Below are 269,870 nucleotides of genomic sequence, written 5' to 3' on the forward strand. Positions count from 1 at the left end.
ATTTAGTTGTGAAGGTAATTTAGTTATTACTTTTAAGTGTTGCTTAGAAGTACTTTTTATTATGTATTATGACATAAAGGGTTATACTTAATTTCAATGGTCCAATTTACACTTTCTAATAACTAACTTGTCAACTACGTCAACTAACTCTCATTAGGGTATTACATTTACATTTACATTTATTCATTTAGCTGACGCTTCTATCCAAAGCGACTTACAATTGCTATATATGTCAGAGGTCGCACGCCTCTGGAGCAACTAGGGGTTAAGTGTCTTGCTCAGGGACACATTGGTGTCTCACAGTGGATTCGAACCCGGGTCTCTCACACCAAAGGCATGTGTCTTATCCATTGCGCCACTACCACATTTAGTCATTTAGCAGACGCCCTTATCCAAAGCGACTTACAAATTAGGACTAAATTCAGCGAGTCATCATAAAGAGGCAAAAGCAACAACAACGCAGGAAGTGCTCAAAATACGAAGTTCAGGTATTATTCAGAGTAGCATAAGCCTGATAAGTGATGTTTCAAAGGGAAAGGAAAATATATATATATTTTTTTTCTTTTTTTTTTTCTATAAGGTTAAGTGCTCACGGAAGAGATTGGTTTTCAGCTGTTTTTTGAATTTTTTGTATTAGTGGACAGTACACTGTTAGTAGACTGTTGGGTTAGGGTTTGGTGTTAGGGTTCGGGTAAGTAGAATAAGTTGACATGTAGATGCAAGTTAGTTGGGGAGCATCAAAATAAACTTAGCAGATATTAGCAGATAGTCTACTATACTCTAATGAGAGTTAGTTAACATGTTAGTTAGTTGAGTGTCTGAAGTGGACCATCAAAAAATCCAATGCTCTAACTTTTCAGAACTCATCTTAGTTATAATTTGTTAAATCTAAAATGGTTTACTGACATAGCCTTAATAGATTATTATGAGCATTGATTGGGGACAGTTGCTTCTCTCTTGAATACTTATTACATTTTGCTTGAATAAAAAATACCTTTAAAAAAATAAATAAAAATGTGTGACAATGATCAGGTTATGAGGTCTGAAGTACAATATTTGACCATTTTCAATTCAAAACTGCAATGTTCACAACATTTGTTTCCATTTTGTTTGTGATTCCACTATGAATAGCGAGCTGCAGAAAAGCAAATGGAGCACCTGAGCTGTGTGCAAATGAAAAACTGCCACTTATTATGACAACCACAACAACCATTCAGTAAAAAAAAAAAAAAAAAAAAATATTTAGCCATGTGCTTGTGCAGTTCTCAATGTGAATGATGCATATTGAACATGAGATCTACCTCTGCCTCTATATCTGTGTTCTGAGCTTGCTAACAACACAATGTGCTGTAGTGAAACAAAGTGATTTACCAGGTGCACATTCCTAATCTGTCTGTTGTCCGATCACTTAGCAGGGACCAGACATTTTAGCCCCCTCCAAGGACATGTGGTAAATGAGCTCATTATTATAAGTTATTATATAGTTTCAATAGGAATAAAAATGAGGGAAATTAATCTGTCTGGCTAACACACTTTAACACAGCATGCCTCCTAACTCAAATTTATTATTCTTGTGTTCAGTTTCACAGTGGCAGATCTCAGAAATCTGAATGAAACTAAAGTAGGATGTCCACAAAAGTAAAAAGCACACAAGTAAAGAATATTTTACCTTAAAAACATAAAATATGAGACAACACAAATTGAAGCACATTTCAAAGCCATGTGCAATGAATACCAAGCCATGTCAATATTTACAGTTAATTTTTTTTTAAAGGCAAGGGGCCCAGAGCAAAATACAGTCAAAAGTCCCAGAATTCCTAGCTACGACCCTGTAGTGGAATGTTTTGCTTGAAATTTGTCCCTATTTGATCTTTTGTTATATAACGCAATGACATTAATACATTTTAATTGTGGTCTACGCATCCAAATACATTTTTGACTCGCTGTTTAAATACATTAACTTCCTCAGAAGTTTTATTCTTTTTTTCTGAATAAAAAATAGTTGCCATTAATAATCTGTCTTTCTCAATCCAATTAATTACACAGTTACTTTTTTTATACTAGAATTATTATTCTATTTGTATTTAATTATGGGGAACACTTTCTCTTTAAATTCTAAAAGAATAAAACATTTTGGTAACATTTTATTTTAATAGAACACTTTAGACATAATTAAATTTGCAACTACTAGTCATTATTAGAATGGTAGTATTAGTAGACTTTCTGCTTAATATCTGCTAACAGATATTTTACTGACTATAAGTAACTTTACAAGTATATTTTCATTTACATTTACACTTTATGTAGAAGACACTTTTAGCCAAAGTGACTCACTATTGAGCAATACAACGTGCGATTATTTTTAAAGAAGCAATAAACACGAGAAGTGCTATTAATACAAAGTTCCAGCCATCGTACATAGTATAAGCTAGGATGGGGGGGGGGGGGGGGGGGGGATTAAGGAATAACATATGTGAAGGAATAGTGAATTTAAATTAATTTAATTGTTATTTATTTTTCTTTTATTCAGCAGGCTGCAATTAAGTGCTCACGGAAGAGATGAGTTTTCAGCTTCTTTATTGAAAATTGTCAGCGTCTGGATAGGGTTGGGAAGACCATTCCACCAGCATGGAACAGTGAACGAAAACATTCTTGAGAGTGACTTTGTGCCTCTCTGTGATGGTACAATGCGGTGCTGCTCACTTACAGACTGGTAGCTCATTTAGGGCACATAGAATTGTAAGAAAGAGTTGGAGGTATGAAGGTATGGAGCCCGAGGCCATCCTGCAGGCAAGCAATAATGTCTTGAACTTGTACAATGCATTCTGGATCATCTGCAAGGGTTTGATTGCACATGTTGGAAGTCCAGCCAGAACAGCATTGCAGTAGTCCAGCCTAGAAATGATAAGGGCCTGGACAAGAAGTTGTGTTGCATATTCAGTTAGGAAGGGCCTGATATTCCTGATTTTGTACAGTGCAAACCTGCATGATAGTGCTTTAGTAGCAATGTGGTCTTTGAAGGTCAGCTCGTCATCAAAGATTACGTGATGGGAATATTGATGATGATGAAAGATTGTGCTGATGGGGCAGTCTAAGATCCGTGCAGCCTCCGTAGGATCATCTGGTTGGAATGAAAAGTAGAGCTGTGTATCAACAACATAGCAATGGTAGGAGAAACCATGTGCCTATATAATGGGTCCCAGTGACGTAGTGTATATGGAGAAGAGGTGAGGTCCAAAAACTGATGCCTGGGGTACCCTGGTACCCATATGATGCGTTTTGGATACCTCCCCTCCCCAGGCAACCTTGAACTACTGTACCTACCTGTGAGGTAAGATTCAAACCAGGGTGGAAAGAAGGATCTTGATGTGTTGAAATGTGCAGATAGATGAGTATGAGTACTGATGAACAAATCAGCTCTTGCAATCCGCAGAACTTCCATAACCGACAGCGAGTGTTCGGTTGAGTGGCCGCTTTTAAAACCTGATTTGTTATCGTCCAGCTGGTTGCTCTGAGAAAGGAAAGATGATACCTGGTTTAAAACAACTTGTTCAAGTGTTTTCAGTATGAATGGGAGGAGAGAGACAGGTCGGTAAATTTCTACAAGTGAAGCATTTAATGTAGGTTTTTTTATTTTAAGCAGTGGTGTTACCCGAGCCTTCTTGAATGCAATATAAGCATGTTACTATTGAATGCAATAATAAGTACGTCAACTTATTCTACTAACCTGAACCCTAACCCCTGGCCTGGATCTACCATACAGGCAATCTGGGCACGTGCCCTGATGGGAGTTTTTTTTATGTTATATAAAAATATAAAGGTGAATGAAAATATATTTATAAAGGTATATCTCAAGAACCCCTCGCTCAATATTCCCCAAACTCTTATTGATCGTAGTGCTGGAAGACGCCTTTCGAACAAGCCCACCCACGAGGTCCAACACGGGGCCCCGATTTAAAGCCGTTCAAAGTCGGGGGTCCCAACGAACGGCGATCCGGTAGGGGGCATCCCCGAGGCCTGTCACTCTCGCGTTCGAGCAAGGGTCCCCGTGTGACCTCCTCACCCGAAATTTGAGCTCTCTGGTGGCCGCCATTTTGAAGCGCGCCCGGTGGTTTTAGGCTAATATCTCAGCGAAAACAGTGCTGGTGCCTCCTTTGGAGGGTGTGGTTGTCAGGTAGGGGAGAGGGGGCCATGAGCTTCAGTGCCCAGGGGCCCCTGGGGGTACTAATCCAGCCTTGGGTGTCAAACTCAGCTCCTGCAGGGCCAAAGTCCAACAGAATTTAGTTCCCAACCTGCTCTATTACACACATATCTAAAGTTTTCAAATAAGCCTGAAGGACTTGATTAGCTGGATCAGGTGTGTTTGATTAAGGCTGAAGCTAAACTCTGCAGGGCTGAGGCTTGTGAGTTTGACAGCCACCCTAATGCTGGGCATACACTGTGCGATTTTCGTCCGATTTTGAGCCGAATTCTGACTCGTGAGACTCTTTTTCGGGTCAGGCCGATTTTCAGCTTTGTCATGCGTCGCGTTTGTCGTGCAGTGTTCGTGCAATGTACATGTGGAAACGAGGCGATTAACCTCTCCCAACAGGCAATCGGATATGGTCGGATGAATTGCTGGCATGTCCGAAATTTTGGTTGCTCTTCGTGACTATATCGCACAGTTGAAGCAGAGCTACGAACCGATTGCCTTAAACTGCCTGCACGAAAACAGAAGTTTAACTATTTCATCTTTAATGCAGCAAGAAGGAAAACGAAAAGAGGGAGATCTTTAAGTTCTGTACTGTAGCTATCAAACTTGCTACAAATTACTGTTGCTTAAGTTCGTGTTGCAAAATGGATAAACCATATTACCCACGTCTTCTAAGCCACCTGCGATGTTACGCCGTGCCTCTTTTATTCATTTGTTAAACAATGTTCATGTTAAACAAGCTGTTTTTGAAATAAAGCTGTTTTTTAATTTTCATTGATGACTGATTATTGCAGTGTTCGGACATATTATAGACTGTTAATAATTTTAATTATATCCCTATAATTCATTGTAATCGACCAAAATGTTTTTAGACAATTTTCAATGAGGAGGATCAATGCTTCTATTTTATTATTCTTGCAGCATGTCGGTTATGCACTATGAAATTATTGCGTGGCAAATTAATTATAATAGCCTATCAATTTAATAATAAAAGTAGGCATTCCCTAATAATAATAATACAATAATGCTAATTATCATTTAATACATAAATTGGAAATGCTAAATCCTCTTGAAACTGATAGCTGATGCTTGTTTTGACAATATCTCTGGATACATGATATCATGGTCTATTGGCACAACCCGGCATGGGGGTTTATCGCACATATTTCACACGTCTAGTGTGAGCAGTCAAGTCACAGTGTGTGAGTAGGTAACCTTGCTGAAATTGCACAGAATTCGCACAGTGTATGTCCGCCTTAACCTAACAGTCAGCTAGTGAGAGTTAATTAACAAGTGATTGCAAAGTTTAGTAGAATGTCTAAAGTGGACATTCAAAATAAAGTGTTAACAACATTCTTCACACATTTTTTTAGCTCATTGCCTTGGTTTCTTTACATTCATCTTATCTAACAAGAGTCAACTCTTTTTAGGGAGAGACCTTAATCACATTAAACATATCTTAAACTATTAGAGGAGTTATTACTCAAGGCAATTTCAGATGAGCAAAACAACATTATGTTTATATCAAACTTTGAAGCTTAGCTGTAGCCTTTATACCCCCAAAATAATTAGGAAAAAATTGCAAGAGAAAAATAATTATTCAAATGAGTTTTTAGAGGGCAGCAGCATAGAAACATAGTTTTCTATTTATAAAGAATGTAATCACTATACTGTGGCTATAAAATAGCTCTATGGATGTAAATTCACTATGGAATATGAACTGCTTACTGCTTCAAGTTGGCCACATCGTCTTTTAATCCTCTTAACAGTAAGGTAATTCACATGCACATAATTCAGAAAACAAAAAAGCTCATCACATGTCCTTTTGTAATGTATTATATTTTTATTATGTTTTATTGTATTAATATTTATTTATTTTACTTTTTTACATTTTATATCTCACTGTCAAATGTCTCTCGTCTTGAATGGTTAATTAGATGTCTGGTACACTGGGCAGTTTGTGTCTGTATATGTTGGAAAATGCATGTGTGGGGGTGGATTACAAAGTGCCAGCTTCCATCACCATCATGGATAAATAATGAAATTGTAAGAGACTGATTGAATGATTGATGTGCTTGTGTGCAGACAGAATCCCTGAAATGAAATGACCAGATGACCTCAGCTAGTTAATGAATACTGAGCACCGCAACCAGTCTTCCCTAGGGTCCCACCTTTCCATTGAATTTGGTATGCAGCTTAATTTAAAAAAAAAATCTCACTGATGAGCCCCCAATGGGTCACATTGTAAATTTGATGAACATCAGCACTGCCTCCGCAATTAATTAATAGATCATATCAGATGTGAAGTTACTAATTAAACTGCTGTATTTGCATGAACTAAGGATGCACTTGGTGCTGGCATCTGATAAAAACTGTTTACACAATTCAAAGAGAAAGTAGATATAGTAAAGAAAATTTCATAAATAGTCTTAGTGTGGAAAGCTGTTACCCTATTATTCTGAAGAAACCCTTTAGGGTTACTGTCCTTCACCAGAGACCTGATCTGAATGAATAAATTAATTAAATCAGTTCTGCTCATTGCATTGCTTGTCTCGAATATTGGCAGAAGAATGTCACTGCAAATCACTTAGCCAAGCGGGGGGTGTTTTACTTATTTAAATTTTAACAAATAAAAAATGTATCCTGGCAATAAAAAAAAATGTTTGGTTCAAATATGAAAACCAGTTGGTTAAAATTGAGCATAAATGCATCGATACTTTTGTTAGGAAATTGCATTTAATATTTCATAAGTATATAATAGTACATTTTCCATATATCCATATTCCAAAGTCTCAGTACTCATCTTGCTGGTTCTATCTGCTGCTTTTGACACAGTTAACCAGCAGATCCTCCTGTCAACCCTTATGACGGGCATCTCAGGAACTGTACTCCAATGATTCAAGTCTTACCTCTCAGGTAGGTCCTTCAGGGTGTCATGGAGGGGTGAGGTGTCTAAGTCGCAGCATTTAGCTACTGGGGTGCCTCAGGGCACAGTGCTTGGACCACTGCTCTTCTCCATCTACATGTCATTACTAGGATCTCTCATTCAGAAACATGTTTTTTCCTATCACTACTACCCTGATGACACACAAATCTACCTCTCATTCCAGCCAGATTATTCGACGGAAGCAGCTCGCATCTCGGACTGACTGACAGATATATTTTGCTGAATGAAAGACCACGACTTTCAACTCAATCTTGCGAAGACAGAACTGCTTGTGGTCTCAGGGACCACACACTACATCACAACTTCTCTATTCAGCTAGGTTTGTCAACCATAACTCCATCCAGGACAGCCAGAAACCTTGGAGTTGTGATCAATGATCAGTTAAACTTCATAGACCACATTGCTAGAACTGCCCGGTCCTGCAGATTTGGCTTATACAACATTAGGAAGATCAGGCTCTTACTATTGAAGCATGCTACACAACTCCTTGTCCAAGCTCTTGTTCTATTCAGACTGGACTATTGTAATGCTCTCTTGGCAGGCTTTCCAGCACTGTCAAAGTTCTGCAACTGATCCCGAATCCTGCAGCAAGAGTGGTCTTTAATGAGCCGAAGAGAGCGCAGGTGACACCTCTCCTCATAAACTTGCACTAGTTGCCAATTGCCGCTCGCATTAAATTCAAGGCACTTATGTTTGGCTACAGAACAAATACTGGCTCTGCACCTCTATATCTAAACTCACTACTTCAGACCTATATGCCCTCCAGAAGCTTGCGTTCTGCAAGTGAAAGGCGCCTTGTGGAGCCATTCCAAAGAGGAACCAAATCACTTTCACTGACCTTTAACGTGATTGTTCTAAGCTGGTGGAATGACCTGCCCATCTCTACCCGAGTCTTTAGCCATTTTCAAGAAACAGCTGAAGATGCATATTTTTCATCAACACTTGACTCAATAATACTAAAACTTACTATTCTATATATCTATTTTAAAAAATTGCTATGTGTACTGTGCTAGACTAACTGGCATATTGTTGCAACTTGCATATTGTTGCTGCATTGTTGGTTTGATTACTTCTATTACTCTCCTCATTTGTAAGTCACTTTGGATAACTTTCGTCTGCTAAATGATTAAATGTAAATGTACTTTTGCCATACACAACTCCAATGATGCATATGTTGCATAGGATTAAAATCACAGGCTAAACAGAAAAGCACTTTTTGGAGACAAACAATGGAAAAATCCATTTATATATACAGTAACTATGCTGTTTGTAACGGTCACCAGCTGGAGTGCCCTTGAGAGCCACCAGAGGGCACTCCACATCAGACACTCACGTTCACTCTCAGACTACATTTCCCATACTCACTGCCCGGACTCATCATCTCTGATCACTCATCACAGTCACCTGTACCTCATTATCCCTGATTGCATTCACCTGTGTCCCATCACCCTGTTAGTCTCAGTCTATTTATACCAGAGCCCGTCTACGGAGAGCCTTGGCACTTCCTATTAGCCCCATTGTATCGATCTTGGTTGCAGTTCCATTAGAATTCCACTGGAGGTGATCGCGGGCGAGTGCAGACTGAATGGGAGTCTATGGGGCTATACGGCTAAATTTGTCTCTTTCACCCGATTGCCGTTGAGAAATCTCAGATTTTATTGTAGGTTTTGCAACTTCAACATGGGTTATAGGTCGAAAATTGAATGAACGAGTACTTATGTCCTTTCGATTTCTTACAGGTTGAGTTATTGTTGCCCATAACACGCTAGCATTCTGCTAATGAACGCTGATTGGTCAGTGAAGGACTGATTACGACCAGAGATACCGCTTGATGGCATCGTGGCATCCGAAGCAGGACCAGAAACAAAAAAAAAAAAAAACTCTTCTAGCATGTGTATTTACCTGTGTCAGCTGTGTTGTCGATGCCTCGAGAGAAAAGAAAGTGCCGAGCGCGAAAGCACCAAAGCGACTGAAGGATTGCCGTCAAGCAGTATCTCTGGTCGTACGATGTGTATGACGTCATTGACATTTTAAAAGACTTTTTAAAGCAAATAAGTGGCTCTAAAAAATCTAACACCCAGCAATGTGTAATTTCTTTGCATCTCCTTTCGAAAACAACATTCAAATTACTAGACAAAAAATTATATCCTGAGAAAAGTGGATTTTGATGGTTTAGCGTCATAGACCTCCATTCATTCTGCACTCGCCTGCGAGCGCCCTTGCATGGACAGAGACGTGTTACTGCAGCCAGTCCAGAAACCGGAAGTAAGCAGAGAGTGCCAATTCTCTTCCTATTAGACATTCTCTGTTTATACCATGTTCATTCATTCACTCACCGCGAAGTCTTGTTTTAGTGTTACACTGCATTTCTGAGCATTCTCTTGGTTTTCGGATATCTTGCCCTGTTCCCTGGATTACTCTCTTGCCTCTGGTCCCCGCCTGCCTGCCTGCCTGCCTGCCTGCCTGTTTGTTTGTTTCTTTGGTTGGACTGCCTATCTGTGTATGACCCTTGCCTGTACCTTGGATTACGCCTCTGGATTGCCCTCAAATAAAGCTGCACTTGGATCTAAACCTTCGTGTCTCGGAGCAGTCTGTAACAGAAGACTTCGCCCTGGCCGCCCGAAGGGTCGTCTCCGCCGCCCTGGCCGCCCGAAGGGTCATCTCCGCCGCCCTGGCCGCCCGAAGGGTCGTCTCTGCCGCCCTGGCCGCCCGAGCCGCCCTGGCCGCCCGAAGGGTCGTCTCCTCCGCCCTGGCCGCATGAAGGGTCGTTTGCTCCGCTCTGGTCGTCTCCTCCGCCCTGGCCGCCTGAAGGGTCGTCTGCTCCGCCCTGGTCACCTGAACGGTCGCCTGCACTGCCTGCTCCGCCCTGGTCGCCTGCACTGCCTGCTCCGCCCCGGTCGCCTGCACTGCCTGCTCCGCCACAGTCTCCAGGTCCTCTTCCGCTCCACGGGCCTGGCCCTCCATCCCGCCCCCGGGTCCGCCTCCGCTCCACCACCCTCCTGGACAATTTAGGAGCGTCTGGAATCCGCTCCTTAAAGGGGGGGCTATGTAACGGTCACCAGCTGGAGTGCCCTTGAGAGCCACCAGAGGGCACTCCACATCAGACACTCACGTTCACTCTCAGACTACATTTCCCATACTCACTGCCTGGACTCATCATCTCTGATCACTCATCACAGTCACCTGTACCTCATTATCACTGATTGTATTCACCTGTGTCCCATCACCCTGTTAGTCTCAGTCTATTTATACCATGTTCATTCATTCACTCACCGTGAAGTCTTGTTTTAGTGTTACACTGCATTTCTGAGCATTCTCTTGGTTTTCTTGTCTCTTGGTTTTTGGATATCTTGCCCTGTTCCCTGGATTACTCTCTTGCCTCTGGTCCCTGCCTGTTTTGTTTGTTTGTTTGTTTCTTTGGTAGGACTGCCTATCTGTGTATGACCCTTGCCTGTACCTTGGATTACGCCTCTGGATTGCCCTCAAATAAAGCTGCACTTGGATCTAAACCTTCGTGTCTCGGAGCAGTCCGTAACACTGTTATTTCAAGAGAATCCATTCCAGCTGACGACAGTTGACATAAACAATTATGTTCTTTGAATATAACCAAAATGCATTTGCATTTAACTGAGTCTAGGATAAAAGTTGTTGAAAACTTAGAGAAACTAAATGATCCATGGCTGTTATTGTGGTAAAACTGTCATTAAATGATGCATAAAACTGTGAAGCAAAGACTTTCATCAATAAAAGAAGAAATGTTATACCATTTTATGTAGGGCCATTAAAAAGGGGACAACCGAGAACATTATCCCAGATTTTGTATTGAAAAAGTCTTTCAATAACTGTCAAAATATTGATTCAACTTTGGGCACCTTATGAATAGGGTTTAATTTTCATTCAAAGTAAAATTGTATTGCATAAAGATTACAGTGTTATAAACTTTTTACCATGCATTTATAATTTATTTTTGCTAATTTCAAATGCTTTTTATTATTGATTTACCCTTGCCCCAGACTTTTCATCTTAACCTGTGAAAATCCATCATCAAAGCCATCATAAAAAATGTAATTCATACGTTTACAACTATGATAATCTGAATTAGATTTTTATTGTGCGTAATTTCCAGTCAAGCTGTATTTTATTTTTATTTTTCAAATTTAGCAATAAGTGAAAAAATATTTATATATTATAATATATAATATATTTTATTTAGGATACATACAATGCTAGCTCTGAATGTTAAATGCCACATCAGAACAGCCTTACAATTTGCCACTATTATTTAGCATGCATCTTGTGTTGCAAAAGTCATTGATTCATGCAGTGGGCCTAATATGATAAAAAATACAAAATTGGATATTGCACATGCACCTGTAGAACCTAAGGCCCTAAGGCACTAACAGTTTACAGGCGGTAGACAATTAAGGTCACAGTTACAATAGGACAGTAAAGAGGCCTTTCTGAAGAAAGATGCCCAGAGTCATAGCCCTGCTGCATGGAGGCATGAGGACTGCAGATGTGGCCAGAGCAATAAACTGCAATATGTGCAGTGAAAGACGCCTAAAGTCAAGCTCACACTACAGAACTATGAGACTAAATGAATTGCCATGGTGCTCACACTACACAGCAAGTTTTCTTGTCGTCTGTCATATTCTTGTCTTAGCAGCGCTCATACTACACAACACAATGCAGATAACGTGCACAAACTACAAGATCTTTGGCAAAGCGGCAACCCTAGACCAACATGAAAAAACATTTTCTCACATGAATTCACGTGAGACTTTAGAGAGCCGCTCATGCTTGCTGCCCAAGTCATATGTGCAAACAATAATGAGGGAAAAAATAGAAAACTGGGCAGAAATACATGCAGGCTGGCTGTCCATGTCTGTTCAGCAAAAACTGATGGTAAAAAAAAAAAAAAATCATAATGTTAAGTATAGTGCAAGACTTATTTACCTTTTAAAAATATATTTCTTGTTAGTGTATTAGTATAAAACAATTATGATCAAATTGTCGCCTTGCATTCATGTACATTAAAGGTGCATTGTGTAATATTTAGGAGGATCTGTAGACAGAAATGCAATATCATATATATAACTATGTTTTCAGTGGTGTATAAAGACCTTACTTAATGAACCGTTATGTTTTTATTACCTTAGAATAAGCAGTTTCTATCTACATACACCGCGGGTCCCCTTACATGGAAATGTGCCATTTTGCGCCGACATGTTTCTACAGTAGCCCTAAACGGACAAACACGTTTTGCAACTATGTTGTTCTTCATGCAAAGAAGCTAGCTAAAGTCAGCGAAAAAAACACTGACACAATGATGAAGTAACAATAATATTCGCATATCGTTTTACTGAATAATACAGTAAACATAATTTCTTAATTTATCTTTGTAAAGAAACCTCATTGCTTAACTGGCTACTCTCTGCTGTCATTGACGAGGACATCTTCTCCTGTCGGCCACTGTAACTTTTGATGGTTGCAATTCGTAACCTCACCACTAGATGTCGCTTAAAATCACACACTGCACCTTTAAGGTGTATGAGCAGTTTACCATGTTTTTTTCATCGCTCACACTACAAGATCATGTGGCGATAATATCAAACAGGTTTGAAAATATCGCAGCGTCTGTGACTGCTCGAGATAGACTCAGATCACGTCGCTGACATGCAAGGAGCACCGATTTGGCGCCGATTCTGAGGATTTGTCGCAGACCCTGGAAATCTGTCTGCGACAGCAAAATCTAGTCAAAAGTCATGTAATGTGAACCTGCCTTTCTTTAGAAACTCCATTATTCCATTTCTATTCAGATTAAGTCTCAGTTGTTGAATCTTTTTGTTCACACAAATATTTACACGTTAAAGGGTAACTCTCGCCAAAATGCAACCTAGGGTCTTTTTGTTAATCTACCCGAGGCAAACTTTCGTTTAAAAGCATAATTAGAATGGAAACGCCACTTTTAAGTTTGACCGTATTTTCGTTTTCGGTCAAATTGCCTTTTGAATGGGAGTGCTTGGGACACTTCTATGATAGCATCAAAAATCGCTATTTTTAAAACACTAAAAAGGCTCGACACAACTTGAAACTTTGCTTGAAGTGTCACCAGGGGCTCTGCACATGAACTCGAGCATTGAGAACATTGTTTGTGTACACAGAGTTTACTAAAAATAAAGATTTTGAACAATTCACTGTAGCTGTGTCCGCTGGCATTTTGACAGTCAAAAATAGTCGATCTGCTCATGCTGCTTTTCTATTTAAGAAACTTCCCTGACAGGGCTTGCACAGATTCATTCATTAAAAAGACATTTCTTGTCCACTTATGCGCTAAAAGCAAGACCAAATGTGTGAGGGGAAACCAAATGTATGATGGAAGGACAATGAGTGGGTTATTTTAAAGAGCTGCAATAATGCACATCTGTATCAAATAAGCTGCATAGAGCCGCCTTATAATTCCTAAAAAATTCCAAAAGTTTTGAAGAAAGTTAGAAGAAGTTAGAAGAAAATCCTCGCCAGTTTTTTTTTTTTTTTTTTTTTTTTTTTTTGTCAATTTTGGATACCTGCCTGCTTTTTCTGAGTATTTTACCTGTTCAGTGTCTGCTTCTCCATGTCACATCGTTTGGTTTTCAGGCTTAACTAGAACAAAGAAAGAGAGAGAGAGAGAGAGTCTCCTCTGGTTAATTTACTCTTTAAAAAGGCATGACAGAGGTATCTGAAACCCAAGGGAGTTTATACTGAAAGAGCAAAGAGATATATTGTTTTCGGATGATTGGTGGACGGCCTGGAAGTGTCTCACACTGTTATATTAGCATAATAATGAGAGAGGCTGTAGAACAAATCAGTATTATGAAACAAACTTTACTAATTTTCTCTGTGCCAAAGATTAAAATGAGACTTGGACAGACACACAACTCTTAACACATATTAATGGATATGGTGTAAATGCTGATGTATTTTCATGCTGATACATATGTGAGCGTGACATGCCGTGCACAGAGTTCCTCTCATGGGTTTAAACATTTTCTCTGATGTGATCACATAAAAGTGTGAAGTTTACTTTGTATTCAAAGAAGCTCACCTCGGATCACTTCAGACTGTTGGATATATTTCCGCTTTGTGCTTTCTTTTGAACACCCTTAAAAGGATACGGCTGGCTGTGCTCAAAATCAAGAGCCATAGCCATTTTTAAGTTTATTAGAGCTAAGCACAGGCTTTTTTGTATTTGTTTTCTGTCTCTCACCAAATAATGGCACCCAGAAGTAGTGAATTACTGAGAACGGGTGTTTATGTACCTCATAACAAGAGCTGATGCTTTTATGCCAAAATAGTGTATGAAAAAATGAGAAATGTACCTTTATTCCAACAGAACGACCTTCTAGCTAAAAAGCAGAAAGCAGAGAGAAGTGCTTTATGGGAAATCAGGAACATAAAAGGAAAACTGAACGATCGCTTTGCCTGGACTTTAAAAATAAAGCCTTCGTTCCTGAAAATTTTCTCATTTCACGTGTTGACAGATGGCCTCTATTGCTTGTTGAGGTCATACGCTTTGATGCAATATGTAACAGTGCTCTAAGAGTCAGAATAAACCCACAGTAATTGATCTTCAAGTACATAGATGGGAAAGCACATAGATCACTTCTGGGAATGACAAGGGTTCACAATGTGGGTTTAACCTTGGCTGACACACTGAATGATACCAAAAGACATAGTCAGATATATGGCCTCTGAGCCTACAAAGACATGGGATTAGCTCCAAAAGAAACAACATCTTCTCAGAGAAAAACAAGCAGCAATCAGATAAGTTTTTTCATCTCTTGTTGACTGTTATTGATAGACCCCTTTACACTTAGCATTAAAATGTTTCACATCCAAATAGTATGTTCTTGAACTGGGTTAAACTGGTTTGTTTTTAGACCTTGCCGCTATAGAAAATATAGAAAATGGAAAGCAGAGCCTACATGAGATGCATTTTCCTTAATTATTCTGAATTTGAAAAACATTGGAGGATATTTCAAAATGCTTTCCATCATTTTGAAAGGTAAAAATATGGTATGTTGCATTTATCCTACTTAAGATTCCCACAGTAAAGGACGCTATGCAACACAGAGCTTGGTTAGGCAAAAAGAGCTTTAGCAAGTTCTTGTGAAATCAGAGTAACAACGCCAAGCATTGTAATATTTTACCGACAAACAAAAGTAGACCATGGAATAATATTTGCAGCTCAATCATTCAAAGTGATGAATAATGATTACTTGTATGGGAAACATCTAATAGATTATACCTAATACTTATGTAGATGCGGCTAACGCATTAGCATTCACATTTTCAAATGCAGTCAGAATTCATCCCTGACCACCTCTGAATGTGGTTTCTCAGTTATCTGCTCAAAATGAGCCTTGGATGCACTGTAGGTACACCTGACATTTAATGTGGTCAAGTGCTATCTGAATGTGATACGATCAAACACATATTGATGTCAGGTGAAAATGAAGCCATAGCCATCCTTTCTTCAGTGAACATTTGTCATCTTAAAGAACAATAAATATCAAATGAGTACATCCAAATGAGAAAACATAATCTAAATGTTCCTCTACAAATGCCTTCTTTAATCAGAACAAATGTCAGAGTTTGTTATTGTCATTTTTCAAATGCCATTAACCTTGTATTTTTACCTCAAAGTCTCAGAGGGAGGCGTCCCAAGAGCCATGACTGGGGAAAGAAGATAAATTCCCAGCACTTTCGCTCTCAGACCAAATTATTTCTGGAAGTTTTAATTGATATGAACTTCATGGTAGAGTGCCACCACAGTCGTCTTAAAGGATTGCTTGGGTAAAAACAATCTATCAGTGGCCAGCACATTCGAACTCTGGCAAAGCTCTCTAACAAAAACTTGAATTGAAAGATATAGTGACAGAAAAAAATTGATCTCTGAGCTCGAAGCTCAGAAACTGGGTTTCTTGCAGTAATTGAAGGCCTGTGAGTGTTCATTTTGACATTTTGGAAGACAGGTATTTCCTATTTTCTTTTGTTCTGTCAGTGGGATGGCCAGCTCAAGAGTTCATGCACCATACAGCAATAAGCCTAATAATGATACCAATATATCCGCACTTAGGAGTTGACAGGATGAAACCCATATCCGAGTAAAAATACTAAGAGGCAGAGTGTATGCCTTATCTATTTCAGAATATTACATTTTCTGTTCATATTTTACAAAAGATAATAATCAACACTGGTCACAACATTACTAAGCCAAAACACTATACTTTCAGAAACATTGTAAAAAAATAAATAAAATAATAATCTGTAACTGTATATTTAGCAATTTATAAGATGAGATGTGTAGTTGTAGCACCACTAGCATCACCAAAAGATCTGCAAAAACAATGGCTGTTGCCATGCCTCAAACTCACACCATTGGTTGAGCCATTGTTACTGTGGCGTTTCAAGATCATTACAGCCCTTCTCAGTTAATTCGCTTTTAACTGTCAAGTTTATTGGTTCATTGATGCTTTTTTAAACACTGAAACAATTCTGTCAATAGCCTGCTTTTATAGAGAGTAATTAAAATTTGCAATTGATTAACCTTGTGTGTGTGTTCGGGTGACAGTAGGACATTTAATATAACACATTATTATAAAAAGCCATCTGTTTGAATCAGCACAATACTTGGCTGTCACTTTCAAAAAGAACAAATGTTCCTTTACCTAGTCGTCGTGAAGTACACTCCTCAACAAATCAGCAAAAACATCCTGGTTTTGGTAAATTCCTTGCAGGGTATGACTAAGGTAGTCATAATGACATATAGCCTTATAATTGAATGTGATAGTTGTGAAAGATTAGAGATTATAAAACAATTAATTCCGGTCCTCTAATATGATTTAGCAAGCAGCATTTCTAAGGGATGATACAGTATGTAGTATTTCTATACTGTACTTGAATGTGAATAAGGTCCGTTCCTCACAAAAGCAGTGCATATAAAGCAAGCCATGTTTTATTCAAGTCTATGGTACATTAACATGAAAGGGTCTTTTTATATATTCTTGAGCGACGTTTAGAAGGTTATTGTGACTACAGGAAATGGATAAATGCATTAAATGCATTATAAATACACTGACTGGCCCGTAATTATCTTACATGGCCAAATGTCTCCATAACTCCAGCTAGTCCTTAAGCCTTTTGAGATCTAATGTTCAATCAGAGTCACACTGAGAAATCCTGCCCTCATCGCTCTCATTTACATCCCACAAGCTGAGTTGTCCTGACAAATCAGACCCATAATGGCAAACAAAACTTGAGCCTAGTTGCACTAAAATGCTACTGCCATTTTTCTGGATTCCAATTGCTCAACAAAATTTCCTAAGGTTTAATTTTGTTGCTGCTTTGCTGCCGGTTGTAAAAAGGAGCTACAATTAAGGTAAATATCAACAGAAGCAATTTTTGTAAATAAAGTTTTCAGTCATTTTCTAACTGAAAAGTGCTTCAAGGTGCTTATCAAATCTGTTTGCACTCTCTGTAAAACACATTTTTTTCTTTGCACTTTGGGTAGCATTTCATACCTGTATAATATATTTTTGGTCTTTTGATTCTAATCTAAGCCTTCCTTTTCACTTTTTTATTTTTATTTTTTATTCATGTTCTTCCACAGGCCGTACCATATGTTGCTATGCTTCAGAAGACAGCAGGTGATGGTATGCTCATATTTAAGAAGAATACATTTTAACTTAATCACACACAACCAAGATTTCAAATTAATACTTTAGATCTTCTTCTCAAAAGTCTTTTGCCAACCTCTACAAAATTTCATAAGAATCAAGCATTTCTCACACATGTTCACCAGCTGTTGCCAACACCACTATTGTGCTTGCAGCATTCCATTTCAAGGTTTTGTGTAAACCAAAAATCAAAGGTTCAGTCTTGGAAAAGGTAATAGTCCGGAGACCACTCAACCCCTGGTAGCTCCAGGAGAAAGACAAAATAATCAACAGCACAAAATCAAAGCAAATGTACAATGTACAAAATAAACACAGAAGTGGGTGTATACTTCCATGGTGTTATGATTGAGTTTCTACCATCAATGCAATAATTCCTGCATATCATGTTCTCTTCATCACTATGATTAGCTGATTATCCTAATGTGTAATACCTCTCATGTTCACAAACCAAATGGGTCAAACTGCTGGAAATAGATGGACAAATTAACACATGAACAACTGAACCCACTCAGTCTACACCATTTCTGCTCACATCTGAATCACAATGTACTTGAAATGATGATTAAGCCGTTTTTTTCAGGACCACTCAGATTAATTAATCTCTGTGAACATCATGACACCTGCAGTTTTTAAAGAGTATTTGCTGAGTAATGGTCCAAAAAAGGAGATTATTAATAAAAGGCCAAATAGCCGAACAACAGAAAGTTGGTAGTAAATGGAAAAGAAAATCTTTAAGAAATATAATATATGACTGCTTATTTGCAGCTATTTGATGCTCCGTATATTTGTTTAGTACACAAATTTGGCCAACAAAAGGGGAGAATTTTAAACCATATTATCTGTTTCTGTTAGCTCTGAATGAGCACTGTGTATATGAATCACTGAGCACTGGGACATCCGGTCCCACACCTATTATGATAATCAACCTCTTAGGCCATGTTCCATGTTCCAGGATGCTGGTGGAAAACATCTGGCAATGAAGAGAATACTATGGCAACCAACTCTGAGCTCAATGTAAAGCAATAATGCCATGTCAATGATACCTTTTTTCGGACGGACAGATGGATACTCTAATGTGTAAAAAAAAAGAAAAGAAAAAGATATGCTGGTAACAATATAAAGCAAATTCTGATAATAATAATAGTAGTAGCATAAATTGCTTTTGCTTAGTAAGCTGACAATATAAAACATTTAATTATTTAATTTTGGAAATAAGACCTTGTTTTTATAATACTGCTTAATATTTTCTTCTCATACAATATACATGGCATTCTTGACAAAAAAGTTTAAAAACTCTTGGTTGTGCACACGCACGCACGCACACGCACACGCACACGCACACGCACACACACACACACACACACACACACAGCAGATGATTCTGGAACCATACTCTTAGATGTAAGGTTATTTGATGTGAGGTGCTGTCCAAATTCTCATGTGTCCTGTGGTCACAGCCTGAATGAATAAAATACATTTTCACTTTACAGCTAAAACAAAGCATTCATAGAAAGCTGGCTATCCTATATTGCTGCTATAACTGCTTTATTCTTCTGGGAAGGCTTTCCACTAGATGTTGGAACATGGCTATGGGGATTTGCCCCAGTTAAGATCCAAGATCAGTGAAGTCAGGCAATGATGTTGGGTGATGGGTTTAGCTCGCAGTAGTGCTTTGAATCATGTTCAATTGTGTTCAGACATGAGCTTTGTGAGGCTACACCACACTCAGTAAACCAATTCCTTATAATTGATGAGGTGCCATGCTGAAAGCCAATGAGCTCTTTGGTACATCACATTTTACTATAAACGATTGTCTAAAGGAAACTGTATGTCTGTTTCTTTTGGTTTGTTTGTTTGTTTTTTGCTCCTGTTAGTAATGAGTACAGCTGAAATGGTTAAAACACCAATCCTGTTCATTATAAGTGGTGCCCATAGGCCATGTTGTGTACCACTGGAAAAAATGACCATGTTTTAAAAGTCTGGTAATTAGAAGCTGCTTGAAGTGTTTACCTTTGGTATCAGTATGAAAAGATGTGTTTGAGTCAAATTTTCCATAAAACCTTGCATGGAAATTGCATTGCGATCTTCCACTTTTTTGTGACTTCTTCATTTCCTGACTTTAACATCAGCAGGTTTATTTCTCCCTCTGGAAAATGGTTATAACACCTTTTTTTCCAGAAAGTGTTTCTGCTGCGTTGCAGTGCCGGGATGCAGCCAAACTGTGTGTAGTGTTGAATTATGCTACTGACTGATAGTTTGCTACATGACACTGTGTACTGTGGTCTACATAATAGCCTACATTTTTTGCAGTCACAACGAGAGAGAGAGAGAGAGAGAGAGTTTCAGTGGAAATGTGCTACAGAATATGCATGTTAATGATGATCTCTGAATTTCCCCAAGCTTTATAACAACCCTGGTTGTAAGTAAAAGCAATAGACAAATTGGCCCAGAGGACTATAAACCTTATTGTCAGCTTGATTCATAATCTCAATTAATTAACATCTGCCACCGCGAGTGCAGAAAATACCAAAATGATTTACATTTTAAACCAGTCTGTGCCAGTGGTGATTTTTTTATCTCTTTATTCCATGTTTTATTTAGTTTGTCAGTTGGAACCACTCTTAATATGTCAGTCCCAATACTGTGATTTTATTAAACATGCATAGACACTACATTTGGTGGGAAATGTGTGGAATTAACCAACATTTCAATGAATTTTCTGGATTCAGTGCATTTAAAAAATAGAGCAAAAACATTACAGCCACGATTATACATCAATTAATAGTGTTGGAGAAGAAAGAGGAAGAAAAAAGGAAGAAAATGAAGGGCTAGACAGAAAATTACATTTTGAATTTTGAATTCAGTGATTTCAGGAGGTTATTTCATTTGACCAGTGTAGCTCTGTCTGTTATATGTCATGAGACTACAATGTAACTTTTCTGGTGCCAGTGGCTTGCTCATCACAGAGTCTCAAATCTGCCCTTTATGGACAAACAATGCAGACTAGAGTCAAGGCAGTTCTACGAGTGTTCAACAGAAATGCTGTAATTGTTTGCCTATTAAATCTTTTTGTTTTTGAAGTTTTCTGTTGTCATGTAAATGAGAAGTTCTGGAGTTTGCTGGATCAAAACAGGAGAAGCATCTCTGGCTGGCCTGGTACTGGGAAACTGGGGTTTATTATTCATTTCTCATAAAAACATCTGCTGTGAGTCCATTGTTCAATCCCTCCCCATCATCTCTGAGGCTAACACACTGATGGGTTTGGTTGAGTGCCAAGGTAGGATTCAAACTCTGAAGCTGATTTTTATTTTTTTTTTATTTTTTTTTTATTATTTTGAAATGTATTATTTTGCAAACACTAGTGTGCAACATGCAACAATACACTTGACTAGATTATCTGAAGCCCAAGAGTGAATTTACCATAAGAATATTAATGTGTTTTGCCTCACTCTTTATAAATATTCATGTTGATGAAATGGAAAAACTATATATAATCAGCTAAACTGCCCTTTCATCCAACAACAAACTACAGTGAACTTACTGGGGAATAAGTGATAATTATGATGTAACTCACTAAAAACAATAAGTGATCTTCTCCTCATTAATTCAGTTAGTGGGGAGATTGAGGTTTCACACAGGGAAGTTGTCACTCACAAGGGCTATATCACAGTAACGGGCCTGTTTACACCTGGTCACTTCATGCATTTTCTCTGATCGGACAGCCATCCGATCGTGAAAAGACGAGGTGTACCTATGTGCCCTTCGAAACGCTTTCGAGATGGATTAAAATCCGATCCCTCAAATCACTTCAGGAGATGGTTTGAGAGACACATTCCAAACGAAACTGGACAAGTGTAAATGCATCTGGTTGTTGGAGCCACATGTGTAAAATGTACTAGCCTACTCCAAAAAAAAAAAAAAAAAAAGTGTGTGAGAGTGAGTTATAGGCTACCAGCAGTCTGATATGACAGTGCTTTTGCAACACACATCGTTACAGATATATGGCCAGCCGCACTTAGTAAGACTAAATGATCTTACCAGTGCTGATGCCGCTCTCTCTCTCTCCTATTGCGGTCTTTGATCTTGAAATCAGCAAATAACGACAAATAAAATGCAGCTCATATCGGTAGCTTTCATTGACGTGAACTCCATTAAGTTTGCACATAGTGCAGGAATTGAAGAGGATTTATATGTGTTATGTGGAGACATATTTGTGCGGTAAATTAGGAAATGAACTTGCGCTCCAGGGGGCGGTTCAGCGAAAAGAGGAGGCGTGTTCCGGCACAAACGTTCCCTTGTGCTATTTTGCAGTTCCAGAAAACAATTCCGCCACAGACCAGGAAAAACCTAGTCTAAAGTCAGTGGTGTGTTTTCAGTGGCGCGTTCAGATGCTATTTTAAGGGGCGCATGCTTGGCCATAATGTAGCGTGTGCAAAACGTGCATTCACTTTGCTTCTCTCATCTACACAGATGCAGCAGTTGACTTTTTTGCAAACCATACATAATTACAAGGAAAATATTCCACACGAGGGAAATCATTGTGGTGTCCATCAAGATGTGAAAAAATAGGCATAAATCTAGCTTACACATTTACCCAAATTATTATAGGCCTGTTTAACCGAAGCTAATTTGGGTGGGTTTCTCCCATCCCCATACAATGTCACTTCTCTGTCTTTTATGGCCCTGACGAGAACGGCTGTGAACTGCTGCTGGCGTGCGCCTGGCAAATCCGCCGTTATAAGTTTGATACTTGCGTTTCAGATCGTTAAAATAGGGCCCTTTGAGTCAAATCCCAACTGATTTTGTATGTTGTTTTCAGAATAGTATAGTTTGGGTATTCTATGTCAATGAAACTAAAACTCCAATATCATCATATATTTTTTGCACAACTGCAACCAATGAACGTTTTAACTGATGTCTGAAGAAAGATAAAAAGAGGATGAATAAGATATGTTCAACTTTTTAACAAGGCGCACTGGTAGATTTTTTTTTCTTTTGCCCAATCACAAAGTCTTAGCATTTTGCAGAGAACAAAAAGAATAGTAAGGTTTCCAGGTAGAAAGGCTTTTCCCCCCAAAAAAAGTTAACTGTAGGAACATGTTATCATTAAGGTGAATGTGGTTTAAAGAGTATATATAGATTTCAGAGAGTTCAGCTTGAATATAACATTTTGAAACACAGGAAATACATGAGAAACAGACCTTTGGATCTGAAATGGAATCCTGCAAGTTAAAGTAGAGCAGACATTAAAAAAAAAATTTTTTTTAAGAGTTTTTAGTGTAAACAAAACTTAGAACAGATGTATAATGAAACATCATACCATATGACTCTATACCAGAGTCCATCATTATCACTGACAAAACATCAGAACGATTTTGATTAGTCAGTCTGTCACAGACAAGGACAAGCACTGAGCTGACCCTGTCAAAACCCCTAAAAACTACAAAGCCACATCTCTGCACAGGCTTAAATGTCAAAGGAACTTTAAACTTAAAATGAGAAGATAAATCCAATAATTTGTTTTGATTGTAATGGTGCTGACGCACAGGCAAGGATATTTGATGCAGCTTTCCAATAACACCTTTCTATACCACCTAAAGTTCACATTCAAATTAAATTAATTGAATCTATTTATAGAAGTCTTTCCTATTCAAATTGAATTAGGTCACAGATTTTTTTAATACAAAGATTGAGGCTCTAATTCAGAATTGCATTCACACGTTTTATCATTATAAAGGATTTCAGACTTGTTTTTCCAAATCTCTTGCGTCTTGGTGCTCTTGAAAGGCCTTTATCAGCAAAGGATATCTGACATTTTTTATATTATTCTAAATGAAAAGCTGTCACTGACGATATAATATAACCATTTTAGCATAAGAATAAGGAATAATTTCCATTCAAGTCCATTCTAGTTAGAAAAAAAGCTATAAAGTCAGTTTTTTCTTGACTCCCTTGACAGGTAGAAGCTTTCATAACTAATCCATAGTTATTTCAGAAATTATCCGCAGAAAATACAATGTTAAGAAAGAAGAAACGGGAAAGTTAATGCATTCGAGTCTTCTTACATCTTCTGATATAAAGCACAGAGCACAAATCACACGGGGGCTAACAAGTGATTTATTTTCTCTTTACTCTCCTGCCCTTTGCTCCAGCAGCACAGATCAACTTTAATTAATTTTGAATTGCATATGGAATTGGATGAACATTCGCCATTCTTCTAGTGGCAGCCTACATTCTAATTCTTCAAGCAGAAAAATCCCGATAATGAGGTAGATGAGCAGAAGAGCCCCATTCTGAGAATTCTCTTTGATTTGATCGCCATATCGGAAGTGTGAAACCCTCATCTCATTATGATTTTGGAAGCACATTCTACCTCTCCTTCCATCTTCCTCCCTCTCTCTCTCTTTCTGGCGTTATGTCTCTCAGTGAGCCCCTGGGCTAAACCACATAATCTTGAGCAGCTTTTTCCCAGACCCCCTCACTCCTCCCCAACACAGTACACATACGCACACAAAATAACAAGACTTCAGGCTGATAGAAAATTCATCAGTGATCATGTTTTATAAAATCTGCATGCTGAATGCAGTCCTTTGATAACTATAGTGAGGCAGAGGAGAAAACCACTGCATGAGGATTGTAGAGAGAACTGGAACTTGGTTAATTCGGTCTGAGACTCAAGCAAAGCCAGGACAGTGCTCAGCCGTAATCCATTCGTTATCAAAGACCGAAAGGATTGTCCATTGCTTGATAAAACCTAGAGCATTTGAACCCATGCTTAGAGGTCACACAAATAGCAGGAACGAAGAAAGGAAGTAAAGTGGATCAGCTACTTATAAAGATTACAAAGTTGGTACATCAAGTCAAATAACTAAGAATAAATAGATAGAAATTTACAGTGTTTCTTTAAACAACCAAGTAGGGAAATTATCTGCCAAATAATGCCAGTTTAACCTTTAAAAAAAACTTGTTATGCTTTATGTAAAATCCACTCTGAAGGATACTGTAACGGGTAGTCTCTTGTCATAGTCATGTCACCAAGGGCGTAGATTTGGTTTGAACATTGGGGGGGTTGAAAAATTATTCTGCATATTTTTCATGTGATCATGATATAAATATTGGGGGGGTTGTAATGCATAGATTTAAATATTGGGGGGTTATCTCCCCCCCCAACCCCCCCACAAATTACGCCCCTGCATGTCACTGTCTTATCATGTGATTCCCTGCCCCTTATGTGATCCTGCCATGTGTTTTGTGTTGTCATTGGTTCATTGTGCAGAGATGTGTCTTGTTCAGTCATTATTCTTGTGTGTATTTGAACCCACATGTTTGCCATGTGTCTTTGTCAAGTATTTTTTGTTTAACCACTGTTGGGTGAGTTGCATGCCATGCCATGGCCTTTGTTCTTGGATTGTTTTGAATAAACTGCACTTGGATTCGTCAAGATCGTCTCCACTGGAATGATTACACATACATACATTTTGATTAGGTTCAATTCATTAACAATTTTATGTATAGTAGCCTACTGAGTCTGATACATTACCATTTTCAGCTGTATAAATTGATGTAAGTTGTATTAAACTGTATTTTAATGATCCATATAAAACTTGTCGGTAACACTTTATTTCAGTAGTTCACTTTAGGCATTCTATTAAGTTTGCAACTACATGTCAATCAGGCCAGCTGACAGTCTTGCCTGGGCCCGGGACAAAATCTTAGATGGGTCATTCGTTTGCGTATCGGACGTGTTATTATAGGACGTGTAGCCTACGGCACGCATTGTGTGATTATCTCGGCAGTTTAGGACATCGCACTTGTGCACTTGTAAGATTTGTGTCAACACAGAAAACATTTCATCACTGGATGGGTTTTTTCGTTTACAGAAATTGTGTTTTATGTCAGCTGAATGGGCGGAACGCTTTTTAGAGAAGAAAAGGCAAAAATATTTTTTAGCACAATTCACACCCCGCGGTAATTCAGGAGAAAAAATCTCCAAATGCTCCACGTAAAACTGCGGTCTTCCGACCTTTTACTATCGTGTCAATTGATTTTGATTAATATGCGCGAGGGAGAGAGAGCAAGACAGCGCTCGACGTGTTGTTTGAAGACGTGAGAGTGCGCGCGCGCGGCCGGGGCTCTCTATCTCTCTCTCTGCTGATGCGGCCTGTCAGGCGAAGCAGTCATTTTATTCTACATCACTCACCGATCAAATAAGGCTTTGTCGGGACAAAAATCTGCTTAGGCGGCCGCCCAAAAAAACTCAATGCAGGAAAACGTACTTGGTTACTTACGTAACCTCGGTTCCCTTAGAGATAAGGGAACGAGTACTGCGTTGCAAACGCTGTGGGAAAACTCCTTTTCTCGAGAATATTGAAGCCTTTATTTTAAAACGCATTGCTGCAGCACAGGCGAGAGCATCATGCTCGCGCGAGAGCCCTGATAGGCTGTGCTGAGGCAACTGCACGAACCAATGGTGAGCAGGCAGAGGCCAATCAGAGCGCTTGGTGCCCTGCCAGACTCGAGCGCGCCAAACAGGGCGTGACAGAAGAGTATAAATACGGAGAAAACTCGCCATATGACAGGTCTAATTGACTGAAGCGAAAACACCTGATGTAAGAGAAATAGCACGGCAAGGCAACGCAGTACTCGTTCCCTTATCTCTAAGGGAACCGAGGTTACGTAAGTAACCAAGTACGTTCCCTTACGAGAACGTTCTCTCGTACTGCGTTGCAAACGCTGTGGGAACACTTTTTAAAACGCCATGCTATTAGTCTTGTGGCTACTCTGAGATTCCAGGGAGCCCCGGGATTATGACAGAGTGGCCAGAATACCACAGACCAGAACATCGGGCCTAAAGAGATATTCATAATGTGTACATAGAGCTGGACCGAAGGGGCCAGTCACCTAAGTATAAACCCACATAACTTGAGGTAACAACCAAGTGTCTGAGTCAACACCAGCCTGGGTCCACAGAGCCAGGGTCTAGATGGAGAGAACCCGTGCTTGCAGAGCAGGGACCTCTAAGTTATAAAACCTTGCAAATGTGGACGGAGCGGACCAGCCGGCCGCCGCACAAATGTCTTCGATAGGGATACCACTGGACCAAGCCCACGAGGAGGCCATGCCTCTTGTCGAGTGAGCTCTAACATCTATGGGACAAGGGAGGCCCAGTGAGGTGTATGCCAGAGCAATGGCGTCGACTATCCATCTGGATAGCGTAAGTTTCGTGACAGGAAGACCCTTGGTCCGGCCCCCGAAACAGATAAAAAGCTGTTCAGACTGTCTGAAAGAGGCAGAACGCTCCAGATATATTATCAGAGCTCTGACGGGGCAGAGCGTGTGAGCATCACTGTCTTCTCCCGAGACTGGGAGAGCTGACAGAGAAATAACCTGGGCTCTGAACGGAGTTGAGAGCACCTTAGGTATATATCCATGTCTTGGCCTAAGGAAGACTTTAGAGTCGTTAGGGCCAAACTCAAGACAGGAAGCGCTCGTGGAAAGCACTTGTAAGTCCCCTACTCTTTTGACTGACGCCAGTGCCAACAGCAGAGCGGTTTTCAGGGAGAGGGGTTTTAGATCAGCCGACTGAAGTGGTTCAAAGGGGGGTCCCTTAAGAGCCCGCAGAACCAGGGAAAGGTCCCAGGCTGGCACTGAAGGTGGCCGAGGTGGGTTAAGCCTTCTAGCACCTTTAAGGAAGCGAACTATAAGGTCGCTTTTACCTAAAGAGGATCCGGCTACCAGTACGTGAAATGCCGCAATGGCTGCCACGTACACCTTGAGCGTGGAGGGGGAGCGTCCCGCGTCCAGCATCTCTTGGAGAAAGGATAGTACCATAGGTACTTCACAAGTGTGTGGGTCGAGGTTCCGAGCTAGACACCAGCTGGAGAACACTGACCATTTAAGGTGGTAGAGACGTCTAGTAGACGGAGCTCTAGCCTCCATAATAGTATTTAGGACACCCTCTGGGAGGTCCAGGGGTACCCGTTGAGCGGCCACACATGTAGGGCCCACAAGTCGGGACGGGGGTGCCAGATAGTCCTGTTCGCCTGAGCCAGGAGGTCGCTCCTCAGTGGAATAGGCCACGGGTCTATTACAGACAGTTGCATCAGCTCTGGGAACCAAGTCTGGGTTTGCCAGAGGGGGGCTACCAAGAGGACTGCGCACTTCGTGTTCCTGATCCGTTCGATGACCTGAGGGAGCATCGAGACCGGAGGGAATGCATAAAGGGGAAGGTTGGGCCACTCGTGGGCCAACGCATCCCTGTTCTTTGAAAAGAAGATTGGGCAGTGACAGTTGTCTTCTGAGGCGAAGAGGTCTACCTCTGCCTTCCCGAAGACCTCCCATAGTAGGAGAACCGTCTGGGGGTGGAGTGACCATTCTTCTGGGGGAACGTTGCCCCGAGAAAGCATGTCTGCTCCTGTGTTCATCGTGCCCGGCACGTGAGCTGCCCTGAGCGAGCGCAGGTTGGTGTGAGCCCATAGCAGTAGCTGTGTGGCTATGGCAAACAGGTTGCGGGACCTGAGGCCGATATGGAGCGTTTAGGGAGAAAGTGCTTCATTGCACTTGAAGCTTTCTGAGCCTCGGTGAAACGCTCTGCGAAGCCGCTGACAGATGGGCCAAAGAGACCAGTTGTGGAGACCGGAGAATCGAGGAAGGCGGTATTGTCTGCGTCCCTGATCTCCGTTAAATTAAGCCATAAATGGCGCTCCAATACCACCAGGCTGGCCATGTTGCGACCGAGGGTTTGCGCCGTGGTCTTTGTAGCCCGTAGCGCCAAATCCGTAGCACTTCGGAGGTCCTTAAAAGCGTCTGGTTCAGGTCCTGACTCATCCATAGAGCGGAGGAGCTTAGCCTGGAACACTTGAAGAGTCGCCATGGCGTGTAGTGCGGAGGCGGCTTGACCGGCGGCAGCATAGGCGCGGCTGGCTATAGCCGAAGTAGTCCTGCACGGTTTAGATGGGTGCACCGTCTTTGACCTCCAACTACCTGCAGTGGGAGGGCACAATTGAGCGGCGACCGCTTCCTCAAGTGGTGGGAGAGACATATAGCCCTTTTCCTTAGCGCCGTCGACAGTGGAGAGCGTGGAAGAGGAAGAGGAGCGCGTTCGCGCTGAAAAGGGCGCGCGCCAGCTTTTAGTGAGCTCTTCGTGGACCTCTGGTAGAAACGGAGCGGCGCGCTGGCGAGGGGCCTGTTGGCGCCCCGGCAGGTACCACTCGTCTAGGCGGCTTCTGGGAGGTTCAGCTGGGGAAAGCCAGTTGAGTCCCAGCTCGTCGACAGCGCGAGACATGACACGGAAAAGTTCGGCGTCAACACTCGCTCTAGTGTCAAGACGATCACATTGAGAGGAGGGGGCGGGGTCCGCGGAGCCCGACCAATCCTCGCTCTCAGATGCCGCCACAGAAACTGCGTCATCCATGTCTTCAGCAGATCCGCCGAACGAAACGAGTCCCGCCGCTTCACGTGAGGGGCGTTGGTCGCTTCGAGCGAACAGAACTGGAGATGGGGGTGTGGGCGAAGCACGCGGGGAAGGACCCGGCGTGCATTCGTCGAAATCACCGCGTTCAGGGATCCTCTGATCGCGCCGCTTCTTCCTACGGGGCTCGCGGGGCGCCGAAGATGGAAGATGGGCGGGTTCACTCTCTGACGTAGCGAGAGCGAGCCTAGATCTGAGGACTGCCACAGGCATGCCATCGCAGAGTGGACAGCCGCCTTTAGTGAGCGCTGACTCGGCGTGCTCAGGACCGAGGCAGGCAGCGCACTGTGTGTGTCTATCAGACACGTGCAGGGGAACCCCGCAGGAATCGCAGATGGGAAGCGGCATTTGAAACAACGCCGCTTTGCGCTGTGAAAACAGCGATTTGCTCTTTTAGCAATGGTAATAGAAAAAGGATACTCGTCGGATGCCACAGGGAAACGCTTGGCTGGCGATCTGCCGAGACGCGAAGCTGTTCCGCTGAGAGGCTTCTCTACGACGAGCGGCTTCCTATCCGGAGAAATCAGCGACGAGGTGAGTCTCAGAGCTGAAGGAGATAGATCTGTCATATGGCGAGTTTTCTCCGTATTTATACTCTTCTGTCACGCCCTGTTTGGCGCGCTCGAGTCTGGCAGGGCGCCAAGCGCTCTGATTGGTTCGCGCGCCTCTGCCTGCTCGCCATTGGTTCGTGCAGTTGCCTCAGCACAGCCTATAAGCGCTCTCGCCTGTGCTGCAGCAATGCGTTTTAAAATAAAGGCTTCAATATTCTCGAGAAAAGGAGTTTTCCCACAGCGTTTGCAACGCAGTACGAGAGAACGTTCTCGTAAGGGAACCCTGACAAGGCTCGTAAACGTTGGTTGCGCTGTTTCTTACCTTGCTTTTGACTTTACTAGTTCCAGCTTCACCGTCACCACCTTTTTAAAAATATTTGTTTAGAAATCTCTTAGGCCTCTATTTTCTTCTTCTCTTTTCTTTCCTTTTCTGAGCATCGGACTTGTGCTGACCGGACATTTTGAGCGTAGCCTACTGAACTTAAAATCAAATGACAACATCAAATTTTGATCAGTGGCCAAACCATTTTTGTGTTGGGGGTGGGGGGGTTCTTATTTAGAATATTTAATTAGGATTTAAACCAGGTTTGGCATTCAAAGGCAACCTGCAGTGCCTCTGAAAGTCATTTTTGCAATGCAGTAATATTTTTTATGCAACCCAATTAGCAGACATTTGATAAAAAAAACACATAACTCAAAGTGCACTTCAGAATCACAGGACAATTATAGTTTAATGTATAATGTTAAAGCAGCATGTATTGAACCAACTGATAACACCAACTGTTGGACAAAGGCAGAAAGAGAAAAAATATAAAAGAAAGAAAAGAAGAATATAAAGTGCCCAGTCTAAAAGCAAATCACCTCAATTGCTAGAATAATGGATTTGAGTCTACAAACTCACTGAATGGGCTTAATGTTGCACGCTGTTGCAAGTCAGCACGTAGCTGATGAGGTCTAACATCAAACTGTGTTACACTATTACTATCACTCATTCTCTTTCTGCCCACATCGAAGAGAGAAATTCTGCTCCAAATAACGCTTTATATTTGAGGACTGACCAAATGAAAGGCAGATAAAAGGCTAACGGCTATCTGTCAAATTGTTGTTGGAACAAATGATTTTAATGTAGAGATACATTTCATAATTGTAATACATATTCAAAGAATGTGTCCATTAATCAGCAGTACTTGTCATACCTGAAAAGTTAAAGTAATGAGCAATCATGCATTTCAAGGGTACATAAATTTCCATTCAGCGGACCTTATTTGTCATATTGTCACTGCCCTGTAATTGCTGCTAATATTAGACGCTAGCTGAGTAATGGGGATATTTTATTCATTCAAACCGCAATAAATAATTATGCATTTGGGTAGAAATACATGAATGAATTATCTGTTATGGGCAATAAGACAAACAAAATCCCATAATGACATCCTGTTCCTTTTCTGTGTGGTTCTTGGCCAGTCAGATTTAAAGAGAACTGCTGTCCTGTGGGCTAATCTATGCAAATATTATTTGTACATGGAAATTTACGTGATGGGAATTATTGGAATAATTTACAATTTGAATAGAACGATCCAGGAAAAGAAAGCAAAAAAATTCTGGACAACAAAACCCTGGAGGGCATCTATCAATCGAAAAAAAGTGCTGCTTTATATTATATCAAAGAAATGTAGTGCTTACGCTGATGATCTATAACACTGTGGCTCATCTTATGCATTTCAAAATAGCTGCACATCGATCATTGCTATTCAGTTAATAGTTTGGTGGTAGTGGCGCAATGGATAAGACACATGCCTTTGGTGTGAGAGACCCGGGTTCGAATCCACTGTGAGACACCAATGTGTCCCTGAGCAAGACACTTAACCCCTAGTTGCTCCAGAGGCGTGCGACCTCTGACATATATAGCAATTGTAAGTCGCTTTGAATAAAAGCGTCAGCTAAATGAATAAATGTAAATGTAAATGTAGTTTCACCAGGGAATCGTTTTGTGGTGGCATTCTCTTTTGAGTAGCAGCTGTGAGTTATCAGCTTTTCTCTGCATGTCAGGGTTTGACACATCTGGGATCTGTGCAGTGAGCTGATAACTCCCTTCTATCTCCACACCTGCAGGATTAATACTGAAATCTATCAAAGGGTGGAAACATTTGCCCACTACATTGTGCTTCCTTGTATAGAACCCTGTTCTTTTTGGATAAGCACTTAAGCATTTTATTGACTAGAGGAAAGATCTTAAAAAGAGAGACAAGTTCCCCACTGCTGGAGATGTGTTTGAAGAGTGTTCCTTTTGGACTCGAGTTTCTAATGTGTGTCAGAGTGAATCAGATTTAAAGGGACACTGCACACAAAAATGAAAAATCTCTAATCTCTACTCACATTGATGTCATATTCCAAAGTGGTACGACTTTCTTTCATGCATGAAACACTAGGGTCGTGAGTAAATGCTGACAGAATGTTTTGGGTGAACTATCTTTGTAAGTACATTAATATTGATGAATATGTTGTCTGTAAAAATGAACAATTCCCCTTGATGATAAAATATGAAATACATTTTCCAGCATTTATCTGGGGAGCACTTGAATGAGGAATGCAGTTCATCCTTCTCTTGTTTTCCTTTATACCCTGGAAAAGACTTCCAATATAAAACCACAAGGACTATTTCTGAACATGAGAGGTCAACTATAGAGAGACAACTCAGGAAAAAAAGGATTTTTTTTTTTTTTTTTGTAAAAGAAACAGGACATTAGACACTGTAGACCGACATTAAGGCAAAAATTGTATGATCAAAATCATGTAAAAAAATTGTATGTAATGATCTGGAATAAATTATTTTAAAATGTCAAACACTTAATTATCAAGAAAATACATATTTAGCCTATTACTTTTACTTATATGATTATCACTATGGAGCAGATGGAAAATGACATCGTGACAACACTCATTAAAATATCATAAACAATATGATATTTCAATTATAAACACTAATTATAATATACAATTTAAATAAAATAGGTCAATTTCAAATTTTTAAGTGCTCCAAAAGAGCCATACAATAATATAACGAAATATTTCCAATTTATGTTTCTAAACAAAAGTACTTGAGAATACAGACACTTTTAAGTGATTGTTAGTGAAGAAAAATACGCTTTTTAAGCCCAGGTGGTGCTTAAAGAGGACTTCTTATCAGGAGCTGGGGCCATGCTAACAAGTCTTGATCAATGGGAATCTATTCTATTGTCTATTTCAGAAGCGTATGATGTCTGTGATGAACTCTCCACCTCTGCTTTTGTACCCCTACATTGTTTTTTCTGATTACAGAGGAAACTCTGAGTCAGTCAGCCACACGAAAGCAGATACTGACTGAAAGAGACATGGATCATTTCCAGCATGACAGTACAATAACACATAAAATAAGAGCAATCCAGCTTTTTCCCCATTCAGTCAAACATGGTAAATATAGAAATCACACATCAGTGACACCAGTGAGCAGAAATGAGCAATTATTCAACAGACTTTGGCGGACTTGTCACAACATCCAACACCAAAAGGAAATGGAAGACCTGGTTGCCGTCAGAGACACTGGGGTGATGCATAAGAAATGTATTTTGACTAAGGATTTTTTGCTTATGAAGGGTGTGTGTGTGTGTGTGTGTGTGTGTGTGTGTGTGTGTGTGTGTGTGTGTGTGTGTGTGTGTGTGTGTGTGTGTGTGTGTGTGTGTGTGTGTGTGTGTGTGTGTGTGTGTGTGTGTGTGTGTGTGTGTGTGTGTGTGTGTGTGTGTGTGTGTGTGTGTGTGTGATCCCCACTTAGAAAAAGAAGAAAACAACTCACTGAAGATATTCAACAAAGGAGAAGTTGCACACAGCCACTGTCTATGGGGAGAGAATAATTTGAATTTACTGTAAAAGATGTCCTGTATCCTTCAAAAATAATGTGTGGAAAAGATCTATATTAGCTAGAAACATTAATTCACACTTTATCCCAATGGATTACCTATTTGTGGGTATAACTATTAAGAGAATGATTATTTATAACACACAATGAACATAATTGTATCTACTTAAGTATAATGGATTATATATCCTATAGTTTCATATCTTTACCCAAGTCTCATATCTTGACATTATATAAGGTCTGCACAGTATCATACTATACTATGAGTGATCTTTGTCTGCATTAAGTAAAATAACAAAAGTTATCTTCTTTTAAACAACCATAATATATCATGAAGTGGTTAGAAGAAATTTCACTTAGGGCAAAATCAAAGTTGTGTTGAAAAGTACAAAGGAACACATGATAATTTAAGTTGAGAAAACTTAATTTCTTTAGGTGTTACCACTTGAAGTAATTTTTGAAAAGTTGATTCAACTGTTCAATTTTTACAGTGTAGCTAAGTATTATCATGTATTGTAACCATTGTTATGATTATTTATCAGATGATGCAACACATTATACAGTTGTTTATAAGGCATTATGCATGTATAATGCATTATAACCACAGGCTTCATAGAAAGTGTTACCAAATGTACATTTACATTCTGTAGAAAAAAAATATGATGCAGAAAATGTCCATGTAGCAAACATGTTGCAATTCAACAGTAACTACTGCTAGTAATAGTAATCTTACTGTTTATATCTTTTCCAGCACTACAGATACCTTTCAAAGCACACAAGTCTTGGGTCAACAGTCAAGAGAGATGGTTGAGTCAGTTTGTGTGCAATCCACCGGTCCAAACAAAATAATAAAATAATAAAAACCTGCAGAGCCTGCTGAAGCAATGAAAACAAACAAAGCCACAGAAGGACTTCAAACAGTGAGAGTGAACATGACAGTAGAAGCAAACGTTTCACAAAAGCCTCCATCCATGTACACAGAACAAGCAGAGCCAGAAGGGATCGCAACGCAGCAGGAACCATCAACAACCAGTGAAACGTCTAGACAAAAGAATCAAAACAAAAGATAAATACATAACTTGAGCAGTTAATAAAAAAATAAAAAAACTGAACTCATCCACTCCAATTTGTAAAGTCAAAGACCATGAGAAATAAGAACTAGTGAAACCTCAACAAAAACATGACCCAATGATGAAAGACATAACTCACATTTTTATATTTACAACTAAACATTTCTAGACATGAAACATAAATGCTGTGTGTTCAGTTCTATTTTCATTATGTACAATATTTAAAATCAATTGACATAATTATGCCAGAGTACTTAGTGAACTGTTTAATAAACATTTATTATTTATTTTATTATTCATTATTATTTAGGGTGTTTCACATTGCAACAGTCATAAAGATAATGTGAACATTCTGCAGAACTGATGACACCCCAGTGTTCTTCAAACTGACAATGTTGAAACTTACAATGTCAAATTCAGTTTAACGGAGAGCTTGAAGGTGTCTTGGACGCATAAAAAATGACTGTGATGTCCTGGTGGTCCTCATATGTAGCTCGGAGGCTGTGACTACAATAGAAAGGTATGCCCATAAAAAATGAGTAATGAAAGAGCTCATGACTTACAGCATCAGTGTGTCTCTACAATTATCTACGGTGTGTATAAGTCAGATGCCAAAATATGATTTAGAACTATAAGACAAAGTCTGCGTGAGAAGAGACTTTGTGACACCCTCCTACTTGCTTTGTGGGTGATATTCTTCCCTCCGTTTCACTCTTCACTAAAGACTTTGACACTTCAGGATTTACCACAGTATGAATGTCCTACACAATTCCTACCTTACATTTGGACTGCTATCTATCACCACTTCTGTGATCACAGAGTGGTTATGCTTGTCTGGCTGAGAATTTGTAAGTCCCAAAAGAATTCAGCCATATAATTTTATACAATGGTTTGTAAAGCGACAAACAGCATGAGGAGGAGATACTCCAGGCAAAGATTGTCTTGCCTTTTCATTAAATAAATGTAGTGCTCTAGAACAAGCATGCATTTAAACTGAATTTGAAAGAAATTCACACTAATTTTTTACAAAAAAAATTGTCAAGAAAAACTTTTAATTTAGGTTGGACAAAGCCTTGATACATTTTATAAAACAAATAGTTTAAGATATAGACAGATATAAACAAATTGATATACGGACAGATAGATATAGGACTGTATACCGTTCCCGCCTGCATTGTATGTTCTAAGTTGCCTCAGGGCTTCTTTGTAAGTCAGCACCTCAGGTCTTTTTTGATGTTGTAAACCCGTCTCTACTGATCATGTGCTGAGTGTTTATTATTGTCCCGTCATGGTTAATATCTTTGTGTTTCCCATAGTCCCACTAGTTCCAAACACTGCTAGGATTTCCAAAATTCTAGAGGTTAGACCATCTGCGGTCTGTTTGTGGTACATCACATGAAGGAGATGTTCTTTCTACCTTTCTACCTATCTTTCTATCTTCTTTTGATCTCATTCTAATTCCTTCTCCAGTGCAGAATGCCATACAAATTATATACACCACCACCTTTTTTTTTTTTTTTATGTTTTTGAAATAAGTATTTTATGCTTACTAAGGATGCATTTATTTGATCAAAAGTACAGTTAAAACAGTAATATTTTGAAATATAAAAATTTAAGCTGAATTCACGTCACATGATCCTTCAGAAATCATTCTGATACTAATTTGGTACTCAATAAACATTTCTAATTATCAATGTTGAAAACGGTTGTGCTGATGGTTACACTTTACTAACTCAACATTAGTAACTATAAGTAACTCTGCAACTATACAAACTAAACCTCAGTATTAGTAGACTGTTAGTTTAGCGAATAAGGATTAGTAGAATAAGTTGACGTATGGTGCAGACAGAAGAAGACTCAAAAGTTCCAAAGCAAACTTTTACTCACAATATAAATCAGAATCAGAATCAGAATCAGAATCAGAAAGAGCTTTATTGCCAAGTGTGCTTGCACCCACAAGGGATTTTTCTTGGTACTGAAGCTTCCAGTGCACATATACATATACAAATACAAATACAACAAGAAACATAGTAATACAAATATATAAAAATAAATAAAAATAGTATAAAAAGTAAAAAAAGGGGTCACAGTTGGGTTTAGTCTGAATAAACATTTACAGATTATGAACATATTTACAGTATTTTGAGTAGTATGAATAATAATAATGTATAAAAGTACATAGAAGACGGGCAGAAGGTTCACACACACTTAAAGGGATAGTTCACTTTGAAATAAAATTTTGGTACAGTAGCCAATGCGACATCTAGTGTATATATCTATACCCGCCCGCGCTCTCAGATCATTTGGATGCAGCAGTGTTCAAGAGGTAAAAACAATATAAATACTGTTCGTTTTCTCACACAAACCGCTCGTTTCGTGTCTTAGGCCATCAATGTGTACTTACGATGGGGAATTGTTTAATTTGGACGATGGGGAATTGTTTTAATTTGGACTCTGTGCATGCTCTTTGAGACAGTGACCATCGACCTGCATTATATGACTGACAGACAAGAACGGTTTGACCTAAAAATATCAAAATTGAAACTACTGCGGAAAAAAAGACACCTACGTCTTGGATGCCCTTGAGGTAAGCTAAAACATACCAAAATTTTATTTCAAAGTGAACTATCCCTTTAATACGAAGTAGATCGGACAAGGACTCACTGAACAGATAAATACATAAATACAAACACAGATGAACACTGATTAACAGAACACAGGTGATACAAATGACGATGATGACTAAACAGGTGACAAAACTGAATTGATAATGACAGTAACCATAGATACAAAGGAGTGGCGGGAAAAGAACAAAGGAGAACAGGAACCAACCAAAACTCAAACTGAAAGTCCAAACAAACACTGACACATGACACTTGCAAAGTTACTTATTGGCAATATTCAGATTCCAGCAAGGAACCCCCTTTTTATGTTATTACAAAAATGGCTAAACCGCTATCTATGACATATTTAAGAAAGAAACACATCTAGACCAATATGCCAGGACCCTGTAACAACTTGACACTTTTGTCAAAAAAACAAACAAACAAAAAACCTACAGATAAATAGAATCACGACGATATTATCAACATCCTAAATTCAAAACCCAGCAGACTCTGACATGTTTAGAACAGACATCAGCCATACAAGGTAAGCTGGATAGGAGTCACATTGTCAGATTGTTTTGTTTTCTGTTCTTGCCTGAGTTTGGTTCATCTGTTAATTACTTCAGTTCTGTCTTTCTCTGCCCCCTGCCTGTTTGTTTCCATGGTTACTGATTTGATTTGAGTTTTTATTTAATTTAATTTTTTAGGTTTGTCTCATTTATTAATCTCATTAGTTCATCTGTTTGCTGTCTATTTAAGCCTTGTGTTTATTTTAGTTCTTGGTCTACGTTGCATTTAGTTGGTTGTTCTGTTCTTGTTCCAGAGATTCTGTTTTGTGAAGTTTTGAGTTTGTTTTTGAATAAAGCTGCTGCACTTAGATCTTGTTTCATCTCTGCTGCAACCTCATTGTAACAGAAGAACTGACCCAGTATGGATCTAGCAGCAAATCAGCATATGTGACCCTGGACCACAAAACCAGTCACAAGGGTCAATTTTTTGAAATTGAGATTCATACATCATTTGAAAGCTGAATAAATAAGCATTGATAAGATACTTCTAAGAAGTTGCATGATGTATGGTTTGTTAGGATAGGACAATGTTTGGCAGAGATACAACTATTCGAAAATCTGGAATCTGAAGGTGCAAACAAAATCTAAACATTTAGAAAATCACCTTTAAAGTTGTCCATTTTGTGGTCACGATTTTGCTGCATTCACTCACAAAAATAAATGTTTTATATATTTTTGGTAGGAAATTTACTAAATATCTTCATGGAACATGATCTTAATATCCTAATGATTTTTGGCATAAAAGAAAAATCGATAATTCTGACCCATCAAAATATTGGAAAACGCCAATATAACCTACCCCTTGTGTAAAGCGGCGAGACTCCGGAAATGCGATCAGCTGAGTATGACACAACATCCATTTACCTTAAGGGATAGTTCACTTTGAAATACATTTTTGGTATGTTTTAGCTTACCTCAAGGGCATCCAAGATGTAGGTGTCTTTTTTTCCGCAGTAGTTTCAATTTTGATATTTTTAGGTCAAACCGTTCTTGTCTGTCAGTCATATAATGCAGGTCTATGGTCATTTTCTCAAAACACAAGCACAGAGTCCAAATTAAAACAATTCCCCGTCGTCCAAATTAAACAATTCCCCATCGTAAGTACACATTGATGGCCTAAGACACGAAACGAGCGGTTTGTGTGTTTGTTTGTCGCCTTGTCTACGGCAGTTCATTGGAACGAATGTCTTTAAGGCGACATCTAGTGTGTATATATCTATGCACCAGTCTGCGTACACGTCAGATCAGATCACTTCGACATGGCTGCGTATAAGAGGTAAAAACAATATAAATACTGTTCGTTTTCTCACACAAACCGCTCGTTTCGTGTCTTAGGCCATCAATGTGTACTTACGATGGGGAATTGTTTAATTTGGACAACGGGGAATTGTTTTAATTTGGACTCTGTGCTTGTGTTTTGAGATAATGACCATAGACCTGCATTATATGACTGACAGACAAGAACGGTTTGACCTAAAAATATCAAAATTGAAACTACTGCGGAAAAAAAGACACCTACATCTTGGATGCCCTTGAGGTAAGCTAAAACATACCAAAAATGTATTTCAAAGTGAACTATCCCTTTACCTTACGCCTTTATATGCTCCCCTGACCAGAACTCCATAATAAATGGTTACCAAGGTGGTGTGCTCAGAAAGACAGCCGCGAACCCAAAGAAATATCTGCATTTCACCACATATGCATTTAATATTTGTGAGCAAGGGGTTTTCTGAACTGTATTAGCAATGGTTGTCGATACAGGAATCAGACATTGTGATTTATGTCTTTGTGATATGGTTGTTATCAGGACTCAAGTGGGATCTCTTTCTCCTGCTTTGTTTTCGTTTTTCGACAGCGAAAAATGATACCTATCAGATTGTGCTACCAGCATCATATTCATGTAATTTGAGGCTTTATTAACATCCCTATCCCTTCCCTAAACCTACCCTTAAAACAATGCAAATATAGTGTTGGTTGCACAATCTAATAGGACAAGCACCGGCACTTTAGTGCTTAAAGGTAAGGCATGTAGTTTCTGCGACACTAGTTTGGTCTGGACTTGATCCGTTGTGGAGCAACTATGCTCGAACCAGAGCTGTTCGGACCAATCAAATTGTCAGGGCAGGCTTTATACGATGATGGCAGATGATCAACAGTGACGCAATCATCCACGTCACCACGTCACCAAAGAGTGCTTGGGTTGAATTCGTTTACAACAAAGATGCCACCATCGCGTCTGTCATAGAAGATATCGACAGCGCATACATTTTAAAAGAGGAACAGAGAACCGCGATCAAGGCATTTGTCGATCGGAAAGATGAATGAAGAACATACATCACTTACTCTGTTGCTCTGATTGGTTGTAGGTCTATCTATGAGTGCAGAGGCATTTTCTTTCCTGGTTCGGTTGAAACACGTCCCTTAATCACAATTATGGAGCAGTATCAGACTCATATTCTGACTAGAATCTGAGTATAATGACGTCAGGCTAACATTTTTCAGGATTCTTTGATGAATTGAAACTTCAAAGGAACAGCATTTATTTGAAATTGAAATGTTGTTCTTTGTGTTAACTCTCACTTTCGACCAATTTAATGCATCACTGCTGAATAAAAGTATTACTTTCTTTTTAAAAAAAACACTTACTGACCAGAACCTTTTGAAAGTATACATGCAATCTGTGGTTGGAAAACAACATGCTGGTTTGGTCAATGAGACAGACCTTTTTCTTTCTAAAGAGCAGAATATGCCAAGATTTCTTTGGCCTGAGGTTCTAAATAAAGATATCAATATAACGTGAGCACAGCACAGAGGTGTTAAAGACAGGAGTGTCACTTCACAGAAGCTTAAGAGCCAGCTGGAGGCAGCAGTCCAAGTGAGAGTGCCAGACACCACAAATAACTCAACCCATTCTCACTCCCAAGGCGTCAAAAACTGAAGCATGGTCAAGCGCCCCTGGCGTCACAATGAAGACACCAAAGGCGCCCCTCTGCATCACTCTATGGACAAATTGGGAAGTCCATTGCTTTCAATGGGAAACCTGTGGCATCAACAACAGACGGCAATTTTATCAGTAGGAAATCACGCTGAAGAAGTCTCATTCCGAACACATCGCGATATTTGGCATCAGTTCATGTGTGCCAGATGTTGGTAAGTAGTAAATACGCTGTCCTTCTGTTTGTTATAATGTCTTTTCTGTTTGTCGATATTAATCAGATTAGCTCACTCATGTTACTGCATTATATCCGCCATTCCACGGAGGCTTTCCGTTTCATTGCTTTCTTTCAACACCTTACTAAACTACGGAGATTAAACAATGCCTGTCACGTGACGTGCTATAGACCTTCAATCAGTTAATCATATTCATATCAGGTTCAAAGTAGTACAATTAGTTCCAAGTGGTATTTGTAGTAGAAAAAGGGCCTTTCGGCCTCCACATCTCCACATCTGATGAAGTAATAAACAAACCCACCTGCTTATTGTCTACAAGTAAACCTGAAGACTTTGGTTAAAATGTTCAGGTGTGCTCAATTAGGATTGGAGGTAAACTCTCCACCTCAAAAAGGAGAACACAAAAGGGCCAGAGTTGCCATGTACATTATATAATATACACATTGAAGTATTATTATATTATATTGCAGCACATTATATAAGCTAAGTACTAAGTACTGAACAAAAACTGTTTTATCCATATCAACAGCAACCAATTTTAAAAGATATTTTAGAAAAGCTATTTTTTTTTGCCTTTTTTAGCTATTTTTAGCCTTTGCCAGTAATGCTTAATTTATTTCAAGACAACATACTCTTCTGTCACTTGTTTCAAGAGCTTCACTTGGTCAAAAACCAAGTGATAACCTGTACAATGTAAAACTGTCAACATCGAATGATGTACTACATATTACAGCATTGTTTCAATACAAGATATACCAATGGCCACGCGCACCTTTCAGTCTTCTGTGGGCACCAGATGTTCCTTCCTCCCCCTAAACAAAGGACTTATTTGATTAGCTTGCTTTGATGTAACTTGCTTCTGTCTTGCAGGATTACTTTTAACCTTTTTTTTAAGATCTCTACAATATCAAACTCAACAGCTCTTTTAAGAGCCAACCCTCACAAGAGCTTCTAGTGAGTCGCCGCAAATCTTTCCGTGATTAGCCCTTCCCAGGTAAAGTTTCTAGAATATTTCAATCAGTATTTACTCATCAAATGCTCTCTCCTGAATCGTATGGTAAATTAACTTATTTATAACTGTCTTAATTGATATGTTTCAAGAACAATACTGCCCTACAAATCAAAAAGGCAGTAACTACGCAGAGTGCAGAACTGAGAAAAATGACTTTAAAGTTATCCTGTCATCCAGCCTAAGTAGTTGTAGGTAGATTATTGGACATGTGGCTGTTTTGTTACTTTATATTAGCTTATTCTTTGTACATATCAATCCTCATATTTAATTTGATATTTTACCCCTATTTTGCAGTTACTGCATTCTTGCTTTGTAAACTTGCTTTGTATTACTTACCAAAAACGTGGCACCATACCAAGGAAAAAGGCAGTAACTACAGATTCTCCAAAAAACTATTACCATTTTTCTCCAAAACGACACACATTTGAGATAAGATGTTTTGTCACATAACAAAGGATGCCTTGAATGTCATGAAAATGATAATAACTCATTTGTGACCAAAAATGCAGTTACTGCCTTTTTGTTTTGTAGGAATAGTAATTGCACATAGAGTAAGTATAGACTTTATTGTTTTACAGCAGAGAAGGAAGACCAGTCCTTATATCAAAGCAAGCTAATCAAATAAGTCCTTTGTTTAGGGGGAGGAAGGAACTTCTGGTGCCCACAGAAGACAGAAAGGTGCGCATGGCCATTTATATTATTTATATATATATATAACACATTGAAGTATTTTTTATATATAAGCTAAGAACTGAACAAAAACTGTTTTACCCATATCAACAGCAACCTATTTTAAAAGATCTTTTATAAAGGCATGGTCTCTTTTGATCCTTTGCCAGTGATGCTTGATTTCTTTCAAGACAACATACTCTTCAGTCACTTGTTTCAAGAGCTTCACTTGGTCAAAAACCAAGTGATAACCTGTACAATGTAAAATTGTCAACATCAAATTATGTACTACATATTACAGCATTGTTTCAATACAAGATATACCAATGGCCACGCGCACCTTTCTGTCTTCTGTGGGCACCAGATGTTCCTTCCTCCCCCTAAACAAAGGACTTATTCGACTGATATGAATATGATTAACTGATTGAAGGTCTATAGCACGTCACGTGACAGGCATTGTTAGTTTAGTAAGGTGTTGAAAAAAAACAATGAAACGGAAAGGCTCCGTGGAATGGCGGATATAATGCAGTGACTGAACATGAGTGAGCTAATCTGACTAATATCGACAAACCGAAAAGACATTATAACAAACATAAGGACAGCGTATTTATGACTACTTACCAACATCTGGCACACGTGAACTAATGCCAAATATCGCGATGTGTTCGGAATGAGACTTCTTCAGCGTGATTTCCTACTGACAAAATTTGTGTCTGTTGTTGACGCCACAGGTTTCCCATTGAAAGCAATGGACTTCCCAATTCGTCCATAGAGTGATGCAGAGGGGCACCTTTGGCGTCTTCATTGTGACGCCAGGGGCGCTTGACCATGTTTCAGTTTTTGATGCCTTGGGAGTGAGAATGGGTTGAATAACTGGATCTGGAGCAATGCAACCCGGAATAATACACTTCTAGTGTGTGGCCACGTATTGTCAAATAAATCTAAGTGATACTGCACATAGTTATCTTGAACAGTGGGGAGAGTCAGACAATAGTTAGAGAGTCAGACTGGTAACCTGAAGGTTGTGGGTTTCAATTCTCAATACAGGCAGGAAATGACTGAGGTGCCCTTGAGCAAGACACCATAACCCCCAATTACTCTCCCCGGGTGCCGCAATGAAGAGCTACCCACTGTTCCGGCTGTGTGTCCATGGTTTGCATGTGTGTGTTCACTACTCACTACTCCTAATGTGTGTGCACAAACTTGGATGGGTTAAATGCAGAGAACAAATTCCAAGTATGGGTTCACATGTCACTTTCACTTTTCACTGTTCATGAACTTTTAACTGTTCAGAACAGCCTGGGTGTTCTGGTGCTTGGTGCTCTGTAGCGCCGGCCAGATGGCAAAAGTTCAAAGAAAAGGTGGCTTGGATGTGAAGGATCTAGAGTGATTTTCTGAGCCCTTTTTTGTCACTCTAGATACAGTTCTTGGAGGGTGGGCAGGGGAGCCCCAATAATCCTCTCAGTAGTCTGAACCGCTCTCTATAGTTTTCCGATGTCTGATTTTGTAGCTGAGCCAAACCAAAGAGTTATTGAAGTGAAGAGTTTCTTCTGAAGTCCACAATCATCTCCACTGTTTTAAGTGTGATTGGCTCCAGGTTGTCATGACTGCACCAGACAGCCAGCAGTTCAGGATCCTGCCTATTTGAAGACTCATCACCAATGTGTATGAGGCCCATGCCGGTAGTGTCGCCTGAAGGTTCAGTTGTTCATGTACAGGGAGAAGAGCAGTGGGGAGAGCACACATCCCTGGGGGGCGCCAGTGCTTATTCTACAGGTGTTAGATGTGAATTTTGCCATTCTCACTAGCTGTTGCCTATCTGTCAGATAGCTGGTGATCCATTGACAGACAAAGCTAGGAACAGATAGCTGGGTTAAATTAGAGGAGTGCTGGGATGATGGTATTGAAAGCAAACAATATCCTCGCATAAGTTCCTGGTTTGTCCAGATGTTGCAGGATATAATGCAGTCCCATATTGACTGCATCATCCACTGACTCTCTCAAATGACTTTTTAACCAAAGATGTTAGAGCAACCGGTCTGTAGTCATTAAGTCCTGCTATTTTTAGGGTGAACATGATGGTGGAGCATTTGAAGCAGGAAGGGACTCCTGAAGATCTGACACATTCTCTTCACATACCAGGGACCGTATTTAAAAAACCACTAAGAGATCTCCTAAATGGCAGTAAAAGTTCTTTGTTAAGAGTTTTCTCTTAAAACATATTCACAAAGCTGCTGAGACCAACTTTTACTAAGGAATAGAGAGAAGTCTTAAGCTAAGAGTAAGGGCGGGGTTGACCTTGTTGCTATGGATGATGTCAACACGCTGGTCACTAACTATGACCACAGTGATTGGCTGATGGGAGAGGAGTCTCTGTCAGTGATATAAATATTGTAGAACAAGGTACAATGTTGCCATATTCAAATTAAGATTTTAAAATAAAAATGTTGCCATATTCAAATAAAGATTTTAAAATAAATATGTTGCCATATTCAAATAAAGGTTTTAAAATGTAGGCTAAGTGCCACTAATTAAACTAGTATACAGTGGGGAGAACAAGTATTTGATACACTGCCGATTTTGCAGGTTTTCCTACTTACAAAGCATGTAGAGGTCTGTAATTTTTTATCATAGGTACACTTCAACTGTGAGAGACGGAATCTAAAACAAAAATCCAAAAAATCACATTGTATGATTTTTAAATTATTAATTTGCATTTTATTGCATGACATAAGTATTTTATCACCTACCAACCAGTAATAATTCCGGCTCGCACAGACCTGTTAGTTTTTCTTTAAGAAGCCCTCCTGCTCTCCACTCATTACCTGTATTAACTGCACCTGTTTGAACTTGTTACCTGTATAAAAGACACCTGCCCACACACTCAATCAAACAGACTCCAACCTCTCCACAATGGCCAAGACCAGAGAGCTGTGTAAGGACATCAGGGATAAAATTGTAGACCTGCACAAGGCTGGGATGGGCTACAGGACAATAGGCAAGCAGCTTGGTGAGAAGGCAACAACTGTTGGCACAATTATTAGAAAATGGAAGAAGTTCAAGTTTGACGGTCAATCTCCCTCGGTCTGGGGCACCATGCAAGATCTCACCTCGTGGGGCATCAATGATCATGAGGAAGGTGAGGGATCAGCCCAGAACTACACGGCAGGACCTGGTCAATGACCTGAAGAGAGCTGGGACCACAGTCTCAAAGAAAACCATTAGTAACACACTACGCCGTCATGGATTAAAATCCCGCAGCGCACGCAAGGTCCCCCTGCTCAAGTCAGCGCATGTCCAGGCCCGTCTGAAGTTTGCCAATGACCATCTGGATGATGCAGAGGAGGAATGGGAGAAGGTCATGTGGTCTGATGAGACAAAAATAGAGCTCTTTGGTCTAAACTCCACTCGCCGTGTTTGGAGGAAGAAGAAGGATGAGTACAACCCCAAGAACACCATCCCAACTGTGAAGCATGGAGGTGGAAACATCATTCTTTGGGGATGCTTTTCTGCAAAGGGGACAGGACGACTGCACCATATTGAGGGGGGAATGGATGGGGCCATGTATCGTGAGATCTTGGCCAACAACCTCCTTCCCTCAGTAAGAGCATTGAAGATGGGTCGTGGCTGGGTCTTCCAGTATGACAACGACCCGAAACACACAGCCAGGGCAACTAAGGAGTGGCTCCGTAAGAAGCATCTCAAGGTCCTGGAGTGGCCTAGGCAGTCTCCAGACCTGAACCCAATAGAAAATCTTTGGAGGGAGCTGAAAGTCCATATTGCCCAGCGACAGCCCCGAAACCTGAATGATCTGGAGAAGGTCTTTATGGAGGAGTGGGCAAAAATCCCTGCTGCAGTGTGTGCAAACCTGGTCAAGAACTACAGGAAACGTATAATCTCTGTAATTGCAAACAAAGGTTTCTGTACCAAATATTAAAGGTATAGCGGAGGATCTTTCCAAATTTTAGATAAGACCCGCCCTCTCCACTTTTTGAAAAGTTTGATTGATTCACCAGAATGATTGACAATTAGGAGGACCAATAGTTTAGACTACCCACCAGGAAGTAAAACATCCTCTGCTATACCTTTAAGTTCTGCTTTTTTGATGTATCAAATACTTATGTCATGCAATAAAATGCAAATTAATTACTTCAAAATCATACAATGTGATTTTCTGGATTTTTGTTTTAGATTCCGTCAGTCACAGTTGAAGAGTACCTATGATAAAAATTACAGACTTCTACATGCTTTGTAAGTGGGAAAACCTGCAAAATCGGCAGTGTATCAAATACTTGTTCTCCCCACTGTATGTTCAGCTAATTGTCAGCCTCTTACATCTCAAGAGAAGAGTTTGGGAGGAGCATGTTCAAAAGGTCTATCTAATCCGCTCTAGAGGAGTTATATAATTATGTCACAGCCGAGAGCCGACTCAACTAGTTACCTCGACAGTTTTGTGCATCCCTCTGCCACCCTGTTCCTCACTCTCGGCTAGGGATTCAGGGGAGAACTCTGGGTTTGGGCTAAATTAAACTCAATCTCTTTGGACAGCATGCCAAATATGCTTTATTATAATTTTTTTAATCTATTTGATCATTTGTAAGTGTGAACTCGTGAAAACTGCCACAGGTAATCAGACAGTATTTATTTATTTATAAAAAAAATTATTTTGGCGTTTAGCGTAGATTCAAATCTATAAATCAAAATATTTATTGCATTTATGAAGAAAAGGTTCAACACCTAAGGCTCTATCGCTATTGCCTCACTGGTGTACAGTGTCTTTGGGCGGATTGCCAGCAACAGCCATTAGGATTGTTTGTGATTTTGTTTTAGTGACTTAGGAGGAGACTTTTTAAATGTAAAAGTCTCCTCTTTCTGACACACCCATTTCAAGTCCTAGAGTTTCTTCTAATGAGCTGATGAGTTGAATCAGGTGTGTTTGATAAGGGAGATAAAGAAAATGTGCAGTGTTGAGGGTCCTTCAAGAGCAGGGTTGGAAAACACTGACTTAGGAGACCTCTTGACTAACGTTTCACAGATTTAGGGACTAGTTTTAGTGCTAAAATGCTTTGTGAAATACTCTAAGAGCAAAACCATGTTTATCGTTGTTGTATGTTAAATAAGTCCTGGTAGGAATGCACATATCCTCACAGAAACTGATGTATGATGTGACAGAATCTGTGAGCTCATCCAGGTCGACGGTAGCAGATTTAAAATCACTCCAATCAGTGCACTTGAAACAGGCTAGCAATTCCCACTCTGCTTTGTTGGTTTTGTTCGCCCTGACTACAGACTTGGCAGGTTTCTGCCTGTAGGTCATGAGAAGATGAGCCAGACAGTGATCAGAGAGTTCTAAAGTATCTGCCACTATTTGCACTTAAGTATAAATATAATCTAACAACTATTTACACCTAGTGCAAAGAAAATACTGCTATTTTCACAGTGTAAATAGCATCTATCACTATTTGTGCAAATAGACTCTGCCAATATTTAAGCATTCAGATTTAGATATGGACAGAGTATACAAACAAACACTTAGATGGTCAGTCTAAGTCACAGAGGGTCACAGAGGGTCAGTCATTTCCAGTCTAGCTGGTACCCTGGCAAGTCCGTTATTATAACAGAGATTCCAGCTATCACTAACTGAATTTTTCATATAAATTATATCAAGGTTTTTTGACAAAAGCCAGAAAAAAGCGCATGCATTCAAAATGGGATTACCCAAGGATATAAAGAGAATCAAAACAAGATTGTGTATAGAATATTATTTATGACAGTTTCACAGTTCACTGAAGAGGACTGTTATCTACAATTGGGCTGAACATTCGCACTGAAAGCATTGATCCATCTTCTTGTCTGTAATGGCTAACGGCACAACAACAAAAATAACAAAGGAAAGGTGCTATCAAGTTTCAAAATGAAAGTGTTATATCTACTTTTGCCCTGTTTTTATATACACAATGTTGTTTGATTAAAGCTTTCCATGATGTCTCATGAATGTCCCTCATCACCTATGTACCAGGATTACCTGGAACCTTTTTTTCAAAAAGATCTCTTTCCTCTAAAATAACCTTATGACCAATTTGACCTGCCAAAACATGATCCCTTGTGTGCTTTACCAGTCAGCAGAAGAGAAAAATGTTCCTTATCAACCATTGCATTCTAGGAAAGGTATTTCGTAACTTGTCAAGCTACAAGCGACTCTTGATTTAAAGTAGTTAAACAACAGCCAAGCTACAATTTAGAAAAGAGTAGCCAACTAGCTACAAGTTACAAATTACTAATAAAAAGTAGCTCACTCAAAGAAAAACAGAAAATCACTCTCTGCTCTTGATTTAATAACTTTAGTATCTTTAATAGGAATACATTTATTACTTGAATGCTGCTGTTAAATGCTCTGGCGAGGAGATGAACATGGCAGACAGTGTACAGCTCACTCACTCAGCTCACTTTGCTAATAGGGCAGAATCCGTCAGCAGTCGTGGGCGAGGCCTACGCATTTGTGACGTCACATATGATATGCTAGAATCTGCAAACGGCTTGTTCTGAGACACTGCTTATGATTTATGGGGGTTAAAAAAGGAGGAGTGGGTGGATTTTTACCCTTATGGTTGTGTACACACTGCCACACATATTTATGTTCAAATACCATGTAAATGTGAATTTTCCATAATAGTTCCCCTTTAAATGCTTCCATCATTTATGTAAAACAATAAAAACAGCATCTAATTAGATCTTTACAACATTAATTCAACTCCAGGGAACACTCAGTGTCCATTCTCTCAGAGGACACATGGCAACACTAATATGATAGCGGAGTAAACAGGGACAGAACACCAGGTGCAGGACAAACAAGGCTGGACCTTACAAAATGAATATGGGATAATGGAGAAAAGAAAGACATTGCTGAGGTCTTAGCTAACAGTTACTTTGCTCGATCATACATCATTTCGACATTTCCAGATCTTTTACTTTGTTAATAGCTTATTTGTTCATTAGAATATAACTAGGTCTATTGTTCTCAAAAGGTTCAGTAATTGACAGCAAAGTCAGTTTGTCCTTGAATCAGTGTTCCCTAAAAAAAAAAAAAAAAATTCCACAGAAAATAACTATTGACACGGCAATTACATCAATAACTGGGGTCAATTTGTGTTTGAGAAATCGGCCCACTTCGGAATGCATGTAAGTAATCAGTCAAAGAACCTTTTCTCCTTCACTGCTCTCTGTTGAAACACCCTGATGGATGGTTTTAGTAAGATGCACAAATCTGTCACAGTCCTGTCGAGGAGAAAGGAAGTGGGTGGACAAAATCATTTCCCCTGCTCCACAAACTCAGACGCAGGGCAGCCTGCCTTCGCCGTCCCCACCATCCGCTGCAACGGATGAGGCTCAGTAAGGGCCCTATAAGAGAAACTCTAATTCCTCCCTAACTCGTAAATCATAGAGGAAAGGAAAAGGGCTCACCGTCTGCTCCCTGATGATTCCAACCATTAACCGCTGCTGCACTGTTGACTTTTACTGTCTGGAAACAGTGTGTCCATAAAAACCTCACGTCGGCCCAGCAGAGCTCTGCTTAGATCATTGAAAAGACACTGGGTAACTTCCAGTGCTGTGGCAGTTAGGCCAAAAGATGACAGACATCAGTGTGACTAGTTGCTGATAATTTCCATTTAATAACATATTTATGGGCCACTTTCATATAATTTGTGCCTTGATGTCTTATGGTGAAGACATTTATTTCTTTGCCAGAAAGAGGCGGATTCAACATCTGAAAACTTTATAGATCCAAGCAGCGGTTGAAAAGCAATACCAGTCCTGGTCTTTTGCCATTTTGGAAGAGGCTAAGGCAAACTTAGCACATGTTCGAGACAATTTTCAGGCAGACTGATAGCATGCAATACTATGAAATACCAATGTGTACATATGCTAGTCCAGGCATCTTGACAAGGGCCTGCACACCCAATAAAACATTAAAGGATTAAACACCCTATAAAAATAGGACTGTCACGGACAAATCACATAGTGAATAAAACCACACTAACTTGTGATAAACAAGAAGAATGTCCAGCTGTTAACTATAGCTACCTTAAAAATTTGAAACAGATTATACACAACAACACACTAACAGAGTTTTGGTAACACTTTAGAATAATGGTTAATGAGAATGAGATTACAAATTATAAAGAATACTAATTACTAATCACAACATTAACTAGTTCTTGTAGCACAATAAATTATTATGTATTTTATGACCATGTTCAGAGTAATAAAGACATTTTCTCACATCTCAGATACATTTTAATGTTGTGATTAGTAATTAATTGGTCATTCTTTATAATTTGTCATAGTTAGTTATTAGCTCTTAATGAGGCAAATCTTATTCAGTAATTATTGATTACCTAATAAGGGACTATCTCAGTCCTAAATTTGATATTACCTACTAATTAGTTAATCTTGTTTCCATATTAGTTATAGTAGCTGAAGTGTTAATTGTCCTGCATTACTTCCTGCAGTTCTAAAGTGTTATCCTTTTCAAGGCGTTCTGAGAACAACAAACTCACCAAAATATGTACCTCTTCATGACGAGTGAAAACGACTTGTTCTAAAATCCTCCGACTGGATGGAATCAAAGACTGAAGCTAAAAAAAAATTGGAGTCTGCACATCAATTTTCTATTAAATATGTCAACTTCAACTGCTGCAAATCTGCAGACTGGCTCTGACATTCAGAAATCCGCATTGAATTGTCTGTACTGCAAATAGTGGTAAAAATCTGTGCAAAAGTTGTTTAATGTATTCCAGCATGTATTTACAGAAGCAGAATCTAAAAGAAAGCAAAGATGCATTTTGAAACCATCACCACAATCGAAATGAGATGACATTAATGAGCTGTAGCTTTGAACCGTTGTATTTCCACACAACCTCCATCTGTTTTTGATGCTGTCAGGTGAGATGACTTTCACCTCCTTTTCCCAGCTCTTCTCATCTGTCTCTACTTTAATCAATCACTGTATGGAAGGTCTATCAACACTTATCAAGTTGGAGGGCTGTCAAAAGCACAGCTGTGTGTGTTCTCTGTGTCAATCCATTCACATTGTTTGTGACAAACAGTTGCTCTTTTCTTGGATGTGAATCACCAGTGGAAAGACTGTGTATAAACACTGGGATGAGTCACCATGAATGACAGCAATTATACATCATCCTGTAGAAACTATTGTTCAAAGAAATGTTGCTTGGTCTTAAAATGACGATCTGTGAACATTCAAATACTCACTGTTTCAATAGCCACAAGACATGAACAGCACACTCTGAGACAGTGACAAGCTTATGACTTATTTACCCCTAAAGGGTAGTAGTACCATAAGAGTAAATATTATTACCTTTTTTAGAGTGTGGGGGGTGGGGGGGACTTAACATTTTCTATGTATAGCTCAATCCAATTTTACAACTTCATTGCCATGACAACCCCTACAGAGTCCATAAAATGACGAGAACAATTGTACAGCTCAAATAATACACAAGTTTTAATAGAACAATTACATTTATAACTGCAGGCTTCACATTTCTGCCTTTAAATTACATAAAATCTGGCCCCATTTACTTCCATTGTAAGTGCCTCACTGTTATCTCAGTTTTTGCTTTTTGAGGAGAAAATGAGGGATGAGTCAAACTTATTTTTTGTAGCAATCAACATTATGCCAAAAATGCTTTTGATTGAGCTTAACTTGTATTAAACCCAGAAAATTCCTTTAAATATCTATCAGTCATGTGCATTTATAGCTCTTAGGAGTCTCAAAATATGCATGGAGATGTACTCTTACAAAAAAAACAAGTCTGCTTTAAAAGATAGACTTGTCATCTTAAACATCCTCTTCAAGACATCCAAATTTCAGTTATCAAGGCCCACTGAAACATCATCTAACACATTGTATTTTGCATAAGTGCTCATGACAGCCCAAATGATTGGTGGCAGTTGTCTAGCTATGCACAGTAGTACGCCTTCCAGGGGGAAATGACTGCAAGGCTTTTGGCTGGATTACGAGAAGTTAGACTGCTTCTATGTGAAGAGAAGTGTGTCAATTTTCTGTCTGTGTCCAAAGCCAGATGTGTGTCCCGAGCAGCAGGACAGCCATCAGCAGGACAGCCATCAGCTATGGATCAAGAAACAGGCTGTGAATTCATTTTTTCCACAGTCATCCAAGGTATTCCCTACATTACGAAGATAAAATGTCCCCACAAGGATAGTAATACCATAAATGTTTGATCTTGTGGATATTTTTTGGTCCCCATGAGGAAAAAAGCACATAAATCATACTAAATGATGCTTTTTTTTTTTTTTTTTTTATGCATAAAGATTTCATGTGATGGCTGTTTTTAGGGGTAGGGGATATAATACACAGTTTGTACAATATAAAAGTCATGTCAATGGAAAGTCCCCTTTATACATGGAAACAAAATGCCCACACCAAAGGACCACAATGGAAAACCCTACTCTAGTCCATGTCTGACATCAAACTTACATTCTTTTGTGCCAGATATTTACACCGTGCAAACACTCACTGTGAGAATATAATGGTGAGCAGAACCCCTTTATAATGGACTAGAATACAGAAACGATACCAGTGTTTGTATGGAAAATTGTGCATTCAAATTACTCAGGCACTTCTTAGTATTGAAATCCTAATATCTTTCAACAATTTGTTACATTTTTCTGCGCATTAACTCTCTCAAAATTGAAACTGGTTTGTGTATGTATTCCGAATCCTAAAGTTGTCAAAACTCCCCAATAGAACAAAATCTGTACTCTGCCACATTTTATGCAAATGTTCTTTCTCACTCTTTTCTCTGCCCTTTACTCAGCAAAGAATTTTACTTAATCAGTCACTGACAAAGTTTAGGTCATCCCTCCACATTTGACAAATGTATGTGCCAGAATCAAGTGCTTGCAATTATGCTGCCACAATTAGACCCAAGCAATTATATTCAGAAAACAGGAATAGAAGTGTCATCGAAGAGACAAACGAGCAGCAACTAGATCTGACCTAGCTGCTCATGTCAGCTGATGTGTGAATGAATGCTGGATGAACACCGTCATTAATGTTTTAATTGTTTGCTAAATGAAAAAACCCCCCAAAAAAACCATCTAAAACATCTAAAGTCAAACACACACACACACACACACACACACACACACACACACACACACACACACACACACACACACACACACACACAGTAATTTCACCTTATATACTGTAACATACATTTGACATATATGGTATTTTCATTCTGTGCCAGCTATTGATTCTGAGGAAAGCAAGGATTTGTTCACAGTAATGGAAGCTTCTGGATTGTGGAACATTTTTATTTAATGGATTCAGAGGGATCTTGAAATAAATTGAAAGTATCTGGGAAAAAATTAAAACAATATTGTGGGTAAACAATGGAACTGGACTAATACAGTTGCAGATTCTATACAGATTAGACTACGGCTTAATTCTACAAGACACAGCACATTACTAGGGGTGTGGGACAAGAGAATGAAACACAATGAATGTTTTCTGGTTGTGTTCTGAATAAGGATTTATAACAAGACTCTTGAGGTTTTCAGCTAGACCTCATCATTTCTGAAATGGTGCTGGCTCATTTTCCAGATGTTACAAGACATTTCATCAACACTAGTTCAATGATAGATAGGCAGATTCTACATTCGGAGACTGAAATAGCCTCATGGACAAGCAGCAGCTTATAAATACTGTTCAGAGCTGGTCTGAAACAGTAAATCTATATCATGAAAAAAAGGCAGGATAGATACAAAACAGCACAAGGTATTAAAAACATTAGCTTAAATATATGTAGTTCTTTTTCACATTCTCTTACTCTGTTCCTCCTACAGTACCTTATTTTACTTTTGTTAGTCTGAGCAACTGTCTTCTTCATTTAACATCAGAAAACATAAATTATCTTCCACTAGTGCTTGATGCTCAACTCTTGAATTTGAGTATGAACTGAGAAAGTTCAGATGCATTAACACTAAAAACTTTGAGCTTTCATATCTATCATTCCTCCCATAGAAGCAGTTGACAACACACACCACATCCTACAACCTCCCACAATATCCAACATCCTGTATATTTCCTTCAAACCCCATAAAAAAAACTCTGAACTGAGGACAACAGAAAAATTACAATCACAAAGGTCCTCGCAAGCATTTCAAATCAATTAGCATGCTTGTTCATCATCACCACAATACTGTAAGTAAATTTCATGTTCTGTTATAGGTTTTTATTCGCTCTGTATCACATCCAGTCTCAGGTGTATTTATGACAACGTTCAACTGAAAACAGTTTAGCTCATTTCAACCATTGTCAAGCACAGAAACATAATGTTCTTGTTTTCAGAAGATTACTTGTGGGGGAAAGAATCGATTATTTTAAGAGCATTAAATGATTTCATAAGCTAATATCTTCGTCAAGTGGTACCTCTTAAAGGGATAGTTCACTTTGAAATACATTTTTGGTATGTTTTAGCTTACCTCAAGGGCATCCAAGATGTAGGTGTCTTTTTTTCCGCAGTAGTTTCAATTTTGATATTTTTAGGTCAAACCGTTCTTGTCTGTCAGTCATATAATGCAGGTCGATGGTCACGGTCTCAAAGAGCATGCACAGAGTCCAAATTAAAACAATTCCCCGTCGTCCAAATTAAACAATTCCCCATCGTAAGTACACATTGATGGCCTAAGGCACGAAACGAGCAGTTTGTGTGAGAAAACGAACAGTATTTATATCGTTTTTATCTCTTAAACACAGCCGCGTCCAAATGTTCTGATCTGACGTGTGCGCAGACTGGTGCATAGATATATACACACTAGATGTCGCCTTGTCTACGGCAGTTCATTGGAACGAATGTCTTTAAGGCGACATCTAGTGTGTATATATCTATGCACCAGTCTGCGTACACGTCAGATCAGATCACTTCGACATGGCTGCGTATAAGAGGTAAAAACGATATAAATACTGTTCGTTTTCTCACACAAACCGCTCGTTTCGTGTCTTAGGCCATCAATGTGTACTTACGATGGGGAATTGTTTTATTTGGACGACGGGGAATTGTTTTAATTTGGACTCTGTGCTTGTGTTTTGAGATAATGACCATAGACCTGCATTATATGACTGACAGACAAGAACGGTTTGACCTAAAAATATAAAAATTGAAACTACTGCGGAAAAAAAGACACCTACATCTTGGATGCCCTTGAGGTAAGCTAAAACATACCAAAAATTAATTTCAAAGTGAACTATCCCTTTAAGATGAGGACATGCCACATTATTATGTTTTATTAAAAAATCTGAGTATAACTGGCACTATTTTGATGGTTTAATAAAAAAATATATATATTAACCATGAGGGAATTTTGTGAAAGCTTTGAAATTTGGCTTAACGGATAAAGTAGTGAGACACAAACATCCAAGAGACGTTAGGCATCTCACATAAATAGACTCAGCAAGTAAAATAGACTTGCAACATAAATGGGGTCATCGTTGTTTCAATTAGACAAACATCTTAACCTTAATTTACCTCATTCATGCAGTCTCTATAGTAACAACTGGGATTAATATACGCATCTAAAATGTTCAATGTTTATGCATCATTGAAATAAGCTATTGCAGCGGTTTAATGTAACACCACATTTGTTCTTCCTTGTGCCTCTTTTGTCCAACTCTCTTTGGGGGCATCATTATTCGACCAAATCACATAGCGGCTGTAGCTTCTAACCAAGTCCCTAACTCCATCCAACCACTCATTCTTTTTGATAAAGGGATGGCAGACACAGCTTGGTCCCTGTAGTCAACACTACAAACTAATGACTGTCACAAAACCAACTCCTCTATGATCAAAAGGCCCAGTAAATAAGGCCTGTCAGCGGAGGACTGTCTCTCTCAACAAACAGTGCCAAAACACGAAAGGTGCATTGCAGAGTTGAGTGTCAAGCATCTGTGCTGCAATTTCAGAGAGTCCTATGATCCAGGGAAAGCCTCTCAAAAATCAAGTGGCATACAGCTGTCAGACATGGGCTTGAAATGACAGTCCATTTTGGCCATCATTTAAATACACATACATACACAATATAGGAATGATATATATATATATATATATATATATATATATATATAGGAATAAAACAAGTGTGTGAGTCATTGAATCATTCACTGAAATTATTAATTCAAAATGCTGATCTTTAGCCTCTTATCTTTAGTATTTTTTTTTTTTACTATGCTCAATTTGGAAAGAGTTTTCCCACATTCATTCACAGTCATGACTTTCCATTTTTTTGAGCATATAGTAATATGTTTCATAAAATAATAAAAAAAAGGGTTGTAGAAATATGAAAAAGTTAATAATTTTAACAATATATATATATATATATATATATATATATATATATATATATATATATATATTGTAAAATGGTTGTAAAATGTAAAAAACAAAACAAAAAAACTTCATATTATTAAAATAAAATAATGCAAAAATTGTTGTAAACATTTATTGTTATTACCTCACCATTCAATATGTAGTATACCATATAAGTTACCTTACCATATATGGTGAAAGGTTAAAAGACTATATAGATAATATCTGATAATATATACCTAAAAAATATATATACACAACAAACTATGTGTATGGATCAAATACTTTCCCATTATGGTTGCCTGTGATATCAGGTAACATTTTTTTCCCCCAGTGAAAATATTTTGAAACACAAGCAACAAAAAAAAAAAAACCTCTGACATTTTCAATTTGTCTGATGAATTTGCACCATAATGTCAATGAAACTGAAACAGAGTTGAAGTTTAGCATAAGAGTAGCAATTATCCATAGTAAGTTGACATTTAGTAGGCGTTTTCTTTTCCAAAGATGACTCATTTACAAGGCCCCTCTGGGCATAACAAGTGACTATTTTAAACTTATAAAGTACAGTATCTCATAAGTTTGTTTTCTGGAAAAGTATTGGCAGCAGCATGAAGTTGAAAGTTAAAACGTTAAAGGATAACAAGTTGCTAATTACTGTCTGTGTCAGACAAGCTTTGGTCTAGAATTATTTATATAATTCAAAGCTGAAAATAAGGATAAGATGCAAATCTGTAATTATATGTAGAAAAATGTCCCTTTAGAAAATCATTCATGAAGAAACATGTGCGTGGATGGACATTTACAGAACATGATGTGCCAAGACCTGCACTTTATACTGATAAACACAATGTTCTGTTTTACCTCTTCAAAAATGTCCAAACACTGTGGAATCAGTTTTGGAGTAAATTTTTCTGGCATCTGAAATGCAGTTTCATAGCATTTGTATTCTTATCTTGCATTATTTTCTGAAGTGAGTTGAGAAGTCTTTTGGGAAGTATAATTGCCTAATTTGTGAACGAGACAATTTTCTCCAGATTTCTCTGTGCGAGGATTACAAAGATCAAAGGAACTCTCAAATGTGAAAAGGTGAAATGAATGTTTGATGTGGACTGGAAGAGACCATGAAATGAATCGCCCACCAGAGCAATTTTCACACACTTTAAGTTCCAAAGCTTGAAACACAAATACAGAGCAGCCCTCCAAATCCTTCCAAGCCAAGTTTTTATAGATTTATTATTGAGATATATATATACAAAGTAGTGAACATTTGAAGTGGATCAAAACCTTTAATCAAAGTTATATGATTTTTGAACAAAACCCATCTGTCTTAGGACAACTTTGATGATCTTTTTTGATCCACTTCAAATGTTGACTACTGTATATTATTTATATATCAAATCCACCATGCTACTCACAAAATATCTCAGATGTCACCACTCAGCAAATTCAATAATGTTATTGACTATACCAGGGGAGGGCTAAATAATATTTTTTGTTACCTTGACTTTCTCTAAAGTTTTCATGTCAGGTATTTTTGTCACAATTAAAATCTTTCAAAGCAGAAATCTGAACTTAATGTTAATCTGCTCCTAAGGCATAATATCCTCTTACAAAGAGTGATCGTTTAAATTATTGCAGAGCCTTAAGTATTTGCAGACAACCCTGAAGAAACTACAGGATTTGTTGGCTTTTAGAGTTTTGTTGGCTGAGCAAAGCTCCATCCAGCTGTAAGCACCAAATATTTCACAGCCATAAGACTGATAAAAAAGCAAAGCACACACAGACTATCCAGAGCCCACTTGCCATTCTTGCAAAACTTTTAAGACATGATGCCACAAACATTGGTAAATCCAGGTACTATTTTAATCTTAGAAGCAGTCATTTAAACAGTCTGCTAACTTATCTGCAAAGTTAAAATACTCTGCGAACACTACTTTCACCTTAATAGACTTGCATGGAAAGGAGCACGTTTTGAAGGAAACATTTGAGGTTGAGAGAGTTAGCGGGACTTTTTTAGTCTTTTCTCTAGTGATAAAAAAGGGTTACTTCACTAAAATGATACCTTGCAGAAGTAACGGTAACATTTCATCATAAAATATATAATATTCCAAAATTATTTGAAAGCATGGTGCCAAAGGTCGGTCAGAAATCTTGGAGTAATCTTTGATGACCAGCTGACCTACCAAGACCACATTGCAAAGACAGCTCGATCATGTAGGTTTGCACTGTACAACATCAGGAAGATCAAGCCTTTCCTAACTGAGTATCCAACACAACTTCTCGTCCAGGCCTTGGTCATTTCTAGGCTTGACTACTGCAATGTTCTTCTGGCTGGACTTCCATCGTGTGCAATTAAACCTCTACAAATGATGCAGAATGACTGGCTTCCACTCACTGCTCGCATCAAGTTCAAGGCATTGACACTTGCTTACAGCCACAGGCTCAGCGCACCTCCCTACCAGAAGCCTACGATCGGTCAATGAGCGACGGCTCGTGGTACCATTACAGAGAGCCACAAAATCACTCTTCAGGACATTTTCATTCACGGTTCCTTGCTGGTGGAATGATCTCCCCAACTTCATCCAGAATGCAGAATCCCTGACAACATTCAAAAGACAGCTGAAAACTCATCCGTGAGCACTTAACCTCTTAAAAAAAAAATCTTTCCTTTTCCTCTTCCTTTAATCCCTCCCTTGTCTGGCTTATGCTATCTGAAACTTTGTATTTTGAGCACTTCTTGTGCTGTTTTGCCTCTTCATGATGACTCGCTTGCTGTATTCCTCATTTGTAAGTCGCTTTGGATAAAGGCGTCTGCTAATGTCAAGTCAAGTCAAGTCAAGTTTATTTGTATAGCGCTTTTCACAATACAGATTGTATCAAAGCAGCTTCACAGTATTCAATTTAAATAATACAACAAAGTTTGTTTCAAGAGGAATTTATTGATTGATAAAATTAAATTAAATATCCCCAAAATATCCCCAACTGAGCAAGCCAAAGGCAACAGTGGCAAGGAACCGAAAAACTCCATCAAGTGACCTAATGGTGTCCTAAAACTCCATCAGGTGACCTAATGGAGAAAAAAAACCTTGGGAGAACCCAGGCTCAGTCGGGGGCCAGTTCTCCTCTGGCATTTATGAGCTAGAGGCCGGATTGTAGTTTGAACTGTGGGATTATATGAATGCCTGGCTGAAGAGATGCGACTTTAATCTAGTTTTAAACTGGGAGAGCGAGTCTGAGCAACGAACAGTATCAGGAAGACTATTCCAGAGTTTTGGAGCCAAATGTGAAAATGCTATCGAACGCAGCACTAAGATCAAGTAAAACTAGTATTGAGATACAGCCTTGGTCAGAAGCTAAAAGTAAATCATTTGTGATTTTAACGAGCGCAGTTTCAGTGCTATGATGCGGTCTGAATCCAGACTGAAACTTTTCATAGATCTCATTTTGTTGCAAGAAAGAGCCCAGTTGAGCGGACACCACTTTTTCTAATATTTTAGACATAAATGGAAGATTTGAAATGGGTCTATAATTTGCTAGATTATTATGATCTAATTGTGGTTTCTTAATGAGAGGTTTTATAACTGCCAGTTTAAATGTTCTTGGAACATGACCTAGAGATAAAGACGAGTTAATAATATTGAGGAGAGGCTCTTCCACTACAGGTAACACTTCTTTCAGTAGTTTAGTTGGTATAGGATCTAATAAACATGTTGTTGTTTTAGATGAAGTGATAAGTTTATTTAACTCTTTTTGTTCTATAGTTGTAAAGCACTGTAATTGTTCTTGCGGGGTGATAATTGAAGCTGAATTATAAGGCGCGATTGAAGATTGAACGTTTACAATTGTGGTTCTGATGCTTTCTATTTTCTCAGTGAAGAAGTTCATGAAATCATTACTACTGAACTGTAACGGGATATTTTGTTCGGGTGACGTCTGTTTATTTGTTAGTTTAGCCACGGTGTTAAATAAAAACCTTGGATTATTTTGGTTGTTTTCTATTAGTTTGCGGAGGTGCTCAGCCCTGGGTCCATGTCTAAATGTAAATGTAAATGTAAATGTAAATACACCCAGTCTGCACTAGGCCTTGAATGTCATGACCCTAACCTCTGGCCATACATATAATTTTTTATTCACCATCATTAACAAATCATATAATGTGCTTGATACAAGTTAAATTAGGGTGTTTTCTAATTGTACCATTTAAACAAAATAACCAAAATACACTGCAGTAACCAACCTGATCTCATGGAAAAACGTAACTATGTTGTGAGGTGGTTCAATGTGATTTTATTATAAAGAAAAAAACACCCCTAAACATACACATCACTGGGGAATAAGCAGATCGTACAAAAAAGTAAGAATGAGACTTCAATTTGCCACATTGTAAAATGTTATGAATTGTCATGAGATTGGGTTGCCAGCAACCGGAAAAATTTGTCGTGTTTCATTGAGGCAGTCAGTAACGGCTTTAAACTCAGATTAATGACGAGTCTGAATCAAATCGCTAATTTAAGAGAAAGACTGTTTCATAAATCTTTGTGATTGACTCTTTAAAAAAAATTGTTCAAAAGAACCATTTGTTCACTTACCACACATCATGGCTCACGTGGTTAGTTTTGAATGCAAACATTGATGAGCACCAAAAAAATAAAATGAACTAATGATGTACAAAACATATTGTAGGCTACGAATTCACACAAATTAGCCACCAATTTTCCAAAAATTTAAATAGCTATGAATTGCCATGAGATTATGTTGTAAGTAACCGGAAAAATAAGTCAGTTTCAGTGAGGCAATCAGTAACGGCTCTATACGATTAATGACGAGTCTGAATCAAATCGCTAACTCACGAGCGACTGTTTTATGAATCTTTGTGACTGACTCAAAAAACTGTTCAAAATAATAATTTGTTCACGAGTCACACATCACGACTCACACTGTGTTCGTTGTTGAAACATTGGCGTGCACTGTAAATATGATAAACTATTGACAAATCGCATATGGACACAAACAAAAACGTTTTCCTGACTGAATTACTACTATTGTTGCAAAGTTTTTAGTCACATTCTGGAGCCCTGATGACAGCAGTGGTAGAAGTAGCGCTTATTAGTAGTTGTGTGAGATAAAGGGTGAATGTTTTGCAGCTGAGACAGGATGTGATTAAAAAACCCATTTGACAATCTCACTCACAAATGGTCTATGGAAAATAATGACAATGATGGCATAATTGTGGCAACATGGTGATAAAGGCACTCACACGTCACAACTGATTTTATCGGTTTACTAGTCCTCCTGCTCGTAGGGCATTCTGCCTATGCATGGGATTTAAGATCGGAGTGTGAATATCCATATAGCACCTTCAGTTCATGCTGTTATACCTATAACAAGACATGAACCATCTGTTAAGACAGTGTTCCAACAGAGTCTTGATAACTGTATTTGGGCCAATCAGCTCATTATTGTGACCCTATTTTAAACATCTCTTAAAATAAACAGTCGGACCTTGGGAACACTTCATATAATCATGCTTTTAGAGGCTCAATATTTTTAGCAGTAACAAGAGATTGCATGTTCTCTATGGTGTCTCATTTTGGTTTGCAGTAATTGCAGAGGCAGCAGGAGTCTGCCAGGCAATCACATTTGCAGACAATCAATGAACAACTTTTTAAAAAACACCATTATAGGCCTAAAACTATATAGGGAAAGAAACAAGACATCAGAAAACAGAAAAGAACAGCTGAAATCAGTGCCAACCTGTGAAACAGATATGTACGACCAGTTTGAGTTTCCTTCAGAGTATAGCCGAATGTTACAGAGTTGTTTCGGATATGTTAAATCTCAGATGAAAGCAGATTGAATTAACCAAATAGTATGAAAATAACTTGTCATAAGCACTATTCAGACGGTAATTGTTTCTCATGGAGCCGTAAGGTATTTTCAACATTTACAGATCTGTATTTATCTGCTATTGTTTTTTCCTCGCAGCAATCCCTGGACTTATTACTTTGCAAGTGTATGACTTTAATAACTTTAAAACTATAATTTTGCAGAAATGTAATAACAGGCACGCTTTTCAAATGACCATGTGTTGAAAATTACATTGAAATGTGATATTTAAATATACTAAATATTTTATTTCATGATTATGTATGTAAATCATATTAAGGAACTGTATGTAAGGGGCAATGCTAAACTACAGTTTTGTTTTGTTTTATAAGCAGATATATATATGAAGACTTCAGATGCAAAAGCCTCTATGCGAAGGAGATGTGTTGCACTGCATGAGGCAAATGGTGGTCACACTAGATACTGACTGGTTTTCGGACCCCCCAAAACAGTAAAACTGCACATTTTAGGCCCTGTTTACACGAGAACGCTCGCGGGTGAAAACGTAAAAATATTTTATCAGATGTGCCTTTCGTTTAGACGGCGACGGCGTTTTTGGGGCTTAAAAACGCAAAAAAGTGAAACCACCCTCCAGAGTGGAAATCTTAAAAATGCTCCACCGTCGCGTTTCCGTCTAAACGGTAAAAACGCAAAAGTCTGCTAGACAGTGAAGGCACCGATCAGTGCTTCACATTGCCACCTAGCCGCCTGGAGTGCATACTACATCGAATTTCACACACTTTTGCGTCACCGTATGCACGCAGATTTCCCCCCCATAACGCTCGTCTAAACGCAGAATAAAAAGTGATCACTTTTGCGTTTTTCTCTTCAGATCGTTTCCGTGTAAACGTAGCCTTAGAGTGCCCTTTCATTGTGGCCAGCCTAAGGCACACCTGTGCAATAATCATGCTGTCTAATCAGCATCTTGATATACCACACCTGTGAGGTGGATGGATTATCTCAGCAAAGGAGAAGTGCTAAGTAACACAGATTTAGACAGATTTGTGAACAATATTTGAGAGAAATAGGCCTTTTGTGTACATAGAAAAAGAGTTCAGCTCATGAAAATGGGGGCAAAAACAAAAGTGTTGCGTTTATAATTTTGTTCAGTGTATATATCATTTTTTATTTTTTTATTTTTTTTATTTTTTTACTTTAATACATCATTTGTAACTTGCGCACAGCTAGTGCAACGGTCCCTGTTGTTTAACAACAGTTTCTTCAACACAAAATTACACATTCATTTAAGAGTCATCATTTTAAAATCATTGTTAATAGACATACAATGAGTAAATCATTTCACCATTGATTAGAGCACACAGATGCATGTTGCCCATCATTTGACTGGGAAAATCATTTAGGGAATTGGTGCAGAGTGCTCTTCAAAGAGTTATCACCACAGTATGAAACCTTTCAATCCTGACAGAAGGTTGAAGTGCACAGTTTGCTTATCTAATTACAAACAGCATGAAGGTCGTTTGTTTAAAGACATCTGTGTGTTATTTGATCAGGGTGAAGTTTTTAACTTTGTTAGTCTAACACCATGTGTTCTGCACCGTTGCGTGTCGCTGAGCAACGCACAGATTGGTAGCCTCTCTGAAACGCTGAGAACAAACAGTGATACAAACACTTCTGGAAGGAACTTGTCGAAATCAAAGTAGAGGACAGGACAAAAAACAGTTGTATTAAAATAAATAAAAGTCAGAATTAATGAGCATTTTAGTTTTTTTTCTCACTTATGTTGTCATGACGGCCTTTGCAAAGCATATTTTTTTGGAAACTGCTCTGCATATTAACTGAATTTAAATCCCTTTCAGCTAATTTATTTATTAATAATTACCATGTCTGTTTTGATAAGGTCCTTTTTTGAACGATTGCAAGGCTCCTTGTGGTTTTTGAACTAGGAGTATATTAACGCAGTCCACAAACAAGGATACACACACAGAGAGAGAGAGAGTTACACACAAAACACCATAATGAAGTCATTCTGCTTCCTCTCAGAAGGAAGTGTGTTAAACACATTTCAGACTTGCACTTTGTGCTACATCTATAATTAAGCTGCCAACGCAGCTGTATTATGCCCAAAGCACTAATAGGTGCTGTAATGTCAGAATCCTACCAGGACTAGGTAATTGAAAGTCTAGAAAACTTGATGACTTTATCACCTAGTTTGACTAGTTACATATTATAATTGCAATAACTCATTTCAAAGCATTTCAAAGCACAGGAACAGCCAAAGGTTAAGTATTAGCTGCAGAGCATTATGTCAGAAGGGGGTACTAAAAAATGTTCACAGTCTAGAATTTACTTTGATTCAATTATTCAAATTCGTAAATATATTTAATTTAATAAATATATAATGAATTTAACTAGATTACCATCTTAAATTGACAGATATCTGGAATGTGTGTGTGTGCATGCGCATGTGTGCGTGTGCGTGTGCGTGTGCGTGTGTGTGTGTGTACACACATACTTAACCATATATTGGGGACAAAGCCGAGAACCTTCTTTTGGGGATGTAATCTTTTGTAAAAATTTTTTATTAAAATAAATAAAAACCGGAATAAAAATAAAGGAAAGAAAATGCACAAATACATAAAAATGCATAATATGTATAGGTCTACACATTTACAAAAAAAGTAAGATTCCAGATATCAAAAATTAAAAATAAATAAATAAATAAATAATGTAAAACCTATTCTTGCAAATTTTCACTTTAAATACAATCCTTGGTTGTATGTTTTGGACATTAGTGTGTCCGTCCAGAGACATCCTTGAGTCTTTGTTCAGTCCTTGAGACCTCACCCCCCAGGGCTCAATCATTACATCGATTACAAAACAGGATTACTGTGTATTCTGTGTCCATACATGGGAACCATGGCATGAAACGGTGTGAAAATCCACAGCAGTCCAGGAGATATGTACAGGAAAAGAGCTCAGCTGGATATCCAAAAATATATAGATGATGAAATCTGACCTTGGTTTCTCCTTGGGCACATCATTAGGTTTGGTACTCATTATACATCACTGAAAACCCATGCAGGAGAAACCTTAAAAGGGAATATTTTTTGCAAGTTTTAATGATTTCTGTGAAGACCTAGTAAGGCATCATCATACTCTCATGATAAATACCCAGTTATGATTGATGTCACATTATACAAAATGAGAAAAGGTCCTGGCATAGTCATCATTTATAATAGTTAGGACTTTTTCCCCCTGTGCAGGTAGTATCTTTATCTTATAAATCAGTCTGGTCTCCCTATTCACACATCAACATGTGGTAATGAAATTAACAGTCATTAATATAGTAAATATCTTATCCAACAGGCACAGTGGCATGTAGGAGAACTGTCGCATTTGCAAGGTCATCTGCTAACACCTAATCAAAAAGCAGCAGTCAAAGACTCAAAGCAAATGTTTCTGTGCTGTCAGTCAATGCATATAAACCAGGCATAAGGTCAGAATACTTTAGAACTCTACACAGAATAACAACTATTCAAGCCTTTTTATAAACAGAAAAACAAAGAAACGTGAATGCAAATAAGATAAAACGCAGAAGGAAAAAATGGAGAGCAAAAAAAAAAAAAAAAAAAAACTGTAGCCAAAAAGAATCAGGTTTTACTTTGTTTTTGCATTCAAAAGCAACTTGTAAAAGTATGTCTAGTCTAGCGCAAGAAGCTGAAAAGATAAAACAAAAGGCAGATGTAAACCGTGCTTTTGTTGGCTTTGCCCATTTAAAACACAATCATTCCACTGTTTGAATTAAGAAAGGGAGATCTTTGCATTGAGGAAGTGTCTCTAGCCCTGCAGTCAAGTGTTCATTTGTGTGGTGGGAGACGGGAAATAGACAGCTGGTTGAAGATGATCCCTGCAGCTGATCTGAGCTGTTTGATTTGATCATTGCTGGCTACACAGCATGAAGAACAGAAACTGTGCCTTGCAGGACAGACTATCTTCTTCCTTATCAAAGGAAAGGATACTTGAGGCAGAGTGAAATAGGACATGCCAATACACACTTACATAAATCCTAAATGTACTTGCAGTACGGAGAAGTTTTAAGTGTACGTTTTCAGATTTTCAACCTGCTCTGTATTGTTAAAATCTCAGTGATATATTTAAATAAACAATGTTTACACTTTCTCCGTGTTTAGAGTTGATAGTGTTAATAGAGACGATTTTCAACCCAATCTGTATTGTTAAAATGTCAGAAGTATGAACAATATTTTCTCTTTCTCTGTGTTATCTGGACCGAGAAATTCATGTTTGTGTGTCAACAAAAGACTGTACTTCCGCATTTTTGTACCCAAGTCGGACAGTCAAAGGGTTATTAAGCTACCGTAAAAATGTAACACAACAACTGGTTTCTTGCCTATCCGCGACAGCAGTTTGCCTCTTCTTCCTAATTAACTGACGGAACGGCAGTTTCTTTTATTTCCCCTCCCACCTCTATTTGGCCTAAAACAATGTTTGTATTCATCCAGTTTGAAATGTTGACAGCAAACATGGAGGTTTTTCAAATTATCTGTGGCGGTGTTCTCTTTATATTTAGGATTCTTTGCTGCCTTTAGCCACTGCCTGCAACGCCCTGGATCCTTCACTGAAAACCAAAGTAACTCACTCCCGCTAAAAATTTACTCTCTGAATTTTTGCACCCGGGAACAATACAAGTCAAAACCACTGCATGAGAATTTCCTTCTCAAATAATGCTTTAATGCTTTCTGTATTTGTGAGGATTGACCATATTATGCAATAAAAGGAAAATCTGTCAGTCTGCTTTGACAACTTCAAGACCTTAACAAAAGATGTTCTCTATGCAGGACAGCACCATGGACAGCTCCCCATTAACACACCTGAAAATAATGTTTTCCCCAAAAGGAGAAAACAAGGTGTCTTGTGTCATGCAACTAATCAAAACACCAAGAATTGTCACAGGAAGTGTCTCGCTTTGGAAATCATTTAAATACGCAAACAACTCCCTGTGCCGCGTGTAACTGAATTGGCCCACTTGTCTGAATTCCTCTTCAGCAGCTTTCGTAAAGCATCATCAGTATTCAGCTCCCGTTGTTATGCTACAGTTCAGCCCTCTCGGTCTCAAATATTCAAAGAGCTCTCAACATCATGCACACGCTGAACTTACTGTATATAACAACATTCTCTGCCTCATGAGATGCTGCCTTTCATTCTTGTGCATGGATCTACCCGGATCAATGGTGGCATCATTCATAAACATAAAACACAGGTATACTGCAGAAGAAGTGTGGTGAATGCTTTAATATAAAATCACCAACCTTTAGTATTTACTTCAAAGCCCCAAGGGATATGTCCCTATATATGACAACTTTATTTAATAAAAGTGAAATGTATTCATAGATCATAACAACAGGTGTTAACCAAAGTTCTGCACAGCAATATCAAAATGACATTTCATGCATGGGGACTGCCAAGACACAAATCCAACAGTCCCACAACACGGGGGAAATAACTGTGGGGCTTCACAAAGTCTAACAAGTATTGCATAAATTGATTTAAACATTGTCTTTTGATAGTGAAATAAATTAAAATGGATTTTCAAATGACAATACATGCACTCTTAAGATTGCTACTCGTTTACAATGTATAAATCAATAAGCCAACTTAATTTCAAATCAGATTACAGCAATATCAAAAATCACAATTCAACAGCAATTTATTTTAAAAAAGACTGGGATTATGTAAGGTTATTCAGCTACAGGTCTGCCGAGAAGTCCTAAAATGTTCTTTTCTTTTTTGACCTGTGTGTGAAGCAAATTTCTGACATTATTTACAGATTAAATTTAGCTACATTTAAACAGTCAGTAAAACAAAGTAGGTTGAATATTTGTTCTTCCGAGTAACAAACATGTTTAGGGAGACCGGGGAGTGTTGTCACACTGTCACAAGTCAAAAAAGAGCTGTGGTGATGTCATCAATATCATACACTTGCATCACCCAGTGAACAACATTGTACATTTTATTACCAAAAAATTATTTTCAGGAAGGAAAGTAAAAAATGGTATCAAGATTCATTTTTGCCAATCATTGTATTGTAGATGCATTTATTTGACTTGCACAATCTACAGTAGTTGTTTATCTAGTTTTATTTGATGCTTTGCATTCATGCTACTTCAAACCCACATGCTAAAAGAGTTAGCTAAGTTGTGACTGTTAGAGGGGGGGGGGGGATAGTTGTAATGGTTCATTAAAAATGTTACAACCAACCCTTTATGATGATTCCAAATATAAATCACATCCCCTGTTAAGACAAAATCATGTGAGTTTTTTGTTGCACATTGGGGGATTTGTGGTAAATATGACTCCATCATAGTTAATACGAATGTCTTATCGTGATAAAAACTATATCCACCTCAATTTTTCTTTGCACATTTATAGAATGTATGTGCATCTCTGCATTTCCATCCAGCGCTTTTTAAGTGATATCCCAAAATTCACAAAAAATAGGTGACAACATAGCTAGTGACTGAACTGTTGTGTGACATGATACAAACACACTCAGCAATTGTTTTTGTGCTAAATATAAAATCCTACATACAATACAATGTTTTTTGTTACTTTAATTTGTTCACTTTATTCAAAACTGATTATTCTTTGTTCTTCAAAAATATTCTTACATAAATGTATTTTGTGTGGATCTTATTTCAGCAAATTACCTCTCATTGTTACATCTATCCCCAGCCTGTTACAACTCACCTAGTGTAACAACGGAACTATTTGTGTTTGACATTAACACATCTGTGATTGTGTTGTACATGTCCAAGTGTGTCATATTTGTATCAGACAAATGTGGCTACCACGTATCAAATTCACAAACAACCTCTGAGATGCTCAAACAAAAAGTGTTACTTTCATACCCAGTCTCCCCCTAAATCTAAACGAACGTGTATGACAAGCAGCACATATCTGAACCCTTTTGAGAAACACCATCTTTTATTTCTCTCTTTTTTTTTTTTGTGATTCTGTAAAAAAAAAAGAAAAAGAAAAAAAAGGGGGTAATTTGTCTCTAAAATGTTTCATTTTTGCAGCCAATAGCTACAGTCATTTTTTAGTCTGCAGTCCTGGCTTTCACAGGAACGGTTTATGAGAACACTGCAGATCCCTGTGGGACTAACCCAGGGTCAGATGCACTGTGATAATTGGGTTAACGTCATTTGCAACACGCAAATGCAGAGGAGAAAAATGTTTCAAAATAACCTATATTTCACACCAGTATAAACCTTTCGAGAATGTGTCTTAAAAATATATATTTGTAAAGACTTTTTCTATAAAAAAAAAAAAAAGACTTGTCTGTAAAGCAGTCATTAAAACACTTGAAATGTCAACGTTAATTGGGTGCATAACATCATATGGCTTTTGCATTTTTATTTATATTATGCACCTTTTTTTTTTTCTTTTTTTTTTACCAGGGGTTTGTTTCCTGAAATAGTGAGGGGAATCTTAGGAAAAGACAACCAAAAACTGTAAATAAATGCACGTTGTCTCTAAACTTTCCTCGAAAACATTTAGCGGTCAAAAGGCAAGTGCGGAGCGACGGTTTGACGTCAGGAGCTACGGACACCGGAGAGTGCGCTCAGACACATCTGTCAAATATCCAAACAGTGTGTGTGGGGTCTGGCGCACCTGGCATAATGTTCCCGCGCAGAGCTCCGCATTCACCGCGAGCGCAATGAATCACAACAAGTCTGGCAGTGTTAGCGGTCCGTCCCGTAGCAACTCCGGTTCGGTGGACGAGCTTGTGATAACATCGACTTTCGGGACGCTGCTGTCGGTGGTTTACATCGTTGGAGTTTCGGGAAACGTCTACACGCTGGTAGTTATGTGTCATTCCATACGCTTCGCCACTTCCATGTACATCTCCATCATCAACCTGGCGCTCGCGGATCTTCTTTACCTCTCCACGATTCCTTTCGTGGTGTGCACGTACTTTCTGAAGGACTGGTACTTTGGGGATGTGGGCTGCAAGATACTGCTGAGTCTGGACCTGTTAACTATGCACGCGAGCATCTTTACTCTGACAGTGATGTGTATGGAGCGATACCTGGCAGTGACTAAACCATTGGATACTGTGAAACGCTCCAAAAGCTACCGAAAAGCTATGGCGTGGGGCGTTTGGATTTTGTCCCTCGTCCTAACTCTTCCCATGATGATCATGGTTAACCAGACTACTAAAACAACCGCAGATGGAGGGGTGAAAAGGATGTGCGCGCCCACCTGGGCACCCCAGGCGTATAAATTGTACCTGACTGTCCTGTTCTGCACGAGCATAATGGCGCCAGGGCTTGTAATTGGTTACTTGTACACCCGACTAGCCAAGACGTACCTGGAGTCTCAAAAGACGTCGGCTGTTAATAAAAGCAGCAAGCGCTCGCCAAAACAGAAAGTTTTGATAATGATTTTCACGATCGTGCTCGTGTTCTGGGCGTGTTTTCTGCCCTTTTGGATTTGGCAACTTGTCCCCCTGTACCACAAGCCCTTCAGTTTAACCTCACACACGCACACGAGCATCAATTATCTCGTGGCGAGTCTGACCTACAGCAACAGCTGCATAAATCCGTTTCTGTACACGCTCCTGACCAAGAATTATCGAGAGTATCTTAAAAACCGCCACAAGAGTTTTTACCGCTACACGTCATCGTTTAAAAAGCGCCCACCGAGCTTGTACTCTTTGGGAAAGTCTGCGTCATCCAGTAATCAGTTTGAGTTCAACTCTGAGACGCTTGTCATGGCGCAGTTAAAGGTGATGCAGTGAAGAGATTGGAAAGCTTAACCCGGTCGTGTAAAGGTAAGCATGATTCTTCAGTTAAGTTTACTTTACTTATTCAGAAGCAAATTATTTATTTTTAAGCATTCCATTTTAGCAACAAGCGAACTCCAATATCCACTTAACTGATCAAGGCCATAACCTTATTTGAATGATGAACAATGTTTGCAGATAAATGCTGAGAATTTCCCCCCCTCCATTCACAAAACAACCAACTCATTCATATTTTCCACTTTAGCTTGAACCTAATTTATCCATTGCACTAATGCCACATCCTTTGACTTGTAGATGGAAACATGTTCAGAAAAGTGACATCCAAGCAGGACTGTCTTGATTTCAAGGCCTAAGAGATACCCCTGTTGGGTATCACTTTATTTTACAGTCCTTTTCCCCATGTAGCCTACCTATTATAGTAATTACAATAACTGGGTAATAAATACTAACCCTGAACCTAGCTAAACCTAACCTTAACCCATGTAGTTTCCTTATATTAGCCAGTACTTTCTTAGGGAAGTACACTATAAGTACACGTCCTGTAAAACAAGTGTGCAACCCCCTGCTGAGATTAAATGATAAACCTAACCAATTCTCATAAACAAGCAGCAGATTTTCTAGCACTTGAATGTGACATTTGTAATTACAACTGCAGATGTGGGAAGAAGGATCTTTCAACAAGCATGTGAAGATAACGTAAGGCTATATACACCTATCATACATATGTAGCCAACACACTACTGGCATAATCACTCATTACTAAAAAAAATAAATAAAAAAAAATCTAATAAAATTGAATAGAAATATTGCTACATTCACAGTCTAGATAAAAATGCATGCTTTCAGAACTATTAATAAGGTTTATTGTGCCAAGAGTAACGTTTCCCACATATTTCTGGTAAGTCAAAATGCTGTGTCTTATCACAGAAATGTTACATTATTTTTCATAGAGTTGTAATTAAGTGCATGACAAGGATTTAAATCTAGTGTGGGGGAAAAAAACAGTGTACAACTATGTAAAATAAATATGTTTAATGAACCTACACTAAGATATATCATTGGGTCCATATCATTGCAATAATACACAATGACACTATCATTTCTTACAAGATACCAACTCACAGTGAGATTCCACATAGCCAATCAACAAATGGTCCACTAATCTGAGACATTAGTGCACTAATACTAAGCACACTAATCAGTAGTCCATTCAGCTGTGCTTGCACACTAAGAAATGAATCAACAGACGATCTGGGCTAAAATTATCTACAAATTGCTTTTCCAGCTCACAATCCATATGGTGGCATTTGCCGCTTAGGGCTAAATTGGCCTATGCATATTCATATATTTGAACTCTGAGCATAATGCATTAGTGCTTGAGGAACAGTCAATGAGTCTAGCATATTTATGGGAAACACTGATATAGAAAAGTGTAGCAGGAGGCTACAGTGACGATTTACTCTCAATATTCTTAGCATAAAATAGAAACCACGTAAACTTGCCAGCAACACCATATAAATATATATAATTAATTATATATATATATATATATATATATATATATATATATATATATATATATATATATATATATATATATATATATATATATATAAAATATATCAAGATTAACAATACAGCAAGCCAGTTGCTTAGATAATCCATTTGGATGGCTAAGAGAATGAATTCCTGCATTGCTCTATTTTGGTTCTCAATGTCAGGAAGGACTCAACGGTCTTTCAATTGTGTAAAGTGGGGACATTTTCACCCACTCCATCTATATCTGGCAGATCCAAGGATGTGGAAGGATAAAATTGATTCTCTCAGTCTCCATTTCTCTGGAGACAAAAGAACTGAAGCCATACAACTGAGGCCTGACGCTTTCATGCAGTCATCAAACTCAAGAGTGGGATGACGCTCAGACCAGGGTCATAGAATTTCTTGAGCAGCTCGAAGTGCCAAGCCTCGTGCTGGCAAAACACGCCGAACATGGTTTATCATGGAAAGATTAGCTCAAAAGTGGAAGAACTGAGTGTGGTGTCAAGAGAGAGCGTATCACTTTACTTAATGACACTTTAGAGAAAGCACTCATATTAAACAAACCCCCCTTTAATAATAAATTGCACAACCGAAGATTGAAGGCGCCAGTCAAACGTTTCACATTTCCTTTTGTATTTATCAGTCTCTTCAAGAAATTAAATAAATCACAATCTCGCCTTGCGTGTTATTGTTGGGCTCTTCAAGTGGGTAGTCATAGGAAATTGCATGACTTAAGAGTAAACGGTGAGGAATGTTGTATCGCCAGAGGGAAGCTTGTGTTACTGTAGCCATCTATCCAGACTTTCTTGTGAATTGCTTATGGTCGGACTACAAGCTCGAATGTGTCCTCCATTTGTTTTGTCGCATCATTTAATTAGCAACATCTGTTCTTCAAAACCGTAACACCTACTGGCAAACCCTCTCTTCCAAAAGGCATGCTTATCAGCTGTGATTTACATACCAGATTAAAAATCCATCTTAACAATGAAGCAGCTGCCAATAATCAGGCAAAATTTTAGCTTCAGGACTATATTACACATGTAAGAATGTAATGAGATTAACATAGATCCTAAAAACATGAAAAAGGTTTTAAAATGATTACAATATCTTAGAATAGGACTAATGCACTACTATACAAAAATTAGCACATACTGTAAGACACTCCTACACTTGCATAAATCCATCTACTTGAAGCCAAAATGTCTATTTATAGCATTCAAAATTTTGTCAGTAATATTTATGAAAATAACACTTTTATTCAGAAAGGATGCATTACTGTTCTTTTTAACTTTCTATTCAAAGAATCCGGAAAAATATGTAGGACTGTTTCCTCAAAAGTATTAAGCAGCACAACTGTCTTCAACATTATTTATAAGAAATGTTTCTTGAGCACCAAATCAGCATATTCAAATGATTTCTGAATGATCATGTGACACTGAAGACTGGAGTAATGATGCTGTAAACTCAGCTCTGCCTTCACAAGAATAAATTTAATTTTAAAATATATTCAAATAGAAAACAATTTGCAATAGCATTTTACAATATTACCATTATTTAAAACCATTATTTGAATAAATGCAGCCTTGATGTGCATAAGAGACGTTTTAAAAACGCAGTACATCCTCCCCATATTTCAAAACAAACAAGCACATTTATACGCATGAAGCACATCCAGCATGTTCAACCTCATCATTTCATGCAAACGCAGCTCATCATAGATAAATATGCAACGCCACAAGATATAGACGGATTGTATTTCAGTCTATTGTATACAGTGGCAATAAATCAACGGTTCAGCCTAGTCACTGAGGGGATCTGCCCTGACACACAAGACTGTGATTGCTGTTGGCAAAACTGACTTGTTTAGCATAAACCTTAAACGACCATTTTATGAAGAGTCTTTGAACACTTGTTAATATTCAGCCTTACAGTAGCTAAAGCATGAATGAATTAGCAACTGAAAAGGGGCATTACTAACCAAGAGGGTTATCCAATTAAAATATTGGTGATGCAACAGGAACAGCAAATTAAGCATCAGCCAAAATTCATGAATCATCACATATGAGGAGACTTGGAAAAACAAGGAGCCTAAAGAGACTGCTCGTCCGATTATAATAAAGCTGATGTGTATTATTCAATGCATTTGAATAATAGGCATTAAATGTTTAAGCGGATTCAGAATGTGTCTAAAATTCTAGGTAAACAAACATGCTAAGTTTTCCTTCGTTATTCATTAAAATTCACCACAGATGTTGACAGATTCATAGCATAAAGTCTGAAAAACATACTATTGAGAAGATTTTAATAGTTACCTAAGCTTTACATGAGAGAAGTAACAACCTTCTGTTTTAAATCTTACTCCAACTCACACAAACAGAGGTGAAAGCATCCAGTTTTGGGCATTGGGTCTGTAAACCGAGACGCCAATTAGCTCAAAACAAGCGTGTTGTGATTGGCTGAATGACCACATGATGTCAGTGTAATTAAATCTAACACACTTGAAGGAGGGAATGTGTTTCCAAAAGGTCATCAGATACACAATACAACATTTCATACAGACATATAAAGTCAACTTTCTCTCCTTGAATATTACAACACACTTGTTTATCAAAGATATCAAAAAAGTTCTCTTTTAAAACTTTCATTCAAGTAGAAAGACATGTGCGAAGGAATAAAATGTTCTTTTGGTTATCTGATTAGAAGCATATGCAGTTTTTGAAAGCAATTCTACAAAGAACTTTCTTTTCAGTTGGTGACATAAGCAGAGATCTTTGACAGTCGGGTTCCCAGCTCCTTGTTTTCATTACATACACCTGTTTAATCATCCCATTTGTGTTGCCTGTCTAGACAGTGATTTAACTATAATAATATAAAAGATTTTAAAGAGTGAAGCACAGCCAGGAAAGACAGAGTTCAATTGTAAAGAAGCACCTTCCAAACCCAAAAGATGTGTGTCTTCAAAATGACAGCAGTTCAAGTAAATCTCCTGAAAACACCTCTTAAATTAAAAACATAAAGATAGACAAAACCCATCTGAGCACAGAAAATCCCCAACATTTTTCTAATGGGACAATACGTTTTTTTTTTATGCCATGAACCTGACTGTTGAAAGTGCCAGATGAGAGCGTTTCAGCATTTTCCTTTGTTTCCCCTAGGTTTCCTGTCACTCATCCGTCCCTCTGAGCCAGGTGGATCCTACGGCAGGGAGGGGTCATCAATGGCATAATCGGGGTCACATGTGAAGGACACCGTAATGGCGTATCGTGTGCCCCAAACGACCTTCTCCACGTGGTGGAGGTTCTCAGAACCGGATGAGAAGAAAGATACTCGACCTGCAGGAGATGAAAGGAGAGGGACGATGACAGAGAGAAACAGGAAAAAATGTTGAAGTGATATGCGGAAAAACTGCACATGAAGAAAGCTAACATCAGGCTAAAGTCAATCATGATGTTCGAACTCTAAGGATTTTCTACAGACTTTTCCCCCTCATGATTAACAAGTAGTTTTAAGTTATATCTGAATTTAAATGTTTGTGTTTGACAATTATCGTTGCATTTCATGTTCACAGTAAATCTGAGTGCTGATGGAAAAAGGTTCCAAAGCCTCACAGTTGGTGCTGGGATAATTACTAAAACATGCTAATTTTGCTTGGTTGGATTGTTAAATTCATTTTAAGACACTACATTTTTAAGAAGCAGAAAGGAGGCCTTTGCTAAACTTGATTTTTATGTAAATTACCTTCATTATGTCTGCCTGGTACTGGCCTTTGTAGACCATTATTTATCATGACAGTTAAACAGAATCTCATTAAATGTTCATGTTTTTTGAAAAAACGACTTTTAAAAGTGGAAATGCATGTGTAAAATTCCATGAATAAATGCTGTATGTTGAACCGCATTGCTGGAGGAATATCCATAATGCAACAGAGATCCTGCAAGCTGAAAGAAAGCCAGACTAAATTGGAAGTAATAGGCGATGCAATTTGAATTCTGTAATGGAAAAGGATGGAAGGAAGACGCAATATATGCGAAAGTGGAGAAAATGGTTAATAAAAACAAGCATGATATAGGAGTGTCAAAGTATGACTTTGTAATGCACCATTCAACATGTTCAGTCCTGAATTTACCAGGGGATAAAACACAATCTAATAAAAAGTAACTTAAACCCTTTCAGTGATGGAAGCATGGTCAGCTTTAAGTTGTTTTGTAAATTATTCCAAGCAACAGAAGCATTAGATTTAAAATCCAATTTTCGAAGATCAGTTCGGACCTGAGGAACTTTGAAGTAAAACAGGTCATTTGAATCAAGATTATAGCATGCATTTGTATTAGATAAACAGACACAAATAAGGAGTTTGGATACAGAGATTGTAACTCAAGACTTATCATATAAAATGCAGCGACGAGTTTGATATCTACAACTACTAATACAACGTAAAGCACTGTGGAAAAACAATATCCAGAAGGTTTTTTAGATAGTGTACTGGGCATTCATATGAAGCAGATCTCCATAGTCCAATAGTGGTAAAGAGGTTGCAGACACCAAATATTTCCTTGTAGTGAAAGAAAATAAAGTAATTTCTGTTTCTGAAATAATAATAATAAAAAAAGTTTAAAAATGAATTCATCAATATGAAGCTTAAAAGATAAATGACTATCAAAAAGAATACTCAAGTACTTAGAACTTGCAACACATTCTATTTTTGTTCCCTGGGGCTGGGAGGATATAATATCAGAAAGATTCCTTGGTAGAGCTTTGGAATTTGAAAATATCATTCATTTGGTTTTATCTGTATTTTAAACCAGTTTAAGTTGACATAGACGTATCTGTACAATATCAAACACCGATTGCAAGTATATCCAACAATAAATGGCAGTATCATAAGCATAAAGATGATACCTAGCATTGGGAATGTTATAACAGATATTACAAAGAAAATAAAATGTGTCCCAAAACAGACCCTTGTGGGACACCTTTAGAGACTTGACACCTTTTTTTGCACGGAACACTGATACAGATGAGACGATTTACTCTTATGAGCCGTCGGCCGGTTCTTTTTAGTGAATCAACAGAAAGCAAGATTTGATTATTTTTCGAGAATCAAATTGTATTTATGTCACCTCTAAAAATTCTTGAAAAGGTCAGTTCTTGCATAAATTGTTATAAATCAGTTCTGTCAAAATGGGAAAATTGTTTTATAAATCAATACAGTTTATCTACATCTCATTATTGATTCTCGATTAATTAATTAAACAAATTTCAATTAATTGATCTAGTACATAATTATTTTAATTTTTTTAATGGTGCTATTATTGAGATTTACAGCAAGAGGAAACGAGTATTTTAAACTAGACACATTTTTAATAAAAACATTCCTCCATAAAATGTTAGATTTCACACTAAACCATGCAGGTTGAAGCTGGACGGATATTATTAAAACCGCATGCTGCCTCCATGCTAATTAGCCAAGTCTAATTCTGTACACTTCAACTGAGGATGCACAAGGAGACATTTGCTAAACAGGATATTTATGCAAATTACCTCCGGTGTGTCTGCTTTATTCTGACCCTCGTTGACCATTTTTTATTGTGAAAGTTACATTGAATCTCATTAAAATGTGACGATGCTACACGTTTAAGAAAATGAAACGTTTCTGAAGGAAAGTGTATAATGCCATAAAACCTGCAAGATGCCTAAGGAAATCTGGAGTATTAGGCTTGGAAATTTTAAATCCTGATTACAGTGTTTGCATGAAAATTAGAAGAGGAATGATATCAAGCAAGAGAGAAACTGGCTAAAAACACCAGATTCAGTGATTTAGAAATTTAACAAAATCAACAAATTAAGCATGAAAAGCTCAGAGAGCACATGGTTTGTCAGCATGTTGTCATTTAACTTGGTTCACAGGGAAATTATTTCAGAGTTTTTAATGATATGATTTGATTGTGTTTCCATGGAGAGGAGTTTAATAAGAATATTTTCTCTGCACCCATTAGAAAAAAAAGCTACTTATGATCTCTAGTCTATTTTCTTGGTGAAAATAGTTTCTATTTCTAGTTTGGTTACGTTTAGATTTATTCCAGAAAAAAAAAAAATCTCAATACAATGCAGAAATTGATGTGTCTGCATGTTGTCAGATATTATTCCTTTTTAAAATGTTTTTGAAGCTTAATCATGACAAATAGTCCTGGTCGCACAATGAACTGCCTACTATTGGAATCAATAGGTTAAATGCAAAAACTGATATAAGATAAACTATAGTTAATGTTAAAACCTCTAAATGCATACTATAAAGTCATAACACGACAGTATCTCACCACTTCAAGGACTTCTGCTTTTAAAAAAGCATCCCTATATTTGCACTTCAAAACACTGTCACACATCTTAAACCTTTCGTCTGCCACCACAGATAAAAAAAAAAAAAAAAAAGGCTTTTGTTTTTCCACCTGACAATAAAAATGCACCTGTTGCCTCCTTTAAACTCCTCAGCTGGTTCTAACCGCACTCGCTGGGCCAAGAGCACGTTGCTCCTCTGTGACTTCCAAATCAGGAGATGCAGCTGTGATCCCACAGGATTCATCCAGCGGCAGGCGTCAATTTTCCCAGTGTGCCAAAAATAAAGTGCTTTTTCCCCCATCCAATCTCATCTTAAAATATGACGTCATCTTTCACACTCTCCTTATGCATGTATCAGCACCCCCCTTCTCACCTCTGTCCTCCTCCCTCGTGTCAAGCACTGTGTATCTCAACAGGCCAATATCTCTCCTCACATCCATCATGGAAGAGGGAGGTTGATTGTCAGTCTAGTTATAATTACAGCCTGTTTGACAGAGTTATCCATCAGAGTAATAATTACCGTAGTGAAGATCAGGGCTCATCAGCCACACCTGATGGATAATCAACGCACCAACAGAGCACACTGCTTCTGCCACCCAGTGAACAGGAACATGTTCCACCTGCTATATCTAACGCACTGTATCTCAATTCATTTAAAGCTGGAGGCAGGCATTAAAAAATCACCACCCTGGAGACGGGGCACGACGGGAGGGAGAAATCCAGAGCTAAAAACACTGGGGTCTGATGAATAATGCATTAAAAATGGGTATTTTAAGCCTAGAACATCAGATCAGTGACACACATATATACATAATATATATATATATAATCTTAATAATGTCAACACCTGGGAAACAGGCGATTTTTATTTATTGTGTTTCACCACAATTTGCCTATAACACAGCTTACAAATCTACTTAGAATAGGTTAATGCTACTTTTTGTATAGTTTTCAGTGACATGTCATCCATCAGAGCATCTACCAGTTGCTTCAGAGATATTGGAGTGGGAATCTGCTTCTCACTCTTCTCTAAAATCTGGAAGGGATCTGCTTCTCTAAAACTGCTCACATTGGTTCAGTGATATTCAAGTCAGGTGACTGAGCTGGCCACAGCAGATGTTGAAGTTCATCTTGGTGCTCCAGCTGTTCAAGTTTTATGATTATTAATGGCACCATCTTTTCCAAATTTTAGCATTGGAGTCTGAGATTAAAGTTTGAGCAATTGTGGCTCTTTCATGGATGTTGGCTTCTAAAAGTTCTCTATGGTGTGAAATCAGAGAGAAAGAGATAGAATTACTTTCAGCTTACTTACTGTACCTCTTAAGCTAATGTTGTTTGCTCTTCACACTTGCACACACGTTAGGTATCCATGAGCTCATAATGTGCTAAAACGGACAGGATTGCATTGTGCGTGATTTGTTAGATTACTGTGAATGATGAAAGAACACTACCCTAATGTACTTCCAACTCTTCAGCCCTGTCTGCCTTAATTTCCTGTTTGTCAAGCTTTGACAGGTACATGTTATACCACCAACTGTATATATATAAATGTAAACAAATAATGCCTGATCACTCACATAAACACGCACACATATTTATGTCAGCACCAGTACTGTTCTACAGGAAATAAAAACCACAAATTATCTCTCTTTAATATTTCTCTAAGACTTGATTGGAGATCTTAATGTCTCAAACTGTGCATTTCTCACCTAATTCTCCTAAAATCGAATTATGTGAGCTATATTCACATTCATTTAACAGGTCAGTATTGTGTTTTATCATTTGTTTCTGTTGTATTTCTCACAAGGAAGAAGAAAAGACTGTTGATACCTCTTGTATTAAAAAAAAAAAAAAAAAAAAAAATCACGTTGCAAGTTTAATTTAGCGAATGTGGTGAACTTATCTGCTCGGAAACAAATGATCACACATTTTTAAATGAAAGTTATTGTGCAGTTGCCAAAACAAACCAAAAAAATTCTCAGCAATGTACTTGCTAAGGTTAAAATCAACTAGCTGTTCATAAATGAATTATTTATGAATAATGAATTACAATTAAAATTGTATGTATTTTTTTTTTTTTTTTAAAGGTGAAGTGCAGTGCATTTAGGGATACACTTTTTCTGTAGTAGCTCTGTGTTGTTTGAACACAATCTTTCTTAGTGTTCGATGGTTTTCGCCAAAGCAAGTCTTGCAATGCTTTGTGTACAAAACTGTTGTTCTTAAAAGACCAAACAATTGGGCTGTTAAGGTTGCAAATGCACCTGCTAAACAGGTTCCCGTAATCGTCCTTTTTAGAAGTCTGACAAATAACCCATTTTACCATCTTGTACCATTTCAACCCATTTTCACTTGTACTAATGACTGCTGAACACAACTTATACAACACTATACAATATACAACCTAGAGTATATAGAGAATAAAAAGATAATGGCAATCTTTGTTTTTTTTCCCTGTAGCCTAAATTACATGCACGTACAAAAGCATATCTCTTATCTGCAGTCACCTGCCATCTTCTATCACCTGCCATCAATCTTTAATGGGTTCAGAGAGCACTCCATGATCAAATGTCACGCTGCATGGCAAAACACCTCTAACCGGCCCAGTGGGGATATGTGGGGGCAGATTTTAAAGTAGTGGTTCTCAACCTTTTATGGGCCAGCGCCCCTATCTATTATCCAGGTGCCTTATCTGAACGCCCCCGCTGAGAACCACTATTTTAAAGGAAGGAGCCTGACAGTTTCTGTCATCATTGTGTGACGCCACCGAGTGCACCTTGGAAAATAGCAAACATTATCCACTCAAAAGTGACAGATTCTAATAAAGAGCTGAAAGGTAAATGAATTCACAGGCACGAGTCAAAATAAAAGCTTCTCCGTGCAGACCAAATAATCAGGCAGCTATTCATGGATGGCGTCATCATGGGACCTTATCAAAATGCCAGGCTGAGAAAACAAAACAATTAGTCCATGCAAAAGATATGTAAAACAAGTCATAAAGAGGTTTTGGAGTGTGGATGTAATCATTGCAATAGAGGAGAGAGCCATAACGAAATTCCATATTAATTCATGGTGGCATTCAAAAAGTGATAATTATTGCTTATCCTTTCGCACTTCAATGCAACTGCAGAACCACTTACATGATTCAGTAAATGGACTCCAGTGTGCGAAAGAACCTCAGCCATGCCAATTTAATAACCTCAAAGTTTATACACACTACCAGCAGTGCATCTTCATGACAGATTTATTATCAAATGGTTTTAGTACTTAACCATTGTGTCTTTCTACAGGAAGTACACTTATTGCTACTTTAAGTTGCAATTCCCCCTCCCAATAGAATTCAAAGACTGGAAACTTACCATGTTATACAAAACTATCATTCTACTTTGCACATTATATGCCACATTAGGCACAGTTACCAGGCAGAGCGTGACTGATCTTAATTTAAGCAGACGTAACACCTTGTCTGGCAAGAGGTCATTTGAATACTCAGGAGCACAGAAATTAAATAAATTCCCAGTCGGCATTAAATGCAAATCCAACAAGGTCGAGTTTAGCTTTAAGCATTTTCATACATATATTAAATATGTTTAACTTATATTAACGTACACTGCCATTCACAGGTTTGGGCTTAAGATTTTGTTTATGCCCCCCAAGACAGCATTTATTTGATCAAAAGTACAGTAAAAAAAAAAAAAAAAAAAAAAAAAACTGTAATATTATTATTAACGATTTCTATTTAAATATATTTTAAAGTATAATTTACATAATTTTCAGCAGCCAGTGTCATCAGAGTATTATCATCATCAGAGTTGAAAACAGTTTTATAAAATTTTGCATTTTTGTCCAGGATTCGTTGATGAATAAAATGTTAAAAGAAAAAGCATTTATTTGAAATAGAAGTATTCTTTGTAAAAAAGTTAAATGATACCATCAATTACCAGCCTATTTAACCTATTAATACAAGTACAAATAATTCTTTTAAAAAGATGTTGATTTTACCATGCCAATAATCTGAAATTTACAACAGCCTCAACAGATCACAAAGCGTTTTCCTGTGGTTTAAAAATACCATAGAAAAGATCCTAACTAATATACATTTCAAGCATTATTAAAGACAAGTAAACACTCAGTAATTAAAAAAGAACAAAAAAAAAAAAAAAGCAAATCGCAACAAATAGATACAACTGAACGAAGATATGATTGAAATACATTTTTTTTTAAAGATTTTCAAGTATTCAGGTACAGAAACTGTAATCAAATGTAAAATAACACTGCACTTTATAAATAAAATATACATTAAAAATATAGTTAGAAAAGTTATGCAGTCAAGAACGAGTGAATTTTCTCTGTCTTTTGTTGTTTGATTAGTGTTATTATAGAGATGGCAGCAGGAATATTAGGCTGCCATCCCTTTAAGAGTTGCAAAGATACAATATAGTTACATATGCCTGCAGCTCTGTAAACAGCGTGCAAGTCGTCTCGCGCTTGAATGGTTTAAAATCATACTGATATGCTCACAAAGGAATCGATAAGAGAAATCGACATTTTATTTTATAACAAGAATCCGATTCCTGACCTCAAGTCAACAACAATTAATATCTTCATTTTGGTGAATTTCTCATTAAACATCTGCACATACTGTACATAATTAATTGGATTAATCAGCATATAATTTAATTAATCTTACCATAAATTCTATTTAATTTTTTAAAATCAACTGACAGCCACAATTTAATCCTTATCTTGCTTGAACACACTGCATTACTTTCATGCTTTTATACAAATCCCGACAATGTGTGTGATATTGTGCGTATTTACCAGCCCTTGGCTCCACCGTTCTGTTGCTATTCGGGTCCATGAAGACAAACCGTCCGCCACCAAACTCCAAACCATAATCGGACAAGTAGAGCAAAGATGTGTAGTCAAAAGATCCATAAGTCTCCTGTTAAAAAAAAAAGCACATTTTAAACCCCATGAACATTTATTTTCTGTAAAAACCTCAAAAGAAAACTCAGCATTAGCCTAAAGCATTAATTAAGATGTTTTAATAATCTTAGTTGGATGGGGAGAACCAAATGGATCATGACGTGATGTGTAATGGGTTTTTTAGTTGTCTTAAAACAATCTAATCTCTGTTGATTGACAAATATATTAATTCATTAATTTTTAATTGCTGCAATTTTTATAATGTAGACAAGTAAAAATAAAAATACAAACATTTTAAAAAAGCCCTCAAGTAAAACCTAAGATTTCCTGGCTTAACGAAAAACAGTGGTAGAATTTAATGGCATCCCTGGGACTTTAAACTCTGCTCTGCTTTATGAGGGAAATCTCTTTAGTGATCCCAAACCACACAGGCGTCACTTCTCTGCATGTCGGATCACACTTTTAACTACTTTAATCTAATCTAGGGTTTAAGACTGGCAGTATTCTGGCAACGACACGTTGTTTCCAGTGGTTTTTCAGAGACAGATTAATGAGGAATATTCCACACACCTACCGCAGAGGGAGTACATTCAGCATTTGAGACGCTTATTTGCTTTTATTATTCTACCAATGCCAAAATTTCATCCCACAACTCAAATGGACAAACCCTACCAGCACAGCACATTATCACTTCGGCGTAATGCATTTCTGACTAAACACGAGCTGATTCGAGTGAATTGTAAAATTGTATAAGCAAATGACAGATGATGACGCAATGTGGACAATTACATTTCAAAAACAAACCAATAGGAGCAGCCACAAGCTACAATGGCCTTCTCAATCTGTTTATCTTTTTGCCTCTCATGCAACATGAAGAAATCCAAAACACAAAAGCAATTTATCTTCAATGTAAGCAGTTTATTCCTCTGTGTTACAGCCAAGCACGTAAACCTCGCCTGCAAAGTGAAATGACCTGATGGCCACATTCATAATCGCACAACCAACTCCGAGATCAAAGGTACTTCTAAAGACCAGACATAAATGAACTTGAACTCGTTTTTAAATCCCCTCAAGACCTAATTTCAACAGCTAGAAAGTTATGTAGGAACATTACACTGTTTCAAAAATGAATCATGTCTTTTAAAGGCAATGTTGTTGCGATAAATATTGCGATTTTAAAGGGATAGTTCACTTTGAAATTAATTTTTGGTATGTTTTAGCTTACCTCAAGGGCATCCAAGATGTAGGTGTCTTTTTTTCCGCAGTAGTTTCAATTTTGATATTTTTAGGTCAAACCGTTCTTGTCTGTCAGTCATATAATGCAGGTCTATGGTCACGGTCTCAAAACACAAGCACAGAGTCCAAATTAAAACAATTCCCCGTCGTCCAAATTAAACAATTCCCCATCGTAAGTACACATTGATGGCCTAAGACACGAAACGAGTGGTTTGTGTGAGAAAACGAACAGTATTTATATCGTTTTTACCTCTTATACGCAGCCATGTCCGAGTGATCTGATCTGACGTGTGCGCAGACTGGCGCATAGATATATACACACTAGATGTCGCCTTGTCTACGGCAGTTCATTGGAACGAATGTCTTTAAGGCGACATCTAGTGTATATATCTATGCACCAGTCTGCGTACACGTCAGATCAGATCACTCGGACATGGCTGCGTATAAGAGGTAAAAACGATATAAATACTGTTCGTTTTCTCACACAAACCGCTCGTTTCGTGTCTTAGGCCATCAATGTGTACTTACGATGGGGAATTGTTTAATTTGGACGACGGGGAATTGTTTTAATTTGGACTCTGTGCTTGTGTTTTGAGACCGTGACCATAGACCTGCATTATATGACTGACAGACAAGAACGGTTTGACCTAAAAATATCAAAATTGAAACTACTGCGGAAAAAAAGACACCTACATCTTGGACGCCCTTGAGGTAAGCTAAAACATACCAAAAATGAATTTCAAAGTGAACTATCCCTTTAAGTCTGGGCAAATAAAGAATTCAGGTCCTAAATGTGCTGTACCAAACATTGTTTTGGGTACATATATTGCTGAGCACTTCCATCTTTATGCATGAGAAAAATCTGAGAATAGTCTCAAATATGCTAAAACCATAAGAGCCTTTTGCGTACCGCAAGTTCTGGCCCCTCCTGGGGCTCGTTACGCACGAGTAAGCACGTAGCACTATTGGAATTGTTGTGATTTTCAAAGATCAACATTCTGCTTTAAAAGTGATAAGGCAGACCATAGAGTCTTAAAACTTTGAGGGATGGTAGTACCCACCCCATCTACAACATAACCAAGGCTCGCCCCGATCGGCCTGATGGTAGCAGTACAACAATCAAAAGTACGAAATCTCTCATAACTCCTAAACCGTCAGTCGCAGACTCACTTATATCAATTGGAATCCTTGGCTCAGTCTGTGGTCATGTGAAAAAGGACTAGGGATGTCCCGATCCGATCCAAGGCATCGGTATCGTGCCGATACTGACCCAAAACGCTAGATCGGATATCGGAGGGGAGAAAAAAAAATTATCCGATACCTATGATCCGATACCCATTAGGGGTGGAACGGTACGTATTCGTACTGAACGTACGTTCGGTGCATGGATTTACACAGAGAATACACGGTATAAAAATAAATAAAACTCGCGTGCACATTAATCAATGTAATACGGAACTAACTGTTAGATACGCGCATATGCGGGTTCTTATAGGGACACCTAATCTGTAGCCCCGCCTTAGCTCTGAACGCGCGTCTATATCGCTTCAAACGTTCACTTTATCATTATACGCGCGCGGCGCGTCCTCGCTTTGGACGCGCGAATGGATTCAAACTGTTCAATCATCGAACTAGACGCGATAGACACGAATTTGATGTTCTATTCGCGTTTGGTGTGAACGCAGCAAAATGAACAGGCTGCGATGTCAAGATTGCAATGCTGGTGTGTGTGTGTGTGTGTGTGTGTGTGTGTGTGTGTGTGAGTCAGAGAGAGAGAGGCACGGGCGCGATCGAACAGTGGAAACATAAAAACATACTCCGTCATTTTCATACAGGACATCATTAAAACTGCAAAAAGGGTTTAGCCTACTTATATTTGTGTAAAACACAACATTGTGCTTTTGTCAAACTGTAAACTCTTGTCAAACTGACTGTCACCCAAAATCACACACACACACACACACACACACACACACACACACACACACACACACACACACACACACACACACACACACACACACACACACACACACACACACACACACACACACACACACACACACACACACACACAGTTTAAAAGCAAAAATGATCTCATCTTTTGGACATTCATCATATTGCATTGGTTTTCATTTCTTGTCCTAAAACAGCACAAACCTGTTTATTTTTAAGTTACACATTCTACAGTGAATAAAACAGAAAATCAAATCATGTTTTTAATGGTAGTATTATTTTATACAGAAATAAATTATTTATAATTCAGATGAGAATAAAGTTAAAGTTAATTACAATTTTAAGGAAACAAATATATTGATCTGAAATATAGCAAATAAATTTTAAATTCAAGGTCTTTTGAATAAAGGGTGGCAGTCTTTCATTATCAACTGTTGTTGTGGACTATATGGAGAAGTATTTGTTCTCCATTTGAGTGAGATGTTTTTATGTGGCTAATTGTGCAAAGTGCTTCCATATATTTTATTATTAGTAGTATTCGTTCAAGAATAAAATAAAAATATCGGATTGATTTCGGTATCGGCAAATAGCCAAAGCTGCGGCATCGGTATCGGAAGTGAAAAAGTGGTATCGGGACATCCCTAAAAAGGACGCAGCGACTGGCCACTTGGTGAAAAAAATTAATTCATTAAAATAAAATAAAAAAACACGAAAACAGCTATAGCTATGCAACAGTGATTCTGAATAATTTGAAAACTGTCATCTGGTATCTTTGTCCAAGGTGCCATGATGGTCTATGAGGACATTCACGCATCTCTAAAAACAAGGCTTTGGCTGTCGACATTGGCTGTTGGCCAATGAATTTTGAGCATCTGTAACATAAGGTTAGATTCGCTCAACCTCTATAACTGCAGTACAACTCTCTAGGTCAATAATAATAATAATAAATAATAAATAAAAATTTACTTTAGCATTTGGATAGCTGTAACAGGGTAATTTATCAAATGGCCGAGTGTACCCAAAAGTCTATCAATCCCAAACGAAAACTCATAAATTCACGAAATTAGGTGAGCATATGCAACACATGATTCTTAAGAGGCATGCAAGCTTTTATGGAGATAGGGACTTAGAATGACACTAACTGTTAAAAAGGTGTAAAATGCTATATTTCTATGGCAAATCACATGATATTGCTGAAAATTGTCTTTTTCGTGTCTGATTTACATAGAACATCCACGAAATTAGGTGAGCATATGTGACATACGATTCTAAAGAAGCATGCAAGCTTATGGAATTTGGGCCATAGGTGGTGTTAGAACTGTTAAAAAGCTGAAAAAAAAAACCCTGATAAAAAAAAACATATTTCCTAAGTAAATTACCTATATTGGCTTTAAATAGTCTCTTCCATCTATGATCTAGGACGGTGGTTACAGGCTTAAAACATAATACCTTTTTACGCATGTGCTTAAAGGCTTTAAAGCGATTGAATCCTGATAACTATATAGCTGAAAGCAGAAGTTATGTTATATTGGCCAATTTAGCCCGCTCTTAAATAATACTCTTTTATGTTGCCAGTTCGGCTCTGAAATATTTTTTGTTAACGTTTCAAGTCAGACTTTTAGAAAGCATAAATGTCTCATAAATCAGCATGTTTCAGTGAAAATCAATAAATGAACATTACAGTGTGTGATTCATTGTTCCCTGTGATTGTGATTCATGTATAGAATACATCAGTGCAGCATTAAAAGTCTGTGTAAATACAAAGTATATTTGCCACTTTAAAATCAAATTCAACTATTATATAACTGGTTCATGAAGCCGGGCACCACAGGGCTGTGGGGATCTCCCATTCGCCAGTAATTGGGGTTGAGTGCCAATTAATTTCATATCTGTAATAATTAGCTGATGTGTGGTTACATCATGAATATAATATTAATTTAGTTCCATTATTCATATCCAAATCCCTTTGTGTTTGATATAAATACTTGTCTAGTGAGTCAAATCTTTAAAGTTCTGCTTTATTTCAAGTCACTGAACTAATTTGATGTGAAACGTTATTTATTTATAAATGTCAACTTTGTAATAATATGGCCTATTAAAACTAGTTCAAAACATCTGAGCCCTTGCGCATGGAGATATTTTTGGTCCATGTTCTGAGAGAACCAATGTGATTGGCAGTTTCAGAACACTGGTCATAGAGTAAACATTAGCAGTTCTTTCACATTCCTAGGATATGATTTAAAAGCTAGACGTTAAGCGTTTTCTTGGATGTGCCGGTTACCTTATCGATATGTGGGTGCCAGTACTCATCATGAGTGGTTTTGGCAGAGGTGCTGTTGATGCAAGAGAAGAAGGTGGGCTTGGTGAGGTACATCTGTTTGGAGTCCAGACCAAACGTCTCCGCTATCGCCTTTTGAATTCGGCCACGAACATCCCTGGTTTAAAACAAAGCACATTAAAATTCTTTATATAGTTGCCATCAGCTCGTGGTACTTTTATCCATCCATATCCATAATAGGCATTACAAAAACCACAGATTTTCTAAACAACTAGTTGGTGGGCAAACTATTTTTGACTTGACACATTGGCGTAAAAATGCTAATGGTTTAAAACCTACATGAGTCACAATGCAGTGATCAAAAAAGTCTCTCTGCAGGTGTATAGTTAAAGTGACAATGACAAAGCTAAAAAGAAAAAGCACACACAATAAATATTAATTTCAAAATTAAGCAAAATATAAAAAATACAATCAAATAAAGTAAAATAAAAAATATATAATAAAATAAAATAGACCAATGTTGGACTCATCCAATATTTAAGAACTGAATGATTTGCGTTAATAGATTTTGTCAAAAGAAATGCTTCAAACATTTCCACATCACTCACTTGTATAGTTCAAAATCTTCTTCTGTAAAAACATCACTTATCTCATTCTTAAAATATCTGTGGATGAAAAAGCATATGGATTGATTTGAAATAAAAATAAAGACCAATATCAAACACACCACCTTAAACATTTGTAGGATGGCAGCCATTTAAATACTGCCGCCACATCAAAATGCAAGCATCAATAGATACACACCAAATGTCACAACAAGCGTGCCAACACATGCCAGCTGTACAAGTTAACTGCCAGCACAGTACCAGCCTGTGTGTGGGCACCAAAGTGTAAACCTCATAAAAAGACATGAGGAAAATCTCCAGGTGTAAGAGATGAAGACACGATCTTTCACAATCGAAGTTAGAAAGTCATTCCCATCATTGCCGCCATTGATTTCTGCTCATCTCCTCGGGCACAGGGGTATACTTTGATGTTTACATGAAACGCACCTCGAGAAATCTGATAGAGCTGGGATTTGAACAGATCAAGCAGCCGGTGGAGTTCAATTGTAGACGACATCCTGTTAGATGCCGTATAAATCCACACAGAATACTCACCTATAGATATTAACAAACTGCTTTCCCATCGACAGCGCCCCAGAGTGAAGATCCAGGATGGAGGCCTGTACACAACAAAAATGAACAGAATCAAGACAGTGGAAACACTTTCAAAGTGGAAACAGTCAATATTTGACTATAAAAGCCCAGCTTTCCCTAGTGTCCTTGGGTCTGACTCAACTCCAAAGACAACCACTGAGGGCCTGCATCTACCCGAGTGCTGGACTGTACCGCTGAGGTTGTTGTTATTCATGCCTCATCATAAGGTCAACAGATGGACTCCTCTCAGCCCTGGTATTCCCTGCTCTCTGTCTCCGCACACATCATAAATCATCATGATGGGGCTGATCTGCTGTTAAAAACTCAGCGGGACCCTCTTTTAGTTCACTGGTTACACTCTATAAAAGGCCTCTTTGCCTGGTGAGATCCCAGACTAGGTTTCTACCTGAAAATGTCATTGTATATAACATTATACAGGTATCAGATATTCTCTGTGTAATCCACTGCAGTTAAAATAAAGTGAACACCTCATAAAAGTAATCCACGGTCCTTCCATAAGAGGGGTTCAAGTCACCACAAGTGAACATGCTTCAATTTTGCATTTTTCTACACATGTCAATGTATAATTACAAATGGTACTATATGGTTATCCGGACCACACCCATTTCTGAATTTTTTAATCAAAGTTTATTCAAAAACCACGGTTATCCAGACCCGTGGTCACGTGTGGTCCGGATAAATTATTTACGTGTGGTCACGTGTGGTCCGGATAACCGTATAGTACCTTACAAATTATATTATCAGTATAACAATGGGTGAAAGGCTTGAACATCAACATTCAAAAGTTTGGGATCAGTACGATTTTTTTTTAAAGAAATCCATACTTTTATTAAATTGACAGAAAGTGACAGTAAAGACATTAATAGCTATACAATAGATTTATATTTCAAATAAACGCGGTTTTCTTGTGCTTTCCATTCATAAAAGCAACCCGAAAAAATTGTAGTCACATTATTAGTCAATCAGCATATTAGAATGATTTCTGAAGGATCATGTGACAATGGCTGCTAAAAATTCAGCTTTGCCATCAAATACATTTTAAAATAGAAAAAAAGGTTTGTAATAATATTTCACAATGCGACTGTTTTTAGTGTATTTTTTTAAAAGTTCATCGCCACTCCATGCCACTATAGCAGAAACATCACCAACAAATCACTTAAGGAAACAAATCAAACTCTAGCTGCTTAACTATTTCACATAAAAGGATCTTATATTCTCTAAATTGTTTCTGGTGCATTATTTTACAACATGGTTCAGGTCTCGACACCACATGTACTTTCTATTATTATCTTTTTAGTATTTTACCATTAAGCCACAGAGTGATGAACTGGTGAGTTGAGCTTAATCCGTTACGAATGTAAAATGCTATTTCACCACTGGCAATGTCACACGCTGTTCCCATCAAACATACAATAGTTGCTTCCAGAATCTGCCACCCTCTGAATGTGAATTCTCAAATGCACTCTTAATGAAAGTGCTTTCCTGTAGAAACTCAATCATACCAAACAATATGGTGCCATCACAATGGAAAAGAAGTTTGCTTTTGAATTCCAGCTGAAGTCTCAAACATAGTGTGTACTGCCCTCTTGTGTTCTCAAGCAGCTGCTTCCTTGATAGACCAACATGCAGCAATTTTTAAACACCGATGCAAGCATATGAAGAGTTTCTACTCACACCACCATCTGAGCCAGCAAGTGATAACCCCCGCTCAGCTAACCTGTGGAATTAGAGGAAACACACATATTAATGTATGTACACTTCCATTCAAAAGTTTGGAGTTAAGATTTTTTTTCTTTTCTTTTTTTAAGGACACATTCAGTTGATAAAAAAAAAACAGCAAAGACATTTTCAAAGACCCGTTCACACCAATAACGAGAACTATAAATATAATGATAACTATATTAGCATCCACACCACCGGACGATATCATTCTGTTTATTATAAGCACGCTGCAGTTTTGTCGTTTGCCGCTTTAAATTCCCGAGCTCTTTAAAGCAGGATGGATTCTGATTGGCTGTCAGTGTTTTTATCGTTCATCAGCTGGGAAAAAAATATTCTGAAAGGGATTCCAACTATATAGTTTCTCGGTGGCGTTATCTTTGTGGTGTGGACTCTGCTCATCTTTTATATCTAAATGATTTTAGAACTATATCTTTATCATTGTAGTTATCCTCCTTGGTGTGAACGCGCCTTAATGTTATAAAAGATTTCCATTTCAAATAAATGCTGTTCTTTTGAACTCTCTAGACACTTTCAGTATCACGGTTTCCACAAAAAATATTAAGCAGCAAAACGGTTTTCAACATTTGTAATACTGAGAAATGTTACTCGAACACCAAATCAGCATATTAGAATGGTTTCTGAAGGATCATTTTACACTGAAGACTGGAGTAATGATGCTGAAAATTCAGCTTTGCCATCACATAAATGTATGAATCCCCTAAAGGAACATGGTGATGAAAAAAAAAAGAAATGGGTGGAAAAATGATATGCAAATGCATTTGCATTTTTTTTCCAAATGTCCCACCGAAAAACGTTCATAAAAAATAAATAAAAAACTCAAGTACTTTGCGAGGGAACAACGTTTTTTGAGGGAACACAAACTTTTTTCCGAGGGAATGCAAATATTTTGAAAGCAAACAAAATTTCTCAGAGGTACACGAAACTTTTACGAGAGAACACAAAAGCATTGAAATATATTTTTTCCTCACATCCCATAGTTTTTCCAGCACATTGTCCCTTTAGGGGCTCGTTAGAAATAAACTACATTTTAAAATATATAAAAATAGAAAACATTTAATTTTTTTCATAATATTTCACAATATTACAGTTTTTCCAAATAAATGCAGCCTTGTTGAGCATAACAGACTTCTTTCAAAAACATTAAAGATTCTTCCCGACCCCAAGCTATTGAACGATAGTGTATATATTTTGATGTATGTCTGTGTGAATGTGTACCTTCTAAGCTTCTGTGCCTCCTCCAAAGTCACAACACTGTCTGAAATAGCTCTGCCGCATTTTGTTGGGGTGCAACCTGAGGACAGAATGCATTAGCCGTTCATATCGATTTATTAATTATGACACCAATTAAAGTAACTGGCTCTACGCCTCTGCCAAATTTTCTTTTCAAACTGCATATTCAATGACACATTCAGGGAGGCAGCTTGCCTTGCTAAAAATGTAATGCGTAATGACTCTGAAATGTATTCCAGCATCCTCTCAAAGAGGAAGCGCTTTTGGTCAGGCAACATTCACAGTGGGGTGTTCAATTCACAACAAGGCTCTAAGTCCAATCAAATTCCACATTATACAGTATTTTGGCATAGATTCATATGCCACTTGGTAGAATCCAGTAGGAATTCCTGGAGGGATTTGTAAGACCTACCAGCAAAATGGCTGCGGTTGGCTTCGGGACAACATATTTTCCTGAACATATTGTCTCTTTCCCAGAGTTTATTTGCACCCGTCTTAAAGAGAGTGGTATGAACTAGAGCCAAGGGAACGCTTGTTAATTCCAGGGTTTGCTTTGTCTGTGGAGCGTAGAGCTTTATGAAGCTGGTGTGAGGTTCGGTAATGAGTCCTATGTGGGAGGCTTCAGACTGTCAATCACAGCTCTGGCTCCTCAACAAATATCTCCCTTCATGATTTACACCGATGGAATGCACAGGTGAGGGCTTTGTTCAAGCAAAGCTGTTTCCTCCTAGAAGTTGTTTGGGAGCAGGTTTCCTCCGATACAGCAATGCCCATTAGTTCAAAGTATTTTCATAAACTTTTGGAATAACTGCGCTCAAGAGGAAAACATTTAAATGACAGTATAAGTTAAATACTTAAATACTTTCCCCTCTTGATTTTTACACTAACTGGCCACTTTTTAGATACACCTTGCTTGTATCCGGTTGGACCGCCATTTGCCTTCAGAACTGACTTAAATCTTTATGGCATAGATTCAACAAGGTGCAGGAAACATTCCTCAGAGATTGTGGTCCATACTGACATGAAAGCATCACGCAGTTGCTGTAGATTTGTCATCTGTACATCCATGACGCAAGTCTCCCATTCCACTTCTTCTCAAAGGTGCTCTATTGGACTGAGATCTGGTGACTGTGGAGGCCATTTGAGTATAGTGAACTCAGTCATGTTATGCCAAATTCTGACCCTATCATCTGAATATCGCAGCAGCAATCAAGACTTATCAGACCAGGCAACGCTGCTTCAGTCTTCTCTAGTTTTTTTTGTTTTTTCTGACAGCACTCTAATTTTAGTGAGGCAATGCAAACTGTAGCCTCAGTTTTCTGTTCTTAGCTGACAGGAGTGGCACCCGGTGTGTCTTCTGCTGCTGTAGTCCTTCTGCTTCAAGGTTGGAAGTGTTGTGTGTTCAGAGCATCATCTGTAACGAGTTGAGTTACTGTGGCCTTTCTATCAGCTTGAACCAGTCTGGCCATTCTCCTTTGAGATCAACAAGGCATTTTCCCCTGACAGAACTGCCGCCACTGGGATATTTTGATCCTTTTTTGGACCATTCTCTGTAAACCCTAGAGATGGTTGTGCATGAAAACTTCAGCAGATCAGAAGTTTCGATACTCAGACCAGCCCGACTGGCACCAACAACCATGCCATGTTCAAAGTCACTTAAATAACCTTTCTTTACAATTCTGATGCTCAGTTTGAACTTCAGCATATCGTCTTGACCATGTTAACATGCCTAAATGATTTGTTACAGTGCAGCAATGTGATTGGCTGATTGGATATTTGCATTACCAAGGAGTTGAACAAGAGTACCTAATAAAGTGGCCAGTGAGTTTATAGTACAATATCATACATATGTGTTAATACACATTTTTTATTATATTTTCTCTACAAAAGTAACAATACATTATGCATTTTAAATGTCACAGTTGAAAACTATAAAAAATACATGCAAGGTAGCAAAATTATTGTAATGAAATATAGATTGGATAAGTATACAAAAGACCTCTTCCAGTTCAATATGCAAACAATCTCAATAACATAATGGTTGAAAGGTATGGACACATTCGATCTGTGTTGGTAATAACTTTGCTCAAGAAGGGAAAAAAGTTAAATGACAGTTTTAAGTATTATAACTGTCATTTGACTTTTTATTCCTCATAGATTCTATATTATACAGTGCTATGCATAAGATTAGACACCCATGCTAAAGTTGACTAAAAAGAGGAAAAAAAAAATCATCTTTTGGAAATTGAACTTAATGCCTTAATTAAAAAAATAGGAAAAATCCAACCTTTAAGGACACCAATTACCTTTGTGAATGAATAATGTATCGTAAATATATAAATGTTCTTCCTTAAAATACAGGGTGCATAAGTCTGGACATAAGTCTGATAAAGTTCCCTTGGCCTTTGGAATTAAAATAGCCCCACATCATCACATAGCCTTCACCATACCTAGAGATTGACATGGTTTTATTTCAGTTAGCCTAATAGCTGGGTTTGATTTGCATTGAGAGATGATCTTATGGAAAGTACTCCATGCCAATCTCTAGGTATGGTGAAGGCTATGTGATGATGTGGGGCTATTTTAATTCCAAAGGCCAAGGGAACTTCATCAGGATGCATAGTATCCTGGATCCATGAAGTAACTGGCCTTTAATAATAAAAATCTGCCTGCCTCTATGGGAATTTAACATAGGGGTGTCCAGACTTATGCACCCTGTATTTTAAGGAAGAACATTTATTTATTTACGATACATTACTCATTCACAAAGAAAATTGGTGTCCTTAAAGGTTGGATTTTTCCTAATTTTTTTAATTAAGGCATTAAGTTCAATTTCCAAAAGAAGATTTTTTATTCCTCTTTTTAGTCAACTTTAGCATGGGTGTCTAAACGTATGCATAGCTCTGTATATTATACATATTACTTTTATAATTTATAATATTTATAATATTTATAATATATAAAATTATATTTTCTCTAAAATAAAAAAGCAGCTCAGTTAAAATAAAACATACTAGCCAAATAGCAATAGAATTGTAATTAAATATGAATACAAATAGAGAAAGAGTTTGATGGTAATATGTAGTATAGGCCTAGATAGAAATATAAAAAGACCAATTGCAGTTCAATATGCAAATTTCACAATAACATCATCGTTATTGCACGTTAAATTTATAAAACTCAGAAATGCACACCAAAACCAAAGCTGAAATCTCCAATAAAATGTCCAATGTAGTCTGCACTTTGAGGGGATGAAGCTCAGTCAATGGAAGAAGAACCACCAACATACCTGGGAATAGCTTGTGCTTCTTGTAGTCTTCAGAGCAATCCACCGTGAACACTCTGGGCTGAGTGAGGATTTCACCTCTTGACACCAAAGTGTGTGTAAAGTCATCAGTCCATGTGAAATACACCAGGCTCACCAGTCCGGTGACTCCTATCAACAGCAACAGCATGGACCAGTTACCTCTCCATGAAGAGGCCTGTCTCTGCGCATTTCCCCTGAATGAACACACCATATAAATACAGCCTGAGAACACAGGTCGCATAAATACAGCCTAAGAACACACAGGCCGATGATGGACTGTCAGGTGTGCATTTCTTTCATCCATTCATTTGACTGTCAGTTTGCAAGGAACATGAGAAATACATTTATTTTCCACTATGCAGGGAGTATTCTGCATGTAAACAAGGATTTGAAACAACACCACTCATTATTTTTCTGCAAGGCAAAGTCAATGTGTGCTCATAAAGTTTCAGAAATTGAAAATCATTAACGTTACCTCTTAATTTTCTTTTCAATGGCGCTACTTTCTGGGTTTTTACTGATTACTCGTCGTTGTACAGTCATGTTTAATACATATACCTGTCTGCGTGCATCAACATAACACGTGTATGGTTTCGTTTCACTCAGTGTTTGTACTGAACTGCTCCATACAAGTTCAGAGCAGGTTCAGAGTGAAAGCGCCCGGAAGGACGTCGTCAAACACCGGACGTTTAGTGTCAAAATAAAAGTCTAGCAGATCAGATGGCACTCTTTTGTATCGTGTGACGGAATTTAAATTATTTTTATGATTCGAATAAATAAATCTATGTTCGAAGCTTGAAAAAAGGGGGAAAAAAGAACCAATTAATTATTACAATTATTACTACATTTATGCAGGTTTAAGTCATAGACTGTAAACCTGAGGGTCGCTTTTGTTTTCTTTCTTTTTTTCAAAATAAAGGTTTACCATCTACACAGGGTTAAGTTGTAGTACTTCTACGTGTTCTTGTTTTTTATCGGTTCTGTTCAAATCTGAATTAATATTACCATTTCAACAGGCTGCCAAAGGTACTAAACCCAACCTGATCAAATTATAATAGTATTATGGTTCATTCAAATAAACTGTAATATGGAATAAGAGAAAAGTACACTACACACTTATTCACCCAACTACCAAGGTTGTTTAGTTGTTGTTTTATTATAATTGTGATTTATTGTAATTATTTTCTCGGTCCCATCAGTTCTGTCTGGCATAAATCGTTTAGCAAGAAATACAAAATAATACATTAACCCTTTAAAAAAAAATGGAACTTAAAAAGTATTCTGCTTTAAGCGTTTATATTGTTATCAAATATAGCAATCTGAGCTAGTTTGATTTTAAAAAGAGTCAGTTACACAACTGACTAAAATAGGTTTTCCAGTGAATTTTTTAACTCATTTGAGGATCTAATAAATTATGTGGTTATTGTTTTTCTATTTGAAAGGGGTGTACATTAATCTTTCTTTATTAGCAACAATATTTTGGGTTATTTTATAGTTCTCATGAACTTAAGTCCTTGTGATTTAGTACTCCATCTTAATGTACAGTATTTGACATGAAAATCCCCTAATACTTCATCACAAGAAAACACATTGCATAACAAACGTGCATATACTTCCACATAAAGGGAAATTGCCCTGTATTTATACCCATGTACACATAAGAGATAAGGATAATTTCCCTCAAAACCAGTAAATGTAATCAAAACACTTTAATAGTGAACAGGCCAACTCATACAAAAATAAAACAGTCACTTTCCTCAAACTGTAATATGCCTTTACCAAGATTTCAATGCTTGAAATGTTGAGCTTTGATAGTGGACATTTGTGGACCATAAAATAAAAAAAAAACTTACTTTCCAAAGTGTTTATTCTCTCGCTAAATATCCGACTGATCAACGCTAGATCGCCACTACAAATCAATCACAATCACATGCAGGAAGCTCTCAAATCAACACTGGACTTTTAAGTCTTTTAAAAACACCATTCTCCCATAAGAACTTTTATAATTGCACACTAAACAGAATAAATGAGAACATAAATAATTTTTTTGCAAAGGATGTGTGAAAGTATACATTTACAAGAAAATCGATAAGATTAAAAAAAAAAAAGTACAAAACATTGAATTTTAAAATAATATTGCGAGTATTTAACTTATATAATGGTCTATTGCTGGCAAACTAGAAATGGAGTTTGCATTGAGATACTAATCGGGGGAAACAATTATTGAACGATAAAAGAATAAACTTCAGTACAGTGGGAAAATTATATTTTAATCAAAGATGACTAAAACCTTTGTATGATTGGGCCATTTAATATAACCAACCTAACTTGGCAAACAGTACACTGTAAATACAAAACCGTAAAGACGGTAGGTATACTGTAAAAGTAAACAGCAAACAATACCCTTGATCATACTAAATTTTCTAGTGTGTGTGGTAATATGATTGGCAACTGTGCTTATTACAGAGCCTCTTCATTACAGGCAAGTTCCTTTGTATCCCTCACCTACAACAATCAGATAAAATGTGCATCCATAAAATGAGAAAAAAAAGATATGCACTACAGCAAACAACCGATGAACCATCGACAACCGAAACCAGGAGTCTGTATCACAAAGTTGCTGTAATTAAAAAACTTTAAATGTAGAAGAGCTATACATTTCTACATGACATTTTAGGATTTTATTGTAGTTGTACAACATTCCCTGATGGCCTGTGTTGGCCGTTGAGAGATACAGAGAAGAACAACAAAAAGGTCAGAAGATCAGAAAGATGAAATTGTCCATTTGAAAGAAAAGAAACATTAAAAACTCTCAACTGGGGAACAAGTAGATCTTGCTCAATGTTGTCCCTTTTTGCTGTGAAAAAAAAGTTCCACATGTTGGCCATACACACATACACACGGGCACTCACACGCATACAACCATTTCACACAGCAGCAGCTTCTGATGTTTATTCTGCAGAAGAAGAAAACACAAATACACATTAGAAACTGGTTTATGAAATCAGACTGAAGAAACCAATTATAGACAAACATTTAACACCTCACCTATGTTAACTTCTTAGCCTTGTTGTACAGTGAATCCACAACTTTGCTCATGTTCTGTATGGTTTCGAGAGCTGCCTCATAAGTCTTGTCCACAGGTGGCTCCTCAAATATGATGAGCACTCCTTCACCTTGGTCAAGGATGCCTGCAATAGTAGAAATCCAACAGACATAAGACATACCTTAAGCTTAAGACAACCTTTTTCACTCAAAAACTGTGCGTAAGCTCAGATCAATACTACAGCCCTGAAGTGAATTTCATTCAGAGTTGTGCAACAGTCAATCACGGTTTGCAGATACTATAGAAATGAATGAGTGCCATAAACTAAATCCTATATGTCCATGACCTCTAATTAAAACAGCATTTTTCTTTTTTTTTTCAGAATAAACTAAAAAAAATAGATAAAACCAAAATTAAACAAACAAACATTTTGAAGATTAGCCAATAGGCTGTCGATTCATTAAATAAGCCGTTTTATGAATTCAGCACATCAAAAATAGTAATACATTCAAAATGTAAAAATATACAATCTACTCTACTGCAAAAATGTGCATTCTTTTAATTCAGCCAAGAGGTCAAGCCGTGACATCGATCTTCTACTGGTCACACGTCTTCACGTGATGCGAATGCACAGGTCAGAGTTCACCAAAGTAAACTTTAGAACACAGCGAAATGCGAAACTTTTTGCATGAGTTTGCGGTTCCGGTCTGACGCCGTCGCATGCGTATGAATGGAAGTCAATAAAACAAAATGTGTAGTTTAATCGTACCTTTACATTGATTATTGGAAATAATCACATTATTGGTGCACACGTAAACAGTCAATGAGTCCATCGATCAATCAGTTCCAATAAGAAATACAAAACCTGTCCTAATTGAAAAAAGTTGAGAAGACTGAACACAATATTTGGTAATAGCATAGCAAACCGAGAGATTCATAAGTAATTTTTTGTAGGCCAGTCATTTTTGACCGGAAACACCACAAGATGGAAACAAAATATTACAAATTATACAAAAAAAATAATCAAAAAAATTTTGGGGAAGTTGTTATATCCTGTGTGAGTCAAGTCAGTAGGTTTTAGTCCAATGTGATAACATTAACTAGCCTTTTCGGGAAAAAGAATGTCAATATTAGGTCAAAATGTCAAGAACGTAACATGAAGCTTAAGATATTTTCGCGATATTGTGACTCTCATTCGATAATTTAGCTATATAGTGCAGAAAGAGACACAAAATTAATGGGAAGAGAGGGGGAATGGTATCAGTACACATCTCAGACTGGACTTGTCACCCATAAGCACTATTGGTACAAGATGTCTGCAAAAACCACAACAACATGGCTATGACATTTTTTTTTTTTTACTTGGACTGGTTGCGACTTTTTGTAATGCTCTGCAATAAAATCTTCTTTCTTTTTTTTTAAATGCAAAAAGATAAATTACAAAGAAAGGTAATGACAAAAAAGATAGACTAACCATGAAACTTTTTGTCCAGGACCATTTGTGACAGTTTCCTCTCAACATCATCCTGTGGGCCACAACAGATAGAGCATTTTATTTTAGCGATCTTAAATGCTTACATATCGATTGTTTCATGATCTAGTTTGTCATATTTTTGGTTTATGGTGACATTAAAGGCATTGTGATATCCTAAGCTAATATTACTTTAAAGCTATACACAATACTCTGTATGAGAATGAAAATCTTCTGAAAAGAAAAGAATAGTTCGTACCTTTGAGAGTTTGATGAGACCAGCTATATGTGTAATCTTGAAAAGAGAGAAAAAAGGACATAAAAATCATAGTAAAATCTGTTAGAGTTGTCAGAGATATAAATTGGTCCTTTTTAAATAAAATATTGAATTTCTTAAAGCTGCAGTCCGTAGTTTTTCCTCTTTGTCGCCTTCTCTGTTCGGAATCTGCTATTGCAGTTATTCGCGGAATTATCAACTTTATGTGGGTTGTGCCTCGGCAACCCAATGAATCCAATGTTTTTAGGAGAATGTGCGTCTGTCAGTCACCGCGCTGGTGTGGATCCTGTCATTCGGAATCACAGATTCTACTTTTTGGAAGTATGACCAACATAAGAATTTTCACCGGAAAATGTCATCTGAACAAGTAACATCCACTTTTGTTCTGACCAACTAATGAAAAAAAAGCATTGCAGTAAATCGCACTGATTAACGATCGCTTATATCACGTCAAACCGTGCAAATAATACTTTGTTCTCAAATTGTTAATGTTAACAACATCAGCATTGTGTGACTACATTTAATGCCCTTCCGATATTTGTCCTTGTTTTCGCATGGGCCCGGTTGCAGTCTCTTTTTTCTGTAGCCACTCCGAAGTCTGAAGTCTTTTGCATTTTACACTGGTGATTGTCATTTGAACCTTTCTGGACCCGCCATCAAATTGATACGTTTAATTATATCAAGTGCTGTGAGAAAAGGCTATTAAATCTCCACCTCCAACATCCTCACACGCAATATAGCCTACTAGCCGAGACTCCTCCTTTATGTGTACAGATGTGACGTAATGACGCAAAGACATGCTTGAATTTCCTGTGGAAATCCACCAGTACCACTGGAATTAAAAACATTATTACAAGCTTACCGTTTTGAATCGAGCTAAGGCAAGCAGATAATTTTGAACACTGGCAGGTTATGTACTTTTTATAATGTATAATTTTTAACCCAAAAAAAGTTACAGATTGCAGCTTTAAAGTATTATATTTACAATAAATAACTAAATGATGCACTTAAGGCTAAAATATCTATGAAAGACACACACACTACCTGTACTCTGGAAAAAGGCTCAATGACCCGAATGAGGTTCTGTTCCAGCAAATTATCATAAAGCTTGGTCAAATGCGTGCTGATGATGGGGTCGTCCCTCAGCTCTTTAGTGTACTCTGTCAGGGCCTTCATGTGTGAAAGAGCAAACAGAAAGCTGAGCATGACAGAGACGACCGTTGAAAAATTATACAAAGACATCAGTCAAAATCTCACCTTTTCAAAATCTGCTAATGATCTGTTCTTGCTGGCTTGTGCTATACATCTCAGTGCATCGGTCTGATGGAGAAAACAAAAATTATAGGGCACAACTATAAATGAGCACTTGCCTAAAAAGAAAAAAGATTTGTCAGATGCGTAACAGGTTGTTAAAAGCACAAGGCCAAACATAAAAGCCTGGTGCACAGAAGAACCATGGAATGCTTCTGTAGAGTATTTGTTTATAAGCAGTCATTTCATCTATAAAAAGACACTGGAATTTTAATGAGCTTACCTGTCGCCCAGCATATCGCAGAGCCAGTTTGCCACTGATCAAGGCCTGAACCTCCTCTGGCCTGGAAGAAAACAATAGAAAATGTCTCATATAATCACTCACTCTGAGTGGACAACTTAATTTCCTACATTCGTTCACGTTTATACCCACAATGCACTCTGATTTCGAGCGTACATCCTATGTACACTTGCTGAATCCCTATTTCCCAAAAATTCTACGAGGAGAGGACTGAGAGTGCGATTAATTGATTTTTTTATTTATTAATCATTACTTGATTAACATTCAAATATAGAGAGACAATATTATACAGATGATTTTAAAATTAAATTAAATGATATAAAGTACATTTTTGATTTATATATTATTATTATTATTATTATTAAATAAAATATAGTATTTAGGAGTTTCCTCAATTTAATGTGTTTTACAAACAGCCAAGTGTTTTACTAACTTGTTGTGGCATTGTTGTTAACTCACAACACAAAGAAAGAAATGATAATTTAGTGGATGATTTAAAAATATTCGATTTATAAATATGTAGGTTGAGTAATGTAATCATAATGGTGACCTGAGGGCACTATGTGACCATCATCATCTCTGAGGGCAAAACGCTGCTCGGGAGAGTTTCACGAACTAAAAATAATAAATATATAAAAAAAAATACACAAATTAAGCATGACAAACCAAACTAATATTTATTGTATTAATATATACAAATAGATGAAACCACAATGCTGGCACAGATGGACGTATAATTCCATTATAAAGTCATTATGATTGTTTCTGCTATTAATATTTTCTAAAGTTACATTTAAGCTAAAAGTAGTTTTATCACTATATGGTTCTGTGACAGCTCCAGCTCTCCGACACACAGTGTATACGTCAGTGTCCGAATTCACTCACTTTATTTCGTTCACTCCTTGCTGATATAGCAGTGGCCTTCACTATTTTTTTTCATGAGAGTCACACTCACACTGATAGGATAAAGTCAGTAGGAAAGCCAATTTTACCGCAAAGTATCAAAAGTTAAGTCCAGTCATAAATACCATGTCGGCTTATCAATCTGTTATCCCTGAACATACAATATGCGATGCAATAAATAAAAAAGGGTGGAAACAAAAACCACTTTTTATGATTTAACAGTCAAATTTGTAACCGAGACAAGATGATTTCCCTTAATGACCAAAAAAAATTAATAATAATAATTCAGGATATTCATCCCAGAATATATTTAATGATCTTAAGTTATTTTTTCTACATTAGCCCATCATGTATCTAACCATTCCAATTGATGAATCTGAATGTGTTGTAGTTTTCACGAACGCTAAACACATGATCGGGTTGATGTGCGTGTGTGTTTATATGTCACAAGCTTCAAATCGGAAATAAATATTTTGACATGCCGCACACTGCACAAATTTACAAAGTTTCCCGCTGTTTGCGCTTAATAACCATTCTCCTACATTGGTTCTTTATTTGGGTTACACTTTATTTTAAGGTGTCATTGTCACAGTGTGATTATATATTTAAGTACTGAGTAATATTAAAGCAACTACATGTACTTACTATAGGGTTAGGGTAGGATTAGGGTTTGGTTGAGGGTTAGTTGCATGTAATTATGCATAATTTACTGTTAATACTATGGTAAGTACATGTAACATATGTAACAAGGACACTGTAAAATAAAGTGTTACCTTTATTTGTTTTAAACAGCAGACTTAAAGGTATAGCGGAGGATGTTTTACTTCCTGGTGGGTAGTCTAAACTATTGGTCCTCCTAATTGTCAATCATTCTGGTGAATCAATCAAACTTTTCAAAAAGTGGAGAGGGCGGGTCTTATCTAAAATTTGGAAAGATCCTCCGCTATACCTTTAATATTTATCCATTTCTGGTCATAATTCGGAGACTATGAACATATGAACTGTTGTGCCGTGCTGTTTGTATTTATCACGCAGTAAAAATGCCCCTCCCAGCACCCAAAACCAGTTGTCTGTGGATCAGAATCCGAAACAAGGACTGGTGGGACGTTGTCCTGCTCCACTTAACAGACACAGTGAAAGGAGAATTTTATAAAGAAGGGACACTCATTTATATGACACTTTATTCAACAGGAAGAACAGCTAGCTCGTTCCACGCGTCATACGTCGTCCTTTCAGTTTCGGTTTTCAATCCGATCAAGAATTTACATGTTCTTTCGATCAGATTAGAAAAGGAATAAACCACCCCTTTCAATTCGATCGGAATTATTTGTAAGTAGAGCTGACACTGAGTTTTTAATGGGTTATGTTATAGCCCTAGTTTTTTCTAATGTTTTTATGAAATATCTGTAGTGACTGCATGATCATATCAAAGCCACAAATTAAAGCATGGCGAGCCGCAGGAGGCGCAATGAGCAACACTTATATAGAGTGCACTCAAATGCCATACACTATATAGGGATTAGTGAATGAGTATACGAGGGACAAAGACACAGCTAATAACTAAAAATAACTCTAGAGAGTAGCATTTTGCTGATAAGTTATTATTACAGCCACCAAACAAACTGGTATAGAAACAATTATATAATTAAAAAGTCAATATAAAAACTGCATTGTGTGCAATATAAATGTTTATATACAACTCAGCTTCCATTTGAGTGTTGATTATTAAATAAGTTTGATAACTATTAAACATTATTTTAGTTTTAAGTTTACTTTAAATTCTTAAACTTGAATTTCGAAAAAAATAAAAATAAAAAAATAAAAATATATATATATCATTTTGGAGCATCAGTAGTTTTTACTGTATTATTGATAAAAAATAAATGCAGCCTTGAGGAGAATAAGACTTCTTTTAAAAACATTAAGAAAAACTTACCAACCCCAAACCTTTGAACAGTAGTGTATTATTAATGTGTTTTTTTAATACATGCTACACTTTCTGTATTTTAGCTACACGGGTCATTAAGCGTAGGCGATGCATTATGGAGATGGATTGTACGGAAGAAATGATAGCCTAAGTATTAGTTAGAAAGTCGGCATTACATAACAGAGCTTGGCGTAACTAACACAATAACTGTTCTATTATCCTGTGGCCTCCCACACACAAACAGGGATAAAATGCAAGCGGTTATCACACTTACAAGCTGAGCATGATCTTGCAGAGAAGCATGTATTTCAGTGCAGTGACTGCCTTGGGGCTGTCAATGGAATCGTAGCCCTCAAAAGCCTCGAAGAAGTAAGAATAGGCAGTTTTACAATCTTTTTCCTCAGCTGCATGGATGATACCTGGAGTGAAAGGAAGAAAAAGTCACATATCAATAAGTACACGTCCAATCTCAAACGCACTTGTAGATCGCTAAAAAGAGAAGTGAGACTTGCCTGACTGCATATCAAGAGCTGCCTGGAGCTTTGGGGGACAGTAAATGGCATTGGCGGTGGTCCTGGCTGAGGTGAGGGCAGCCCTGGCTTTGGGAAGGTTGCTGAGAGCGTGGTAGGTTTTACTCTCTAGCAGCTGGACTTCCACAAGCAGAGCTTTATCATCCATCTTCTTCAGCTCCTGCAGCAACTGGGTGCCTGAGGGGAAAGAACAGATCTTATAATGTTCAAAAATAAAATCAAGTACATCAAAAGTATAACAGAGTACAACAAAAATTGAGATATACAGTAGGGTCCAAAGGACAGAAAGCTCTATTGAGAATGCTTATATTGGCATTTTCAAATTTAATACAATCATACAAGAATTTGAGCAAAAAGTGATTAAATAAACATGATTGATCATTTCTTATTATTTGGCTCTGACTTCTGGATATCATTGCAAATACATATATTTTTAGATTATTCTTACCTAGATGAAGGGCTTCCTGGTATCTCTTGGTGTCAAAATAGAGTGAAATGAGTCGAGCCTGACAAAAAATGGCAAGGAATAGAGATAAATTAGATAGTTGTCTACTGCTAGTTAAATTGAATTTATTAATTTAATTGAGAATATATACACATTTAAAAATAATTTATATAAAAAAATATTAATAAACTTAAAGTAAAAGAAATAAGGCCAAAAATAATGTTTTTGAGGTGTGTTATAAGACAATGCAAAGCTCCAAAAACACTGTAATATATGGAATGGCTTGTTGCTTTCATAAAATGTGTTAAATCTTTTTTTTTTTTTTTTTTTGGCACAGTAATATACAATTCACTTGATGTCACAGTTCTGCATATTTATGCACTTTTGTGGCATCCAGTCAGATCTTAGAGTTTGAACTACCCATTTTATATTAATTATTGGCTTGTGTAGTAGCTCTAATCGTCCTGACAGTTCAAAGCTGATGCTCAGTTTACCTCTAGGGCCTGTCTGAGGAAGGTTCTCTTCTCAGCTTTAGCCCATTCAATGCATTCCAGACACAGCTCAACCTCCTGGCCCGTGGCTGCCTCCATGTCCAGAAATAGATCCAGGAGCGAGCGCACCAACCGTGCTGCCTTTGCCTTGCTTATGGAGATCAGGAAAGGCCTCACAAACTTCAGCAGGCCTCCAAGCTCTAAAAAAAAACAAAAAAACATACAGAATGATGATGATGATGATGATGTGTCAAAACAAAGTAAAAAATTCCCATAGCAGGCACAGAATCGCCCCAGTATGTTGATCGTCACCTGCAGCTTGTCCCGTCTTGGCAAGGAGAGTGCCCAGCTCCAGGATGCTTTGCTCCTTGACACGAACCGCCTCTTCATCATCCTCATGGACATCCCGTCTCACTGGAAAAAAAACACACAAAGTTAAACGGTAACTAAGACCAACCCACCTAAGCCTCCCATCAATAGAAAGTAATTGACCTATAGCTTTTGTACATAAGCCGCGGTTAGAATTAAAGTTACTAGGAGATATACAAAAAATATATAAAATTAGAAGTTTTTTCAGTTAACACATTTGATGTCAGAAACAGCTGCATACACACACAAATATATATATATATTCGTCTTTGACATCAAATGTGTTGACTGAAAACTTTTCGCTAATCAATGCATCCCCCCCATCAGCCATTGGTGGGAAAAAAGATAACCTCAACTGCCCTCATGTCATTGGTTGAGTCACTGTTGTCATGTTGGGCTTGTCAAGGTGCTCAAAATAACAGTAATGTTTCACCACAATTTCTAATTGTATCACATAGGCCTAGTTGCTGACTCCTTGTAACAAGACCTCATGTAACAGTTATCGGTAATGGTTTTGTTCTTGTTGTAATTGTTTTTATATGATTCTTTTTCCTTTTTTTGTACACATCAAGGAGGGGAAAAAAGTAAACTTTTTAATAAATAAAAGTAAAAAAAATAACAGTAATGTATTATATAAGGCCATATTATTTACACTTTTCAGCAAAATCAACCTACAAATGACTAGTTATAGTTGTCTCTGCGAATTAAAGTGGTTCTGAATAAATACTTTAAAAAAAATCATCATTAAGAAAAACATCGTAAAAATAACCAATTAATTATGTCTAATGATCTTAGGTAACGTTAACTCGTTTAAAACCAACTTGTCATTATGTGCGCCATGAAAAAAAAAATAAATAGTAATAAAAGGTTGAAACGAAAGAAACTTGGGCCTTGTTGTCGACAAAGATTGACAGACATAAGAGTGCAAATAATCGGCACAAGTTTTTATTAGTCAAAAAGGAACTGATTTTACTATACCAAACTGCTTAAACTAAGAATGCGTGTTATGACGTAAACAGAAAGTTCATATATCTACGAAAAAAATTATTATTTCAGAAGCCAACAAAAAAAAGAAAGAAATCTCAGTCAAAGTTACGACATCAAAAACAAATGTCAACGATTGACTTATGGTTGGTATGAAGCACGTCAAGTTGATCAAGTTAAGATTGTCAAAAAAAGTGAATCTCAAAATAAAATGTCATCGGTTAAGCTTATTATTAATACAAAATTAAGATAAACCCCAGATAAATGTGTTAAAATGCGCCTTGGCCTGGAAGGGTGGCTAATAGTGCAGCTAACTGTCCATACACATCGGGCTGTGTCTCAAAACGTAGCTAGCTGCCTACCTAGACAGTTCTTTTAGGGAATCGGGGGCGCGTTCGAACGTTCGAGTCATATGTTCGAGCACGCATACGAAACCATAACAAAGCTGTCTTCGTTCTATGCTCGATTCGTAAGTTCGAATGCCGCCATTAGGTCTAAAAATGCTGTCTGTGGAGGCAGCTTACTATGTTTTGAGACGCGCGCACACACACAGTACAGTGAGTCAGCACCGCAGCACCGGCTCATGGTACCTTAGCTTCCTAATACTGAAGCATTAAAGTACGCAGAGTGAATAGTAAAGTTTTATAAAATAATGTAAACACAGCCTTACCTATTGAATGTAAAATGTCAATAGAAGCGTTTCTGTCTGTGCTAATGAGAGACTGAGCTCTCTGAAACTCCACCACTGCCGCGGCTGCCATCTTCCCTATTCAAAAATCTCACTGCCCACAAGCACTTGCGACCTCACCCGGAAGTGCGTTCATCCGTACGTGCGTGCGTGCGGTGGTAGGTTGGGTTTTGTAGTCTTTTGACCTTTACGTTTTCTAGAGCAAGGTGCAGTACTTAAAACATTTACATCTTAAACATTGCTGTTTCTTTTATTTTTCTCATTTGTAAGTTGTTGTAAATAAAAGCAACTGCTACATGATTAAATTGACTTATTTTTTATTATAATTAGCCTAATGTAAATATTATTATTCAGATCATGATTTACTTTAGCAGGCTACCATACTGCTTAGAGAATTTGCTTTTGTTGTTGTTGTTTATGGTCAGTAGGTGGTGACAGACCCTACCGTACAATTATCCTTCCATGCCATCGACCATCCTGCATTGCTTTGTTTAAGGGTGAAATTCAATGCCTTTTTATGAATGAAAAATCATATCAAGATTTTCTATAGAGATTTATGTATTTTGAATTTCTTTAAAAAAAAAAAAAAAAAAAAAAAAAAAAGTGTGATGGTGACTTTTCTACATGGTGAAACAAACATGGCCTAGTCTAACAAATGTAGTAATGGAATCCGGAAGGGAATAGCTAAACATCTGCCTAAACTATCAGCCTGTGTATCAATTATTTAAAAAGTTATGGTGCGTTAAGTCCTCCTGTGATGTTTATGAGTTATAAGGGATTCGGAAGTCATATTTACGTCAAGTGCATTCAAGTCACATTTTGTTGTAAATAAAAAAGCCTGACAATGCTAGATATCTATAGCTAATAGCACGTACATCTCAGAGACGTCTATTTGATGTGCGTTTTCATCCAGAAGATGTATTTTCAGTTGTAGCTCATCTGCAACACGTCTCTAAAGACATTTCCTGTCAGATGTTAAATAGACAATAATAAAAAAGGCTTTAAGATGTTTATTAAAACGGACTTTTTAAAGATGTTTGTAGGCTACACAGCAGGTGCTTTCCAGATGAACCATCTTTAACAGACATCTTGGAGAAGTACGTGTGTTATCTTATTCCGACACGTTCCTCACGCCCTAAACTCGTAAACTCGAGGCTTAAAGAAAATCCCGGGCTTCCCAATCGTATTCATGACTTGTATTTATGGTGGGGTGCGTTCAACTCGTAAATAAGATCTGTCCGACATGACAAGTAGCACACCATCAGTCAGTCCTCCTGAGCAACAATGTTATACGAGACCATTTAAACTTAAATAATATTTAAAAAATGTATGTAAATAAGTAGGCTATACATTACATTTAAATACATATTACATTTTTTAAATGTTTATTTAGTTAGAGGATATAGGCTATACATTTTTATAGGCCCCATCTAAATGTATAGCCTAACCTACTAATGAATTTGGACGCATATAATTATAAATAAATAGCCTATTAGTTTTCTCTTTAGTCTGTGATTTGGTCGACATTTGTTGTGATTGCCAGGTGCACGAAGGCGGGGCAGTGGAGAAACAGACCACAATGAGGCGCTCGAGAACAAGCTTTCTAATAGCAGGACGCAGTGCGCGCGGATCTGACAGCACAACATCAACCTAAATCCCGTATCTGCTGGTGTGTGGACCAATAGCACAGCTTCACAGTTCTCAGCATCACCAACCAAAGGAGACATCCAGCATCCCCAGACCTCTGGAGCGCCTACAGAGACCTCCGACAAGACGGGAAGATTGTTTTGTTTGATTAAAAGCTTATTATTTTATTAGATTTTAGGCGTCCTGACAATCTTGAAATTAAATCTTTCACTTGGTGTGGCCGATTCTTCATCTCCTTGATGCGCAGTTTATCAAGGATAAACCCAGACAGCCATTACTGCGGCTCTTGTTTTGCCAAAGCATCGTGGAGGAGAGCAGATTCCTGTAAGTGAGCTGCATTTCATCGAAGCTTCTGTTATCATATATGTTGTATTTGGTTGATTGTTGGTCATATTTTCAAGGTTTTACAGTATTTATCGAGGAATTGTAAGCTGGTTTGGTAAACATTCATTTTGTAGATCTTTCTTTCTTATAATTGTATTGACGTGATGATGAAAATCAGTGTCGGTTATTTCTCGTGCTCATGTAAAAATCGCAGGAGGATCTCACATTTTCAGAACCTTGGACAGTGGCTGACATATTTCAGCAACAAATGCATTATAGTGGCGACACGAAAGTTTTTTTCTTTTTTCTTTTCGTTTGTTAAATAATCTACAAACATGCATTGAACGAGAATGAGGTATGCTGTTATACTACAGGTCCCGTTAAATTCAGATTTACGAACGGTGATACAGTGGGATCAGTATTTACAAGAGAGCAGTAAACACTGGACTGCCATGATGGCGATGTCTTTATTTATGTTCATTGGCGGGTTTGAGTTTACTGTGTAAAATACAGGCTATATACGTGGGGTGTCAATTGTTTTAAGTGCGGTAGAGCTAGATAAATCAAATGTTTTATTTTAGCCAAATGTACAGTTGAATACGAAGGATTCGGCATGTTATTGTGTGCATGTTATTGAGTGCGTGTCAAGAAATAAAGAATTCATGCATCTTACTTGAATCTACGACACAATGCTTGTATGAGGCCTGTTTTCGACATAAAGAAAACAGTATAGAGTGTCGTCACATTTAAAAACACAAATAATGGTCTTAAATCATCTCAAGTAAAAAGGCAATTAGGTTCACATGTTCAGAATAGAATAGATCCAAAAATATCAATAATACGGACATTTTGACCTAAGATAAATATTTTGGCACTTGAGAAAACCCATTGTCCAATCATCTTAACATTAATAATTTAAGATTATTTTAATGGAAACAAAAGGCCCAATTGCCAAGTTAACATGCACCATCTCTGTTGTTAGGACACTACAGGTAGAATATTTGTTGATGACCAGCTAAAATAAAACAGATCAAATTCAGCATCATAAATACAAGAAATATAAAATAGCAACTAATAGATCAATAACATAAAGATAAAATGTACTCATATCATATTAAAAATGCATCTTTTAATCTGAAGAGAGCCTATATTGCAACATTATACTACATAGGCCTACAACATGCATGCTGCAATATAAAAAGTCTGTGATGATAAAATGTTACAATCAAAATACGTACTTATACTATTGCTATCAGAAATGTGCCAGGAAAGTACCAATTTAATATGTATTTATATATGTTTTTTATTGTCTTACAGGCTTTGCAGAGTCCTCATCCATCCAGACATCATTCTTCTTTAAATAGAGCACCAACCTAAATTTGGATGTCTTACAGATTTAACTAGTCTCAGGAAGCAGTGGGGCTCCAGTTTGGCACCTTCTTTAGCTGACCCCTAACCTTGAGATTCAGATAACCCGCTCCCGGAATCATGGGAACCGTGCTATCGCTTTCACCCAGCTACCGGAAGGCCGCCCTGTTCGAGGATGGCCCGTCCACTGTGGGCCACTACACGGCGGTTCAGAACAGCAAGAACGCCAAAGACAAGAACCTAAAACGGCACCCGTTCATCAACGTACTGCCGTGGAAACGAATAGTAGCCGTCTCAGCCAAGAAAAAGGGGTCTAAGAAGGTGCAGCCTAACACCAACTACCAGAACAATGTTTCTCACCTCAACAATGAGAACCTCAAGAAGTCACAGTCTTGTGCAAATCTCTCGTCCTTTACGCAGGACCAGTCGAGTCCATCAAACCAAGGCTCCAAAAACTCCAATAACACGGCTTCCTCTGTCAAGAAGGCGCCTCTTTCCAACTCCAACATTGTTCCCGGGACACCCAAGAGGGTGATTGTCCAAGCCTCCACCAGCGAGCTACTGCGCTGCCTGGGGGAGTTCCTCTGCCGGAGGTGCTATCGGCTCAAGCACCTTTCCCCCACCGACCCCGTGCTGTGGCTCCGCAGCGTGGACCGTTCTCTGCTGCTGCAGGGCTGGCAGGACCAGGGCTTCATCACCCCGGCCAACGTGGTTTTCGTCTACATGCTCTGCCGCGACGTGGTCTCCTCTGAGGTGGCCACGGAGCACGAGCTGCAGGCCGTGCTGCTGACCTGCCTCTACCTGTCTTACTCTTACATGGGCAATGAGATCTCATACCCTCTCAAGCCATTCCTGGTGGAGACCTCCAAGGAGACATTCTGGGACCGCTGTCTGTCCATCATCAACTTGATGAGCGCCAAGATGCTGCAGATCAACTCGGATCCTCACTATTTCACCCAGGTCTTTGCAGACCTCAAAAACGAAAGCCAGAAGGAGGAGGAAAGGAGTCGTCTGCTCATCGGCCTGGACCGGTGAGGAGGCTCTGGAGATGTCTTTGGTGGAACTCTTGTCTGGCATTTTGAAAAAATGGATAGTTCACCCGAAAATGAAAATTCTGAGAAATATACTCACCCTCATGTCATCAAACCTGTATGACTTTCTTTTTTTCCTGTGGAACACAAAAGATGATATTTTGAAAAATGTCTCAGTGTTTCTTAGTCCTGAGAATCAATGGGGTCCAATAGGGTTGTTTTGGACCCCATTGACTTTAACTGTACACTCTTAAAAATAAAGGTTCCAATGGGGGTTTTCACAGCAATGCCATAAACAAATGATACTCAAAGGACAATTTCTAAAAAGTGTGAAGGACATTTTAAAAGAACATTTTTACACTATAAAGAACATTTTTGTGGAATGGAAATGTTCAATTGGGGTTAGAGGTTTTGGTTTCACTTTATTTTGATGGTCCCTTTAACACATTCTGTTGACTATAAGTAACATTGCACCCACATGTCTATCAGCTCTCATTAGAGTGTTAGTAGAGCATTAGTAGACTGGTAGGGTTAGGGTTAGAATAAGTTGACATGTAGTTGCATGTCTGTAAACAATGTCTGTATGAGAACCATCATAATAGTTAGCAGATATTAAGCAGAAAGTCTACTAATACTCTAATGAGAGTTAGTTGACATGTAGTTGCAAAGTTATAGCCAACTGAATAGACCAACAAAATAAAGTGTTATCGAGGTTTTTCATGGAACCATAATTGCCAATGAAGAACCTTTATTTTTAAGAGTGATGTGGATGAAAACAGTTCTTCAAAATATCTTCTTTTGTGTTCTGCAGAAGAAAGAGGTTGAGTAAATGACAGAATTTTCATTTTTGGGGGAACTATCCCTACATGGTTGGACTAATTAATGGGATATGTTTCAGTGGATTATTCGCATTCATAAATATTATAGGAAGCCATGGGGGATGCTAATGTTGTTTAAAAGGAGTAGTGATTCTTTCATTACCTTTAGCAATGGCAATTGGATAATTTTGGACCTGAATTAAAAAAATGCCAGACTTGAGTGGACTAAACGCTCTAAAGTAGTGAATATTTAAAAGCACTGACCGAAAAGACTTTTAAAGACACAACGAGATAAAAAGAACAACACAACCATGAATGTGGACAGGACTCCAGCTGTTGTCTAGCTGACTTCTGGACACTTTGCACCAAGATCTTTGCCACCACTGTCAATAGAACTGGAGGTTGATTCACTCCTATGTCCATGAAACCGAACACACACTGAATGATAAACACATTGCTGTTGCAAATGATTTGTTACAGCCAATTGCAAAAAGGGAAGAGCGTCATAATGTCCGCAAGCCACAAACAAAGAATAAAGGGAAATGACTTTGAGGCCAGCATTGCACAGTGGCTGTTGATATAGAAGGTGAAGAGAGGTTGTCAGCACATTTGTAAGAAAGACCTACTTTATTTTCATCCATGATACAGAGTTAAACAGACCTCTCCTGTGGTTTACGTCTCTGAAGCTTTTTCATTTTTTAAAACAACTGTATTCATCTGAATGCACACACAACCTGGATGAAGTTAAGTACTTTGAGTTTTTTAAGCAACTGTATATGTGTTTAGGGAATGAAATCTGAAACAAAACAAAAATAGTTTATCTTGCTATGCCTGCTTCGATGAGCCATTGTTTTGTCATTTTGTTTTATACTCAGACTAGTTTCAACAGGAGGCTTCTGTACAGAAAAGCCTGTAAATGTATCAAAAAAACAGTGCCATACCTTTGATGGAAATCATGTAGGTCTAAAAACACATACCAAAGGCGGCAAAGTTTGGAACAGTAGGATTGTCATTAACAACAACAAGTATCTATCGGAATCGTAATTTATTGTTATTTATTAATTATTTTCACACATTTCTCTCTTGCATTTAGAGATTTTAGTAACGTGTTGTGCAAAAAAAAAAAAATGTGCAGAAATTAGTTTGATGGCTACCTTTTGGTGAGAATGAAGATTACGGTTAATGCACATTTGCATTCGAATGCATTATTCATGGCGATAACGCCTTATAAGAGCTTAGTTTAAAACCATTTTCAAATCTGAGAAACACCAAGGTAATTCATCATAGTGACAGACGATCGGTTTCAATCGAGGTTAAATACCTGAAACCAATTTCTCTGTGAAGTACTGTTGGGATGTTCTACATATCAGCACTGCAAAAGCAATCGTGAGTTATTATCCCATGACAACACGTGCCAAACACAGACGGCATCAAGCTCCGGGCATTAAATTGGATGAGATGTGGTCTATTTCTGGAGATAAGCAGCATATTTCTATCAGATTCACATTAAAGTACCAAACAATATTACAAACTGACATTTGCAGGCATATTGATGACATCAATCAAACTGGACATTGGATATTGGGGGATTGTGTGTTATATGATCTACTTGCCCACTTTAAAACATCTCAGCAGTGCTAAATTGTGCATGCTTTCTTTCAGTAGTTATGTATCTCTTTCTTTATAGTCAAAAAAAAAAAAAAAAAAAGAATGTGACAGTCATATAAGCAAACATTATTATGTCTCTGTTAATTCATGCAAAAGCCTGTTCTTCTCATGACATGAAAGTGGGATGGATGGATTCTGTGCGACTGCTCGCCCTGCTGCATTGCTTTATGTGACTTTACGTGCCAGGAGAGGTTTGGATACAGGACTTGCACTTTTCTGTGAGCTATTTGTCTGAGGAGACCGCAGGGGTTTGAGGTTGTGGGGGTTGAAGTAGGTGAGCCCTATTTCACCGCTTGCCTGCTATTATTTGCCCCCAGCCCACAACAAATGTGCCATTTTTTTCACTTGCATCACAGAGTAGTCCTTTGAAACCAAGTAAAACACTTAAAAAAAGAGAAGTAAAAAAACTCCTGTCAAACTCTCTCTGTATCTGTTGTGTAATTCTTTGTAGAACTGAAAACAGTGTTACAAAAAAAGGATTGCATGAGCGTGCGAGTGCGAGCGAATGTGTTTGTATCGAAGAATGTGACGTGTGTATGTTGATTTTCTAGGATCAGAGCATGGCCGTGCTTATTAGAGGGTAGGACTCTATAGTATCGGGCTAGAGTTTGACAGGCGGGTGGGAGGGAGGGGTTTTGTTCTTTTAAAAAAGACGAAAATCTGTCGCTGTACATTTTTGCATCTTGTTTCTGCTTATTTTTATTTATTTTTGTACTGTGATGAAAAATAAAATGCACTGATCGTTAAAGATAAACCACGGTGTGGTTGTTTGAGGAAAGTAGGTTTCAGCAAAAAAAAAAAAAAAAAAAATTCTTAGCTGGACTCCAAATTGTACCTAGTCACATAGGTTGTTATTGCAGCTTAGCGACATGAAAACTGTCAGTTTACCAACATAACATCCTTTTTTTTTTTCAATTATGTGGTGTCATATTATCATAGATCGGTTTAGTTTATAGTATATTCATAGCTTCTTAATAACATTTCCCTACTATAATGGATACCACTAAAACTAAAAAATGATTCACAGTAAATACATTCTATTTTTAGATACTAACCTTAGCTTAACAGCGGAGTCATAAGTCTGTGCCATTTTAACTACAGTATATAACAATTTAATCATAATTTTGATTAAAGTGTCACTTTTTAGACATCTTAAGACGTTTGAGCACATATTCAGGAATAGTGTGTGCCTCTATATCAAAATCTACTAGTATTTAGAATTATATTATGTGGGTTTTTGAATGAATGAACAAACCCAATTAGGGATTGACAGCATCACAGGTGATACACTGTATATATGAGTCAAAGACCTATGAAAAAATAGGTCTTTCAGATTCGAAACGCCCACGTTCACCAGAATGAGTTGGCCTTTCCAAAGAGGTCTGTTTAGGACGAACCGATTCATTAGAATAATAGTCGTTTCTTCCCTATAGAGTGGTGCAGGTTTGAGGTCACTTTGTAGGCCAACCGGCAGTTAGCATCACACTGGTTCCCTCGACAAAAACCCAATAGGATTTTCCCATAGGCCTTTGGATTATCATAAATAACAAGCTCTGTGATCAGCAAAAGTTTATGATACTTACACGTTTTGCCCATCAAGATAAAAACATAGATGAACACAACTTTTATGAATTTTGAAGCCTAAATGCAGTCACCAGAAGTAAAAAGCTAAAGGTAGGCTATAAACTACTCCCAAAGCTTCACAGAAAATTTGAGTTAGAAAAGTTTATGAGAGCACAATTATAAGCATAACAAGGCTGTAAAAGCGAACTGAGCTTAAAATTTCGGCGTGATGACATTTAATCTCCTCGACTGGCTCTGTAGTCCCATTTAGCCACTTGTTATCCACCGCCTTTTTCAAGACACGTTACAGCTTAAAAAAAAATCACGAGTGGAGTAATACTGATGTATTTTATGACAGAATAACACGTGAGCTTGTGTTCACATGCAGACCTTATTTCAGCCATTTAACAAAAACCTCATTCAAAAAACCCATTGACTTCGGGACGATGGGACCAGAAATGCTAAAATGCTAACTCGTTTCCGCGTTTTGGCCTACAAAGTGATGTCATACCTGCACCACTCTATTGTGAGGTAGGTTATATCTGAGGCCCTGTTTACATTTTGACGATACTAAGGGGCAATTTACATGACACCATTTTCAAATAAAAACTGAAGACTTTTTATGCATTTTGGCCGTTAAATTACACGACAACAGTGTTTTGGTGGCATGAAAACGCAAACTTTTCAAAACGGGTTTCAACGTGCAAGTTTTTGAAAACGACACCCTTTTCACCTCCGTGTAAAGTACAAAAACGTGAATCTGTGAAAACGGTGACATCATGCACATGCATATTAGTTATAGTGTTTAGTTATAAGAATTACAGAAATCAACACAATATAACATTTTGTCATCATGAAACATTAAAGGTTCCTCGCAACAGACTCAAGGATATGTTTTCGAAGCCTTTGTGTTCAAAGGATTTGACATTTTCTTAAAGAAAGTAAAAAGGGACTTTATATCAGAGAACATTCTAAAATTGGGATTACTGTGAATGGTTTGGGCTTTGGGAAGATGAAATTTACCCAGAAGATAAAGTAATACTGTAGTAAAAGAATGCGTATGTGAGCGGGCACATAGTTTTTCTTTACAAAGTGACATCGCCAAATACTTGTCTGGCATTCATAATACAAATTTATTAGTTGTTTTCACAGATCCGTGTGAACGGGAATCATTTTGATAACGTTGTCATCGGTACAAAGAAAAAAAACAATTCCGTTTTTAGCACATCGTTGTCATGTAAACGTACCCTAAATACAGGTGTAAACAGGGTTTGAAATGGCTTTGCAAACAAGAAAAAATGTAGGGCCGGACTTGATTTTGTGATTGGATCGTAGATGGCCATTGCTGTGATGTCATTTGGACAAGTTGTCCCGCCCAACACATGAGTTTTAAAATTAAATGATATGTACGAATAAATAAGTAATAAATACTGCAATATCCCATAAACATCAGGATTGTCAATTTTAATTTCATGGTGACTTGTATTCAGAACAGTAATAAAGATCATTCATACACATGCTAGATCTCCATCATGAACTTAAGAACTATTATTAAATGTGTGATAGTGTGATTGCTGTCAGTGGATGTGCTGTAGCCACGCCCACAGCCGAAAAGATTGACAGGTTCAATTGTCGTCATCAACTTCCCAGCGGCAAACAGCTGCTCTCCCTGGATTTATAGCCATGTGCAGCAAATCAATGAAATAATGACAATATATCAGTGTGATGGAGCAAAAGCCTCGGAGTAGACACTTCAAGGGCATGTTTATTTTCACGAGCAGATATTTGGTACAGCGTTTACTTGATTAAAAAAACAAACTTATGATAAATCAGTACTAAGATTTCTATGCAATATAATTAGTTTTTAAAGCGTACTTGTTTGGTTTCCATATAATAATATTCATTTCTGTAAATTACTAATGGTTAATTATTGCATTAATATACATATGAAAAGCTATTTTTAAACAAACACTATAAACTGGATTCCCTTTTTGATTTGGTCCAAGCATTCCAACATTTTAAAACATTTTAAAATATATTAATTAAATAAGAGAAATATAAAAATTAGGCACATCATTTGATCAGATCAGGCTAATAGGTAAAATTACAACAAAGAGCATAAACAAATCTGGGAACTGAAATTATTCGGCACTTGGAATCACTGGGGATCACGACAAGAAGAAAAGAAATTATAATATATTATAAAATGGTCATATATTGTATGTCTATCACTGCCAGAACAAAGCAGACTGCTCGATCCACAAAATGGGCTGGATTGTATGGAAATGAACAATCATATAACTCCTATTATCAAGGTAAAAGATCATTTACACATTGTCAGTACGTTTCAGATTTAGTGTTTGATTCAAGAAAAATAGACCTTTAAAACTTTTAGAAAATGCTGTTAGTCCATTTATCTCCTTGCTTTTAACTATTGAGGTAAGAAACGGGGTTGTCCGACAGTACTGTGTGTTCATGCTTTTACTGACACACTTTACCAATCCAGGCTAATAGTCAAGAGAGTGAACAGGGACTGAGGAAGAAGATAAGAGAGTGTAGAGAGAGAGGGACAAAACATAAATATTCCTTCCAATGCAAAAGCATTTTAAAGGGAGCACCTGTTTGAAGCAGACATGAGCAATAAAGCAAAATGGAGATTATGTGATCATCGTCCACATGCGGTCGTTCACATCACATCGGCCGGTCTGGCCGATCACTTGCTCAAAAAGATATTCGATCTAGGACGAATCAGTAGTCGTGGCTCACACAAAACTCGCCATCGAATCCACTTTACCCCATTTTAATCACATGCAGTGGAACATCCCTAACACTACTGATAGAAGCTTAGTGATATTTTTGGCCACGAGAAATGATCCTAATTAACTGATAAAAAAGATCTCTAGCTACTAGCGATGAACGAAACAATAAAACAATTATGGGAAAACAAATTTATGCAAACACCTTCTTAGAAATGAAGAACAGCAGTCAGTTTTTAGTTTGGCACTTTCTTTGTCAGTTGCGAAAGCTTCAAACTGGGTCAGACATCTTGGGAGTTTCCACTCAGAACTCTGTTGATTTTGTTCTATGAATCAATACTGCTCTCTTTCTCTCTTATTTGAACACATTTATACACATAAATGTGCAAATTCGTAATATCAGAGCTTGTTGTTTGCTGCGTTATTCAATGTTGACAAAATATTGAACTAAAAATGGAACCTAATTGAACAACTGGTTGCCTGTTCTTCAAAAATGATGACTTAAGAGTTTGGAGGATTTTTATTATCTTGTGTATTTTGGTGACAAATGCATTTTTGGCTCATGTAAAATGGCGACTACTTTGAATTCAGTCTTTGTAAACATCTTTTTAAACAAAATTTTGAATGGCTTTATCAGTACAGAAATTACTTTTGTTTTGCTATAAACCAGTGAGGGTGAGTGGAGGACTAAAGGGACCACTATTGGCAGCAGGGTCTATTATTTCATAAAATGGCAATTGAAAATAACAGTCGCCATCACTTCCTGCTCTGTGCCGCCCTATCTGATTCTACTCCAAGATATGTGAAATATGTGAATAAATGACAGTTCTCCGCCTACCTACATTATATATATAGTGCATACAGTACATTACATAAGCTATATCAAATATGACAGTATCCGTATACAACGTGCTATAAATGACCAGCCATATGCAGAAAAATAGAATGGTTTAAATTACGAGAAAGTTTAACGCTCCTGTAAGAGCAGTTGATGAGTTTAAGGATATGATCAACACATCCCGCTCAAGAACATATGATCAAATTCAGCAGCAACCACAGGACTGCTTATGATCTGTGCAATACGTCGAGACACAAGCAGAGCTGTTCTTCATCCTGCAAGAAGCAATGATCAAAAACCAACATATTCCCTTTCAAGGAAAAACCTCAAAACACAAGCAAGATACTTTTAAAACCCTTCGTATCCTGTTCCTCATAAATATTAAATTTATGATTACCCATCATTTGGTTGTAATGTTAAATAAATACACAGAGCTGGGTCTAGTAAATCATCTCCGAGGGTCTATCTCACTACCTCCTTGTCATCTTGTAAATAATCTAAACTGAAGTTTGGAATTTAAGGATTAATTAAATTAAATATTCTGCCTTGCCCGTCTTCAGGTGAATTTGGTATGGCTTCATATCTGAGGTTCAACTCAAAAGTTTTGACTAGCACAAAATAGATACCCTGCTGTCAGTGTCCTGTTAAAGGGATCGTCTGGGATCCCCGGCCCTCTAGTTGCCTGGCACTGAGAGAATGTATCCCGATCGGCTCTTGGTGAAGTCTGGCTGTGATTGGTTGATCTTGGTTTCCACAATGACAGTGCACTTCCTCCCATTCATACTGCAGTGAATGGGGCTGAGGATGTTCACCTGTAGCTTCCTCTTCTCACTAGAAACAGAGAGAGAGAGAGAGAGAGAGAGAGAGAGAGTCAGTGCAATAGTCCATATGTTCTTGTTTGTGTTTGGGTCCACAGAGCTCTGTGTGCTTGTCTCATCTGGTTGGCTGTTTCTGGGTGGATGGGCATTTTACACCAGACTGTCTCGCTTAGGGGATCAATGAAGCACAAGAGTAATTGGTTGAGAGCGAGAGTGGCTGAGTTTTTAGAGAACGGTGAATGGAAAACTAAAAGTTCGACTGTAACACACACACTCTGCATTTGAAGTCAATAGATCTAACCACTAAAAGCCTCGTTACACCTAGAAAACCCATTAGCTCCATTTATATATATAGAATTTCCACTAGTTTTTCAACTTGTTTTATTTAAACAAAGCGAAATTCTGGGTTCCAGTGAGGTAATTACAATGGAAGTGAATAAGGCCAATCCGTAAATGTTAAAATACTCACGGTTTTAATAGTATAGCCACACAACATAAACATTATGTTTGTTAACATGATTTTAGTGGAAACAATAGTTTACTAACCTTTTTTTAGAAGTGTAGAACCTTTTTTTTTTTACACGTTTAACATAAGAATTAATGTACAGTAAATGCTTTTATAAAAAATATAAACGGCACATTTCTGCATTTAAATCTTTTAAGACATTTACTTTTAGTGTAGGTGTTTAACTTAATAAATGTCACAAATTCTGTCAAACACTGAGCTTACCAACCAAACCCAGAATATTCCTTAAATAAACTCGCATGAAGAATTCTTTAACAATATGAAGGTTTTATCTTTGTGTCTATTATAGTAGAACCAACATCTTCTAAATTAGAAGTCTGATTCAGAAGAGTGACCTTTACCAGGCAGCTTATGTAAGAAATCCTGCAGATGATAAACTCTCCATAAGTTACTGTACCAGCAGGTCGCTCCGCCAGATGTTTCTATGGAAACCCAATGAACCCCATCATGTGGTAAGGCTTCTCCTGTCAACCAGCATCAATCTCTCCTATCATTCACAATCTTATTCAAGGGTGTGAAAACTCTGTATTTACTCATTGTACTAGGTATACAGTTCAATCCCTTCAGCTTCCTGTTGAGGCAGGAATGAAAGGTTAGTCGAATTGCTTGGGGTTTAGTTGAGTTTTGATGGTAGCAGCAGGGAACGGCATGAAGACTGTAGATTTCCCCATACTGAAAGTCTCTCTGTGAGCCGGTATCTCTCACACAGTGCTGGTCGAGTAGACGGCTCTGCATGGCCCACTGGAAAATCAATTCTTTCCAGCCCTCCTCTCCCCTGTGCCTGTGCCCTTCACGCCAACTGACTCACCACCTTTGAGGCCTGCTCTGCTACCCAGAATAGAAGGAGTATTAAAGGAAGGTAAAAGGGGGAGGGGAAGTGAGCACTCAGGAGATGCAGAGGTAACTGGTAAATACAACTCAAGCCCATTTGTCTAGTGCCAGACAGCATCATGACTGTGTCCGTATATATCTCTACACTTTCACACGTTATTCTGGGATTCTTCAGTTAGGGGAAATTTCAAATGAAACCAACAAAAGTACTTTTAACACTAAAATCACACACTATGCATATGTGTGTGTGTGTGTGTGTGTGTGTGTGTGTGTGTGTGTGTGTGTGTGTGTGTGTGTGTGTGTGTGTGTGTGTGTGTGTGTGTGTGTGTGTGAGCATTAGTGCCCTCAATCGATTTAAAAAAATTAACTAATTAAATCACACATTTTTACTGTAATTAATCGCAAATAATAAAACCAAACATTTAAGTTTTTAATATAGATTTTTTATTTGAATAATTTCACAGTTAATCTTCAAATTAACGTAGCAACTATATAAAGACAGTAGCCTATATTTTAAATATTTGTTTAATGGCATCTTTTTATGAAAGATGGCATCACCAATACCGCTACTGATGTCTCTATGAAACTGATTTTTCCCCATCAATTTTAGCCATTAATTATAGTCATTCAGCATTACAGTATAATTGAAAGCTATCTTTTTTTTTCTTTTTTTTTTCATTTATTAGGCTTTAACTAATATAACAACTTTTCATTTAAGTGAACTTAAAATAATCTTCACATAAATCCATTACAATAAATGCCACATTTACCTGTGCCCTTTAATATATATGAGTTATTTTTTGTCTACTGGCCAAGTCAGTCTGGTTCAGATTTTTTACTTGCCCTGTCAAAATGCACAAAAAGTTATTGTTTTCATTATTTTTGACCCATTTTAGGTAGGTCTAACAGGTAGGATATATACCCAACAATAAAGTTATCAAACACTTCACTGCATACATTATAAATTAAATATATATTAAACTAAAATATATATTCAGTCAAGAGTAATGAGAGGTTTTCTCTGTCTTTTGTTCTTTGATTAATGTTAATCACAGACATCACAGCAGTGAGTTTAATAGGCTGCTGTCACTTTAAGACCTGATGTCACACATGATGCGGATCTGACGCACATCCTATTTTTTCATACATTTATTTTCTGTACATTTACATACATTTAAGACTTCATTTAACTGTGCTTGCGAGGATACTCAACAAAATGGGCATTTTATAATTTTGTGTGTTTTTGTCCATTCAAGCATTGGCCACAGATCATATCGTGTCGAGTCATATCGTGTCGAGTTTTTAAAATTATTTATATTAGTTTTACAATGGGACACCCTGATTTATTTAATGCAACAAAATTCATCAAGTTTAAAGTGTGACAGTGTCTCCAAATACTTTTGGACCACTTTATATTAAAATTACCATCATTGAACTGTAATGCTTTGGTTTTATATGTACTTGTTATAAACATGCATCCTATAGAGCAATAAAGTTTAAATAAATATTTTCTCTCTCAATGTCCATGAGGTCAGCAGGCCAAAAAGAGGATTTTCTTCATCTAAAAAGAGCCCTTACTGACACTTTCTGTTCTACTGCCACAACAGCAGATGCAGCTGAGGTTCAGAAAGGTGTTAAACGGTCTCTTATGATCACTGTTCTGCATCTGTATTTATCTGCAAAGCAATTTTGGCTCTAGTATATTTTGTGGGTCGAGGACAGAGGGGAAATGGGAGAAGAGAAGAATGAATGCGTGTCTGCAACATAGTCACGCCCCACCTACAAAAATAGCAGATATGCCCTTGGGCTAATCCGTCTTCACATCCTCAAAAAAAAGGGGGAAAAAAAAGAAGCTACAAAGTATTATGCTTGCTGTGCACTTGAGAGAAGAGAGGCAGCACCGCAGCATCCTTCACTTCATACCGCCCCACTCCAGTAATCAGACTGCACTGCCTTACACACACACACACACACACACACACACACACACACACACACACACACACACACTTAGGCTGGAAGCACCTTTTTGAGGTTGCTATTATTAAACCTTGTCCTAGGGATTAGAACAGAGAGCGCATCTTGTGATGGTGTAAGTGTTTTTTTTTCACCATGATCCTTAAATAAAAAATAAAAAACATGGAATAAAATCAGTCAAATTATACCTCACTGATTCATTAATGAACAATTAAGCTTTGATACATTTAATTTTCATTGGCATTTAGTTGATTTTCAATGTGTGAAATCTACCAAAATGAGCATGACGTTCATTGAAGCACCAGCACAGATGATGAATAAGCCAAGTAGATAGATTACTGTAGAAAATATAATAATTCAGCTTCCTCAAATCTCTCTGTGCAGTAAAGCCTGCCCTCTAAAACTACTATTTATCAAACACAAGCAGGAGCTTTAGCTTCTAATATGTATCAGATCAGTGGCAGGGCTTCGTTGCCTCTGCTCTTTTTCACAATTTTAAGCTGTTAAGGAGGAGATTACAAAGTAGGTCATTTAGAAGAACAGGGAGAAAAGGCTTAGCAAGAAGAAATATTGATCAAAGCTGGGGCTCTTCTCAGAGAACAGCAGGCATGAATTCAAAAGAGGCAAACAAGAGTGAGGAGGGGAAAAGAGATAGAGGGATGAGAAAGTAAGTGAAAATGAGAGAGCAAAATAATAGGACAGGGAGGAAATAATGGACGACAAAGAGGCCAGCCCTACAGGGAATACCGAAAAAAATGTGTCAGGTAAGCTAAAAATGTGCTTCATGTGGTAACATCTAACCCCTTATTTACACTGCAAAAGTCTGCGGCGCATCACGGCTCCTACATGGCCACCGGATCTTAATGCTTGTGTATATACCAGCTTCGACACGGCACGTTTCAGAAGCTTCCTAGAAGTGCCTAGTCTATTTTTGACGGACGCCGCGTCCAAATGCCAGTGTTCTCCTGCTCACAGGCACTGTATGTGAAATATAGATACAAGATATTTGACGATGTATTTTAAACTACTAAAACACAGCTACAAATCTTTTATCCTTGTCGTTCATGGACTTTTAAGTGTATTAACTTTGTCTGTAGGCTACAGCACAACAAAGTAGGACAGCAACACAGCAATACAACAATAAACACAATTAAACCGGACAAAACATAACCATTTAGCCAACTTAACCATGGTAGAACCCCAAAAAAGAAAAACAAAAAGAAAAATATCGTCAGACGGGTAAATATTGTGTTCTCGCGAATCCAGTTGCTTTGCTTCTGAAATGGTCCTGGTGAGAGTTGGCACCGCGTGGAGGATGGAACAAAACCTTGCCGTAATGCGCCGCAGACATGTGCCACAGACATGTGCAGTAGCCTATATGTAAGGGTACATTAACATGACAGTGATGCACTAAAAACAGAAAAGTTTTCCTTAGCGTTTTTTGCGTTACAGACAGCAATGTTGTCAAAACAATCCCCGTTCAAACGGATCCACGGAAACGGCTAAAAACGCTGCATTGAATGCCAGGCCAGTAGTTGGCGATGCCACTTTGTAAATTAACACTACGAATCAATCATGATCTTTTGGATACAATATTACAATCTGACTGGTTAAAACGGCATTTAAAATGTGTCAAGCGAGATAATCAACATGCCTCTAATATGTTAAATCATATTTAACCTATGAAGTTCATTTTTCCTATGGAATATCAGCAAGATTTCAAGCTTAACAGACACCTGCAGATTTGCTCACTGACTAAAGACAGACCGCTGTGTTCCAGTAATCAGCAACTGAAGCTACAGACAGCAGGTGTTGATATGAATCAGTAATATTTGGCGGTAAATTTGCTGATAGTGTGCAGATACACTTCCTGTTGAGAGTTCACAGAGATCAAAGTGGACCTGAGATTACCTGTGCTGAAGGTTTAGAATCAATAGAACTAAACCTGATGAACAGCAGGTGTGTAGGGTGCAGTATGGACCTAATAATTTGTACATCTTCCAGACTTCTCTCCCTTTCTCTGCGAAGGTTGAGGAAAACCATTCACTGATTCACAGTAGACAATCTGTTCCTCAATGGTCAAAATACAATAGGACAGATGCCCCATGAAATTCAGCACACCCTAATACATACACCACCCATTGTTATATGCCCTGCTGGCTACTGAGGAGACAATGCCACTTCCTAAAAGAATCCCCATGGGAGCTGTATAATCAACAAGACATTTTTTGGGACAATACTCTGAGTCAATTTCTGGTCACTCAAAGTCACATAAAAATAATCCTGACTGGTAATGAGAGACACTTTTTAAAAATCAACAAACTAATATAATGATATTAGGGCCTAATAGCAGGAAATCAATAGTGTTAATGCAGATTTCCCAGAGCGTGGCGGGAAGCAAGGACAGCTTAGCACTTCATTTGCAGCAAGAGGCTGTTGCTTGATCCAAGCATGACTTACCAAACATCCAGATAATGTCTAGTTAGCCATAAAGCTCCTTACTGTCATTCATCAGCTTCTGAACATCAAAGTAGAGCCTCAGCAGAGGATCACTGCAAGAGGGTCAGTGTAGGTGACAAGTGAAAGAGGTTAGTTAATAAGAGATGATAGAGATGTGAAGAAAGAGAGGATAGACAGAGGAACTGAGAGGCTGAGTGAGGATGAAGGTGCTATGAGTGATTTCAGATGTTTTGCTAACTCCAGACCATTCTCCAAAACCAAGCTTGATATCAGCAAAATGAATGACAGAAAGAGGTTGACTGGACAGAAGAGAGATCGACTGTTTTTCCTATTGACTTAAAAAGGCTATTTCTTTGACTAATGTATTTCTAGCATATACACTACCGTTCAAAATTCTGGGGTCAGAAAGATTTTTTAAATGTTTTTGAAGTGCACCAAGGCTGCATATATTTAATTTAATAAAAAAGAATAGTAAAAAAATACATTTTAAAATGATTTATTCTTGTGATTGCAAACTTTTCCGCAGCCATTTCTTCAGTCACATGATCCTTCAGAAATCATTCTAATATTTGGTGGTAAAAAGGAAACATTTATTAGCTATTATTAACTGTGCTGCTTAATTTTTATTTTTTTTATTTTTTTATTTTTTGTGGAAACCGTGATACAATTTTTTAGGACTTTTTGATGAAGAGAATGTTCAAAGGAACGGCATTTATTTAAAACAGAAACAAATATATATGTAACATTATTGATGTCTTTAAAAGAATAAAAAGACATAAAAACAATAAAAATGTAATAAAAGCAAAAATTACAAAATTACAAAATGAACTAGCAAATATACACATTAATTAGCAGATATACAAATTTAAAATGTACTCTTTTTCCTCTTGGAAAACTCGACCAAAGTATTGATGACTCATCCTGCACTACACTGATTTTCATCCAATCAAACGTTCTCTAGAATGAAAATGTACCTCCTTCTAATATCACCTAAAAAAAAGACTAGTATGGCTAAATATAACAAAAAACCTACATTACGTTAAAAAAGGAACAAATCCTTCAATAAGTATTGTACAAAATTGTGTGTGCTTTTAAATTCAATTTAATTCCTGCATTTCAATTAAGGAAGCAAACAGGAAGTAAAATGATATTCTAATTTCATTCAATTGAATTAAATAAAGTAGAATTCAAATATAAATTCATATAACTTAAATAAGTTTAATTTTTAAAATGATGGACTACACTACACTCTAATGTACACTATATACATAGAAAAGGCAAAAAGCCAAAAAATAACACTAATAACTGTAATAATGAGTATTGTAGCTGTAACAAAAGCAAAATAGTCATAATAACAGCTTTAGAAATAGCACATGTAATTGTATTAGTAATAGTAAAAATAATAGTAGCAATTACAAAGACAGAAACTGTAATTATGGTAGTGGTGGTAAAGACAGCTACACAAACGTAAATGTATAAGCATTTGGTTATGTTCAATTAGTGATTGGAGAAAAAATGAGAGGACGGTAAAGGAATAGGATGTGAGGTAAAATGGCTGTGGAGACATTAGATGCAGAGCAGGTGAGAGTCACACAGACATGAGCCAACGAAGCATCCTCCCATTATCACATCTCTGGCTGGTTGGAACGCAGAGAGTGAAAGAATGTAAGACACAAGGGCAGTGGGGGTGGAGCGGTGAGAGAGAGCGAGCGAGACACAGCAATGCAGAGCTTGCACAGGAGAAAGTAGGTCAGATTCATCCACTCCAATTCAAACGCACACAAGTACAATATCATAGCCATCCACCGACACCCCAACATCCATTTAAAAACCCCAACCAGTTCGTCAGCTAAGCCTTTCCCTCCATCGGTTCAGTTCAGGATGACTAAACACAAAAACACATTCAGCTCATTAGAGAGCAAAACAAGCTCTGACAGAGAAACAGCAATTTACTGTACATACTTGATGTATTTGAATTTTCTCCAAAGGGAATTTATAAGGACAATAAGGACAAAAATATGATATAATATATAAAATATAATAATATATAAAATTAGATTATTGTGATATTGAATGAATACTCTATAAACCACAGATTTATTTTGAAGCAACACTGTCCAAAAGTGACCCCAGTGGTGAAGTTTCCTCCATGAGCTCATTGTGTTTTCGAGTGCTGTGTACATTCATTGAGCTGGTAATGCTGCATGACTGTTAATTAATTGTTCTGATTGATTGCTATGTTGTGCCTGACAGTGTTTAGTGTTCAATGTTTTATGTCTGGGGTTGTTGTTGCTCCACCTACTGGACTGGATGTTGAAGTGCAATGGCGGTTGCTGCAACTTTACCGCAATTGTAATATTGTTACTGTAATCATAATTTACCATTACTGTAATATTGTTTATAATATTGTTATTACTTTTAATGCAATGTAAAAAAGGCTTAAAATGCAAAAACTTTGTAACACATTGTATATTAATATCGTTCAAAAGAGGTCAGTAAGATAAAAAACAAACAAATATAATACTTTCATTCAAAAGGATCAAAAGTGACACATTTCTAATATAAATATATAGTAAAGACACATTTATGTTATAAAACATTTCAAAGAATCAAAGAATTTAAAATTAAGAATAAAAAAAATATTTAGCAGCACAACTGTATTCAACATTGATGATAATAATAATAATAATAATAATATGAAATGTTTCTTAAGCAGCAAATCAGCATTTTAGAATGATTTCTGAAGCATCATGTGATTGAAGACTAGAGTAATGATGCTGAAAATCCAGCTTTGACATCACAAGAATAAATTACATTTTGAAATATTTTAAAATAGAAAACAGTTATTTTAAATTTCAATTATATTTCACAATATTACTGTTTTTACTGTATTTTTGATCAAATAAATGCAGACTTCTTTCAAATAAAACTGTATCAACTCCAAACTTTTGAATGGTAGTGTAAATACACTATAAAAACAAAATATTATAATAAATGTATCTTTTATGTCAATAGTGTAGAATAAAAGGTTCCACCTGCCTTAAAACTTCAAATTATGTAAAAATCTAAAGTAAATTGTATTATGACTATTACACAAATATCACATGCATTATACTTCACTAAAAAACAAATGCAGAGGGAACTGTACCACTGAAGCGCATATGTGTGTAAATGCACACTGAAGATTGCAAATTCCCACTTATTTGTTTCGCTCGGGTGGGGTGAAACGAGTTTTCCCTCTGCAGGCTACTGTAAGCGACTAATTTACATACGAATTCCAGTATAATCACTGCAACAGGCAATTCATAGCAGCCTTTACCTTGAAAGGGTAGGCAAATGGAGCTATTTAGAGAAGCATCTCTCTCTCTCTCTCTCTCTCTCTTACTCATTAGTATTCTAAACCGGCAGGCCAACTAATGGACTAAATATCAGACAGACATGGATCGTCTAGTTGCTATGGGAACTGCATCTGCAGCACCAAGAGTGAGGTGAGGTGAGAAATACAGAGGAAAAAATAAACACATGGAATGAGAAACAGAGCTAGTGCATGCAGGCTCAGAGAAATAATGGACAAAACAGAAGAAGGAAAAGCAAAAATGAAGCACTGGAAGGACAAGAGGGGTAAAAACTTGACAATCTGGAGGCTGAAAGAGCGTTCAGCATGAAGGATGACCTTGCTGAAGGACACAACGATTGCAGCCAGCACCTCAACACAGAGTCACTGGCAACAGACTAATGAGGCCTGAAAAAACATTCGCATTATTGTGCGCATTTATAATACAGCACATTAGGCACAGAGTAGCTTCCTGCCCAGCTCGATGCTGTATCATGCCCGTTTCTCATTACACTGGCGCTAGAACACACACTTAAGCCAGCCAGCGACTTTAGAATTAGAAACCTGATCCCATCAATGGAAGAAATTCACTTATGCCTCTACTCGGAAACTCTTCTCTCAGAGTCATGATTGATTTATAAAAAGAATGAAAAGTGCTGCAGCACAAATTACGGTCTGGACAGAGACACTCTTATTATTGGTATGTTTTGTGTTTTCAACACTGACAACATAGGTTTATGGAGATTTTTGTCATTTAGAAGGAAGAAAAAGATTAGCCAGACTGTAATGTACACTACAAAGTAGTGACCCCAAAAAGGTTTGGGGTCAGTAAGATGTGTTTGGATTAAGTATTTTATGCTCACTAAAAACCGTAATATTGTGAAATATTATTACATTTTTTAAATAACTGTTTTCTATTTTTAATTTATTTTAAATTGTAATTTATTGGCAAAACAAATGGGTTTGATTTAACTTGTTAATTGTCACACAAATAGAAAAAGGGTAGTGAGGAAGTGGCCAGAACCACTATTATCCCTGTCCCATCATGCCTTATCAACCTCAGGACTACTGCTGGACTACTGAGGATTGCTGTAAATTCCTCTTCTCTCTCACACAAACACACATTTTCAGAGTCTTTGTCTAACAGAGTTACAGAGAAGTGCAGATTTGAATCTGGCCCAGTTTGGTTAGTGATGGCATGGAGGTCATTCTGAGGCACTCTGGGTAATAAGCATGCAGAAAGTGATCAAAGAACAAACGGGGATCAATAAAGAGTAATGGCATGTGATTTTGCTGAGTTGAGAGATTAAACAAAGAGAAAAAAAGCAATAAAGTGAAGCCCAGAAGCCAAAAGAGCACTGAACCTGAAGGATGATTTCATATCAGTAACTGCTGATTATTGTGTAAGAGCATTTCAATGACCCTGTGACCTTCTATATGCATGTCAATATATAATTACAGTGGCAGGAAATGAAAAGCCCCACACTTGCTTTCCCACTGCCTGAAGCACAAGTCTTTGCCCCCCTAATCCTTAACGCTATAATGATGTCAGAGGTTCAGAAACGACACTCACTCAGACATCCAAACTCCTGGTCACTCTCCCAGGAGCTTTGAAACAGGATTTGAGTCCAAAAGGCACCATTCATTCCCTCAGAGAAGTGTTAAAAGGAGACAGACTTAATGGATTCCTGTAGAGAACTCTTTCATTTAATTTCACAGGGCCTTTTAGTTCAAGCTACAGTGATCAATAGAGACAAGGGTCTTCATTCAGATGAGACACTAGCTGAGCTGACACCAACACCTTTGTTTCGAGCCCAATTTAAACAGATTAGACCAACACACTAGATTTGGCATCTCACAGAGGAATTCCCTCTTTTGAAAGAGTTACACAGGCTAATAAAGGAGACTCAGGACCTTTCTTGCTGCAACAAAGTAGTCAACAGAACCTCAAGACTCGAAATAGTGTAGCTAATCCTGATCTGGGTCTTCACACATTCTGTTTAGTGCATGAGTGAAGCGCTCCTTGATAACTGTGACAGGATGAGTGACAGCTACGGTGATGCGGACAGATGTGTGCGAGCGTGTGCGCATGTCGGCCAGAGAGTGTGTGGGTGTGTATCTGTCGGGCTGTGGCTCGAATCTCTTTGAATAATGCTTAAAGGCAGGTGTGATAGCTGGAGCGATGAGGCATTCCCTCTGTAGAGAGAAAGAGGTGCAGTGCTTCCTGTGTGCTGTGCATGCCAATGATGAAGAGCCTGGTTAAAAATAGAGCTGCAGTCACACAATCTTAAATATTTAATCTCCTACATCTCATCCCTGGAAAAGAAGAGAGAAAGTAGGGTAGGATAAGAGAAATATTGAGCCTCCACAGGCAGCATTTTAAAGGGATAGTTATTAAGAAAAAAATTTATTGTCATTAATTACTCACCTTCATATCATTCAAAACCTGCATGACTTTCTCCAGAGCATTTTTTGATAAATGTTTTATTTTTATTTTCCATGTAACTAATGAACAATGAATGGGAAAGCTTTTTCCCCCAAAGCATACATTAGCTTTGTGTGATGAATAGATGGACATTTATAAATGCAGACTGAATTTGTTTATATAACTAAAACTATTGAAAAAAATTATTATAAAACATATTAGATGAAAAATATTAGATAAAAAAAATAAAATAACTGAAATAATTGAAGTTGAAGCACAAACTACAAACTGGAAAAAGTACAATTAAAGCTGAAATAAAAATAAACTTAACATAAGTAGTAATTTCAGTGTTTTTTTATTTTATTTGTTTTATACAAAACATTTAGCTACAGAATACTTCCATGTAAGAAAGTAGAAAGTCATTTGAGAGTTTACGATTTTTGAATGGCGTGAGGGTGAATAAATGTTGACAGAATTTAAATGTTTGTGTACTATTCCTTTAAGGCACAGGTAGGATCCCAATGCAAAGGTTGCTCCAAAAGACAGGCAGCATAAAAATAAATGAAAAATAAATCATTTATCTATTTTTTTCCTTCATAATATTAGTTTAATATTTAGTATCTAATTAATAATTATACAGAATGTTGATCAATTCAAATAGTTTGATATAATTTAAAAATGTATTCAACATGTGTGTGTTATATCTCTTCATGCTTATTAGAGTATTGCATTGTTAACATAAAACTCAATTGTGAAATTAATTATGAATTAATTATGAATTATGAACCTTCACTTGAGGTTCAATGCTGCCTAAATAGACAGCAGACAGCGAGGCAGCTTACTAAGTTTTGTAACTGGGCAAGAGAGATGCTGGAACAATGGTGAGGATAAACAAAGTAAGTTTCAGAGAAAAATAAAAATGTTGAGAGAGAAAATGGGCACTTAGAGAAATAATCCTCGATTTGAGATATCAGAGACTTTGTTAACAACAGTCTTACTGTAGATAAGAGGGTTATGATTTTACTCGCATATGGCACAGTCTTTGCCAGTCAGACTGATTTTCAATACATGGGATGTTCTTCCAATCTATTAATAGCACAGAAAAAACGGTTATGTCTGCAGTTTTCCCGTAAAGCCACTCTGGCAGAAAGTCAAACTAGTTCAGTGTCAAACCTCAGCGAAACGTGCCCAGAGATCCAAACTCACTTAACGTCCACATCATGCATAATGGCATAGGTTCGGTATAACTGAAAATAATTTAAACTGACTACTATTTTTGTATTACTAGCTCTCAAAAGCTGCTATACAAGCTCTTTCCTAGATGTCACCGTTGAAATCGCAATAGGAAGTGAACTGAGAGAGGAAGGACTAGCGTCTCTGCGGTGGCTAGTGCTCAGGCTGATGTGCAGGACAGCAGAGGAGAGATAAAGGTTAAGTACACATCTACAGGGAGAGGAAAGCAGCAGAACACAGCAGCTTCAGAGCCTGGCCTTTTGTTCGGCGAATGGATCACGCTGATGGATGGATCCAGAGAGAGCTTACGGCTGCAGGTCATTAGCAACGAAACGTTAGCAAGGTGTTTTCTGAAAAACACCCTGCTTGGGGGACACAGGGCTTTATTTACAGGAAAAGCAGCGAGGCATCTTTGTAAGGAATGTCGATATCACACATTTACATGCACAGTTGTAAAACGGTCTTCATCTATCCGGCCAAGTACACATGATACGAATGGCCTTATTTTAGCGATCTAAGCGCATGGTCTTAAGCGCACGGCGCAAGTGCACTTGGGGCGTGTCCGAAACCACTTTTGCTAGTTGAACGACGGGAAAAATGGTCAGCTGCTCTGCGCATGGTCTAAAAGGGTTGTCCATATTCTCTTAATGAGTAATGGGTGTGTTTTGGGCATAACGTGCAATAAACCAATCAGAGTCTCATCTCCCATTCCCTTTAGAAGGCAGTTGCGCTCGCACAATGGCGGATTCGCAATTAACATGGCGGAATTTGCAAGCGGAAAAACTGAATGCTTCTCTAGAGAGGAAACAGATCTGCTCATGTGCGAGGTTAATGCGCTCGAGCAGACCATCTACGGGACAAAGTGTACGCGCGTTGTGGACCTGCCTATGGCGCACAATTCTAACGCGCTCTTTAAATAACAAAAAATATATATTGCGCCGTCTATTTCAGTTGCCTCAAAATAGTAACGCGCCAACAATGTGCCTGAATACACCTCGTTTTCAGACCAGCTCTGAAATGGGCCATGGGTCCATGGGTCCTAGTCATGGGCCATGACCAGCCATGGGCACACAAATGGGCGCAAATGCATTTGCTATTTAAACAACACATGATACGAATGGAATGGCAGGACGTGAAAATGATAACTGCGTCAGGTTGAAATTAGCAAGACAAACTTGCATCGTGCCTGGCACAGCATTGTGCCGGGTGTATGATAGGTCCCAATGTGTTTTCGAATATTTGAATTTTGAACATGTTGTGCTTCACCTCTGTATTTCAGAGCAAGCCTGAGGCCAATTGTAGTCTGATTAACGTGTATACTTTCTGGACAAAGCCTAGGTCTGTTATTGTGCATGTTTTTAAAGGTTGTTTCAGGGCACTGAAATCTCTTGGCTTTCCTCTAATCTCAGTACATAGACAGACAGACAGACACACTCTACATACCTCAGATAACCTTTTGAGTCCATCTGATTTTTTTTCTAATTCATAAGCCATACAGAAAAGAAAAAAAACATCAAAAGGACTGTTATAGTATCTACCGCCTGTCGATTTCAGGAAGTGTAACCCCTTAGCCATCACAGTATGACACACTAGGACATAATTTAGCAAACATCAAGCAGAACATCTATCTCATTTGGCAGCTTCTTTGAAGCATAAAGTAACTCTCAAATCTAGAAGACACAATTTCTTCTACCGCATCATAAAAAGCCAAAGGGGGTACCAATCTGACAGGGCTAAGCTGGCTGCTCTGTCCTTAAAAGCCCTGAACTGGCTCTACAGAGAAGACAGTGGGTGAATTATTATGGTTGGCATTCTTAGCCTTATGTGCCCTGGCCCTGTTCCCAGAGTCTTGCTATTTCTCCCAAATCGCTCTCAGGAGCGCCCCTTGCTGGTGTCACCTTTTGAAGTGGCCGAGCATGGTCCCCACCAGCTCTCCGATGCGGCTGTCCCCCGCTGGCACCATGCCTTGCAGGCACACGATTAGATCCCGGTTGTCTTTGGTGTGGAAGACGACCAGCTGGTCCTTCCCAGGGGAAACGCTCACTCCAGTCACCTGAGACAGAAAGAAAGGGTGATGCGAGTTAAAACCGCACTCATACAGACACAGCAGACCAGTGTTCACTAATAAGCCCTGCCATAATTTAGTTCTCATTATCGTCAACCTGCTAATGTGGGCCCAGGGTTTTGGAGGTGCACTCACAGGAAACATTACACATCTGTTGGTACATTGAAGTGTGGGAGCAACTAATAATTTACTGTGTTACAATGAACAAGGTGAGATGCATATTTCCAGAGCAGATGACCTTTAAAACCAGTGTTATTTTAGTATAATTGATATACTATTATAGTATTTATAAATATTTCTAATGAACTTTTATTTTTATATTTTCAGTTTTAATTAATTTTTATTTCCATCCCGCTTTAATTAATTTTTTTATTTCCATTTTAGTTTTAGTAATTTTAGTACATTGACTGAAACTTTTGGGACCATTTCTTATTTTTATTTAAGTTTAAGTTTTACATCTAATGTTTATATTTTATTTCAGCTTCATTTCAATTAATTCGTAACAGTTTAATACTAGTTAATATTACAATAACAACTGGTCAAAACAATAATTTAACATGGGACTGGTGATAATTAAAGGGATATTAGATGTTTGAGTGTGGTGGATTGGTGTTTGGGACCTTGGGTTCTAGTTCAACCATGTGTCAGAACAGACTGCAAAGGTCAATGACTTTACGTTTCTATTATATGCTAAATTAAGTAATTAAAAATATAGTCAGGCAATGGCAAGACAAAAACACCTAAACTATCATCCATTTCAGTGTATTAATTGAATTTCATTTTCACATTTGTTGTAGGGCTTTAAGCAAAATTTGTAAAAATGACAAAAAAAATCTAGAGATTGTAAAATAAAGAAAATCATTTAAAAACCATTTAAAAGACAATTAATAATTATAATAACGTTGTCTGCCATTTCAAAGTCAGTCTGGTTTAACCACCATACAGGAAGCCACTTTATTGTCATTTGACAAGAAAACCATAAAACAGAATATGATAGAGCTGTAGACTCAGCAAGTCTCTTAAAAATGTCAGATTATCAACCTTTTTATGACATGGAAAGGCTAGTTCAGGTTGGCAAATGGAGAAACCACACAAAAAAAGAAGTGAATAAAATAATAAAAAAATGCATGGAATTTATAATAAAAAAAACACAATAATTGAAGACGTTTCTGGAAATAAAGATTAGAGCATTCACATTTCATGGTCACACCACTCAACAATTTTTGTCGCAAACTTTATGCTGAAAATTTCATAAATGTTCTTCAAAAGTGTTTGAAACCAACATGAATAATTTCTAAGACCTAGACTTTCAGACATACTTTTATGACCCAAATACAACAGCATGCCTCCGTACATAGCTGTTCTTATCCAGATGAAGCACTTCAAAATGTGTGATGCAGTTTCCTTGAGGTAAAATGTCTTTGTTTTTCATCCTCTTTATCTCTCTCTCACTCTCTCTCTTTCTCCCTTATTCACCCAGATAGGGGCTAGGGTTCAACGAACACAGTCTGGGCTAAAGTAAAAAACAGCTAGGGGGAAATCGAGTGTACTGACTCCCCCGTGGATCAGTATTCCTGGGCAAAAATCACTAGGTGAATAGATTAAGAAACTAAGGATCTCTACCACATCTAAGATCTTGGTGATGGGCACATAGAGAAAAGATGCAAGAGGGCGACAGCTGGTGTGACCAAATTAGGACCACATTTTAATACAGTCATTACGGGATGCCGGATATGAGCAATTTGTCACTTACAGTATGAGTAAATATTTAAAGAACAGTTACGAAAGACAAATGTGAGCATGACACTGATGACCAGGCCAGAACAGGTTGTGATATCCTGATATCCATATAATGCTTGTGGAAATATAGACCAGGCACTTCCTGTGTTTGAAAATGATTGAAGGAATAGTAGTGCTCCCACTGTTATGTCAAAGATTCATTAATAAGTATAAGTAGTATCATGCAGTGTGATTTTGTGCACTATAGACTACATATCTTCTTTTCCCCCTTTTATTATTATAATTTCTAATCGTCATGCTGAGATAAATGAACCAAACAAACAGCATTCAGGAAAATATATAGAATACAAAGAGGTCTATGAAGCGTAAAACAGTCTGCAACAGGAGAAAAAGAGATAAAAAACAAAGGCCACAGAAGTGCGAAGACACAAGCAAGCCCGAGCAGAAGGAACACACAGAGGAGGCAAATTTGTGCACATGCTGGAACGATACTAGACATCAGCTGATCTCCCCTCCCGCTCCGTCACCATGACAACCCCATCCCCTGGGATGTTGGCATGACAACAGTGGAGAAGGAGATGGATGAAGAAGGAGGAGCGTAGCTGAGTTGCAGAGTGGATTGTTTTGGGGGGGGGGGGGATTAACGTGGTGATTTTTTAGTGTTTTTTTTAGATAATATCTCTGTAATAGTTTTTTTAGGACATGGTTCCAGCCCAACCATTTAATAATGCAATGAGTGTCCTTGATATCCTTTTGTCTTTGAGTTGTTAGCTGTCACATAAATCATTTTATCAATTTCCCTGACCTGTGCGTTCTGTGACACTGGAGCAATAAATAAATGTGAGGGGCAGGAAAGGTTTAGCTGGGAAGTGACCTTTCCCTAATCAAGAGATGATAACTGCTCTTTTCCAGCATAAAAAAAATCAGATATTTACACATTAGGAAATTTCTTATCTGACCCACTGTGCATATAGTCAAAGTAATAAAAAAAAAACGTATAAACGCGGTATTTGTGTTGAATGAAGAACAAAAGAATACTTAAAGGGATAGTTCACTTTGAAATTAATTTTTGGTATGTTTTAGCTTACCTCAAGGGCATCCAAGATGTAGGTGTCTTTTTTTCCGCAGTAGTTTCAATTTTGATATTTTTAGGTCAAACCGTTCTTGTCTGTCAGTCATATAATGCAGGTCTATGGTCATTATCTCAAAACACAAGCACAGAGTCCAAATTAAAACAATTCCCCGTCGTCCAAATTAAACAATTCCCCATCGTCCAAATTAAACAATTCCCCATCGTAAGTACACATTGATGGCCTAAGACACGAAACGAGCGGTTTGTGTGAGAAAACGAACAGTATTTATATCGTTTTTACCACTTATACACAGCCATGTCCGAGTGATCTGATCTGACGTGTGCGCAGACTGGCGCATAGGTATATACACACTAGATGTCGCCTTGTCTACGGCAGTTCATTGGAACGAATGTCTTTAAGGCGACATCTAGTGTGTATATATCTATGCACCAGTCTGCGTACACGTCAGATCAGATCACTTCGACATGGCTGCGTATAAGAGGTAAAAACGATATAAATACTGTTCGTTTTCTCACACAAACCGCTCGTTTCGTGTCTTAGGCCATCAATGTGTACTTACGATGGGGAATTGTTTAATTTGGACGATGGGGAATTGTTTTAATTTGGACTCTGTGCTTGTGTTTTGAGATAATGACCATAGACCTGCATTATGACTGACAGACAAGAACGGTTTGACCTAAAAATATCAAAATTGAAACTACTGCGGAAAAAAAGACACCTACATCTTGGATGCCCTTGAGGTAAGCTAAAACATACCAAAAATTTATTTCAAAGTGAACTATCCCTTTAATTGAACGCTGTTGATAAATTTAATTGTGTGTCACTTTCACAACTCGCTTCTCCCACTACTAGTGCTGCCAATTTAATGAGTTAATTTAATACAGTTAGCATATATATATATATATATATATATATATATATTTTTTTTTTTTTTTTTTATTTTTTTACTTAAACTATTTTAAAATAGTTTGGGGTCAGTATATATATATATTTATAAATTTTTTTATATACATTTTATTCAGCAAAGGATGCATTACATTGATCAAAATGTTTTCCTCGTTACCAAAAATTATTTTTCAAATAAATGCTTTTGAACTTTCTATTCATCTAAAATATGCATCGAGGTTTTCATAAAAACATTAGGCAGCACAACTATATTCAACATTGATAATAATAAGAAATGTTTCTTGAGCACCAAATCATCATATTAGAATGATTTCTGAAGGATCACGTGACACTGAAGAACATTCAGCTTTACCACCACATGAATAAACTACACGTATAATATTTCATATTACAGTTTTAATGTATTTTGATCAAATAAATGCAGCCTTGATGAGTATAAGAGACTTCTTTCAAAAACATTTTAAAAAATTACCGACCCCAAACTTTAGAACAATATATATTATGATTAAAAATACAAATATCACTAAAGATGATGTTTACTGATACAATATATTTATTGATTCATTCAATAAAAATAAATAAATAGCTCACCCACTCAAAGGTCTAACCCCATTTAAAACTAATCCCCGAGACAAAGGGTTTGCTTGACCAGAGCTGTATTTCAAGCACAACAGAGAATTAATTTAGTGTAAAGCTATGTTATGTAAACTAACCATGACTGGAAAGACTAGATGTTGTACCAGTTTTAGCTCAAGATAAAACATTTTGGGTTTACAGATTAAAACAGACCTTATTAACCCTGGAAGTATATAAACACAATCCATTTTGATTTTAACTGTGAAGAAAATGACAGTACTATAATCTGAATAATCAAATAAAAAAATCTGGATTGCAACCATTCTTAAAATTCAGTTGTGATATTGAATAATGTGATTATCATTCTCTTTAAACACCAAACTGTATTTAGCACTTTAAATATGATTTGCAGTCGTATTATGCTGCTGTTTGAATGCAACCTATGATTACTTGTGTAAGAATAAGGTAAATATTTACATTATAGAGTGGGATGCTCTTCATGGGCTTGTACTGCTTGACAGGGTCCATTTTGTAGAGGTGGCGATCGGTGATGAGCAATGCTCGGTTCTCTGCTTTATTGAAGCGATTGATCTGTTGAGATAATAATATTGCATAGGTTAACAACACACAAAGCAAACACCTGCGACTTGAGCAATGATACACATTAACTGTGAGTCAGAGAAGTCTGAAGCGATTATAATCAAGGACATACTTTGCGGACATTGCAGGAGAAGAGGATTCTCATGAACTTATCTTTCCTCTGCAGATCACTGGACACCAGAGTAAAAGAAGATGCTGTCCCAGGACTGTCCCTTTTCTAAGAACAGAAAAAAATTGGTGTTAAACATTCTATACTAAATGTATTCTGATTTATTTTAAACCATATGTTAATCTCCGATACATTGCATGATTTTAAACACTAACCAGGTAGTTGCCCTCCCAGGCTCTCTGCAGTCCTAGATCTGCTCTCTGCCCCTTCAGGCACTCTAATGTGGCCACTTTAGCCCTGACCTGCATCATCTCCTCTGGAGACAGGTCTTTAATGAGCGTCCAGGCCCACCATCTAAAATGATTTCAAATAAATATCCTAAATACAAATCCATCACCTGCAACATACACCGTAATTGTGACAGGAATGTACTGTAACTTAAAAAGTCCATTAAAATATATTGAAACCACACTCAAAATGCTATTCAAAATATAACTTAAACCTGGAAATAAGCAGAAAGTTTTCTGGTTTAAAAAAAATGTGAACAAGAAAACATAATGGAGTAAAATAAGTAAAAAAAAACAAAAAAAAAACTATTCAATAATTTAACAAAACATTTGCATGTTAAAGGGTCATGATATGAGATGAGATATCAAATTTGCATAGATCTTTAGAAATAAAAGAGGTCTTTGTATCATTAAAACATCTTGTAAGTTTCATAGTTTAAAACAAAGCATCTATTTAATCAAGCTCCAAAAACAGCTCGTTTTGATATTGCGGGATCCAATTATTAGCTTTTTGTGAAGTTTCCTGACAAACCCAAATGAGTTTGCGAACCCCAGTTTAAGAAACCTTGCATTAAAGCAAAAGGGGGAAAACCAAATACTGATGAGAAATAGAGGAATTTGTGTTAATTTCAGTTAGATTTTACACTCAAGTTGTTATGCTGATATTATAATTTGTATTGAAAAAAATTGCTTACATTTTTTTTAAATGCTGTAGGTGCAAAAAATATATATACTGATGAGAAATTGTAAAATTCCCGTCAATTTCGGTAAGATTTTATACTCAAGTTATTATACTGCTATATTTTTATAGAATTATTAATATAATTTTTTTATTATAATTTTTTTTTATGATGTAGGTGCACATCTGCTGTCTGACTAAAAATCTAAACACCAGGAATATTATTTTGACTTTCAGGCCATTTCCTACATTGTTTTCAGGGTCAGAGCTGTGTTAAGGCTCTTGTGAATACATCTCCAACAAGGCTTTGATCCAAATATCAATATGTGCTTCAGGCTCAACAGCCCTGTTGAACACAAGAGAGCCTTTCCATCCTTAAAGACCTAGGAAATAGACAAGCCAATAGCCAAAAAAAAGAACATTTCCCTGTCCAACAATGATAAAGAGCTGAAAGCACTGAAGTGAGTCAGAGACATTACATTATTATAATAACATTAGTCCAGACCGTGTTCCCCGTCACACGGCTGACGTTAATGCAGAACAGCTGAAGCCATACATGACTCCCCTGCCATGAGTCACGCAGAGCACCAGTGAGCCAGTACACTTCCTGTCCTCTGTAACTCTGACCTGTTGTAGATGTTCCTCAGCGCCTCCTCAAACTTCCGCAAGACCTTGGGCGGTGTGGGCCACTTCACATGTTTGCCATGATCCTTCATGCCGCGGACATTTTTGAAGCGTCGGTTGACCTCTCGGATGTACGACTTAACCTTGTATCGTCTGTACGCCCGAATGATGATAACAGCGGCACGCATGCGGCGGTAACGCCTTCTGGCCAGTGTTCCACGCCACACCTGAGAGAAAGAGTGAGATAAAAAGAGTGTGAGTGAAAGATCAAGATTAACATTGTAACCTAATGCAAATATCACAATATCAAAGCTGAAAATGTTGGACAATCTCAAGGAAAATGCAAATAAAGACATGACAAAAGCAATATCAACAACAGACCTTTACTTAATCATCTTCTGTACACAATTTTTATCATTTTGAACATGGTCAACTAAAAATATAATTTTTTGACTAAATTGAAATGCTATTTGACAGTAAAATTGACTTAAAAATGACATGGAAAAAAAAATGTCAAAAGACAAACTCAAAAGGAAAAAAAGGTGAAAAGTTTTTTTTAAATGTATTGTAATCTGATTTTTTATAGCTGTATCTGAACACGGTTCAGATGCCATTCCAAGTATTTCCGTTACACCTCAGGTCTAAATATAGCAAATTTTTTTTTGTTTATTTGTGTGTGAGAATACCCCTGGTAGAGATACAGTATATCATGATGCCAAATATAACACATCTGCTCCAGTGTGGGATATAGCTGGACTCTCTAATGATACATATAATGTGATCCGTGGCACCCAAAGTGCATTTCTGAGGATGTAAGGCCGGTCTTAGACATGAATAATAGATGATAATGGACCTCTGGGGAGATGTTTAAGTGGCTCAGTACTCAGAAAAAAACCCCACCATATGTTGAATCCACTTTACATTGACTCAGGTGGGAAGAAGTGAAAGGAGCCTTATGTCTGGCAAAAATGACATCATAAACATGAGGTTAAACTTGATGTGTTGTCCAAAGATATCAATTCCAATGTCCTATTCTATAATACTGTCTTAAAAATTGAGGATGCTGCTTTTTGGTGACCTGGACTGTCACCACAGATGCCTCAAGCTTGCATTATACGGTATTCAGTGTAAAATTTTGTGTTAAATTAAATTAAATAAAAATCAGCGCTGTAGTGTGGGCGAGTACCCCTACATGGTCTCTAGTCTTTGCCTGTGTGCTAGTACTGACCTCAAGGAAGAACTTGCTTTGAGTTCTGTGCTACTGTGACTGAACCCATTACGTAACTTAACTGTATGACTAATGCAGAGGAGTGCAAGAACAGCAGGACTCCACATTCATACTCAGCAAATCTGCTACCCTAGGTACCACATCACTAAATTGATGCGATGGACATGATGTGCACTTGTCTCATTTCTAAACACATTTCAATCAATCAGTCCGAAACAAATGCAGGGCAATTCAGAGAATAACTTATTGATATTATTGATTAGACATTAATTATAATGTATTACAGAGTACATAAAGGTAATTAGCTTTGCTAATTAGAGGTTGAGGGGTCCATTTCAAATATTGTACAATGCTGCATGTTGCCCAGATTTGGATTATGGGTTTAATACACTTACTCTTTTTTTAAACACTTTGAAATGATTTGCTTTAACTACAATTTCGTTTTTAAGTATATGGAAATGAAGCTGATGATGATTTGCAATTTTAATGTCAAAACGTATTTACATATTACATATGGGAATAACTTATTGCATAACCAATTGTTTTTGTCAGACTAAAGTCTGAACAGATGTTTTTAGGCTGTTTCTGTTCAAGGGGGAGAAAGTGATTCTGAAATAAATATTGACAACAAAGCATGAACAGTAAATGCATGTCAATTTAAATCGAGCCTTCACACATTCATTTAATATAAATATATATTGAAATTGTGTAATGCACACCTAGTCGCGTGTGTGTGTGTCTGTACATACATACATGTATATATATATACATATACATACATACATATACATTATATATATATATATATATATATATATATATATATACACACACACACACACACACACACAGTTGTAATCTAAATTATTCAACCCCCATTGCAAATCGGGTTTATTGGCAAAATTTACAGACTTTCGGCTATTTGCAATGAACAAATCCAACAAAAGTAATTGAAATAGAAATAGCTTTAAACAACAAATGTTTCAAGTGGTTTCCCCAAAATCAAATGAAAATGCAAATTTAATGACTTCTGCAGTCTCAAAATTATTCAGCCCCTTGAATAGAATCCCTCACAACAGCACAAATCTGCAAAACAGGTGTAATCTCAAGCACACCTGATGCAACGAATCAAGGGCTTCATTAGTTACACCAGGAGTGCTTGAGCTAGAACACATGAAATATCTGAACTGGCTGGGTTTGTTGAGTGTCACATTTGACTGCATATTAGAAATATGGCCAAGTCAAAAGAATGGTCCATAAAGTTTAGAGAAGACATAATCGCCCTTCATAACCAAGGAACAAGATACAAAAAGATAGAAAACGTTGGAAGCATAGTTGGCAAGTTCAAAGTTAAAGGAACAGTGGTTACACTAAAGCCCCTTTCACACAGAGATTCCGGAAAATACACGGATAAAGTGACCCGGGATCTGACCCGGGTTCGTTTGATTTTGGTTCATTCACACTGCCAGTGATTTTCCGGAATCAGAGAGTGCGTTCACACACAACCCGTAAAAATGCCGTAAAGACACGTGACATCGATGTGACTTGTAATGTCTCAGCAGCGTCTTAAGTTTGCTTATGAGCTGCGATCTCTCTCTTGAGAAACCACGCTTGTGCATTTTCTTCTCTGATTCGATCATAAAATTGCGCATTACGTACCGTTTCACAGCTGGCGAACGATCCCGCGCTTCAGCGTCATCACTACGACACGGCATTATTACGGCTTTTGTTCACACAGCGCGCGTTCCGGGACTGAACACGGCAATGTTACTAGGTCCCGACCCGGCATCGATCCCGGCATAAATCCCGGGTCGAGTTTGCGTTCACACAGAAGGCGCTCTGGCAATTTGCCGGCAATTTCCCGGGTTCAAAGTGCTGTGTGAAAGGGGCTTAACTGGACGGGGCAGAAAAAGGAAGCTATTAACAGATTTCTGAGAAGGCAGGTTCAGAATAACCCTCGAGTGACTACTAAAGACTAGGGCTGGGACGATACACCTATCTCCCGATTCGATACTATCATGATACTTGGGTGCCGATACGATGTGTCTTGCGATTTTTTTAAAGAATTGAACTGGAGAATTAAGAATTACAAGAATATTACTGAACTGAAGGCCATTGCCTAGAAGAATGGGTTAAGATTCCTCAGAAACGCTGCACAAAGCTGGTGTCTGGTTATACATCTCGTTTTTAGCAGGTCATAAAAGCAAAAGGGTGTTTCTACTAAGTACTAAAGATGCTTGCCATGAAGGGGTTGAATAATTTTGAGACTGCAGAAGTCACTAAAAGTTGCATTTTCAGTTGAATTTGCAGAAACCACTTGAAACATTTGTTGTGTTGAGCTATTTCAATTACTTTTGTTTGATTTGTTCATTGCAAATAGCTGAAAGTCTGTACATTTTGCCAATAAACCTGATTTGCAATGGGGATATAATAATTTCAGTTACAACTGTACATATAGATCACACATTCATATAGGTATACTATTGTATATACATAGTGTATGTAGATCTACCTTCCTGCAAAGTTCAGCTCCAACCCTGATCAAACACAACTGAACCATCTAATTGAGATCTTCAGGAACACCTGATAATTAACGTTATGTTTATATTTACTATATTATTTACACGCACACACACACAGACACACATATTACATATGCAAATATCCAATTTTACAAATATTCCATACATAAAGTCACCATAATTTGAATTGTAAACAATAGCAGAAGGTCTGAGTGAAAATCAGCCTGAGCTGTTCAAATTGTGTTTATGGTAATTTAGAGAGTTAAGGCCAACTGCACATTCACACTGGCCATGCTGATGACATTGGAAATGCTTAAACAGTGGGTGGACAGACGGTTTGGGTTTTTTGGGGGGGGGGTTTTGAGAGAGAATGGTGGTAGTTGACGACACCCGGGGGAAAGTGGGTAAATCAGGCCAATAACAAGACCTCAACTCACCCCGCCCCCTCCAGTCAGCTTGTCTGATCAGCGTTTAACAAACCCAGCACAATACCGCCTCTCCGCAGCAGATTTACACACTCATCAAAGCCAAACTGGAGAAAGCTATGACAAAGAAGTCTCATATAACAATTTCAAATAATGAATGCATAAATCTTTCAATCAAACCCATTGCTTAGCACTTTTTCTTTTTAACTTTCTTTTAAGGGCTGCCAAAAAAATTTTTATTAAAAAGAAAGAGTATGACAGGACAAGATCTATGTATTTTAATGGCTATAACTGGTGTGCAAACATCTTTATTGAGATGAAATAAAAATGATATATAAATAAAAAGGGCTGTTGAATCTCTCATCCTGCAAAAACAGGACAAAGAAATTCTAGCAGAATCTATTCAGTTGTACCATCAGGTGTCAAAAGGCAATTACAGATGGCTGACAGAATGTGAGGTGACTTATCATTAATCAGAGAGGCAGGCAGGCAAATCCCACAATCCCTAAACACACACAATTTCACACACTGGCAGGACAGAATCACGGTCAGGGTATGTGACAGAGTTAAACGCATACACAAAAGATCCTAACCACAGACAATCCCACAAGACAGTGGGGGAGGAAAATGCGAAAGAGCCATTTTCATAAATCAATAACATGTGCTTGGCAAACCACTGACTTGGTGATGGAAGCCTCCATCTTCACTGTGTCTTCTGGCAGATTGTTGGACAAGTGTGTGTGTGTGTGTGTGTGTGTGTGTGTGTGTGTGTGTGTGTGTGTGTGTGTGTGTGTGTGTGTGTGTGTGTGTGTGTGTGTGTGTGTGTGTGTGTGTGTGTGTGTGTGTGTGTGTGTGTGTGTGTGTGTGTGTGTGTGTGTGTCTGGGGAAGATGTTGGGGTGCTGCCACTTTCTCAGCCAAATAACAGCAAGGCTCCTTTTGCAGCTGTCATTGCATTTATGTTTGACTGCTGTAATATTTTATCTAAGTTTTATCTGAATAAAACTAGGATACTGCTATATTTACTAAGGTGTTCTCAGTGTTTTCAGCATATTGCTATGTGGTAGCTAGGCTATTTTGACTGGTTTCTAGGTGGCTACTTACAATATGAAGTCAATACTTAATTTGAATTATACTTAGTTAAGCTGCTCACATCCTAAGAATGAGAAATTCCAGTGGTGTCTGTACTGTATCTGAGTATTTATTCTGAGAAACAAACTTTCTTCCACTACATTTCATAAAAATGTATCATTCCTTGTCATTTTTAAAATTAATAAATCGATATGCAAATTTGTGAAAGAGATTTTTAATGAATTGGTTCACAAATCACACTTAATGATTTATTTGTGAACTGGACTGATCCAATTGCAGCTGTTCTCGAGTCAACAACTGTCTGATTCAATGATACAGTCAGAGTGCATCTCCAGTTAACAATTCACTGAATTGTTTATGTCTGACACAAAATGCCAAAAATCTGTAATTCTGTAGTTAGTTACTGACAAGGAGTCCCTGGTAGAAGAGATACTGTATCTCAATGCCTGATAAAAATAAATGAAATAAGTTACTACCTGAACATTTTTTTAGTGATGGTTGCCGTAGACATGGTCACTGCACTGCACATTTCTCATCTTGTCTTATCTCTAATCTTAGCTCTTATCTCTAAAGTGGTTGAATTAATGATTCAGTGACACACTCTCTGCCACCTACTGGCAGATGTAATGATGTAACCACCAGAAGGAGAGAAAAATCCCCACCACTAACAGTATAAAGAACAATAATAAACACAAACGTCAACCGATTTCTTGATAATGAAAATGGGGTTGAGGAAAGAGTAAAGATATTTTGATAGATGAAAGACCTTGAGCACATCTGAACTGGCTCTTTTCAAGGACAGAATGGTAAAGCACCTTCATTAGATGCAGTACATTTCCATTTCCCACTTTGCCAGTGATGGCGTGTCCCCATTAACTGTCATCTCGTGAGCCATCAGGATGGGGTTATTGCACCAGGCAAACGTTTCACTAAAACCTACAGTTTTTACATGACAAGTATAAAATGTTAGTATAAGATGCTTCATTTTTTTTTTATAAAACAGTGTTCATCTACTACTGCAATCAGACACAGCAAAAGGAAAATGCAGCAGTAGAAAAAATCGGAGCAAAAACAAACAATCCTAGAGGAGGTATAAGGGATTTATGGGGGAAATATAGGAGATTTAAACAGGGAGTCTGACATCTCTGTGCATTGAGTGTTTGTTTGCCTCAGCAGATGCAATAAAAATCCACATTGTATTGTCAAGTCTTAAATCTGATCTATCATTTCAGAAATTAGTGATATGGGATTTAACTCAGTCCATAAAATAAACACAGAGCTTCTCTCACAGCAGAAACCACAACTAACATGGGCGATGCTGTGGATGCTGGGGCTTGAACGAATGAAATATTAATTAAAGGAAGGAAATTCATGAATAATGCAGCCACTCAATGTTTGTGTTTTGTACAAGCTGATCCGATTTGCTTCAAATTGCCTCCATTCAAAGACACATCTTTCTGATGAACCGAACAGAGGGTCGTACGGCGAGAGTCAGCATTCATCTTGCCTCTGCCCAAAGGAGCTCGCTGGCAGAGCAGAGCATCCTGGGTATTTTCATCACCTACGGGAGAAGCGCTAAAGCATAACGGCTTAGAAATGGCAGTGGAGTGAGGGGGCGGAGAAAGGCAATGGCACAGAAAAATGGCAGGAGATCTGTGAAGCAGTGGTGGGGTGAGGCAGACAGGAAATCTGGAGAAAGTGGGAGGTGAGGAATAACAGAGCATTGATTGGGGGATTGGGGGTTATTTTGGTTTACATCCTTAAAAAAGATGAAAGATAAATGCATCCCCATGTGCTACACACTGAGAAATGAGAGACAAAGGAGAGGAAGCAAACCTCAAAAACCTACAAACAAGGATATTCATACAGATGAGCAGTAGCATTTTCAAATTGGGTTCATTGGGAGCCTTTGGCACAAATGTTAGAACCGCTGGCAAAACCGGTAGACTTGGCACAACTCAGTCCAGTCTGCCATATGCTGATAAAGGGATTGTGTGTGAAAGAAAGATGATCCAAACCTAAAGACACTCATGTGAACGGTTTTAGTTTTTAGGGCTAACCGTATGTTTTTTTTGTGTGTGTGTGTAAAATAACACATTAGCGCCTGTCACTCACTGGAGATAAACTATGGGACGCATGGTTATTGCCTGGAGGTTTACAATATGATTAATACAGAGACAACATTTCCCCCAAATACTGTTTTTTCCCCCTTAGGGAACTCAAGATGAACCTGTTTCAGGATGACACCTCTAACTCCGCTCTGAATCTTTGATCCAAGCAGAGCAAAGACTCAACACTTTGATATCTGCATCTGCTCATGAAAGTAGCAGTCTGGTGAGACCACGAGAGCTTGAGTTTGATACTGAATGTAGGCATGGTGAAAAACCATGTCAGTTAGTGTTTAAAAACATCTCGAAAATGGGTATCCCCTGATAACATCTTCTGAAATAGAGAATCTTGCAACGGGGGAAGTGGTAAAAAAACAACAACAAAAAAGCTCAATGCACAGACAGGAGCTGACAGAATAGATGCTTTGATTTCTAGCTGTCAGTCACTGAAGACAGTAAAATGAGAATGGGGAATATACAGTAGCGTGCTAAGATCCCCCAATCATTTTGTGTGACAGTGAAATGACACTGGCAGTCAATAAATCTGCCATTCAAAATATGTTCATGTTCCTAAGGAAAAATAAAAGTAGACACATCCCTTTAAAAATATCAGAAAGCACTGTGTTTTGTGTATTTATACAGACACAAGAAAATGCCCTGAGCCAAAGGGATTTACGTGCCATATTGTTGCTTTGTTGCTTTGTTGTTTTGTCTGCTGTGGTGTGAGGTCTGCTATTGAAAAGTAATGGTGTCAATGAATCAAAGGAACTAATGGTGCGGATATGGAGCTGGAGCTGGAGCTGATTAAGTAAATGTGTGAGTGTGTGCCATAATGGAGTTTTGTCAAATTCCTGATCAGAATTAATTTTTGAAAACCAGCTGAATATCAAATGAAATACGATGAATGTCTTTTATATTTGGACACTTAATGTCTTAAGTGTCCAAATATTTTTTTGAAGCCACTGAATATATTTATATAACTACACACTAGTCATTTAAAATAAATTGAATTAAGCCTAAGCTACACATAACAAGTCTCGAACCTTCTGCAGAAAGAGGACGATCCTCTTCACCATCTCTGCTCTCTGCTCCTCCAGGCTGAAGATGGTTCGGGGAGTACGGATGAAAACTTTGGTCTTGCCATAGGCCACGTCATGGTCGAATCCGCAACCCTGTAGGAGACGTTTCACCGCCTCTTTGTCGGACGGCAGGTCGTGATTGGGCCAGGTGAACTCGGAGATCATCTTATACCTGAAAGGTGAAAAAGAAAAGATAATGCCGGGTAAAGGATAGAAAGCAACACTTGACAGTCTCATACGGTTTATATTATTCTCAGCATTTTAAACTTCTTTCAGTATTCTAAGATCATGCAATTAATAATAATAATAATGATATAAAACATTTAAAAAATACATTTATTTATTAAATAGTTTTACATTTATAATAATTATTATAACCTCTCTTTAGCAGGAAAGAAGCAGTTAAATATTTTATAACCAATAATCAAACTAAACAATAATTTTTTTCAATGTTTCTATAAGGCAAGTCACTTCACTCGGCAGTTATTTCAGTCAAGCAAGCACAGCTCCTATTTCTTTGAATGGGGAAACATCAAATTCTCCAAAGCTGTTCACCAAGTTTACAATTAAATTCCATATTCGAAATAACCAATGAAATCTGTCAACAACCGCCTCATAATTTTTTTTCCAAACACTCGAATCATGACAAAAAAAAAGAAGCATTTTTCACAAGCACGGCATGCATCTCAGAACAATGACTGTTTCTCAAAACACTGACTAAAAGCAGCTGCAGTGACGCAATGACTGTACCAATTGGCGATTGGGTCTTTTATTTAAAAGGCAGGACTAATTTCACCATATTGCATTTCACACTTTCTCCCATTCATAGTAATATGAATGCACTGTTTTTGTATATCTAAAGTCTTTGGTAATATGCTGTAGTTTTTTAGCCTGTTGGCTGTATAAGGTTGCCTAGCAGCGAACAATAGCAACTTTCCGCATTAATATAGGCTTTAAGCACGGGTTGTCCAATCAGAATACAGAGTCTGAGCTATCCATTTTATTACAAGCATTATATAACACACAGTGAGTCTTTATTTAAGAGAGGTATGAGGCTGGGCCCTTAGGATCAAATCCTCATTTGTCCAGTCTCGCATCTTAAGTGGTACATTAAATTCCATGCACATCTGCAGCCTTGACAGAGACACAAATCACTCCTGTGAGTGCTGTTAACACTGCATTCTCAATTAGATGCAATTCAGTCTAACTTCCTCTTAGCGACATACATTTTGTCAACTCAGGTGTTGAATCTCATAAAAATCATCAGAGTTGTGGCAAGTGTGTTTCAGGGTGTTTTTGGGGACTACTTCTTTTGAGCAATATACAGATGCCTCAGAAAGTATTTGGACACTACTGGGACATCAGAGAATGTTTTTTTTCTCAAGGATTCTGGTCCTTATATATCAAGAATCATTGTATATTCAGTGACAAAGTACAATGTATGCTCTACTAACTCAAGGCTATTGAAAAAGACTTCAGGATGAACACGGACTGCACGTCATTGTTACATAAAACCCTTCAGTTATCATGACACTTGATGAATAAGGGACTCCGAAGGATGAAAGCTTTCACATGTTGCGTAAGATCTTCACAATCTGATTGATCAATCTGTAGTTTCAGGTGTCAGTAGCAACCAAAGAGGCAACAGTCTCACACAAGCTGTCATAAGAGCATTGAGTTACTATACATGAGCTGAGACTGTACACCAATGTGACATTATGCAGAGCATCAATTAAAAAGACTATTAAAACAGAAGATAAACAAATGATGATGTAACGCTTTGAAATGGACACAAGAAAAAGAGTAGGATGGTCACCTCTGAAGGAATCGTGGGTAGGTCTGTCGGTTAGCAAAACCAGCTCGTCGTACCCGGACGTTTTCCAGGAGGCCAAGATACTCCACTTGGTGCTTGCAGCGTTCATGTTCAAACAGCAGCGGTGACTTCACATCATTTGGCTTTATGCAACGCACATAGTACGGCTCCTATATTAACAAACAGAGGGCTATGATGAGTAATTGCGCATCTACAGAGTGCAACAGTGCAACACTTGTTCAGCCACCTTGGTTCCGAAAGTGTTTTCCTCATAGGGATTTTTAAAAAGTCTTTGTTAAAGAGTTATAATCCATGAACCAAACCAACCAGCTATGAGATGAAACACAATATTAATATATTCAATTTAAAGCAAAAAAAAAAAGACAATGATACAAGACTGTGTATTGCTTCAAAGAGAGAAAGGAATACAATCCTATGAACTAGATAAAATTAACTATTGATTAAAAGATGCTGATTATATACACACTATATGTTACATTTATTGCAAAATATACATATATATGCAAATATTTAAGAATGCTTCAATGGAGTGGGCAGGTGCTAAAGAGTTTTTTTATTGGTGACAATCTGCTTGTCGCAATTGTGTGTATGGTGGAGATTTTTCTGCAAAATCATGGGTTATGGAGTTTCTCACTAGAAGTCCCACTGTTAAATTTGATTATTTAAAAAAAATAAGTCGAAATAATGTGGGCTGGTGGCTTCAAAAGCATATACCATTGATTACCAACCTCGTAGCTCACAGTAGGTCTGTCTTTAAAGATTTGTAAGTTGTCATTAAAAATCACTTCCCAATGGAGAAAATTAATGTGATTTTTACTTCCAGAAGGTGACTGCTGCAATCAGACTCCATTAAATGGCGCTTTGGAATTCTTGACTCTGATTGGCCATTCAAATGTATGATAGACCGTTTTTCCCGACTTCCTACATAGCTATACTGACATCATATTGTATGATATGGTGTCTATTTCTTCTCACATAAAAAAAAAAAAAAAAAAAATCTACAGAAATATTTAATGTCCACACCTGCCAACCTGCCAAATGCAGGTGGATTTCAGCAGTTGCATTCACTACTACACTCATTTACACAAACTAATGTCAAAATGCCAGTCTTGGCGACTGTCGGTTATGTTTAAAGTGAACGTAAACAGTTGAGAAAGAAAAAGCATGTGTAACAGTATAATGGATCCATGTGTTGGGTCTTAAAATGACAGCAGCCTAATATACCTGCTGCCAAATTATGAGAAAATATACAAATATATATACAAATATATATATATATATATATATATATATATATATATATATATATATATATATATATATATATATATATACATACATATACACACACAAATATATATATATACACAAATATATATATATATATGGTATCGATGTCAGAATTGTGGCCAGTGAAAATGTTGAGTGGCTAGTAACTTTGGAAAACCACTAGCCACAGTGGCTGGAGAGAAAAAAGTTCAAGTCAAGCTCTGCTTATTTGGTAAGATGTCGTGTAATAAGCAGGATAACATACATTAGTCTGTCATTATCGCAAAACTAATTCTTAAACCCATACATTTTGCGGTAATGACTGTCTGACTTTACGTTATTACTTCTATAGTGTATGCATTAATCTTGGTCTACACAAAAATGCTTCAAACACACTCACCTTGCTGGCCAGGTTCTCCACCAGAGCGATCATGGAGTTTTTGAAGAGTGTTGCAGCAGTCAGGGGTCGTTTGGTGACCTCTGTGATGCTCAGCTTGCCCTCTGGCCACATGGCCTTTAGCACAGGATTTGAGCTGTAAAACAGAAGGAGAAGGACAGATATAAGTCACAGATGTCCTGTGACATCTGGCAGGTATGTAAATAAGGGACGTACTTTATGGTAATACTGACCTGTTGTAAAGTAACCTCTTGAAGTCCTGAAACAAGGTGTCCTTGTTCTTGTCAATGAAGCCTACAACGGAGTAACTGAAACAAAACACACAACCAACTAAAATACACAAACATACAGTATACAAAGAGTTTGCACATGGCAAACTGTCTAAGACTTAAAGGTGAAGTGTGTAATTATTTTTCCAATGGCAACACAAAACTAATTTAAAAAATAATGATTGTTTATAAACAGGCTTATTTGAACACTCCCCCATCTGCAAGTGCAATAGAGTGCAACAGTCGAGTTCCGGAAGTAAAAATTCTCTCCATTGGGGAATTCATTTTTTAATGATAACTTATAAACCTTTAGACAGACTTACTGCTAACAAGATTATTAACTGATGGTATATGCTTTTGTTGATGCCATCAGCCCGCATTATTTTATTGTATTGTCGTAAAAAAAAAAAAAATAGTATCAAGGACCCGCCTACACTCCTGCTCCCACAGACTCAATCACAAGCCCAGTTGTCAATCAATCATGATGTTACGCAGTTTTTATAGCATCAAATAACTAACTAAAACCAAACTTATTGAAAAAACTAACACTTGAACAAACATCAACGTCATACGAACTACCTAAAATGACAGAAACCAACTTTGGAATTTGAAGTGTAATTTGATTTATTTATTTTTAGTCTAGCTCGGATCCCATTGAATTACATGGAGAGCGAGGGGTTTATGACCTATATCGCAGCCGGCAAGCCACCAATATTTTGGCTTCACTTTTCAGGATGTGTGGGGCACACTTGCAACTGATACAGAGAAAGCTCTAGCTCCATAATTGAGAATATATATAATTTTAGATTTCATTCCCCCACCCGTTTTTCACACACACAAAGGAACCTGAGCATAAACAAGACGTTTCAACTTAGTGTTACATCACACTTACACCCACAGAATTTTAGCAAATAACTGACAGCCTGCAATCTGGCAAACCACTGAAGTGAGAACATGAAACTGCATTTACATTTGGAATAAACTTCTTTTTGCGACCGGTGTTTACATCATTCGGACTGACTAATAAGTTTGCAAAATGTTTATTTACCAAACCTTTTCAAACGGAATTCATTCCCAAGGGAAGGATTAGATATCTTTCCACTTAGTTAAGCCTTATGTGGGTAACTAACAGTGATTGTTAATTACAGCATTTAAGGGCTTATGGTCTCAAACAACAGAGAGTGCACTTACGCCTCCTCTAAATGTACTTACGCCACATCTCCAGCATAATGGCGAATGCGGAAGTCTCGGTCAAACTCCAGGTTTTTGTCGGTGGGGGAAAGCTGTGGAGAAAGAGATGGGAAATTAGGGTCTTTTTTAAACAGAAAGTAGACTCGCAAAACTTGGCAGGCAACTTAAACAAGCCTGCGCAAAGTGCAGCAGTGTCAGAGAAAGAGCTAGGCAACTCAAATGCGGGGAGGGGGAATCTAACAAACTCTGCGCATATGAAAGATAGATGAGATGCGCTCTTCTATCCAGCATAAAACAGCGGAGCTGAAAATAGTTCAGTGAACGACTGTGAAAGAGATGGTGCCCTTTTAACTACACAATTTAGTTATGAATGCCAGTGCGCCTACTTAAATTACAGTTATAAAAATTATAGTTCTGACTCTAAATTCTGATTTCATGAGCTGCATTCAAAACTGTAAAATACTAACCTATGTCACTGTCAACATGCTATAATCAGCCTAAGGTTATTTTTATTTATATTTTACCTGCCAGGAGAATTGTTAATTCCGAATAATTTTTGTTGATCATTAGTGTCTTTTGTCTTATTACTGATGCCTGTCCGATTACTTTTTACTAATTTGAGAAATGAGAAATGTCAAATTTTACAGAAATATTAGTTTTATATCCAAACTTTTTTAATTCTCCTCTATGATAAATTTAAGTTAAAAAAATTATAATAATACTAACATAATTTGGTATTTATGTGCACAATCTTTCAAGCATGTAACAAGCATGTGTTTAAAAAATAAATAAAAAAAATGCAGCAATGATGCTTGCAGATTGCATGTAAATATACAAGTATATACACATATACACATAAGTGTGTTACATGTTTTCCATTTTGCACGGCAACAACTGTGCATATACTCTATGTTCTAAGACCCTGTTATCAGTGCCAGATCACTGTCTTCCTTGAGGAGCCTCTGCATGCTGGCTGAGGGCAGCTAGTGCAGTTATATAAGACTCAGTGTCATTCATAAAATACAGCAGTGACATCAAAGGCAAGCAGCCTCAGCTCTCATTAAGATACAGAATGCTGCTGATCCACTGTGTGAACAGAAACGCCCATTTCTGCGGATTAAAGCAGAACGGAACAATTACACTCAGTATCCCTCTAGCCACAATCCGTCACATGTCCACATGCTGGATTAATTAAAGGATTGACTATCAGTAAGTTTTAGTGAGCTTTTGTGTCACTGTCCCCATTGTAGTAGATGCCAGCATCTCTATTCTGTGCCGCGTGCCACTTTATGGGACTCTGTTTGGTGTTTATGTGGTGACTCACTCACTCAGCTTATTTCAAATGCAATACAGATAAAATGGCCCTCTAAGGGAAAGGATGAGAAGCCACTATCTCTACCAGAAAGGACAAAACTGAATACTTCAGCCGAAGTGGAAGAGCAATCAGAATCAATTTAAATGGATGGCTGGAACTGTGTTGAAAAAAAAACTCATTTAACCGTTTGAAATTGCAATAGAGATTTATATTTGATGTGGGATATCTGAAGACTGCATTTTGGAAGAGTTCAAAGACTTTATGGGTAGTACCCAGACCCAGGCTCCAAACACACACACTGGGTCTCTTAAAAACATGAAGCTGAATAATATTAATTAACTAAATACACTTATTATAGGGTTAGGATTATGTTTGGCTTAGGGTTAGTTATGCATAATTTATAGTTATTGCTATAGTAACTGTAACGTGTACCAAGGACTCTGTAGAATAAAGTGTTACCCAAATATCTGCTCATTTTAAAAACCTGACGACGCAAGAAAACAGTTGGATAATAAGTTGAGGATGTAATTGTACTTAATCACTTTGCCAACAAAAACATTTGCTACATATAAAAGAAAAAGATGTTGCTAATTTTCAACATTACGTTTCATTATTGCAAATGTGTGTTCGCATTTCCTATTTATCAAAATATTCTGTTTGTATAATGGCAGGATAACATGATGTAAAAAAAAAAAAAAAAAAAAAAGTTGTTATTTTAAACTTTCTATATAACAAACAATTCTGAAAGAAAAATGTGTAACGTATTTAAAAAATTATTATAATATTAAGCAGCACAAAATCAGCATATTAGAATGATTTCTGAAGGATTGTGACACTGAAAACTGGAGTAATGATGCTGAAAATTCTGATTTGTCAGAGGAGTAAAAAACAATCATTTTAAATTGTAATAATATTTCACAATATTACTGTTTTATTGTATTTTTGAGCATATAAATACAGCCTTGGTGAGCATAAGACACTATTTTCTTACTGGCCCCAAACAATTTAACAGTAGTGTGTGTATACTGTATACTGAACTGACAAGAAAAACATATTTTGAATACAATGCATTATTTTATTCTACTGACTGCCTTTATAAGGGTTAACCTGCTTAATTAGGACTTAGGTGCCTTGTTCAAGGGTGATAGCTCATGAATCCTTAGGGATTGACTCAAACTCACATCATCAACATAAGAACCACAGTTTGGGTCCACCTGCACTAACCTCTAGTTAACAGCTTTAAACTACGTGCACTCCAATTCTACCCAGTCCAAATTTACAGTGTTTTTTAAAATATTTTTTTGAAGTGTTTGATTGTACAGACACATTTAATCCTGGATCCTGCTGATCGCACAGATGCCTCCCGCCCTCCTTCCCAAAAGCTCTATTCTCACCCCCCAGGACCACACCATCCTGTCTAACACCTGTGCTTCTCAATACAGAGTGCTGGTTAAGCCAACCATATGGACAGCAATGGCAATGGCACCTGCCAATAAAGCCCAAAATCTGCCATTCACACACAAAGCCAACAGCAGCCAGGTATCCAAATCACAGTGGACTCTAGACGTGTAGATCAAACAGATATAATATAACAGTAAACCGTAAAAACAAAACTCATTTGTCTTCAACATTTATTTTAGTCAAAAAAATTTATTGCAACTGCTTAGATACACAGTAGAAAAAACAATAGGAATCATCAAAAGTGGCTCACAAAACTTTGTCTCGGGATGCTCATGGTGAATTTAGTTCTCTTACGAGAGGTCTCTCGTACTGCGTAAGATATCTTACGCTAGGGGAAAATCCTTTTCCGCGAGATATTGAAGCCAAAAATTATCCTTAATTTTGTAATAATGCAAAACGCGTTGCAGCAGCAATGCAGACATAGGCGAGACAGCTCGCGCGCCTATTGGCTGCTCTGCGGCAACTGCAGCAGCCTATCGAGCGAGGCCTGGCGTGACGTCAGACCCAATCAGGGCACTTCGCGCCCGCTGCGTCACGTCCCGCCGAAATGGGCGTGGTCTAGGCCTATAAATATCGCTCGCAGGCAGCTATTATCTGATTTTTCATCCTTCAAGCGAAGCACACGCATCGCTGGAGCTGGATAAGAAGCCGCGCCGTCTGAAAGAGAGCACCTTCAGCGGGACGAGTCACTGAAGTCGCTGGCCGCGCCGCCTTCCTTGCCTTCCTGCTGCGCTTTCCGGCATTATATCCTTTCTCTGCTACTGTGTTTATGTATGTGTGTGTGCTCGCCGCCGCGACACACACTCCCATTGCACTAAAAGAGCTGGGCGTCTTTTTCAAGACGCCCCTTTTCCTGATCACGCAGCTCTCGCACTCGCTCTGCCTATGGTGACTCTGAGGACTCACCTGGCATCCTTCTCCGAGACTGCTCCTCCGCCCCCCCCCCCCCCCCAACCCGCAAAGCTTGCCGGTTCGCCCGCTTGCCTTGCCTGCTTGGGGGACGATACCTGTTCTCCCTCTGTTCGAGCCGCGCACACCGCGCCGCTCACAGAGGATGTCAGGAGCGGGCGGTCACGGGGCTAGCTTTCTCTCTCCCTCTGTTCAAGCCGCGCAAACTGCGCCGCTCACAAGGGAGGCTGGAAGCGGACGGTCGGGGTTAGTTTTTCTTTACGTTATAAGAAAGCTACCCTGCCTTCTGCGCCCCATTCATGCGTCACTCACCGGCGAAAGGAGAAAGGTGTGTTTTTAGTCCCTCCGAGGATGGACTGACCTTCAATTTCTCATACATATTCCCAGTTCCCTGACCATGCGACTGGAAATATCAATATTGCAGCAGGCGAGCCTGTTTTAATACAAGCGCGCCTGCAAGCATACGCCGAAGAAAGCATGTGACGCTCTTATATGCTCGTGCATCCGAAAACCTTTGCGTTCCCCCCCTGTGGCTCAGTGGCGGAATCATTGGTTTTTCTCACGAGAGACCGGAGTTTGAATCCCGGTCTAGCGGCAGTTAAAATTATGCCGCCAATGCTTCGCTCTGTCAGTTCCCTGAAAAGCGACTGCAGACGTGCATTTTGCAGCCAACGAGCGCGTTGCACAACCCGCTCGCCTGCACACAAACAACGTTTCTATGGTTTCCGTGCGTCACTGGCGAAAGGAGAAAAGAGCGTTTTCTGGTCCCCCCGCGGACGGACCGACCTCCTCTTTCTCGTACATTTCTCATTCCCCTCTGAAGTTCGGGCGACTGGAAATGTCAGTATTGCAGTGAGCAAGCCTGTTGTAATACACGCATGCCTGCAAACAAACGCCAGCACGTTGACGCTCTCTTATGCCGTCAATGCTCGCTCTGTCAGTTCCCTGAAAAGGCGACTGCAGATGTGTATTTTGCAGCCAACGAGCGCGTTGTACAACCCGCTCGCCTGCACCCAAACACCGTTTCTATGGTGTTCCGTGCGTCACTGGCGTAAGGAAAAAAGGGAGTTTTTCTGGTCCCGCTGCGGACGGACCAACCTCCTTTTGCCTATACATTTCCCATTCCCCTCTGGAATTCAGGCGACTGGAAATGTCAATATTGCAGTGAACAAGCCTGTTGTAATGCACGCAGGCCTGCAATAAACGCCAGCATGTTGACGCTCTCTGTTTCTATGGCAACTTCTCGCTCGTTCAGTTCCAGTAAATGTGACTGTTCCAGTGTATCCTGCAGTAAACAAGTCGGTTCTGTCACCCGCTTGCCTGCACACAAACGCCGTTTTTACGGCTACCCAGATAAATCCCATAAGTGTGAATTTTTCTGGTGTCCCGGCCACGGCCGATGGTGCTTTATGTGTAAGAAGAATGCCCACTGCCCAGTGCCCATCTCTACACACAAGCACAGCCCGTCACACAGGGCTCGCGCACATGAATCGACTCAGACCGATTGCGCTTCAAACATGGTGAATGTGCCCACTAACACCACGTTATGCATGTCTCACGGTTTCTGTAAAAACGAAACCAACGTGCACTCGCTTCACGCAAGCGAACGATGCTTTCGGTGTGATAAATGTGCCCGCTGTCCCGCGCCCACATCCACACATAGACATGACAGTTCCCACGGGAACCGCCCAGCCCTCCCCCTCGCGGTTAACCACCGCAGAGGAGTCGAGCGCGGGCAATCTGCCCGCTGTCATCAGCGCGCCCCATGCCTCAAATGTCACGAGCGCCACGCTTGTGTTACAGCACACCGAAGCTTCTCCATCGCTGAGCGAGCGGAGCGCGCTTCGTATTCAACCCCTAGCGATCCATGCAGACGCATGGGCAAAGCTACCCGGGGTTTCGAAGTGGGTGCTGAACATTATAGAAAGAGGCTATTCGCTGCAGTTTCGCCGACGCCCTCGCCGCTATGTGGCGCGCGTCGAGACCACGGTAAAAACAGAAGTAGCACATCTACTTCGAGCCGAAGTGACGAAACTATTGAGCAAAGGGGCCATAGAGCCTCTCTCTCAAGTTCAGAGCGAAGGAGGGCTATACAGCAGATACTTCCTGGTACCGAAAAAAGACGGGGGTCTCAGACCCATACTAGATCTAAGGCAACTGAACAAAGTGCTTGTGAAGCGACAGTTCAGGATGCTCACGACCAGGCAAATCCTTGTGCAGATTCGCCAAGGAGATTGGTTTGTGTCAATAGATCTGAAAGACGCGTATTTTCAAATACAGATAGCGTCACGTCACAGGCGATATTTGAGATTCGCCTTCGAGGGCCAGGCATATCAGTACACAGTCCTGCCGTTCGGTTTGTCCCTAGCACCCCGTACATTTACGAAGTGCATGGATGCGGCGCTCGCACCCCTCAGAATGAGAGGCATGCGAGTGCTGAACTATTTGGACGATTGGCTGATTCTAGCGCAATCTCGCGCAGTGCTCATAGAACACACGACCATTTTACTCGATCACCTCGAGGATTTGGGTCTGAGTGTCAATTGGGCGAAGAGCTCCCTGTCACCCAGTCAGAAAATATCTTTCCTGGGCACAGAACTGGACTCACTATCCATGATAGCGCGACTATCACAACAGCGCGCGGTAGACATTCGATGCACAGCGAACTCTTTTCGCTGCGGCGCGTCTGTCCCGCTCAAGAGATTTCAGAAGATGCTAGGTCTCATGGCCTCAGCATCGTCAGTGCTCCAGCTGGGTCTGCTCCGCATGCGCCCGCTGCAGTTTTGGCTGAAAGCGCGAGTCCCACGCGAAGCGTGGGCACCCGGTTTGCTTCGCCTCAGGGTCAATCAGAAGTGCGTTACAGCTCTGAAACCCTGGAAAGCGAACGACTGGTACCAATCAGGTGTAAGCCTGGGGACTTCCTCGAGGGTGAAAGTGGTGTCCACGGACGCGTCCACCTCGGGATGGGGAGCGCTGCTCGAGGGCAGACCGTTCTTCGGCCAGTGGTCAGAACGGGAGAAGCTCCTGCACATAAACTGCCTCGAAATGCTGGCAGTAGACAACGCGCTGACGCGTTTTTGTCCCCAAATAAAAGGTCACCACGTCTTGGTCAGTTCGGACAACATGTCTGTGGTGTCCTACATAAATCGCCAGGGCGGCATCAGATCCGAGAAACTGTACAGGCTGGCAGAACGCCTCCTGGTATGGGCTCAGTGCAACCTGCGCTCGCTCAGAGCAGCGCACGTGCCAGGGATCTTGAATATAGGACCGGACAGACTGTCCAGGAACAATGTTCCGGCAGGCGAGTGGTCTCTACACCCACAGACAGTCCATCTGCTGTGGAAGAAATTTGGCAGAGCGGAAGTAGACCTGTTTGCGTCTCAAGAAAACGCTCACTGTCAAGAATTTTTCTCCAAGAGCAGGAGCGCGCTGGCCCATGTGTGGCCCCGCCGCCCGCTCTATGCTTTTCCCCCCGTCTCTCTCCTGCCTCAGGTGATGGAACGGATCAGGGAAGAAGGATGCTCAGTACTGCTGGTAGCACCGTTCTGGAAAAAACCAACCTTGGTTCCCAGTCGTGATGCAGTTAGCAAATACTGCCCCGTGGCCAGTACCAATGGGGAGAGATCTCCTCTCACAGGCCCGCGGCTCGATCTGGCATCCTCACCCGGAACTATGGTCCCTTCATGTCTGGGCCATCAACGGGTACATGTTGGACTCCCCTAAAGGAGTATTAAACACGATCACGCAGGCTAGAGCTCCGTCTACAAGACGACTCTATTCTTCGAAATGGTCGGTGTTTTCGGGCTGGTGCACAGCCCGTGGTGTGTCACCCACAAACTGTGGTGTGACGGAGGTGCTTTCCTTCCTACAAGAGCTGTTGGATGGGGGCAGGGCCCCCTCCACGCTCAAAGTTTATGTGGCGGCTATAGCAGCGTTCTCAGAAACAACGCTTGGTCAGTCAATAGGAAGGAACGATTTAGTCATCCGCTTCCTTAGAGGAGCTAAGAGACTGAATCCTCCCAGACCTCCCTCAGTCCCCGTATGGGACCTTTCTACGGTTCTGGAAGCCATGAAAGGTGCGCCATTTGAGCCTTTACAGTCAATCGATTTGAAACACCTGTCTTTCAAGACGGTGTTTTTGCTGGCTCTCGCTTCAGTGAAGCGCATAGGGGATCTGCACGCGCTCTCTGTGAGCGCGGCGTGCATGGAGTTTGGGCCCAATGACTCAAAAGTTATACTCAAACCTAAGCACGGTTATGTTCCAAAATCCCTCAACACACCGTTTAGGGCGCAGGTTATCTCCCTGTCAGCCCTACCGGTCCCTGATGAGGAAAGAGACGCGAGCCTCCTTTTGCCCAGTCAGGGCATTACGAGCTTATGTGTCTCGCTCGTCTGTTTTTCAGACAGACGGAGCAGCTTTTTGTTTCGTTTAGCGGACGTTCTAAGGGACTAGCCGCGTCGAAACAGAGCCTATCCAGATGGATAGTTGATGCTATAGCGCTGGCATACGCCTCCAAGGGCATGCAGTGCCCATTGGGTGTCAGAGCGCACTCCACGAGAGGCATGGCCTCTTCGTGGGCCTGGTCAAGTGGGATTGCCTTGCAAGATATTTGTATGGCGGCAGGCTGGGCCTCCCCGTCTACATTTATAAGGTTTTATAACCTAGAGGTTCCCGCCCTGCAGGCCAGGCTGCTGTCGGTCTAAATTTACCAGTATTATCTGACCTGATGCGATCAGCTCAGAATGCTGCGTCTGCTGAGCACAGCTCAATGTTCGACAGTATAAAGCTGGGCAAACTGTGTAAGACCCACATTTTCCCCATCAGTTCAGGCCGTACCCCGCCCTGTCTGTATGATGAAATTCGCGTCCCATCGATGCTACTATATGTGGAAAAGTGAGGCTGCACCCCTCCCTCTTCCCGGACTCCCTGTGAGTTCCCTGAGTGATTGTGCACTATATGTACCCTGGGTTTTCGCCCTTGGGTCTTTGGTGTCAGATCTCAGCATGCACGGCGTTTTACATTGGGTCCCCTAGCGTAAGATATCTTACGCAGTACGAGAGACCTCTCGTAAGAGAACGTACTCGGTTACTAACGTAACCTCGGTTCTCTCTAGAAGAGGGAACGAGTACTGCGTATCTTGCCGTGCATGCACACGCTCTGGTTGCTTCGATGATGAAAAACCAGATAATAGCTGCCTGCGAGAGATATTTATAGGCCTAGACCACGCCCATTTCGGCGGGACGTGACGCAGCGGGCGCGAAGTGCCCTGATTGGGTCTGACGTCACGCCAGGCCTCGCTCGATAGGCTGCTGCAGTTGCCGCAGAGCAGCCAATAGGCGCGCGAGCTGTCTCGCCTATGTCTGCATTGCTGCTGCAACGCGTTTTGCATTATTACAAAATTAAGGATAATTTTTGGCTTCAATATCTCGCGGAAAAGGATTTTCCCCTAGCGTAAGATATCTTACGCAGTACTCGTTCCCTCTTCTAGAGAGAACCGAGGTTACGTTAGTAACCGAGTACGTTCAGTTCAATAACCAAGGAAACTATAACTGAAAAGAACAAAAAAGGAAACAATTTAGTTAAATTTAGGTTTACAATAAGGTCCCAATAATGTTAGTTAATGGAGTAACTAACAATGAGAAATACATTTTGTTACTGCATTTATTAATCTTTGTTAACATTAGTTAATACAAATATAACTGTTCACTGTTTGTCCATGCCAGCTCAGGTCCATTTAATAATTTTAACAGATACAACTTTAATTTTAATAATCTATTAAATTAACATTAATTAAGATTAATAAATGCTTTACAAGTATTTGTCATTGTTAATTCAGGCTTACTAATGTAGTTGTAATGTAATGTAATAACAAATAGAATCCCAAGATCTATTCATAAAGTTTGAATGTTTTTAAACTTTTCTTGTTGCTTTATACTCCAAAATAAACAAGGCATAATTTCATGGACTTGTGTTTGGAAAGATATATGTCATGCAAATTGGCTGCACTTCAAAAGGTCAGCAGCAAGTAAGGTCAAAGTTGAAATCGCTTGAACTTTGAGTTGTGCTTGACCAGCACTGCAGAGTAAAGCTGAAGCAGAGTTCAATGCACTGGGCAACACTAATGTGAATCATGTGAAAAGAACTTTAAGAAAAACAACCCAGCTGATGCTAAACCTGCAAAGCTGTGCCAAAAAAACAGGTACAAATGACATGTCAACTCAAGTCGCACTGGGATTTTATATATCAATTACCCAGTAACTTACGTACGTGCTAAACGTGTGTCGGTGCTTCACAAGTCACCACGAAAACAATGCAATTACTTCCACAGTGATGGAAACAAGTCATGATCTCTTCCTAATGAACAGTTCTGCAAAAGAGCGGGCCACAGAGGCCAGCGGAGCTCTTCTCCAGGAACAGAAACCGACGGCTAATTGACCATCCTACACAAGCCTGATCGGATAATGAGCCTGCCCTTGCCTTCACACAACCAGGCATCTATGTGCTCCCATAGCAGCATCCGCTCACACAGCCACACCTGCAATCAGCACGTGATGAAGAGAGGGAAAACAAGGGGGGAGGGGAGGGGGAAATTGGGATCAAAGAAAAGAACAGGAGAGAGGAAAGAAGCCCCCGACGCATACCGCCAGACAGCCGATGTGTCAGCAAATAACAGTAATTAAAAGCTGATGGGAAAAGAGGCATTTTTATAACACACACCTGGAAGGATCAAAGCTGTTTTAAAGGTGCAATGAGAATGAGAGAAGCACAGTGAACATCAAGAGCCTGTGAGGAAGACATAAGCTGATAAAGCACGGTGAGACGGTGAAAGTGGTGGTAAATGAAGCACCTTATTGAGAAGGATATGGCAGCTCAAAGATAGATCTGCCATTACATCTGATGTTTTCATCTTAGGTAAAACATACATAGACTGAGGCAAACTCTTTATTCAAGCAATTAGATATAAAAGTGGGGCTTCTGCAGTCAAAACACTTTTACAACTAAAGTTTTTGTCATTTGACATTTAAAGAGGGCAAATTATAGGGTAATTGAAACCATCTCCCGTATACTAACTAGACCACAACTCCAGCAATATTTGGTTTTTAAATGGTATACATAGGGCAGGGATATTTGGAATGCTCAATAAAATGAATTTATTTTAATGCACAATGCACTCATATTGTAGCCTCAGACAGTTATCAGTAATGATTAAACCAGATTTTTAATAGCAGTTTTATAAAAAAAAAATCTGCATTGTTCCTATCTGCATGAATATAACGGCTCTAGGCCAGTGGAAATGGGCTGTGCAGAGTACAGAAGGACACCCAGCATCCATTTGCAACAACTATTAATATTAAAATGTGGACAAGTTACAGAACTGCAATAAGTTACTGTCCACAACTGCAATAAACTAAAATGAATTGTGTGTGTGTATTTTGAGTGTGCTCCCCCACTCAAAAATATATGCCAAAGATAATATGATGCTGCTAGAAATTTGCCAGGTCTGACTTAAATGGCTATGACAGGCATAGCCATCCACAAATCATAATTTTAAAAGTCCAAAAAGAGCGACTTTATGAAATAATGAACCATTTATCTCATCCTCACTGCTGTAATGTGCTATGCTATACGGCCTGTGTAGCTTATGGCAGAGCAAGTTCCATGTGTCCTGTCAGGACCAAGTTAAGAGAAACAACTACAGAGAAAGAACTCCGGTCCACAGAGCATACTTTTCATACTTGAAATCAACCAAGGCTGAAGCTTTCCCTCTTAAACAGAGACTGCAGAGGAAAAAAGCACAGCGAATATCCTCAGTGAAGAAATCGCGAGAGACTCGGCCACAGATTTTTAACAAGCGGCAACCATTAATTATGCTGTTAAAGCGGCCTGCACATTTCAAGTTTCAGAGGTGACTAGGAAAGACAAAAATGTCCCATTCGGTATTTAATTAGTATTTGGACACACAGCTGAACATATTAGAGAGCTTTCTTTTTCTTTTTGACCCATCCGTTTCTCTTTCATATGCTCATATTGCATGTCGAATTTAGTGAGAGTGGTGTTTACATAAACTGACTAGTTTACTATGAAATGGGTACAGATGCAGATGTTTGTGTTCACACACACGCAGCAGGAGAAAGACACATCATCTATCTAGCTAACAGGCCTAAGATTCCTTCACAGTGAGGAGTAACCCTCTGCATTACAAATGAGCTCTGAAGGACACTTATTATTCCTGCATCCAGGGAGACTTCTGATTATTCACATAGCCTGACATCGGGGCAGACGATGCCTGCTAGCTTTTGCTTCCTCCCTTCGGTGTGAATGCAGCTAAGCTGAGGGAAGATTCTGAGCACAGTTTGATAAAGTAGTACCTGAACTGACCCTCAGCTGGGTCTGTGCCCACTGGAATGCATGATCAACCCATCAGTGTACAGAAATCACGTCTAGAGCTCTGCAAGGTGGGTTATGTTTACATTTGGTTTTGTTTACTGCATTTTTCTATCTTTATCTCAGTGCGTCTCTATCCATAACTCTCCTACTCCCTCTCACATTCTGACACTTTGCCAAGGCTGTGAGACACCAGTCTCACTAGCTTCCATTGGTTGCCAGTGACATCACCGAAGGCTCAGTAGTGAGAAATACTGGAGGACATTTTTTCACTGACCATTATTGCCTCCTTGTGTTGATTCAGGGTAATGCGTAAAATTCAATTAACATTTCTGTAATACCTAGTCCTAGATGAACTACTGGATTTGCCTAAATGTGCATTATTAATCACTGCACTGGGTACTGTAAACTACTGTTCAAAAGTTTGGGGTCAGTAAGATTTTTTTTTTTTTTAAGAAATACTTACTTTTACATAGCAAGTATGCATTAAAGTGATCAAAAATGACAGCAAATACATTGATAATGTTACAACAGATTTCTATTTAAATTAAATACTGTACTTTCAATTCATAAAGAATCCTGAAAAATTATACATAAAGATTTCCACAAAAGTATTAAGCTGCACAACTGATTTCAAAATAGATATAATAATTAGTAATGTTTTTAAAGCACCGAATCAGCATATTAGAATGATTTCTGAAGGATCATGTGACACTGAAGACTGGAGTAATGATGCTGAAAATTCAGCTTTGCCATCACATATATAAATTACATTTTAAAGCATATTAAAATCCAAAGCAGCTAATTTAAATTGTAATTATATTTTACAATATTTCTGTTTTTACTTTTTGATCAAATAAACGCATCCTTGGCGAGAATAAGAGACTTATTTCAAAAACATAAAATAAAATAAAAGTCTTACTGACAGGATAAATAGCTTTTATCCAGTTATTATTATTTTCAATACCTTGCGGCTGGTGTAGTGGGCATGTTTCGCCAGTTTCCCATTGAGAGCCTGCAGGAACATCTCATCCGTCACCTTCCCCACATTCATGCACGCCTCATCCAGGACCGCAAAAATACCCTTGTGCTGCTGTTCCACCAGATCCACGATGATCTGGTTGTTAAAGTAGTCAATCTGTTTCCATGAACACACAAATCACGACAAAGTTTATTTAGTTGCAGTAATGCTAGATCAATACAAAATGAGTTTCTTTTAGTATAATACAAATAGTGAAGATGTGAAAAGTTTGTGGAGAAACCCACATGCTTCCAGGGGATGCCCTCTCGCTGATACTCTTCCTGTTCTTGCTTCAACACCAATTGAATGAAGAGCTGCTGTAGTTTTTCATTACAGTAGTTTATACAGAACTGCTCAAAGCTGGACAAAACAAGGAAGATATTCAGGATAGACACACTTATTATAGTAAACAGAGCAGAATAATACAGCCAGTAAAGATCCTCATACCTGTATGGAACAGCATATTCTCTCACCTGTTATTCTGAAAGATCTCAAAGCCATAGATGTCCAGGACTCCAATGACTGTGTTCTTCCCATGAACCCTGGCGTCATAGTTTTTCACCTCAATGACGTCATTGATTCTTCCCACAATCCAACAGAAAAGCCGCTCATAAATGGCCTGCGAGTAGGAAATAATGAGTGAAAGTGAACTGGTGGAAGAAGAAACGTAGATGTGAATAGTTCTACTAAATAGTCAACCAAGTTTATCTGTCTTGGTAAAGTATTTTATTGAAATTTGGATGGCTACGACAAGATTTTTTTTCTCTATAGCTATATGGTGTAAACCATGATACTTTTTTTTAAGGATTCTTTGATGAATAGAAAGTTTAAAAGAGTATTTGAAATATAACTTTTGGGGGTTTTTTCGAGAAAAAATAAATCTTACTGATCCCAAACTTTTGGTACAACAAATAATATAAACGTAAATTAGATTAACTGTGCTCTATCATATTTAGGGCCTGTAGAAGTATTAATTTAGACACTGGCATGAAATTCATATGCAAAATTTTGGTCCAGGTGTTTTATTTACACAATTTTGTCTGTCTCCTAAAGAAAGTCTCCCAGAGTCCCAATTCATACCTTGGCCAAGGCATCACGACCATAACTGGCCTCTTGATGAGTATGCTGCTTGTCAATGACATCACGACCGGTGGCCACAGTGCGATAGAGCATAGCCTTCTCAACATTCTCCTCTTTGGTAGACAGCAAATCCCCCAGCACTGACACCAGCTTAGAGTTCTCAATGAGAGTCACATCTCCATCACTTCCAAACTTCAGATTTCCCTGGAAAGATTAAATAATTCATCAGTCAGTTAGTTTGGGCTATATTAGCACTTGGTAATACTTTTTGAACAAGCTTAGGAAATACTAAACCAGATGCAAGATGGTAGCCAGGATCTTGTAGACTGTCTGAATCTCCTCAACAGTGAAGCCAATGACTTTCATGGCATCAGCGACAGCTTTAAAATCAGCACTGTCATTTATAGACGACTGCAAGATTGGAAAGAGAATCTGGGTGAGTTACGGTCACAAACAAAATCACATCCTGATATATTAAATAAAGTGTAGTTAAAACATCCTCTTCCTGATCTTACTTTTAACAGTATGCTATTAATTCAGCTTTAGGGATAACAGAATGGTTGGATGTAGATTGGCTAAAAGCCTTTTATTTAGTGAAGGTAAATCAATGATATTGAAATGGGAGGTCATTAAACCTATTACTTTGACATTAAATTTATAGCAGAGCAATTAAAAGCTGAAAATTGCTGACACAGCAACTAAATCCCCAGACTTCCTAAAACAAAAGCGCAACACTCGAATCGCTAATTATTCTGGCATGCTCATGGCTAACAGCTCCTACAGAGTAAAGATGATTTCATTCAGCAGGAACCTTTTACAGCCACAGTTGTGCTGGACAGAGTGTGAAGTTTAGCCAGCATGTGCACCTACAAAAGACTTGGGAACTGGCATGAAATGTTCAAAGCACTTCAGGCTGTTTGTTTCAGACCTCTGTGAGCTCAACAATCCAGCTTGTTCCATGACAACACCTTGTTTGTTGCTATAAATTTGTTTTCGTGCCCGCTCATTAAACTCCCCGCAGAAGCAATGGAACAACGCTGGGTGATCTCACCTCCTGAGTCCTGACTCAACAGGCTATTACATATGAGGCAATTACAAATAGGTTTTAATATGCACCAATGGCTACTGTATCCCAGAACAACAATAATCAAATTCCCTGTACAATTATTTGTGATTGCCCCTGCAAAGATTTCATTTTCCAGAGATCCCAAAGGTCTTGAGACTCTTTATGATATCTATAAAAATCCCCAAACATGTATAATATTACACACACATTACCACCCATAATAGTCTCTTTTAATTTGTACATGGTGCAATACCTTTATCTGGCCTCCAACTTTAATGTAGGTATATGCAGTGGGATCTTTCTGAATGTGCAGTGACCGCAGCTGAGCATCTGGAGCTCCTTTCACCAGCTGAAAAACACATTTAAAAGCACTTTTGACTTTCCCCACAGGATCATTTCTCTTGCGTTGATATGGAGGAGCATGTAAATTATAGTCTTGATAATAATGGTTTGTAGAGCACTAACAGACAGATGGAATTTTGTCTGATGTTTTGAAGCAATAGGACATTATTTTTGTAGGGGCAATAAAAGTGAGAAATGATTGGCCTTTGAAGGCTCTGACAGTGGAGTCAAACAGGTTTGGTAGGATTTGTCTGGTGTCTGGCAAAATAAAAAGAGCACATCAACTTCTGCGACGAGTTCTTCACTCACCTGGTAGAAAGAGTGGAAACTCCTCTCTCCTTCCTGCTGAAAGATGACTCGGGACTATGCAAGAAATCAAAGAATAAGTGTTCAAGATAAAAATCATATGCATTTATAATAAACATAAAAATGTCACAGCTTCTCGAGCACATATATCACGATCAAGCAAGACAAAACTGAGTGGTCTGTGCCTGAGCAAAACAGTCTGCAATAATGCTAGGGTGTTGTGGGTGGTTGCCAGGGTGTTGCTATGCAGTGGCTAAAGTTTTGAGTGTTTTTAACATATCTTAGTGGTTGCTACATTATTTATAAGTTGATGCTAGGGTGTTATAGGTGGTTACTAGGTGGCTTCTGTTTTGAAAGAATGATATATATGTATAAAAAATTAATTAAAAAGTGCTCTTTAGCACCCCTACCTTCTCAAGCAGGTAGTTGTTGATATGGCCGCCAATGGGGTCTCCCTTAAAATCAAAGTTGATATCCATGTACTTGCCGAAACGGCTGGAGTTATCATTGCGGTTGGTCTTGGCATTCCCAAAAGCCTCCAGGACACAGTTGGACTTCAGCAGCATGTTTTTTACCCTGCATAAACACACACACTGTTCATTTCTACATTTACAAGCCACTTGTGCATCAGTTCACCACTACAGCAAAACGAGCATCAGTTTCAATATGAGGCTGATGGATCTGATTGCTCCTGACATTTGGTATTAGAGTAAATACACTAATCTGTCTGTATGAAGCCTTTACGAGCCAGTTTGCATGGCTATATCTGGCTATGTTAGTGTATATAGTATCACCATGTGGTATCCCAGCATGGTGGTTAAGAGCGTTTCAGTGGATGATTTATGGGGCCTGCTGCATGGGTCAGACCACAGAATGCTCAGCATTGGTTCTCCTGCCGTACAGACATGCATGACCTAAACTGCACATTAGAGGAAGGTGCCCTGCTTAGTGCCTAGTGAAGAGGTCCTAACCCAACTGTTACAAGTCTGTCAGTCATTAAGCGGGACACTTTCATCCATGTTGTGACCCAAATAGCTACAACATCCTGTAAAATTCCACTTTGCTTTTGCATTGCAAATTCTTTTGCAACTTCTTTCGCTTTAGGTATCCCAAAAGCCCCATTAAAAGTTAATTATTTTTAATTATCTTGTTTTAACTGTCCTAATAATTTATTTATTTTAAAGTCATCATTTCTGTTTTATAGGTTTAGCAAAGCAAAATCTATTTTAGCAAAGCAAAATCTTATTACCCTCTAAAATCTGCTAAGTACCCCCTGAAGTATACAGTATGTTACCCTGGTTGGAAATTACTTTAGAATACAAAAACCCCTGTTTTGGCAGAGCTTTAGATGTACTTCCTGGAAAATGTCACACTGATGAACGCCCAGTTTGGAAAGAGCTTTAACCTTTAGCAAGCAGAGAAAATAAACCATATCTGCAGGGTGCAATAACAGTGATATGAAATGTAGCACAAAGCACTATACATCTAAAAGTGGATAACAGTTGCAAAGCCTGATATTATTGTTATAACTATTACTGCGGTCATAGTTAAGATACGAGAATTAAGGTATATGCAGAATGTTGCATAAGAGAGGTATAAAGATCTTTATGATTAAATAAACATTAAAAGCCCGACATATTCCTATACTGAGTGATCTATTTCTCAAGTTACATAGATAAAACATTTTTTTTAAAAGGAATAGTAAAGATTCTTATCATTTATTTATCGAGCTTGATCCATCGCATTTCAATTAGCATGACCCAGCACTATTTTAATCTCTGCCCTACATTTCACTTCTATCACTATTGCTCCTTGTGAAGCTAATTCCAATGCATTATTCATTGACTCACTACCATGAGAAACTTCACATTGAAAATTCTGTTTTCTTTTAGTCAAAACTAAGCAAAGATTTGTATTATTATGAATGACATCCACATAAAAACATCAAATACTTGTGAAATGCTCAGCGGTTGTTGATTATAACATTAAGGAGGCATGCTATGAGAGCATGCTCTTAATATGACTCTTCACTGCAGCAGCGAGGAGAGAGGAACAGAAAGGCTTTTGTTGTACGTACCTCTCCACCTCTGCTCTTTGGCTGGGATTGGTGATAGCAGCGATATATTGCATTATGTATTTACTAGCCTCTGTTTTTCCAGCTCCGCTCTCCCCTGCAAAGTAAAGAAACAATGACTAATGCTTTATAGATATAATAATATAATTGGATAAAATGAAGTAAATACCATTACAATCTACAATGAAATACAATTCGAGACCACTGATGAAAATGTCTATATTGCATGCAAATTTGCAAGAACATACATAAATAACATACCAATTTGAATGGAAAAAGAATTGAAAAATTAAAAATAGTACTTTTTTTTAATGTAAGTTGTGATAATGAAAATGTTTTTGTTTTTTTGAAATTAATACTCTAAGGGTTTATTAAATTGATCAAAAGTGACAGAAAAGACTATGTATTGTTAAAAAAGGTTTCCATTTGAAATATATAGTGTTCCTTAGTGTAACTCTTCACCAGAGAATACTGATAAAATATGTATTCCAGTTTTCACCAAAATACTGAGCAGCAAAACTTTTTTTATAAAACATTGACAATAATAAGAAATCTTTCTAGAACACCAAATCATCATATTATTATTTATTAAAAAATTTGTTTTTATTAAAATAGAAACAGTTATTTTAAATTGAAATAATATTTCACAATATTACTGTTTTTAATTATCATAAGTATCAAATACACATTTTTACACTAGAACAAGTCTTGGGGAAAATTTAAGGGTACAAACAAAAAAGATCCAAATATCACTATTCTGAGTTGTTTGGTAAGGCCCTTAATCTATTTATTGTGTAAGACAGTATTATGCTAAACCACAAATACATGCTTATGGAATTTATTTGTGAAATTAAGACAAAATTATGCTGTAAATAAACAGCAAGTTCCTCTATTTGCCACAAGATGGCACCACACATACCACATATTTTTGCAGTGTAGTCACCACCTGTGGTCACTCTCTGGATAACAATCAATGTTTTCTTATAGAGGCTATATCTGAGTGGTCACCAGATTATTCCCCTTGAGCTATGTGCCCCACCTCAGCATAGTTCCACAGCGTCCAAGACAGAAAACAAACACCATCATCATTGTAGAAATTGTGAAACCACCATATTGTCATTAATCTTTTTCGCACAATGGGTATGTCTTGAGAAAGCAATTTGCTCATGCACTGAACTCTATTGTGAGCTTCTTCTCAAGCAGTCCACTGTGACTAGAAAACCACAAACCACGTCAGTGCCGAGCAATTGTCATCTGACCACAGATCTAATCACATCATTCCCAGTCATAGTGAGACCCCACAAGAAGACCCCGGAAAGCCTGTATTCCAGTAAGGCCTGTTATTTAATCAAACAGAAGGAAGGCTATTTTTATTATTATTTGAAGATGAAGTAATGCCTTTTTCCCCTTAAATTGTAAGATTACATCTGTGACTGCTCCTCAGAATCACCCATGACCTTGATGGTGTGTCACACTCAAAACACATTAAGACATAGTCTACCTGATATAACAATGCAGGTGTCTTTGTTCCTCCTCTTCATGGCTTTGTACGCAGCATCAGCGATGGCGAAAAGATGTGGCGGTCGCTCGTACAACTCTCTGCCTTTGTACTGCTCGATGGTTTCCCGCCCGTAAATGTTCATGGCACGGTAAGGGTTAACCGACACCACCACTTCTCCAATGTAGCTGTAGATACGACCCTTTTCGAACCTGCAGCAGAAAGACAAGCACATAATTGATTATCTGTAGTGACATTCATTATGGAATATTTGTTTAACTATGACTTAATAAAGATCTGTTTGGTTTGTGGTGTTGCGGCTTGTATAATCAAATTTCAGTGCCTCGTGTAAAGAAAGGGCAGCTTAATCTCCGTCAAGAATCAAAAGCAAATAAAAAGCACAGGTCATGTTTCATGAGCTGCATAATCTGTTTGCACAATAATAAATCCTGCTGAAAAGACCAGCATGAATTTCCAGGCTGGTTAGTGCTGGACCAGCACCAGCCAAATTGACTAGTCATTCAGACAATACAACGACTATTATATCTCCACATCCGCTCAACTCCTTGGTCGCATAAAGCCAACAGTTGACGTTCACCCTGCCTTGAAAAAGCAGGCTGCTTTGAGCTCCATCCTCAGGGGAACCTGACTTCCTTGTTCTTCTGAACAGACCTGGGTCATGCCTGGTAGAATAAGGCACCCTTTCTTCTCAACCTGTGGGTTTGCCAAGCCTCCCTCAGCTCCATCCTGCCCCAGGCAGTGTGCTTAGAAGTTTGAGGCATGACCTCATAATCTCATACTGAACTAAAGAAGCCATATTATGCCATTTTACAGTCTTGATTTTGTTTTTGGGGTCTACTAGAATCAAAAACACATTATTTTTCACATATTTGATATTGTTGCAGCACCTCTCTTCCCAGTCTGTCAGTAACACTCTGTTTAGTTCCTGTCTCTATGAAGCCCCTACTTTTGAAAAGTGTAATGTGCTTTGATTGGTCGGCTGGACCTGTGTGGTGATTCGTCAAACGCTTTGAGATTGTTTCGGAAATATCACGGCCCTTCCGATAACCGCGAGTTTCAACACACTAACGCAACTCAACCAGGCTTCGCACCCTTTTTTTGTGTATGCTTGGGTGGAAATTATTTAAATGATGAATATTGTGATGTGTGTTCCCAGAAGAAAACTCAAGACTACAATCAAAATTCAAAAACAGTGCTTACTGCTTTCTGATAAAGAATAACTCCATTTGGAGTGACTTTCTGCTTTGTAAACTTGCAGACCTTTTTCATGCTCTAAGCAACATTACACACTAAAGAATGTTGAAAATGTAAAAAAGCATAATACATCCTTTAAGGATTGCGACTCAGTTAATTAAATGTAAACATCCAGGTATAAGTTGAACAGTTAGACTCAGTAATATAAAGAACTACTTCAGTCCTCGGGGAGTACCGCTTACACCCTGTAGAGCAGAAATGTACCATACAACAACATTCACACAAACAAGTCACAAGAAACAGGTCTCAATTCCCTCAGGTCTTCTTACAAATGCATCAAGGATTTATAGAATGAGCAGCGATCCATTAAACAAGAACAAATCACCATGGACACATCCTGAAGCATATTTAAAATGGATTAAGTGAGATCCAAGTGTGCACATGGTGTGTGTATTTTAAACTCACCCCAAATAAACTCAAATTTCGTCAACATTGTCACCCTTTCGTTGCTACAATTATAATGTTACAAATGACTTCTATTTCAAATAAATTATGTACTTTTGACCTTTCTATTAATCAGATAATCATGATCAAATATGCATGGTTTCCACAAAAAACATAAAGCAGCTTGACTGTTTTCAACATTGATAATAATAAGAAATGTTCCAGGCATGGCCGTGATGCTTGTGCCTTTGGTGGCAGCAGCCTGTCAGGCCAGCCCTCGAGCAGCACGCATGAAAAGGCTCTTTTGTGCCAGCCTGCAGGGTAAGATACTGCGGTGTACCCGCTCCATTGTTCTTCTGTCAATGTGAGGTCTGTGTGTAAGGAGCACAGGCCAGGACCGCACACCCCTACACAGCAGGCTGACTCTACTCACCCACATCAGCCCCTAAGGGACAACAAAGTCAACTAATGGCAATGCTAGAAGGATCATTTTGAACTATATATTTGAGCTATCTATTTTTCTAATGTGGAGAGATTGTAGTGTTCAATTCAGAACCTAAGGATTAAATAGGCAATATCATACATTTTTTACTTATTTTTTACATCTAATGCCTCTATTAACATTATTTTTTTATTTTTTTTTGGTACCAAAATAGTCATAATATAGTTTTTCATCCTGATATTTAATCCTGAATTTTTTGGAGTAAAAAAAAGTTCAAGGAAAATGTATTTCACATTATATGAGTATTCCTCAAAATTCAAAGGTACAGTGCTGGTCAGAATTATTGGACCCCTTGGTAAATATGATCAAAGATGGCTGTAAAAAAAAAAATCTGCATCTTCTGCTATAATGCCTAACGAGTTTGGAGAACACCTGACAAGAGATCAGAGATCATTCCTCCATACAGAATCTCTCCAGATCCCTCAGATTCCCAGATCCCTCAGATTCCCAGATCCATGTTCTTCTCTTCAGTTCAGCCCACTAATTTTCTATAGGGTTCAGGTCTGGGGACTGGGATGGCCATTGCAGATGCTTGGTTTTGTGCTCAGTGTCCCATTTTTTTTTTATGTTTGTTTTTGGATCACTGTCCTGTTGGAAGATCCGAACATGGCCCGTTATAAGATTTCTAGCAGAGGTTGTCAGGTTTTGATTTTTTATCTGTTGGTATTTGATCGAATCCATGATGCCATGTATATGAACAAGATGTCCCAGACCTCTGGCAGAAAATTAGACCCACAGCATTAAAGATAGAGCAGAGTATTTCATTTTACACATGGGGTACTTTTTTATCCCTGTATGAACCAAACCCATATTAAGTGTTTGCTGCCAAAAAGCTCTTTCTTTTGTTTCATCTGTCCATAGAACGTTTGAAAAGTAACTGACACTACTGGAACTTCAAACGGGACGGGTTCTATGGTCAGATGAAACAAAAAAAAATAGCTTTTTTGGCAGCAAACACTTAAGATGGGTTTGGTGCACACAGGGGGATAAAATAGTAATACTCTGCTGTATCTTTAATGCTGTGGGCCTAATTTTCTGCCAGAGGCCATTCGCAAATCCACTACGATTCTGAGAACCTGTCAGTAAATCTATCTAATTCCATCGTGTTTCATTTTCATCCAGAGACATGGCTCAACCCTTTAGGTTTACCCTGCTCCCAGAGGACAACTGCCTGAAAAAATCCATTGTTGATTGAAACAGAATCCAAGCATGCTGTCGGGTGTGTGGGAAAGCACAGAATCGTCATCTCCCATCTGCGATCAGATTATCATCAACATCAGATAAGCAGGCCTGTGCAGAGTCTACTCTTGCTGAAATCAAGATGAAGCTTCATAGATTTACCCTACTTTACTCATTTTATCATATTTACCCCAAAAAATCAGTATTGAAAATGCAAAAAAGTCATTTGTGGTTTAACTTTGAGTCAATGTCCTCGAATTTTCAGTGTGTTTTTGATCAGGCAGGTCAACACAGGGAGATCGATATGAAGTGTTTGAACAGAGGAGGGCTTTAAGGTGGGGTCCAGGTTTTAGAAGTTTCTCCTGGGAGTTTGTAGAGAGATCTGGGAAGGGTAGCAGTGGATGAGGCTCTGTCATCCTTTCCCCTCCATTTCCCAGAAGGCCTATAGGGAGGGGTTGCTGCTGCATAGAGATTAAGGACGTGTGTCAGACAGCAGCAGGCCACTTCCTCTAACAGCTGGATCTACTCCACAGGTTGAAGCATCAGCATTTTTGTCCAGTCATTTATTTATCTGAACAAAAATGATGGGAGTGTACCAATACTAGTATTTTTTTTTTAATACTTATAATTATAAGTCATTATAATTATAATGACTTATAATTATAAATACTAAGAATATAATTCAAGGGATAATTTCCTAAAAAATTTACTCACCTTCATGTTGATCAAAACTATATGTCTTACTGTGGAACATAGAAGATATTCTGAAAAAAAAGGTTTCTGTTTGTTTTTTTCCATACAATGAAAGTCAATGAGGGAATGTGTTGTTTCACTGACTATCATTATAAGGACAAAAACAGTTGAAGAAATGAAGTCACAGATTTAGAAAAACATGAGGGTGAGTAAATAATGACAGAATGATTTTTGGGCTAACTATCCCTTTAATTGCTCAACACCTTTTCAATTACTTTAAAAAATACTTTTTCAGTAAGCTAAACGGTTTTAAAGTCAGAGCTACACCCTTTAAAACACTTGGGTCATCCGAAGTCCCAAACAATAAGAGCTTGACACCAATTTTAGAACGGGATCACTTGCCAGGCTGAGGATAACTACTGGTTTCAGGCTTGTTTGGGTGGGTCTCTTGTGGTTATTTGCTTGTGGTTGACCAGGGTGGGGTGCAGCCTGTAAATTCCCTCACACCAGTTGCAAGTAAAAGTAAAAAGTGAGAGGAGTGAAAATTAACTGAACTGGACAGTAGTACAGCATAAATAAATGAGGAGTGGGGAAATTTAGAGACAAAGAAAGAGATGAAAATACGATGTGAAAACAGATGAACACAGGAATATGAACATATAAATGCCTTCACACTAAAGTGTTGACTTATAAGATGGTCCAACCCCAAGAAAGTACATTAAAGCCTGTGTATTCACAACACCAGCAATGAAAGGATAATCTGTTCCTGATCCATGTTTATCCCCTGCACACAATTTACCACCAAGCAATCAGTGTTCCTCAGTCCACAGCTTAACACAGAACAAGCACAGAATACTATGACCTGATAGTGAATCGTCCTCTGGACTGTCTATCATGCAACCCCAGAAAGGTTTTGTCTCAGATGTTTCAAAAATTCCTTAGGATAAGAGACGATTGTCAAGAGTTATAAAATGAAAGCATAATATTTTGGGGAGAATGTGATGAGAAATGTTGGAGATCATATTGAAATCTCACATATGTGATTGGAGGCTTTAACATCTTGGCAAATGGCTCTGAGCATAATTTGAGACATTTTTCACATCTTATTTAAATCTCTAGAGATAACACATGTGAGATTACTGGGGTCGTTTTCTCAGCACTTACGCAAAAGTCTCCATTTGACCTCCATTGAATCTCACTGATGTCTAGAGGAATAGCGGAGATATGAAAGAGATAATTTGTGATTTGTCTTTCCTATTGGCCTAATATAAGCTATTAGATAAGCTAATAATTAGTTTCATGTTATGGCAGGTGATTAATAAGAGGTCAAAGAATTTGACTCACTTTGTCAAAATAAACTAATAAATGAACACTTAAAACTAAAATCAATCATTTCAAATGCTACAAGTGAATTTAGGTATCTTAATATTGAACTGCGCAGTATAAATAATTGATATTCATTTGAAGACTTACATGTAACAGTGTTGGTAAATTATGTGTTGTGTTTTTAAAAGCAAACTTTAAGTGAGCATAAGATTACATCAAAGATAATATTAATGTAAAAATATAGGAAATGAGCATGCACTATTAAATATCCAATAGGCCTATATCCCTTATTGTATATGAGACAGCTGCTGTCCTCTTGTTCCTTGAATTTAATCATTGAAGCAGCGCAACCCCCATCACAACAACTCATCTCACACATTCTAAATAAGTTTCTGTGCAACTTTACATTTCTTTGCCGTTTCACACCAACTGCTTCTGTACTGCTGACAATCCTTTAAAGCTTAACACACACATCCTTCAATGGCAAAAAAAATTCTTGAAAGCTCTTCATTGCCAATGTACTCGATTTGACTCAATCTTGTCAAGCTAACCTCCTTTACAATCATACTACTGTGCGCAAGCCTGAATGGAGAAAATGTGTGTCCCACTTGGCAAAGCTTCAAGCCATGTCTTAAATGTGCAGCTTTCACGCTAACTTTCATTAGCTTTGCACTGACTACTCAGGAAATGAGAGCCAGGTGTAAATGTAAGAGCGCGCCAGAAAGCGGTTTTTGAAAGCAGAAAAAGGTTTTTGTTATTTTGGCCCACTCCCTTCATTGTCTCCCTGAGATCATAGGCACTTTTTTGTTCTCCCATCATGACGAGGGAAAGAAAATGAGGGAAAACGGGGGCATGTTTTGACGACTGTGTTTCAGAGGTCAACGGTAAAGTGACTAGACAAGGCCCTGAGCCAATCTCTAACTCATCTGAGCTTTTAGCACATGGTTCTGATCCCAATATGATGTCACTGAGCAGTAGCAGATGACATGACGGCCAACTTGAGAAGAAAAAAGCAGACAAAAAGACAAGACCAGCCAAACGGAGTCAGACATTACTCAGCAAGCTATTTCAAGAAGTGATCTCCATCAGGGTAAAAAAGAGGCCAGGGATGGAGAGTACAAAAACAGACGAGAAAGAGCAAGAAGTACAGTTAATGAGGTAATTGGCTAAAAAGGAAATGAAAGGGAGAAGCAGAGTGGAAATTAGTGTGAATGTTACACCTGGCTGTAACACAGCTGCCCTTACACAGCAGGACACAGACCTGCCCGGAAATATGTGACTAAACTGTGTGATTGTCTGCATCGAGAACATAAAAACAGCATTGAAATACATGACATCCATCATTGTGTCCAATCGAAATGTTAATGGCTAGAACACATAATATATAATCTCATTAATGTGTCTATGGAATCAAATCAAACCACATCATCGGTTAGAGAGGAAATGGGCTTCCAGCAGGGACGAATACACAATTTGGGAATTATTTAGGAGTCTCTCATGTGCACAAGGAAAAACAGAATAATGAAATTTGGGGCTGTTGTAAACATGAAAGAGAAAGAGGTTATGAAGAGGGTGAGGGGTTGATCGAGACCATAAACCTGTAGGCTATAAACCCTAAAGACAGTGAATGTGAGTGAGAGAGCTCCTCTTACATGCTTAGTGATCTCAGTGACCGCCAGCCAAGGCACACAGTCCACAAATGAGACGTCTGTGGAGCTTGAAGCTTATTCTGGGGGGAAAAAAGGCCAAAAAAGCAACAGCCTTGTTTATGTAAGGCCGGTGATATGTTTCAGATTACAGGGGGTTGTATGGAAATTCTTGAGGGCAGACAGGCCCTTTCTTCACTGGAGAGTGAGAGAAAATCAGGCTGTTTTTTGAAGCAAACTTTGAAGCAGCCTTTTGAGAGACATATTCACCTTTAGAGATTCTTCTTGGAATGCGCAGAGCCTTTGACCAGGCAGCAGTGCAGTTTTATGTGAAGAAAGAGTCACCAGCATATATCATGTTTTGGATGCTACTAACCAGGCTACTTAACTAGCTTAACCAGCCAGATCTGGTTCAGCAGGATAATAAAGAGAAAGGGATATGATCTGAAAAGTTGTTCTAAATAAAAATAGGGAACAATCCTTCAAAACAACAGGGATAGAGCTGAACAAAATTAAACAGAAAAAAAAATAAAAAAAATAAAACACAATTAAATTAAATTAAAAATAGTTACAAAATCATACAGTTGCCGAATTTTTTTTTTATTATTATTAAAAATGTTTGCTGATTCGATATTATTTTAACACAACCCTGATGGATATTACAATTTTTCCCAATTCAAGCAGGAGCTGTACTTGCACGCCAATTGCCAAGATGATCAGACCAGACTTAAACTTGCCTTATAGGGATTATTGAAAGCGAACAGGTAAAATACTCTCTAGTTGAACAAGGAATAATGTCTGCGTTTTTATAAAAAAAAATTAAAAAAAGACAGAAACTATAAATGGAAGATTTGACCACACAAGAATCCATAGCTGTGATTAAGCACAGAACTCAAAGCTGGACAAGATGTACAATGTCTTTGGTCAGAGGCTATTATAACATCACAGGATAAAAGGAAAATATTTTTCCAGTGGCATTCTTTCTTCATCTTTTACACTGAGGACCTTTTTTAAAAAAAAAGCAGTGCTGGTCAAAGTACCTATAAATATATACATAATGCACTGACCATATAAGGATTTGCAAATGCATCATTCTTTCTTACCAAAATGCCAAAATGTATCTCTGTTGCTGCATCTATCCTTACAGGATAGGGAAATATAACCTTTGACCTTGTTTCTGGCTCTGTGCAGTGCACCTGAGCTCCGAGGACTTTGATCCCTCTGTTTGCTGTGCAGGATGGGAATCGGGTTGCCATGTGTCACAGCTGGACTCCACGCGGCCCTGCTGTTAAGGCAACAAGTGGGGCTTTACACAGTTGATATGGGAGAGGCTTAAACTATTTCAGCCAACAGCTTCACACAACTGAAATCATTAAGATATAACATAACTATGACAGGAAGATTAAATTCAGGAACCGCTATTATGGTAAATGTTGTCTTTGTGATCTGCCCCATGAGGAATTTTAAAAAGTGAATTTCATTCAAAGACACATTAAGGCCTGAATTGATTTTTGTGCCTGAGTTTATATTTGTCTTCAGTTTGTTTTTGTCCAGTGGCACCAGACTGTAAATATGGAACAGAAACAAGGATATGGGCTCAGCTTTCATTATTTCCTGTAGCCCTCATTAAACCTAACCTTAGACCCCTACTTACGGTTATCATCCGGCTGATTTTTCTCAACAGAGACCCTGATAAAAAGCTGAGGAAATGGCACAGATTTACAACCTTCTGCTTTAAAGTTTCCCTCATTCCACTCTATGACCACACAACACAGCATGTCAATTTTTAAGCAATCATCTGCACTGGACGTGTAATTATTCTTAGGAAAAGGAAAGAAATAGACCCCTAATACTATAAACCTGTAAAACAGATGACTAGCAAGGTATATTACAACAGTGGTTCTCAGACAAGACAAGACAGAGCAAGGTATTTAGATATGAAACAAATCTTCAGCTTTCAAATTCTTTCAGTTTTATTGTGAAATTCAAACAATAAATACATGGGTGCCAGATTGCTGTAGCGCCTCAGAAGTGGCACTTGAACCGATCTTCTCTTCCACTTTACTACTAGTCACACTGTCACAGCAAAAACAAAAAGCAAAAAAAAAAACAATTCCTAGGGTATTTTGAAAGAACCAGTACAACTTAAACTCAAACACCTGAAATGTATCATGTCTCATGTAATTGCTCAGTAACTTTCAACCATGCATGGAAAAAATTTGGCATGTAACATTACATTTACCCTAAAAGCTATTAAGAGTCCAAATAGCTAGTGAGAAACATGTACTCTAGAGAGGAGCATTTTGAACATTACATATTTATTTTTACTCTAATACCGTTAAAAAGTTATTCATTTAATGTTATTTTGATAAAACAGTCCCTATATGCAATCAGATGTTAATTTTAACCTTCAACAGAAATGTACCAGTTGACAGGGTTTCTTATAGCATTGATACAGAAAGATGTTAATGTATATCCAAATGAATCAATACTGAATTGAACTGAATCAAACGGAATCAAATTGAATCATTAAATCATGTCCAAGCTGCACTCAAAAGTTGGCAGCCCTAATTCAGAATTGTTTTTGCAGCTGTCTGACCCTGCAACCTATTTCTGACTGAACCACTGCATTAGGATAATAAAAATTCAACCATTTGGTCCTTTTTTTCCCTCTGTTTCTCGCTCTTAGAATACCCACACAAAGGCTTTGGATCAATCAGACCCATTACGATAGTGTCTAGTATAGTGAGGGTGATCTGGGAAATGCTAACTTTAGCCTGCTAGCAGTGAAAGCATACGATCCCACCCTCCCTGCAAATCGCCATCCAAAGCCACACCTCCTCCAAAACACATGAAAGCGCACAGACCAGAAGCGAGACAACCAGAGACAATGTTATTGGATTACATCATGTATCATTCACCCGAGAGAAAACTTTACAGTACAGTGAGTAACAGTTCTACAATAACAAACGTAAACAACTGTTTGCCTGCCCTTCTCGCTCTGTCTGCACAGCGTACGATGATGTCTGCGTGAACAGGCTGCGCAGTGGTATGCAAACACACGTTGACTGATAGGGAACACATGCTATCAATTCATTCGAACCGAATGCCATGATTTAACTAACATTGTATGGTCCTACGCATTCCACAGACGATATATATTTATACAAATACATTTAGACATTTAGACCGCTTAACATTTCATTGCTATCAGAATATGAAGAGACTTTCAACCAGCATAACAAAAACAATTCTTTTTGAGAATCACCTATTGCACCTTTAAGTCTCTACTCCAGGAAAATGTCCAATAGGAAGAGCAATGAGGCCTCACAAGTTGCCAATGCTCTTTTCCCGAGACCATTCTTCCAGTCACTTCCAGCCACAACAGTAGACCCTTAGGCAAACTCTAGGCAAGGCAAGTTTATTTATACAGCACATTTCATACACAATGGTAATTCAAAGTGCTTTAAATAAAAATGATTTAATAAAGTGCATAGCAAAAACAAAGAAAAAAACATTGATTCAAATTTATTTAAAATGTATTAAAACAGTTATAAAAAGATTTAAAAGAATAAAAAGAGGGCAAATGGATCAAATAAAGGCCAAACATGTGTTGTTTGAGCACTGTGCTGATTTGCTGTGCAATCAGTTAGACGTACAGTGCAGTGCTCATTCAGTAAATCCAGCTAAACAGATGTGCTTTGAGTCTGGATTTGAATGTGGCTACTGTTGGAGCACATCTGATCTCTTCTGGAAGCTGGTTCCAGCCACGGGTGGCATAAGAGCTAAAAGCAGCCTTGCTTTGAGCGAACCTTTGGTATTTTCTTGATCCTAGCTGAGTGATCTGTTAGGTTTATATTCAATGAGCATATCTGCAATGTACCGAGGTTCTAGGCTATTGAGTGATTTACTGTATAAATGAGTTTAGTTTAACCTGAGTCAGAGGTTAAACTAAACTCATCATCTAAATAAAGTGAAAATGTCAATCAACTCAAAGGAAAGGTTCAACTATATATGAAGAGTTCAGATGCAAAAGCCTCTAAATGCCATCTGAAATTTTCTTCTAGAATGATCATTTTTATCAAGCTTGTATATTTAAGTTCAGTAATTTCACTTAAATTACAATTAATAGGTAATCTTTATTGCCATTTAAGTGAAATTATTGAATTTAAATATAAGAGCTTGATAAAAATGATAATTCTAGAAGAAAATTTCAGATGGCATTTAGAGGCTTTTGCATCTGAACTCTTCATATATACATAAAGTATACAGTACCACAAAGTTCAAACCATGGAAATTGCTAGTTTGTTGAAGACTTTTTTTAGACTTGACTTTCTTCTGAATGACACAAGATGTGACAGAAAGCTGAAAGGCACTGATTATCAACTATTTCATCTGCAGTATCAGAGCCAGTGTCTAAAAGAATTTAGAACATGGTCTCGGGCAGCACTTGTAATTGTTTTTGGAAATGTGCAGAGGATTGCCAAAAAATTCCCCAAGATCCTAGCGGCAGACAAAACAACACTGCCATATAAAGTCAAGCCCTGAGCACACATCAAATTAAGCAGTGATTCCAGAGTGCCTACACAAACCCTTGTTTCAAAAAAGGGGGCGTTGTGTAAACAGTCTTGGGCAGAGTTCAAATCAAGCTACAATGTACAGTACGTGTCAGCAGTCCTGACACTTGTTTAACTTTGACACCTCACTGTAAGAAGCTTAAACGCTCACAACTAAACAGACTGACAAAATTGCTTTAAATCTCATTGGTAAAACATTATGTCATTGCATTGAATAGAAAGGTTGCACTTCAACTTTGTTATACAGGAGCTTTTTCAGCAGAGCAACCCCAAGCTGACTGTAAACACAGCTGATTTCACTGGATAAAAGGTATCTACATTATCCAAATTAGTTCATCCAGTTCAGATCAAGTTTTACTTTGACAAGATAAATGGTCTTTTTGAATACAAAGCAATAGGCCTTCAAAAGGCATCACGTAAAAAGCCATTTCCAGTTCAACAGCACTCCTCTTTAACACTCCAGAGGGCACAGGAAGTGATCTGGCATCACATAGCTGCTGCTGTTCCAGCTGAAGCCCCAGACACAGATGTGGAGACTGAAGACTCAGGAAGCTGGCCTGGTCACACCCTCTGCAAATAACAAACTGCACACGCCATCCCCCAGCCAGGGAGAAAATCAGGCCATGGCTGAGAGAGAGGTGAGAAAAACAGACACCCTGTGCTTTGAGTCACTGGAACCAGTACGCATCTCCTCTTGCTAATTAATGGCCAAGTTGTCTATCCATATCCGCATGGCATTTTAACAACGGATTCATAATTATCTATCAGATTACAATACTGTTGAAAAGTTTTGGGCAAGTAATGTTTTTCTTATTTAGCAAGGATGCATTAAATTGATCCAAAGTAACAGGAAAGATTTCCATCTCGAACTAATTCTGTCCTTTTGAACTTTCTATTCATCAAAGAATCCTGAAAAAAAAAAATCTGTCACGATCTCACTCAACTGTGTTCTATATCGATAATAAACATATTTATTGAGCATATCAGCATATTATTATCTTTTCTGAAGGATCATAAAGACTTAAGACTTGCGTAATGGCTGCTGAAAATTCAGCTTTGCCATCACAGGAATAAATTATATTTATATGAAAATAGTAAAAAAGTGATATTAAGTTAATAATATTTCACAATGTTACTTTTGTTATCCAATAAATGAAACTTATTTCAAAAACAATTAAAAAAATCTTACCAACTCGAAACTTTTGAATGGTGGGTTTAAAAAAGGGACTGAACTTCATGACTGACTAAAATTTCAGAGGTATTAACACATTTTAAATTATTATTATGCAATATTTATAGTTTATTATGTGATCCAAAAACATCTCCCTCAATTCACAGAAAAACACCCGCAATATCATCAGAATACATAAAATATGTAATTTCATGCTATAAAATGAAAAGATTAAAATATCAAATCAAACATTTCATAGCTTATTCAGTGCCCTTGCGAGACATCCACACATAGGTCACTTAGCCTAGTTGACATTAGAATCATACAATAGATTTTATGGCATTGTTTTATTAACCATTAACTGCATGCTGAAACCACATTGTCCATCTTATCAGAGCTAGCAAGTCATTTATTTACAGTGTGCTGATGAGGAAATGTGATCCACATAACCAAAAACATAAAACACAATGGCAGGATATCCACTGCAAACTTGTTTGAACAATAAGGCCAATCAGAGTGGGTGTTACCATGGCCAACACACCTCTGTGGCCATCCCACAGCACTCTGGCTCAGCAGGTGCAGCAAGTTAGGCTATATGAAGCTACAGAGAGATGCAGCAAACACAACAATGCCATGAATTCCCTAAATGTAGACATGAGATGTGTAATGCAGTGTTCCCTTGACCTGAAAAACTTTTAAAACTATTCCAGATGCCTAGTATCAGTCAATTAATATATGATTACACTTTAAGATGTTTTGCAAGATGATTTGAGGAACTCTTTCTTTCTTTTTCTTTTTAAATTATATTTATATATAGTAAAAAAGTGATATTAAGTAAATATTTCACAATGTTACTTTTGTTATCCAATAAATGAAACTTATTTCAAAATCTTACCAACTCAAAACTTTTGAATGGTGGGTTTAAAAAAGGGACTGAACTTTATGACTGACTTAAATTTCAGAGGAATTAACACATTTTAAATGATTATTAAACAATATTAATTTTGTAGTTTATTATGTGATCCAAAAACATCTCCCTCAATTCACAGAAATAACCAATTTCATCACTAATCTGCATCACCATTTTTTGATAGATAGATAGATAGATAGATAGATAGATAGATAGATAGATAGATAGATAGATAGATAGATAGATAGATAGATAGATAGATAGATAGATAGATAGATAGATAGATAGATAGATAGATAGATGAAACATTTTTGAATTCTTTTCATTTAACACAATTGGAATTTTACTTCAAACCCCAAAACAAAGTTTAGGGCAAAATACAGGTAAGCTACAACTATAATAGGCTACCTGGTAACAGGGTGAATTATCTTACCTGAGTTTGAGGTTGGCCATAAACTCTTCCAAAGACACATTGTCCAGAAGAACAAAGTCCGCCTTTCCGAACTCCAAACTTTCGTGTTCTGCCATTTTAACGCGTTAGAAATATAGTAGGCAAATGGAAAAAATGTAAAGCTGACTGTTGAATTTCCGACGAATACTCAAGTCAATTCGACAAAAACAAACCGAAGCGATAATGCATTTTCCTGAATTTGTTTACATTTGCCTAGCGCACTATTCGTCGGCTTCTTTTCATGTTATTAGGAAAGGAAAAAATAAACAAGCAATGTGCGTTAACTATACGTTGTTTTCGTCTGTTTAAGGTTACAAGACTTAAAGCCACACACTCGTCCGTCGCCTGAAAACTTCACACAACTTTTTGAGCCTGCCGGTGTTTGAGTGATAGTCCGCTACATCGAGAGTCGCACCTTTCATCCCTTTTTCCACGAGCTTCACTCGTCTCGCCTAAACACTGTGGCTTCGGTATCCTGCCCGTCTCGCGCAAGCCCCTCCCCTCACGGGCGCGTTCGCGTTCACCTCAATACATGAATGACACAGTTACAAAGGTGGATACATTTGCCGTCGACTATGGTAAGCAGTGGTTAACATCAGTCCCTTAATTCTTTTCTTTTTTTCTTTTTCTTTTTCGTCTTTTTTTGCTACTAGCAGCATATACTTGTATTACGAAATCCCAAATTATCAACGCTCGGAATTCATACTATTCAGAAGTGAATAGTTGATCGCTGAAGCACAGATCACAATAGACTTACAGTAAATGGCAAAAATGTTTATTTGTCACCAACTAAAAACGTAAGCTAGGCTACTTGCCACTGTTTGTGCTAGCTAAGAAATAAGTAGCCTAGCCGACTGTAGGCTAATGAATAAGTTGTAGGCTTACTATAAGTGAATAGATTATTGGAAAAATTACAAGTAAATAATCTAGTAAATTTACAAGTACAAAAAAAAAGCATATATTGCACTGGATTGCTTACTGATAAATAACAAAATGTTTGTTTAACATAAAATGCGTAGCCTACTACTTGAATTCGTTTAAAGGAGTTAATATTTTAATTATTTATATAATTTGACAATATATATCATTTATATTGCCTAATTATAACATTTGACTTTGAATTGTGCATAGTTAGAATTCTTTAAGACTATTAGTCATCATCATCATCATCATCATCATCATCAGTGAGTATCTCTGGAATGTCCGTCTGTCCTCTAGCCATATAAGGCAATGGATAAAATCCCATTTGAGTGAACTGCTCAGCAGTAGTTCTGCATAGAACTTCAGTTAATAACAACATATCTGACAATTGAACTAATAAGACCAAATTTAAAGGAGCTCACAGGTAAGCACAATGGTGGTTGACTATTTTTTGGTCTGCTAAATCGTTTTCGTCATTTTGTTAATGTAGCCTAGTAAAATATGATTTTGGGCTGGCATGTGCTGTCACCGTGTTTGCGGTGACCTTGGGACACAAGAACGTGTTTAAGTTTAATGAGGACTGAGGATGGCTTCAGGTTGCTCTGTGCAGCTACTTGTGACCCAGTGACATCTTCCCTGATTAAATACAATGAGAGGACTCTGCTGCCCCCACCTGTATCTCCAGGACACTGGGACAATGCTATTACTTATAGTTACATATAAGTAGTTTACCAACAATAGTTTACCATCAATAATAGTGTAAAAGAAAACAATGTTTGTTAAAACAATATATATATATATATATATATATTTTTTTTTTTTTTTTTTTTTTTTAAGAATATTTATTTAAAAATATATATTTGCATATATATAATGACAAAAAAAAAGCTATGTCTTTTTTCAAAATAGTCTTAGTCTCCAAAATTTGTCTCAGAGTAAGATTTGTCTCATTAGAAAAGTGTTAAGGGAATTTGCATTTGAGATGTTTTATTATTTGAAACAAATATTGTTTTCTTTAATTTGCACTATTATTATTGTTATTATATTAGTCAACTATTATGGTAAACTATTTAAAAAAATAACAATTAAAAATTATTAGAAATAATGACAAAAAAAAGTTTTGGTTCAGTCTTAAATTCAGACGTTTTATGGCAAAGTATTTTTATAGGGGGAAAAAAGCACTAAGAAACTGGAAAGCACTTTTTGCAATGGAAATATCTCTCAGCAAGACACATGTATTAAAAACTGTTAAATGAATAATAAAAAGCAATGAATGAACAGAACTAGCTGGACATTTTACTATTGTATATATAATATCAAACCTAGTTGGTACTATTAAATTGGCCTCCATTTAAACTATAAGGCCTGGTTTCACAGACAGGGATTAGATTAAGCCAGAATTAGGCAGTTCAATTAGGACATTTAAGTAGCTTTTATAAACGTGCCTTAGGGGGGAAAAAACATTATTGGTGTGAATCTTGAGACAAAACAATGGCACTGACATATTTTAAGATATGTCAGTGCAAGTTACTTAAGGTTAAACCAGCTCGAACATGCATTTTAGTCTGGGACTAGACTTAAGCCTTGTCTGTGAAACCAGGGGTAAATGTTCATAACTCTGCTCCAGTTGCCTTTTACATTCTCTTAGATTTTTCTCACCATAAGTAATGAACCCCCAAAAGCGATGGTGTTGGATGCACTATTGGCCCAAGAGCGGCCACTATTATGGGTCACATAAACCGTAGCACCCTTGCGCAGAGTCGTCATATACGTAGAGAGATTTCCAACTGAGTTAGAGCCCTGAACATTACTATGGGACATAGCCACCCAGTAGTTATTAACAACAAGCCATAGGTTAGTTTGCCCACTCCCCCCAGTCTGTGTGGAGAAGAAGAACTGATAGACGCCTGAAACCGGAGCTCTGAAGATCCCGGAGCGAGAGTCGAAAGCCCCGCCTTGATTCACATACACTTTCCTGTACACGATCTTGTTCACTTTTCCTGAGATGTTGGCTGGGTAGGTGGCAAAAAAATGGATGTTTGCTTTCACTACAGATCACAAGGAAGGAAAATACTCCATTATTTGTATTAAAAGGTAGATAATTGAACACTTCACAGCATTGGTTAATTGAATGATTATTAATGAAAAGAAATGGCTCACCTCTCATTGGGTTTTTCTTACACAACCAGGTGATTTTGTCTCTGCTGACGCAAGACTCACTTTTTTTGCACTTCCCACAGACAAGTGTGTAAATGTCTGAAAGGATGGTGTGCAACAGTCAATATATACACAATATTATTCTTTTTTTTTTCTTAAAGCCTGAGTCATCACATCTTACCTGCACAATATGCCAAATGGCAAGCTACCGGTTTGACAAACTTGTAGACGTAGTAGTTTCCCCGACATGCTTTGACTTGAATGGGAGGGGATTTGAACAAACAGCAGTTGTCTCTCCAGTTTCCACACACTTTGCGGGTGACCACTCCGTCTCGTACCCGGGGGTGACCGCCGACGAGCCACAGCGGAGCGTGCGTGCCACACATTTCTTTCCTCACGCACCTCTCAGGCATCTGGATGGTTTTCCCACGGTAGAAGAGACGGTACCAGCCCTTCCACTGGACACGATTGTCACAAGCAACATTCTTGGTGCTGTAGTTTGTAGCTCTCCAGGCTTGGTCCAACACGGTGTAGTGAAAGCAGGGGTCAAGGTCTGCGCCACTGTCAACCTCACCGGAGCCTTCGACTCCATCTTCACCCTGGGTGAGGGTATACGGCAGATGGCTGCTGCCTAACAAAGACAAATATATATAGTCCTTTATAAAACACACCCAAAACACACACAGGAAAAAAAAGAAGAAAAAAAAAAGAATTTTTTTTTTTTAATGATAAGGATAGTACACTAAAAAATGTGGCTGCAATTAGTTATAACAACTTAAAATGTGTTGAGATAACTTAAATATCCAACTTAACTAAAGTTAACTAAACTTAAAATTTTAAGTCAAGCATGAACACATACTTTTTAAAGTTGAAACAATGTTGGATTTTAAGTTGTGATAAATAATCGCAGCAATTTTTTTTTACAGTGCATAATGTAAAAATAAAGTTGCTGCCTTACATTTTTTAATACAATCAACTTTGACGTTTAAGTCATTTCAACTTAAATTACATTAAACTGGCTTAAAATGAGTTGAATCTTGTATAACTTATAAGAAAAGAGTTGACAATTGCTTAACTTATTTTGATGAGTTAAAGCAATGTAAAAACAGATAACCTATTGATCATATTTTTTTTTTTTTACAGTGTATATCTATCTATTTTTTAAATAAACCATAAAGAATACTTTATCAACAAAAAAAACTGACCAGTTTGTAGTGATGTCAAATTCATCTCCACATCCGTATCAATAGGTTTCTGTGAACAGTACGGTAATGCCTACAAAAAAACAAAATAGTTTCACTGTAGAATGAATTATTATACTTCAGCCATATGTTGACATTGGCATTCATGTTATATTTAATTTTTAACAACAGCTTAAATGTTTTTGCAAGTCCAACAAGATCCAGTGAGACTGATTAGAATACTTTTTAATTTTTATTTAACCAGCAAAAAGACTGTAATTATCAACTTTAATATTACCTGGCTCAAGGCTTCTTGCTTTTGTTTCATTACTACTTGTTCATGTTTCAAGCTTTCCATCTCCTAAATCAATACACAGGTAAGAAAAATGATGTTTATACCACTCTTCCTTTAGAAATTGAAAAATTTAGGATATACCAAATCACTTTAAAAGCACCACTACCTTATACACAACGGCAAGTTGCTCCTGCAAACGCTGGTCAACCATATCCCAAGCTCTGAATGTATACTGGAAGACATTGCAATAAAATAATGTGAAATAACATTTGCACAGTAACTGTATTGCAGTTATAATGTAAGAATATTGTAATGTAATGATGGTCTTATTTTATTTATAACATTAATTAACAAATTTGATCATACTTACTGAAATATCTCCGTTCTCAGTGTCAGCTGCACATACAAGCAGTACCGCAAACACTTGGATGCATAAGGAAAGCATCTAAAGGTAATATATATATATGTATATGTTTATAAAAAAAAAATATGAAGTACATTTCTAATTTAAAAATGGATTTGCTATTTTAATTTGCCTCAATCAAGAATGCAAACTCTTGGGAATTACAGGTAATTCAATTAAGTGATTTGGTTTAAGTGATCTGTTTTTTTTTTTTTTTTTAGAAATTCTAAACATTTTAAGCTTACCTTTTCACAAAGAGCAGTTCTCTATGCGTTATGCAAGTCAGCTATATAGGATAGAGTTTATATATATACTGCACCAGTGGGGTTGGACACTACAGCCATGCAGAAGGAAGTTTCTGGTCAGACTTTCACACCAACATTTTCTTACATGAAACTCTGGTGACACTGTTCACAAATAAGGTGCTAACATGCACATGAAAAGTAGCCACAGGCCGTTTTTGAGCTCATGAGGTCAGCAGAAAATGTTGTGCAAAAATGTATTTGCATATATGCATGCAAAATATTATTAAAATAAGTTCCTTGAAATAAGTTAAAACGAGTTAAACAAATTGGTAGAAATATGTGCAATGTTAACAAACAAAAACAAAGAAGAAATGCATTAGAATATGTTTTAAAAGGAATAAGGTCAAGGCTGGGCCAGAATTTTTACACTAAACCAAGTTTTCATTGTTTGAGCATTTGGAAAAGTTAATTCGCTTTTTGTGATCGACCAGGTTTTAGTCATGATTTACCAAGTTAGCAATTACTTACTCTCGCATTGCAATTTAACAAGTTATTTGACTGTTATAGATTTTGCCTTTTCAAGCATCATTCTGAAACCACATGACAAGTCATTGGTTATAGCAAAAAACTTGTTTTGCATTATCAGCAGTGACAAGATCTTAACTCCCTTTTGTGCAAACACACATTATGTTTAATAGCATATCTTAAAAAGCACTTTAAATCTGATTTGCTAAATCTAATGTGTTAGTAGTACAAATTAATGTTGGACTCCTGAAAAATAAATTAGATTGCTTTCACATTTAAAAACAGGAAAATTTGGTTCAAAATTCACATGGTGGGAGAAATATGACCATTGAGGAAGATTTAAAGAGGAATAATTAAGTATAAATTATTTTGAGTAGGAAATAGTTTCGTGGAAAATATGCGCTTTGAGTTAAATATGCGCTTGCTTTGACTGGTGGAAATGAAACTGCCAGTGTCTGTGTGCAGGATGCAAGTATCTGCAATAACGAAAGCCACCACTAGGTGGTGACCTCTAATCTATTTTAAAACATTGGGGTTTTCCAAGTTTACTGGACAGGAACAAATCTGGTAGAGTCTAGATATACACTTTAATATACTACTTTTAAAAATATTCTGGTGAAACACTAATTATGTAATTGTTGAATCGTCACAAACAAATGTTGAATCATATTCACTAGTCTAGTGCTCATTATTGGCCAGGGTTATTAACTGAAATATTAACTGAAATTACAATTAAAATTAAAACCATACAAACATATCATTTTGTTACTTAAAAAAAAAAAAAAAAAAACAACGTATTTTAATAAGTATAATCAATGTATTTCAGCTAATTTCTCATTTTTATTTAAACTTGATATAAAAAAAACTAAAGCTGAAATAAAACTTATTTATAATATATTAAACAATATATTGACATTTATGAAAATAAAAAAAAACTTTTCACAATGAAATGTGTGTATGTGTGTGTGCGCATGTGTCTGTCTGTGTGTGTGTGTGTGTGTGTGTGTGTGTGTGTGTGTGTGTGTGTGTGTGTGTGTGTGTGTGTGTGTGTGTGTGTGTGTGTGTGTGTCTGTCTGTCTGTCTGTCTGTCTGTCTGTCTGTCTGTGTGTGTGTGTGTGTGTGTGTGTGTGTCTGTCTGTCTGTCTGTCTGTGTGTGTGTGTGTGCGTGCGTGCGTGCGTGCGTGCGTGCGTGCGTGCGTGCGTGCGTGCGTGCGTGTGTGTGTGTGTGTGTGTGTGTGTGTGTGTGTGTGTGTGTGTGTGTGTGTGTGTGTGTGTGTGTGTGTGTGCACTTATTTTCTTGTGTACTGATGCTTTGGCAAGATTGTATAAAACAAACATCCCAAACTTAACTGTCATTGTTAAAACAAAATCTAACCGGTTTAATGAGTAAAATGGGAGTAATGTGTTTCACTGGTATCTAATTAAGTTACAGTCCTTCTAAATAAATTGAATCCAATCTTATCTCATCTGGGCATAATATTAGAATAGGGCCAACAGAACATTGTGTTTTGTTCTCATTCCTTAACCATTTGGTAATATATTAAAATACTTGGCAGCAACCTCAGCTCTCACTGTCAACAGAGCAATGAGCCGTCGACTGTGTGATTAGATAAGACCAGTCCAGCCAGTACAATAGTCCACCCAGGAAAACAATGTTCATGTTTTGATGTGAAGCACAGGCCCTTTACATAAGCAGGAGACATCAGTAAACCGCCCTGGGGAATGACAGGCGTGCTAGAAAGAGAACAGTCACCTGGACAATCCCATGTTACTGTTGGGAACTGTGATATGTTTGCATACATTACTCAACCCCATACATCTCCACTCACCCGCAGAGCAACACGTACACGCCATCATTTATGGCCTTCTCTGAGGGCTGTACTTTTCCTATCATAGTTCCTGGAACTGCTCATTGCTATACTCGCATGTCTCTGTAGATTCTAGCACATGAGGGTTCAGTCTTTAACAGCTGCGTAACAGGGCACTCTATGAGGGAAGTCATCTGTTACTGTCTCTTTTTTTTAATACTTAGATAATCATGCAGTTATCTGCATCTGTCTATAAGTAGTGGCCAAAAGTGATGTCCAGCCTAGGAAAATCACCCTTTTTTCCAATATTATTACAAATTTGTTAAAGATTTTGTAAGCATATTGTGTAAATGTGCTTGGAGTCAACTGTTTTATGAATGATAACACAAAGTCAAATTGTTCCGCACCATTTTTGGCCTGGCTGCCATACAAAGAAATTATGGACATGCAAAAACAAGAGAGAACCAGCCAAATATTAATAGCTGATTATATAGTATCATCAACATATGCTTTTCCTGTGAGCTTTTTATTTATTTATTTTTTTATAGTAATGTAAAATTTGCTAATTAAAAAGTTTTTCCAAACCAGAATAACTTTCCCTCAAATGGAATGTTTCAAATGTTTTTGTCCATCCAATTAAAGTCAGTGGGGTCCAAAACAACATCTGACTAAAATTGTATGAACAAAACATTGAGACATTTTTCAAAATATCTTCTTTTGTGTTTTATTGAAGAAAGAAAGTCATACAGGTTTACAATGACATGAGGGTGTGTACACAAAGAATAATAATAACGATAACTATATTAGCGTCTACACCATGTCACATATACGTCCAGATGATGAAGAGATAGATTTAAAAAAAGGTTCCAAAACAAAGTATTCATTTAAACAAATTAAATTGTTCAAATGCAATTACAAGAAACATGTAACAAAGACACAAACAATACCAGACACGGCAGTGAGCACGAAGAGGAACTTAAATGGACAGTGATGATGAGACAATGACAAACAGGTGTGATAATGAATGAGTGTCCATGACAACTAAAGACTGGCGGGAAACTAGAGAGAAAAAAAACAAAAACAAAAACAAAAAAACATAGGAAACAGGTATCTGACGAATGAAAACTAAAAGTCCATGAAAACGACACTAAACACACAGATCGTGACAGACCAACAGACGATAACGTTCTGTTTATTATATTCAAGTTTTAGTGTATTATATGGAGCTTTTTAAAGTCAAGAGGATTAGTTAGCTGTTTTTATTTGTTGGTAAATCAGAAATCAGAAATACTTTATTGATCCCCGAGGGAAAATTAGTTGTCACAATTGCCCACCTGTCAAAGCATAAGGAAAAGAAATAGTAATAAAAGTAGATAAATAAAGAGTATATAAAAGTATAAATATAAAATATAAATAAAATTATATATTTTATAGAGTATATAATATAAAAGTATAAATAAAATATATAAATAAAATATATAAAATATAAAACTATAACTTTAAATATGGAAGCCCATTTCAGCCACATGAGAAAAAAAGTGCTTTGTCAAATCATAATTACTTTTTTCATAATTATGATTTACCAAAGCATGTTTTTTTATTACGTGGCGGAAATTAGTTTCCATACTTAAGGGTCCATAGAAATATGTGTTAGTTCCATTTTTAAGGTTTCTGTCTCAGTGACAAACTGTTGTATCCCATTTTCTGTAAGTTACTACTTTAACTGAGAGTGTAGAGATGTGAGACATGACAAAAAAACAAACAAAAAAAACACCATTCAAATATACTGAATATGTGCAGAAGCTATCTATGATTGCTCAAAAAATGAAAAGTACTTAGAAAGGTTATCATATTGATTTATTGTTTACCAAGGCCTAAAACATTCCAGAGGCTCCTGCATGTAAACAAGCTATCCATCTAACCTTATATGGAGTACCTCATAGCATGTGCTTTATGGCATGTGATGTATTGTAAGAGGAGCACTTGTTTATCAAGCAGTTAATCCATCCAGAACACAGTCTCTACGGAGACAAAATGATCCTGACGTTATTTTCACATTTAGCAGGAACTAATTTTGTTCTATCACTGCACATCTGATTTGCTAAGTTCATTGTTTCTTCCATACTTGTTGCTCCATTCATGCCAACTCACTTTCCATGAAACCTCTGACCTTAAAAGGTATGTTGTTTACTATGAAATTTAACCTCTGCCTTACTGGGCAAAGGATCAATGTGTAGTATCTCGATTCACACCTGTCAATCATATCTGTCCTCTCTATAATCCATCCTTGCACTAATAAAACCATCAACAGAGTTCAGAGTACTTGTTGACACATAAATGACTCCCATAAATGACATAAGTGACAAAAATTGTTTATTTCAATTCTATACTCATCATTTGATTTAGATGGAAAACATTACAAAAATAAAGTTTAGATTTTCTGTAATAACACGACAAAAACATAAATACACAAAATATGGTCCTTATATGTAAGGTTATATGGTACAAGTTCAAAGCAGATGGTTGATTTAATACAGTAGGCATGCTTTCAAAAGAGCAGTCTTAAAATTAGAAGCTCTGATTTCATGTTGTATAATATTCGCAGAGAACTAAAGCCCACAAATCTGAAAAAGGCAACAGCTGAGCGATGGTCTTAGAGTTGACAAACTATCTTCAGTCGATGAGGTATCTAAAATGCTTCAGCATGTTTAAGAACAAACATGCACAAAACACTGTGTTTGAAATGCTCGGTGCATTTCAGTTGTAAGTGTTTCAAGTTTAAATCAATGAGATAATTGGTACATTCCAACTGATCCCCTTCTAGCGCCTTAATCGCAAGTGTGAAGAAAATACTAGGCATCACATTGACATATTGGCCACACACTAATACAGATACAATAATGGCCTCTATGATCTCTTTCTCTCAGCTTTTGGCCATTCTGAGTATGAACACTCCTACATTCAGTAATCAAACTCATTTAATTACAAGTGTTCCTTGATTTCAGCATTACTACTGCAGTGCAACATGCACTTCTAGCACACTCTTGCATAAATGACACATCATAGGTTGCATATGGATTTTTATCACCCAATCTTGGCCCTTAATCTCTGATTTCATGTGCTTTTAAGTTCCTTGGCACAAGCCTGTTGTCACTTTCTGGTTCCAATAACTGGTCTAGACGGCCCTTGTCCGCTAGCGCAGGCTTCAGAAAGTAAACTGACTGTCTGGCTCACTTTTCCACACTGGAACATCCACTAAACAGTCTTCCAACAAAGGATTATCTTGGTACTTTGTTCCACTTTATATGAGTTAGTATGGTCTGCAGGTAACACTGTGACAAATTTCTCAAATAAAAAAAATTATATGATATAGTCATGGTGGTGGTGCAGAGGAAAACCATTGCATGCAACAACTACGGTATTGCTGTGAGACTACACGGCTTCACAGTGAGTGGAGACTTGGGGCTCGGCCATGTGGACGCCATGTCCTTTCCAATTCACTCATGTCAGTAGGCCAGAGAACTGTCCTATTTCCTTCCTGGAGGCTTCATGGTTCTTTTCACTTGGCCAGTCTGAACCTGGCCAGGTCCAGTGGCTCTCGACTGGGAACGCACCAGTCATCTGCCCCCTGCGTGACCTCGTAGTTCCGTCGAGCTGTCTTATTAAACACAGGGAGCCTTTCGACTGAGTCAGTGGATAAAGCCTGAGGGAAGAACACGATGTAATCTGTTAGAACACAACACAAAGTATTCTAAGTACTCTCATTTACAACAAGTTCCTAGCATTTTTAAACGCGTTCCAAAGACTTTTAACAAAGCAGGGGTGTTAAACTCAGTTCCTTGTGCACTTTCATTCATAAATCCTCTCCTGTGGCCTCATGGGATAGTAAAGTGTCAATCAAATGCACACTCCAGAATCTCCGCGGAAGTAGTAGGTTATCCGGGTACTTTTCACCTACTCTTTTGGCGTGCTGTTTTCAACATATTATAAAGCAGGGAAGTATTTGATTTTGGACGCGGCCCCAAAAACTTCCAGGCAGGTGTTTTAGAGCTAAACTCTTTAGGACAGATGTGGAGTTTGACACATGTGCTTTAAAGCGATAGTTCCAAATCTGTCAATAGTATCGCTCCAAACCTGTCAACATTGGACCCCATTGATTTTTAATTGCATGGACAAAATCTGTTGAAACATTATTTAAACTATCTTTAAAATTTGTGTCCAACTGAAGAAATAAAGTCATGCAGGTTTGGAGCTCCACAAATAATGGAATGACGTAAATAATGACCTAATTTTCATTTTCTGAAAATGGACCGAATTTTAGGTGAACTATTCCTTTAAGTAGGTTTTAAATGTACCTTCAGGTGAATGACTGCATCAGTACCATGGCCCTCCATAGAGTAGAGCTGGAGGTCACCCTGGAAGTACTTGGCATAGAGTCGAGAAATGGGCAACCCATAACCAAACCCAGCCTGTGGACAAAAGGTGGATGATATTATAAAGAAGCAGTGTTATTTTTTCTTTGATACTTTTTTAGTTTTATTTATATTTTCCGCTTTCATTTTCATTTTAGTAAATGTTTTAGTAATTTTGTTGTGTTTTTTTGTCATTTTTGTTAGTTTATTTATTTATTTATTTATTAATATGTCTATATTTTTTATAAAATTTTATTTTAGTATTAATTTCAGTTATTTTAGTACATTAAAAGTTAAACTTTTTAATAACAATTTTTAACTAAATTTTTTAACACAAGAGAAGATATTTTGAAGAATGTCGGTCACCAAAGAGTTGAAGTACCTACTATGTATATGCATAGTGAATGTTCCTACTATGGAAGTCAATGGGGTCCATCAACTGTTTGGTTACCGACATTTTTCAAAATATTTCAGAAGAAAAAAAATTCATACAGGTTTGAAACAACTTGTTGCAGGGCGAGTAAATGATGACAGAATTTTCATTTTTAAGTGAACTACTCCTTTAACTATAATAACCCTGTGAAGAGGACCGTTTAAATTATATATCTTGCAATTCCATTTGTATTTTATGTATAATGCGGTGAAGTCTCACCAGGGGAGCCATTTGTTTCTCATCCATCTGGGGTGTTGGTGCTGTGGAGTACATGTAACTGAAGAGGTTCTCCATCTTTCTGAAAGGAACTCCACCACCTCGGTCACTCATCTACAAAGACAGAGAAGACATTGTTAGGATAAAATCTAGAGCACAGATAAAAATTAGGGCACAGAGAGAAAAAACTGGGCAAACAGTGAGAGGGGTGAGATGCAAGACGGACAGACGGGCACTGGCCGTGACTTTGACTCCTGAACACAACTGTTTAGCAAGTGAACGACTGAAATCAGCATTGTCAAGGTAACTAAACAACAAGGTCAGTCAGCTCTCATGTACTGTGTTATGCAACAGCAGGTGTTTCACTGATGGGAAAATGACTGATGGCTCCAGTTACATCAGACTACAATCAATAAGGTGTCAGTGAACTCACAAATCCTACTCACTTTTTCTGAGTTTAAAACATGAATGAAAATGTATTGGAAAATGTGCATAGTTGAATATGAAAATGTCTAAACATTTTCAACATAAACAAAAAGGGAAAAAAACTTTTATTATTATTATTATTTGTCAACAACAAATTATGCTTGATCAAATTAAAATCACCTTGATAGTGAGGTCCTCTCCTCCTATGGCCACCATAACTTGAATGGGTGGAAGATTACTGCCTTCTTCATGGTTCTCAATGGTCGCCCTCATTGCATTCTGAGGAAGAAACCATATTGTCATGACAACATTCAGATCTTACGTAAACAGCATTGTTTCAGGGCAGAATATGAGATGGGCTACAGCTCACCTTGAACAGTTCAAATAGCATATGGTACAGATGGGAAGGCACATACACAATGCTGATAGGCTGGTTCCTATTGTTAGCTGTAAAAGGAAGAACAGTCACAGTGTCAAAATTGTCTATAGCTGCTAAAAAATCTATTACAACTTAGCTCTAAGCTATTATGCATTAAACAAATACAGTAGAATAGGGTTTCTCAAACTCGGTCCTGGAGGGCCACTGTCCTGCACAGTTTAGCTCCAACCCTGATCAAACACACCTAGCTGTGAGTCTCTAGTGATCCTGAAGACATTTATTAGCTTGCTCGGGTGTGTTTGATCAGGGTTGGAGCTAAACTGTGCAGGACAGTGGCCCTCCAAGACCGAGTTTGAGAAACCCTGCTGTAGAACCAATAGTTGGAATACATATTTAACTGATCTTACTGTTGAGTTCCTGAAGTACCAGGTCAGGTGAGCAGAGGTAGTACTGATAACACAGCATCTTGGCACTTTCATATGCATCTACATGAAAAATGTGTTGACATAATATATTTTAGAAACATATAAGTGTGCGTGTATTGACTAAACAAATGGGTCACTGATTTTAAATGGTTTGTTAACCCAAACATGAAACTTTCAACAATTACCCACCCTCATCTTCAGAACACAAATGAAGATCTTTTTAATGAAATCTGAGAGCTTTCTGTCCCTCCATTGGCAGCAAAGCAAAAACCACTTTGACGCTTCAAAAAGTTCATAAAGAGATTGTAAAACTAATCAATATGAATTGAGCGGTTTAGTCCAAATTTTCTGAAGAGAACAAGGTCACTTTATATGACGAACAGATTGAATTTAGACTTTTATTCACATATATTATGGTGTGGTAGTTGCATAGGCTGTCAATGGAGGGACAGAAATTCAGAATTTCATTTAAAATATCTTCATTTGTGTTTCACAGATGAACTTGTTTCACAGATGAACTTGTCTTACAGGTTTGGAATAAGGGTGAGTAATTGATGATGTTTTTTTATACAATCACCCACTCATATATGTTTGTGGATTTTAGCAGATACATTTTTCACACTATACCTTTAACAACGTCTGCCACCTGACAATGAGGGTCTATACTGCCAATGGTATTGGGGTGAACTGGATTTGTGGCTCCATCAAATACAAGAGCTGAAAAATCAGAGAAAATAACATAAATACAAGCAATTTAAGCAGCACTGATGCTCAGAGGTATTATTTGGCTTTAATATTGTGCTTACTGTGCTGGTTTATGAGCATTCTGATGGATATCCGGCTCAAGTAGAGGCGGTCCAGGAAATACTCAATATTCTGATTAGTGACTGGATCTTGACCAAATACTTCTTTATATTCAATCACACCTTGGGCCATAGTGGGCACAACATCATTGTGCCTGTTTCGGATGTTGACCAGAGCATCCACAAACCTGTGTGCAGAGTCAAGAGTGTCAAAATGTGCAATGAACAAATGAAATATGTACATACTTAGTTTGACAACAAAGCCTATTTTAAAGACCAAAATAATTTTCATGACAATAATTAGACAATCTTTTCAATTCTCAATATAATGCTTAAAAAAAAAAAAAAAAAAAAAATGTTTTACATAAAACACCCTGATGCATTATACTCATGAGAATGTTTGTAGGAAAATGTGCTTAATTGCCATGAAAATAATGGCAAACAATGAAAAAATCTTGATGGTTGTAAAACATGCTTCTAAATATATTTTCCTGTTTTTCTTTTGATTTTGAGGCCAAACATCAGATGTTTTCATGAAATTTAGTTATTCTACTTACTCTTCTAACACACTGTGGTCATCTGGACTTTTCTCCAGGAATTCCAAGATATCCATCAAACTCTGAGTATACCTTAGAACACAAAAAAGCAATATGATTTGAATTTATGTCCAATAAAGGCAATTAAAAAATATAAATAAAAACTTTGGGAAACAAGCTTGTCCAGAGACTCTTCTGCTAACTTCTTTACAGATCTTTGTGACATCATGTAGGCCTAAATTTAGTTAATTTAAAAAAATTATAATCAATACAAACTGCAAATCTGAGATTTCAGTTAAGATGTGCGATAATTGTATTGCACTAAACGGATGCAATTCACAAAACCACTGACCTAATAATATCTGTGGAAAAACAACAGTTAAACAGTTGCATACCATGCATAATAGCAGACTGTTTTGTTTTTGCTATTCCTAAGTTTCCACTCTTGCTAAAAGGAAAAACAAGGGTAAGTATGACGCGTTAAAGCACGAGGAGGTAGTGAAAGTGGGACAAAGTTCACAGCAGACGAGACGAGTCCCTTCTTGAAGAAGTATAGCTCCCACACCCTGACGTAGTATGTGGGACAAAGTTCACGTGCTCTACTACTACGTCACACAACTTTGAATTTGGCCTAGTCTCAAGTAGACCGCGGTGTTTTCGGATCATACTAAAAATAAGTAACACGCCTGTGGTAATCTAATCGCTTTATAAACAATCCATCGTTTCTACAACAATACTAATCTTGGTAGATCCGTGTATACAGTAAAATGTTGTATAACTCACCAGCTGTGAACCATTTGTACAGAAGGTGTGGTAAGTAATCTTTTGGGGAGTAAGTTGATTTCTTTCATGATGTTTGAAAGACGTACGGGCAACTCTTGTCTCAGGAAAGCAAAAGACGTTTTCTCACATGCGTTGGTGGAACCTGGACAAATAACGTTACATGTAAACAAATATGTTTGGCACGCTGGACACACACTGCACAAGTGTCATAAATACAGTATATGAATGGATGGTATGGTTCGGGACTGAAATGTATACACGTTGCTCATAATGCAAATAAGCAGTCGAATGCATAAGCGTAAACATGGCAGTGATGCAAGGCAAAGCCAACAGCAGTTAAATGATGCAACAACCAGTCAGTATGAACAACAGTATTGATGAGAACATTCCGAGTCATTGCCGCGAATCGGATCTTTCGAATAATTCGTTTTTAAGAACCGGTTCAGAAAATAGATTGAGCCACTACTTCATCGCGTTTTCTCTGAGGTGCTTTAAAACTTTCAAATAAAACAATATGTTGGAAAATATAGCAGTTTATTGCATTTTTTTTCGTCGATTAAATTGTATTAAAATGGATGTTTAATTTAATTTCTTGAGGTACAGTTCAGTTTGTTTCAGCCAAACATCTCCTAAAACATAAACGTAAACATTACTAACATTTATTTACATCTCCTACCTGAATTTTTTTTGAGTGTTTTAATAAAATGTTACTTATTAAAAACGGATAAATAAAAATAAAAAATATGACCAAGTCGAAAAACGTTTTATTTAGCATTTTTGCTATTCTTAAAGTAATTTGGCTTTCAGCCCATCAGTCCTTGCTTCACTCTAAAATACTCTTACTATCCCCTCAGTTCAATTTCAAATTAGAGAGTTGTTGATTCAGTCAGATTTGTAAATGTCTCGTTCAGTTATTTTCGTAAACAAATTCAGACTGATTCTATGAGCCGAGTCAGCGGATTCACTGAAAAGATCCGAATCAAAAGAACAGTTTGTTCCCGAATCTCATTGCTACAGCTGGTAGAGCAGTATCACATAATTTCTGCATCAGGTAGATGTAAAATTGCACGAGCAACTACATAGTCATGCACGTAATCATGAATGTAGTGCATTATAATAATAATATGCCATGATAAAACTGCCTGTTCTGCAACTGACTAACGTTACACACGAGCACTTCCATTGGCAAGACAGCGCCTATACTCAGGCTATAAAGCTATTCTTTATCAATTTAGGGATACAAATGATTGATTTCATATACGAGCAAATAACACAGCAGAAAAATCACTCACCAAAATCGAGAAACTGTTTCATGGAAAGTGGAGAAGGTGAAAATTTGGAGAAGTGTTCGATGTGATGAGGCACATTGGCCAAAGCAGCATTCTTCATTATAAACCTGACGAACTTCATTTCGATGATTGGTTTGAAACTGAGATATACCAGATATAGCAGCTGCAGAGATCCAGTTTTATCAATAGCTATGATGTTTATAATGCATGTGATGCCCTGTATATGATGGTCTAAGAGGCAGTTGTTTTCCAAGAACACTCAACAGCCAATCAGAGTCCGAGTTTCCTATTACTACTCCAGATCCGTCCAATGGCATGTGGAGGCTTAAATAAGCATTCAGTGAGGGACATAAACACGTGTATTATAGTCCTCGACCACTGTGTTGTTTGCGTCCTGATGAAGAAGCACATCTATTCTTTACATAATAAACTGTAATGATCATAATGAAAACCATTAAAGCTAAATTAATATGCTTATCAGAATCTTAGTTATATTGCGTTAACAATAATGTAGGCTACCTTATTAATTTTAGCACACTGTAAAACATTCCTTTGAGAACTTTAGTTTAATTAGGCTACTAATTTATAAAATCAAGTGCAAAAGTTAGGCTACAACCCCGTGGTATTAAATTAATTACACTTTATTCAAGTCATTTAAATTTAATTAGGCCTACTCAAGTTGAATCAAGGTAAGAATTATGATTATTATGAGGACATGCAGGGACAAATCAATATTAGAAATAATATATTGTTCATATCCAAAGTTTTCTGTTTTGAATGGTGAATGCGTGTTTGAGGACATTATGTTTTATGAAAGACTAAGTGCCATAAATCCATTCTTGCATAACCAGGACAGTCTCGATAAGAGACAAGTCATGCATATTTCACTCTCTCCTTCCAGCCAGCAGTCAGCTGAGTAAATCAGAGGTTCCCCCCATTTTTAATTAGAACTTAGACGTATATATAACAAATGTCTATCTTTAAATGCATCTTTAAAAATGAACAAACAGAGATTAGTCTGCAGATTTCCATGTGCATTCACAATTATGGGTTATGCAGTGACTCTCATCAGATGATTTATCACAATGGAGACCTAGATGAATCAATAATTTTTACAGTGTAGTGGCTCTTTCCATGATTAAATCATGACAAATAACGTTTCCCATATGTTCAGCTATACAGCTCCACGCTTAGCAAGTTATCCGAGGCTCCACCTTGTGGTCAGTTTTGGAATATTTTATTGAACCTTCCACCACAGTAAATGGGGAGTAAACCTGTTATTTTAGAGCAAGGGTGGGCAACTCTGGCCCTTGAGATTTACTCTCCTTTACTAGAAAGCTGCAGGCAGATATGTTTTCTTAGGGTTGGAGATAAACGCTGCAGGAAAGTGGATCTTGAGGGCCAGAGTTGTCCAGCCCTGTTCATTACATTTGTGGTGTTTCTGTTTGGAAAGAGAGAGAGAAAACAATCAGTAAAATGCTATAGTAAAACCATAGCTGTTAAAACATTTTATTTGGCACTACATCATGCTATTTGGTTCTATAGTTTTAAAACGCATGATGGAGTACATTTATTGTGTACTGCTAAATAATAAAATATCAGTTGTAGTAAATTTATCTGCCTTAAACTGTGTTATCTAAACTCCAAAGCATCTGTCTATGCAGTATGCAGTGATTGTACAGCCATTAAGACCTGGGGACCTGGGGAGAAGAAAACATGCCCAGTGGAAATTTCCTTTATGGTCAGACACGGGTCATTGATGTGCTGTTACGTCTATGAATGGAACAGCCTAGAGCAAAATGTCAAACTCGCTCTCAGGCCATTCCTTAGGAGCTATTCTCACAACAAGTAACAGATTCCACAATAAATCCTTTAAATTACTTATAGATGCAGATTTGATATTCAAAAGCATATTTAATATCTTAAGAACTTTTTTGATAACTAATTCTAAAGATTTTCACTTTAAAGTTAAGTTACAATATACAGTGGCATGTACTCTCACAGACCCCTGCCATACAACATGAATAAATGCTACAAATTCTCTGAGTCTAAATATGCATAATCCCTTACTATAAATATGTCAAAATGAGTCGAATGCGAGAATACACAGTATTCATGAAGGCAATACCAAGATGACGTACTGTATCCAGTGAGAATCTATAATGTATAACCAGATACTTTGCTGAGGAGCCGTCAGATTTGAAAGGATGGAAATGTATTTAAATCAAACATGTGGAAAACCAATATATAGCCAAGATTTTGTCTAAAATGTAGGTTACTGCATATTGAACGGCCCCTATTGCTTTTTCAAATATTACCTTTCATGTCGTGTGTAATATAGCTGTATGTGAATGTAAAAGTTCTGCAAAGTTTCAAATATCAAAGTGCACGACAAATAAAGTTGTCTCCTACAAAAAATAATAGATTCTGAACTACTGAAAGAGTCATCAGCAATCCCAGTCTCACTTCCTGTTACATAACCTATGTAACAATGTAATACATTTGCATAATACCAGCTTATGGTCTTCATTGGCTGCCTGTGAACGATGTCTACTTTGACCCGCCCTCAAACTCTGTAGTTGTAGCTGAGGCCTGGAAGTGATGTTGACATGTTGAAAAGACTCTGTTTTCAGTGCTGTGAATCCAATTTGCATGCACTTCAAAATAATAAGGACTTGCGCTGGAGTTGATAGGGAAAAACGGATGCCATCGTTCTCATCACTGTGTATCAAGCACCGAGGAAGTCTCCAGAGCTGAAATTCAGATATGATAAGAGGTGTTTTGTTTCCGAAATTTCTAACACGCGCTGTAAGCAGTAGACCAATCATAATAGACTTGGCCGTCTGACCAATCAGAGCAGAGTGTAGGCTCTCGGAAAGGAGGGGTTTAGAGAGACTGAATCTTCGAACGAATTGTTTTCAGACACTTTGGCTGCGTTCACACTGCAAGCCTTAATGCTCAATTCAGATCCGATTTGTTTTGTAGCTGTGCATTGTTGTTTTGAATGTGGCCAATATCAGATTCCAGTGTGAACAAATCATGGTCCTGAACTGCCCCATGCTCAAAAGAACAATAAAAAGACTTCACACACGACACACCACTCTATGATGCGGAAGTAAACACGGAGATGATTACGCATTTATTTATTGTGTGATCTGCTGCAGAACCAAGCGAATTTATGCGCAGGTAATATTAAAATTGAATATGAGAATGTGAAATAGAGCAGTTTTAAACATTTACGATGTTTTGCTTTTATATAGAGCAGTCACATGTAATGCATGTAATAACTTTGGGTAGCAATTGTAAAATCTTTAAAGTGACTTCCACGTGTGCAGAATTGTGATAATTGCAGAATATAGATGTTGCTCTCTATAGAGTGATGTAAAAGTCGCATGAATTTTGATATTACCGTTTAAACTGAGGTCACGCTGCAAAACATCAGACCTGTATCGGATTTAGGACACCTATCTGGAAGTGGCCCAAATCAGAATCGTTTGTGCTGTTCACACTGTCATTACAAAAACAGACCTGAGTCACATATGAGCAAAAAAATGTAAAAATATAATCAGATTTGGGCCACAGTCTGACCGTAGCCTTTGAAAAATGAGGTGATGTGCAATGGACATATTGGGAGAACCTTTTCTTTTTCTTTTTTTTTTTTACCTTGGATGCATGTAAACCTATTGTATTAGACCTCAAAAAACAAAATGAACCTTTAAAATAGCATAATAGAGCCACTTTAATTTCTTGTTTATTGTATACACTGTATTAATATACCACATATTCATGCTGTTGAACTGAATATGTGCCACTATGAATCACAATTATGCAGCACACCTGTGTGATATGACTTATTGTTTTTAGCATGCTATTTTTCAATGTTCTTGTTTGGGGTCAAACTGATCCCAAAATAAATAATGTTCTACTTAAAAGGGTTGCAGCTTCATAAATATCTCTATAGTGGCTTCTAATTAGGTCAGATGAAAAAATAAGCGTTTTAGAAGGGACAATAACAGGTTAATATACTATATAATGACTATTTCTACTCGCACAGGAGGAGTCTCTCAGAAACAACCAGGAAGTAAAGCCCATCTAAACAGGACATGAGGGTTAGGTATATCGCTGTAGTGCCTGACTCTGTCGGAGATGTTTTCTATTGAATCTTCAGCAGTGGCGCTCAAACTCTCTCTGATTCCTCACTGAGAGCATCTGAACCAACAACAGCAGCGGAGAGCATCAGGCTCATACAATTAACCAGCACTCCTAGGGTGCCTGGCCCTTCACTGAAGACATGTCAGCAAAGGACGGATCTTATCACAGTGAGTGCGTCTTTCCTTATTTTTCATGTAATATGTATTTTGGTGTGTATGCTCGGAGTATTGCAGTGCGGGTTACATCATTACGCGCTTTACAGTGGCAAACAGCGCACAGCCATGTTTTACAGAGTGCTCTACAAATGTCCGTGTAAATACAACGCAAGGCGACAAGGGAAGCATTGCATGTTCAATATGCATTAACATATTTTCATATAGCATCTCTTCGTTTGTCTAAATAGGCTATGAAAACGGGCAGTTTTTGAAACAAAGGGAGACGTTTGCGGTTTTGACATCAGCATTGCTGCAAGTAGATCGTCAAATGCAATAAAAAAATAAAAAAACTGTTCTGGAATGGATAGGATCTTTATGAAACACGGCGAATTGAGATTATTTTTATTATTACAAATAAATCAATTATATTTAATGATTTATTTCACGCGGTCAATAAGATTTGCCTCAATTTTACACAGAAAATAACCAGTCTATTGGGAGAAATAACAGTGGATGATGTGTTTTGTCCCGTACAACACTATAAATAACTTTTTTCTTACTGTAGAGCTCTCACGCATGAAGGATGATGTTCAAGATTACATCCCAACACACAGTTTTGTCATTTATCGGAGGAAAGGTTTATCTTAATATGATCAATTAAAATCGATATATGTCGGAAAATATGTGAAAATAAAAAACTTTAGCCATGAATGATATATCATTGGCATCATCAGCAGGTTCGCTGTGTTGTGTAATGATGAAACAACAATAGTCCCTGCACAACCGCATTATAGTGAGCTGACGTGGCGAGTGATCGTTGTAATCCCACTTAATATAATTGTTTCAAAGCATTGAATTGTCCAGTGCTGACAGTCTTTAATTCTTAAACGACTATTGTAAAAGTGATGAAACATTATGTAAAAATATTTTGAAGTTATGTCCAGGTCGTCTGTTGTGTGGTTTAGCAGACGGTAATTTGTAACGATGCACTGGACAGCTCCAGGTGCTGAACCGTTTTAAAGAGTGTGATTGCTTATAAAGGCATTATACATGTAAGATTTACCTTTGATGAAAAGTAATGACATGCCCAGAATTTGGTAGAGCTTTATTTTTTAAATATCCAGAACAGAAAGAGGAGTAAAATGATCAATTTGACTGGACAAAACATTCTTAAATGCTACTGTAATTCACCCAAAAAATTAAAGTCATGTCATTATTTACTCACCCTCAACTGTTCTAAACCTGTAGGAGTTCTTTGTTCTGTTGAACACAAAAGTGTTTGGTAACCAAACAGTTCCTGCCCAATTGACTTCCATAGTATGAAAACAAATACTATGGAAGGCAATGGGGGCCAGCAACTGTTTGGTTGCCAACATACTTTTTTTAGAACAACTTGAGGGTGAGTAAATTGTACTGTAAAATATTATACAAAAATACAAAGGATAGATTACCTTAAAGGAATTGTTCACTTACTCATTTACAGCATTTACTCACCATGTTGTTTCAAACCTGTATGAATTTCTTTCTTCTGCTGAACACAAAGGAAGATATTTTGAAGAATGTCAGTAACCAGACAGTTGGCGATAACCATTGACTTCCATAGTAGTAAAAAAAAAAAAATACTATGGAAGTAAATGGGATCCATCAACTGTTTGGTTACCGGCATTCTTCAAAATATCTTCTTTTGTCTTCAGCAGAAGAAAGAAATTCATACAGGTTTGAAACAACTTCATGGTGAGTAAATGATGACAGAATTTTCATTTTTAAATTCCTTTAATTTACAAAGAAAATGGTCAAATATAGTTGAAATGTTTTTTAATATCACCTTTTAATTTGATATTACCTTATGATTATTGTATTATTTTAGTGCTAGGTTGGCATGGCATATTAATAATATTACATCATTTAATGACATATCCAATCTTGTAATATCTGAAACATTATACCTGTACTTATAAGTTCTGGAAACCAGCTGCCAGTTTAACAAAAACAAATGTATAGTGTAGCTTTTGAGTATTGTATTGTTTTAGCGAGGAGTGACTGCACAGTCAAAAGATGCCGTCTGATACATTGTTATTCTGCTGGAATTTTTGATAAGTTGTCTCTGATCGCTGCATAGGTCTGCTAAACTCATTTGCAAATTTAACAAAACAAACCTGCACTCACAGTGTTGAATATGCCACAAAACAAAGCTTCTGAACAAGCTTTGTTTTTGAAAAGCGTGATTTCCACTGCTGACAGGCATTATGCTTTCTCAGTTGCGCTGCGTATTGAAAAGCGAAGTAGAATGGCTGACTGCATCATGTTTTAGGAATTCCTTGAAAGGAAATATTGGCAAGAAATAACAGTGGACTTTGTTGTTTCGCAGCAACTGCCCTGTCTTTTTTTCTTCTTCTCCTCTCTTTGGAGACTTGACTTGATTATTGTGCACTTAATTAGTAGCATCACTTTTTTGTCTTTTTTTTTTCTGGTGGGAGACTGTCTGCAGGAGCTAATTTAAGGGTCTGACGTTGGGAGGTGAATCACGTTAGCCTCTCAGCTATTCCCAGTCACAAAGCACTTCTCATGTTGCTCATTATTGCAACATGTTATTATGATTTATGATGCTTTGAAATGGCTATTTTCAGACTATTTTTATACTTTGCGTTTTCTTTCTTATTATTTTTTTAGTCACCTATAAGAAAATGGCCGGCTGTGAGCAGGTCAGAAAGTGTGTGAGATAAAGATCAGTTTGGAGGAGAAACAGCAATCGGCTGAATTTCTGATAAGGGTCATCAAGAGATGAGCCTTGCCACCCATGTCTCCTCTAAAAAGTTACTACCTATGTAGTCGTTTACCTCATCTTTCTCATACAAGCAGATGACACAATTTAGTATTGAGCTAAATAACAGCAAAAAGCTAGTTAGAGATAATTTGAGCTGCATGTTTTATACAAGCTAAGCAATTTGTGATTTTCAACTTGCATTAATTTTTCATTTTTTAAAAAATCCAAATGCCTAAAAGTAGTCGCAGTCCAGGCTTGAGTGTCTTTTGCTGTACTCCTTTGAGAGTAAAACAGCTTAAATTCGGCATGAAACGGAAGTTGCAATAGTATTTTCCTCCATGTTGTGACATATATCCTAGAGAAATGGCTTCAAGAACAAGAAAAAAAATTAGGGCGGGACTTGATTTTGCCCATCAGGAAATGATTGGAGCGTTGTTGTTTGCTTATTACTGTGATCTCATGTGATTGACAGGTTGTCTAGCCTTTGCACCGATAAAAACCTCATCACAGAAGAGATGTCATTGCAACTGGAATGGCAAGTTATTTTGATTAAGGTTTATGAGGGCACGTGAATTAAAAAAAAAAAAAAATGATGTGCACATATAAACCATTTATAATAAATACTGCAATGTCCCATAAAATATGAGAATTGTCAGTTTTGATTTGACTGTAAAAAAAAGTTGCTGCCTTAAGTTTTTAAGTACAATCAACTTGGATGTTTTAGTCATTTAAACTTAAAATACATTAAACTGACTTTTAAAAATGAGTGTAATCTATAAAGTTGAAAATTGCTTAACTTATTTTGGTGAGTTAAAGCAATGTAAAAACATATGTTGTCATAACTTATTGATGATATAATGTTTTACAGTGGAGAAATGATGTGGCAAAATCGCTACCATTTAAATGTACGCTTTTGTCCCAGCTGACCCTGACGAAAGAACATTCTGTCAATCTCTGTTTCTATATCTGCAACATCACACTGGCAAGCCTCACCCACATTGAAATCTCATTGGTCTAAAATCTTGCTCCTCATAATTATACATTAAACTTCCCCCATCACTTTAGCATGCCCACTTGTAATACACTTACAAAGTACTTCAGCACCCTGTGGACAGATAATCATGATTCATGGCCAAACTAGTATGATTTCATTACTTTCTCCAGTTCTTTCATACCTCCCATGCATAATTTAGTGTTATGTTTATGTAAGGTACTTGCAGCCTGGCAAACTTTTGCTTGTGGGCCATAGCAACTCACAACGAGCCCTCCATCAGGATGGAATATTCATGAACGCCTGGGCAGGTCACACAGACCGATGCAAAATACGGCGGGATTAAAATAGAATGAGTCGTTATGCTCAAGGTGATGTGTTGCTCTTTCTCCATGGCCATCCTTCAGACGTTTGACAGATCTCACAAAGCTGTCAGAAAATTCAGTTCCTTCTTCCTGCCTTTTGTTCAGATTCTCTCTCTTTAAAAAAAAAAATTTGAAAAAAAGTTGCCTGAGGTCCCTCAGGACAGAACAGATGGTAAAATGTTCCTTTTGATCTTCTTTTCAGGTTTCAAGAGTTTTCTGGCTGTCGTGTGAATCACAAACATGCTTTGGTTGTTTGAAGACACAGTTTAAGTGCAGAGCATGAATTGGCAATAAGTAGTCAAATGCTTTTTATAGTTATCAGGGCTTCTCTTGCTATCTTGTCTGTGATGGTCTAGCACTGTGTGAATCTTTCACAAAGCCAGACTAACAAACAAGTGACAAGAAAAAAAAAAAAATCAACAAAACTAATAGTTTTAGGGCTAATTGATGTCATTTGGCCTAACAGACTAGAGAGGTGTTGTCACATTTGGATTGTTGCAGTAGGTTGAAGATTTTAGTTGTTTTCAATAGTTGTGATTAAAGATTAGTTTTAAGTAAATAATCAATGAAAAGTAATTTAATTTAATTTATTTTGATTACTGTAATGCTTTATTAGCTGGTTGTCCTGCATCCTCAATAAACAAGCTACAGTTAGTCCAAAATGCCGCCGCTAGAGTTCTTACGAGATCAAGAAAATATGATCATATAACACAGATTTTATCATCACTGCATTGGTTACCTATAAAGTTCCGTATTAATTACAAGGTATTGCTACTGACTTATAAAGCCCTAAACGGCTTAGCTCCAGTCTATTTAACGGATCTTCTATCACCCTATAATCCATCGCGCTCTTTAAGATCACTAAATTCAAGGCTTTTGGTCATATCTAGGATATCCAGAACCACCAAAGGAGGGAGAACATTTTCACATTTGGCTCCAAAACTCTGGAATAGTCTTCCTGATACTGTTCGTTGCTCAGACTCGCTCTCCCAGTTTAAAACTAGATTAAAGTCGCATCTCTTCAGCCAGGCATTCATATAATCCTACAGTTCAAACTACAATCCGGCCTCTAGCTCATAAATGCCAGAGGAGAACTGGCCCCCGACTGAGCCTGGGTTCTCCCAAGGTTTTTTTTCTCCATTAGGTCACCTGATGGAGTTTTAGGACACCATTAGGTCACTTGATGGAGTTTTTCGGTTCCTTGCCACTGTTGCCTTTGGCTTGCTCAGTTGGGGATATTTTGGGGATATTTAATTTAATTTTATCAATCAATAAATTCCTCTTGAAACAAACTTTTTTGAATTATTTTAATTTAATACTGTGAAGCTGCTTTGATACAATCTGTATTGTGAAAAGCGCTATACAAATATACTTGACTTGACTTGACTTAATTTAACTGTAAATGAGTATGCACAACTCCATTTCCAAAATCGGCTAATGCCGATAAATTTTGTTGACTAATATGATACTGATATATATTCATCCTTTAATGTTAGCTATTGTTCCTCAGTTACTATAATGTAACTTTTATATTATGGATAATTATACCTGGGTTGACTAAGAGTCTGAGTGAGGAGTGTCTGGGTCAGCGATATAAACAAAACCTTTGAAAAACCCTGTTAAAGTATGTTTATGAATTTATAGATATCATGGAGTTGCTTTATTGCTTGGAGATGTGATAAACGAAACAATGATAAACGTTTAATTATCGTTTTTTTCCCTCATACATGCTACTACAAATAACTATTTGTAGCTGGGCCAGAGAAAATGTTAGTTGGCCAAGTAAAAATCTTAACTGGCCCAATCAGGCCTGCAGGAAAATCCTTCTTGTCAAGAGTTAGGCAGTTTTATTCTGCAGTTTGAAGCCTTTCTGCCCAAATTGATTGATTGCCGGATTGTCAAAAGCCCGGCTGCTTGGCAGGAAGCAGTTTTTTCTCATTTGTGAGTACTTCAACATATCAGAGTCAAGCGCATGGAGCGATTTTTCAAAGATGACATCTCCATTCTGCCCTCATCCTTATGCCGTTCCTGTGGTTTGCGTTCATCACCGTGTCATGATAATGCTTTGTCCACACACTCTGAATGCGGGTCAATAGCAAGGTTACGGTCATCTGATTGAAGCCCAACCAAATGTTCCCCCACCATGCCTTTGCATTGTAGGTAGTAATTTATCACATAGGAACAGTGAAAGGATATTCAGAGTACTTTAGAATGACCGCTGGATGTGGTTGGGTGGACAGAGAGGTGCCCTTTGTATTCTCCCTTTCAAAACGCTGACGCTCTTGCCGATATATCAACTCCCCCTCTCTTTCCATTTCATTCTCCTCATTTTGTTACCTACCTACCTACCCATTTTGTGTTTCTCTGATAGTCCTTGCTTGTTGTGCTCTGTCATTTTCCCTCTATATCCCCACAGTGCATTTCCGTTTATCTTACATAACTGGAATCAGAGGTGATGACCTTCACACTCCTCTATGCAGTGCAGTCACTCTCTGGGAATTGCTGGCCATAAGCAAGCCACAGGAACTGATGTCTTCTGTTTGCTTCCTTATTTGAATCTGGCTTGGGATTGTCATTTATGAATGACATACATACCACAGATAAAAACTACTGTTCATAATCTGGGGTTTCCTGGCTATTAGGTCTTAAGGAAGCCCTTTATAATTTCTCTGGTTTACGTTCAAATGGCCATCTGGTTTACACGGCTTGACAAAATGGAAAACAACAGTCTAAACTGTCTTTTCGTTTGTTTGTTTTAAAAAAAAAAAGCCTTTTATGCTCACCAAGGCTGCATTTATTTGTTAGAAAAAAAAATTGAAACAGTAATACTGTGAAATATTTTTACAATTTAAAATAACGGTTTTCTATTTTAATCTATTTTAAAATGTAATTGGTTTATGTGGTTCAAAGCTGAATTTCAGTGTTACATGATCTTTCAGAAATCATTCTAATATATTAAGTCATATTATTATTATTATTATTATCATCAATATTGAAAACAATTGTGCTGCTGAATATTTTGTTGAAACAGCATTTATTTGAAATAGTGTTTTTTTTTATGTCATGTTTTATTCCTTGCTGAAACTTATTATTCCTCAAACTTTTGAATGGTAGTGTACAGTATGTGTACATAAACCAAAAGTTAGAAAAAATGTATACTTTAAATACAGACCTTCTACTGCAGAAAGTCCCACAAAAATGGTGGATGTCACAAAACGGTGGTTTTGATGCTTTAAAAGATATAAATCTAGAAGCACAACTTCTGAGAGAGTTTTATCATGCTAACAGTCCAACCGATTGTTAGCATGCTAATGCATAGCATTCAAAAGCATTCTCTGAGAAGTTACATCTCTAAATTCATCCCATTTAAATTGTCTCTTTTAAATATAATAATATAATACCTAACCCCAGCTGCTCCCGACGAGCTGGATGGCGCCTTGCATGGCTGACACCGCCGTCGGTGTGTGAATGAGTGAGTGAATGGGTGAATGTGAGGCTATGTAAAGCGTTTTGGTGGCCATAGGTCTGTGAAAGCGCTAGGTGGTAAATGCAGTCCATTTACCATTTACCATAATATTATTTAAAATTTGTTATGGAATTATGAAATTATTAAGTCAAGTCAAGTTTATTTGTAAACTTGACTTGATAATAAATAATTCCAATTATTAGTGGAATAGTTCTCATGTTTTCTTTAACTTTAAAATTCTTTGCGTTTTAAAAGAGATTAATTTTGACTAGTCTGCCATCTTGACCCATCCCAGGCCTTTATGTGTGCTTTTGTACTGCATTGCAGGAGGGATGGATTGTGTTGTTGCTTGCATGACCTTTACAACGCATTCAGACACGTTTCCACCCAATGCTTTTCAGGTTCAACAGTCTCCCTGGAAGCAGTTGCTACGTGTTACTGAGTTGCTTAGCATTATTGCCCTCAATAATGCCATGTTGTGGTTGTGATGTCGTACATGCAAACCCAAGCTTTTTATTTTCCGATTATCAGAAAAGAACGCCTGACTAATGGGTTGTTGTGTGAAAGTGATAATATTCTGTGAAGTGATGGCTTCAGTAGCCCACACAAAGCACAAGGCCTTACCATGGAGGCGTAACGCAATATACCTATGTATCTGTAAACGAGAAGGAGCGAGAAGAGCAGGTGGGGGGGAGGAGAGAGGGGGAGGGTGGGTTTATGAGACGCACATTAGGGTGAAAAATGAATCTAGGGAGGAAGTAACAAGATAAGAGGGGAGAGAAAAGCGGCATAAGGGAAATGAGGTGAAAGTACGAGTAAGAGAAACGCAGGACGACAGTGGCAACTCGTGTTTGCTAGACATCGCTCTGGAAATATTATCATTGTGTTTCTCTCTCAAGGAAAACCAGGTTACCCACTTATTTGCTCTCGGTGCCGGACTGCTATAATTCCCCTAGGTGGTCCTAAAAATAACAGTCCACTTTTCAACAGCGTTTCCTCAGTCTTTCTTACTGCCCCTCTGGCAGTGCACATTGTTGACAGAGATGCTATCGGGGGAATGAAATTGTCACTAATAAACTAGCAGACTTATTGGCAACCCAGGCTCACTGGAAATACGTACGTTATCACTGTTCCCCTGAAAGGTTACCGCTTTATTGCGTAAAATAACGTACTACCTACACTAAACTCTACCCTACACCTAACCAAACGTGAGATTAAAACATTTATTGAGGCAACCATGCCATTTTAGCTTATATTGCAAGTCTTTGAGCTCTTTTATCATGACTTATGTTTCACGGGACTCATACCCAATTGTTCCGCATCACAAGTGCAATGCTGTACCTGGTGAGCTACCAAGCAGGTGTATTACATCCAAAAACATACATTTGGTTATGTGATGCAGACATCAAAATAGTTTACAAACCATGCACTATAGCAAAAAAGCATTTTGAAGTCATAACATACTATTGTGCAAGAAATTGTGCAAAAATAAGTCTTTATTAAAGGTGCATTGTGTAATATTTAGGAGGATCTGTTGACAGAAATGCAATATCATATACATAACTATGTTTTCAGTGGTGTATAAAGACCTTACATAATGAACCGTTATGTTTTTATTACCTTAGAACGAGCCGTTTCTATCTACATACACCGCGGGTCCCCTTACATAAATAGCCATTTTGTGCTGACATGTTTCTACAGTAGCCCTAAACGGACAAACTACTACAGACCCTGTTTCGTCACTATGTTGTTCTTGGTACAAAACACTGAAACAATGATATTCGCAATAACATAGTTTTACTGAATAATTAAGTAAACGTAATTTCTTCATTTATCTTTGTAAAGAAACCTCATTGCTTAACTGGCTACTCTCTGTTGTCTCAGACGACGACATATTTTCCTGTCGGCCACCGTTACTTCTGTTGGTTGCAATTCGTAACCTCACCACTAGATGCCGCTAAAAATCACACACTGCACCTTTAAATGATAATCTGTCCTTGTAATCATCATTTGTATATAATGGAACAAAAGTTTTTGCCGTTTTACTGCCTCTAGGGTTCATTTCAGCTGGAAACTGCAATGAATTGTATGTAAAGGTATGTTTTTTTTTTTTTCTGAAATTTAGGTAGAGGCAACCTACATTTCGTATTTCCAGTTAGTCTAGGTTGGTTATTAGCTGTTAGTAGTAGTTTACCACATTTAGAAACAATATCAAGTCTATAAAACACGTAAAAACTCCACGAAGTACAACAAGCGTATCGGTGAGAACACTCATTTAAACAGCATACACACTGGGACAATTGACTGCACATCACTTTTTTGACTATTGATACTGCTTCCCTCGCCCCTGTATATTTCTATCCAAATATCACTTCTATCACAAAATAGTCACCAAATATGGAACCTTGAGAAACAGACCTTTCCGACGTTGTGTGTTTAGTCAAGATTAGAAAAGGTTTTGATTATAAAGTAATTAACATAATTTTTGTTATATTAAACCTAACACCGCCCACTGGGGGAGGAGCCCGCTAAAAGAATTTAAAGTTCCGTTTCCATGGTAACGCAACGTCTGATTTCAAAATGGTTTTCACAAGATGAATTTTTAGCTTGTACGCTTTCGAATGACACCTAATTTATGATGATCACTAAAATATGTGATTGAAAAAAAAGGCAATAAAAAAAGAGCGCCTAGCGCGCCTCTCTAGTGGGACGGTGACATTTAAGGGGTTAAATGTTGTTTGAATGTAGTCTCAGCCTCTGATGCATTTTGCACACAAAACTGGCAAGCAGTATTCTGATTTTACCTTTTTTTTTGTTTTTCTTCACTGAACTGTTTCCATCCACATATTTTATTCACATTTTGGAAAAACTCCAAGATGCACATAAATTCTAAAAATGCGCATAAAAAACGTATGCGCTCAATTGAGACGGATACATTTTTCATTCGATAAGAATACATGCACATAAACTAGGATTGAAACACATTGATAGAATAAATCCCTCTATGCTCAACAAAAAACTCACGTGACTTGCCTCAACAGTGGATGTGATTGGATAACTGGATTAACCAGCTGACCAATTTCATTGCACAGCATTTCAAATGTTGGTTTGATCATTCTGAAATGCCTGAGCCAATTGCATTCCCAAACACCAGTGGCCTCATGTATAAAACTTTCTGTAGATTTCTATGTAAAAGTGGGTGTACACCTGCAGAAAATTCCCTTTATAAAACCCAGTCAGCGGAAGATTGTGCGTACATTCATCTCCTCACCGTTTCTTCCCCTAAATAATCATATATAGAGCTTACAACGCTTAGTTTTACTATGCATAATGTCATCTGCATATCATTTCCATGCATATTCCAATCCATATTGAAAGGTACAAGACAGTCTGAATATGTATGGGTCTCAGTCAGTTTATATTAAGTGAAAAATTGCATAACAAACATTTCAGTATAGAACAGCTTGAATCGCCAATGTGCTAATCTGCCATTTTCCTCAGATAAAATAGTCTCTGGTGTTGGCATATGCAGACTACTATATATATATCTATATATTCATCTATGTGTTTATGAATGTGTGGGTGTTTGTTTGTTTGCATGCACACGTGCGTGTATTGTGACATGGCTTTCACGCTTTTTTTTTGCTTTTTTTTTGTGTGCGTTTTCTGTGCGTGGGAATCCAACATCGTGATGCTGCCACTCACACTTCGCCAATCACTGCATGAGTTTCTTCATCTTCTCCACTCCTCGTTTCTGATCTTCGTGTTTCTTGGAGTGTTGCACGATCAGCCATTCCCAGGCCCCCTCCTTCACATTCCTCCTTTTTCTCTGAGAGAAACTAATGCCGGAGCAGATGCTGATCACCTCTTCTCTCCACATGCGTGCGTGTGACGTCAGAGCCCGCCTGCCTGCCTCTGATTGTCTCAGGAGGCATTCATTGCAATGTGTTCATCTCTGCTGGGTTCACTGGTGTGGGTGTGAGACCACAACATCCTTTTTGTAACACCCAGTTTAATCAGAGCCAATTGTTTATTTCTCCTCTTTTTCATGTCTCTATACTCCCTGAAACCTGATTTCCAGAGTGAATGTTTTTTAGACATTCACTGGGAGTGTTAAATGTCCTTGCCAAGGACACTTCAGGGCTTTCACTTTGGTAATGCAGTAATACATCAACACATAGAGCGGAAAAACTGACACACACATATATGAAGGAAGTGCATTCTGCAAGTGCAAGCCAATGTTTTCCGATAAGTCATTCCTCCGCGCGCCCCTCCTCTTTGCTGAAGTTGCTATGTGACGGAACAATGAACTAGAACACCTAGTGAACAGCGCTCAGGGTGCTGACTTCTATTATTGATTTTGTATCATCACAGAGTCACTGCTAGGTGTGGAGAGGGGGGCGCTCATTTTATTTATGTGTCAGGACTGAATATATTACATTCATTTTGAATAATGTACCCATACGCTGCATGCATTCTTCACTTAACTTTCCTCTGTCCACCATCTTCATTTCTTACATACTGGTCAGTGTTGTACTGTCTAGATGGACGTATGGAAGGATAACTTTTACATTTAACATATCTATCTATCTATCTATCTATCTATCTATCTATCTATCTATCTATCTATCTATCTATCTGTCTGTCTGTCTGTCTGTCTGTCTGTCTGTCTGTCTGTCTGTCTGTCTGTCTGTCTGTCTGTCTGTCTGTCTGTCTGTCTGTCTGTCTGTCTGTCTGTCTGTCTGTCTGTCTGTCTGTCTGTCTGTCTGTCTGTCCGTCTGTGATGGATGGGTGGATAGATGCATGGATAGATAAAACCTGCAAATTCGAATTGTAATTATAAAATGAATTGAAATTTAAAGAAATTAATTCTCATAATGACTCATTTTTAACTAGGAAAGCAAAAACAAACTTCAAATTTTAGCGTGACAGCTTTGATTGATTTTTTTGGGGGAGAAAAAAAAGAGCCTTGGATGGATGGATGGATGGATGGATAGATAGATAGATAGATAGATAGATAGATAGATAGATAGATAGATAGATAGATAGATAGATAGATAGATAGATAGATAGATAGATAGATAGATAGATAGATAGATAGATAGATAGAAAGATAGAAAGATAGATAGATAGATAGACAGATAGACAGATAGACAGATAGATTCATCTTGTGAGCGTACATGATTTTTCAAAAGCACTATTCTTGACTTTAGGAGGAAAACTTTTTAATGAGGAACAAATTACGGAGTGCATCATTAGTGGCTTATGTAAAATTTCTTCTTTAGGAGGTTTTGCTGAACTTTTAATACTAGGGGAGAGGTGGGTTTGTAGTTACATGCCAAAAATGGACAGGAAGATAGAGGCTAACAGTTAAAACCCTGCTGAAAAATACAGCATAAGGAATGGGGACCAGCATGGGAGTGGGGTTTTGCTTGAAAACAGCATTGACTATGCTTGTCCACCAGTTAGACCAGCACTAAACCACCTCTAACAAGCATAAACCAGTCTGGACCAACATGGAATTCATGCTGCTTTATGCTGCATTTTTCAGCAGGGATAAGCTCAAGAAGAAAATCTGGAGGTAGAAAGGTGAAGACGTTAGTGGATGAATAGACAGAGTGAGTGAAAACTAAACCCAGAAATAGGATGATAAGGAGCAGCATAGTTAGAAAGAGAGAAAGGAGAGGTTGCAGTATAGTGAGCTGTGAAATTTAACTAAATCTTTTTTTCTTTCTCCCCTCTCATCCATCTCCAGTTCCACCTACGGATGCAGCACCCACACCTGCTGTGCTTTGCTTTTTCTGTGCTCACCTTCCTATCGCTCTGCCCTGAACACATCACACATGCATTCGTTTGTCAGCTAAAACCCTATCAAATGGCCTCTTTGCATTACATTGTTTACATACATGCTACATAACATAATGTTTCAGTGTGAGACACACTCACAAACCTCTTTAGTGCATTATATGCTTTTACATGAGAACGCCACATATTAGCATGGCTATGAACTACAAAAAGAGCACATTAGCTCATAGTTTGTAGTTGTGACTGTGGTAGAATCTATCTCCCTCACTCCCACTCCATGGTAAAAATACACGTGTACTTGCTCTGATTTGCCCACGAGGCTCAACCACAGTCCCTCTGCAACACCCACTCAGTTATGTTGCTACTCGTGCCAACTTGTGCCTGCCCGATCTTCACTCCAAAGTAGGCGTTTTGCTATCAATATGGTCAATACAGTTGCCCAATTGCGAGTTACTCACAGGGAGTCTGTTTCTAACTTAGATGCAGTAAAAATTGCATTTGTCAGAGAAATTTGACTGTAAAAAAAAAAAAGAAAAAGTTTTGCTTTAAAGTTTTTAAAGCCACTAAATTACTAAAAACTGAAAGGAAAAGCAAAAATATGATGTAGACCTAGTAGATGCTAGGTATTTTCATAATGTTACAAATTTAACTAATCAGGGCTCAACAAACACATAACACAATTTCTGTCACCTTAATGCACATATTTACTCTAAAAAGAGTTTATAAAGCGTTTACATTGAGGTGTCTTCAGCACATATTCAAAATTTGCATTAAAATACTTCAATTTGTATTCCTTGCAAGCTTAAACATTCGGTTTTACTGTGAAATATTGAGCATTAAAGATTACAGAATCCTACTAATTTAAATGTTACCAAGGTAACATTATCTAGCTGACTAAAATAGATTAGTTTGTTTATATATATATATATATATATGAAGAGTTCAGATGCAAAAGCCTCTAAGTGCCATCTGAAATTTTCTTCAAGAATGATCATTTTTTATCAAGCTCGTGTATGTAAGTTAAGTAATTTCACTTAAATGGCAATGAAGATGACCTATTAATTGTCATTTAAGTGACATTTCTGAACTTATTTCTTCAAGAATGCTCATTTTTGAAGAAAATTTCAGATGGCACTTAGAGGCTTTTGCATCTGAACTCTTCATATATATATATATATATATATATATATATATATATATATGTATATATATATATATATATATATTAATGTTTTGTGCATTTTGTATTAATAATGATTAAGTTACATTATAGCTATATCATTTATATTAAATGCAAATTACATTAATTGTAACTTTTTTTTCAAAGATATCTTAACGTTTTATAAATAATATAAATATATTTCCTTCTGACACATATAAAAGGACAAATTTAAAAATAATTAAATATATAATGGGGCTAAATGTTATCTACTGGCTGGCCATTCCATTATTTTTTTAAAATATGTGCTAAAGATTGAAGAATGTCTTTTTGGCACATACAGTATATTGTGTTTTTGGGTTTTAAAATGTGATTTTGCTCTTTTATTGTCATCCCATCTCTTGTATCCAATTACATTTGGTCACGCTTGTATTATGGCTGTTTCTCCCAATAAAGTGTAGGATGCATAGATGTATATGTAGGCATATTGTTTGTGTGTGTGTGTGTGTGAAGATACACCTGTAGAACCGCTGTGGTCATTTTTTCTTTTTTCTTTCATTTTTTATCACAGGCAGTCACACTTCTCCTGCAGCCCTGCTAATCGTCGGCCAAGTGAGGGGCCACAAAGCATGCCAGAAATACACATAAACACCCCACTGAAATAACAGGTGTGTGTGTATGTGTGTGTGTGTCTGTTTGTGTCTGCACCATGATATGGCATTATAGCAGCCAGATTCCCCGTGACAAAATGGGCTTGAGTCCGATACGACTGTGTCCTGCTGTCTGTATTTGCATGCGGCTTGTGGTAAATGTTTAGGATGACAGCCAATTTCATGAGCAAGTGTGACTGAAGGAAATTATGCAATAGCACTGTCTACAGAAGAGAGTTGGATGCTGGCGTTCCTAAATTTTGGATGGTTGGTTTGACAGATTATTAAATAATTCAGAGGGTGTACGTGCTGATCTACCAGTTAGAACATTAGCATCATTTCAAGAAAATGTGATGCCCACCACATTAAGGCAAATGATGTTCATTTCAATCTCATAATGATTTTAGTGACTTTACAATGAGCACATTTAATTGCAAAATGGTTGTTTTTGCAAATAAGACACATTAATTGAGGAAATGTACACATCTCAAACCCCAAAATTTGGGTATTAATTCATTGCTTTAATTAAAAAACGCTTTTTTAATATATATTTTTTTTTGTCATTTAATAATGATGAACTGCAAATGAGTTCCTGAAAAAATCTCTGTACAAATGTGTGTGTGTGTGTGTGAGAGAGAGAGAAAGTGTGTGTCCATGTCTGTGCCAGTGCCATTTAGGCCCCAGGTAACAAATGACTTCCTGTAGTAATTGCTCTAATGAAGCAGGGAGGAGAGCTGTGGAATTCTTAATAGGTGTGCGGAGAGTGTAAGTGTTAGGTGCAGGGGAGAGAAAGACAATAGGTGAGATGGAGTAAGATGGGAAGATAGATGTCTGGTGAGCTAGCCATGGAAAGACTGTCCCATTTGTCTGTTTTCTCTTGTATCTTGCCAGGGTTTTAAACCCTGACAAATTGTCAGATCCATGTATAATCCATGTGCTTAAATTCTTGTTTTCACCGAGACTGGGATGGCTGTATGTTTGTGCAAGAGCAGCATTATTGTCAAGAGGAAGCAGGGGCATCATGCATCTATTTGTTTTAGGGGGCACCGGTGGCAGGAATAAAAACATTTTAACAACGGACTTGTTTTATGTAAGACAAGTTAGTCTAACAAAAGTTTTTAATCAGTGAGACCCAGATTGAAATACTGGTTGCAGTGCTGGGTAGTTAGTTAGTAACTGATTATATGTAATCTGGATTATGTAATCAGATTCTAAAAATTAAGTACTTGTAATTAATTAGATTGTTACATTTTAAAATATTCGTAATCAGAGTATTCAATTAAATTAAATTCACATTTATTTGTATAGCTCTTTTCACAATACACATTGTTTCGAAGCAGCTTTACAGAAAATGCATCAGTCCAGCAGTCCACATTTCAATTTAGAGTGATCTGTTATCAGCGGTAACTAAGTTATGTTATTCATAAATGTACATATACAAATCACAGTTAGCTAAAAAAAAAAAAATATATACAAATTTAAACAATGTAATAATTTAAGTACAGTTACTTTTCTATCGATTACGTTATTCTCACAATGGCAGTAAATTATTCATTATTCATTGATTCTCCTTCTACTTGTGTTCAGAAGGTCTTCCAGGTTTGTGGAATTGCACACACAGACCAGCCACTAGTCATGTTCCTATCACTGAAAACTGAGACCCACACAGCATTAATCACTGGATTTACAGACATCTATTTTTAATTTTAAGAAGTGTATTCTCAACATTGCATATCGAATCTTCTGATGAACACATGAATTATTATTTGAATTATAACTCAGTGAGTCATTTAACCATGCAGGCTTTTGTCTTTCAAACTCATTGAAATGTACAAATTCACATAATTTCATATTTACATGCAGTGCAGGGATTCCCCAAATTTTTTGTCAGCTGAACCTGATATATTTACTTAAAGTACCGACTGAGATAATTTTTCAAGTTAATATTTCAATAATTTAACGACACATTTGTATGTTCACGGTTCTATGATGTTGATGATAATAATAATCATCATCATCGTAGTATTCATTGTATACATTTTTGTCCAGATGATGATGATGATGATGATGAAAGAGTTCAAACAGGTTCAAATAAACAAAAGATTTATTAATAAAACAAGCTCAAGTTATCCACAAGTAGAAAGGCTTCGTAACTGTGACTCACAAAAACCATGGTAACAAATGAAAAGCGGGCAACAGGTAACTGAGAAAAACAAATTAAAAGTCCATAAAACGAAAACAAAACAGGCAGTCCATTACAGTAGTATGTTTTAACTTTATTTATAAAAAATAAAGACCGAAATATATTACTGTCTTACAAAAACTAACAGATTTATTTGTGCTTCACTCTGAAACATGCAGCACATTATATTTTACATTATAATAAAGAATTGTATATTTCTTATTTGTAATATAATTATAATTTTTTTTATATATATATATATATATATTATTTTTATTTTTTATTTTTATTTATTTTCTGTATTTTAATAAAGGAATATATTTTTTTTTTATATATATAAACCACGCAAAATTGCAGCCGAACCTGACAGCCAGTCAATGCCATTTTTTATTGTATGAAAAAGAGCAACATTGACATTTTCATAACTTATTTTGAATTCCAAAGGGAAAAAATTTGCAACCCTTTCAGATTGACCAAATGTATGCATGTAATTAGGTGATTTCTGACTGCTGTGTATTAGCCAAACATTTTTTTTTTTTACTATGATAATCATGCAACTTTTTTTATCAGAGAAATAGATTATATGGGCATGACACTTCATTATGTTTGCAATAACATAGACATCACATGAGATAAGTGCATTGTGCTGCAACTCCTTATGCAGCAAACAGAGAAGCCCTGAGTGAGAACACACTTGCATTAATGTAGTGGGTTGGAATGTCTCTAAAGTGATATTCTTCCACCTACACACATTCACACCTTCATCAGAAGAGCAATCTCTCCCCCATGGTCATGCTGCTTAGCCATGCCTGTGCGAATGTATTGGTGTGAGTGGGTGTTTTTCTGGATTACCCTGAAGGATGGAGAGAAAGAGAGGGAGTAGAATACACCCAGGAAGAGGTCCAAGGCTTCTTTGTATGTTTTTTTAACATTGGTACGCAATTGATCAAAAATAGCTTACTAAGTAAGAAGCATCTGACTCATTTTGTGTGCAGTTAAATCTCCTCACACCTCTGTGGTGTATCAGATGGCCGAGCTTATGCTGCACACATATCCATATTATCTTAATAAAAGCTTACTCCATGTTATCTATACATGTTTGTGTCCTGCCTTGTTGTTGAGTGCAGTATTGTCTAGTGTGAATGTGTGTTGTTGATGACACTGGATCGATTCATCATAGTGTGGACAGTGGGCTGTGAAGGCAACACATGGGACTTATAGAGCTACATCTCTACACACATGGCTGCCTGACACATCATGCATTCAAGTCAAGTTCAATGTCTTTGAGCAGTTAGTACAGTTAGCAAAATTTGGAAAGCTGTTCCAAAATATTAGGAAGCACAATGTATTGTTACATATTATTATTGGTTATCGGCCAATATTATAATCAATAATTAAATATATGATTATAAATTATATAAAACTTTATTATATAACACTAAAAATCTTTTTTAGTTATAGAATTTTTATTTTTTTTATCAGATATTGGATATTTCTCATTGTAACCATTCCAACAATTATCTTTGCAGTCATCTAAAGTTCACTTAAAGTTACGTAAACAATTTAGTAACACTGATAAATGTAGTCTTTAGCCAATTTATCTTAGCCAATTGTACACTACCATTCAAAAGGTTAAGATCAGTATTATTTATTTATTTATTTTTATTAATACTTTTATTCAGGAATGATGCATTAAACATGATCAAAAGTGGAAGTGCATCTTCTATTCATGAAAGAATTCTGAAAAATGTATCACCCTAACATTTTGTAGTTTATATAATAATGTTGTGGTGCCTTAATTCACTTGTAGATTTTAAAGTTGATGATTTTAGTTTATATTTATTTTTTTATTTATTTAGATGAAATCTTATATAATGTTGATAACCATTTAAATACCGGCTTATAATTATTGGCCACAATTTTAATATTAGCATTATAAATGTTGTTTGGAAATATACTAATATAATTATACAACTGTACATAATCAAAACTGAAATGTATGGATACAAATTATTTCAGTCTAATAACAAATGGGCCAATTACAAAATATTTCAAGTATACACAATATTATGTATTGCATTGTTAGCTTAGCAACATGCAAACAGCAAAAGATTGCCATCGATTGTGAGTCATATCTCGTGTGTGGTTTGTGCGAGAAGCACTATTTATATGACGCATAGAGTTGCTGCCTATGTAGAGCGCTCCAAATCTGTCACTTAAGAGGTTTCATTTCAGATAGGATGCTGCCTTAAAGACGACAGCTAGGCAGCTCATTAGGTTTCGGAACACAGTTTATATGTACACTATCAATAAAAAATTTAAATTATTGCAGATTTTTGACATGCCCAATTTTCTCTCCAGCAAATTGAATGTCATCGCCATGCTGTATTTACAAAATTTGCTGACCCTGTAGAAGCTTGTAAGAAATGGCAGCTGTACTTGTGATCTCAGTCATTGTTGCTAGGCGGTGATGTCATCCTCTTAGCAGCACAGCATGTACTTGAATCAGGTCATGCCGCTCAGCCCTTTTATGTATCTCTGGCTTTTGTCTTCCTGAATAATTGATGACATCTTATTGACTGTGGTCGGTCCATATTTTCCCCCTAAAAAATGACCAAACATATCCAGAAAAGCTAAAGGGCATGTGGTCGAGAAAGAAAACAACCTTGGTCTTCAGATGCTTTTGAAGACCAAAAGATGCTTTTGTTTGGTGCGGTTTGGTGGTTTGTGGCATGGATGTCAATACTAATGAGAAGTGTGGTTGAGAAAGGAAATAATTATCCTGAGTGAGGGTGAAGTGGAGCTTATAAAGGGAAGAGCACGCTCAATAACAGAACCATTGAATAAGTGATGAGAAGAAGTGATAAATTATGTTCAAGATGAAAGGACGAACCTCCTGATTAGCTCACATTTTTGATGCACATAAACAACCTTTCTCTTTCTCTCTCACGTCTCACAGGTTGAGGATCAGGAGTCATGGAGTCTCTCTTCGGGGGCCAGTTGGGCTTGCTGGGGGGTAACGAGGGTCTGAAAGAAGATGGCTGTGGGGTGGGCTGGTCCGGCTCTCCCTTATCAGAGGATATGTACTCTGCCTCCCACTTCGCCCTCATCAGCGCATACCAGGACATTAAGACTCGACTGGCTGGCCTCGAGCGAGAGAATGCAGACATCAAAAGAAAACTCAAGATATACGAGATAAAGGTATAAAACGCCTCAAAGGTCCTTTAGCCTCAGATATCAGCAGTGGTCACCTTAGATGTCGGCCAGTGTTGTAACTACCGATAGTGTGGACTGGCATTAGTAGACATTTATTGTTCACATGCTACTGTAGATAAAATAGTCTGTTAAACCTAATTAAAATTTTTAAATGAGACATTTTCAAATGGCGTTGCCTATCAAATTAGTTTTTACTTTACCACAGTGTAGGGATGCTTAAAGGCCCACTGAAGTGCCTTTGAACGCACAACTTTGTATAATGCGTTGACGTAATTTCCACTGAAACAGGAAGCTAAGGCCGTATTGAATGGCCCCTCATCCTTTTAAAATAGCCAAAAGCGTTTAGTTTACCTCACAGACTGCAAATCGTACTTGACAGCAACATGAAAGCGAATCTGAGCGCTGATGATACGTTGGATTCAATAATAGAGGTGTGAAGAAAGTCTAGCCATTTCATTCTTAACCAACGTACAGTTAAAAAACTGAATAAAACTCGAGCGTTTGAGCAACCGAACACACATCTCAAACCCATATTGCTCCGTGAAGTGTCAACGGTTGCTTTGGCCAGGTGGTATTTATAGCATAGGGAGTGGGACACTTTAGATTCTAGAGAGCATTTGATTGGACAGAAAATGTGATGAAGAGCTGAAGTCCTCGGTGATGTCATAAAAATCCGTGATCCATTTTAGCCGAAGTGAGAGACTTTAAGTTTTTAATGTTTATGTCTCCTAAATGCGAATTTTATTATTGATTTGGAACACACCAGCTTATTCATAACCTTAAGGCTAACATATTCATACTAAAAGCTAAAAAACTTACATTTTGATTTCAGGGGGCCTTTAACATTTTTATATATATATTTATATATATATATTTATATTTATATATATATATATATATATATATATATATATAAAATCATCCAGTCAAAAGTAGGGTGTAGTAGTAGTTCTCCTGCCTCATCTCACATTAATGCAGAGACTGTGACATGGACACAGACGTTGAATATTTAATCAGAGTAAAGCAGAGTGGACACACGTAGCAAATGATAATATGGTTACCTCACGCACAGCAGAGAACTGCGCTGAGAAAGGGCATAAAGCAATAATTAAACTAACCACTTCATGTGTCAAGCAAGCCTACTTGATGCTGGTAGATGCCAAATGTTTTATATAACTATTGCCGAGTTGCTTTACAGTTTTCTTGTGAAATAATAGTGATCTTTGTGAGTTCAGCAGCTGAATACTGATTTATGCTGTTGTCAGAGTTTATGCTAAGCATATAACATTGAGTTGATTAATGACTGTGGCATGACAGCACTCATTAAGAGCTGTGCCTGCTTCATGTATGAAAGAGCTTTATTTATAGACCAGCTGACACGTGAGCCGAGCTGTACATGAACAAGTGTGCATGCTCTCTGTAATTAGCATGTCACGCATCCACATAAAAACGCACAAAGCCACTTACACACACAATGCAAGATGCTCCTGATGCTGTTTAGATCGCTGTTAGGAAAGTAGATCACGTCTCTATTAATCATTAAACATGAACACGTGATTATTATTCACATTTAGATGAGAATGTTTATCTTCCTTGGATTACAAATCAGGAGCACAATGCTTGTGCTGTGCAGTAACACACTCAACAGAGTGTGCAGCTGGTTCATTTGATGTGATCTTTTCGTACGACTAGGTAGGTTGGACAGATTCCAGGTCTCTGGGGAGCTGCAGGTTGTAGATGCTCCAGACTGGGTATTTTTAAAGCTTTTTGGGTTGGCCCTGCCCAAACATATGCATGTATACGCACCAAGGATGGCTAGGCTCTGATGAACAGCTGTTTTTGCAGAAGGCGAGAGAGGGAGAGAGAGAGAGAGAGAGAGAGAGAGAGCCTCCAGGGTTCTGCGTTCACTATGGCTCACTGCCTAGTAAAGGGCTAAAAGTGGGGAACAAATGCACACGGCTCTCAAAGCTTGTGGGAGTAAAAATGTATAAGATCCAGCACATCAGTGCACACGGCATCTACTGATATATATTATAGTGTGTATACTGTATGTCCTGGCAATTACCTAAAATACCATGACGAATACTGGTTTTACATATGTTTTAGGTAAGTCTAATCATAGGCTGCTAAATTGCAGATGAACTTGATCCTATCTGAGGGCAGTAAATAAAAAGGTCTAAAAAAAAATCCTTTCGGTGTTACAATTACACTATTGTTCAAAAGTTTGGTGTTGGTAAGATTTTGTCACAAGGATGCATTTATTTGACAAAAAACAACAAAAAAAACACGTGTAACATTGTGAAATTTTATTACAATTTAAAATAACAGATTTGTATCCCTTTGTTTTAATTTAATTTAAAATGTAATGAATTCCTGTGATGAGAAAAATGAATTTTCAGCATCCATTACTTATTACTTAGCCATTATGATCCTTCAGAAATCATTCTGAAATGTAGAAATATAGTACTCAAAAAACATTATATTAATTAATGGTGAAAATAGTTGTGGTGCTTAATTTTGGTTGAAAACAAACTGCTAACTGCTGTTCTTTTGAAATATAAATCTTTTGTAAAATTATAATGTCATTACTGGCCCTTTTGATCAATTTGAAATCATCCTTGCTGAATAAAAGTAATAATTTCTTTTTTAAAGAAAGAATGTATTTATTTTTGGCTTTTGCCTTTGTTTTATAAGAAAGGAAGGTGGTGAGAGAGTAACAACAAATGTGCTTCACAGGCTATACCTATCATCTGGATATATGCCCAATGCTTTTGTTGATCATTTCATAATTGCTTGAGAATTTTCACAAGCATCTGTTTAAAAAAAAGATATATATATATCTACTGCTTTCTGCACAATGTTAAATCTCTAGACCTCATTTGCATAGAAATGATGAATATTCGTGATAAAAAGAAAGACAATTACTTCATTTAAACAGTGCTATAGTGCCCGGTTAAACCAGATTGTGGGTGGTTAGTGAATATAATGATGGTTTGTGTGCCAAAAGTGGTACAACTGTTTAATGAACTCCTGGTTTCACAGACAAGGCTTAAGCCTAGTCCCAGACTAAACTGCATGTTTGAGTTGACCTACCTGAAAGCAACTTGCAAGGGCATATCTTAAAATATGTCAGTGCCATTGTTTTTTCTCAAGGTTCACACCAGTAATGGTTTTTTTTTCTAGGGCATGTTTATAAAAGCTACTTAAATGTCCTAATTAAACCAACGCCTAATCCTGGCTTAATCTAAGCCCTGTTTGTGAAACCAGTCCTAAATGATTCTGTTTAATGGCGGTTTGTGCCTGTGATGACCCGTGTCACTTTTCTTGCACGTGTGTGTAGTTCCCCATGATAAGCGAGTTTGGAGAGGACAGAAACTCCTACTGCTCCTTTGAGCCCAAAGACACAGCGCTGCTCCAGTCAGAGAATGGCAGTCTGCAACAGAGAGTCAACATGCTGACCCTCGAGGTGAGAGGACAAACACGTATACACACATCCTCCTCTTTCTGGACTGTATTTCATCTGTTATTCTGCTCTTGTTATGTTGTGATTTGGCTATATTGTTTTGTAAATCTGGATTACACAACACAAAATGGAAAGATTATAGAGTTACAGTAATACGATTAGTAGGGTAATGAAGGACAACTTTTGAATGCCCAGTCATTCATGACAAAGGCCTTACGTAATCTAGACCACGAAGCGTTCGGTTTTGTGTGCCTGGAGCCCGCTCTCAATCGTATCCCCCGACTGGCTGTGATGTGGAGTGTAAATGGGAAGATCATACTCTCTCTCTGCATCTCTCGGCTCATTGCCTGGCGAAGCGTCTCATTAATTAATGATGCTTGCTATGTGTTTCCATAGCCACCCAGCAGCCTTCCCTTCGTCGAAGAGACAGATTTCTCTTTGTCATCTGTTCTTCTCTCTCCCACACCTCCCTCGCTTTTGCTGACGTTTGATACTTTGTGTGTACATTCCTTATTCTTCCCCTCTATCATCGCTTGACTGTGGATTTCCTCCTTTATTCATGTCTTGTTTTGTTTCATTCTTCACTTTTTTTCCCTAACACCAAAGAGCTTTGCAGTCATGAGCTATCGCAGAGATCTAATGCTGCGCAATTGAAAGTAAATAACCCGTTCTGTTATTTTTCTGAAAATAAGCTACTATTATCTGTGAAGCCAAAGGATCATTGCGCAGAGGTGTGTTATATGATAATTGAAGTAGATGCTTATGTGTCTGTATCAAAATGAAAGTGCTGGCAACGACACAAATGCATTTGTTTCATTTTTATATCAGGTAGAACACCCTCTGTCGATAAATGTTTTTATAATTTTTTCTACTGACAAGCAATTTGTCAGAATGTGAAACATGTATTCAACATGAACAGTTGACAGAACAGTCACTAGCCCTTTCGCCACTCAAAAGCTTACTTTTTGTTGATCTTGTACATCCATGTTTTTGCCTTGTAAACATAAACTTTGGCTTTCTGTTGCTGATTTGTCAACAGGATAGCAAAAAATGAAGAATGTCATAAACTAAGGAATCATATTCCATTGTTTTTCAGCAAAGGTGTGTTAATAAAATCATGGATTAAGATTACAACTACATAATTTTCAGAATGTTGCAAATATATGTGTGTGTGTGTGTGTGACCTTGGATCACAAAACCAGTCACAAGTCACACGGGTATATTTGTGGCAATAGCCAACAATACATTGTATGGGACAAAATTATCGATTTTTCTTTTATGGCAAAAATCATTAGGATATTAAGTAAAGATCATGTTCCAGGAAGATATTTTGTAAATTTCCTACCATAAATATATAAAACTTTTATTTTTGTGAGTGAATGCAGCACAATCACGAACATAAATGGACAACTTTAAAGGTGATTTTCTCAATGTTTTTTTTTTTTTTTTTTGCACCCTCAGATTCCAGATTTTCAAATAGTTGTATCTCGGCCAAATATTGTCCTATCCTAACAAACCATACATCATCTGAAAGCTGAATAAATAAGCATTGGTGTATAAATCTCAATTTCAAAACATTTACCCATGTGACTGATTTTGTTGTTTGTGACTGGTTTTGTGGTCCAGGGTCACACACACACACACACACACACACACACACACACACACACACACACACACACACACACACACACACACACACACATTTAAAAAACAGTTTAACTGAGAGTTTCTATACAATGAGGTGACAGTCTCTGGTTTATAAAGTGGCATGTTGGGACACCACCTTGCAGTGCGCCATATGCTTAAAGACCATTTTAACTGTTAGTTAAAGATAGTTTTTATTTAATCCGTAGCAGTTAAGCAAATTTAGCTGACAATGCATTAATATTAGCTAAATGTATCCATTTTCAATACTTTTATTACTAACTACTAGATCAATAAAGTTACCATTAAAATCTAAAATTTGATCTGTACATTGCTTAAGAAAAAATATATAACATGTACATTTATGAAAAAATGGGGATGGCAATTTCAATTAAAGATACCAGAACATTGTTAGAAAACAAGATAAAACATCAAAAACTACCAGCATAAGAATGTCTGAGAAACTGCATGCAAGATTTTGGCCGTTTTCTGTTAAATCACGGCTTTTACAAGAACCAATAGTTCAAACAGAGAGGGGGAGTAGAGTATGAAACTGTGAGGTGCAAAGAGATGTAGGCATTACTGGGATATATATATATATATATATATATATATATATATATACATACACAGACACAGACACATATAAAATATTTCTAGTAAATGGGAAATATATTGGCACAAAAATAAAAAAGGTTTAAATCAGAGTAAAAATCAGAACTACTAGAAGTGGAAAAAATGCTTGTTGTTCCTTAGTTGAGCCCTGATATTATTGAAATATAGTTAACAGTTAATACTGTTGCTTAACAGTAAAGTATGTGTCAGAAAAATAAATAAGATAAATGCATAAGATTTAGGTCACAGCTTCCAGCTAAATTTGTATGGGCCTATTAGGAACATATACATTCCATATTAGCCAGTGAAAAAGAAATGAGAATGTTTTTAATATATTCTTATACTACACCTGCCTAATACCAAATGTTACAACAGCTTGTCATTATACAGCCTGAGGACAGCCCAACTGTCCTTGTAATTCAAAGCACATATTAAACACGCTAAATATTGTTTTGATGAAAATGTAAACGTGCAAAAAGATTTCTGTGAGTATTAAGCCAATGGAAAGTCAATGCAATGATAGGAGTGTGTGTGTGTGTGTGTGTTCTGCAGCTTCAGAAGAGCAAAGAACGAGAGGAGCAGCTTGAAGATGTCATTCAGGCCTATGAGAAGATCCATATGGAAAAGTCCAGCCTTCAGCGAGACCTGGACAAGATGGTGAGAGCTCTTCTAAAAATTCATTCCCCGACATCCATGCTAAGTTTGGCTGCCGAGCGGATGGGCAGTTGCGATAATTAGCCTCTCCATGTGCTTCAGGCTTTAATCCAACCAGGTGTCCATTTGATTAATCTTGTACTATGCGTACGTCCTAACGAGGCTGTGTGAATGTAATTGGGCTCTTATATTTCCCAGCCAAGCCCTCATATAAGTGGATGATGCTGGATATCTGTAATCATATTTGCACATTTCAATTCTCAGTTTTAAACATGGGTCTCAAATGGCTTCGAATGGATTGGGACCAAAAGAGAGAAGTTTTGAAAATTGCATGATGCAAGCTTTTGAGCATCTGCGCCGTTCGCCTCTCTGAAACACTCAGCCAGCTATCAGCTGTTAGATCTACATGTCCTCATCTTTTATTGCTGACAAAAAATTCCACATAGACGTGAATATCGTGAGAATCTGCATGGTGAAAGTAATGGCTTCTTTGGCCTTGTCTATCTTTTCATCAGTCCCTCTTCGCCCGTGTTGCTTTCTCTTTTGGTGTTTCAGTTTTAATATTTTATAATCTTTTACTTTTGTGCTCATCTTTGTCCCTTTCCCTTTCCCTCTCTTCTTTTCTCTTTCTTCTCTCACTCTTTCCCGGTCTCAGACGTCTATGGTGGAGAAGCACGTCGAGCGGATTCACAGTCTAGAGTCTGCTCTGAGGCAGAGAGAAAGCTCTCTGCACAAACTCAACACACAGCTACACAACAAAGACATGCAGTATCTGCAACTACACAGCCCTGACCCGCATAGTAAGTCTTGTTTTGTGTGTGTGCATGCAGATGTTCATTTAGAAATCAGTCGGTGGTCTAGGACATGCGGATCTGTGATTAAAAACCGCTACCGTTGACTCTTTCGCTCTTGCTGTATTCACTACATAGTGAATGTCATATAGGTCTCTACAAGTAAAGAGTGCATGAAAATGTGTGTATTCGGTCAGTGCTGCACTTTGTATGATCTTACGTCACATCTATTTCAAAACAAAAAACTGGCAAAATATTTAGTGGTCTTTTAAAGGTCTTAACCATTTTAATCACAATTACAAATCACTGGTCAGGAAATGAGCAAGAATTGTACAAATACTGTAGATAAAGTAACTTAAAATAGCCTTCCCTAACTTGCAGACAGCTTTTTACTGGAAGAAGAGTCAATGTTGTCATCATTTACTCATCCTCAAGTTCTTCCAAATCTGTATGACTTCCTTTCTTCTGTTGGACACAAAATAAGATATTTTGAAGAATGCTGGTAGCCAGATAGTAGACGGTAGCCACTGACTTCCATAGCATGAAAAAAATACTATGGAAGTCAATGGCTACCGTCAACTGTTTGATTACCAACATTCTTTAAAATATATTTTTTGTGTGTTCAACAAAACAAAGAAACTCATACAGGTTTGGAACAACATGAGGGTGAGTAAACAGTTACAGAATTTTGCATGAAAAAATAACTATCCATTTAATGGCTTCAAACAGTTCAGTTGGTGAAAAATGTCTCCCAGTTCATTTGAGTTTAATGTGAGACCAAATATTCACTGTAGGATTCAATGGCCAAGGCCAAAACATAAGCCTGATGGACTTGTTCTCAAGCTCCCGGTTGTCTTTGCAGTGTGGACAGGAGCATTGTCTTGTTAAAAATAACATCTGATCCTCATTCCTCTTTAGATAACAACTTTTAATTTGTGGGAACCAAGCCATTCTGCAATATTCTCCTGTATGCCAAAGCATTAAATGCCTTTTCACAGTTAAGTAGCTCACCAATACCAGCAGCTTAAAAGGCTCCCCACACAATAACACCTCTCCCTCCATGCTTCACTTGGGTAGAGATGCATTTATTATTATATTTCTCACCAGATTTTCGAAGACTCTGCTCTGGAGATTCACCATGCAACTCGTGTTTCATTGAGATTCATCACTCCACACTCAATTCCCATATTCTGCTTAAAACTTCATTCTGTATTTTGATGTTTTTCTGAGACCGTAATGATTTTAAGTAATGCATTTGCTTAAATTTTGCTTATATCCTGACTAATATTTTGTGGTTAAGACAATTAAAAGCTTGCTGTTTTGCCATTTATATATATTTGCTATTAGTTTTATATATCAGCATGTTCATTATTTGTCATTTTATGTGCCTGCCTCATTTGTTTTCCACTCCAACAATTGTGTATTGGGTCTTTGAAGTGTCCTTTTTCATTATATTTGCTTCTCAATTTCTGTCCAGTTTTCAATCTAGCCTAATTTAGTTTTATTTCAAAGAGCCCCTCTCCGATGAAGGACTTCAAACAGACCAAGCATAGGTCCTCTTGTCCTTTTGGTCCTCTTTGTTTTTTCCCCTGATGGCAGTGTTGTGTTGCATCTCTCTCCTTTTGCCTCATTTCCCTTTTCCTTTCTCTCTTTCCTTTCACTGTCTCTTTTTATTCGGATTGAAGCTCAGAAAAGACTCTCACAACAAAGAGACTATGTAACTAAGTGGAAAGGACATGCGTTCCCTTTCAGGAATCTAAAACATTTCAGTCAAACTCAAAGGCGCTCAACAGGAGTCAGATAATCCCGGAGAACTCAAGTAAATTATGTATTTATGTAAATTGCTCAACAGAGATGTTCTGTAACCTTGTCAGAAAATAATACAAGAATTATGTCAATTTTGTGTGCATTAATGAATACAAATATTACATGCAACTATGGAGGAAAAAATACTGTGGATTTGGTGTGAGATGTAGGCGTGCAGGGGTGTGTGTTTTCTGCTTGCTTATTGCTGAACTGTCACAATAGCTGCTGGCTCAAGGACTGCTTTTCTATGAGCTGCTGAATCACAGCACCCACGCCGGGGGTGAGGAGCAGGACGCTTTGACAGGAAATAGTTCAGTCTTGTATTCTCCATCTTCAAGGTTTCTGAGCTACATGGAGTAAAGGACACATGTTGGGTGACTTTAGGTTGGATTTCTGCCCTGTTAACAATGTTGGCCCTAAAGGGCAACAACCAAACCTCCTGTCCAGATAAGTTGCCGTCTTTTCCATTGGCTGATGGAGGAGAGAATTTCCCATTACATAGTGTAGACAAACACAAAAGGTATGTCTGTTGGTCTCGCTTAAACCTGTTTTGAGTGACAGATGAAGTCAGAGATAGATCTGATGCTGTCGGACAATTTTTCTGCAACATCCAATGTTCTTAGGATGTTTCTTTTGAGGAACACCAGCAATATATCGATATTCATGAAACGATTTATTTAATTTCAGCCTTTGATGTGCCATCTATTTTAAAAATGTCATACTTAAATAACTTAAAGTTTGAAAATCTCACATTGGCATTCAAATCATTCATATTGACTTCCCAGATAGCAATGGGGATTCCCAGATAGCAATGGAGATTCCCAGGGGGCCTCATCCTTGCTTCAATTCTGGCCCAGTTCTGGCTGGGACCCCAGCCCAAAACTGGCCCACACGCTGAAAACGGATACAAACAATTACCTCAATTACCCCAGATGTGGCCCACACCCTGTAAAATGACTCTCATTTATTGATATGGCCCAGGTCTGGCCCATGCACCATAAGATAGATCTGGCTGATTTGGTCTTCTTTCTTACATTTATTTGCATATTGAATTGTGATTAGTCTGTCATTTGCATTCTGAAGGATCCTTTGTGAAAGGCTTTTTACAGATAAATTATTATTATTCATTTATATATTATTTAACTTATTTATTGCTATTTAACTTTTTATAGACATTTACACTTCAAACAGAACTCAATTTACACAGAACTAAAGTATAAAAAACAAGCTTATATTTACTTATTTTTTCTGCCTTGCAAGCTCTGATATTTCCTAGTTACTTTAATCTTTTTAAACAAATTTTGTATTGCATAGGCTGTGTATGTTGACCTTATTTTCCATCAAAATATTTTAAAGATTATTTTACTATTTTACTGATTTTGCTACATATTCTCCTGTCCTGATGTGTAGTTTTATTCATTGACGCAATGTGTTTGGCTTATCTATCTAATCATGACAACTGTCCCATCCCTAGTGCTAGACTGCCCCATGACCCTGCAGAGCTCCCGAAGTCTGGACACCCTCTCTGACCTCAAATTACAGCGCCTGGAGGCGGAGCTAGAGGAGGTACGGCACGAGGCTCAGGGGGCGTGTCAGAGGGAGGAGGAGCTAAAGGCTGATTGTGAGAGACTACGGGAAGAGCTGAGAGATTTGGAAAGCAACCAGAGACAGAGGGTCAGTGACATGCACATGCTTAAAGACATATGAACTACACATAGTCAGAATAGAGTTTTGACCAAAATAAAACTCTTAGGTAAAAGGTTCAACGGGGTTCCATTTCTATAGGATTCTAGACTCAATTTTAAAATGCCATTTATACCAAAAAAGGTTCTATATAAAGAGAAATGTCTTAAATGTTTGCATAATACTTAAGTGTTTGACGGGTTATTTAAAAAAATAAATTTAGTGAAAAGGTATGTTTACAAGCTGCTTAATTCATAAAATGTAATTCAAATTAAAAATCCATTAAATCAACTGTCAATAAAACCAAATAAATTATTTAAAACTAAATCCATAAAAGGATCCATGATGGAAACGTCGAATAGGTTCTATATAAAAACTGCCTGACAGAACAGAACCATGCCTGCCGTGTCTCGCCTTAAGGTTCTATTTAGAACCTTTTTTTTTTCTAAGAGAAGCAGATCTATTTGACTATCTGTGCTTTAACAGATAGAAAACAATGTGATGAGTAATAATAAAACAATCAAAATTCAATAAAAAAAACTTTTTCTCTCAATTATAGCCTAGTAACTGAATTTTGAATTTAGTCTCAGATCCAGCAGTGACATGACCTTTTATGCTTTTATAAACTTGGACTTCAGATTTCTTTGGAAGAAATGAATACTTTTATCAAGGATGCACTATATATTGCACACAAAAAAAATGTATCTGCAAAACATTTTCGTAATAAGAAGAAATGTTTCTTGAGCACCAACTCAACATTCTAATCATATTAGAATGATTTCTGAAGGATCATGTGACACTGAAGACTAATTCTGAAAATTCAGCTTTGCCATCACAGGAAAAAAATAAATTTTTAAATATAATAAAAAGAAATGTAATTTAAATTGTAATAATATGTCACAATATTACTGTTTTAATAAAGTAATATTTCCTTGGTGAGAGACTTTTCAACAAAAAAAAGAAGAAAAAAGAAATGTGTAACCCTTTACAAAAAGGTCTCAGTTATTAACATTAGTTAATGTATTTACTAACATGAACTAACCATGAACAGTATTTGCTCATCTTTGTTAACTTTAGTTAATAAAAATACAGGTGTTCAATGTTTGTTCATGTTAGTTAACTAATGTTAACAAATACAACTTTGGATTTTAATAATGTATTATTAGTAAATGTTGAAATTAACATTAACAAAGATTTATACATGATGTACTGTAGAAGTGCAGTTCATTATTAGTTCATGTTAACTAATGTTAACTAATGAAACCTTATTGTAAAGTGTTACTAAGAAATCTTGCTGACCCCAAACTTTTATAACATATATAGGTCAGATTGCACATAGGTAATATACAGAAAGTATAAAGCCTGACATGACTGTCTTTTGCACAGGAGGTGAGCTCCACATGTGGACAGTGTGATGTGGAGTGGATAAAGAAAGTTGGAGATGAACAGTAAGTGTCTATTTCCTTGATTAAAAGACCACAGCTGCACATACTTTTTTTGTGGATTTTGCTGCAATTGCATGGCTAGTTTCCTTTAAATGTGTGGGCCATGGACATGTGCCAGTAGAGGGCAGTATAGCAATTGGCAAGCCTCCAGATCACTTTCACAATCACACAGAAGTGGTCTAAAGTCTAACTGACGCTGAAAAGAATACAGGTGAACTGAAAGTAACCTATGTTTAAGTGAAATGGGGAGTCTTGGAAAGGAAGGTCCCAGTAATGCCTACATCTCTTTGCACCTCACAGTTTCATACTCTACTCCCCCTCTCTGTTTGAACTGCTGGTTCTTGTAAAAGCCGTGATTTAACAGAAAACGGCCAAAATCTTGCATGCAGTTACTCAGACATTCTTATGCTGGTAGTTTTTGATGTTTTATCTTGTTTTCTAACAATGTTCTGGTATCTTTAATTGCCATCCCCGCCATCCCCATTTTTTCATAAATGTACATGTTATATGTTTTTTCTTAAGCAATGTACAGATCAAATTTTAGATTTTAATGGTAACTTTATTGATCTAGTAGTTAGTAATAAAAGTATTGAAAATGGATACATTTAGCTAATATTAATGCATTGTCAGCTAAATTTGCTTTACTGCTACGGATTAAATAAAAACTATCTTTAACTAACAGTTAAAATGGTCTTTAAGCATATGGCGCACTGCAAGGTGGTGTCCCAACATGCCACTTTATAACCCAGAGAGTGTCACCTCATTGTATAGAAACTCTCAGTTAAACTGTTTTTTAAGTGTGTGTGTGTGTGTGTGTGTGTGTGTGTGTGTGTGTGTGTGTGTGTGTGTGTGTGTGTGTGTGTGTGTGTGTGTGTGTGTCTGTGTGTGTCTGTGTGTGTGTGTGTGTGTGTGTGTGTGTGTGTGTGTGTGTGTGTGTGTGTGTGTGTGTGTGTGTGTGTGTGTGTGTGTGTGTGTACATTGAGATATTTGGTTTGATATCAGATAGCAAAACTTAAAGTGCTTTTTTTACCCAAAAAAAGAGTTGAGATGGATGTTTTGCAACTATTTTAAATAATGCTCTTTGGTGTAAGGTCCTTATTTGTTGTGTATTTGTATGGTATTTATCGTATGCAGTGTGTGCTGTCTGTGCTGATTAAGTTATTTGGCTGCTTTAATATAAGTTTTGCTGAAAAATAGAAGATAAATACATATAGCCAACATTTGTTCGCATAAAGATGAAGAATATTATAGATACTAGTTTCAGAACAAAGGTCAGACATCGCTCAAGCAGCCCACATACCCATCCCTCCCACACTAGTTCATCATCATCAATATTCACATAAAAAAGCTCAGATATACACACACACACACACACATCCTCCCACCGTTTTTTTTTTTTTTTTTTTTTTTTACTGAATAGTACTGCAGCTGCTCAACAAAAGGCAAGTCAAGTCAAGTCGCCTTTATTTCTATAGCGGTTTTTATATACAGATTGTTTCAAAGCAGCTTTACAGAGATAACAGGAAAATAACGCAACAAAGTTTGTTTCCAGAAGAAAATAGCATCACAGTCCAGCTTAAGTGAGCTCAGTGATGTTTAATTTTTGTTGTAAAAAAAAAAAAAAAAAAAAAGGCAAGGTGTGTGTGTGTGTGCGCGTGCGTGTGTGTGTGTGTGTGTGTGTGTGTGTGTGTGTGTGTGTGTGTGTGTGTGTGTGTGTGTGTGTGTGTGTGTGTGTGTGTGTGTGTGAGCAAGCATGTGTGGAGGTGAGAAAAGAAGTGTTGCACATCATCTAAATCTGCTGTAAATACCTCTTTGATAGATAGTGTCTATCAAATGAGAATGACACTTGGACAGTTGAGTTGTTGCTCAGGCGTCTGTAATGATGGAAGAGAAAGGAAACTCATTATCGCTGAGTACGATGGATGCTCAGGAGCCCAGAGGGCCAAATGATGGACACAATGAGCAGAATGGTAAGAATATCCAATGCTATGGCTAATTGGCCAGCAACAGGGGAAAACTTTGCAGATCACTGGTGGTGTGAGTTGGTTAGAGCCGATTGGCCTGTGGCTTCTTTTGATCTGTGGTCTATGAATACAAATTAAAGATGAGCATCCAGTACATTGCCTATACTGAGGTCAGTTTGTTCTTTGGTATTAAGTAGTCTCAATATGAACACATGCAAGGCATGATTATGCAACTATGCTGCTGGATCTCTTTTATTCAGATATCGTTGGGCCATATGGTTATCTGCGTGTGTGTGCTTTGGGTGGGTAGAGGGCTGAGAAAGATTGTTAGTCCTCCACTAACTGAGAGAAAATTGACTAGATGTGACCTTGCACCAGACCGCTTTTTGGCGGCAGCTGACTCATTTCACTCATCTTATTAAAATGCAGTGAACTTCATGATAAGTATTTGCCCCTTCATGCATGTTTGACTCTCATCATGTTTTTTTTTTATTTAGTCATTAATTAAAATATGCATTATAGTGACTTTACATAGACAAAGTGGTAGTTGACCTTTAAAGCTTTTTGAATTTTTTTCAATTTTGCAGTGGTTAGATTAGCTTTTTTAAATATTTTTTATTATTAGAATGGTGCTGACTCAAAAATTATAAGTTAATTTAACACTGTGATGGCTACACTTACTATATACTTCTCTGTGGTTCTCAAATTCGTGCGAATGTAGACAGGTTTAAAAAAGTGAGTGGTGGCATGTGCCCTCTGAAGTGTAAAAACTGAAATGTCTCTCCTGATATATCTGACACCATCTCAAAAGTGATGAGTCTTTTTAGAATAAAGCACTGATGGTTTTTGTGAATTTGGTCTGCACAAAATCAGATAAAGTGCATTTGATGACAAAGTGTCTGTTTCCTTGCATCAAAATTAGTTGGCATGGTTTACAATAAACTTTTTGATGACTATCACAAATGTATCACTCATCTGTGTCAGGCTTACTGTGTATTTGAAAAATGTATCTTTTGAGTAAACAAGATAATATCAATACAGTATTTGATAAAATGATTAAATATTTTGTGAAATGATTATCAATGAAAGGAAAGCAACAAGTTTGCAAGTTAAGATGTACAGTTGACCAGTCATTTCTGCTAAATAAACCACCCTAATTTATTTTATTCTATACAATACTGTTTATATGACTGTTTATCATATAAAAAAAAACAATTAGACATGAAAATTGATTGAGTTAAAGTTATTTTATAATGTGAGAAGAAGGAGACCGCAGAGTGCTACGAGAGACTACCGCAGTTATGTAGGAAATCAGTTGGCAATTTTTGTGATGACTGGGGCTTTTTAGAAATTTTGTTGCCATGGTGAGTGACGGTGGCAGAGTCATATGATTAAAAACTACACTGTTTTGTTCTCTGGCACAGTCATGCGTTATGTTCTTTCTGGTGGAGCGACACATATCACAGTTAAATAGTGTTACCAACTGTCATAAACATAATTGTCAACCATTGTTATGTGCTGAGGCATATCATCTTATTATTGCTTTTATATGTCATAAGTGCTGAGGAAGTACTGCTGATATTTTTTATTGTCATTGTCAGTTATATGTGCTGTTTAGATCCAGTGCAGTTCCATCTCAGCTGGTTAGCAGGCGGTCATAGCATGATATTAATTACACTTGGTATGTAATGTTTAGTTTTGTAAATAAGTGCAATTTACAGTATGAGCCTAATTTAAACAAGAATATGGCAATGAGGGTTAAACTTGGTTGTTTTAATACTAAAACTGTTTCTTTTTCATTCTCTCTTTTTCTCCTGTTCTCTGTACAGAGTCAATCTGGCTTTGGCCTATACTGAGCTAACAGAGGAGTTGGGCAAGTTACAGACTCTGACCTCGAAACAGACCGAGATATTGCGGAAAGCCTCACAGGAGCCGGTTAGCCCAGGTAAGAGGACAAGGCATCCATATTATACATTCATTCAGAAATGTATAGATTTGAACAACTGTAATTATATTTTACACAGTCATGAACATACACTATTCGGCCAGAAGTACGTAGACTCCGTCTAATTACCGGTTTGGCTATCTCATGTAGAGTTGAAGAGGTCCGTGACTGAATAAAATTAAACTGGCTTGATTGGGTACAAGATCCAAAAATTGGATAAAGCCTGTTTACATGGTTGCAAAGAAGAAATCAGTAATTTAATATATTCCCATATGTGGCACCCAGAGCACTCAATTAAGTCCTTTGGGATGATTTAAAACATCGACTGACAACCTGACCTCACCGGTTCTCAAACGTTTTGCCATGTAGTGTTAAGAAGACCTGATTTAGGTAATAATCATATTTTCATACTTTAATGAACCTGTAAGACTTGAGAAATTAGAAAATGCCGGACAGTCTGGTTAAGGAGCGACCAGACCCTGAGAAGACAGGATCTTGCTGGAAATTACCATTTGAACTCACCATTTGAGACAAAAGTCTCACCTCCGAGTCATCCTAATCTACATTTCATTCCCTCATCCCTCACCCCCTCTCTCTCATACTCAGATCAGCTGAATTCACCCAAGAAAATATATAGTTTAATGTGAATGATTATCATCAACTTTATACATATTTAGTATCATTTGAAATGTCTCAGTGCGACTGGTACAAATGTCTCATTTCCAACTAAGTAAAACAAAAGCTAATAAGGTTTTTAAAAGTTTAGGGATAACTGGCATACAAAGGAAGGTGGTCTCTAGACAAATGGTCTTCTACCGCCCAAAAGGTGTCAACTCTGAATGTAAATTCCCATTGTTAGCAGATGTTTCCATGTGAAAGAAGTTTCTGTATATATAAGGAAATGCAACGAGAACATCGGGGCTTTTCTGTATTTAAGATTAGCCTGTGAGGCTGAGAGTAAAACTCTCAGCTTCATGTATAATGTTGGGTTTTCATCTCTTCTCTTTATTCCAGAGCATTTGATGTTTTGAATTGAATTGATTATGAAATTGGCATGATACATTTACCTGACATAATAAATTGTTACATTTGATTATTCTAACTGACTTTGACATTATTTTCAGATGAGTCAGATGAAATAACGAGAAAATACATTTTCAAATGTATTGCATTTAATCCAAAAATGCTTTGCCTCGAGAAAAGACAGTAACACGTAGAGACCTTCCGCGCTGGTCGGATGCCGGACTTTGGGGCGATCGAGCGTGAGCCTACGAACCTCTTTTGCGATAGAACCAATTTGTCAACCTCGTCAAAATTCAGCACAGTGAACATGTTTTTTTAGCATTGCATGCTTGTTTGCTCTCGCTGTATTCCACAAGGAATATTTTTGCTGACGTCTTGATCGTCTCTCACGTTGAGTGTCTCTTCTTTAGAATTTGAGAACATAAACAACACCCCCCCCCCCCACCCCACCCCTTATCTTTTTAGCACCTCTGCACTCAACCACACAACCATTGATATAGGAAACTAGACCAAAAAGCAGAAGCGGATGGGAAAAAAAAACAACCTACTGATTCATAGATAGATGGACTGATTTTTCGAAATAGCTGATTGCAATCTCGCGATTGCAGGAAGCTCAGTTATATGCACGTTAGACTTATTATTGAGAGACAGATGCATCTTCTGTACAAGATCTTTTATGCCCGTTACTAGTCAGAAACTTGTGTAGAAGTAACCTACCACAGGTGCTGGGGGTGAATGCACAGGAAAACAATATGAAAATATCTCAAAGAGGAAATGCGAGGGGAAAGAGGAAGTCATTACAGACGTCTATCAGTCCATTAGGGACTGTTTTCTTTACACTGCCTTTCAAGATATTCTTCCGGTAACAAAAGGAACTAAGCTAGCTACCTTTAATTTAACCAGATATTCAAACTATTTCAAGATATTCTTCCGGTAACAAAAGGAACCAAGCTAGCTACCTTTAATTTAACCAGATATTCAAACTATTTCAAGATATTCTTCCGGTAACAAAAGGAACCAAGCTAGCTACCTTTAATTTAACCAGATATTCAAACTATGTATAAATGAATTTTACCACATTATTTTAACAGAAACTTCATGTAATTTGCCCATGGTGTAGTTTGTTGTTACGGAAAGTGCATAATCACAATGTGACTTGCTCATTCTGACTATGTTTATGCTGTGTATTTAAATCTGATTAATCTTATATGTATAGGATGTGTCTGAGTGAGTTAGTTAACACGCTAAAAAAGCACTTCAGTGTACATTAACTCTTCAGCTCGCACGGGTCATGTATTGTTGGTCAATCCTTGACATTATTGACTGATTAAATTATTTGAAATTATCATATTTTTTCTCTACTTTTATTGTTAAAAAACAATAAAATAGCATGGTGACATTTAATTTCATACCGACTTTTAGAAGTAATTTTGTTAACAAGATTAACAGTGATCTCAAGCATTTATCCAACGTGGTTATGTTTAATGTCTTACTGCTTATATTTAACCTATAGAGCTTTTTTCACTTTTGTGTTCATCTTCTAGTTCAGCGCCACTCTCCTGTCCCTCACCAGAGGCATTCGCCCGTTCCGCAGCGGCATTCCCCCATCCAACAGCGTCACTCCCCCATCCAACAGCGCCACTCCCCTGTGCCCCAGCGGCGCTCCCCTATCCTGCAGCGTCTCTCTCCGGACATGCACCGTCGCTCACCTCTGCCTGAGCTCAGCGACGGGCCCGCTTCCTATTCCTGCAGGCCCACTTCCCACCACCTGAGGGCCAGTTTCCAGGGAAGACGCAGTTACTCTGAAGTAGCCGATCCGTCGGCTTATCAACGGCCACCACGGTTTACTCTGGACCCGGTGTCCACGCTGCCGAAACCTCGACCTTATGTCGACAGCTACCACAAGCAGAAGCAGCAACAGCAGCAACAACAACAGCAACATGGAGGAAGCCAGCACATGTTAGTTCAAAGACAGGGCTCTCAGTCCGGCGATGGGGGATTGGCTGAATCTCCACGGCTGTCCAGGGAGCTGTCCTTCCACCACTCAGATGTGTCCCACTTGCATTTCGAGCCTCAGCCCAGCCCAGCATCTCTGCATCCATCCCCACAGCCTCCGCAGTCCTCAGAGGATGAGGAGGAGTGGTCCTGCCCTCATCCCATCAGTCCACCGCGAACACTGGGGGTGTCGAGCCCCTCATCGAGCTCCAGAGGCCCCGCCTCTTGTTCCGCTTTCCCCATTCCTTCCCATCCCAACACCCTAAGCTGCCACCAACCTGGATACCTGCATGCAGAGCACGCCCAGTCGTGGCCGTCCATCAACGTGAGTAGCAAATCAATGGGCAGAGTAACCATCCCAGGGTCATTGGAAAAACGTGCCTGTGGCAACATTTCTGCAAAATGATATTACATTGCTTCTTGCACATTTCGTGACGCATTGCAAGCGAAATTATGCAGGTGAGCTACCGAGTAAGTTTACTATGTCAAAAAAAGCCAGGCACATGGAGCTGTTTATGTGAAGCAAACATTAAAATGTATCAGTTTACAAACCATGCACTATGGTGAAAGCCTTTTGAGGTCATAACACATTATTGTGCAAAGTACAACGTGAAATTAATTGATATTAATTAATAATCTGCCCATGTAATCATAATCTGTGTGAAAATGACTAAAAGTTGTTGGTGTTTTACTGCCACTACTGTATATTTGAGCTGGAAACTGTAGTAAATTGTATCTATAGGTACGTTTTTTGGAGTTTAGGTGGAGAGGCACATTTTTCCAAAGAGCCTATGTTGAGAATAACATAAAGGTGAAATGTGAAATTTCTGCATTTGCGAAACCAAACTGAATTACAAATATGTTTTCAGACTGGATTCCTTAAATTTGTGCAGAATTCAGAATGCTTAAAAAAAATCCATTAATTAAAATGAACTGAATAATGTGTAATTTTTAACTAGAAAGGAAAGGTTTGTTAAGACAAACTTTGAATGGTGGCTTGACAAAGCCATGTCTTAAAGGATTGGTTCACTCCAGAATTAAAATGTCCTGATAATTTACTCACCCCCATGTCATCCAATATGTTCTTGTCTTTCTTTCTTCAGTCGAAAAGAAATTAAGGTTTTTGAGGAAAACATTCCAGGATTTTTCTCCATATAGTGGACCAACGGGTTTTAATGCAGCTTCAAAGGCCTCTACATGACCCCAGCCTAGGAATAAGGGTTTTTATCCGTTATTAAATTATCTTTTATATACTTTTTAATCACAAATGCTTGTCTTCCACTTGCTCTGCGATGCACGTCCACAACTTCATGCATTAAGTAGTCATATTGGAAAGGTCATGTAGGTGAAAGTACCGACCCAGTGTTTACAAAGCAAATGTGCAAAGACTAAGTCAAACACCCATTACAAAAAAAAGTAAAACAACTATGTCGGATGAGTTTGAGGTTGGAGGAGAAAATGAGAAGCGTTTTCCATACTTCTGCCTATATCACACGTGACATTTCCAACGTGACTACGTAATGCGTGAAATGGTTAAAAAGTATATACATTTTTACTTTTTTTTAAATAAAAATGCCCAATTGTTTCGCTAGATAAGACCCTTATTCCTCGGCTGGGATCATGTAGGGCCCTTTGAAGCCGCAATTTGGACCTTTAACCCATTCGTCCACATTGAAGTCCACTGTATGGAGAAAAATCCTTTAAAGTTTGAAATGTCACCGAAATTTGTTTTCTACTTTACATACACTTTTAATTATCAAAAATTGATTTCCCAGAATGCAATTGTTTGTTAAATTTCTGTAATTCAGGAAAATCCTTTTCCTGTAATTCTGATTCAACTTCCTATGGGGTGTGGCCAATTAAATTTAAATTAGAACTTAGAAATGTCTTGAAAGTGGCACAGAGGAACAGTGTTGACCCATTTCAGGGAAATCAATCTTTAGTTTGTGCCAGTCAAGCTGGGAAAGAAGATGTTTATTCAATGTAACATTGAATAAAATACACATTTCACCTTTATTGTATCCGTTTTAATGGTGGATTTTAAACATTATGGCTGTCAAACATATCACTGTGCCCTTTACAGCTGTGGATGGAGACCGAGGAGGAGGGTGACGTCAGGAGCTGCCCGTTGTGCCAGCTAATCTTCCCTGTTGGTTACCCTGATGATGCCTTGATCAAGCACATTGACTCGCACCTGGAGAACAGCAAGATCTGACACCCACAGCCACGCCATGACCTTCCATTGTTCCGCAGTTACATTCATCCTTCGCTCCTGGTATTTTTAGCTGGGTGCCTTCAGACAGAATGTAGGCGATGCACCGGTGGCCAGTCTCGCAATTTGTTAAAGTGAAACGGAGATCAATGATAACCTACACAGCTCCGATATGTAGTGAATGGCTCATATCTCTATATATCTCGCTTCGTTTTAACACAAATTTCTTGAAATTGGTGACTTTCAATTTTGAACACTGTCAGCAATTACATACACCAAACTCGCTCTCCAAAAAAAAACATATTGCATTATTAAGGCTCTTTTAGCAATTGTTCCCATGATTATTTGCATTATTTACACTTTGATGTGGTCACAAAATGTACTTTGTGTGCCATATTTAGGTGAACTGAGAAGATATGATGGAGCTATACAGGATGAGTATGAGGGAATATTAGACACATGGCCAATGGTTGCATCATTTGAATTTCAGCACTTTATATACGCACTTAATATCCAGTTTACCTTTACCAATATTACTAACACTAAGGCAAAAAAGTAAAACCTTATAGATATAATTTATTTTTTAATACTCCAGGGTTTCGCCCTTATATATATCTTAGTTTGGCAGGACTTCCCTTTAACAAAACTAGATTATTTGTAATTATCTGTAAATTCACAATCACATCTATTTTGTTTGTCTTCCAGGGTGTCCGGCTGTACAAAGAGGGAAGATTTTTTTCTTCCCTATAAGATATTCTTAAAAAAATGTCCTCTCATAATATACATAATGATTGCAGCTCTGTACACACAGTTTTAGCCAACCACTGACGAAACACCAGTTACTGTTGTTTCTCAAGACAGAAATACTGTGATTTCTGTAGGATGGTTTTTGATCTTTTTGATGTAAATTATTTCCGAAAAATTGCTTTGACAAAATAATATATTCTTCTGATCACATCACGGAGCGCGATCAGTTTTATCCGTTTTTTTAATGTACTGTAAATGTTTACCTGTATTTAAAGCCAATTATATGTATTAACCTGTAAATTCAGCTATATAATATAGATATGTATTTTGCAAGCTCTGATAAGAGCAAATGGATTGCTAAAGATTAAAAGAAAACCATTGGAACTGCTAATTAAAGTTTTGTATTGTAATCAAAACGATAAAGCCACCCAGTTGAATTAGCTAACTATCTTACTTTTCCCTATTCCTCCAGGTGTACCCTATGCTTTATGTTTAAAAGTCTTCTTTATTGCTACTTTCCCTGATTCTGCAGACTTTGTGAAATCGAGGGCACTGGATATGCTACTAACCCAAATACAGAGGAACTAAAATGGGAAAGTGGCACAAAGAAGTCATTGCCGGTGCACACATGCGAAATTACAAAGCCAAAAATAGCGAAGAGCAAAATGAGAAGCTGTACGCTGTCTGTCAAATAACTGGGTGGAGGAGGTTTCATCCAATTGGTCGTCTAATTTTATGTGGTAACCGCTAATATTCTGGAAAATACCGTCCCAGATGTTGTAAATATGAATCGTCTATGATGTCACCATTAACTATTCCATGAAAGACTGACAAACAGATGTGGATAAACTGAAATACCATCAATACAACCAAAGACACAGTCTGCTTGTTTTTCATTTCTTTTCACATGATAACCACTTCAGGTTATATTGAAATACGGTGCAAAACTGGAACATGTGGGAAAACATTTTTTAATGGGTAGTGTGCAGACGTGGAAAGTCACAGCTAAAGTGTAAAGCCAATCCATTTCTGCATAATCACACACAAGTTTCCTTGTCTTGCAACCTTGTCCACGAACATGCAGTGTAGATGCAAAGTAAAACGTCGGCCACTATTCACAAAGATTCGCTCAGGAGTTATTTAAAGAGCTGTTGCTGTTTCCTTGCTCCTCAAAACAGTGTTTTCTCATGCAAAGGCACATTAGCCTGAATGCTTTTCTGGATGCTCAAAGTAAATGGTCTCTCTTTTGCCCTGTAGTTTGGTGTGTGACTTTTTTGTGATATTCTTAAATAACTCAGGGGATAAAACTTTGTGAATATGGCTCCTTGACCATACCGGACTAACCTCCACAGGGACAACGTGACAACTCGCCAAACGTATTGAAGAGCTAAGAGGACAATAAGTAGAGATATTTTGTCATAGAAACAAGGTTCTGTAAGAAAAGAGGGGGGAAAAAGAACATTGAAAATGAATGCATATTGTGTCAATAATTCTTCTGTAAATACTATAAAAATAAACTGGAACATGCACTGATTGGGTGTCTTTTTTTTATTGTATTTTTTTATAGGATGATTTATATAATCATGTTTAAATTTAATCTATCCTCATAACAATATTGGGAATATCATAACCCATTAGAGTAATTTGTTTTCACAAATGAATGGAGACCATATACACACAATTTAGTGGAAATGCTTTCGTTGAAAAATGTGCTTATACTTTTTTTTTTAGATAATGTTGATTTGTTGCATATTTTGTTTATGCAGTGACATTAAAACATATATATATATATATATATATATACACACACACAGACAAAACATTAGAATATCGAGCGAATGTCGTTGATAATCTCCTGACAAGGCTACATATTAAGGTCTGGGTAGATTAGATGGTAAGAAAACAATCAGTTCTCATAATCAACGTGTTTGATGCAGGAGAAAAGGGCAAAAATAAAGATCTGAGCGACTTTGACTAGGACCAAATTGTTATGGCAAGGCGACTGGGTCAGAGTATCTAAAATGGCAAGGCTTGCGGGTTGCTTCCGGACTGCAGTGCTGAGAATTTACCAACAGTGGTCCGAGGAGGAACAAACCACCAACCGGCGACAGGGTGTTGGGTGCCCAAGGCTCATCGATGCACAAGGGCAATGATGGCTATCCCCTCTGGTCCGAGCCAACAGAAGGTCTACTGTAGCACAAAATTTAGCTGCAGAGCAGTCAGAGTGCCTATGATGACCCCTGTCCACCATCGAAAGTGCCTACAATGAGCATGTGTCCGATGAGTCCCGTTTTCTTTTACATCACATGGACGGTTGTGTACGTGTGCGCCATTTACCTGGGGAAGTGATTGCACCAGGGTGCACCGTGGGATGACGACAAGTCGGTAGTGTTCTGCTTGGAAACCCTGGGTCAGGCCATTCATGTAGATTTAAATGTGCCACCTAAACACTGTTACAGACCAGGTACACCCCTTCATGACAATGGTGTTCCCTTGTGGAAGTGGCCTCTTTCAGCAGGATAATGCACACTGCATTCATTGTTCTGGTATGGATTGAAGATTTCAAGAGTAAAACTGAGCGGGTCAGTGATGAGTGTGGGGGGATTTTATTGTTGATGGATGTGATTTTTACATTTGTGTACATTGTTTGTTTGCGTGAATGCATGTTGAAACTAAATTGCATGTTGTCGTGGCCTGTAAATTCCCCAGATCTGCAGATGTGCTGGACAAACACCGGTTCCACCTCGAAGACTACAGGACTTGGACAGGACAGGATCTGCTGCTAATGTCTTCGTGCCAGATACCAGGACACCTCTGTAGAGACCATGCCTCAGCATGTCTAACGGAGACCATGCCTCCGTTAGTCCACGGAGCTGTGGACTAACAGCATATTAGGCAGGTGGACATAATGTTTTTGGCTCATCGGTGTACATATATATATATATATGTAATAACAAAACAGTATATGCATGGACATTTGGATTTTTAGGGTACGTTTACACAACAACGATGTACTAAAAATGGAAACGTTTTTTCTTTGCATTTTTTGCATACAGACGACAACATTGTCAAAACGGTACCCGTTCACACAGATCTGTGGAAAAACAATCTATTCCTGCTGCCTGTCCAATAGTTGGTAAAGAAACACTACGGCTTACAGACTGAACACGTTATACGCATCCGTATGACGCCACTGTTTACACAAATTCACATTTTTGTAGTTCACAGAGAGACTTGCACTTTAAAGCCGTTGTCAACACACACAAAAAATGTATAGGCCTTCAAAATTCCGCTGTCGTATAAATGAATGGCCAAAAAGCACAAAAAGTTTTCTGTTTTTAAAAACAGGATCCTTAGAAAGAAACTTTTTTGTTTTTTCCATTATGCTGTTTATATTCATTGAATATATAGTGACAATAGAGATGGTTTACTCAAAGTGCTTTTTAAAACTCTCATCTGTTTTCCTCTAATTCCCCCCACCCCACTTCCGACCCTTTGTGTCATTTCTGTGCCACATGCGTACACTCTTTCAGTGAGAGATACACTTCTCTCAAGTTCACAGGATGGCCCGCCCATCCGCTCAAAACCACATGCTCTCCGTGAGCTTAGTACTCTCTCTTTCTCTCTCTTCTTCCTCCTTTTCTCTTTCTCTGTTTCTCTCTCTCTCTTTGCTTTTCTTTTTTGACACACAAACACAACACATAGGCACCTCAAACATTTCAGCAGATATGGGTCAAATTTAGGTTTTAGGGGTATTAATTAAAACTAAAGCACAAAGGGAAGTCACAGCCAAGTTGATTTATGAATTGTAATGCATTTGAATTTATGAATTATAATACATTTCTAACATTACCATAAGTACACATTTGCTTTGGGGAAAGTTGATAAGATTCCCCTAAATAGATTTTATAATTTACCCTTGACTCTGTAGCTATATATGAGAAAAGTGTAAGTGTATGTATGTATGTATATATGAAGAGTTCAGATGCAAAAGCCTCTAAGTGCCATCTGAAATTTTCTTCTAGAATGATAATTTTTATAAAGCTTGTATATTTACTGTAAGTTAGGTAATTTCACTTAAATGACAATTAATAGGTAATTTGCATTGCCATTTAAGTGAAATTATTGAACTTAAATATACAAGCTTGATAAAAAATGATCATTCTAGAAGAAAATTTCAGATGGCACTTAGAGGCTTTTGCATCTGAACTCTTCATATATATATATATATATATATATATATATATGTGTGTGTGTATATACTGTATATATATATATATATATGTGTGTGTGTATATACTGTATATATATATATATATATATACTGTGTATATATATATATATATATATATATATGTATGTATATGTATATATGTACATATATATATATGTATGTATGTATGTATGTATGTATGTATGTATGTATGTATGTATGTGTGTATGTATGTGTGTGTGTGTGTATGTGTGTCTGTATGTATGTGTGTATGTATATATTTCTTGTGAACCTTTTCTCACCTTGTCTCCATTTGTCTAAAGTTCCTAAATACTATAGATCACGATAAGAGCTTGGCATTTTGCGGTTAACACAAATATCTCTTCTGGCGTGTTTTTGACGTCATCTTCACACGTTTGTTGAGACCTTCCACAAAAGGAATAAAGGTCTCAAAACTAAACAATTGGATTAATTGGATTTACATTTATTCCAGTGATAATGTACTGCATGTTTACAAGCTGTTTTCATAAAATTGTATTACAAAAATAATAATAATATTAAAACTAAATTAATTCATTAAAAATAAATCAATAAAATGATCCATGGGTTCCCTAAAAAATGCTCTATATATGCATGCCTGAAAAAAACTAATTAAGGCTCGATATAGAACCTTTTCTTCTAGTAAACATGTTGTTTATCCAAATCTTCTAGTTTATCCATATGTGCTTGTTGAACATTTCATTTCAAAACCGTGGGCATTAATGTGGAGTTGGTCCTACCTTTGCTTTTGCAGGCTTTTTGCAAATCAGTCAAGTTCTTCCACACCATACAGTTCATAATTTCTTTATGGACCTCACATTATACAGAGGCATATTGTCATGCTGGAACACTAAACATACACCTGCTAGTAATGGGTGATGTTGGTAAATGTTACATCTGAAGATTAAACTTTAATTACTTCCTTGTATGAAACCCTGGAGGTTTTAGGATCAAATTGGCTTGATTGGCTTGCTTGATAATCTAACTCTTCCATCTCAGGACCTCAAAACGCTCTTCTTCTAGAGCTTTTGAGGTCCTTTTTATATTCAAATGTTCATACTTACACAATACAGTATGCCTAAAAATGAAGGAAATTTAAAAATGCATAACAAGAGCTGTAAAACTTTTGCGGGCTTTGGCCTTGCCACCCTGGTCAAATAAAGCTACAATGACCACAAGCTGCCAAGCCGTATCGCTGTACATCTGTCTGTTTCCTTAATAGCCCATTACAGAGAACTTAAGATAACAAAACCAATCATATTTAAAGATTGTCATGTGAACTGGTCCCAGTGTCTTTTGGTTTAGTATTCTAAATATTAGTCATGCATTTTACAGTTTTTCTCAGTCGCTTTGGTGCATTTCTCAGATCAGAAATGAAATTCTCAAAACTACTTGTTCAACCTCTACATCATCTAGTCATTTGTGCGCATCATAAAAGCAGTTTCTCATTCTTTTGAACAAGTTGTGATTGCTTTTGTACATTCATGCAATTGATTATGTAAAATTGTCTGCTGTTTCCTACATTATCATTGCTAATGCCACGTTGCTCAGAATGTATTAAATAGTTCTCTTTGCAATAGTCTTACCCTTCAAAACATCTAGTCATTAGTTCATTGTATAAGTCATTACAGTTTTTCTCAGTCGCTTTGGTACGTTTTTCACATCATCCCTAACATGTGCAAAATAATAAGTGCATTTCTCAGAACAATTTGTACAAACTGCAATATACAATAGATGTGTTTCTAAAGCTAGTCAGTCACTATCCTTAGTACATCTCTCAAAAGTAAATATTCATGCCACTGATCATGTCATTGAGTCATTGTTCACGAACAAGGTCGTCAAAATGTTTAGGCATGTTGTCAATGTAACTGTGTACTTTGACAGTATTACCTGATGTAAAAGGCTACAGTTTGGATGACAGTTACTGTATTGAAAATGCACTTCTATGGCATACGTATATCAATTTCAACAGTACTATTTACATATTACTGTATGTGGGTTATTGATTGAAAGAGACTGGACAGGATTTTGTTTTTCACAGCTTTTACCAGTGCTACTTTATGGAAGAAAAAAACAAAATAATTTACACCAAGAAAAAGACAAGGGGCACAAAGGAAAAAAAAAGCTAAATTAGAAAGAAACACAGGAAACACCCCTAAGGCACAACTTTGCCCGCAGCACTGTTCTAGTGCTGTCTCTACACACCCAGATGTTCCTGTCTGTCGGTACACATATTCTCATCCACATCACACCGGATATTTTCCCTTCCAATGCAACGTGGAAAGAATTTTTTGGAATGCCTCATCCATCCTCTGCAGGCGTCTACTGTGGTGTCCTCACATGCTGCATCCATTGCAGCCAGCAGGGTCATCTGTGTGTGTGGCTGACGATCGTACACCTTCCACCTCCATGCTGAAAAGAAGTCCTCAATTGGGTTAAGGAATGGTGAATAAGGTGGGAGGAATTCTATGAGCATCCTCGGGTGGGTCACAAACCATTGCCTTATGATGTTTGATCGATAGAAACTCATAAATGACCACATACTTTGGCAAATCCTCTCTAAACAGACCCCTCTCATCATCAGGGATGAGAGCCATGTAGAGAGTCTCTAAAAAGTTGAGTAGATGCTGGTTGTTGTAAGGCCCTATAAGGGGGATATGGGTGTTAGGACACCATGCTCCGAAATAGCAGCACACATGGTGATATTTCCTACCCGTTGTCCTGGCAAATCCACAGTAGCTCTGTGATCGATGATATTCCGATATACCTTCTGCATTTGGTCAGGTTGAAGCCAGCCTCATCCACGTATACAAAGTTGTGAGAGGGTTCACTTGATTCCAACTCCATTATACGCTATATCCCAGAACACACAGTTGAATTTGTTTTGGTAAGGAAGAGTGACATAAAATGTACATATATTGCATGTTCCTTCCACAGCAATGGAAATGTGTGCAGTTTATGCTTACTGTACTATGTATCACTATAAAATGTTGCTGTAAAGTAGTTACATAGATATATGTTTTACCTGTACATACTGGTACCGTAGCTCCTTAGAATGAATAGAATAGAATGAGGCATTTATATAGCGCTTTCATATGTACTACTGTACACCCAAAGTACAACGGCGCCAGTGCGCTCACCACACACCAGCTATAGGTGGAGAGAGGAGAGAGAGTGATAGAGCCAATTCAATGTAAGGGGATTATTAGGAGGCCATGATTGGTAAGGGCCAATGTGTGGAATGTGGCCAGGACACTGGGGTTACACCCCTACTCTTTACGAGAAATGCCATGGGATTTTTAATGACCACAGAGAGTCAGGACCTTGGTTTTACGTCTCATCCGAAGGACAGTGCTCTTTGACAGTATAGTGTCCCCGTCACCACACTGGGGTGTTAGGACCCACACAGACCACAGGGTGAGCGCCCCCTGCTGGCCTCGCTAACACCTCTTCCAGCAGCAACCTGGTTTTCTCAGGAGGTCTCCCATCCAGGTACTAACCAGGCTCAGCCCTGCTTAGCTTCAGTGGGCAACCAGTCTTGGGCTACAGGGTGATATGGCTGCTGGCGTCCTTAACTCTGTCCTCATTCCTTTGGAATAGTACACGGTACAGTGGTTTCATACTCATCTGGTTTCTATGCAGCACCCTGTCGATGGTTGAGATGCTAACCGTATGGATGTTTTCAAAACATTGTTGTCTTCTATAATGGTCCTTTGTATTTCCCTGAGTTTCATAGCATTGTTTCCTTGGACCATGGTGCAAATAGCCTCCTCCTGTTGAGGTGTGAAAAGGCGTCCTCTGCCACCGGTTTGAGGTAATCTTGCAGTCCTCTGTGGGGAAAAATGCAGTGATGCATCGCACACTTTCACATAGACAAAAACTATGCAAACACACATTTTAATGTGCGTTCAAATGTGTAAAACTATGCTTGACAGTTTATGACAAATAGTTAAACAATTTTGCATGTAATGGCTTATGCAAGGAACTAATGCCTAGATGTTTTGAGGGGTAAGACTATTCAACAGAGAACCATCTACTATATTTTGATCAACATGACATGAGCAATTGAAAATGTGGAAAAAAGCTAACACTTGTACATTATCAATTGCAATATGTACAAAAGCAATTGCAATTTGTTCAAAGGAATAAGAACTTGCTTTAATGATGTGCACAAGGGACTAGATGATTTGGAATTTGTACAAGTAGTATCAAGAATTGCACTTTTGATCTAATAAATGCACCAAAGCGACTGAGAAAAACTGTAACAGAGTGCAGTGTTTTATTGGCAACAGTCATTTTATTTGACTATCTTGTTTGTGAACAATGACACAAGGACTTTTCATTCTGATGGCACTGATATGTTCATTGACATAAATGCTTACTTTTGAGAGATGAACTAAAGATTTTGAGTAAGTTACAGGCTTTTGCAGGTAATCCAATGTGTGGTGCTGTTTGTACAAATTGTTTTGAGAATGCACATACTTCTTTGCAAATATTAAGGATGATTTGAGAAATGCACCAAAGTGACTGAGAAAAACTGTAAATTAGCAACATGCTATCACATCTCCCTCTTAATCTCATTTGCCTTTGTATCCCTGTATATCCCACATTTTCCACTAGATGGCCAGGAAGATCAGAAGATCGAGCTCTTTCACAGCTCAACACACAGAACACAGAACAGTAATATATCACTCCAAAACTCCAAGGAATATATATTAAATGTATATCTGATAGATAGATAGATAGATAGATAGATAGATAGATAGATAGATAGATAGATAGATAGATAGATAGATAGATAGATAGATAGATAGATAGATAGATAGATAGATAGATAGATAGATAGATAGATAGATAGATAGATAGATGATGGATGGATGGATGGATGGATGGATGGATGGATGGATGGATGGATGATGGATGGATGGATGGATGGATGGATGGATAGAGTGATGCAAGTTACGTAATCAGATAGATAGATGAGGTAATGCATTACAAGTAATGTGAGTTACGTAATCAGATTACTTTTTTCAAGTAACAAGTAATGGATTACTTTTAAACTTACAACAACATATTTCAGTAACATTTTCAAATAAGTAATGCAAGTTACTGTGTTTTCCCATTTATGGACTGACAGCTCTCCTGTCTCCATGTTGAGAGAAATCAGGAGTGAGGCGCAGAGACGTTGTGTGCACTGTGTAAACATGATGGTTATTGTAGTTCTAGACTATATGTGAGCAGGCATTTTGTTATCTTACTTGCACAAAAACAGATTCACTTTCCTCAAAATGAATAAAAAAAGTGAAATGTAAATTAATACAAATATATTTTATGCATTTAATCTCACTTTATTAACCAGTGTCTTTGCCACTGACCTTTGATGATCCAATTCAATACCAATAAGCAAACATGACTTTAGATAAACACACGCTTGTGTCTTTCTTTTTTTATTGCTGAAGTAATAATTCGTCTTCAATCCAGAATGGCAATCCACAGCTGAAAGGTTTGAGCTGCACCTTCTGCTGTACAGACGTGAATTTCCATTTCTTTCATTCCTTCCGTCTGAGGCTTATTCATTTTACATTTAGTGTGAAAAGGCATTTACATTTGCCAAAAATAAAACTTTTAGCTTTTTTTGTCATAAAAAACCCTCCCAGGGGAGAAAAACTAATGCAAAAGTAATGTAAAGCATTACTTTCTATAACAAATAACTAAAGCAATTAGTTACTTTTTTAGGGAGTAACGCAATGTTGCAACGCATTACATTTTACATTTATGCATTTGGCAGACGCTTTTATCCAAAGCGACTTACAGTGCACTTATTACAGGGACAATCCCCCTGGAGCAACGTGGAGTAAAGTGTCTTGCTCAAGGACACACTGGTGGTGACTGCTGGGATCGAACCAGCAACCTTCGATTTACCAGTTTACCAGTTCAGTGGTTTAACCCACTAGACCACCATCTCCATATGTGTGGAGAACATTTCCCCAACACTGGACTTGACCCAACCAGTCAACCGTCATGGCATAGTTGATTGTTGTGACAACTTTCCCATATGACAACTAGACCCTGCCTATAATAAAGACTTCCATTACACACTGAAAATATCAGCTAGTTTTACTGTCACCGGTAAAATCACATGTGGCCCTCCGAGAAACAACAGTGCAGTAGATACGTGCTGAAATTTCCTGCATGTAAAACAAAATGAGGTTGTATATACGCTAAATAAAGTATCAACCAGGGCAGGGATCAAACAGCGGGGAGCAGAAGTGAATCTGTTGGCGCAATGAACCAATCAGGGCAGAGTGAGGCATCGACACAGTGCATGAAGCTGTGACCTGCGTTTGAACTGCTGACCTGTGTAACTCACTCCTATTGATGACGGGACAAACACTACCACTCTTACAACATAACGCTTCAGCGAGCACAGCGTGGCCCTGGGCGAGAGGGACGGAAAGGGGCAAGAGGGGGGAAATGGGAAAGGAGAGGGCAACAGGGTAGCGTTAGTCAGAGTGTGAGTTTATTTAGTGGGGTTTTACACTGAAATGAAGACAAAGAGTAACACTTCCCTGGATCTATGGCCCTGTGACAGGGAAATGAGACCAGTGTGTTGAGAAATGTCAGAAAAAGATATTAAGAGAAAGGCAATAATGTGTAGCGTTAATGACATGGAGTCATCTGTTGGGCTATTGATAATTGAGTCAATTATTTTCAGGATCAGTTATTCATCCATGACTGATGTTCTCTTGACCTCAATTACACAACTAAACACAACAGTGGCAAGAGAGACGTTTAAAGATTTAGCTGTCTTTCCTGATTTGCTCAAAAAACAACACATCTTCTGTATACGGCTTGTATTAAATTGAATCAGTATGTTATGCAATTCACTGAATGCAAGAAAAGTATTTGTGTCTAGTTTTCCAGTGTTAACATCAATAATATAAAATTTACTTGAGAAGCAAAATTATATAAGAAAATATAAGAAATTAAGAAATAAAGTTTTTTTCCCTGAAAATATTATCAAAATGAGGTGTTTATGCTTAAAACGAGAAAAAAAAAATACCTACCAATGGGTATATAAAATGTATCCCTTTGAATATATGTTTACTTTTCTGACCCTCATGTTTTCATCTTAAACTAACTTTATTTTGATTTAAATAAATTATAGTAATTTTGCTTCTCAAGTAAATGTTTCTTGATTTAAAATGTTGAGATATCTGTACTGGAAAGCAAGACAAAAATTCTTAATAAGAAAATACCTGTGCAGTGTGTTACATATTTTACGGAACATTTCATGCTGAAATATTGCACAGTGCACTTATATGAAAGAAACCTCCTCTTGCTCAAACCTTTGCCCAGGTGACCCCATTTTTTTGGAAACAATATGACCTCATCAAAGAGTTGAGGGTTATATTACAGTATGTGTGTCTCTGATTTGCAATATCTGCGAAACACAACAGACACCAACATCATTTCACGTTCACATGTCATTGCATAATTTCTTGACCTTAAACCCCCATATCTATGGTTTCTAAAGCAGATTAGAGGTCGGGTCCATAGATGAAATCAATATCTGTGGAAACCATCGTGTTTTCATTAGGCTTTGTGGTTGCACCTTGCAAGTTATGTGGTTTTTGCACCAACCCGCTTTCCTTGTTGGTGGCACACTTATGTTTAGAGAAGAATTAAGCATGACCATGAGTTTCCAAGTAGAGTGACTCACTATCCCCCAGCTATGACTGCTAAAAGCAGCAGTATTATCTAAAATTATAAACATTTTGAATAAATCAGCACATTTCATCCACATTTACTCTATTTTTAAAAACTTTTTGCAATCAGCTAGGTGTTTTTGTAAGTTAGCTTTATTTACTCTTGTGACTGGTATCATCTGTCAGGATGCATTTCAGCTCGATGTTCGGCGGACATACAGCGCAACTTATCAGCGCTCATCATTAGCTGTTGCCGCATGGAAAACGGGTGGCGCAGCCCTTTTTTTCCATGCGGCAGTATCACAGCTCCGATCTGTCACCCTTTGCTCGCCTTAATGTGTGAAAGTAAGACGTGTTGCGCCTATTAGCACTTTCTGGCAAGGCTGGCATGCTGATCTGTCCTCCCTGGGGAGCCAGGCAATATGGTGGCCCGCACTCTGGGCCTGCCAGACAGGGCGCCCACTGTCACTCCACATCAGCTTGACATCAACTGCCCAGTCAGGCGGATATATACACACACACAAACATACAAATCAAAACGTGATTAATTCCGAGACATGGTTTCAGTACAATCAAATTCTGTAATTCAACTCCCCCCAACCCCATTACAAAAAATTTAAATCATATACATTCACATGAGATGAAGACTCTAGTCGCCTAATAAAAGGTGTTTTATTCTAAAGCTGGTCGATTTGTGAGGATAAACAAGTTGAGATCACATGACCAACAAAATACTGCTCACTTTATTTTTGTAATCCTCTGTTATTGGACACTTGCGCTTGTTGAATAAATTGCCTGACTACTAAAAAGATGATTTCTACAAAAAAAGAAAATAGTTTGCATGACAAATCATCCATACCTCTAGATGTCACTACAAAGTTGCTTTCACGTTAGACTTCGAACTTCACAACGAACAGGATATGGTGTCTACTCTATGGCATCTGTTTTAGTAAACAATAAATATATAACACATTTAATACATTTACTCAACTTTTTCGCAGGCCTACAACTTTGACGTTTTTTGTATTTATTTAATTCAGCCAAAAGATAAACACAACTTGAATTCGTTCCCCCTACTGTCATTTGAAATTGTAGCCACGTTGTGCTAACTCGTTCTCAAGTTTTAATACGCTGATTTCACGCAGCCGTTATTTTGAAATCGAAAGCGAGGCTCCGGTGGGAAGAAAACCGGAAGTGTCACCTTTAATCACAGGAGAGTCGTGAATGCGATGGCGTATTGTTGTGTTTAATGTATAAAATGAGTTATTCTAAAACTGTAAATACATTTCTTTCATACTTTAGACTATATACAGTGAAATTCATTTATAAATAAAATATTTTATATATATATATAATTCAGAAAGTAAAAAAAGAAGCAGGAATGAACTATATACATTTCCTATATTGGATATTAACATCCAATAGTGTAAATCGTGGCAGCAGCTTCAGGTTGGTAGTCTAAGGCATTGTTGTTTATCTTTACTTCCGGGGTTCTTCCCACCGGAGCCTCACTTTCGATTTCAAAATGGCGGCTGCGTGAAATCAGCGTATAGAGTTAAATCATGGTCATGGCCAAATTACTACGATGTGGCCACAATTTAACTAAAACAAGTGACAAAAGTTAGTGGGAACTATTTACTATTTTTCTGCATGTCATGCGCAGGCCTCCATACTTAACTAACTTTAATGCTGAAGAAAAAAAAACTGAGGAAAGAACAGTTAAAATAAATATTAAATAATACAAATTTAAATAAAAAATCATATTGACATAAACTTTAAACTGTGTACTGTTGATTTACTTGATAAATAATTCTGTGAAAATGCTAGCGCTTTTAAGGTCTGAGCACTACTCCAAATCAGAGTTCATCGTGTTTGAATCAGTGGTGTGAAAAGGTTAAGTACCTGCCAGTGAGGTTACCGACCCTGATCTCAGCGTGCTAGGCCTCGCCGTGAACTGCAACTGAGCAGAAACACTCCACAGATCTCCTGTAACATTAGTGGGAAAGGTCAAAAGTGGAAAAAACGTCAAATAACATCATCTTCCAACACCATCTGACCTAACGCATCAGGAGCCACTTTTAAAGGCC

The 269,870-nt window shown here is 37.7% G+C and overlaps 8 protein-coding genes across 10 annotated transcripts; 3 read left to right on the top strand and 5 right to left on the bottom strand.

Moving 5' to 3' along the window:
• Positions 1 to 70,811: 70,811 nt before the first annotated feature.
• On the top strand, positions 70,812 to 76,788 carry LOC309484830 (urotensin-2 receptor). The gene is made up of 2 exons (XM_082151258.1): positions 70,812 to 71,982; positions 76,650 to 76,788. Exon 1 carries the CDS (start codon positions 70,867 to 70,869, stop codon positions 71,947 to 71,949), a length of 1,083 nt encoding a protein of 360 aa, XP_082007384.1. The 5' UTR covers positions 70,812 to 70,866; the 3' UTR covers positions 71,950 to 71,982; positions 76,650 to 76,788.
• ogfod3 (2-oxoglutarate and iron dependent oxygenase domain containing 3) lies at positions 74,729 to 98,387 on the bottom strand. Of its 2 annotated transcripts, XM_082151265.1 has the most exons (9): positions 98,202 to 98,387; positions 97,709 to 97,920; positions 94,405 to 94,480; positions 93,121 to 93,163; positions 91,387 to 91,451; positions 90,835 to 90,891; positions 90,230 to 90,383; positions 84,649 to 84,772; positions 74,729 to 76,826 (listed from the first exon to the last, which is right to left on the bottom strand). In XM_082151265.1, the coding sequence occupies exons 1-9, from the start codon at positions 98,267 to 98,269 to the stop codon at positions 76,690 to 76,692; spliced, it is 936 nt and encodes a 311-aa protein (XP_082007391.1). In that variant the 5' UTR covers positions 98,270 to 98,387; the 3' UTR covers positions 74,729 to 76,689. The 2 variants fall into 2 exon arrangements, with proteins under 2 accessions (XP_082007391.1, XP_082007392.1); XM_082151266.1 differs by lacking the exon at positions 90,835 to 90,891.
• Positions 98,388 to 99,420: 1,033 nt separating this feature from the next.
• psmd11b (proteasome 26S subunit, non-ATPase 11b) lies at positions 99,421 to 110,514 on the bottom strand. Its single transcript, XM_082151259.1, has 13 exons — positions 110,392 to 110,514; positions 108,681 to 108,782; positions 108,372 to 108,568; positions 107,881 to 107,938; positions 107,415 to 107,609; positions 107,177 to 107,321; positions 104,055 to 104,115; positions 103,778 to 103,840; positions 103,565 to 103,690; positions 102,503 to 102,538; positions 102,247 to 102,298; positions 100,775 to 100,917; positions 99,421 to 100,682 (listed from the first exon to the last, which is right to left on the bottom strand). Exons 1-12 carry the CDS (start codon positions 110,480 to 110,482, stop codon positions 100,775 to 100,777), a joined length of 1,269 nt encoding a protein of 422 aa, XP_082007385.1. The 5' UTR covers positions 110,483 to 110,514; the 3' UTR covers positions 99,421 to 100,682.
• A 1,169-nt stretch (positions 110,515 to 111,683) lies between these two features.
• On the top strand, positions 111,684 to 118,019 carry cdk5r1b (cyclin dependent kinase 5, regulatory subunit 1b (p35)). The gene is made up of 2 exons (XM_082151267.1): positions 111,684 to 112,380; positions 113,698 to 118,019. The coding sequence occupies exon 2, from the start codon at positions 113,869 to 113,871 to the stop codon at positions 114,781 to 114,783; it is 915 nt and encodes a 304-aa protein (XP_082007393.1). The 5' UTR covers positions 111,684 to 112,380; positions 113,698 to 113,868; the 3' UTR covers positions 114,784 to 118,019.
• Positions 118,020 to 120,551: 2,532 nt separating this feature from the next.
• Positions 120,552 to 192,149, bottom strand: myo1d (myosin 1D). Its single transcript, XM_082151229.1, has 22 exons — positions 191,673 to 192,149; positions 177,580 to 177,788; positions 176,082 to 176,175; positions 174,415 to 174,580; positions 174,008 to 174,061; positions 173,610 to 173,705; positions 172,585 to 172,701; positions 172,291 to 172,494; positions 171,684 to 171,829; positions 171,456 to 171,570; positions 171,157 to 171,327; positions 158,140 to 158,210; positions 156,892 to 156,966; positions 156,662 to 156,794; positions 154,975 to 155,141; positions 153,123 to 153,330; positions 144,710 to 144,933; positions 143,332 to 143,470; positions 143,120 to 143,224; positions 142,885 to 142,998; positions 137,925 to 138,079; positions 120,552 to 123,253 (listed from the first exon to the last, which is right to left on the bottom strand). Exons 1-22 carry the CDS (start codon positions 191,765 to 191,767, stop codon positions 123,097 to 123,099), a joined length of 3,015 nt encoding a protein of 1,004 aa, XP_082007355.1. The 5' UTR covers positions 191,768 to 192,149; the 3' UTR covers positions 120,552 to 123,096.
• Positions 192,150 to 192,300: 151 nt separating this feature from the next.
• Positions 192,301 to 196,973, bottom strand: LOC309484832 (uncharacterized protein). Its single transcript, XM_082151260.1, has 8 exons — positions 196,893 to 196,973; positions 196,615 to 196,689; positions 196,411 to 196,476; positions 196,248 to 196,310; positions 195,974 to 196,043; positions 194,950 to 195,399; positions 194,772 to 194,867; positions 192,301 to 194,659 (listed from the first exon to the last, which is right to left on the bottom strand). Exons 2-8 carry the CDS (start codon positions 196,687 to 196,689, stop codon positions 194,256 to 194,258), a joined length of 1,224 nt encoding a protein of 407 aa, XP_082007386.1. The 5' UTR covers positions 196,893 to 196,973; the 3' UTR covers positions 192,301 to 194,255.
• Positions 196,974 to 201,581: 4,608 nt separating this feature from the next.
• pdk2a (pyruvate dehydrogenase kinase 2a) lies at positions 201,582 to 209,156 on the bottom strand. The gene is made up of 11 exons (XM_082151166.1): positions 208,931 to 209,156; positions 207,639 to 207,780; positions 206,877 to 206,948; positions 206,323 to 206,507; positions 206,144 to 206,233; positions 205,499 to 205,576; positions 205,083 to 205,159; positions 204,893 to 204,991; positions 204,290 to 204,400; positions 203,581 to 203,694; positions 201,582 to 202,928 (listed from the first exon to the last, which is right to left on the bottom strand). The coding sequence occupies exons 1-11, from the start codon at positions 209,046 to 209,048 to the stop codon at positions 202,785 to 202,787; spliced, it is 1,230 nt and encodes a 409-aa protein (XP_082007292.1). The 5' UTR covers positions 209,049 to 209,156; the 3' UTR covers positions 201,582 to 202,784.
• A 3,510-nt stretch (positions 209,157 to 212,666) lies between these two features.
• tbkbp1 (TBK1 binding protein 1) lies at positions 212,667 to 257,355 on the top strand. Of its 2 annotated transcripts, XM_082151246.1 has the most exons (11): positions 212,667 to 213,246; positions 228,356 to 228,452; positions 233,576 to 233,817; positions 237,173 to 237,298; positions 240,110 to 240,214; positions 240,867 to 241,011; positions 244,283 to 244,482; positions 245,878 to 245,939; positions 249,730 to 249,845; positions 252,413 to 253,188; positions 254,947 to 257,355. In XM_082151246.1, exons 3-11 carry the CDS (start codon positions 233,593 to 233,595, stop codon positions 255,076 to 255,078), a joined length of 1,887 nt encoding a protein of 628 aa, XP_082007372.1. In that variant the 5' UTR covers positions 212,667 to 213,246; positions 228,356 to 228,452; positions 233,576 to 233,592; the 3' UTR covers positions 255,079 to 257,355. The 2 variants fall into 2 exon arrangements, with proteins under 2 accessions (XP_082007372.1, XP_082007373.1); XM_082151247.1 differs by lacking the exon at positions 228,356 to 228,452.
• Positions 257,356 to 269,870: the final 12,515 nt, after the last annotated feature.

The sequence above is a fragment of the Leuciscus leuciscus genome (assembly GCF_965113295.1).
Source record: "Leuciscus leuciscus genome assembly, chromosome: 21".
NCBI lineage: Eukaryota > Metazoa > Chordata > Actinopteri > Cypriniformes > Leuciscidae > Leuciscus > Leuciscus leuciscus.

Excerpts from the sequence above, each read along its gene's own strand:
- cdk5r1b (XM_082151267.1), top strand. The coding sequence starts at position 113,869 with ATGGGAACCGTGCTATCGCTTTCACCCAGCTACCGGAAGGCCGCCCTG.
- LOC309484832 (XM_082151260.1), bottom strand. The coding sequence starts at position 196,689 with ATGCTTTCCTTATGCATCCAAGTGTTTGCGGTACTGCTTGTATGTGCA. Across the intron at positions 196,477-196,614 it reads CTGAGAACGGAGATATTTCA|TATACATTCAGAGCTTGGGA; the intron begins GTAAGTATGATC and ends AATGTCTTCCAG. Across the intron at positions 196,311-196,410 it reads AACTTGCCGTTGTGTATAAG|GAGATGGAAAGCTTGAAACA; the intron begins GTAGTGGTGCTT and ends GTATTGATTTAG.
- myo1d (XM_082151229.1), bottom strand. The coding sequence starts at position 191,767 with ATGGCAGAACACGAAAGTTTGGAGTTCGGAAAGGCGGACTTTGTTCTT. Across the intron at positions 172,495-172,584 it reads TGGCTACCATCTTGCATCTG|GGAAATCTGAAGTTTGGAAG; the intron begins GTTTAGTATTTC and ends TAATCTTTCCAG. Across the intron at positions 171,830-172,290 it reads GTCGTGATGCCTTGGCCAAG|GCCATTTATGAGCGGCTTTT; the intron begins GTATGAATTGGG and ends TCCTACTCGCAG.
- psmd11b (XM_082151259.1), bottom strand. The coding sequence starts at position 110,482 with ATGGCAGCCGCGGCAGTGGTGGAGTTTCAGAGAGCTCAGTCTCTCATT. Across the intron at positions 107,322-107,414 it reads AGCTCTTGATATGCAGTCAG|GTATCATCCATGCAGCTGAG; the intron begins GCAAGTCTCACT and ends CTTTCACTCCAG. Across the intron at positions 103,691-103,777 it reads CATTAGCAGATTTTGAAAAG|GCCCTGACAGAGTACACTAA; the intron begins GTGAGATTTTGA and ends TCACACATGAAG.
- pdk2a (XM_082151166.1), bottom strand. The coding sequence starts at position 209,048 with ATGAAGTTCGTCAGGTTTATAATGAAGAATGCTGCTTTGGCCAATGTG. Across the intron at positions 205,160-205,498 it reads GGTACTTCAGGAACTCAACA|CTAACAATAGGAACCAGCCT; the intron begins GTAAGATCAGTT and ends TTCCTTTTACAG. Across the intron at positions 203,695-204,289 it reads AGAAACAAATGGCTCCCCTG|GCTGGGTTTGGTTATGGGTT; the intron begins GTGAGACTTCAC and ends TTTTGTCCACAG.
- LOC309484830 (XM_082151258.1), top strand. The coding sequence starts at position 70,867 with ATGAATCACAACAAGTCTGGCAGTGTTAGCGGTCCGTCCCGTAGCAAC.
- tbkbp1 (XM_082151246.1), top strand. The coding sequence starts at position 233,593 with ATGGAGTCTCTCTTCGGGGGCCAGTTGGGCTTGCTGGGGGGTAACGAG. Across the intron at positions 240,215-240,866 it reads AGCGAGACCTGGACAAGATG|ACGTCTATGGTGGAGAAGCA; the intron begins GTGAGAGCTCTT and ends TCCCGGTCTCAG. Across the intron at positions 245,940-249,729 it reads AAGAAAGTTGGAGATGAACA|AGTCAATCTGGCTTTGGCCT; the intron begins GTAAGTGTCTAT and ends TTCTCTGTACAG.
- ogfod3 (XM_082151265.1), bottom strand. The coding sequence starts at position 98,269 with ATGACTGTACAACGACGAGTAATCAGTAAAAACCCAGAAAGTAGCGCC. Across the intron at positions 94,481-97,708 it reads GAAGCACAAGCTATTCCCAG|GTTGCACCCCAACAAAATGC; the intron begins GTATGTTGGTGG and ends TTCTGTCCTCAG. Across the intron at positions 93,164-94,404 it reads GAGGCACAGAAGCTTAGAAG|GTTAGCTGAGCGGGGGTTAT; the intron begins GTACACATTCAC and ends CTAATTCCACAG.